Below are 246718 nucleotides of genomic sequence, written 5' to 3' on the forward strand. Positions count from 1 at the left end.
ACGAGGCCTTAGTGCGCTGTGAGGCCTGGTTTCTCTGCTGTGTGTCCAGATGACGCACAGGGGAATCCGGGGTCAGGCCGCACTGAAGCCTCCCTTAACGTGCCATAAGCGAATTCGCTTATGGCATGCCTTTTCCGCAGTCCCGGCCTCAGGCCGGGGCTGCGGAACGTCTAGCAAGATCCGTGGCTTTTTGCGGCTACTCGCTTACTCGCGAGTAGCTGGGAAAAGCCACGGACTGGGCACAGCGCTCATACGAGCGCTGTGCCCATCGGGCCGGGGGGGGGGGAAAGCCGGACCCGGCAGGAGAGGGGGGGGAGAAGGCCGGGCACCGGGATGGCATCAGGGAGAGGGAGGGCGGGCAGCACGGACATCGGGGAGAGGGAGGACGGGCGACACGGGCATCGGGGAGAGGGAGGACAGGTGGGAAAAGAGTGGGCAGGGAGGCATCGAGGATGGCAGGGGGGATTAGGAGCAGGGGGGCTTAATTTTTTTTAAAAAAGGCGCTTACCTTGTCTGGCGGCTTCGGAGCGCACATGGCCCTTTAAATTGAAAACAAAAATGGCCGACGCTACCGGGCTTCTGGAGTCCCTGCGCGTCGGCCGTCTAGGAGGCTGGGCGGCGCACGCTAAAGTTAGCACGCCGTCACCCCGCCTCCCTGCCGGCTTATCCGGCATGGTCTAGGAAGGCCCCCAATCTTTTCTATTTATATATCCCACCATCCCTTCAAGAATTATCTAGCAATGACTATAGAGGGGAGAAATATTATTCTGTGCACAAACCAAGTGTCTTCCAGCCTGTCACAACTAACTGATTCTTCTTCCCATGTGGTGATGGGTTCCTACCTCTGGTACCTGTACATCCTCTTGAAAATTAACCCTGTCACTCTACTTAATTCTCTGAAGGTGAGAGGCTTTTATTGCTGGTGGCGTGTCGTCAGGGACATCATTAAGCAACTGTGATAGGAAATGCAATATTTAATAAGGGCGTTAATGAGAGGAGACCTTTAGAAAATAAGAACAATGGGAGCTTCTTCAGCAATTTCACAGAGATTTCTTCCATTCATCACCAGTCGTGGGTAGCAGTCTCTGTGCAAACTAGATGTGAAGTTGTAAACTCTAAGGAGCTATCTCAGAAATGGTAAACAATGACAACTGGAGATACGCTTTGGTAATATTACATGACGTTGGGAAAGTATGATTTTGGAGCTTCCTATGCTTCCCATACAAAAGTAGTAGGAGAGCACATGCTTTGCATGCAGAAGGGCCCAAGACATCTCCAGGTAGGGCTGGAAAAATTCCTGCCGGTAGCCCTGGAGAGTCACTGTCAGTGAGGGTCAACCATAGATGGACCGTGGTCTGACTCAGTGTAAGAACATAAGAACACAAGAAGAGCCCTGCTGGATCAGACCAAGGGTCCATCTAGCCCAGCACTCTGTCCACAAAGCGGCCGACCAGCTATCAAACAGGTATCAACAAAACAGAACATGGTGTAAAAGCAGCCTCCCACCCATGTTCCCAAGCAACAGGTATAACACAGCTTCCTATGTTCCTTGATCTAGGAAAGACCTTTAGCTATTCACCCAGAGCCACAGAAATGGGTGATCTGTTATCCTGTGAAATTTGACATCAGCATTCAAAATCTAAGTGTGTGTGTGTGTGTGTGTGTGTGTGTGTGTGTGTGTAACCAAACAAATCAGTTAGATTTTTAATGTTGATCTCAAATTTCAATACTTCAACACAATCTGGGAATTTTTCACAAAAATCAATAATCAATATTGTCAGCACTCTAATTCAGGCCAATATGTAGGAAGGCCTTGTCGACACTTGATTCTAATCATGTTGTTGTTGCTCTTATTATCACTCTTATTTTAGCCAGAAATTGGATAAAGTGAACTTCTCATCTTCTGACCTCCTCTGAGGATGACTCCGAGGGAGAGGGCTTTCTCAGTGGTGGCTCCCCAATTGTGAACTCCCCAACAAGGCCCTCCTAATGCCAACATTGTTATCTTTTCAGAGCTAGGTGAAGACCTTCCTTTACTCCCAATCATTTGGCAAAATATCGTAAGTTTTTATCATGGGATATTGTTTGGGTGTCTGTGTGTGTATGCCTGCTTTCTTTTTATACATTTTTAGCTAACTATTTTTATATTATACACAATATTGTAAGTTTTAAGGGTTTAAATATCTGTAAACTGCCCAGAGAACTTTGGTTGCTGGACAGTATAGAAATGCAATAAATGAAATGAAAATGAACTAAGAACGACAAGGGGAAGCTGTATCCCTGTTTTCCTGGATGATTGAGTCTATGCCAGCCTCTGAAACCTGGTGGACTCCACTCCCAGCCAGCAAGACCAAAGGTCAGGGATGATGGGCGGTATAGTCCAAAACATCTGGAAAGCATCAGATTGGGGAAGACTGGATGAGAAACAACAAAAAGGACTGATTAATATAGCATGCAGACCTGTCTCTTTGTTCATGCTTCTTTTACAGCACCAGGTGCATTAATGGTACTGAATGAATAACAATTTAACAGACAGACATCAGCAGCACACTTGGTGCAGAAACTCCAGGCCAGCTGTACTTCTGGAAGAAGAAGGCAGAACAGGTACAAATGAGTGCAGAACGATTGGCAGCCATGACAGTATATTCAGATGTTGAAAGAAGGGGGCGCGTGCAGGGGAATGCTTTTTTCTTCTTCTTCTTGCACATGGGCGAAACTTAGCAAATCAACCATGGGTATGGACAAGGCCAACCGCCATACAGGTCGGGTGGCCAGCTGACATAATTTACAGAGGACAGTCCACTGTTTGAAGGGCTGCCAGAGGACAGTCCTCTTTTGTATGTGGACCTCTATTTGCAGGGCTATAAAGTACAAGTCAAGTTCAAAGATAACCATAAGAAAGAAGAGCTGCAGGGGCCTTGGAGTTGCCCATCAACAGTTAGCATCTAGACTGCAGACAGAGCAAGGCTCACAGGTGACCTGGGCCAGATCTACACCAAGCAGGACATAGCACTATAACAGGAGTATGAAAGCGGTGTATAAAAGGCAGGAGCCACACTACTACTTTATAGCAGTATTGAAGTGCACTGACAACTGTTGGGGCCCATTGACACATGCCATATTCTGCTTCCATATCACTTTCACACTGCTTTCATCCTGCTATATCCCGCTTTGTGTAGATCTGGCCCTGGTCACAGTCTTCCACACTAATGTATTCCTATTTACATTATAGTTATTGTTTCTCACTTCGCATCTATACACATACATTAGCATATGGATATATTAGGGGAATCGGTGTCCTTTTTATCTTCTTTTTTGGCGATGCATTAGCGGCTGCCATATCTTGTTGGGATTCGAGCCAGACATTGTGATCACCTCCTTAAGGACCTTTCCCCAAGTCAACAAGACTTCCAAGGTTTTTGTTGTCAGCTTCTAAAATATGTGCTTACAAATCAAATCCATTCATCAGAACAATGCTGACGGCGACACGGGGGTTTCTTGAAGTGCCTTTAAGGACTCTGGCACCCATTTGTCTTGGAACTCTGTTCTCAGACAATGTTCCCCGCCCCACTCTACCTCACCCCGCTGTGGCCCAGCACTGCCCCTTGAATTCACTTTTTCAAAGAGTCACAAATTGATGAAGAGATTTCCTGCCATTCTTCACCAGAGGGTGACCGATTTAACCTTGTTGACCATATCGAGAGAGTAGCCAGCAGCCAGAATACTTCATGTGATGTGCATGCAACTGTTTCTGACCTTCCAAGTACAAATCATTCTGACCAAGTATAGGTAACAGGCTATCGCCTTCCTGTTTTATCTCCATGAGTCCTCTTGGTTTCCTTTGACGTCACTGAAAGGGAGCTTCAAGATTCGTCCATTATGTCCAACTGTAATGTCAAAATAGCACTAATTGATGGCAGACACAAAAGTTCATTTAAAAAAAAAATCTCTAGCCTTCCACATTTCTATGAGTAGTAACCAGTTCAAGCAGCCATCCCACACTGGTACCCTTCAGATATGTGGGGCTATGACTCCCAGAGATGCTATGAGTTCTAGTCCAGCAGATCTGGAACGGACCAGGTTTGGGAAGGCTGATTTGAAGGCACAGTGTTTCTTGGACCAGTGAAATTAAATGTCCATTTGCAATAATAAAACATTTGTATGCCAAAGTATTAAAAATATTGCATGTTTGCTTAGAGCTCCATCAAACAAGCATTTTATTGTATGTGCATTACTAGGCACTCATGGATTTTCGTGGGTCCCTTTCATGTGAATGTCTGCCTCCCATGCCCTTCTAGCCTTCTCTGAGTGACAAAAAACACTCCAGTAAGTCTGCCAGAAGTTGCCGCTATCTCCTGCTATGTGTAAGAGAAGCACCACTATGCCTGACTGGGAGTTACATGGTGGGGGGGAGCAATACACTTAATGCTCTACTCCAAGTGGACTACAAATGGACTGCTGGTCCATGCAGAACCACCAGGAGAGCCTCATCTGATGACTTCAGTGACTAGGAAGGCTGGTACAGTAAGGGAAAAGGTGCTCTCTCAAATAACCTGGTCCAAAATTGTTTAGGGCTTTAGGCATCACCAACAAAGCCTTAAACCTGGCCCAGGAAACTAGCACCTGTACCACTGTGGCCAAGCTATCCCTGTCCAGGAGAGGACCTAGCTGATGGACCAGCCAAAGAACTGGTGGCACAAGAGATAGGCTAGGAATAGGTGAATGAGTGATGTTTGAGATTGTCAAGATTCTCCAGACATCATCTTGCTGCACACCGAGTTCCCGTTCACATTTGTGATCGCTGCTCACTCTGGGCGAACAGGAAACATATGTAAATCAAGCAGCAACTGAGTGGGAGATTTGTGTAAATCTCCCCACATTTGTGAAAACTTCCCCAATTTTTTGCAACTTTCCTCCATAGATGGAAGTGGGGCTGATTCAATCTACTGTGTAAATTTGCACTAATTCGGACATTTGCACAAATTAGGAAATTTGTGGAAGTCAAACTGGGAATCAGGAGTAAGACAAACATGAGTGCTTGTTTGACAATTTACAAATTTTCATGGCAGAGATGTGCTTGCACTTGTGATCATGTTCAGAGTTTTGAATGGGGCATGTTCACAGGTTTTGAAAGCAAAATTGAAATGCTCATACCTAGGGCAGGCTTACTTTTCATTCATCCTGTTCTTGCTCAGCCACCAAACTAGAACGATGAAACATTCTGAGGTGGCTGTACACTCAGCCCCCATACCAAGAGATGCAATCTGATTAACAGTAAATTAAATACAATGAAACAGCTGGACAATGAAAGAAGTAAATGAAATTTCCTAGTCAACTTCCTTCCTTGAAGTTTATATCTGATGAAAATGTCTTGACTAAGAACACACATGCCGCACGACTCCATTAAAAGTAATATCCTAAATTATGGGGGATATTATATATGTTATATAATTACTAATTTATATTAATACACTTTAGACCTACACTTTATAATACACTATCTCATTTATTTATTTAATGAGATATCATTAATGTTTAAGGATCCTGCTGTTACTGTGGCGGTGCCGGATGAAAGTTTCCAGATTCGGTGATTGTATGACTCAATTGTCAAGAATATGGAATTATCCTGGCATAGAGAAAATAGCTTCATTTCTTTGGATCCACCAGCTGAAGCATGTCACTGCAATTCGACTGTTCTTCCCATGGCTCAAACCACTGTCTGTCGATTGGACTATCCCTTTCCAACACCCGCCATCCTCATTTCCCCTATTGTTTGCCGAGGCCTGTCCCTGACCCTGATGTATTTATAAAGGCCATTTCCCTCTGTATGGTGGTGTGCTTCACCGTCACAACGTGCGCTCTGCTTCCTGCCAGGCAACAGCCTCTGAATCCGTCTGGGCTTGACTCCTGACTTCCTCTGTTTCCTGTTTACAGAGCTTTGGGCGGGGTTTGGAGTGGCCACTCCTCAGAAGATCCCCTAAGAGCCATCCAAAAGGGAACAATGGAATGGTCATTGATGGCCTTTAACCTGATTTTATATTTACCAAAAGGGAACAATGGAATCCCCATTGACAGACTTAAAGCTGCTTTTATATTTACCGCTTTGATTGTTCTTTGGTGCAGTTTGTGCATTTTATTTCTGTGTGTGTGTGTGTGTGTGTGTGTGTGTGCATACAGAGATAAAGATGTGTGTGCGTGTGCGTGTGTGTCAATCTTTTAGGAGGGCATCAAAAAAACATAGAATGTAACCTTTGCTTCACTCATACCAGAGAGCTTTGGCAACCGGGCAGAATAGAAATATAATAAATAAATACATACAATGGGAAACTACAGAGCAAGAAGCGATCACATTACCCTGAAGAAAACTATCTATGGCAGCTTTCTTCAACATGGCACCCTCCAGATGTTTTGGGTTTCAGCTTACAACAGCCCTAGCTAGTATGGCCAGTGGTCAGGAATGTGGGGAATTGTGCTCCAGAGCATCTGCACAGCACCAAGTTGGTGAAGACTGATCTATATTTTATATTTATATATATATATTTATTTTATTACATTTATATCTGAGTTTTTTTCCTCCAAGAAACCCAAGGTGGCATGCATAATCTTCCTCCTCCTCTTCCTTTTATCTCCTGTGAAGTAGGTTGGGGTAAGAGTCCATAACTGGTCCCAAGTCACCCAGTGAGCTTCCATGGCCAAGTGGGGAATAGAACCCAGGTCTCCTGACTCCCAGATCAGTACTTTAGCCACTACACCACACTGGCTGTCACTCTTGTAGATACACTTGAAGATTAATCTTAATTCAACCCCTGCCACTTTCTAAAATACTTTGGTGCTCACTTTCCCCATGTCCATTATTGTTCCTCCCCAATACACCCTCTCTCTCTCTCTCTCTCTCTCTCTCTCTCTCTCTCTCTCTCTCTCTCTCTCTCTCCTCCCATTGATTTATTGTTGCTTCTATTTCTTACATTCAGTTTGTATAGCCAAAATGGCATTATTTGCACACACAAGGAGGCATTATCAGGCTTGGGAAACCAAAGGGCTTGAAGAAGCAAACCAAATATTTAGGAAGGGAAACTAAAGTGTGTGTGTGTGTGTGGATCCCTAAGACAACCCATATTTAGAATTTATACTTATAATTTAAATACACCAAGGTGTGGAAGGCTGTGACCAGGTAACCTGTGTTCCTGCTTGTGTAGTCTACTGATCAGATGTTCCCTGTCGATGAGCAACAGTTCTGATGGTTCTCCACATTTAAATTGGAATTGGACAGTGCTTCAAACAGAGGATACCTTCAAATACAATTGTGTCCTCTGGCAGCTCTTCAAATAGAGGATGGTCTTCTGCAAAAGAGTTCACATGGACACTCTACTCAACAATCTATACAAGGCCACACTTACCTAAATGTGACTTTTTGTGAGCTTGGCTGTATTAAAGCCTTGTCTTCCCATTTCCTCTCTCCTTTTCTCTTTTGCTTTTCTTTCTTTCTACTGGATGGAACTCCTACCAGCTCCAGTTGTCCCAATGAGGCACAAACCAAGGCCAAAGCAGGTGGAGGTTAAAAGCAGAAGCAACCAGCATGACCTGCACTTAGGGATCTGTGAGAAATTTCTTTCAGTTTGTTTTTGACCAGGATTTACTCAGTCCACATCTCCTGGACTAAATGCAGACTCATATGCAATCCACATTTTGGAGCTTGCAATGTGATATTCGGACCCCATTTCTGGGTGCCATAGTTTACTACAGTAGATCTACAGCAGGTCAGAGCAGCTGTCATACAGGACACACAGAGGGTTCAGGAAACTCCCATGGGCAGGCAGGAGGGGGCAGTGGCTGATCATTGGGCCAAATTGGCTCAAAACACTTTGTCTGCTTCAGGCTGAGGCAACCCAATCTAGCTCTGAATGGGATTCGGGCTGAGGCAGGCCAACTCAGGCCACTTCGACTCACATTTGGGGTTCAGGACTGCAGTAAAGCACACATCTACTTTTTCCCTCTCACAGCCATCCTGTGAGGTGGGTTGGATGATGAGATAGTGACTATCCTCACTATGTTCCACAGCCTGCCACATTGCACTGCTTTATCATGTTGAGATGGCTGACCAGGAAAGTGCTCTCAAGCAGCTTCCATATGATGGCTATTCCTTGTCCACCAGGCATGAAGTAAAATTTGTAGGGAGACACACTCTCAAAGTATTTTTTTTAAAAAATCACCCTGGTCTACTATAAATTACAACCCCATAAGGGTGTGTGTGTGTGTGTGTGTGTGTGTGTGTGTGTGTGTGTAGAAAATAATAATTTCCCACCCATCTATTTTCCCCGCACCCTAAGCGCAGCAGTCCTTGGGCAAACTACAGGAAGTCCCCCTTTTTTCAAAGTCATTCATTAGTCAAACACTGTATAAATAATTAGCTTTGTTATTGGATAGAATCCATTCAGAATAGAGCCTGCCGGTCCAGGTGGGGGCATCCATTGTCATAGCCAATCATCACCATAGGAACGTCGTATCCCACCGCTGCCACCGCCACAGACATCAAAACATCAAGGTGGTGAACAATAGCATTGCGTCAAGCATGGACCAGCTGGGAGAGGCCAGTGGCCCCCCGGTGACTTGCAAAACCAAATGTTTGTTTTCTTTCCAAACTGCTGATAGAAAGCCATAAGCCAAAACTCCACCTGGAGTCACGGTTGAGCTTTCAGATGTTGTAAGGTCTGTGGCCTCTTGGGCTGTTGGTTGACACGTATTCTTTATCTTACTAAGCCAGCCAATGCAAATGCATTTCCAGATGTTTCCTAATCCATATTAGGCTTTTTGAGACCTACAGTTCCTGATATAAATAGAGCACAGGAAACACACACACACACACACACACACACACACTCAAAGAGAATTGGGGCTGAGTATTTCTGCTGAGTATGAGAGAAAAATAAATTTGCCCACTGCTTCAAACAACAATCCACAGCTCCAGTGTCTTAGAAGTGAACTGTTTCACTCAGACAGAAAATTAAAGGACAGCGTCAAGGAGAGATTAAATTTCCCACTCCAAGTTTTTAATACTGGTAAAAACATGTTCCACATAGGGTTAGGTTTACAATTAATGATTCCCTGGAGGAGGAGGAGGAGGAGGAGGAGGAGGAGGAGGAGGAGGAGGAGGAGGAGGAGGCGGCAGCAATCCAATCTACAGTGTGCTGAATTCTAAACATATACATATTAATTATCAATGAATTTATTTATTTGTTTTACCTCTGGCCAAAAGTCCTAAGGTTTAAGGTGGAACTATAGTTCAACGGAAGAGCACTGCGCTCAATCCCCTAAAATATCATGAAAAAAGTGATGCCACCCAAAAACATGATTCAAAGGTGTCTGTGAAAGGTCTGCAGAAAATGTCTTGTTCCAAGATTATTGAAAACTCATCACATTTTAGGCTGCACAACCCTTTTCCAGGACGTATTTGATGTTGAATGTAAATTTATGGCTGGAAAATTCTTCAAATTTCCAACAGACAGAATTGCCTTCAATTAAAAATATTCAGAACCCATGAACTCTTTCTATTGAAGGCAGCCTTCCCTAATCTTGTGCCCCCTGACTACATCTCCCATCATCCCCAGCCAGTATGGATGATGGTCAAGGATTATGAGAGTTGTAGTCCAAACATTGGGAGGTAGCCAAATTGGCAAAGTGTGGTCTACGTCATCAGTTTTCTTTTCACCTTTTATAGTGAAATAGTATGAGTCAGATTCTAAGAAATTGTAAGACTAACTGGTATTAAAAAACAAATACCAAAAGGGTGTTATGTTCTTGGGTATTTAGGTCATACTCAGGTTGGTCATGTTTTCAAGCTTCTGTCAATGATAGTGAAGGCTGGGCATGAAACTTTAAAAATGGAGCAAAGGCTAAAGAAATCCAGGGTGCAGTTTATGGTCCATGCTCTGATGACTTAACAAGGGGGGTCCAGGTCCTCACAGCCCAGGGGACCTCAAATCATAGAATCATAGAATAGCAGAGTTGGAAGGGGCCTACAAGGCCAGCGAGTCCAACCCCCTGCTCAATGCAGGAATCCACCCTAAAGCATCCCTGACAGATGCTTGTCCAGCTGCCTCTTGAAGGCCTCTAGTGTGGGAGAGCCCATAACCTCCCTAGGGAACTGATTCCATAGTCGTACTGCTCTAACAGTTAGGAAGTTTTTCCTGATGTCCAGCTGGAATCTGGCTTCCTTTAACTTGAGCCCGTTATTCCATGTCCTGCACTCTGGGAAGATTGAGAAGAGATCCTGGCCCTCCTCTGTGTGACAACCTTTTAAGTATTTGAAGAGTGCTATCATGTCTCCCCTCAATCTTCTCTTCTCCAGGCTAAACATGCCCAGTTCTTTCAGTCTCTCTTCATAGGGCTTTGTTTCCAGACCCCTGATCATCCTGGTTGCCCTCCTCTGAACACACTCCAGCTTGTCTGCGTCCTTCTTGAATTGTGGAGCCCAGAACTGGATGCAATACTCTAGATGAGGCCTAACCAGGGCCAAATAGAGAGGAACCAGTACCTCACGTGATTTGGAAGCTATACTTCTATTAATGCAGCCCAAAATAGCATTTGCCTTTCTTGCAGCCATATCGCACTGTTGGCTCAAATTCAGCTTGTAATCTACAACAATTCCAAGATCCTTCTCATTTGTAGTATTGCTGATACCCAGAGAGCCACTGGTGATGAGGGCAACAGAGCAGCAGAAGCAAACTCTCTCTGTCATTTTCATGCTGCTATGAGTTCCGTGAGTTTAGAATGCAAGACTTTACATGCTCAGAGTAGTATTATTAACCAGAGCTGGCAAACAGTTTTATTACTTTGGTTGTTCTAGCATATCAGTAGTGTAGAAGCAGTGGTAAAGCATAGAATGGCGGTGGTGGGAACAGTGAAATGTTTGTTGTGTGTGGACACATGGCCATCAACACCCACCCTCTAAGAGGATAAGTACATATATTACATCTACTCCTCTCCAAACCTGTATAATTTTATCATGGTTTCCTCTGCAAAGAACCTTAGGGAAACAAGAGTTCTGGGAAAGAGGTTAGAGATCTGTGACTTACTACGTCTACAGCAACAAGGACATAGTATTTGCCTGATAGGCCTTCAAGCTACAAACCAATCTATATATGAGTGTGTGGGGTGTCTGTGGCTTGGGCCCCACCCACTGTTGGCATGTGACCCCCAGATGTTTAACCCAAAAAGGAATATGGTCCTTGGGTGGAGTGGGGGAGCTTCTCCATCCACCTGGTATGAATTTCCACACCTTTTAAGATGCATCATGAAATTAGGGACTGACAAATCAGTCTATGGCCTGTTTCAGCTTTAGTCAAAAGGCTTCCTCAGGTATTCATTCTTCTACATTGAATGAACCTCTAGGGAGAGGAATGCTACAGTCCCGCCCTTTATCATTGCATCCATCACCCTGTGCACGTAGAGTGTCTGAAGAGGACAGCCTCCTGTATGTAGGGGTATATAAGGAATTAGTTGCAGTTCATTTTTTGATCAGGACGTACTCGGTTGACACCTTCCGGGTTGAACACAGGCTCGAGGGCAATCTGCAGTCAAATTCCATACATTTCTGAGCCTGCAATGTAATTTTTGGAGCCCCCTAAAATTGTGTTCAACAGCAAGTATGCATGCAATTGGGGTGGGGGGGGGAATGCATGAATTTTTTTTGGTGTGCTGTGTGTGTGTGTGTGTGTGTGTGTGTGTGTGTGTGTGTATATATATATATATATATATATATATATATATATATTGCACACATATGCTTTAATTAGAGGGAGAAAAGTGAATACATTGATGCATACTTCTGGGGAAATATGCATGAAAAGGTGTATGGATTTTCATGCAAATAGGAAAGAAAAGAAAGCTTGCAATCTGATATGGATTCGAGTCAGAATGATCTTTGAGATGGAATTCAGAGAAATTCAGGAAGCTTGAGGTTTTCTGATTCACACATCCCTGCCTATATTTGTCTGGGTTCTCCATGCAATCAAAAACCCTTAATTTGGGGACCCCCTCAGATACAGGAGCACTCCTCTCTCACATTTTCATTCAGCATGGAGGAGGGCTAATCATAGGCCTGGATTTAAATACAAAACAAAACAAACAAACAAAATCTACACCCAAAATGCATTTCTTTTTGTATGCAACTTCTTCTAATATACACATCAATGTACAACACAGCCATTTAAATGTAACTTTGAGCTGTAGACAGCATCACACCCTTCCGAAAAGCACGCAATCTGAAAGGCAACTCTGATCTGATCCACATATTAGTTCAGGCATATAGATTTTGGCCAGTTCACTTAAAATTGTGAATCAAAAGAAATTGTCTCCCTTCATTATAGGGAATCTAAAATCTTTGTCCCTATTCCACACAAACCACCTTCTCTTAGGATAAGAGAAAGGATTGTCTCCATCATAGCCCAGGTTTGGGGAGACACCCATTCTGGAAAGTACCAGTTTTGTTGACTTTACTCTCTTGAACACATTTCTTTTAAAAAGCCTTGTTTAGAAAAGTTTTTTTAAAAAAAGTGTAGATAGATAGTAGGGATGTGCTCCGCTTCTAATCGGACCGGAGAAGCGGGAGCGGAGCGGGGGGCTTCGCCTGCCCTTAAGGCGGAGGCGAAGAGGATCGAGGTGAAGGCGGATCCTTTGCCTCGATCCGGAGCTCTGCTGGAAAGGTAAGTGGGGTTTACCGGGCCCTGCCGCTGTCGCTGTCGCCCATGCAGCGACGGCGGCAGGGCCCGGTAACCCCTCTCCCCGTCCTCCTCTCCCTTACCTGCCTCCGTCCGCGGTCCGTCGGTGTCTTCAATTGAGCCCAAGGTTCCACCAGGAAGACTGGGCCGCTTGCGGACGGAGGCAGGTAAGGTCCCCCTCTCCCTTGGTCCTTTACCGGGCTCTGCTGCTGGGACTGCCTTGAGTCTTGGCGTGCATATGTATCCCTGGACAAGCTATCATGGTGGCAAGTTTGAGGTTTCTAAAGTGCAAATTGACGTAGCTATGGAAAGGGGTGTGAATGGGGTGCCCGGTTTTCATAAATTCCCCAAAAATTAGGGGATGATGGGACTGCCTTGAGTCTTGGCGTGCGTGTGCACCCCTGGATAAGCTTTCATGGTGGCGAGTTTGAGATTTTTAACGTGCAAATTGACGGAGCTATGGAAAGGGGTGTGAATGGGGTGCCCGATTTTCATAAATTCCCCAAAAATCAGGGGATGATGGGATTGCCTTGAGTCTTGGCGTGCGTGTGTATACCTCCATGAGGTGTCATGGTGCCAAACTTGAGGTTTCTAACTTTAACAGAAAAAAAGTTGTATACTTTTTTAGCTTAATGCAAGCCTATGGGGGGGGGAGACGGAGCTCCGATCCGGATCCGGAGCTCCGAGCGGAGCGGAGTGGACATAGGCAGAGCAGGGGCGGGGCGGAGCGGCCTGATCCACAAATCGCGGATCTGGAAATGAAGCAGAGCGGGGGGTCCGTGCACACCCCTAATAGATAGATAGATAGATATAGATAGATTCTACCACAGAATTAGTTCATTAATTGTTTTTACCCAAGTGGGTTTTAGTAGCTGGTGTTTGTGTTTCTTGTTTTTACTCAATTGGGTTTTAGTTGTTTGTTTGTTTAGTTTGGCTTCTTTTCTCTGTGTATGCACACAAACAAACACAGGTTTATTTTGCCCTTATTTTACCTTGGCGTAAATTACCTCAGGCTAGGACTTGCCTTCAGAAAGGCAATCTATGAAAGCTGCAGTAAATGAGCATAAATAAAATGCGTGCTCTGCAGCCTATTGATTTACCTAAAACAGCACCGCAGGCAGAAGAATCTGTCATATTACACCTCCCAACTGCGTAAACGGCCTCACAGCCACCCACCCACTCTCTTCAGAAGTCTGCTTTGCAGTTCTGAGTCAGGAAACCAAAGGCTTGCATGAGAAGTTTCCAAGAGGCATGGCTCTGTCTGTGAAACTCAGAGGCTTCTTGAACAGAATGCAGTTCTCAGCAGAGTAAGAGGGCTGCTCGTTCTAAGAGGAATAAGATGAGAAGAGCTGGGAAGAGACAGTTCCTGAGTTCTCTCAGGGATAAAGCTATTTTATTCAGCAATTTATGTACCAAAGCCACAAAAGTCTACCAAGTCACACATAGAGTGTCTGAAGAGGAAAAGCCTCCTGTATGTAGGGATATTTGAGAAATTAGTTTCAGTCCATTTTTGATCAGGACTTACTCGGTTGACACCTTCCGGGTCGAACACAGGCTTGAGTGCAATCTGCACTCAAATTGGACTTGTCTGCCCTCGCCTAGTCCACTGTCTGGTCCACTGGGCCTGGTCTGCTGAGCTGGGTCCACTGCTGCTCCTGCTGGCAATCTTGATGCCGACCCAACTGCTTCTGAGCAGTCGCAGGGTCTTTTGGTGCACTTTTCCAGCAAATGTTATGGTACTTCCGGAAGTCTCATGAGATTTGCAAAGTCTCACAGGAAGTCTCATGAGATTTGCAGATACTTCCTGGAACGCTTGACTGACACCACCGGGAGACTGTTTCCCTGGGTAAAATGGCCCCAGACCCGGTTGCTCCAATGAACCATCACTTTGGAGGAGGTCTCCGGGGATTTCCGGGTGGACTAGACAGGCTATGCAAGCAGTCCTGCTCCTTTCCCACTTTTTTGCCCCTCAGTCTCCTCACCACAGAGGGGCTCATGAATAATGAAAATGTGGCTCTTGCATAGTGAACCCCCCTATCCAAAATTTGCATGTGGTGCAGCCCTGCCTCCCCCACCCGCTGATGGCAGCAGCCTAAATGAATGGTTGTGCCCAGGCCCCGCCTTCATGCCACACTGATTGACCAGGCAAGGCTGTCCATCATCCCACTGGCAGAGGGGCCACCCTACCTATTAGGCACTGAGGAAATTAATTGCTATTAAAGCTTGAGCTCTGAACTTTTTTCAAACTTTTAAAAATTCTCTGCATGTGTACACTCCTCATGCTTCAGGTTCAAACAAAAATGAGTAAAATCAGTATGGAAGATATTGAGTAATAAATCCTACACTCCAGTATTCTTATATAGAATTATATCTTTAATAATGATGGTAATTATAATAATGATAATGCACCGATCTCTTATATACCCATATGCTGGTTAGAAAAGAAACAGGCTGAATAATTTATCTTCAGCCAAATGAACCCAAATACAGCTGGGAGACATCAGACCTGTCAATGCCAATAAGTTATTAATAACGGTAAACGATGACCAGAGAAATAAAAGGTTATCAGCTCCTCTTTTTCTTTACATAGCCTCTTTCCAGTGTCTTTGATTGATGCCAGATTGCTTGGCAAAGAACAGAAGCATTTCTCACCCACCCCCTTCTCCTTTTCATCTGGCTCTATATCTAAGAGCGTTCCCATTTTTCTATTATTATTTCTGCTCTTGAAACCTTTATAAATATTTAAGACACTGGGAAGCATGAATGGGAGCATGTGGGTCTATGGAAGCTCATCAAAGCGCTATAGAGTTTCTATATATAGATAGCAAGAGAGAGAGAGAGAGAGAGCAAGAAAAACAGTGTACATATTGGAAAGAAAAGAAATAAAGCTTCAAAGCACAAACGAAGCCATTCTGAATAAGGTGCATCCTTGATTTTTCCTCATCCTCTCAGTCCAATTCTTCCAGCTGTTTCTCTTCACCAGATTACTGCCCCTAAATGTTCAGGTGATTCTCTAGCAAACATAACATGCCTTGCCTAGAGTTGATAGCATGGGATTTTGATCTCAGTTCTTTGGTATGTTCTCCAAGAATTCACAATATATTTAATATTGCTTTGGCCTTCTGCTAATTCTCAGAACATAAGAAACAATGGCAAAGTTTCCATTTTATTAGGATGGGGTGCTTCATGGAGCAGCTATATGCTCCGTGTAATACCTGCTTCCTTCTCACTTTTCAAGAAAGGCCTGGTTTTAGTTGCAGAAGAGGGGAGGTGGGAATAGCAGGAAAGAAATATCTCCTCAACAGATCTTCGTAGAAGACATTATGATTTGCCTTGATGTCATGCCTTTTTCTTTTCCATTGGGCATTTTATTTTATTTTTTGCCCGCATGGTGTCCGTGTGCAATATCTCTTGACGGTAGGCTTCATCACGATGCTGTCCCTGGCAGAACAGGTCTTTGGGCATTTGAGTGGTAAAGTACCATCAAAGCCCATTGGATCTCAAGCACCATGGACAGTTCCCTTATGCACCCCCATTTGTGATTCTTTCACAGCTGTCCCGGATCTTGTCCATGTTGACTTTGTCCATCAGGAGGAGCATATCATGCAGGTTAAAGTACAAGACAGCCAACTCAGACAAAAAGGTTTGGAATTATTACAGGATGTTTGTTAATATTTGAGCTTTGGCATCACTTGCTTTGCCTATAATCTCACTCAACTGTTATTATTTATTTGTTATTTAAGACATGTGTATATCCTGCATTTCTGTGTTGTTCAAAGTCATTCACAACTGAAGATTAAAAACAGAATACTCACCATGCAGAATATGTGAAAAGATGCAAATAATAAAACAATACTGGAGACCCAGAGTGATTAGTTTTAATAACCGGAATTCTATCACATTTTGTAATCCATGTGTGAGACCAGTTCTTAGAGACCAAATGTCTTTCAGAATATGTGTACCTTACATAGCCATCTAAAAGCCAGGATTTAAGGGCATAGCTCCACCACCTAAAGGTGGTCATTCCATAATCCTGTATCCACCCAACCCTGTTCCGTAACAGAGATGGACTAAATTCTCAAATTGAGGGGAACCCATAGCAAAGCCCTTGAAGATAACCTCAACACCTGGGTATGCTTATATGGGAATATGCACTCTAAGGTATGAAGGTGATGAGCCCCTAATAGCATTGTCTCTTCTTTTACAATCATTAGTCAATTTGCAGTGAGATCCTATATTTATGATGCTTGAATATAGGCTGAGAATTTTATATAAATAATAATAATAATAATAATAATAATAATAATAATAATAATAATAATAATAATTTCCATTCTCACTTAGAAAGACACCTACATGCTCCATGTGCTGGTAATTTACTTAGGATTGTTTGAGCTGCGTAGCCTTAAAACACACCCACTGCCTGAATGCAACACAAACAGCTGTTCAAATCCTCAATGTGCGAAATCTGGATATGATGCCAGGATGATTCTAAAGCAAGAACTGTTGCATGGGAATTCAGCCTGTGCACCATAATAATAACTGAGCTCTGGTTAAAAAGGGAACTACGGGGAGAGAAGTTACTACACATCAAGGAACGCGATAGGCCGGAGGAGGTCAGGTTGCCTGGGCAGACTTGTTGACTAATCTGAGCAATTAGGAGACTTTGCTTGGGCCGAACTTCCCCTCCCCCATGACCTCACCTTCCTTGACCATCACCTCCCATTGCCCTGTCTTCAATTTCACACTCATCAGGTCTGATAGGTACCACATTGTAATTCTTCTCATTCCCTGCAAAAGTGGAAATAGTTCATTAATGTCTTGTGAAAACCTTTTTCCTATCTTTTCTTCGAGACCAGACTAAATCAGAGCCGTAGGTTCCCACAATGTTTGTGCATGCACTTTCCCATCAGCCCGCCCATCCATCCACCCATCCCAGCAATGACAAAATACCCTCAGAGTCTTTGCAGTTTGGAATCTTCTAGGGGAGGGGGATGTTTTCTGAACCATTTGAGCCAGATGCTTTTTATACAGAAAAGGTGATTTCTCAATTTGCAAATTGATTTAAGCATGGGGAGGGGGGGGCAGAAACCATGAGTATTTATGCTATTGGTTCTTCTTAATGTGTGGAAAACATACATTAGCTATTCAGAGTTCCCATTGTGGCTTTCAGGAATGTCTCTAGATGCAAAATGTGGGTCTCTGGAGGAACATTTTCACAATTGGTTTTGCACATTAGATTGAATCGGAAGCCTTCGCATCTCCTGGATCAATGGCTAATCACTTTCTCTAAGCTTGGGCCATCTGGGGCATTTCTAGCAAGGCTATTTCAAAGCTTAACCTCAGCTTTTGATCACAAAATCCCTACATTTTTGAATACTTTTGTTTTCATGCTTCAATAAGGCTAGGAAATAGAAGTCCACCTGTAGCCAACTCCCTGGCTGAAAGAAAGAAAAAAACCTGTACAACTGAAGTGAACCCCTAAATGGCTGAAATGTTTTAGACTTCCTTAGAGGCCCCTTAGAGGATGGGCTTATGCCTGCTTTATTTCACCCCAGAGAACACAGAACAAATGGTATTGATAAGTGTGTGCGTGTTCAGTGGGGGTGGCTGTCCATCCTTCATAACCTAATAGAAATCTGGATTGAGGTCCTTCCCTTTCTGAATAAGTAGTGCAATAATCTAAGCCTCCTAAGGCCAGGAAGATGGGGGTGGGGGGACATCAAAGAGAGTCAGGCCTGGCTGGCACACAGAAGCAAGGGAACTTATTACAAGGGCTTCAGACAGTGAAATCCCAAAATGAATCTCCAGTTTGAACTGGAGAGGTTAATGTGTCCATTTATAGATCACATTGTGAGATTAAGCATGTTGAAAGGGGGAGGGAGGGCACAGCCTGAGCGTTACTTTTGATCAGGCTTTGGCTCTCCCCAAGAGCCACCACGTGCCTGACACCTGATAAATGCTATGTATAAACTGCTTGGAGGAGATGTGGCCATCATAAATCTCCCTCCCTTGTCTCTTTTTCTGCTTTATGGATCTAAAGGGAAAATTAAAACCATGCTCCCGATTTGAAAGTCATGCCTCATCTTCCTTTCATAAACTACTGAAGTGAACCACAGGGCACTGTGAATTCTAAAGGATGCACTACACCCATTATGCAATGAGGATGGGCATAGTGGTATGGGGACAGGGATGGTGATGGATTTGTCTAGTTCTATTTTTCCACTTCCACTGGTCTGGAGATCGCTGGGAGCAGGGCATGCCCTTGTTTTAATGATCCATTGGGGTTCATTTAGGATTGTTGAAGAGAGGTGGGTGATCCAACCAGTGTACCTCAAGACCTGATTGTCATACACTTGAGTAACTGCCCTTGTAACTAGGCCATAAGTAGGCTCACCTGATGGAACCAGAACCTGATCACTGTGTGTGTTGCTTCTGTAGTTAGTGACTGGAGTTCTTTGTAGACATCTCCAGTCAGAAGGTGTAGATCAATCAATGGGACCTATGTAAATCATAACAAACCCATCCCATCAATTTTAATGGGGCCAAAGCACAACTATCAAACCCTGCATTCCATTGTAAGCTATGGTGATGAGCACTGCTGTTGCTATGGAGGATTTAATAAATTCAGGAAAGAGTGGTCTATTAATGGCTCTTAGCCAGGACAGCTAAACAGATCTTCGATGTTCAAAGGCAGTATGGCCTGATCCAGCAGTGTTATTCTGGTGTTTTGATTTCTAGAGGAGCATCCATGTTCATCTGTTGTAGCGAAAACAACAAAGAATCTTGTGTCACCTTAGCTCTAACTCCCCCACCCCCGGCTAAATGTTTTGTGGATGCTGCCCATGGTGTCATGATGGACATCTGAAGCATCTGATGAAATGGACAGCATCCACAAAAGCTTATACCAAAATAAATGGGTTCATTTTTAAAACGTCACAGCAGTTTCTGTTGCTTTTGCTCTTGTGCATGCCCAAGAGGACCCAGTATGAATGGGGAATGTCCAGCCAGCAACAGCATTTTAAAGTTTATGCTTTCAGACAATGAATTGATCAGCCGTTTGATTTCAGTGAAGATGCGCTAGAAATTGTCTCCAAAGATAAAGTCATGTGCATTTTCCAGTAGGCTTGTTTGACATTGTTGAGGATCAAAGGTCACCATGAGTAAAATGTGAGCTTCTAGGGATGACCTCTCAGTGAAGGTGGGGAGAGCAGCATGAAAAAAGCCTGGGCAGCCAACCTTAGTGCATGGAACAAGCCTGCAAAAGAAGGTGAATCCAAGATATGTCTGAATGCTGTGAATAGATAGTTAGGAGGAGGGTCTCTTTGCACTGACCTCTGCGAGTGAATGGGGTTGAAAGGGGAGGTGACCGGGCAGAAGCAGTGACCCATAAGGCCATGGTAGAAGTAATACCAGATGTTAAACAGAAGCTCTCAGTGTTGCAGGGGCCAGCGGGAGCCTGCCCTGAAGGAAATGACCCTGCGTAAGAGGCATTGTCCCTGAAATATCTTAACATGGCATGGCAGCTCTGTGATTAGAATGGACTGACGAAGTGAACTGGAGCAATGAAAAGTAGTCTGAGGCAGCCCTTTCGCCAACCTACTTGGTTTCATGGTCTGGGGGAAGAGTACTTCATTGGCCAGTGGTCCCATTTAAAATACGGCATATAGTTCTCTGAGTGTGTTTCTGTCTGCTTTTGCCATTGTTCTGATTTGTGGGTTTTCCATAGGCATCTGGCTGGCATCTGTGGGATCAGAATGCGGGATTATATATCCCTTTGGCTTGATCCAGCATGACTCTTCTTCTGTTCTTTAGTCCCATTGATTTCAATGATGAAACAAGTAAACCTGCTGAGGATGGTGGCCTAAGTTGGTCTTTGAAGGGACGTTTCACATGTCAACAGTTTTATGCATATGGATAAATAAGTGTGAATAATCTTTTCTTCTTCTTATCCTTGTTGTGTGACTACAGCACACGAGCCACCTCAGTGAAATAAATGCTGTGTACCATGCTGTTTTAATCAGTGGCACAAAACATACCTTAAGGAGTACTTCACATGTTGTGGTAAGCAACACCTACATAGCAAACTGCCATCTTGGCCCTGTGGGGAAGAAGAAAGACCGAGGGGACAGAAGCAGGCAGAAGTAACATTGGGGCCTGCTCCTGCTGGACTCTTTCCCCCCCCCCCACAGGGCAAACTGCCATCTTGGCCCTGTGGGGAAGAAGAAGGACCGAGGGGACAGGAGCAGGCAGAAGTAACATCAGGGCCTGCTCCTGCTGGACTCTCTCTCTCTCTCTCTCTCTCTCTCTCTCTCTCTCTCTCTCTCTCTCTCTCTCTCTCTCTTTCTTTCTCTCTCCTCCCTCCCTCCCTTCCTCCTTGACTCCTTTTCCTTGTGTGTCATGTCTTTATTAGATTGTAAGCCTGAGGGCAGGGACTGTCTTTTTTGCTAAGTGTAAGCCGCTCCGAGAGCCTTTTTTGGCTGAGGAGCGGGGTATAAGTATGATAAATAAATAATAAATAGCATTTGTTATTGACCTGGTTTGCATGACACGACAGCCCACCATGGCTTAATTTACCTGTGGGGGCTGTCACATTCTGCCAGGAGCCCACAGGTGCCAATTTTGCATAGCACCCATGGGCACCTGGCCTGTTGTGGTTTGTCATGTCACACAAACCCACTTTGCTGGGTTGTTTGAGGGTTTGAGCCAATGCAGGTAAAAGAAGCCATGGTGGTCTTCTGTGACATGCCAACAGGCCCATTGTATGGGATATTGTAATGTGTGAAATGATTCCCAGACAGTCTCATGCTTTTGTTAGCTGACTTTACAGGAAAGGCACGCTATCTAGTCTCTCTCTCTATAAAAGCCCAGAGGCCTCCTCCAAGCCACTTATGCAAATAGGAGAGAAGGCAGAGGCAGTGGATTGGCCTACTGGTTGGTGACATCACAATGACATCGCCAACCAGTAGGCCAATCCACTGCCTCTGCCTTCTCTCCTATTTACATGTTCTCTCCTATTTGCACTTATGGGCCAGTCCACTGCCTCTGCATTCTTTCCTATTTGCATGTTTAAGAATTCTGAGCTCACAGGGCCTTCTATGGAAGTTCCAAGAAAAATATCTGCCATCTACCAAGAAAAATAACTGCCATCTAGGGAAGTTCCAAGATAGAAGGCCAGAGGGCGCCTCCAAGCCACTTCTAGGTTTTGCCCTCTGGCACCATCTAGCGACATTTCTCAGAACTGTGGCCTTCTATGGAAGTTCCAAGTTCCGAAGAAAGATAACTGCCAGGAGCTTCCGGCCTAGCAGAGGGGCCAAAACCCACTAACCTCCTCACCAGACTGCTCCTTTACACCTGTCATATGATGGGCTTTTTTGCTAGTTAATCTATATTTCCCAACCTGGTGCCCTCCAGATGTTTTGGACTACAACTCCTAGCATTCCTGTCCATTGGCCATGCTGGCTCTGGCTGCTGGGAGTGGAAGTTTAAAACATCTGGTGGTCACCACGTTAGAGATGGCTGCCCTAAGTGTACAATCCATTTTTTTTTTAAAAAAAAAAGCACTTTTAAGTCCCATTGCTTACCATTTTACTTGTACTGCTTAATCACAAAGTGAAGTTATTTTAAATCAAAATATCCTTTTCCATATCCTTTTCTTCTGTCACCCCCAGATTGTGGAATGGCCTGCCAGAGGAGATTCGTAAAATTAACTCTCTGTGTGATTTTAAGGCAGCTTTAAAGACTAGCCTTTTCCGGCAGGCCTATCCAGATCAATGTTAAATCATGAATTTTTAAGATGTATTGATTCCTGTTCTAATGTTGTTCCCCGCCTCGATCCAAAGGGAGAGGTGGGTAAGAAATTATTATTATTATTATTATTATTATTATTATTATTATTATTATTATTATTTCTGATTCATTACAATTATATCTGTTACAATGAGACAGGCTGAAAAGTGCTTAATGTTGTCAGGTTCAGAAGAGCTACCCCAAGGTTTCCAAACATTTATGGCAGTGCTGGGAATTGCCTTCCTGTTTTGATGTTTTCTTGGTACTCTTTGTGAAAATGTTGAGACTTTTCCTTTAAATTCCTTTCACTGGCCCTCACTTGCAATCAGGGACAGCCAGCCCTGATTGCCTTCTTAGTATTGGCAATGTTCTCCCATTTGCTTTGTGATCCCTGATTGAGTGGGATCACTCACATGACTAATCCTAGAAGGAAGAAGTCAGTGTAGCCAGAAGGGAAATGATGCCAAAGAAGGAGCAGCAAAGGGATTCAAGTTATTGGAGAAACTAGTAAGTATTCATAGATTGCTTTCCAGGGAAAAAAAAATCCCCCCACTTTTCATTAGAAAACCCCACAATCCCTTTTGACTGGAAATATAGAGGGGAATATTCAGCAGAGCCTAGTCCTAAGGGATTTATCTTATTAAGGGGGAAAGATTGACTTGTGTTCCTCAAAAGGTGGGCTGTAAACTAGCCCTCTGCTGATTTATGAATCCGGAGGGAATAATAAACTTGAAAGCTGGATAGATCTTATCTAAACTCTTCTTGTTGCCGTGATAATAGGCTAAGATGGAAGAGACGGGGGTTACACAACCAAGCTATCTGGGCAAGAATGTATTGTTTCCCCTCCAATCTCAACCCAGCTGAAAAACAAGAGAGGAGGAAAAGAATTGTGATTGCTGAAATGTTTCCTTGTGCCAGTCAAATATGACAGAAAAACACAACTCCCTGTGCAATAGCCTCTTTTTGGGAACTTGCATCTGTGCGACTCGGATTTTTTTTAAAAAAAAAAATTAATGGAGCAGCAGGAGAAGCAATGCGGGGGTGGAAGACGTCCCTGTGAGACAAAGCAAAACTGCAAAGTCTTGGGAGCAGCTGAACTCCCACAGAAAACCATTTAATTTGTGTGAAATGTTTCAAGGCAGGAATGTGTCTGTGGCCATTGCCCCCATCCATGGCTGCTTCTGCAGGGATCGCAGCCCTCTTCTCTCATGAATTCTTTGGGACCTAAAAGGAAAGAATCTCTTCAAAGCTGGTTTTTGGTAACCGCTGGTGAAACCCATCCCTGAATCATCACTTTATCTAAACTGGGGGGGGGGGGGACTTCACCAGGGTGACCATGTGTCCTCTTTTACAGAAGACAGTCCTCTATTTGAAGGGCCACCAGAGAACCGTCCTTCAGCTTTGGTTTGTAGGTCTGTCCAGTCCAAGTCAAGCAGAGAGATAAAGAACTATCAGAAAGAAGAACTTGGCCTTTTTCAGTTCTGGACCTGGACTGCAGACTGAGCAAGACATGTGGATCACCTGGTCACAATCTTCCACATGACAGAAAGTCTTGATTTCCATTATTATTATTATTATTATTATTATTATTATTATTATTATTATTATTTTATATAGCACCATCAATGTACATGGTGCTGTACAGAGTAAAACAATAAAATAGCAAAACCCTGCTGCATAGGCTTACATTCTAATAAAATCATAATAAAACAATAGGAAGGGGAAGAGAATGCACGGTAGAGTAAAACTAACAGTATAAAAGTCAGAGCAAAATCAAGTTTTAAAAGCTTTAGGAAAAAGAAAAGTTTTTAGCTGAGCTTTAAAAGCCATTTAAATACAAATAGACTTTATTTCTATTTAAATGCAAATTTAAATACAAATTTAGTTATTTCTAAATTTGCATCTATACATATGCATTAGCATATGTAGATTTTAATGTAAAACAGTATCCTCTTTTGTCCTTTTTTTTTCAGTGATGCATGTCTTCTTTTTTGCTCATTCAAAAGTGACCACACTATCCCCCAATAAACAAGGGCGTATGATTTTTATATAGGGGGTAGGGAAGGTAACAGGATTTGCCTCAGTACAGGGGCAGTGTAAGACAGTATTTCTCCCCACACACACACACACCCTCTCTCTCTCTCTCTCTGTTCCCTTAAAAATGTTTATTGTGGCAGTGGCTCGAACAGTTCACTGGCCAGTACCACAAACATCATAAGAATCCTTTTTGTAAGTAGCCTGACCATATGAAGAAGATGGCAGGTCTCCTGTATCTTTAACAATTGTTTGGAAAAGTTAATTTCAGCAGGTTTCATTGGTATGCATGCAGCACCTGGTGAAATCCCCTCTTCATCACAACAGTTAAAGCTGCAGGAGCTCTGCCCTCTTTTGTATCTGGTGGTCACTCTAGTAAAGCTCCTTCATTTATTATATTTCTATACCACCCCCATAGCCAATGCTCTCTGAGTGGTTCACAAAATTTAAAAAAAACCCACTTAAAACACATTTTACCAAGTACAACATTTACATGAATGTGTATAAACAGGCAGCACACAGAGAGACAACATCTACCTAAAATAACAAAACAAAAAACCATTTTTTTAAAAAAAATAACTGAAGACAATCCTGAATCGGATTAGTATATTGCAAAATGCCTGAGGGAAGAGGGCAGTTTTAACATGGTGCTGTAAAGATAACAATGTTGGTGCCAGGTGGGCCTTGTCAGGGAGATAATTCCATAACTGGAGGGTCACTATCAAGAAGGACCTCTCTGTGTCGCCACCCTCTGAGCCTCCCTGGTAGGAGGCACCTGGAGGAGGGCCTCAGATGCTGAACGTAGTACACAGGTCGGTTCATGCCGGGAGAGGAAGACAGAAACAAACTTCAAAGGGATCTTGATAGGCTGGAGTGCTGGGCTGAAAACAACAGGATGAAATTTAATAGGGATAAATGCCAAGTTCTACATTTAGGGAATAGAAACCAAAGGCACAGTTACAAGATGGGGGATACTTGGCTCAGCAATACTACAAACGAGAAGGATCTTGGAATTGTTGTAGATCGCAAGCTGAATATGAGCCAACAGTGCGATATGGCTGCAAGAAAGGCAAATGCTATTTTGGGCTGCATTAATAGAAGTATAGCTGGTTCCTCTCTATAGAAGTACTGGTTTTTAATAGAAGTACTGGTTTAATATTAATAGAAGTACTGGTTCCTCTCTATTCGGCCCTGGTTAGGCCTCATCTAGAGTATTGCATCCAGTTCTCAGCTCCACAATTCAAGGACACAGACAAGCTGGAGCGTGTTCAGAGGAGGGCAACCAGGATGATCAGGGGTCTGGAAACAAAGCCCTATGAAAAGAGACTGACAGAACTGGGCATGTTTAGCCTGGAGAAGAGAAGATTGAGGGGAGACATGATAGCACTCTTCAAATACTTAAAAGGTTGTCACACAGAGGAGGGCCAGGATCTCTTCTCGATCTTCCCGGAGTGCTGGAAACAGAATAACTGTTGGGTTATTGTGCCAGAACTTTTCTCTCTCTGGAACTCTGTTTGTGCTCAGAAACAAACACACATCACACAGGTCTTACACAGCAGAGCTGGTTTATTTCCTTCAGGCTTCTGTGCAGTCCAATTCAGATCAGTTCAGATCAGCACACTGAGGCATACACAGAGAGCAGTGATCAGAGAGCAGTGATCAGTGATCAGTGATCAGTTCCATTTTACACAAGTGAGAAACTATATACAGATCTACACAATTCTTATCTACATTACATACAGCTGTGATGAGGCTAACTTAGAATCTTGGCAAGGTTCCCAGAACAGCCTCTATCTCAAGGTAATTGCCCACAGATAGACTTTCTCTGTTTAACCCTGAGATAGCCATACACACACAATTTTAATGACTAAGCAAGTATTTCTTTTCATATACTTAACAATAACGGGCTCAAGTTAAAGGAAGCTAGATTCCAGCTGGACATCAGGAAAAGCTTCCTGACTGTTAGAGCAGCACGGCAATGGAACCAGTTACCTAGGGAGGTTGTGGGCTCTCCCACACTAGAGGCATTCAAGAGGCAGCTGGATAACCATCTGTCAGGGATGCTTTAGGGTGGATTCCCGCATTGAGCAGGGGGTTGGACTCGATGGCCTTGTAGGCCCCTTCCAACTCTGCTATTCTATGATTCTAGGAGCTCTATTAGGTATTGTGATCCCGAGCTGTGTAAGGCTTTGTAGGCCAAAACCAGCACCTTGAATTATGCGGTCTCCCACTGAGCTATTTATTTATTTATTTATTTATTTAGAATATTTATATACCGCTCCTCATTGAAAAATTTTTGGAGCGGTGTACAAGGTAAAATGAAAATAAAAACAGAATAAAACAGTTAAAACAAAATTTAAAAAGAAGTAAATCAACAACAACATAGAAATCCAAGGCTGCATGTTAGAGAAAGGCTTCTTGGAATAAAGATGTTTTCAGGAGGCGCCGAAAGGAGTACAAGGTTGGAGCCTGTCTGACCTCCAGGGGCAGGGAATTCCACAGGAGGAGCACCACCACGCTGAAGGCTCTTCCCCTGGTGGATTCCAATCGGAGGATGGATCTAGGTGGAACCAGCTATGCCCCCTACCCAGCAGTCCCACCCTCTCCAAGGAGGCAAGCAGTGACAAGGGTGAAGCAACATCCTTCCCTTGCTCTGTCCCTTTGGGCAGTAATGAAGATTGGAGCCCAGAGGGAAAGGGCTAGTGAATGGGCAGTGGTGATAGTAGCAGGGAGGACAAGGTAGGGGGAGGAGGAGGAGGTAGGCCCATTCAGAGAGGGCAGGGCCCGCTCCCCCCAAAACCCAGAGCACTGTGCAGTAGGATCGACTCTTTAAATAACTTGATACGATGGCAAGCTGATCCTGGATGGAACAAACAGGAACTTCCCTTGTGGGATCTCCCCTGCTGGGTCAGAACCTGCTCCACCCTCATCACCAGCTGTAATCCTCTACCACCATTCACAAAAATGTTTCCTATGACAGAAGGGGGGGGGGGAACAATCATTCTTAGCCTTGCCTCTTGGCAAGTGCCCAAGAAGAGAGGCCATGATGGGAAAGAGGGGGAGAGGCATTCTCATGGAAAACCTTGGCCTTTCCCCTCCTGATTATTATTTCCAGGAGGTTAATTCCCAGCTCGTTCGTGTCACATTACTCCAGCGGCATTGCCAGCGCTCAAACATCACAGGGGCGAGGCATTAATGTGGTTATCGGGGCCCATTAACAGATAAGGCAGCCTGTCGTGCATGAAACCCGATCTTTATCCAGCTAAACCTTGGGTTTCAGATTTTATGCTTAAGGTGGTGGGGCAGCAGAGGAAGTGATTCCTGGAGCCTGCAAGAAAGGTATACTTTAGGTTACATCCAGAACATAAAGCTTGTCACATTTCAGTTTGGTCTGATTTGTTTTTAAGATCTGGATGACGACGACGATTGATTCAGGTTTCTCCTACATCAGGGGTGGGTAACACATGGCCTGAAGTCCACATGGAGCTCACCCCCACTGAAGCCTTCTTTAGTGGCCCCCAGGTCACCCCCTGCTGCTATGCTGCCAAATTCTCTGCCAAAATTTGGCAATGTTGCAGTGTGATTTCTGTCTTAAGCAAGTTGTGCAGGGAGAGGGCAGCTTGTTTTTAGGCAAAATCACACTCCCTGGAGCCCCCCAGGAGTGTGGATTTGCTTTTAACCAAGGCATGCAGTCCCCGTGCACCTTGTTTTAAAGTGTGTTCACCACTTCTTTGCTGCCGTTGCCACCGTACCACCCACTTTCAGCAACAAATTCATTGGGACAGCAATATTTGTGGCAGTGGGTTGGGGTGAAGCCCCATTAGGTTTGGGGGGAGGATTGGACTCTGAACCACTGGACAGTCCCATCCTTGTTCTACTCAGGGCCATTAATAACGTTCCTGCTTCTTATGTGTACCTGATCCCTCCTCCATATAGGATGGAGGACTACTGCTGGATTTGTGCAGCAGGAGACTGGCCCAGAGTCACCCAGTGAGCTTCCATGGCCAAGTGGGGACTTTAACCAGGATCTCCCAAGTCCCAGTCCAACATTCTAACCACTACACCACACTGTCTCTCCCTATCCCCATCAACATTTGGTTTTGAATACATTTCCTTAACATGCTTCCTTGAGAGGGTGAAAGTGCTGATCCCCAAAAGATTACCCATCCCTAGTTGGACCAATAATTTTGCTCAGCATCAAGCACCTTCCAGTAAGACATATATACACATCCCCTTCCCACTAAAGATGGCACCCAACCTTCCACCAAGAAGTCTCCCATGCAAGCCTCATTGAAATGAACAGGAGCTAACCAGCTGACATCCATTTCGACAAGCTTTTGTGGAAGCGTGTTCCTGGGTCAGGTGTTCTGTCACATACCACTCTGGCCCTGTTAAGGGACCCAGCATGTCCTGCCCAAGGCAGCTGCTTCACACTTTGCCATGTGGTAGAGCCACCTCCAGATCCAAACCATTTTAAGTAGAAAGGAGTTGGTGGGAGGGAAAGGAGGATGAATGGCTCCTGCCAAATGCCATGAACTCTTCTCCTGGGGAATAACATTAAGGGGTGGCTTGGGAAAAGCTCTAGAATGGAATAACACTCCAGGGAGAACTTTGTGGTTGGAAGGAAGGCTGGGATTGTCATTGCAATGTTTGACATTTTTATAATGCTCCAACTTTTCAGCTGATGGGAAAATCCTTTTGTATGAGGTGTAAAACCCTCCCCCTCCTCCCCCCCTCTCTTTCTTTCTCACTCTCTTCCCATCTCTCCATTTCTGCTGTTCTCTGAGGTTTGAAGCTGTCCAGTGCTTCATCTTTATGGGAAAGATCTACATCCATCTTCCCCAGCCTGATGCCCTCCAGATGTTTTGGATTTCAATTCCCGTCAGATCCAGCTATCAAAGCCAATGGCCAGGGATGCTGGAAGTTGTAGTCTAAAACATCTTGAGGTCACTAGGTTAGAGAAGGCTGCTGATCAGCATGATGTATGAAAGCAACTTTCCAAATGTAGTGCCATTGGCCATGCTGGCTGGGAATGATGGGAGTTGCAGTTCATGACATCTGGAGGACACCCAGTTGGGGGAAAGCTGTATTAGATGATGGCCAGCTTTCCATAGGTTTTAGGATTGAACTTTTGTGCATTATTATGAAAACACAGAGTCCATCTAGTCCATCTTTCTGTTTTCCAAAGTGACTACTCATCAGTTCCTGCTGGAAAGCCAACAAGCAAGACTAGATCTACAATACTGCTTTATAGTAGTATTGAAATGCACTGATAACAGTTGGGGCACAATCCAAATTCCATATACCACTTTCATAGTGTTATTTCCTGCTTTTTATTCTGCATTTTACACAAGGTATAGATCTGGCCCAAGTCAAAAAGGTAACATCTCCCCATCCCAGTAATTGGCATTCAAAGGCGGAATAGGTCTGTGGTCTACCAACATGGTGCCTGTGGACACCTGTCCTGCTGCCCACAGGGTTCACCACCCTTTTTGGTTTTTATTTTAAGATATATGTTTTAAAAAAATAGTTGTTGTTGTTACTGGGATGCTGACAAGCAAAGGGCCGGCCTCTAATGCCATCTTTACTTGGGTTAAAAAGACTGCCTTTGGAACTCAGATCCCACCTCTGCCACGTTCTTAGGTTCTTGGGCAGGTTCTTTTCATCTCACCAAGTTTGTCTTCTGGGCAGAAAAATAAGTGTTTTCTGACTACCTGTGACCACCATGGCAGCCATTTTGTGAGAGTACCCAAACACTCTTTCAAAATTTTAAATGTGCCCATTGACCCAGAAAGGTTGGGGAGCACTAAATTAGGTGGCAACACCCTTACGAAGATGTTTCACATAAGGCCTTGTTTTGCACACTGCCACAATCCGAATTGCAGTTGGCAATGGCTCAGGACACGGCCTTTACAGTAGCGGCACCCAAGCTGTGGAATTCCTTTCCACTGGAGATTCATAACTATCACATTACAAAGGATAGTTCTCTAATGGAACTGCTGTCAGATTACACTCATCCTCTATTTGAAGGCTAAGAAGGTCTACACCTCACCTTTTGCAGCCTCCCCAGATATGGTGAGCTCCAAAGGAAGTGAGGCAGGTGGCTACCAGGAGGAGGGCCTTCTCTGCTGTGGCACCCCGGCTGTGGAATGAGCTCCCTAAGGAGGTTCTCTTGGCACCTGCATTATATTCTTTTAGACGCCAGGTGAAGACCTTTTTATTCTCCCAGTATTTTAACAGTCTATAAATTAATTTCAACTTTGCTGTTTTAAATTTGTGTTTTAAATTTGTATTTTTGCATTGCTGCTGTTGGTTGTGATTTTATATTGTATTTTATATTATGGTTTTATACCGTTGCTTTGTTTTGAATTGTCTTAATTTTGTAAACCGCTCAGAGAGCTTTGGCTATTGGGCGATATAGAAATGCAATAAATAAATAAATAAATAAATAAATAAATTTGTATTTCCATTTAAACTGTAGTTGTGATTTCTAAATTGGCATCTATACATATTTTATGCAAATCTGTGTCCCCTTTCATTCTCTTTTTTGGGGGGTGATGCGTTCATGGTAATGTGTTAGGTAAGCCACCTTATTCATATGGCCTCCACATTACCGGCTAGGTGCAAATAATTTTATTTTCCTAGATCATGATAGATTCATTTCCTTAGTTCTTTTTTATCCCTGTACGTTGCTCTAGTTTTGGGCTGTGGAGCTACCTATGGCATTTTGTTGGAGTAGTAATTCAGAATATTAATCTGTTTTGATGTGGTAAGCCACTTTGAAGGGAAAGTGACCCATAAACAAAGGAACATAAACGAATGGGCAGCCTTTGGTTTTGGTTTTCCCTTTGTTTTAAAGGCAGCGCGTATTTTTACACGGGTTGGTTTCAGCTTTGCTTCACACCAGTTCTCTGGTCTTCTCACCAAAAGCCACCGGTGCGCTTCTGAGCCCCATGTCCCCGTCGGTCTTGGGTTTTGAATAACTGGTTGGAAATGTTGCATTTTGTTTCTCTTGAAGATTGTTCTTGTCCCTATTTTTGCTCTCTTTATGTTTTTCCAGTTACATTAGGGAGGGGAGGGGGGGAAACCTCTTTCAAAGTAGCTTGACTGGAATTTCTTTCATGCCCCATTCCCAGCCTATGTGTATATTTTCCAATGTGTTTTTTAGAAGTTGCATTGACTCAGCCGGGGACGAGAGCCAGCTCTGGTTCCTATTACTGATGATTAATGCCAGCGGCCCTGTTTAGACTCTCAAGAGTTTACATGCTGGTTTGGGACCGAGGGAATTTGGGTACCCACTCCGATAAAACGGTTTAGGACCTGGGGAGGAGGCGAGGGCACGAGGTTCAAATTACAGGGCAGGGTTTTGAAGTCAACCCAACGGGAGGGTGGGAGCCAATCTTGCTGGAAGAATGTCATGAAAGCAACCACAGTGTCAACGCCTTGGCGTGATTGGCTGCCGTTGCTGTTGCTTTAATTTGTTAACCTCTCCCACCCACCCTTTTATTCCCCCATTCCTGTTACATTTTAATTTAGTGGGAAATCCTGCTGATCCTTCAGCCCTGAACATTTTCTTAGAACAAACAGGGGGAAAGTGGGGTGTTGTTGTTGTTTTGTTTATGCCAAGAAGCTAATCTTAGGAACAATAAATGGAAAAGAACCAGAGTGTTTTCCCCACTGCTACGCTCAACATCATGTGTGGTCCACCACTTTGCTGGAACCGTCGGACTTCAGAGTGACATGATCTGCCTTCCTTGCAAAGGAAGAACAATGCACATTACTATCCCTTCTCCAGTCTGTAAAATGGGTCTTTGCCCAAGGAGATCTGCCAAGAGCTTCTGCTTGAAATTTGTCATAGCAAGGCTACAGTTCTTACCATTCTTTATCACTTAGAAGGCACCTCACATTAACTAAGCACTGTACAAGGTTACAAACATATATGCATGCACACAAAAAAGAGAGTACTTGCCTGCAATCAAATAGATTCTCAGTGTAGCCAGTGGCCAGGGATGTCCTTATTCCTTGCTTCAGCCTTGATAGTCCATCAGTTGTTCTGGCACTATTAAGATCAAGGGCGCACAATCTATTTCAGCCTGAGGGCTGCATTCGAGTAGTGGTCTAGCATGGAGGCAAAAGGGGGTAAGGCAAAAAGCAAGGGGGCAGAGCTAAAAAGCAGCATGTTTTAGCTTAAAGTGTTGACCATCAGTAGCTAAGCCTTCGATGGATTTCAACAAGGTGTTCTACATCCCCTGTAGCCTGCTGCCTACAGATGCAGTTGAAGATGCTGTCAATGCCCACCACCCCGATCAATGCTGAAAACAGATTATTCTGATACAGTTGGCTATTGTAGGAATGGGAGGGGGCACCATCCTGAGCAATGTCTTGGGCTGTCCCAGCCAGGTACAGATACTCAAAACTAGCTTAGTGTTGTACAGGGTACCTGATGACAGATCCTTAATGACCATGGCTCCTCTGCTCTCCAAACTGAGCTTGATGCTGTACAAGATAACCAAAGGGACACATTTGACCCCTCCCTCTTCAGCCAACCAAGTTTGGATAATGCAAGGAAGGCTGGCATACTCTTCCACAATTAGGTCACAGATACATCCCTTTCCATTAGCTTACCAAAAATCCCCTTCATACTTGAGGGGATTCTTGGTTAGCCTCCAAGATTACTGAGCCTGGGGCGGTGGAACAGAAAAGAGAACACAGCACAGTTTAGCATTACGTCTGAACTGGAACAGGGTTTGGTTAGGCTTAACTATGACTTACTGAAACAAGCCAACTTCAACGTATGATGTATGAAGTCGGCGTGTTTCAATAAATCCTAGGTAAGATTCACCATAGTTCAGGGTACTGATGTTACATTAAACTGTGGTTAATTGAAAAGAGAATCAAAAGCTTCCAAACTCCTCTTCACAAACATGTCAGAGGAGAGGGGGAGCAGGAAGTACATGAGTCCAGGGCTCATGCATGTAACATTAAACTGATGTTAAGAGTGATGTTCAACCTGGGCCATTGCCTGCCATTAATACATCACATACCTCATGGATGAGTCCTGGCATTGTAAATAAGTTCCCAGACGAAGCTTGGGCTTAAAATAAGCCTCAGGGGAGATACGTAGGCCTTGGAAACAGACCAGAGCAAAGGTTTTAATTGGGAGGGTGGTGGTAGTTTGATAAGATGGGACAAACGCCAAGCAGGCCAGCAAGAGGAACCTGTCTGGCTGTGAGTCCATGAATTACAACCGTCCGTCTCACACCTTCCCATTGGCCCAAGCAGCCTTCAGTTCTCACGATAAATAGCCCTTTCTTTTCCACTACTTCACTTTCTTCCACCAGCATCGCAGCCCAGAGGGGAGGAATGTTTTATCTCACTGTCTTAATGCTCTCTGTGTCTCAGGCTCCTTGGGCCTAGCTGTGGAGTTGGTCTGTGACATACGAAGCTTCTCATCTGCATCTCCCCAGCATGTCTAATCCCACCATTTCCTTCAACAGCTCTGCGCTCAGCCAGCAAAACAGCAAGATTTGCGTTCCAGGTTTCCTTTAGACAAGTCATGAATCAATTGGGTTTTTCCAGGCCTGTTTGGGATTCTCCATTAATCAGTGGATAACCAAATACACGTTTGAGCTCCTTATTTCTTCCATTATTATTTTTCCTGAAGTGGAACCTTCAGCACAGTGGATTTTCTTGAAGAAAATGGGGGAGCTATTTCAACAATGCACACGTAAAGTGACTGCCAGGGAAAAAGCAACCTGCAGCATGGGTGGGACTGTGGCAGCAGCAGCAGGGGCACGTAGAGGAGTGATGGGCCCTTCTGAGCTCCCCCAGGCCCTCAGCAGCTGCCCAACCATGCCAACCTTTCATTCTGAGTCTTCTATGTTCTAAACCAGAAGAACACTTCCCCTCTTTTGCATCTCTTTGAGTAGGCCACCCTTTGGGGTGCTGAGAACCACATTATCTTTGGGGGGGGGAGTGGTCAGGGGCAACATGCTGATGGTATGTACCAAAGGTTGACACTTGGATCATTTCTCCAAAGGGCAAAACATCACTCTAGCTGCTGGGGTCTGTTGCACCTCACTGCGTTTCAGACAGTCTCTTCTTTTTCTTCTCAGTGGCAGCTGCTGAATTGTGTTTCCCAGAGGGATGAGAGATAACGAGAATCATCAAAGGCTACGTGCAGAGGGATGAGGCCTGCGTGCAGCTTGCAGCCCTCTGGTTGCACACATATGCTTTAGATAGGGTGACCATATGAAAAGGAGGACAAGGCTCCTGTATCTTTAACAGTTGCATAGAAAAGGGAATTTCAGCAGGTGTCATTTGTATATAAGGAGAACCTGGTGAAGTTCCCTCACCACAACAATTAAAGCTGCAGGAGCTATACTAGAGAGACCAGATTTAAAAGAGGGCGGGATACCTGCAGCTTTAACTGTTGTGATGAAGAGGAAATTTCACCAGATTCCCACATATATACAAATGACACCTGCTGAAATTTCCTTTTCAATACAACTGTTAAAGATACAGGAGCCCTGTCCTCCTTTTCATAGGGTCATCCTACTTTAGAGGATGCTTTCTTCAAATATTGTTCATGTGGGGTGCTCTCTAAGCATTGCCATTCTTTGGCCTAGACTCCCTAGTGTGTCAAGAAGTTAAAGCTCTGAGGGAGGTTAGTCTGGGAGAGAGTGACTGACCCAGTGTCACCAAGTGAGTTTCATGGCTGTGTGGGGATTTGAACCTGGTTTCCCCAGGCCTGGTTTGACACTCTTAACCATCACATCAAACTAGCTCTTAGGTTCTGCTAAGATGGCTGTTGCTGTCATCATGATTGGAGCTTTCCAATCGATGTGTATATTTTAAGGAGACATTGTTCATTTATCTGTTTGAGGGTTTTTTCCTGACCAACCGGTGCACATTCATAGAAATATGTAACAAGTAGTGATGCCACTGAATTTTATGATTAGTCAGCTCGTTGGCCAAAACCCATCCATTTGTAAGATTTGCCTATGTAGCAAGCCTAGATCAACGTATTATGAAACCTCTATTAAGTTCAGAATTGATTGTGAACTTCACACCTGAGGATGTCAGAGGAATCCATCCAGAGGTGGCGCTCACCAAGCTTTCATTAGCTCAAACCCACTACGGACTCCGGCTCATTTTCCTGCAAGCTGGCCTGACTTGATCTATATCAAGTCGGATCAGTTTGCTGATTTTTGGATGTGTTGCACAAATTGAAGCTGCAATTTGTGTGATTTGCACAATTTTTGCAAAATTGGGGGGAAATGCAGCTGAAATCTGTGCAACTTACTATTTATGTAAGTTTTTTAAAACCCCGAAAAAGTTCCTGGATTTTGGGAACAAAATCTGTGACTCCGCTTGCAAATGCAAACGAAGTTGAGTGTGCCATGGAAATCCTCCAAGCCCCCAAAAGGCTGGATTTCCCTGCAATGGGCATCCCTATTTACACCATGTACAGAAAAGTAGTGCACAGATTTCCTCTCCTAGATTTTTAGTCATCCTACTCTTGAAGCAGTCTCATTAGCTCCTTCCCTCATTGCCACCACCACTGCAGCTCTGGCTCTGAGGAGGAAGAGGACTCAGTAGTTTGTCTTCATGCTGGCAATTGCTGATGGGGAATAAACATCACATGACATAATCACACAGGCAGGTCAAGTGAAAGCAACCAATCAGAGTGGGACCATAAGTTGGTGATGCATGATGACATGCCACACTATGCCATTCCAAATGGCAGTTCCCAGGATGTGCCTTGATATTGCACATGTGCAAAAACTTGCATACACACAATGTGTGTTTGTACTGAAGTAGCAATCTCGCCTGATGTCACATGGATGAATTTCATTCCTTTCTGAGTAAATAATGAATTAATTCAGGGTAAGTTTGCCATCACTAGTTCCAAGCACATGTTCTCTCTCTGGACTCTTTTAAACTACATCACCATTGTTATTGGTGCTGGTACCTTTGGTCAGGGGACACTTGTAGCCATGGAAGCCGTTTTGCAAAACCAGAGAGGAAAGAAGAAAAACAGTTATACTTCGGAAAGCTGTTTGTTTTTAAAGACAGCCTTCAGTCACTCCTGTCAGGGTCTGTGTGTGTGTGTGTGTGTGTGTGTGTGTGTGTGTGTGTGTGTGTGTGTGTGTGTTCATGTGTAGGCAGAAGAGACTTGGCATTGACATTTTAATTAAGGGAATCATTTTGCTGAACTAGTTCTATAAATCATTCTCGGTAATTCTCGGAAGAGGACGAGGGGACCTCGGCTGATCACCATCCACTCAAAAAGAAGACAAGCATGTTGGGCGGTCATGGAGGGGACAGACAAAAGCTAGTCTGGAGGCCAGGAGTGGACTAATAATTTTCCTTCGTAGGAATGGAGTTGTTTTTGGCAGCCATCCTCTTCTGAATTGCCAGTGAAAGGACCTCCCATGATGCCTGGTGAAATTCTGGAAAGTTCAGAATAGAGGAAGAGGCATGGGAACAGAACTTCATGTTATTATATTAGGATGCTTTTGGATGAATGAGTAAGCAAAGATCCACTATATTCAGAATGGTTAGGAACCCAAGATTAAAAAAAAGGGACTTTGCTGAGTAAGGCGGGTGTCGATAGAGGCAAGCTGCCGCAAAAGGTTATTGGTTTCTTGGGAGGGAAAGAAATGCTGACCAGCACTATTTCCTAGTCTGTGAAAAGATATTCTGCAATGGCCTCATACGGGGGCAAGAGCAGCTCTTTCTAATCTCTTTCTGGCCAAGCTTCCCAAAGATTCTGGGAAACATTTAGCATTTGAATGAAGGTAGACATCATGTTCAAACGTTAATCCATGGATTCATAAATCATGGTTTGTGAAGTCATGGACATGTATCATAGCCACACGCTCCTTCCTTGATCCTCCTCTCTTCTCATCACATGCTGGCTTCAGTCCAGAGATCCTGGCTTGCATACAGCGTTCCCCATTACATCCAAAACAGGGAAATAAGCCAGGATCTGATACTGGATTGTTGTTCCGGTTTGTTAACCAACGTTAATCCAGAGTTCTCTAGTTTGGATGCAACTCGGAACTGTGGTTTAATTCAAACCAGGTTCCCCTGCACAGAAGCCAGCATGTGATAGAAAGAAGGGAGAGGAAGAAGTATCATACAACTATGTCACTCATGAATAGTTCCATAAACTACAGTTTATGAAGCTATGAAAGAACATCCAAATGCAGTCAATATTTTTAGAATAGTAGGAGTGGCTTGAAACTGACTATGATCAATGCACATAACCTTTTCTCGTTTTGTGGGTGGGGATCTACGTAACCAGGTTTGCAAGATTATGGCATGGTCAGCTTGTATGAGGAAAAGCCAGCTGCTGAGGGTGCCTCTTCCTTAGCACTCCTGAAACCACCAATTCACCTTCTTGCCTCAATCCCTGCAGCCATTTTTTAAAGTTTAGTTTATGAATCATCCAGTTCCTGGGGTTTCTCTTGAGCAACTTTGTATGGAAATATGTGGCTTTCATCCATACTAACTTTTGCCTTCATTTCTACTTGCTCTCCTAAATTTATTTCATCCACCTGTTGCACCTTATCTCAATGTAAGCAATTTATGGTACTGCTTATCGAACCTCCTGGCTGAAATCCTATAGAAATGCAGATATATCAGCATTGGTGTTTCATTTACATGAGAGGTGCCCATGAGAAATAGGTGTGTTTAGCTTTGTCTTTTATAGGATGCTTAGTAACCGTCCATCAGATCTGATGTGTAAACCAATGGAGGTTTCCAGACCTTTCACCAACCCTTTCCCCTCCCATCTCCTGCCCAATTCATCACTAACAACATGTTTGAGGTTATGCAAGGGCAAGGACGACACACACACACACGCACACACACACACACACACACACACACACACACACACATTCTAGGGATGGCTGGCCTGCTATTTTGCAACATTTTTCCCCAGCAAACATGTGCTAGATCTACACTATAGATTACAGCAGTATTGAAGTGCACTGATAACTGTTGGGGCACAATTCACATTCCATATTCCAGTTTCATTGCCATATGTCCTGCTTTTTATTCTACATTCATACTGATTTGACACAAGGGGTAGATCTGGCCATGGACTCCTAACGCCGTGATTGCTGAAGCAAGGCCAATACAGGGGAAACAACTGCAGGGGAGACACAGTGACCCTGTTCAGATGACATGCTAAGTCACATGGTTAAGCATTTTGAGCTAAACATGATGGCTTCACATGTCGGGTGAACCATTCCTAACCATGGTGGCTGCATAACCACGGTTTAAACATGATCACTAAACATTTGGTGCAAAAGGCTTAGCATAGGGGGACCATATGAAAAGGAGGACAGGGCTCCTGTATCTTTAACAGTTGCATAGAAAAGGGAATTTCTGCAGGTGTCATTTGTATATATGGAGAACCTGGTGAAATTCTTTCTTCATCACCACAGTTAAAGCTGCAGGAGCTATACTAGAGTGACCAGATTTAAAAGAGGGCAGGACACCTGCAGCTTTAAGCATTGTGATGAAGAGGAAATTTCCCCAGGTTCTCCACATATATAAATGACACCTGCTGAAATTCCCTTTTCAATACAACTGTTAAAGGTACAGGAGCCCTGTCCTCCTTTTCATATGGTCACCCTAGCTTAGCAGCCTAACTATGGCTTGGTGTGTTGTCTGAACAGGTCCAGTGGAAGTGAAGGGGTGCTTAACTCTTATCCCGACTGCCGAATCTACCTGCAATACTTGTCCTACCTGCTGGAATTCCACCCTGTCAATTTTACTTCCTGTCTCGGAGCCCCACTGGGGAATGAATGGGTGAGAGGCAGCTTGGTAGGGGGGGGGAGGGTTAAGCATCTTCTACCACTGATTCTCCCCTTCTTATGAGCATTGTGAAGCAAATGCAGCTCTGCCCTAATAAGGCGATGTATCAATGCATTTGACTCTCTTGACTTACTAAATGCTGCTGGATGTGAATTCCTGTTTGGCCTCCTGTAATGTCACCTCCTGCCCTCTGCCTAGCCCTCTGTAAGATAATCACAAGGGAAGGTGTGTGGGAGGAGAGAGAAAGAGAGAGATCCCGGACATAGAGCTGTGAATCTTCTTGTCTGGTAAACACAAACAGACATGATCCTGGGAACTTAACCAGGACTGGAAAGAGCTTCTGGCGATGGTAAAATTTACAGTCCATCTGCATCGAGTTGCAATGCAGATGGCTTTTGTGGAATCTGGAAAGACAGTGAGAGGGGCAGGGGCAAAACACCTTTGAATCCAGTTAATTGGGACCCTGGTGACCACCAAAATAGAGATAAATCAGATCTAGATAGATAAGCAGACAGATAATAATGGGAATAAGGCTACTTGATTGGTTACATAAAGATCCGTATCTCCAAGTAGTTTACACATCTGCTCCGACAAAGTTCTATCAGACATTCCCCCCCCCCCAACATACAGTTTCCTGGGACTGGCATATAAAAATAATATTCCTCTATTCATGAAACCCCACTGTGGCTAGTTCCTGGAACAAGCCAGGATCAGAAACCATAGTTTGAACTTGGCTTGATCCAGTAAATTATAATTTGAAACCAACCATAGTTAGGTCCTGTTCAGATAGAACAACAACTCTTGGTTAGTATGAAAATAGGAATGGATGCTTTTGAGTTCCTTGTTCAAGCTGTGCTGGAGCAGAGGGGAGGAGAGAGTGTACAAGTCTGGAGCTTATCCAGTCTCATTCACATAGCATTTATCCAGGGGTGTTGATGTGGGTTCCCCCTTGCATAAACTCTACAGTGCAACATGCATTTTAGATGTTGCTTCCCTAAAGGCTTTATTGTAAACCAATACATCCTTACTGTTAAAAGTAGCCGGCAATTACTATATAATCTTGCTCAGGAAATGTATGAATGAGAAAATGGGAAACTCAGTGTCAATCAGTGATTCAAATCAACCTTTGCTCTCTTTTTTTCCTTGGCAACTTCAATCACCATTTTTTAATTTATCTATTTTAACCCAGTTCTCCCTACACTACATATTGTAGGATTTTAGTATATGGACCCAGAGAAAAAGTGCATTTCTCCCACCTTTGTGTTCAACAGGCCTCAAAGCCATTAATAAAAATCCACCAGAAATAGAATCAGGCAGTCTGATCCTATCTGGATGGTTATTTGTAAGTACAACCCACTGAATTCCATGGAATTTGGGGCACTTCCAGACAAGGCATTTATTGTGAAACCTCCCTGCTCAAATGGAATTTTACAGGGTGCCTAGACACCGTCTTTCTTTTTTAACACTCCCGTATTTTTCCACCACTTCTTCCCTTTTCTTAGCACAAAAAGATCTGTTAAGCAGGGAAATATAAAATAGCTGTAATATTTCTTCTTTTAATGGGTGGTGTTAGGAGTCCTCCATTTGGAAGCACCTGTTATCCAATATCAGTAAGTATATGATTGAAGCCAGTGGGGATGATTTTTGGGGAGAAGAAGGAGGACATCGGAAGCACATACCCCTTGGGCTGGTCCAGCATGAAGATGGACTTGTGTCCTGCTTTGGAGAGGACAGCTCTTTATCTGAAACGCTGATCAGTCCAAGCGTTTGTTAAAGGTAAAGAATCATCAGAAATTTCCCATCCACAATTAGCACCTGGACAGCAGACTGAGCAGCCATGCATTAGGTCACTGGGTCACACATTCCCCCACTATGGTGATATGTATTGTCCTGCCTGTATTTCTTTTATTTCTAATTATTTTAAAATTTCCAGCAATACGTATAAATTAGTATATGCAAATTGTATGTAAATCAGTGCCCTTTGTGTTCCCTCCATTCTGGTGATGCATTTCCTCTTTTTTTGTCACCCTAATAAGTGGCCACCTAACCGGCATTGTTGGGCAGTTGCCATGGCCCCCACTCCTTCAGGGGGGTAGATCAATCAGGGGAAGATTTGGCCAATGAGGGCACAGGAGTGACATAAAGACTGCCCTGTCCCCTTATCATTATGTCCCCATCCCCAAAGGCTGTGTCTGATTGGTTCAGGCCACTGCTACTCAAAATGTAAGTTTGAAAACACACCACAGGGCCTCCTGGCCTGCTACTCCTCCATGTTGGTCTCACAGCTTGTTCTCTCTCTCTCTCTCTCTCCCCCCCCCCCCACTTCCAAGCATGTCAGCAGTGCTAAGAACGAAGACTCACTTAACTTGCATTCTCCATCTGAGCTGTTCTGTGGACTGTAGCCAGGAGGAGAAGTCAAGCACATGGGCAATGATGACTACAAGAAAGAGCAGGAGGGGCCATTTAGAGAGGAGGGCTCCTTAGAGAGGGGGGCGCTGAGGATATTGTCCCCAAGGGTCCTCAGGAGCAGGAGATGTCACTATTTTTAGGAAAAGATTCTAAAATTGAATTAGACTGTCTGTCACTCCTGTACAGATTCCATCTGGAGAAGACAAGAGGTATAAGCCAATGCTACATTTCATGAACTTGAAGCACAATATCGACCCTTTAAATTCCTTGCATCTTCGCCTAAAGGAATGCAATGGCAGACATGCACCTTGGCCAAGTGGTACGAATTCTCCTTTGAATGTACAGCCCCTTTCAGATCACAGTTGTTCTTACTCACAGAGTGCCTTGCTTTCTTTTAGGACACCTTAGGACAACTTTCTCCAACCTGGCACTGTCTGTATGTGTCAGACTACCACTCCCATCATCCTGAGCCAGCATGTGCTAGCTGGAGGTAATGGGACTGGTAATCTGAATTGTTTGGGGATTTGCTGGCGGGTTCATATTTCCTCCTCCTCATTTATTTGGTTCTGTTCAAACTTTCTGGGCAAGCATGTCCTTACCCGGTGCCTGTTTTTGGCAGCAGGAATTGGGCTTAACATGAAAGCAGTCTTGTGGGTCCTCCCCCGTCATCACGAGGGGGAGGTGAAATTGCCGGCCATGCCCACTGTATTTGTAATGGCAAAGCAAAGCATTGGTTTAAGCAGGAATAAGCCATGCCAGGGTAGCTGAGCTAGGCATTTTTCCCAGGGGTTGGGGCAGCTGTGCTTATTTGCTGAGCACAGCAAAAGTCTTGCTGCTGTCCTCTGTTTGCTTTCAGAGATCTCTTATGAAAAATGAGCCTCCAGTGATACAGGGCGCTGCGGCGTTCACAGTGATTTACCGAGAACTTTGCTCCGACAAAGTCTTTCCGCTTAACCAGACCCAGAGAAGGGGGGTGGGGGAGGCAAGAGATCTGTAAACTGGCAAGATGATTGGAACCAGATGTTCCAAATGTTTTCTCAAAGGGCCAGGCCGAGCATTCTGCCAGTGTCTGTGCAATGGCCGTACAGTGGGCAGGGCAGTTGCTTTAGGGAGGAGTTGCATTGGCTACCTGTGCGACTCAGAAGCTTGCTTCATTGTAGGGATGCCAGTGATCGTCAGCTGAGCCTGACTTTGTAACAAACCAGGCACTCAAAATCCCATCTCAAAGGAGAGGTGAGCTTGGAAAGCCCCCAGAGTTTTTCCTGGCTTGGATCAAAACCTGAGCTGGAGTAGAATTCCCTCTTGCTGTCTTCTAAAGCCCTTTGTGCCTGCTCCTGAAAATTCCCCTTTGCTCAAAAGGAGATAGCTATGGAGACCCAAGCAGTGGTAGCAGAGACACCCTCCCTTCTTTGATGATCTCAGATTGTTGAGAACGGTTTTCCTAGCTTTGTTATGCTTCTTTAACAGCAACTGTGGGGGAGAAAGCCCTGGTCTGGGTTGATTCCTAAACAAATAGGAAATATGACTGGCTTTGTCCCTACTGATTTGGAGGTAAATATAAAAATTGCTGTGCACCAATAATTTTGCCAACAGTGGCCAACTGGATGTCTCCAGGAATCTCCCCAAATACAGGGTCCCCCACCCCACTACACACACACACACACACACACACACTTTAATCAGCCTTTTTCCTTTCCTATCCAGAACCATCTGGCATAGAGAAATTTTGTAGCCATTGTTTTTTTCTTACCCTTTATTTCAATTCCAGGGAAAGCATCACCTGTTTAATTCCTGTTCCAGGCTGGTGTTAGAGGCATTTATTTTTTCCCTTCCAAGTCCACCCTGCAGGGTGAAAATGGCACCTGAACTTCCCACACCATGAGAGCTCTGTCAGAGAAAAAGGAGGTAACACTAGATTGAGGTGGACAGATCATCCCACCCTGCAGATGGGGCTTCTTTGCAGGAAGGTGTTCTTAACCCATTCAAATTCACTCTAGTTTATCCACTCCAACGGTTTCCTATCCTGGTCTGCTGTGAATACACGCAATTGTAGAATCCCACCTGGAATACTTTGGAGGGTCACAAGAAGAATACAGGTCATTGGCGTGGCTAGCTCTCCAATCAGAGCTGGCTCAATGGATGGTATATATGTAACCATAATGGCCACTAACCACAAACACTACTGTGGGCCTGAAAAGAAAATTGTAGCACAATCTGTTCACCAGGAAAAGTTTCACTTCCATCCCCTCATTAGAGGTTGGCAGGTACCTCAGTACAGACTGCCCTGTCTCCCTTCCCAAACTTCTGTTTATTCTACTTGTTTATAATAATATTTGCCCTTCTATCTTCAGGCTTCTGTTTTTATCCAGAAGTTAGAAACATGTTGTGTGTGAGAAGTCAACCTCACTAATTCCTCATTATGGGGAAATGTCGAAGCCAACTGGAATAGCTTGCAAGCTGCATAAATAATTAGGCAGTTGAAGGGGTTGATTAAAACATAGTCATGGATACAAAGTTCAGGAATGGTTTAGGAAGGGCCTGGGAAGACCTTATAAATATTCTTAGAGAGAGAGAGAAACCCACACACAAAAAGCAGTCAAGGAGGGAGGAAAGTCATTGCATGTGGTGATGACACATGCTATTATAGTGCCACTTCATTACAACTGAAAAGGTTTTGGTAGACAAATTTACTATTTTTATTTATGTGTTAAAACTATTTATACACCCTCCCTCTTCATGAAATGTGACAAGGTGATTTACAGAACAAAAGTAATACAGTCAAACCAGAAGAAACATAGAGCAAATATCCAAAGTTCAATCATTCAGCATGGATGTATTATTGAAGGATACAAGCTGTTAACCATGGTAGCTAAATGGAATACCAGGTGCAGAAGCAGGGTACCCGTGAAGCCCAAATGTTGCATGTGCCAGACATACTACGGGAGACTGCCGCTGGATTTGCACCCCACTTATCTGCTTCCCAGAGGCGATTTCCCCTTCCAAGTCCACCCTGATTCCCAGATTGCTGGGAACAGAAAAAATGCTGAACTAAATTGACCTTTGGTTAGATCTGATTCTCAATCATCAGAAAATCTCCTGCTCTCACAAATGACTTCACCTCTGCCACCTTTTATGCTTGGAACTATCCACATACACCCAAACATCTAGGAGATGCCATCGCTTTAGTCCCTTCAAATTGCTGCTCAAAATCTCCTTTTTCCAAAAAGACTTTGACACAATCCCCGAGCTCCTGTTACATTCTTTACTAGGGTGGAGTCGACACCACTAAAAAAGTGGAAATGCATCAACAAAAGAAGAGGACAAAAGAGGGTACCAATCTGAATAAATTTTACATATGCACATTTATATCTATATGCAAATGCAAATACATATAATTAATATACTCTAAATGGAAAGATGTGTGGAAGTCTGAGACCAGGTGAGCTGTTCACCTGTTCAGCCAGCTATCCAGCTGCTAACTCTTGATGAGCAACTTCAAGGCCCTGATTGTTCTCCCTTCAAATGCAGCACTGTCCTCCCTAAAGTAGGAGAAAGGACCACCTTAACTAGACCCATTTCATTCATGGTTCATATGTGGGTTTTCTACTGAATTGGCCTTGGTCTCCCTGATGGATGACCTTTATAGGGAGATGAACGTTGGGTGGCTATTTTTTAGCCTCTTAACAATTCTTCCAGAGAGGGCCACAAGGTACCATCTTGTCCTCAATGCTATTCAACATCTATATGAAGATGTTGGGAGCAGATATTCAGAGATATCTCTCAGCCTTGCCCCTGAAGAGTGCAGATTAAGGCCAAAGTGGGGTCTAGGGGCCAAGAAAGTAGAGATGTGCTTTACAATTCCCGAAAAGTGGAATCCCTCAGGAAAACCATGGATTGCCCCATAGGCCTCTCTAACCCTCAATGTTGGGTTCATACAACCAGCTGTACATATATGATTGGGAGGGGTCAACTGAGCCTTTCCTCTAAGACAAGGCAATTCTCAGGCAATGGAAGGCATTCCTGTAGAACAGGAGTGGGCAAATTACACCCTATGGCAGATCCAGCCTATGGATGCTTTACACACAGCCCTCAAGATGCCAGCTGGATGACAGTATCCCCCACCAATTCAGTCTTGCATTGCTCATCTGCTGCCAGGGTCATAAAGACTGGTAGGAGAGACAATGGTGGCCCTTTCAAAGAGTCTGTTGCTGCCTAACAGCAGAAGGAGTCATGGCTCAGCTACCAGGTTGAGAGGGATGGAATTAAAGTGGCCAGGTGTCCTTTTTTTAAAAAAAAAACCCAACAACAACCAGAATGCATTCCTCTCTTTGAAGGGCTGCCAGAAGACTGTTCTCTATTTGAATTGCCATCCTGTGCAATTCTGATTTAAAGATAATGAAGCAAAAGAACTGTGGCCCATCAGCAATGAGCACCTGGGCAGCAGACTGAACAACCAGGCATGCAGGTTACCCGCTTGTAGTCTTCTGCACTATGGTGAGATGTACAGTATTTATATTTAAATTATAACAATTATTTCTAATTCTTCATCTATACATATAAACAACTGTGTGTATATGATATGCAAATAACTGCCTTCTTTGTGTGTGATGTATTTCCTCTTTTGGGGTGATTCATAAGTGGCCATCCTAGGTGCAATCATGCCCATGAAGAAGCCCAGAAGCAGGAGCAATGATCCTCCTTAGATCTAGACCAGGTCCAGCACTGTCAGATGCAATGCAGGGGGACCTAACTGCAGAGGGAAAAACTTGCTCATTCTGTTTTCCTGTTTCTGAATTCTAAGTACAGCTGCTTCCCCCCGTTTGCAGGCCAGTCAATGGAGTGGCAACATCACAAGTATTTTGTCTCTTCTCACAGCTGTGTGAGGGTTGGCTGTTGTTATTTGGTGGTGAGAGAAATACACTCCATTCATAGCAAAAAGTCTCTCTCTCTCTCTCTCTCTCTCTCTCTCTCTCTCTCTCTCTCTCTCTCTCTCTCTCTCTTTCTCTTTATGATTCCTCCACTTCTTCCAGACTGAAAACCATTCCCAGACAGCTTGTCCAGTGAACAGGTCCTGGGGCTGATGCACCCAGGCTCCAAAGAAACCCTGCTTCTCATTTTGCATGCTGTTCGAGCTATAGACTCATCTTTGGAAAGAAAAGCTTTCAGCGTTTGGACTTGTTAGCAGCATCTGCCAAGGCCTTTTCATCGACTATGCAGGCTAGTGTGTAAAGGTTTTTTTCCAGGTGCTGTGGTGATGGAAAAAGGGAGACCTGGCAGGGCAATGAAATCTCATCTCCATGACTGTTGATCACCCTTGCCCAAGCTTTCTTTAGTTTCCTTATCTTTAGCACCAAAGCTAGGCCAATCACGACGTACTGTGAAGCTCTCGCCATACACAGAAAATGTGTGGGTTGACAGATTCCACCCCTTCTCTCATATTCACCAGGGTATTGTTTCCGGAGGGAAAGTGACCCAGTCTTCCCCCATTCCTGTTTCAAACCACATGTGATTATCTTTCAAAAGCACATATCTCTGTGATGATGATGTATTTCCCTGAGGAGGAGCCATAGCTCAGTGGCAGAGCACACACTTTGCATGGAGAAGGCCCCAGGTTCAATCCCTGGCATCTCCATTTAAAAGGCTCAGGTAGCAAGTGATGGAGAAGGTGTCTGCCCTGAGACCTTGGAGATTAAAATAGGCAATACAGGGCTGGAGGGACATTAAATAGGATGAGCTGGTATATGGCAATTTCCTTTGTTTCTAATTATAACAAATGCTCTTGAAATGAACTAGGGTTTTTGTTTGCTTGTCTGCGATTTACTCTTGAGTCCATTCAATAGCAGTAATTTGCACCATGCAAATTGCTCCACGACCCAGATCAGCCTTCCCCAACCACGTGTCCCCAGACATATTTGATTGTAACTCCCATCTCCAGCCAATGGTCATGATGGATGGGTAGAATGGGCATTATAGTCCAACTGTTGTAAACTGCCCAGAGAGCTTCGGCTGTGGGGCGGTATATAAATGTAATAAATAAATAAACACAGCTAGAGGACACTAGATGGGGGAAGACTGTCCTAGGTACACCGAAATCCCTTCTCTATTCATTGCAGACATTTCTAAAGAACTCAGTGCTTTAACTGGTAGTGTTCATTTGTTCATCACAGCGGAATTTTCCCCCTTCCTTTTCTTTTGCATTCCAGTTTATGAATGAAAAAAAAAGAAGTTCTGTGTCTGTGCCTTGGGAGAGAAGGAGTGAGAAGCAAATCAGAAAGCAGTGCAACGCAAAGCCATGTGGCTTTATTTTTCAGCTGGGGAGAGAATGTCTGGCAGAAAACCAGACAGTGAGAAATTTCAGGCGCCAATCCCATACAAACGAGTGTCCCACATTCTCATGAACATCCTGAGAATCAATACATGATTGGAATCCATTGTGTCTTACTCATGTGGTAGTGCATTTAGGGTCACTGCCATAGTGATGTGAGTTGGTTCTTCCCAATGGACCACACTGTCAGTGGTGATGGTAGGTCCACCACTGCACTGGATGAGTCATGATTTCCATGACATTTTCAGTTTGTGTACTCTTCATCCCACTTAGCTGCCTTGTGGTGGGGATGAAACAGCTGTCCCTGAATGCCCTTGTGTGTGACTCTTTCTCATCACCTGCCCTGGATTTATCAGGAAAATATTTATGTCCAAAATACTGGGAGGAATGGCCATGTTCCAGTTCCTGTGACCTGATCCAGAGGATGACAGCGCCTGCATCAAGAAGTCAAAAATGCTGAAATTGGCTCACTGCCTGGAGAAACCACTGCTTCTGCCAGAACCTTTTGGGCTGCAGGCAATTATAACACTATCTATGATAGGCTGTGATCACAAGTTTGTCAGTCTCACAGAATCATGAGAATTAGGTAATCTAGTCTAACCCTTTGCTCAGCGCAGGAAATCCAGAGCTAGACATCCCCAGTGGATATCAGTCTAGCTTCTGCTAGAAGACCTCCAGTCGGGGAATGCTCCTCACACTTCTAAGTAATTGGTTTCATTCTCAAACAGCTCTTACAATCAAGACTTTTTTCCTAATGTTCAACCAAAATCTACTCTCTTGTAACTTAAACCCATTAGAACTAGCCCTGCCTGTGGCACAACAGAGAGTAGGTCTTTACCCTCTTCCGAATGACAGACTTTCAGTTATTTGAAGAGTGCTGTCATCTCAGCCACCCTCTCCTAAGCTGCACCTTCTCCAGGCTAAGCATGATCAGTTTCTTCAACATTTTCTTAGTGGATGTATTTCCATATTGCTGACTATCTTCATTTCTGCCCTCCTCCGAACCTTTTTCGATTTGACTTTGAAAGTCCCACTAGCTTCACTAGCAGTACTCTATTGTGAGCAGATTGATGACTAATTATTTGATGACTAATTACTCTCCATCCACCAATTTCAGGATATTTATCTTTATACAGGGGTTAATTCTACTTGTTTGCTTTGAGCAAAAGAAGAGGTTGCATTTAAAAATAAAATCTTTAGTTTAACTAGTCCTTACACTGAGTTAGCTTCAGTAATGTACAGGTGGGAGTGCAGCATTCTTCTGCATGCCAGTGGTGTGGGTTCCAATCTGGAAGGGAACAGGCAGGGCTTCCAGAGGGAAAGCCAAGGCAAAATCATGGTCAAACGTGGTTTTCTATGTTGTGCCCTGATAGATGGAATGGGATGGGTTGGGTAGGAAGCAAGTGACTAATCAGCTAGGATCCTGGGCTTTCTCTTGTCTCCCACTTTATATGGGATGGTGGTTCCATGGAAGTTACTTGAAGAGATGTAAACTCAAAAAGGTATTTATCTTCCTATTTGACAGGGTCTTGTGGATTTATGAAAAGCTCAGACTATATGACCCAGCAGCCACCTCACTGTGATGGAAGGACAGGGTCTACCTTGGCAGATATAGCAAAAAAGAAAAAAAAGGGGGGTCAAGGCTTTGGATTCCATGACACCTTCATATCTTGCTTGTGAGTATCGAAATCTATATTATTAGCTGCTGCTGAGAACAGAATGATGGTCAATATGATTTGGTCCAACAAACCAAAAATGATTTTATCTTTCCTTGAAATCCCTGGTCAGGAATCACCAGATTTGCTCTGAGTTTTGTGAAACGTGTCAGCAAATTTAATTGAAACATCGTATTATTTATAATCTCACCCTTGCCAAGCCCCCCCCCTTCAAAGAATGAAGATGAGCTGTTCTTCAAGCCTAAGGAATGGTCGATGACCTCCGGTGGAGTCATTGTCCCAATGTTGAACAACAGTTATGCTCTACAACAACCAGTTTAAAGATAAGATGTTGCTTCATACTGGGATCCATTTAAACAAGACATTTGGAAAGGGAGTTAGCTCTTGGCACATGTAAGCCAATTCTTTAATTAGCTGCTGTGGCCAATTAAATTATAAGTTGATGCTATGGAGTCTCCCCAGAGTTCAATCAAGACTTAAACTGAGTCAAATTATTGGGCTCATTCCCCCCCCCCTCTGTTTTCAGTGGCAAGGCTGGATCTGAGGATATGTGAAATACTGATAATAACTTTGGATGTAATGAATTGGGCATATACAAAGTGCATTCCAATCACCAGTGAATAACCATAGCTTTAAACCCACCACCATCTATATTGGATTAGGTGATAGGGTGTCCACATCCTAGAGTTGACATTGATTTATTACATTTGTAACTTACCGTTCCTCTAAGAAGCTCAGGGCAGCTTGCACACTTCTTTCAGCACCTCTCAATCTACCCTTTGAAGTAGATTTGCACCAATTACTGAGATGGAGTGATTGGCCCAAGGTCATCCAGTAAGCTTCATAGTTGAGTGGGTATTTGAACCTGGGTCTCCCCAACCATGCCTCTCAATCGTATTCTAACCACTACACAGCACTGGCCGTCACACTACTTCGACATCCATGTCAGCCTCTACCACCTTGGCAATGCCATGTGAGACGTTAATCCCAGGTTCCATCAGCTTGCTCCTTCTTCCAACACATGGACTCTTTTCATTGCTTAAAGGCATCTTTCAACACACAGTACACTGACTCTGTGTCATACCTAATAATTTCTTACCATGGATTGGAAGCAGATTTTATTGCATTGATACCTCAAAGGAATGCTGATATTTCAAAATCTTCCTTGGCTGTTCAAAGAGTCCATATTTTGGAATAAACAAAGGGACGTCTTTGGCCATGACTACTGTCTCTTGCAAGAGGCCCTGGCAAAGAGATCTTGTTTTGTCCCTCCTCCTACAGACTTTGGCAATAGTTTCCTCTTAGAGCCTTTCCAAGTCACACCTCTGTCAGGGGACTAAACTGTCTTCTGTGAGTTTCTCCTTGACCAGAAGTGACAGCTTTGAAACAGAGGAGAAGGAGTTAATGCATCACCCATTTCCACCTCCTCCTCCTCCTGCAGTCCCTTCTCTCTGGGCTCTGTGAAATCCGCAGGGAATTTCCTGGAGTCATGTTTTCCTCTCCTTAAATATAGTCCCACATGCACCACTGACCCAGTGTATTCCCCGCGGTCTCATGAAAATTACAGTCCATCATCTCATGTAGAAATCCCTTGAGACATGCCTCCATCGGCCTTCCAGCCATGACATCAAAGCCATGACTCTCCCAAGTCACGCCACCCCACTGAGCTCCATCACTTCTTCAGAGTTCAGCAAGTAAACTCCAGCCACATTTCTGACAGATCCACCCTTGTATATTCCCTCTGGCCCTCTTCTTCCTTTGGAGTGCAAGCGTTGGGGCTGGAAGCCACAGCCAGGCCTTTCGTTGTACCTCCAGTCCAGACAAAAAAATCACCCTATACCAAACCACTCTTTAAAAAAAAAAATAGGGGTGGGAGGAATGGGTACTTTGTTCATTTTGAAGGAACCGCCTGTCACAATACACCATTGTGCAGACGACTTTAATGGAGGGCCAGTTTCTTTGCAAAGTGTAGGCCAGAAAAGAGAGGATGAAGAGGCGGGTGGGGGGAGAGGACTGGAAAGTTTCTGTTGGATGCTGTTCAGAAGCCTTCGCCCAGCAGGAGAAACCCAGCGTGGAAAGAAAACAGTGTGAGGACTGGAAAGTGCTGACTCGGAAAGCCGGCATTGGCATGTGCGGCCGGCCAGCCAGTCGCTGGAGCCACCTGCAGCTGCAAGAGTAACCGGGCTCCTCTCCACAGGGCAGGCCCCCGGCCTCTCCCTCCCCACAGCTGACGCACAAAGCGCAGCAACTTCCACCTTAGTGAGAGGGTTTCCACGGTAACACGACTAAGCAAAGGCCCTCTGCTATTCCTTTCCAGAGCAGACCAAAACATTTTGTGCCTGAGGCAGGCAATCCAAGGGGCAACTCCTCCTTCCATGAACTAGCCAAAATGAGGGCCTCTCTACGGCCAGAATGGAGAGGGCCCTGGGCAAAGTGCTCTCTTATGGGCCTCCTCCTTTGTCAGGGGGGCTTGCTGGTTTTTCCTGGCCTTGGTGGTGGTAGGCGGCAGCAGCAGCAATTCCCCACACTGCCTCAGAGTGACACTATGTTGAGAGCATTGTGGGAAGTAAAAAAAAAAAGCTGGCTTTGTGCTTCCCAACATGGCAGTCCAAGGCAGTGGGTTAGTTTCAAGTTAGAGGGGAAAGAAAGCAGTGCTTTAGTGGGCCCGGCTAGGGTACTATGGCCCCCAAAGCTTCCTGAGGCTGTTGCATGTGATGTCAGACTGGGCCTTTGGGTTGAACAAAGTGGATGTCTTTCTTGGCTTGTTCCTTTTTCTCTAACACAGCAGTCCTTTTCAGTCTATCAAAATGGACGATAGTCAGTACACAGAAGGGAGGTATTCTGGCCCATTTTCCATACATGGATGTGACTCAAAGCCTATGCATGTAAGCTACACCGGTAACCTACACGGGTAACCATGTTGGGGAAGGGGCCATGGTTTCAGTGGCAGAGCACCTGCGTTACATGCAGAAGGTCCCAGCTTCAACTTCCGGCAGCTCCAGGTAGGGCTAAAAAAAATCCTATCTGAAACCTTGGAGAGTATTGTGACATCAATACTAAATGGCTTGGGGCCAGGTTGTTTGAAGGAACGCCTCCTCCCATATGTACCATCCACAGGGGCCCTTCTCCGTGAGCCCCTGCCAAAGGAAGTGAGGCAGGTGGCTACTAGGAGGAAGGCTTTCTCCACTATGGCATCCTGGCTGTGGAACGAGCTCCCCAGAGAGGTCCGCCTGGTGCCTACACTGTATTCTTTTTGTCGCCAGCTGAAGACCTTTTTTATTTTCTCAGTATTTTTAACACCTAAATTTAACTTTGCTGTTTTAATTCTGTATTTTAATCCTATATCAATTTCTGCTGTGTGGTTTTATCCTGGTTGTGCTTTTTATATTGTGTTTTGTATTTGGGTTTTTAGATTGTTGGATGTTTTATTATGTTCTTAACGGTTTTAATTTTTGTGAACTGCCCAGAGAGCTTCGGCTATTGGGCGGTATAAAAATGTAATAAATAAATAAATAAATAAATAAATATCAATACTGGAGTAAATGGACCAATGGTTAAGGCACCTTCCTTTGCAGCACATGATCTGAAACCCTATAGAGAGCCTACATGTTGCACATACATAGACCATGTGCAAAGAGCCAGATGAGTGGTGTGTGTGTTTGTGTGTGTGTGTAATCCTAAATCATCCACATGTTGACTACCCTCCCCCATTTAGTCAATTGAATAGTTATAGTATCTTATTTGAATGCAGAGGTATCAGAATGAAATTTGGGGGAGGCTGCTATAGTTAGTGTAAGGTATACAACTACCCACAACTATACTGCTTTTTACTAACTTAAATCTTGAATTTATTCAATGGGTGGGCCTTTAATACTTGCAGATAATAATCTCTACAAAGCTGAATAATATGTTTGTTTGTTTTTTAGCTTACTTCTCTTCAAGTGTGTAATTAGCTGATTGTATTTAACTATTGTAAAACATCTGTGTTGAAGCCTGTTTGATGGTTCTAAAGGAGAGAAGCAGAAATGCAGGCTACAACTCCCTTGCAGGGAGAGAAGGACATCTCTAACACTTACTTCATCAACATTTCCCATTATAGTAATATAAAAATGGTTTGTTTGTTTTTACAAAGTAAGAAAAAGAAATAGGCAAGTTTCAGCTTATGCCCCATCTGGAACTCTAAGATCAGTGGGAAACACATATTTAAGTTTATCATCTATCTGCCAGGACCACACCAGCATGCAGAGAAATATTCTCAAGTGCTGAATCCCTTGATTCAAGTGAAGACTCACCAAACCTTGAAACTGAGCACCATCCAGGGCTAAAGTAGAGTTTACTTTTTAATTGTGTGTCTAGCAGCTATGCCAGATGCAAACCAGATCCTGAAGTGTCTCCATCACTTGGGGCTTAAAACGTGCCTCTGGCTACCCTTTGCTATCTTATCAGATGAAGCCACTATGTTTGAGGTCCAGGCTGTGTGTTAGGAGTTTGTTAACAAGCTAAGGGAGAGATTAAAACCAGGGCAGGGAGGGGGTGGGGAGGGAAGATTGATTTGGTTCCCATTTTTATGTCAAGTTATCCAATTTTGCACTTTCAAACCAATACACCAATTGAAAATCCGTTATCCTTCAAAATTCGCAATTCTCCAAATTTTGCAAGGGAGTTTTTCAATTAAAAAAGAGGGGGGGAATGCACAAAAAGAGGTATATGAGGGGTATATATTATGAATTATTACTGCAAACTGCGAATTCCCATCTTGCAACAACTCAGAAATGGGCCTTCTTTGTGGTGGTTGGACTCACCACCCACCCTGGCATTTGAGATGTACCAACTGTGACATATTTTGGCACCAATTAAAGACCCATCTCTTTACCCAGGACTTCCCTGATTGATTGTGCTGCCCAGTATGCTTGCTAATCGAGCATTGAATACTTTGTTTTCTTTCAATATTCATATAAATATTCTATTTAAATGTAAACTGCTTAGAGATTTGGTCAGTGCAGTTCAGTGTATATTGAAATAAAAGAAATTGTGGGAATAGAGTTGGAAGAGACACCTATGGTAGCATTGCTATCACTATATGGTACTTTAAAGTGTAATAAAGAGATCAAAGAATTAATAACTAATTTGTTGACAGCAGCAAGGTTAATTATAGCTAGGAACTGGAAGGTGCAGGGAAATTATTATATAGAAGAGTGGTATAAGGAAATTTGGGACATAGCTATAAACGACAAATTGACATGTAATATAAGGTTAAGAAAAGGTATAACAAATGTAAATGAATTTGAGGGAATTTGGAAACAGTTCCTAGAATATGTATTCTCTAAGGGGGGTGGAAAATCACCACCGGAAGAAACTATGAGATTCTGGAAGCAAGAATAGATCCCGGAAGGTGGTGGGGAGCATTTATGTTATGTTATGTGATTATGGAAACTAGATAAGTATAATTTGGAATTATAAGCGATGTATGTTTGTTTATTTTATTTTTCTTATGTGGTAATTGTATTATGTAATAATAATAATAAAAAAAGAGATTTGGTCAGTGCAGGCCCAACTCAAAATGTTGGTACAAACATCCCAAGCCCTAAACAGCTGGGGAATGGGCTACCTGAAGGATCATCTCCTCCCATATATACCTGCAAAGACCCTAAGTTCAGCTTCAATCATCCTTCTCTGAGAGCCCGAACCAAAGAAGTTAGACAGCTACTAAGCAGAGGGCCTTTTCTGCTGTGGCACCCTAGTTGTGGAACAATCTTTCCAGAGAGGTTCACTTGGTACCTTCAGCACCAGGCAAAGAACTTTTATTTTCCCAGCAATTTTAGTTGTTTTTTTAATTATTATTTGTTTTATATCTGTGTTTTGTTTTCATTTTTTGCATTGCTTTCAGATTCTGTTTTGATTTTTATATTGCAGTTTTAACCTTTTAAACTTTTCTAATACATTTTATCATTTGCATTTTATTGTCTTGTACTTTATGGTTTTAATTGTGAACCACCTTTGGCTATTGGGTGGTATAAAAATGTGATGATAGATAGATAGATAGATAGATAGATAGATAGATAGATAGATAGATAGATAGGCAACATGCAAATATATTGAATAATAATAAAAAAAGTGAAAATAACATTAAAATGTATATTTGGAAAAATCACACCAAAATGTGTATGAAGGCATATACTGGGAGAAATACACACAAAAATGCATGCAATGTTTCATCCATACTAATTCATACCCATCCAGCCCAGTTTTGTCTGCTCCAGCTCTCTCCAAGTTCTCCATCAGAGGTCTTTCCCATCAACTGCTACTTGAGAGGTCTAGGGTTGAACCTGGGACCTTTCATACACAAAACATGTGATGTACTAACCCATCCAGTTCCGTTCTGATGGCAACAGAACCATGGACCAAATATTGTGATTTGATTTCAAAAGCCATTTTTGAATGGTTTCATAGTTTCCACAAGCATTGCATGTGCACTACCCTGAACTGTGGTCTCTTCTCCAAGAGAGTAAGTAAGTCCAACACAGATGCCTTAAATTTTGCCTGTATTGTAATGCTATGGGATCAGTCTTCCTCTGGAGGTCTTGGACTTGGACTCCCATAAGTCCCAGCCTGCGTAGGTGGCGGATAGGAACTCTGGGACTTGTGATCCAAAACATCTAAGGGCAACAGATTGGGGAAAGCTGCTATAGGACGTTAAGCATGTGTATAAGTTGTACTTGTTGACTGTTTATTTAATCACTTACTACATTGTTTGTAGTATCCCACCTATCCTACAAGGAACTCAAGGCATTGTATATGGATCTCTCCCAGCTCCATTTTATCCTCACAACAACCCTTTAAGGAATGTTAGTCATACCAGTATTGAATGGCCCAAAGTCACCCAATGAGTGTTGTGACTGACTGAGGATTTGAATCTTGGTCCTGACCCTGTAACCCAGCCTTACCAGACCTGGTGTCCAGTCATGATGGTTGGGGTTGATGGGAGGTGTAGCCCAACACCTTTGGAAGACAGCAGGTCAAGGAAGCCTGCTGTAACCATTAAAGGCTGCATTCAGTTCTTGGGATCACATCTGAACAATCTTCAGGTCTTGATGCCACAAAGGCAGGGATTATGGTTGCTAGCTTCTGTAGTCTGTTTATGATGATCATAAAGCATTTGAGATATTCAAAGCATGCACAGCCTCCTGGTTTCTGTCGCATTTCCAGCATAGTGCTCAGCCTTGAGTAGGCAGGGCTTCAAGGACCCATCGTAAACAAGGAGTGGTTGTGCAAGTGGACGTTGCTGATTCAACCAAATTATTTCCACTTCTGGACAAACAAGAAAGGGCTATGTCAGGGAGGTGAGAAGAGTGCTGTGGGTGCATGCCAGAGCTTTACAGGAGCCAGCCTATAAAATTTCGCAACCAATTTTCGTTTACGAGGCCCTCTTGCCGTTTTTGGGAATGCCAGTCCTTTTACAGAGTTCTCGGCAATGACCGCCAGCAAACACACCCCCTCTTGTAAAATGGGGAGGGAAGGAGAAGGTAGCCGTATTTGCAGAATTAGGGACAGTCATGATATTTGACAAAGTGGCTGCGAAGTATGGGTTTGCTAAGGGTGGAACATACTGTATCATAAAACAAACAAACAAAGTGTCCCGAACATCAAATTTATCTCATAATAGTAATGTGGGACAGGGAGCATTTGAGAGAACAACATGTTGGTGCAATGCATTTCCCCCCCCCACCCTGCAATCTTTCCCCCTGGCTCTTACTGCACTGCCCGAGATCAGAAATAAGTCTGCCTTGGGGAAGGGGTTGTAGTGGGAAGGGTTGCAAGGGGAAATTAGTAGGGAGAGGAAGGATTAAGCACCACCCTTCCAACTGTTGATTCGCCCCTACAAATGCCCATATCAATGTACAATAGGAGACCCATGTATGGGAAACAGGTGTTTGCTGATAGAACATGCAATTCTGTTGTAGGAATAGCCAGAAATAGAATTAGGCATTATACTGCAGCGAGAATGTTGCTGCCACCAAAAACTGCAGTCCCGTATCTCCCCTTCTTCCCCTTGCAATGTCTAGCCATACAAAAGGCAGCATCATTGGGCTTGGAGTTTCCATGATCCATCTCCTTGGATGCTGGTGTAGAGAAAGTTGGACCGCAATGACATCATGATACGTGTTATGTATTAGTAGACATTACCGAGGAGAGTGGGAGAACACGCGTCGGGAAGTTATTGGTGGCATTCTTGCATCTTCTGTAACTTCTGTGGTCTTCTCAGATGTTCCAACCACGTGGAAGACATTCATGTGTTGGGGAACGGAGGAAGGCTGATATTGTGGTGACAGACACTACACACAATTGTTTCGATGTTTAGAGCAAGCTTATTGCACACCCACTTCAGACACTGAAACTAGAGTGCTTAGGTTGGGAGAGGAGCCTGTTGTAATGATGTCAACACACACACACACATTTATTTTCAGGCTGTCTAAAAAGGGCTCTTGTCCCAGCCGAGTGTGAGCTGCGGTCTTCTGCCTTTAGAAATATTGGGGTGGGGTGGGGTACAAACAAAATAATTGGCATGGCATGTCTTTGTGGGTTTTTAATTTCAAACTGTTTAAAATACAATATGAAATAAGGCTACAGTATATAAAAAAACCCTCTCCAGAAGAATGATGTGCCAGCATCAGCAATTAAAACAAAACCAACTCCACTCCCTATTAAGTCTTCAGTGTGGGAGGGGTTGTGTTTTTTTATTTTTTATTTATTTATTTATTTAAAACACACATACATCGCTACATCTCTAAGCTACCTCAGTTAAGTTTGGTTTTGTTCCCCCCCCCCTAAAAAGCACCTGCTTTTTCTCCTTTTTTTTAAAAAAAAATCTTGCTTTTTAAGATATGCTTTTTTCAGATCTATAAAATATAAATTATACGAAAATACAAGTTGGAAAATAGTTGAACAGCATAATATAACAATCTTTTTTTCTTTTTAAAATTATCAGCTTAAAAAAAACAGGTATAAAAACAAAGACAAAAAAACCCCCACAACATCATATATATACTTTCTCCCTCCCCCCCCCCCCTCAAAAAAAATGTTTCACTGAGGCAGTTAATTCCTGGAGATATTTCTGTTTAAACATATATGTATACATCAGGTATCATTTATTCAAACATCTTTGGAATGGAGACAACAGTTCATTGGATCTATAAAGACCCCATCAGAAACAGAACGGAAGAAATAAATGGGCAATTCTGCAGTCATATATGGATGTTTGATAAGGCAAATTACCATGTTAGCATAGCTCCATGCAGAGCTGCTTTTACATAGCATTCCAGGGACCATAAGATATGTCAGGTTCCCTCTGCTGAGGTCATAGGGCTCATCTACACCAAGCAGGATATTTCACTATGAAAGCGGTATGAAAGTGATATATAAAAGTCAGGAGCCACACTACTGCTTTATAGTGGCATTGAAGCGCACTGACAACTGTTGGGGCCCATTGACGGATACCATATACCACTTTCATAGTGTCATATCCTGCTTGGTGTAGATGTGTCATGGGCCCCAACAGTTGTCAATGCACTTCAGTACCACTATATAGCAGTAGTGTGGCTCCTACCTTTTATATACCGCTTTCATAGTGGAATATCCTGCTTGGTGTAGATGAGCCCATAAATGCTACTACAACCTCAGAAGAGGGAATCCAAGATCAGACCATTTCCCCCATCCCCTTGCAGCCACTGTGGAAAGGACCGTGAGGATGCAACTGTAGAAGACTTCAAGGAAAAGATGCTATGATGGGCAAAGAGGCAGGATATAGAGTATCCTGAAACCCTTCTGCTGCTGTCCCTGCTTATCTCTGGTAAGTGAGCCAAACCGGCTCAGATGCTTCTCTAGATGATTGGTTGCATCCCTCTGGTCAGTGCACACTCAGTCACAAAGCCTACATTTGTAGGCCCCATAGTTACATTTTCTAAAAACAGTATCATTCAAAAACTCTAAAGATGTACACAGGTGTCCTTATATTTCAGGTACTAATTTTCCATTATCCTTGGCAAAGGCGTTTCCAGATTCCCTCCAGCTTATCTTCTGAGCAAGTTTTTAGATGGTTAGATCTGGGATTTGATCAGCAGAAGGCAGGTCACCATATAATTATAGTATTGTAACTGATATCAGAGTTTTGTCAAAAAATAAATAAAATAAAACTAATTCTGAGAGATTGCAAAAGGGCCAAATGGCTATGTGATGTTTTCCTGAATGCCTCTGATCCTGGGGTCTTGGACCTGAATACTTTGGGGTTATGGAATGAAGTATTCATTCGCTAACATTGTAAATCTCACATTCTCTCGGTGGCTCTCAAAATAGTTCTTAAGGATTAAAAGTGAACGAAGGCTAAATAACTCAATCCATGAGGAAGTTCTCCTGCACAACCCCCACTGGAGTGGAAGGAATGGATTATGCTCATAAGAGCACAAATTAGTAGAGATGCATAGTGTGTTGTACCTGCTTCAACAAAAGTTTTTGCCTGCCAACATCCATTAACTTTACACTTCCCTTATCTAGTCCACAGAGCTCAAACGTTGTGAACTTTGCATAGAGAGGAAGGTCATGCACCACAGGCCAAGCAGAACACAGGTGCTAAGACAATACTGCCTGTTTATCGTTGCATTCAAAGGCAGGCGGCAAGTTAGGCACACACACTGATAAGGGGTGAATGCCACGGATGCTGTCATGCAGCACTGATGGCTGTCTACTGCCCTTTGGGATCCCTGAGAATACATCTTTCTGCTGTGAACATTGATTTGAATGAGATAGATACAGTTGGAAGGGTCTCCATCTCCCTGCTGCTAGTTGTAAATTATGCGCCCACGAATGCTGTGTGGACCGTCACAAATAGAAAGGTGCTTGCAGAATCAATAACTCCAGATACCTTAAAGCATAGAAGCCAAGAAAATTAGTCCACAAAAACATTTAGTAGTTCAGCAATCCACACATACCAGTAAGCCCTGCAGATGATTCTTACCTGCCATGAGCAAACATATGGAGCTGCTTCATACTTAGTCAGGCCAGAGATCACCTTACCACTTATTCTAACAGGCAATGGTTCTCCAGGGATTCAGCAGGCAAAAGTCAGTCCCAGCTCTGCTATTTAAGATCCTTTTAGCTGAAAATGCCTGGATTGGCTTTTACTTGTTGCTTAGCTGCAGGAATAGGAATCGGCTACATTAGCTCTGGAATACAAAAACTCTGTTCCTACAGCTTGACATCAGCAAGCTGTAGGTACCTACAGCTTTGGTTCCTACAGCTTCACATCAGCACTCTCTCTGCTTCTGCTTCTCTTTCTCTGACTTATTGACTGTCACTGGCCACAGATGTTCATTCCTCTTCACTCTGGGCTAAAGCTACCAAATGCTATAGAAGTTGGACAGGAATTCATGCTTTGGCTTTACGGATAATCTTCTTCCACATCCACTAACCTTTCCTTCTACTCATCTCCTAACTCACACCCTCCTTTCTCTCCACAGGAATTAAATCTAACATTACCCAAGGTTCTGATACCATTCCATTCCAAGAACATCCACCATCAATGTTTTTGGCTCAAAAACATTCTTCTACATCTTCCCAAGAAATGCTGAGATTATCTTCCACAAAGCAAAAACCAAGATTTCCAGCTAGCCATGCCTAACTTAATGGAAACTGTTACTTTTACACAAGATGGTCTGACTCATTAGATGTCCAGTGCCCATATTAGAAATTAGGTGTCAACTGCCTAGATTAGCTTACCTGCATCACAGGACCACTTCAGAAAGCAGGTGGTGGAGGGGAGACATGTTGGAATACTCCTCCATACAATAATTTTAAAGAATTGCTGCACATCAACAAAGGGCAGGGCAGGGAGAAAGTTAGATGACAAAAAAACCCTTCTCTTTAATATCTAGATTTCTGTATGTAGGATATTTTGGGTAGAGGAGCATTCCATCATGTGAGCTCAAAACTGTAGTCTGAAATGGCATAATTGAGACGGGGGCGGGGGAAGGCAGAAAAAAAGCTGTTCGCAAGAAAAAATACCTATGATCATTTATGCTCTTTTTACTCATAGGTCCAGCTCTGCTGACCAGAGGCATTCTCTTAGGCGAGTTTTTGCTTCAAATTGTGCTGACACTTCAAGTTATCCAGGAGTTTCCCCTGTTTTAGTTCTGCACTATTGAAATGATTCAACACTGTTGCAATTATATATTTGCATACTGGTGCTTTAAGGTCAGAGACACAGGTTTGCTCTAAAGGAAACACTTGTGGGCTACTTCACACATTACATTTTTTAGGTGTACTACACCTAAGATTGACATAATGACGATCTAAAAATGGTTAAGTCTGACTCAAACAATCACACACATGGCTCATGCAGGTACACTAAGGGATATAGGATTGGCTCTAGCCTCTTGTCAAGAACTCACTCAGTGGCAAACCTGGGTTTGCTGTTGTGTAATGTGTTAATTGGCACTGGAAGATTTAGGATTTAAACCTTATGAAAATAAATGGCTGTGTTGGCCTTATCCAGATTCTCCCCTATACATCTTTTTTTCTTGTAAGGAGAAGAAGTGGAAACTTTACTTTGGCAGAAGTAAAATGAGGCACATTAGAACTATAATTCTGGGAATAAGGAAATCAGCAAATGATCTGGGCCATTATGGGGCACTGGAGAGTGCTGAAACCTACACATTGCATCATCATTCCATCCACAAAATTGGGAATATTCAAAAACATAATCAGGAAAGAAATGAAATTACTCTATTTCTTTTCACTCCCCTCACCTCCTTAAATTTTATCATGTTGTTTATTTATTTATTTATTTTAAGCAACATTAGCAGGAAAACTTCACCTATCATCTAGCACATTCTCTTTTACAAAGTGTAAAAATCCTCTTTTTGATTCTTTGGAATTGTGTGTGTTTGGAGTTCAGGCACTTGAGGGTTTAGGATTTCAATTTCAAATCCCAACTCACCTTGGAGTTCCCCAAGAGTGTAGAGAAAGTAATTATCCTCCCAGAGTGCAGGATACGGAATAACGGGCTCAAGTTAAAGGAAGCTAGATTCCAGCTGGACACCAGGAAAAACTTCTTGTTAGAGCAGTACAACAATGGAATCAGTTGCCTGGTGAGGTTGTGGGCTTTGCCTGGTGAGGTTGTGGGTTGTGGACACTAGAGGCCTTCAAGAGGCAGCTGGACAACCATCTGTCAGGGATGCTTTAGGGTGGATTCCTGCATTGAGCAGGGGGTTGGACTCGATGGCCTTGTAGGCCCCTTCTAACTCTGCTATTCTATGATCTCTGTCTCAGACCAAAGTCACAGAATCGTAGAATTGGAGTGCACATTAAAGGTAATGGACTGTAGCTTGAAAAGGTGCAGGTATAGATGAGCTGTTATCATGCCTGCTGACTCTGATCTGAGCACATTTAAGTGAATGTGAACAGACCATACATGCTAATAAAACATGCTTAAGAAGCCTTGTTCACATGTGGGACCTTGCTTTTTTGGCATGGTCCAGGATTGTCTATGTGTGTTTCTCCAGGTAAACTGAATAAGCACAGGCCAAGAGTGGAGCTAGCAAGCAGATATCTATGGACATACCTTTCTATGCCATGTCATCTGAAAAGAGTTTGTCAACCTAGAAAGTTTAGGATATCCCCAAGATAAACAGTTCTTTCTTCCAAACCCCCCCTGATAAGCGATTGCAAGATGTCACTTGCAGTGGCATGAACTTGGTGCCTGTGATTTGGAGCGCAAATAACTAGTCATGGATGGTTGACTGGGTTAGCTCACTAGCGAGGGACTAAACAATCCTAGATTTCATCACTGAAATAAAAACGTATCTTTACAATATCTTGAGACTAAACGAGGAACGTGGAAGAAAGTCCAAATAAAATCCCAATGCAAATAAAATAAAATTAAAATAATTGTGGGCCAAACTTTTCCCAAAATGTGCACAAGACTGGCTCTAATGACAAAACAAAAGAGTAAAGTGCAGAGGGCCCAGTGTTACAGCAAAAGAGTCATTTGCCCATCCCTCTCCCCACTCCCAGTTTTCTCTTGATGTTCCACTGAACTGTTACCTCTGTTTGTTTCTGGTGAGATCTACATAGACACTGTATTTTTTTTTCCTGTCAATGCTGATAAAATTTGCAGCTGGCATAACAAACAACAAACAATATTGCAATACTGAGACCATCTTAGAGCTTAAGACTATTTAAAAAAATACTGGCACAAAATTTAATAAAATAACATCTTTTTTTTCCTTTTTTTTTTTTTACAAATTAAAAAACAAAAAGTTTTGGTCCCATTTAACACTGACAACAAATCTCTTTTGAAATGCAAACTTATCTGGGACCACAGTTGTTGGTTCTTCCAATAGTTTTTCCCTGCACAACAGGACGTTCTGCCCCTAAAACCATTCCGCCCTAAAAAACAAAGCAAAACGAGGGAGCCATGTAAGCACCCTTATAAGCTCATGGGTTGTCAGTTTATGACACCGGGTGGGTGGGGATCATTAATAAACACATTAAATAATTGTAACAGGGTGCTTAACCTTTAAGCTCTATCCCCACCCCACCCCGACTTTGAAAATATCAACCCAAAATAAAGTTATCCTAGAACATTCAAACACAAAATATCCTCTTTTCCCCTCTTTCCAACCAAGCTATGTCACAGTTTCATCTAAAAGCTTAATACCACCCCCCTCCCCAACCAATGAAAAATTGAATGTATTCTTTAAAAGGGAAAACATGACAGTGAAAAAAAGAAAGAAAGAGTAACCAAGTCCAACAGAATTTCTAGATGGACGCACTGGATCTTCTGCAACGTTTTCCATCCTCGCCTGCTTGTTCCGGTCACTCGTCAGCATCCGGCTTTACATCCAACATGGCATGGAGCTCTTCGGGCGTGTAGCCCAGCAAACTCTGCAGATCACATACAAAACGGTAGACGTAGCGCTTTCCTGCTGTCTTGTGGATGATATTCTTGTCATAGTAGTAACGCAATCCACGGCTCAGCTTCTCATAGTTCATTTTTGGCTTGTTTTTCCTCTTGCCCCATCTCCTTGCCACCTGGGAACATCAAGCCCACACAAATCATAATCATCATCATCATCATCATGCATAATTTGGCCTTTAAAAACATTTTCATTCACGCATGCATGTATATGTATGAGAAACTCATTTTAGCTGGGTTTTTTTTATTAAGATTTACTCAATTTGCACCTTCTGGACTGAACCTGGAATCTGCAATCAAAGTCCGTACATTTCCAAGTTTCTAATGTGATTCACGGACCAAAAAAATGCATTCTACAGCTTGTGTACATCAAAAAATGTGCATAAAAATGCATACTTCTGAAAAAAATGCACACAAATACACCTTAATCTATGGGGAAAGAATGAGTACATTTCAAAGATGCCCATGATCGATGGATACATTTCTAAAACTATGCACAAAAACACAATGGATTTTCATGCAAAAGGGGGGGGGGGAACACCTCACAATCTGAAACGGACTCAATTCAGAATGAGCTACAAGATGGAATTTGGAGAACTTCAGCCGATTTTGCTTGTTCACATGTTCCTCCATGCATGCACGCATGCATAAATTCCTAGAGTGTGAGTATAAGCCTCCTTAGTCCCAAAGAAAAAGGTGTGTGTGGAGCAGGGGGGTGTACAAGCCTCCTTAGGACTGTGCATACCTCATCAGGATCAGAGAGCTTGAATTCCCAGCCATCACCTGTCCAGCTGATGAAGGATTGACAGGACTTGTCTGTGAGTAACTCCAGCAGAAATTGCCACAGCTGAATGGGCCCGCTACCTACGATAGGAAAGGAATGGGGAGGGGGGAAATATACACAACAACATTAAAAATGGAATCCATAATGAGATATCTTGTCCACAAGGACTGATAAAAAAAAAAAGGAAAAGAGGCAGCCAATCTCTAGCCTTCGATGGTTTTCCAGCTGTTCTGCAGGTCCGTCTGTCCCCCAATTCTAAAAGTTTGGACTGCCTTTCCTAAGTTTCAGGGCTCATCTACACCAGGCAGGATATTCCACTATGAAAATGTTATGAAAGCGGTATATAAAAGGCAGGAGCTACACTACTGCTTTATAGCGGTATTGAAGTACACTGACTACTGTTGGGGCCCATTGACAAATACCATATACCACTTTCATAGTATTATATCCTGCTTGGTGTAGATGTGTCAATGGGCCCCAACAATTGTCAGTGCACTTCAGTACCACTATAAAGCAGTACTGTAAATCCTGCAGTGCACTTCAATACAACTATAGTGTGGCCCCTCCATTTATATACTACTTTCATATTGCTTTCATAGTGAAATATCGTGCTTGGTGTAGATGAGCCCTTAGTTACTGGTGGTAAGAGCTTTAAGCTCAATACCTTATGGAACGCCTCTCCCGACATGAACCTACCCGTGCACTGCGCTCAACATCTAAGGTCCTGCTCCGAGTGCCTCCTCCGAGGGAAGCTCGGAGGATGGCAACAAGGGAGAGGGCCTTTTCAGTGGTGGCCCCCCAATTATGGAATGATCTCTCCGATGAGGCTTGCCTGGGGCCAACATTGTTATCTTTTCAGCGCCAGGTCAAGACCTTTTTCTTCTCCCAGGCATTTAACAGCATTTAACAACATATGCTAAGTTGTGGTTGTTGTTTTTTAATGGACCCCAGAACTGTTGTTGTTTAAAATGGATACTGTTTTATACTGTTGTTTTTATATTATTATTTTTGATGGTTTAAATTTTGTACACTTTTTTAATGTCCGCTGTTTTTAACTTTTGTAAACCGCCGAGAGAGATTCGGCTATGGGAGCGGTATATAAATTTAATAAATAAATAAATGAATAAGCTAAGATATGCTGATTTTCTGTAAACCGCCCTGAGAGCCCTGGCTATGGGAGCAGTATATAAGTGCAATTAAATAAATAAATAAGTGCAATATAAGTGCAATATATAAGTGCAATATATGTGCAATATATAAGTACAATATATAAGTGCAATATAAGTGCAATTAAATAAATAAATAAATAAATATCTGGGTCCACCCCGTTTGCCTTCTGCCTCACTCACCACTGGAAGGCAGCCTTCGAGGGCTTCTCTGAAATTGAACAAAGCCCTCGAGATGACTGACATTCTCCACCCCTGCTTGAAGGCTTTTAGAGGGTTGTGTTCTGGTTTAGACATTGGGGGTACATCTTAATGAAGGCTAGTACTCTGCTAAATGGCAACCACTGAGAGCCAAACCAGATGTTCTAAGAGAAACAAGCAATGTCACATGTTGTAACATCACCGCACTGTACATCTCCAGCTGTTGGTGTGAGGCGAAAGGTGGGGCCATGCAAAGCGTGATGATGTTGTGTCATGCGGCATGTCTCTTACGCATTCTTGTTTGGCCGTAAGGCAATGGAGGAGTCAAACGCTACAGGTAGCTATTGCTGTTGAATATCAATGGGATGTTTCATAAGCAAAATTTAAGCCCTAGTCCCTGGTTAGCTAAACAGGATTATATTTTGGCATCTGTGCGGAAGGAGGAGTCATTCCCCTGACATGACAGCCTCATTCCTTCCTACCTGCCAAAAAACTCTTGGCTACAACTTGACCTCCAGCGCACTTCTGCCCCCACGTCTTGCCTGCCGCCTCCCCTGACCTTGACTTTTTGTTCCTTGGCTGTGTTTACTGAGATGTGATAAAGGAGGAGGCAGGTATGAAAATTATTTGGCTCCCTTCCAGAGCATGTTGATGCAGGAATAAGCTAAACAACCTCGCCGAGAATGAAACCTTGGAGCCAGTGAGTCAACGCAGCGGCTATTAATGTAAGAAGCCTGGGTCGTGGGCGGCTAGAAGTGGGGAACCAAGACTGTGCAGCTCTCATCACTCTTTAACTTGCCTTGTGCTTTAAATATCCCCAGCACAACCACCACCACCACTTCCCAGGACAAAGTTAGCAATACCCACGTTTTACAGTGTGTCCTTACACACACACACAGCCTACATTTTGTCACCTGTGTGAACTTTAATTTCCTGGGTTTGTTAGATACCTTAAAAGCCCCCTCCCTAGTCAGCAACACTCAGAATACGTCTGCGCCTTCTCCTAACCTTTCTCTCTCTCTCTTGTTTAAAATACGTAATGGTTTCCTCTCCAGGTTGTCAGTAGGGATGTGCTCCGCTCCGATTAGGAGCGTAGAAGCAGTAGCGGATTGGCCTGCTCCGCCTTACCCAGAGGCGGAGTAGGAGCGGACCGCGGACCCCCTAGAAGCAAGGCGAAGAGAAGCGACCATTTTTCGGAGCTCCGAGTTCAGTCGGAGCGCTCCGGTCGCCATCTTGAAAACATTTCGCCATAGGATTGCATTGCGGCAAATAATCGCGCATAACTACGTTGTTTTTGAAGCTATCGTTCTGGAAATTCTTGTGCACAGAGAGTCGTGGATGGGGGTCATTTTGAGACCACTCTCACCTCTCTGCGTGCTGTGGTTCACGTGCAATATTTTTTTAAAAATCGGGGCAACCGCGGGGCTCAAACTGCGTTTCGGCTTTTCGCCCATAGGATTGCATTGAGGGAAAGAATCGGGGATAACTGGGGGGGGGTTTAAGCTATCGTTCTGAAAATTCTTGTGCACAGAGAGTCGTGGATGGGGGTCATTTTGAGACCACTCTCAACTTTCTGCATCGTACGGGTCGCGGGCTAGAAGTTTTTTAAAAATAGGGTCAACCGCGGGGCTCCGTTTCGGCTTTTCGCCCATAGGATTGCATTGAGGGAAAGAATCGGGGATAACTGGGGGGGGGGTTTAAGCTATCGTTCTGAAAATTCTTGTGCACAGAGAGTCGTGGATGGGGGTCATTTTGAGACCACTCTCAACTTTCTGCATCGTACGGGTCGCGGGCTAGAAGTTTTTTAAAAATCGGCGGGAAAAATACCTTTTTCAAAGGGCTGAGGGGCAGAGTCAGCTCCCGGTCATGATGATCCCAAAGTTGGAGGAGGGCATAGGCAAAACAGGTAACTTGGGATTCTGGGAAACTTCTCTTTCTTCATCTGAACGGGCTTTTCCCCGTGTTTTTTAACACAGTAGCCCCACCAAATGCACAAACACAACCTGAAATCATATACTAAGCCAAGAATAAGAGATAGAAAACACAGCACTGCTCCCCACCCTAACCTTGGTGAACAACTGAATCGATGTGGTGCAAGGGGATGAGCTCCCCTAGGGCATCTCATCGTGGACGTGCCCCCACTCTCTCCTGCACTGGAAGGCCATAGAGCCTTCCAAAGAGAGTAAAACGGTGGAGCAATGCCTATCATGAGTTGAAGTGAATGGTCACTTTTCAGTGGTGGAGCAATGCCTGTTATGAGTTGAAGTGAGCGTTTTACTTCTTCTCAGAGCTGTTGGTGGCTGTCTTGAACTGGCAGCTACTTCCCCCTCCCCCGGGCACGTCCCCCTATTGCTGGTAAAAGACAGATATAGCCTTTTTTTTTTAATTCTTCTTGCTGTTTATTGAGCAACACTGCTGCTTTTAATTCCACCCCTCCTTTGTTTATTGATTGATTTATTCCATTTTCTATGCATTACTGGCTTATCCTTGGCTCCCTTCCTTATGCCCCCAGAAATGCCAGCTGCATGCCTGCCTGCCTTCCCTCCCTCCTCCCCTGCCCACCTCGCAGGGATGTTGTGTGTGGGGTGCCCGATTTTCAAAAATTCGCCAAAAATCAGGGGATGATGGGATTGCCTTGAAACTTGGCGTGTGTGTGTATACGCCCATGAGGTGTCATGGTGCCAAACGTGAGGTTTCTAACTTCAACGGAAAAAAAGTTGTTTACTTTTTTAGCTTTCAATGCAACCCTATGGGGGGGCAAAAACGGAGCTCCGGATCCGGATCCGGAGCTCCGAGCGGAGCGGAGCGGAAGTGGGCGGAGCGGGGGCGGGGCGGAGCGACCCGCTCCGGAAAATGGCGGATCTGCAAGTGAAGCGGAGCGGGGGGTCCGTGCACACCCCTAGTTGTCAGATACCGTGCATTCTTTATCGTTCCTCTCCATTATACAGGCACCCACACACTTTTATTTAATGTAAACCTCACAATGTCTCTTCAATGCCGGCTTCCTCCTGCCAAGTTCCTTGCGGCCAGCTGGGCTGTGTCTAAACCAACATGGCATAGCTGGCCAGAAATGCGTTCCAAGTTCTCATGAGCTGGGGTCTCTGAGATGCAGAGTAATTCACAAAAACATTGGATGTGCTTAGCAATCCCCCCTCCCAAAAAGAGCAACAACAAATGTGTGTGTGTGTTTTCACAGCTATGAGGAATATTTTGTGAATGGGTGGCCATAAAAGATCTGAGGCTCCAATGCTGGATATTCCAGGCCATTTTAACCATGGATTGATTGAAAGTCTGTGAATTGCATTTAGAAAGTGTTCTCCCTATGCCTGACTTTGTTCTTGGTACTTGCCTCTTCCTCTGGGATAAAGGTCAGAAACTCTCACCTAATTTCCCCCTTGATAAAAGTAGGAATTGGTGACCTTCCTACTTATAACGAGCTAAGAATTTTTAAGCCACCTGTCACATTAATCAGGTTGTAGAAATTTATCTCGTTAATTACACCAGAGTCAACAATAATGACAGGCATTTCTAATTTACCACTAAACTTTGTCTAAAAAAAGAGTCCTGCTAAGGTGCAACATTGGTATGAAAAGTTAACAACGCAATATAACAAAAATCAAACCAACTAAAAATGTGTGAAAATATACTACTTTCAGACAGGGTGAATTAACCATACCCTGTGTCTTTAAGCACAACTCAGCCCCCAGACTCTTCGTGGCCTAGGAGAAACCCTCCTGCGGCCCTGTGTTAAGAGGGCTGCTGTAGAGCTGCACTGAATTCTGTTAACAAGCCAATTAAGATTCCAATGCCTGAGAGATACCTGAATTCAGCAATCAATGGTCAACAGGCAACGCAGATAACATTAGCAATGTTCTTCCATTTCCACACATCTCTGAGCAAAACAGAGCACGCAGTTATGAAGACAAGCCTTGAAAGACCTTCACCACAGAAGTCGCACACTGGTGACTGAGGCTGGCTAGCAAAGCTGTTTATTGGCACTGCAACTTGCCAGCCTAAGGGATCCTAGATCCTACATCCTCGAGCACAGTGTGTTATGCATTCTGTCTCAAGAGTTTGTGGATGTTCCATTCATTGCAATCAAGGTTCGGTGAGAGTCGCAAGCTAAGCTTTTGCTCTGCGTTCTTTCACTCTCGCACCAGATGAAGCTAGAATGGAAGCCAAAACCTCCTGGATTAGCTGAGGATGAATGGGACCACACCTGTCTGCTGCTCTTAAGGAAAAGCCCTTCCAGAAAACATGCCATCTCAACAGGAAAGCAACTCAAACAGCCCCAGTAAAACCAACACAAAAGGGAGAGAATAAATTAGATCATCGTTGTATGTACCGGAACTCGCATAACTCACCCCCCACCCCTTGAATGGTTTTGTAAAATGCACATTACTTGCTAATTATATTGGATAGGGAGACATTTTTCTCCCTCTCTCAAAATACTAGAACCTGGGGCCATCCTATGAAACTGATTGGTGGGAGATCCAGGACAAATAAAAGGAAGTACTACTTCACACAGCGCAAAGTGAAGTTATGGAATTCAGTACGACAGGATGTGGTGATGGCCACCAATTTGGATGGCTTTAAAAGGGACTTGGATAAGTTCCTGGAGGCAAAGGCTATCCATGGCTACTAGCCCTGATGATTGTTTGCTATCTCCAGTATTCGCAGCAATAAGCCTGTGTGCACCAGTTGCTGGGGAACATGGGTGGGAGGGTGCTGTTGTGCCATATCCTGCCTTGTTGGCCCCTGGCCGATGGCTGGTTGGCCACTGTGTGAACAGAGTGCTGGACTAGATGGACCCTTGGTCTGATCCAGCATGGTGCTTCTTAAGTTCTTATGTTCTTAATTCTCTAAGCAATGTGCCAATATAAAACAGGTCAAATATGAAACAGGTCAAATTCACTTGTGAAGGTGAATGAATGTGCAGGTGTGAATGCCTCATTGCAGGGACAAACAAACATTATTAGATTGTAAGCCTATGCGGCAGGGTCTTGCTATTTACTGTGTTATCTGTACAGCACCATGTACATTGATGGTGCTATATAAATAAATAAATAAATAAATAAATAATAATAATAATAATAATAATAATAATAATAATAATAATAATAAACAAACATAGGAAGCTGCCTTTTACTGAGCCAGACCATTTGGTCCATTTAGCCCGGTATTGGCAGCACTGACTGGCAGCAATGGCTCTCCAGGGTTTTAGGCGGTTCTTTTTCCTACCCTACCTGGAGATGTCAGGGATCCAACCAGGAACTTTCTGCATGCAAAGAACGTGCTCTACCACGGAGCACCGTCCCCGCTCAATAATGGGATCTGGGGCTTGCAATGACACTCCATCATTAATTTCTAAGATGATGACCTTTTCGATTTTTCCAAAACCTTTTAGTCTTTCAGTGTTGGGTGTTTTTTTTAAAAAAAAATGGGTTAGTGTATTTTTAGGTCAGGCTGGTTTTTACCTGGGGTTTATTCTGTTTTAAACTTGAGGTTTTGACATTCTGTTTCGCTATGTTATTGCATTTTATGGTTTTAGCTTGGTTTTGTGAACTGCCCAGTGAGCTTTGGCTAATGAGCAGCATTGAAATGCAATCAATCAATGGAGATTCTCAGGTTCTGGATGAACATGCGCTTTATAGCGCTTTTGGAGAAGCAGATTCTATACACTGCAAAACAGAGGAACCTTCTGACACTGTTGCTCAGGGCGCAGCTAACAAGTTGACTTTGGTGATGCAGCCCTCAATGCCATGGGTCCCTTGAAACCAATCTGAAGCCTTTCAGCTGCAGACCACAGTAGAATTATTATTATTATTATTATTATTATTATTATTATTATTATTATTATTTTATATAGCACCATCAATGTACATGGTGCTGTACAAAGTAAAACAGTAAATAGCAAGACCCTGCCGCATAGGCTTACATTCTACTAAAATCATAGTAAAGCAATAAGGAGGGGGAGAGAATGCAAACAGGCACTGGGTAGGGTAAACAGGCACAGGGTAGGGTAAAACTAACAGTATAAAGTCCGAGCAACATCAAGTTTTAAAAGCTTTAGGAAAAAGAAAAGTTTTTAGCTGAGCTTTAAAAGCTGCGATTGAGCTTATAGATCTCAAATGTTCTGGAAGAGCGTTCCAGACGTAAGGGGCAGCAGAAGAGAATGGACGAAGCCGAGCAAGGGAAGTAGAGACCCTTGGGCAGGCGAGAAACATGGCATCAGAGGAGCGAAGAGCACGAGCGGGGCAATAGTGTGAGATGAGAGAGGAGAGATAGGAAGGAGCTAGACCGTGAAAAGCTTTGAAGGTCAACAGGAGAAGTTTATATTGGATTCTGAAGTGGATTGGAAGCCAATGAAGAGATTTCAGAAGTGGAATCCGCCAAGCTATTCAGTTCTGGGCCAGGCCTGCAAGGAGGCACCGCCTCCACCCACGAGGAAGAGAAAGTAAGTTCCGGGCTGCCCCTTGACTGCTGTCTGTTGACCTTTGTCCCAGAGAAGGAGCTCCGACTAAGAATAGAGCCAGTCAGAGGGGGCTCACATGCTCAGTGCAACTCACAATGACCTCCCTTGTCTCGCTTCCATCGGCGTGAAGAGAGCCCTTCAACAGCGATCGTTGGGGAGCGTCACATATTAGGAATTCTCGAGCATCACCAGGAAAATATGACTCATCAAATAGATTATGAAATGGTGATTACAGTGGGAACCCTGTTTAAGGAAGGTCCCTGGGGTGGGGGTGGGTGGAGGGACCAAGACACGACCATAGACACCCTTTCAAGTCTCACTGTCCCTATTTAACACAGACAGCCCCTTCTTTCAGCCATTCCCAACTCTTGCCTTCCGGATGTGTTGGAATATACCTCCCACCAATCCAAGCCAGCATAGTCAATGGCAATGATGGGAATTGTAGTCCAACACATCTGGTTTGCATCAGGGTGGGGAAAGCTGCCCCATTTTGTGTTGCCTTTCCCTGGGCAATCACTGACCAATTTTTATTTTATTTTATAGCTGTTGGGCGATGCGTTGTTAAAATGTTGAGAAAGTGAGTTGCTAGTGTTGTCATTCTTCAGGGCTCCAGTCCTTCCTGGAGTCTCTTAAATGTTACATTTCTGAATGAGGGGGGTGAAATGTGTCTACTGTATGCACATGAAAGTGGTGTTTAAGAAAAGAGAGTCAACTCCAGATTCTGCCAAGTTCCACCGATGACATGTCCAAATTCCTCCAATCTCTCCCCTTAACCTGCTGAATTTATTTATTTATTTATTTATTTATTACATTTTTATACTGCCCAATAGCCAAAGCTCTCTTTGGCTCTTGATAGATAGCAGGTGGCAATTGATTGATCGATTGATAGATATAGATGACAGATTAAAAGATTGGTAGTTCTATACATGCACGATACATCAGGATACAACAATCTCAACCACACGCTACCAAGTAATTTAACTCTACAGAGTATTTCCATACCTAAAATGCAGCTCTTCTCTACATCTGTTTTGGGAAAGTTTTGTTTGTTCACTTGGGGTTTTATTTGACTTCAGTGTGCTCTTTCCCCCCCCCCCTCACACCCCCAACAATACTCGCTTGCAAAGCACGCAGCTTTAAAACTGAAAGCATTTCAGGTCTGCTTGCACGATATGGTTTGTGGTTACACTGTGACAAAATATTAGGGTATACTGTCACATTTGCAATGATGATTGACCGGAGGGTCTAAAGCTATTATAAATAAGTCAACTAGTAGCCTGTCTACCCAGACATACCTACTTTTTAGTAATTTATTGCACATCAGTCAGTGCCTGGAAAGAAGAAGAAAAGAATCCTTTAAAAAATAATAATACAAAAGCTTCTGTAGCTGACCCACTGGAGGCAATTCTTGCTCATGACAGGTGACCAGGCTATTTCCAAATAAATCCTAGCCCATCTGTTATTTCCCATTTATTTATTTATTTACATTTATATACCGCCCCACAGCCGGAGCTCTCTGGGCAGTTCACAAAAGCTAAAAACAGTAAACATTAAAAATATACAAAATTTAAAAGCCATCAGAGACATGAAAACTGCATATAACAGCAGCATTTTTATTCTTGTTCTTTAATTGTCTTGCTCATTCCCTCTTTCTTTAAATCCCTATTCGGGGTTCTTCTGAGTACCAAGCAATGCGTGGAGGGCATGTGACTTTAGCACAGGGCTGTTGGACTACTTTCAGCTCGAGAGCCAAATTACATTTGGGAGGCCACATTCCTGTTGTGGGTGGAGCTCAAGGCAAAAGAGGGATGGGCCCAAAAATAGCAGCATATTCTAGCTTAAAGCTCTTACTGCCAGTAACTAACCCTTAGGAGAGGCATTTTCACCTTTTAGAATTGGCGGTGGGTGGGGTCAAAGCAGAAAAAAGCCAACCATCAGTGGTCACGGGGAAGGAGGTGGGGCCATCTGTGGAATCCTAGATGGCTAGACTGGAATCTGAAGCAGGCCAGATTTGGCCCCCAAGTTTGAGATTCTGCTCCCCTGGGATGTCTGCCTATGCACATTCATCTGAACATGTGACCCTCCATTTCCCAGGACCCTGATAGGTTCAATGTTCGAAGTCAAGATATCCAGCCACAATCACTTCCCTCCATATATGCACTGAGTGACTGAACACAGCTCAACTATTACTGTCCCCTTTTATGATGGGGAGAAGAATATTTTCCCCCTAAGGCACCCTTGGAACAACCACTTTCTAGGCTATAATTTTAGCACACTCATGCAGAAGCAGGAAAATGAGCACGCAGAATCTCCCAGGCAAGAAGAGAGAAATTTTCAAAGCAGATTTTCACCTGCTTTGAAAATGGGAAGTGGGATGTGCCATCACCACATCTGGTAGTGGCATATCCCCTCTCTTCAGTGAGAAATGCCATGAACTGAATGGAGACTGGTGTACCAAATGCACCATTTGGATGTACCAAAGAAAGGGATAGCTCCTAGCTGTAGCTGTTCAGAATTTGTAGGCAATCAGAGCCAATGATCTGAAACCTTCTCAAAGTATCAAGATGGCTCAGAAAGCATAACTAGCTGAAAGGAATGCTAAAACAACAACACATACCTTCCCCCTAGTCCTCAACCTGCTGCCCTCTAGTTATGTTGGATTGCAACTCCCATAATGTCCAGCCAGCATCGGCCATGGTGGCTGGGAATTATAGGAGTTCTTTGCAACAGCTCTGGAGGGTGCCATTTTGTAGAGAAGCTTTTCGGAGGTTATACAGAATGGTGGGGTGGGGGTATTGGCAGCCCTCAGCCTTATCTTAGGATCATAGCTCTTGTATGATGACTACATAGGACAAAACACCAACACTGTAATTGAGCAATTGGAAATGCAATGCTTGTTGCCACTTGGCAGGACTGAATGGTAAAACCAAGGCCCTTAAAAATAAATTGCAACACTGGCCAACCATGAATGCAAGGAGCTAATTTTGTTCTAATTTGCAAGTGTCTGGCAGGTGGCACTCAAGTTACTGAAGCAACTCACGGACCCGCCTTTAGGCTTTCTCCATCGAATCAAAGACAACCCCGTGCTTAGGGTGACCAACTGTCAGGATTTCCCCGGATTTGTCCTGGTTTTTGTTCTTTCCATGGTGTCAGGGGGGATTTTCTATAATTTTCAAGAATGTCCTGGAATGATACACCTTCCTCTTTAAGGCTGCCATTAGCATGGCAGGAGGGAATGATATGCTTTCTTGAGGCACATCATTCCCCCACCCCGAGCTCCAATTGAGGTCTTAAAGGGGAAAGTGGGTCATTTGTGGACATTATAGAAAAGGCCCCAATTGGAGTGGATGGTGGTGGTGCAGAATGAAATCCTTTCCCCTCCTCCACTCCAATCGGGTTCTTTAAGGGGGCGGGGGAATAACGTACTTTCTGCAGGACTCAGAAAGCTGCTTCCCCACACACACACACTAGGTGTCCTCTTTTCTGGTTTCCCAATTATGGTCACCCTACCCATGCTGGAACAGCAAGCATGACTTCAAATGCACATCCTTCTTTGCATTCTATGGGTAAGGACAATCCTATCACAATGCCAAAGGCAATCTCTTATATTGTATGACGATTCAAACAATTATGCACAATGTTTGCTTATTCATTGTGCATAGGTTTCAGCCAGTTGCCCACATGCAAACAGAATCCCAAGGCTTATGGACATCCAAACCTATCTGACTGGCTGTGTGGTCCAAAGCAGAATGCGGGGCTAGATGGGATGTTTGTTCTGATCTACTTCTAAAGGCAAGTTTGTCTCCTATCTCTACAACAAGATCATGATGAGCTTGGCACTTCAACTACTGTCCACCATTACGAGTTCCTCATCCTCTAGCAACAGAACACACCACTTTCACACCAAGGCTGGCTTATTCCTACTTGCAAGGTTTCCCACAAGCAGATATTTGGCCACTGTAGGAAAGGAATGCTGGACTAGATGGACCCTTGTTCTGATCCAGCAGGGCTCTTCTTATGGTCTACTCATCCCAAGGTAGGAAGCACTGAAGAGACAACTCTGTTTGGAAGAAGGAGCTGTCACCCCTTTCTCTGGCTCCATCCCTCCAGACTAATCCACCTGACTCATCATCAGATGAGTTTGTTTCAGCTGTCCGAGCTGTTAAGACCACCTGAGTGCAGCGACTGGTCAGAAGCTGTGAAGTTTTGTGAATGCTTGTGCTGCAAACATTCTTGTTTCAGAAGAAAGAGAGGGAGAGAGATTGCAGCAGTGTTTCCGAGCAGCCATGGCAACTTGTGAAATTAGGTCAAGATGTGGGAGCAGATAACTGAGCTCGAAAAGGCTGCCTGTTTGTCACCACCTTGAGAAGACATCAAAAGCCAAGTGAGGCTTCCGCCAAATCGCATCACCTTCTCAGCTCGGAGGTAGATACCATCAGAGGGCTATGCCTCTCTGGTGATGAAAACACACACACACACACACACACACACACACACTCCTTGCTAGCCAAAGCATCAACAATGCAGGATCAGCATAACCTGCCTGCTGTTTTTCTGTTTCTTCATGTACTGCAGAAATAAAGAGTTTGAGACCAAATTATGTGAAGGACTGCCTTCACCCGTATCAGGCCGCCCAATTGTTAAGATCAGCAACAGAGGCGCTTCTTGCATGTCTGGCTTTGAGGGCAATTATGTGGGCAGGTACACAAGACTGGGCCTTTTTCACTTTGGCTCCACACCTCTGTAATGGGTTGCCTTCAGGGATCCATCAGGCCCCATCACTGCAGGCTTTTGGGAAAGTCCCAAGGACTTACTTGTTTACAAAGACCTTCCCCTGATTAGGTTTCACTGGACTGTTCTGAATTGTAGTTACAATTGTGTTGTAGCTTTTTAAAACTGACTAGGGCAGATGTTTTATGCTGGTGTTTCTTGTTTCTATGAATGTTTGATGTTGGGTTATTGTATTGTTTCTTATGGTGTACATTTTATTGTTGTAAGCTGCTTTGGAAGGGCTCCTATTATTATTATTTATTTATTTATTTATTTATTTATATAGCACCATCAATGTACATGGTGCTGTACAGAGTAAAACAGTAAATCGCAAGACCCTGCCGCATAGGCTTACAATCTAATAAAATCATAGTAAAGCAATAAGGAGGGGAAGAGAATGCAAACAGGTACAGGGTAGGGTAAACAGGCACTGGGTAGGGTAAAACTAACAGTGTAAAGTCAGAACAAAATCAAGTTTTAAAAGCTTTAGGAAAAAGAAAAGTTTTTAGCTGAGCTTTAAAAGCTGAGGTTGAACTTGTGGATCTCAGATGTTCTGGAAGAGCGTTCCAGGCGTAAGGGGCAGCAGAGGAAAATGGACGAAGCCGAGCAAGGGAAGTAGAGACCCTTGGGCGGGCGAGAAACACACTGCCACAAGATGTAGTGATGGCCACCAATCTGGATGGCTTTAAAAGGAGGTTGGATAAGTTTCTGGAGGCAAAGGCTATCAATGGCTACTAGCACTGATGGTTGTGTGCTATCTCCAGTATTTGAGGAAGTGAGCCTGTGTGCACCAGTTGCTGGGGAGCATGGGTGGGAGGGTGCTGTTGTGCCATGTCCTGCTTGTTCATCCCTGGCCGATGGCTGGTTGGCCACTGTGTGAGCAGAGTGCTGGACTAGATGGACCCTTGGTCTGATCCAGCAGGGCTCTTCTTATGTTCTTTGCTCCCAAGAAAAAAAAATGGTCCAACATACAGCCCTAGTGGCTGGCTGCTTGGTGCAGCTGTCCACCTGCAGCAGGGTTTTGCTATTTTATTGTTTTACTCTGTACAGCACCATGTACACTGATGGTGCTATATAAATAAATTAATAATAATAATAATAATAATAATAATAATAATAATAATAATAATAATAATAATGCCGTGTAGGCAGGGTTCAGAGGGATACAGCACTGGCAAGTATTACTTTTTAATTAGCAGGGACACTGCTGTCATCTGCCACTTCCCTTGGAATTCTCTGTTCCCTCTGAGTTTAGCTGCAGCCCTCACAGTAGCTGGTGTGTGTGTGTTTGTGTGTGTGTAAATGGATTTTCCAGGAATACTATATTGGGATGTGTTGTAATGTAAAGTATTGTGGGGGAGGGTTGGTCTTGCATGGGCAATTAAGACTCACTAGCTTTACCAATTACCTGCTTTACAAATAATTTGTAAAGTTGTTACAGTGGTTTTAAATGTCTGTGCATTTTGCATGTTTTTGTGGTTTTTAATTTTTTGTATATTGTTTTTAAGTGTTTTTATCTTATGTGAACTGTCCAGAGAGCTTCGGATATGAAGCAGTATACAAATGCAATAAAATAAATAAATTTGATATAAATCAACAATGCTGCCTGCAATTTTGTACTCTCCTTGGGGGCGAGGCTCTGGGGACAGTCATGAGGAGCATCTGTACTTCAAAACGTACCACTGGCCACAAGTTCTTGGTTTCAGCCACCACCGCCCCCTCTCAGCAACTCCTGACAATATATACCAAGCAAGGATAGATCGTTTTCAACAGTAGGCGGTTGTGAACTTACATCCTGCCCAATTGTGGAGTCTGAAATGGCTCATTGCATTTCAAGGATTTCTCTCCATGGGCTCCTACCACCCCACTCCCACCAACCCACAATCTCAATCTCACCACCCCACTTTCTGATCCTCACCCACTCTTATTGCCTCTGCAAATCACAAGCGCTCTTCCTAGTTCAAAGCTAAAGCAGCTAACCACTTCCTTGTGCATAGAGCTCCTAAATGTATCTCCCACCCACCCGCCACACCCATAAAATCACCAGCCCCATGAGAAGTTATGCAAGTGTGGGGTGGGGGGAGGAAGAGAATTGCATTCCATTGTCAAAAATGCAGTTCTCTCCTGGCATCCCACTGACTCCGTTAGGCTATGGCTGCTACCAATGCAGAAAAATGGATGAAAGCTGGTTGTTGTATTCTTTGCTCAAAGGTGGGCATCATGTGTCCTTTGGGCCCATTGAAAAAGCCAGTGATAAGAGCGATGGGGGAGCAAAAAAAGGGGGTGCTGGAGAGAGAGAGATGCCCCCACTCACTGCTGGCATGTGACCCCCAACAGTTTAGCCCCTAAAGGAACCTGGCCCTCAGCAGCAAGGGGAAAAAATACCCAGATAATGGAGGCTGGTAGTAGTGAATCTGTTCCAGCTTTCTGTCAGAACTCTAAAGAAGCTGCCAAATCCTCCACTGTCCCCAGCCTTCCTTTAACTCATTGGGCCTGGATAAGAAATGTTCTTTCTGAAAGTCAATGTGATAAAGGTGAGAGCAAGTCTTGTGCACTCAAATCACATACAAATCCAGATGTGTACATATCTGGACACATCCTGGAATACACACTATCAATTTTAAATCAAAGTTGGAAATAACTAGAATAAATTTGATCTATTTCAAGTCTGAAATGGTTGTAAATTGGCAGTTTCAAGCTTCCCCAAACTGGTGCCCTCCAGCTGTTCTGGAACACAACATCCGTTATCCTTGACATTGACCATTGGCTATGGGAGCTGTTCCCTCCAGATGTTTTGGACTACCAGGTTGGGAAAGGCTGACATAGAGCACATCATTCAAGTAGGGCTGTACTACATTTATTGGTATATTTCTGACCCTGTTATCCTGTCCCTGGGGGGAAAGGGAAGATGGATTGTGGGGGTCAAAGTGATCCTGAATATAAATAAACACCAATGTGAGCAGCTAGGGACAACAATCTTCTACAGCTGTGTTTTGCTGTTTCTTGCTTCACCACTGCCGTACTTTACAAGAAAGCTCTCACAGCTTTTGAAACACGTCAAGCTGAATACGGGAAGTGGCCCAAAATGAGCTCTGGGTGGGTTTAGCCCAGGTCCACCCAGTCAAAGTCTGATGTTCTGCCCCAAAACTGTTTCCCCCCACCTCAAATAGCATATTAAGGTACTTGCCTGGCCAAAGGATTTAATGTTCAAGCATCTATCTATCTCAATGAAAGATGAGATCTCAATGAAAGGTCAGGGAAAGTTTGTGTGTGTGTGTGTGTGTGTGTGTGTGTGTGTGTGTGTGTTAATCAACAACACCATTAACCAAGAGATGGATAAAAGGTTTCTTATCCCATCTTCAGAGGGTGAATTTTGAATGCCTCAAGCTTTTGACACTTCATGGATGCTTGCAAATTATTAGATTTTATTTTTAGCTGAAACAAAAGAAGGTGCTTTCATGCACCTCATTCAAATTCAGATGCGTGCTTATCTGGACACATACTGGAATCTACAGTTTAACTTCAAGCCAAAGACTGAAATAACTAGAAGAAAGGCTATCAGATCTATTTCAAACCTGAAATGGTTTTAATTTAGTGGTTTGAAGCTCTGGGTCCACAGGTTTCATCACTTTCATGTGCTATTCAGTTCTGTGCACACTTCCATAAATACATGCACTCCCACCACAAAACCTACAGCTTAATCCACTATATTAATGAACTTAAAGGCATAAGCCAAGAAGGCCTGAGTTCAATTCTCATTTGATCCTTCTCGAATTCACTAGGTAGCCTAAAGTAAACCATTACAGCAAACCTTCAAGCCTAGGGATGATCAAACAAGCCATGAATGAGATCTCTCGGATTCTCTAGACATTGTTTTGCTTAACATCTCATGCCCGGTGTCCACTTTTGTGACTGCTGCTCATTGTGTGCAAATTGAGCAGTGATTGAACCAGGTATTGGCATAAGTTTCCCCAAATTTGTGCAACTTTCCTCCATAGGCTAAATTGGGGGCTGATTCAGCCCATGGAGGAAATGTGCACAAATTATGAAATTTTCACAAATCCAATTGAGAACCGCGAACAAGATGAATGCAAGCACATATTCAACAACTTATGAATATTTTAAGCAGATATTCGTTCAAGCTCACATTCAGGGCTTTGAACCAGGCATGTTCACATGCTCTGTGAGCAAAAATGAAATTTCCATACTCAAGCCCTCCCATCTGCAAGAAGGCGAGAATAATGGCGGTCTACCTTACAGGACTGTTTGTAAGTATTATGTGTGTATGGCCTTAATGCTTTATATGTGTATGTTCAGTGTTTTAGAATTTTAAATTTTGTATACTCGTTTTTATCTTAATTTTAGAATTTCTGTGAACCGCCCAGAGAGCCCTGGCTATGGGGGCAGTATATAAGTGTAATAAATAAATAAAATATAACTAAATAAATATAGTGCTCAACAGAAACACAAACGTAACGTTTGAATAATGACCATGACAAATGTTATATTCATAGATTCAAAATTAACTGTACTTTGAATGCCAGATTTTTCCTCCCAGCGCCTTACCTGTGTAGCCAGCCAGGGCAGCAGCAGGAATGACAGGTTTGTCCTTGTTCACATCAGCCCGGTCTCGAACATAGTCCTTGAAGGTGCCTTTGGGCTTGTGGTTGGGCAGGGCAACTGGGTAGTCCTCGGAGTCAAAGCTGTCGTAAGAAGGGACACGTTGGAGACTCTGGAAGGATGACTGACTGCTCCAGGACTGTGTCAGCCGGTCACAGCTGTCGTAGCTTTCTATGCTCTCAAAGGAATCCTGTCCTCCAAGTTTACCTGTGGGAGGAGAAGAAAATGAAGTTCATGACCAATGATGGTGGAGATGCTCCAGCAGAGATTAAAGAAATTTCCAGATTAAGGAAGCTCCTGAATGGGGATCGAGGAAGCAGCTCTAGTTAACCCGTCCCTTCATGCAGATGATGGAAACTTCATGCAGATTAGGAAAACAGCCATCAGGAAATGGAACCACCGTTTTTGTACATTCAGTCACCTGCTGCTTTTGCAGCAGCATCAGGCTGGATGGCTCCCCCCTGGATGTCCACACAGCAGATGCAGGGCAAGTTCAGCCAGAAGAAGCAACTTGCGTGTTTCAAAGGTTTGCAAAAACTCATCCAACAAGCAGCTCTTTCACTCCACGGCAGTAAAACATCTAAAATCATCTGCCTGCGGTGGCTGCCTCGCTCTGCCTAATGGTAGGGTAGGCCCTGATTGGCCACTGTTTGATACAGAATTATTAGCCTGCCACAGCTTGGTCTGATCCTTCAAAGCATCTTTAATGGAATTCCTCCTGTTGCTATGGAAACGTCCTGGCAAATTTACCTTCCCCTTGGCTATGACTCACACTCCTGTCCTGGTTGCACATTGCAGCTCCCAACCGGGAAACCCAGGAAGTTTCCATATGGATGGGTCTCATGAACCATGTCAAGAAAAACAACTGTGCAGGATCAGTGATGCAGAATGCACGTCATACTGCCAGCTTCCAGGTCAAACTATTAAGTCATGTCCCTCTGATGCCTGCACATGTGAGTGCAAATAATGTCAGTTAAGCTTTCAAAATGATTGGCAGTAGAACCTTTAGCTCCTGAGGAAGACAAGGTTCATAGGCCCTGACCTGGGTCCACTCCCAACTCCTCTGACTTCAGGAAGAATTGTATTCCAACTTCTTTCTTACTTTCCTTCTTTCATGGCCACTCCTGTCACTGTTCCTGGGTTCCACTTACCACCCTCTAGCATGACCAAGAAACGGAACCTGGGGCAAAGCCATACAATTGGAGAGACAGTGGCCAGATCCAGAGGGGGGCAGACTTAGTTCTTTATTGCTTGCATTGAATCCTGGGAGTGGGGGGGATTAACAGTCTGGGATACCATTATCAGGTTAACTCTTGGTACTGATGCCCAGGCACTGATGCCAAGGATTATTCCTTTTGCATCCAGTGCTCCAGGCCCTCAGGGGAGGGATCACAGCTCAGTGTTGGAGTACATGCTTTGTATGCAGAAGAGACAAGGCTCATTCTTCAGCACCCCCACTTAACAAGAGCAAGTAGCAGGGAACCTGATAGTCCTTTTCCTATGACCCCTGGAGAGTTGCTGGTAGTCAGTGTGTAGAACACAGGTATAGGCAACCTGGGCTAGATCTATAGTAGAGGTTTTTTTTTTACCAGTATTGAAGTGCACTGATAACTGTTGAGGCACATGTAGTTCTAGCCCTGGTGCCCACCAGATATTTCGGACTGCAATGCCCATAATCCCTGAGCATTGACCATGCTTGATGGAGACAATGGAACTTGTAGTCCAAGACTTCAGGAGGGCAGCAGGTGTAGACAATCCTTACCCTAAATGGAAAAGAAACCTGACTTGGTATAAAGCACATTCCTTTATCCCTATCACAAGGATGGGCATTTTGCTATTAAACAGTAAACTCCACAAAACTGGACAGACAGGCACAACCGCCATTATACCTGGTGGCTTTCAAACTCAGGCTTGTTTTGCCGACCATGCTGCACTGGATTGTTTTAACTGAATGCACAGAGCCTTCCATTACAGGGTGCAGATGGCCTAAGTCATCCTTCTCCAGTTACTGGGAGTTGCAGTCCAACACACCTGGAGGAACCAGATTGGGGAAGGTTGACCTAAGCTTTCCTTCTTCCTCATAATCATGGCATGATGCCCCATACTTAGCAAGCATCAGGGTCCATTGTTCTTGCCTTTCTAGTGATCCTCAGAAGCGAAATGTGCCAGCTAGGGCAGCTTCATCCAGATTTATGGCTTTTATACCAGCTGAAGAACTGAGTTCCAATTTAAGTGCAGAGGTTCAAAAGGATTTTTTAAAAAAGAAAGAAAGACACTGCACTCTCTGACATGCCTCACTCTAGCGATTGCTCAACAATTTCTTCTTTACTGACAACCCTTAAGAATGCAACAGGATCATTCAAGTTCATTAATTTCCAGAGCCGGGCTGAAAACAGCTGCTGGGATTGTGTAAGACCTCCTAGAGAAATTTCCATCAGGGGAGATACTGGCAGCTAAGACCTAGATAGCAAATCTCGAGAGCAGAGGGAGGGATTTGAACTGGCACATGTGCCCACATATTTGTTATGTTCTAATTGAACGGTGCTCTCTAGCTCTCTCCACCACCCCCCTCAAGAATTCAGGTAAGGGTGAGATCACCTGCTCGAGGCAGCGACTAAGAAGGCTAGAAGGCTGAGTTGGAGGTGTCATGCTTTTCATGACGATGCACCTTTGGAAAGCTTAAAGGGAGGGCCCATAGCTCAGCACCAGAGCAGAACTTTTGCATTACCTTTAACACACAGCAAGCAGCTACATCAGTGCTTTCTCCAACTGAAAAATAAGCATGGGGGACCCAATCCAGATCAGGACCCTAGTGTGGAGCTAGACAGAGTTTAAACCTTTATCCCCCACTGCAATCCCAATCTGAATCAGGGCCACCATACCTGCAAATTGTGCAGAGAGAATCTGCAGTCATCAGACTGCAAAGCTTACATTGTCTGCAGTGCCTTGTTTGCTGCTATCCTGCTGCTCCAATAGACTCCCCCAATCTGGGTCCTTCAAGACATTTTTGATTTCAACACCCATCAGCCCCAGCCAACATGGCCAATGGTCAGGGAAGATGGGAGCTGTAGCCTAAACCATCTGGAGGGATCCAGGTTGAAAGAAGGCTAGCCTATAACCTCTGTACACTCGTGACCTAGTATACTACATTAGCAACGACCGCTACATCAGAGTGTGTTGCTAGTGCAGAGTGCAACCACATGGTCCAAAAGTTGCAGGCAGAGCAGCTTGGAAGCAGCCATGGGACTGCAGCAACCACACCTGAGGTCTGCATGGGAGACCCAGAGGTGTGAAGTGTTATTAAACATTACCTCGGCTAGCGCGCCCCATGCACATGTTATCTGGCGTTACAACTTCCTGTTTGATTGTGAAGTAGTCTGTCTGCAAGGATTCCATCTGCACCGGGTCGCGGAGGATGACAGATGGATACTCATTCTCATACTTGAGGGACAGGAGCTCCTCGGAGCTGATTGGATGGAGGGTCTGGTAGGACTCTGTAATAAAACTGGGCTCAGAAAATTCTGACGGAGGAACGCACTGAGCATGCTCAATGCCATAACCTGCAATCAGAAAAAAATGGCATGAGCGATGGTACTGACCGAAAAAGGACTGAAATGGTGAAAAGCAGAAGGCTGCTCTGGTGATGTATTCAGAAACACAGGTGCAAGAGTCAACACTACCTCATCTCAGGAACAGTAGTTACAACTAGAAGGCAAAAGACTTGTGGCTAGCTCCAAACCAAGGTAGTCTCAAGATAGTATGTACAACAACAGCCAGAGTTGTGGCTAGCCTACACCCAGGTAGTGTCGTGTCCATATACTTTTATGGTGGTGGTGGGGAAATGATTCAAACTTGAAAGATCTAGCCTCAGTCCCTGGAATCTTGCCTGTCTAGAAGAATCCCCTTTTCAATCTTTTTTGTTCTATATTGGCTTGGGAAAAGTATTTAATAATGATCTTTTCTTTTTCATCCTTAACAGTAAATCCCTTGAGATAAATGGTTCAAGCTGCTACAGTTCACCAATTAACCAGTTAGATTCATCGATTCAAAAGCACCCTTTGATTGATTACAAATGTGCCCTTAATTAAACAGTAGGGATGTGCTCCGCTCCGATTAGGAGCGTAGAAGCAGTAGCGGATTGGCCTGCTCCGCCTTACCCAGAGGCGGAGTAGGAGCGGACCGCGGACCCCCTAGAAGCAAGGCGAAGAGAAGCGCCCATTTTTCGGAGCTCCGAGTTCAGGCGGAGCGCTCCGGTCGCCATCTTGAAAACATTTCGCCATAGGATTGCATTGCGGCAAATAATCGCGCATAACTACGTTGTTTTTGAAGCTATCATTCTGAAAATTCTTGTGCACAGAGAGTCGTGGATGGGGGTCATTTTGAGACCACTCTCAACTTTCTGCGTTGTCTGGGTCGCGGGCTATATTTTTGTGAAAATCGGGTCAACCGCGCGGCTCAAACTGCGTTTTCGGCTTTTCGCCCATAGGATTGCATTGAGGGAAAGAATCGGGGATAACTGGGGGGGGGTTTAAGCTATCGTTCTGAAAATTCTTGTGCACAGAGAGTCGTGGATGGGGGTCATTTTGAGACCACTCTCAACTTTCTGCATCGTACGGGTCGCGGGCTAGAAGTTTTAAAAAAATCGGCGGGAAAAATACCTTTTTCAAAGGGCTGAGGGGCAGAGTCAGCTCCCGGTCATGATGATCCCAAAGTTGGAGGAGGGCATAGGCAAAACAGGTAACTTGGGATTCTGGGAAACTTCTCTTTCTTCATCTGAACGGGCTTTTCCCCGTGTTTTTTAACACAGTAGCCCCACCAAATGCACAAACACAACCTGAAATCATATACTAAGCCAAGAATAAGAGATAGAAACACAGCACTGCTCCCCACCCTAACCTTGGGGAACAACTGAATCGATGTGGTGCAAGGGGATGAGCTCCCCTAGGGCATCTCATCGTGGACGTGCCCCCACTCTCTCCTGCACTGGAAGGCCATTAGAGCCTTCCAAAGAGAGTAAAACGGTGGAGCAATGCCTATCATGAGTTGAAGTGAATGGTCACTTTTCAGTGGTGGAGCAATGCCTGTTCTGAGTCGAAGTGAGCGTTTTACTTCTTCTCAGAGCTGTGGCTGTCAGTGTCTTGAACTGGCAGCTACTTCCCCCTCCCCCAGGCACGTCCCCCTATTGCTGGTAAAAGACAGATATAGCCTTTTAAAAAAAGTTCTTCTTGTTGTTTATTGAGCAACACTGCTGCTTTTAATTCCACCCCTCCTTTGTTTATTGATTGATTTATTCCATTTTATATGCATTACTGGCTTATCCTTGGCTCACTTCCTTATGCCCCCAGAAATGCCAGCTGCATGCCTGCCTGCCTTCCCTCCCTCCTCCCCTGCCCACCTTGCAGGGATGTTGTGTGTGGGGTGCCCGATTTTCAAAAATTCGCCAAAAATCAGGGGATGATGGGATTGCTTTGAAACTTGGCATGCGTGTGTATATCCCCATGAAGTGTCATGGTGCCAAACATGAGGTTTCTAACTTGAACAGAAAAAAAGTTGTATAATTTTTTAGCTTTCAATGCAAGCCTATGGGGGGGGGAAACGGAGCTCCGGATCCGGATCCGGAGCTCCGGGCGGAGCGGAGCGGAAGTGGGCGGAGCGGCCCGATCCGGAAAATGGCGGATCTGCAAGTGAAGCGGAGCGGGGGGTCTGTGCACACCCCTATTAAACAGGCAACACTTTAAAAGGAAAAAAAGGTAATTATTTTTATAACAAGCACTTATGCAAATTGAACATGGCAGCCACCATTTTTGAAGAGATACCTCCCCTTTTCTCTTTTATAGGAGGGAATGTTTCTTCTAACATGAGTGCCTGCTGCAACACATGCATGCTTCAACTAAGCGTGGGATTGTGGATCCATTCTGGGTTTTGGCCAGAGCAGAATGGATTCACAGTGCCACTGAAATTGGAGCCACTAGCCTCTACTGGTGATAACTTTATCATTATTATTGTTCCTTTTGACTTAAGAGTAATCAGAGAGTTCCATGGCTTATGACTACTTCTATATCACAGATCAGGTAGCCCTTTACCAACTGAAATGGGCTTGTTAACTTATTCATTTTATTTGTGAAGCTTCTGTACCACTTAATATAATAAAGTCCCTAAGCTGTTCACATAGCAATACTAAAATCTCATTTTAAGCTCTTGAAACTCCTCCTCAATGTTTTTTTTCCTCCTAACATTATGGTAAGACATACTCATGTGTCAGGATATATATGAAGCTGTATCGTAGAAACCAGTCCAGCGGTAGGCAACCTGTTATGCTCCTGTTGTTTTGGACAACTCTGGGGCTTATGGGATTTGTAGTCCAAAACATTTGAAGGGCATCAGGTAGACTCATGACACTTGAGTATGTGTTCCCATACATCACAAATAAAACAAACAAATCAGGTGAGACAACTTGCCGAGTATTAGGACAGCACTGTCGACTCTGGCTGCATTTGCATGAATCATAACTATTGCTCGCCAATCAATCAGGGTTTGTAAGCCAAGGACAAACCCTGGTTTACAATGCTGGTTTGTAAAGGTAGCAACAAGCTAGTATCCTGGGTTTTGGATGACATCCTGAGCAAACCATGCCTGCTTTGTTTAGCTGTTGGTGCTAGCAGGAGGAGCCAAGGGGCAGTGAATGGACTGCCTGCACCAGCGCGTACGTAGTTCATTCACATTAAGCCAGGATTCACCAGAATCTTGGCTGACTGTTCCACATGAACAAAACCTCTGTCTGGTAGCAGCTCTTCTGGGTGTCAGGCAGAAAAGGTTCTTTCTCATATATGCATGTAAAGCACATGTTCTTTCACTGAACTATGTTTCCTCCCCTAATTTTAGCTCCAGGTCTCTGTAGTCCCAAGTTCACATTCCAACATGCGTCCCCCAAGGGACAGACCACGTGGCTCTTTTGCTTCCAATATTCTGCGTACGAGCTGGAACAATTTATTTCCCTCCAACTGTCTGGCAGCGAAATCTGCTTCTTGGTCTATAAGGAACGAGGTGGGGGAGAGGAATTAGACTTACTAATAAAGTAGTCTGATGCATAACGGGATTCTGGGTAACCGGTGCTCATTCCATTCGCTGGATATGGCTTTAACTCTTCTGCACAGAGAAAGAGAGAGAGAGAGAGAGAGAGAGAGAGAGAGAGAGATGAAAGGGGATATACCAATTAGGTGGTAGCAATAATGGTTATTATTATTATTTCCTGTAACATTTTCCATAGTACAGTGCTTTACAGTTTTCCTGATTTATCCTCAGAACAACCTGGTAAGGTAGGTTAAGGTGAGATATCATCACTTATGGAATGCTGTCACTGTGGCCGGGTTCACACATCACACTTATCCATGGTGGGTGGCAAGCTATGCTGGGTAGGTGGTTATGCAAATAACCTACTGTGCACCCATCATGGTCTAATCGAGCCTTCCCAGCCTGCTGCCCCCAGAAGTGTTGGAGTGCAGCTGCCATTATCATTCCCATCTTCTGTGCCCTTTCCCTTCCCAGCAGGGAGTGATGGGGGTTGAAGTCCAACACGTCGGGAGGGAACCAGACTGGGGAAGGGTGTTCTAGTCCCATTGATAAAAGATCGTAAAGTCTGTCATAGTGAGCATCGAGATCAGCTTGATCAAATGGGTCAAGGCAGACTGGGTCATGCTCGGACAGCTCTCCTACACACCATAGCAGTCGCTTTTATTAACTGGCCTCCAGCTCTGCCAGCTATTTCAAAATCTTTCAGCCAGGGCTGACTCACCTACCACAGGGTATATAACAGGGACAAAAGTGGCAGTAGGCAGGAGGGACGTCTTCATCTTCATCTATTTGGGCATAGTCAAACTTTGTTTCCCACCCCCTAAAATAAACCCCATTTCCCAACAGTCAGCACTGCCCTCTGTTTGACTGCAAGCCCAGTGGAAAGTTGACCACTGCAACCTGGTCTCCACCCTTCCCTGTGGTCATCCACACTGTGCCTTGGCAGACATCACGAGGAGGGGGGAGGGCACAGAGGCGCTGGCTTCTCAGTTCACACAAGACTTGGCTTTGTTTGGACATACTTTTTTTTCCCCCTTCTGCAGTCCCCAGGAGGGGAGGCCAAAATTAGGTCCTTTTGAATGAATGTGCATTATCTCTGGCGAGCTTCTGTCTGGCCTCAGCAGAAATAAACAAGAGTTGCCGCCGTTCTGTTGTTCTGCTTGCCGGATGCAATTGCCCAATACGTGAGGTAATGCAGGACAGAAAGGCTGCAGGAGAAGGAAGAGGGCCTTCCTTTAAAGTTCGGAAGCATCGTCTTCATGCAAAAATGACCTTGGCTTTAGACAATCCCACTGAGCCAACAGTTAGGGCAGGTCCTCACAAACCATGGCCTGCAAAGAACCCAGCCTGCTAGTCATGTATGCCAGCAAGCCAGGTCCTTGACAACCACCCACCCCTCTGCTTGGCAGTCCTAGGCAGGCAGCAAAGGCAGGTGGTTTATCAAGCCTCTGGGGGCCACCATGCATAGCTAGTAGTCTGCTTTCAGCTTGGCAGGTCCACCTGTCCATCTTTACCCAGGGTGGGTCTTATTTCCCAGAACTTATCCTTGGTAATTACTCTGTTTCTTTTCCATTTTCCCCTCTTGAGAGAATAAGTACTTAAATTTGTTAGGCTGAGCACCAGGGATTGTTATTATTCAGGGTTCAAGGAGCATCCAAGAAACTGCACGTTAAGCTTTCTGATGCAGCTTGTCCCCAACTCACGCCCATGAAAACGCCCATGCACACAAACACGCGTGTAGTGTGCACTACACGCAAGCATGTAGTGCACAGCCTGGTGTTTCCATGCTGTTGAGGTGAATTTTGAACTGAGGGTAAACATCACAGGACTCTTCCATTCCTCCAACCTACACCATGTTCTCATATCTTTAATTTAAAGAATGAACACTTTCTTGGCTTTTAAAACTGTGCAAAAAGTTCTACTGCAGAGTATTGAAAATAAATAAATCACATCCTCAGTTTTAGGAAGGAGGTTCCAAATATACATGTTGCATGTGATCATAGAAACATAGGAAGTGATACAGGAGCATAAATCGTAGGAACACAGGAAGGCGCCTTAAACAGTCAAACCATTGATCCATCTATACCAGGCTTTTCCAAACAATGGGCCATGGTGGTTAAGCATTTTGAGCAAAACATTATGGCTTGGAGTGTCATGTGAACCATTCCTAACTATGGTGGCTACATAACCATCGTTTAAACATGCTCACTAACCATTTGTTGCCAAAGGCTTAGCAGCCTAACCAGGACTTAGTGTGTTGTCTGAACAGGCCCACTGTGTCCTTCAGATGTGTTGGACTTCAGGTCCCATGATCCCCATCAACATACCATTCTGGCAGGAGAATAATGGGAGTTGTTCACGACGTACATTACAACCACCATTGAAAGCTACCTCCCCTGTTGGAAGTGATTTCCCACATTGGTTGTGAATGGATATCACAGTTGGACCCATGGCATCTAATGTCAAGGTGTTCATGAAAACTCAAGTCTCAGTGCTCTGTATATAACTTTTCTTTCTGTTGCTACAAACTTGTACTACAATTAATGAAGATATATATATATATACCGGAAATATAGAATACTACCTAAGATAGGCTGCAGAACCCACAACCCAACATGTTTACCTTCAGAAAGCCACAGGAGGGTAAAATACTCTACATTTCTCAGTGGGTTTCATAGAAGAGGCAAAACTCCCCCAATCCACTCCTACCTCGCAAAACAGTATAATACACACCTGTCTATGCCTATTACAGAAGCTTCCAAAACGCTTTGCAAACTTCTTTGTGGGCACACTGTTTACAATTGGTTTCACTTTGTTTGTCTTATTGTTCAGGCATGCGTGTGGCTCTGCCTCTCATAGCTAATCCAGCATAATCCAGGAATAGCTTTCCCATCACCTTTGGTAAAAGGAGATTTTAATATTGCAGTATCACACGCCATGAACTGCACAGGTTTGCAGCAAAGAACACTCATATCTAAATCCAAGACTTTGCATGCATGCACTCCATTTGAGTCTTTACAGCCAGAGGTTGCAACGTGAAACTTCACATTTAATTGCCAATTAATTGGATGCCAATGACCTGTACACATTTTCAGGAAACCCGCAGATTAAAGCCAGTGCATTAAGACATTTCTGGGAAATGCCATAGCTCAGTGGTAGAGCACATGCTTTGCATGCAGAAGGCCCCAGGTTCAATCCTTGGCATCTTTAGTTAGGACTAGGAAAGAATCTTGCCAGAAAACCAGGACAGCTGCTGCCAGTCAGTGTTGACAATTCAAAGTCAGATGGACCAGTGGTCTTCTTCTGGAGTCTCCACAAGGTGCCCGTGGGTGACAAGGTGCCCACGGACACCTCACTTGGCACCTACTAGACTTTCTACCTCTCCTGACTACTATTTTTAAAGATTTTTTAATTATTATTTTTTTTTAAAAAAAAATGGGAGTTTGGAATGCTGCAAATTGAAGTGCTGTCCTCTTGTGCCGTCTTTGTTTGAGTTCATAAGAGTGTTTTTCTGTTTTAAGGCTCTGCCATGTACTTAGATTACTTAGTTTACTTTTCTGTCTTGCCTTCTGAGGAATTAGTGTTTGGTGCCCAGCCTGCCCACCATGGCAACCATGCTACGAAAGGGCAAGCCCCGCCCTCGCGGCAGCGATTCTGTGCCAGTGCCCACAAAATACACTTTCAAAATTCCAAATTTGCCCACCTACCCAAAATGTTTGGGGAATTCCATGTACAATATAAGCCAGGTTCCTATGTATCAAGCGTAGACCTTTTATAGTACTGCTGGTTCTGTTTCCATCAACCTCTACACTAAACTCAGTCTCTGGCCTTGGACTGAAAAGCTGCAGAGGAGCTCTTACAAATGGCTGTGCACAGTGACACTGAGAGAGAGCCATCTTCCCCAACCTGGTGCCCTCCAGATTTGGATTTCAACTCCCATCAGTCCCAGCCAGCATGGCCAATGGAAAGGAATGCTGGGAGTTGTAGTCCAGAGCATCTGGAAGATACCAGGCTGGGGAAGGCTAAGGTTGAGAGTGGAGGAGAAACGCACTCAGCGATTAAGCACATGCTTTGATTACGCACAAGACAATACTCATCTTGTTATAAGGCATCTTCTTGTGTTCCAAAATACTAGTAAGACCTCATTAAAAAGGAAAGGGTGAGTTGCTCCCTGAGCCCTTCCAGTGTGTCTTGATTAGGACCATTCCAAAACAGTTCAATAGGGTTGTACCCTATCCCAGTTGACTGTCAATGCTAGAAGTCAACTGAACAAAGCTGTATTTTCTATGCTCCCCGTACTCCCCAGGGAACAATTTTAAAGAATCATGTTTGCCAATGGGGCTCTTTTCTCTATGTTTCATTTGAGCTGAGAACAGAACTGAACACTGCCAGGCAAAACCAAAGTGGTGTAGAGGTCACAGCATTGGGTTTGGGTGTGGAAAATCCAGAAAAATATAGTATAGCATAGTTTTCCACCACGCTCCCGAGAAATGTGTTCCAGGTGTTTCTTTGGAATTGTCTTGTTTTGCAGTTGTACCATCACAAATTACCTTTCTGCAGGATCTCCAGATGTTCCCAAAGAATATCTCCTACAAAGTCTGGTGCCAGTTCAAGGAAGCAGTCCTTTCCTAGAGCACACAAGGCAGCTCCATTCATACAGAACTTCTGGAAGTCCACGCCCTTCAGACTGAACTCATTCACAGCCCACATCACCCAGTCTCGTACATGGGTCTCTGTCCATTGCTGAGGATCTGCACCAAGAAACCAAACAGAATAGAGTAATTTAAAAGCAGTCATTAGATATGTGTGTGCCATCTTGTCTTGCTACAACAACTCATTGGGACAGGCTGGATCAAAGGTGATAAAGTCCTATGTTAAACAAAACTTTGGGGTCTTAGAACTTTCTCATCTGTAATTCATGCACTCTTATAATGGGATAAAGGCCCCTTCAAATAGAACTAAAGATGACAAAAACACACAATGTATATTCCATCTTGTATGGTACTAACACAAGTCACCCTTCCCCAATCTGGTGTCCTCCGGACATGTTGAGATTGCAACTCTAATAATCCCCCAGCCACTTCTGGAGGACCCAAGGTTGAGAAAGTTGGCATAAGGAGTTCATGAACTACAATGTCATAAAGAGATAGCAGCTACTTTATCTTGTGCTACAGGGTTTCTCAAAGGACTCCCAGATAAATCTGAGGAAGTTGTTGTGTGTGTTTTCCTTGTAAGCACATTTAATTGATTTACTACTCAGTTGATGTATTAAAACTCGTATAATTGTTGATTTCTTTAATCGGTTCACAGTTCTACCTATTGACATCATGTACACCATTTTTGCAGCCCGAAAGGAAAACGAAGTACATGTTACTCTTGAGCAGCCACAACAAAAATACTGCATGTGAAGTTGCTGCAGGGAGATTTTGAAATGGCTCTGGACCCGCTTGGCACAAAACCAAGAAAGGGTATTAGAACATGTCAATTTGTAGCTATTGTGAACACTTATTTGAATTGCACCAACCATACCTTTGGGAATTCCCAGTCGTTGCTGTTCTTTTGTGAAGCCGCTGAATGTGGCTTTTAACGCCTGTGACATCATTTCTTTGCTGCTTGGAGTTAACAAAGGCACATCCGCACATTCCATATCTGGGAGAGAAAGATGGGAGACAGGCGGGTGAAATAGACAAAGTTGACGCAGACAGAGAAAAAATTGCAGAGATGCTGATCCAAGGGTGGTGGCAGGAATGGTGATGGTCCCAGTCCAGATGCCAACTCTTGAAAGACTTATGACGGACATCTACTTGAGGACCAAAAAGCTTTCTTACACGGCTGCAATGCTAGTGAATGTAGAGATTTACATTTGCTACAGATTTAAATGAATTAGCAAATACAAATGAGAAACGAGAAGTGCAAGGTTGTCTGTATAACAAAGGTGGCCAGTGTAGATGACGGTTGAATGAGAAGGCTTCAAGGTGCTGCTCTTACCTTGTGGTTGCCTGAGTCTGTAAAGCAGGGGTGTTAAACCCCTTTCAGCCTGAAGGCCAAACTCCATTTGGAGAAGCTCTCAGGGGCCACATTCCAGTGATGGGCAGGGCAAAGGGGATGGGGCCAACATGCCCAAGATATTAGCATATTTTAGCTTAAAGCTCTTACTACCAATAACTAAGCCTTCACACAGGAACGTCAACCCTTAAGAATAGGGGAGAAACTGCATAAAAGCTGGGAGAACATTGAATGTTCCGTGGTTAGGAAAAGCGGGTGGAACCAGAGGACATTGTTGTGGCTGTCTGAGCAACCCCAGAAGGCTGGATTGTGACCCTAGAAAGGTCACGTTTGGCTCCCAGGCCTGCAGTTCTACATCACTGCTGTAAAGAAAGATGGGATCCAACAGGAACATTTTCTCAAGCCCTTTATTAGACTAATTATCTTGGCAAGATCTTCCCTAGTTCCTTTACCCATGCAGTCAACCTGATCCATTTGTGATCTTGTGACGGTTTAGGAAATCAGAACTGAAACCTTCGTTCATTTTAAAGTGGTTTGTTTGTTTGCTTGTTTGTTTTTAACTAGCTTATTATGGAGATGGGAGGGATGTACTCCTTTCTCATCAGTTCTCAGAATATTCAGGGTTGACAACCTCGTTGTATTTTCTCAAGTATGCAAAACAAAACAAAAAAAAGAAAGTCAGGGTCTGCTAAAATATTTCGTAGTAGAATGTTACAAATGTTCATCTCCCTGCAGAGCTTACCAGGAAGGGCTTGGTGTGGGGTTTTTTTTTTGGGGGGGGGAGTTAAGTGTGGGAAAAGATATGTAGGCTATAGGAGAATAAGTAACAGACTGCAAACACTGTTTAAAGAATGTCGTTTGGATATTTAGAAGGTTTTATTAGCAAGGCTCTGGAGAAATAAACACATACCCGAACCATCTCTGCCATCCATCTTCTGCTTCGAGATAACGCCAAGAGAAAGTGTCCTGTACACTTTTCTCTTAGCCTTAAGCAGCTTGTTGTGTTTTAATGATGGGCTTAGTGTGCTCAGAGGTTACAAGAGACCACCCACAAACTGCCTGATCACCTTTGCAGTCTGGTTAGAGGGCAGCTGTGTTGCTCTCTGGCTATGGGAGAGTGATTCGAAAGCAGCCTAAGGGGAAAACGATCTATCCCTTTTTTTTTGCCACTAACCATCTTCAAACACACACACATACACACAGGAGCACATGTGCACAACAGATCTTGTGTAATGCACCAGAAATAGGTATACAACCCACTGCCGTGCATTTTTACTCAAAGTTTATCCCAGTATGAGTTCCTGTCTAGTAAATTGGGTATCTGGGATTACAACCTTTAGAAACAAGACTGTAACCTTCCCAGGTGTAAAGAAGCAGGAAGCAATTCTACAGGTGAGAAAGGATCTAATTGCCCTTCTTAATAGCAGCCAAATTCCAAATTGCAGCAACGTTTTTTCAAAAAAATGCCTCCCCCTATTCAATGATGCCATGACAAGATCTGGGGAGATATTAATGATGGGGGGAAATTCACATTAATTAATGGTTAGTACAGCATTGAATTACTATTTTATAGGGGGGAAATGATGCCTGGTTCTAAATGTAATTTGACTTGGATAACTAGAAATACAAAAGACCACTCAGATTCATGTCAGTAGTTCAATACTAATTAAGGCTGCAATCTTATACACACTAACCTGAGAATAAGTTCCATTGCACTCAATGGAGCCTATGGCTGTGTAGACATGGGCCACATCTACACCAAGCTGGATATAACACTTAGAAAACTTATTGAAAATGGTATATAAAATGTGCCCTGGGCCCGAGCAGTTGTCAAAACCATTACAAACCATTATAAAGCAGTATTGTAGATTCTGCCCTGTACAGCATAGCACTTTAAAGGATACTGAATTGTTAATTATTTTGCAATATGTATCCAAGCCAGCATTTTTTTTAATCTTTTATTATTCCTGATTATTATTATTATTGTGTGTGTGTGTGTGTGTGTGTTTTCCATGAAGTTTATTCGTTAAGTACTCTTTTGTTCTAAATTGTGCCCCATATAAGAGATGCTTTGGGGGGGGGGGGGTGTTAGTTAAAAATGTAACAAAATATTTCTAAAATAAAGAGCTTTGTTTAAAAATTGCCACCTCTAAGAATTCCAACTATCACCTTTCAGTTTTTGAATTGAGCCTATCTCAACATGCTCCCCCCCCACTCCGTCGCAGTTCAAAATGCTAGCAAGTATTTTTTTTTCTGCTATGTTGCACAACCAACACCTATTAAAGGAAAATAAAGACAGCTCTTGCTGAAAGTTCTTTTTACACGTTAAGCAAATCGGTTTAAATGAGAATTTATAAATGGGGATGGGGGGGGGCATGAAGCCCAGTCCTGTGTTTATTTAATGGGAGTTATTTCTGAGTAACATGCGTAAGATCAAGTTGCACAATCTACCCTTCAGCCTCAACATGCAGCAGTATACAGGGTTTTACGTGCTGACCCTAACTATGATTACTTAAATATAATATTTTTATTATTATTTTAATGTAATTTACTTCCAAATATGTATGTTTAGGATTGCAGCCTGAAGGGTTGAAGGTGTTGCCTTGCTTTAAACAGGCGTTAAGGAAACTTAATGGAAGGAATGCATAATAAAAGACATTATGAGAGCCTATAATATCCAATTCTTGTAGTAGTCCAAGTTCAGTTATACATGAATAACTCTGAGTTTTATTAGATAACAATGCAAGATGTAGATGAGCAGATACAGTGCAAACTCCCTCGGCACGCCAAACGGTTCAAATTTAATGCATGATCATCAGCAAAATATAGAGTTACTATTGCAACATTATTCTGCAACAGATAACAGGGCAACTATGTTGTGATAAAAACACGCTTTGAACAGGCAAGGGGGAAAAGTTTAGATGTTGACCTTGAAAGAGCAAGCCAAGGTCAACCATAGCTGTAGTTTCACAATGATGGTTGGGTCAGGTTTTTTAAGCCGTTTCTCACATCATGTGGCAAGCATTGTGTGTCACCACGCTTGACAAGCAGTCATCGTAGCCACTCCTGGCTCCCAGGCATGTGATATACACATGCATGCAAACACGTATGGATCACATTTAGATGTTACAGTTTAAGCATACACTTCAATCACCCTGGGTGCACACCTAAAAATATCTGCAAAGTGGCGTCCAAACACATATTTTAATGAAAACAGTAGGAAGGAGCAAGCAATGGCTGGAAATGCAGATAAATGTCCATTTTGTCCCCCTTCCAATATCTTCATGGCCAAGAATTCAAAAATTTAATTGGAGTATGTGTTGCAATATACTAGCAGCCAGTAGGAATGTCTTCTCATTGGGTTCACGTAGGTAAACTATTTAAGCAAATAAGGAACATTCCGAACTTCAAAGAATCTGACCTTAAAACAATACTGGCTTTGTTGTAATATCAAACCACTACAGGTCTTTTGTTTAAGCAAATCTAATTATACTTAAAACACACCCAGAGATTAGAATTAAGAGGGGGGGGGGAGAGAGAGTTCATTTTTTTCTCCAGCTTCCATGGGATAAATAACAGTAGCCATTCATATTGTTTACTATTGAAATCCCAATCAAGGTTGTACACCATCAAATATCCCATTGTGCTCTTGCTCTGCCTTACACAGTAGCTAGGCCAAAATTGATGTCCGGTTGGTCACAGCAGGAGTAGGCTGACCTGGCCAACCTTTCTGTTGCCTCTCCTGTCTTGGAAGCTGATGGATGGACACTGAGGTCAAGGACCAAACTCCCTGTTGACTTCCTTCTTCCCTCTGCCCCACTCCCCAACTTAACTCCAACTCTCAAACCAGCCAGAAAAAAGATACCTGATGTATCACTGCCATGGAGGCTAAGAGCAACTCCATCTGTTTTACACACCCCTAAACTCTCAAACAGGCAGCAGAGAGAAGCAAGAAACAAAAAGCCCAAGGCCATTTTGCAATGATCATGCCATAATTTGGTATAGAAAAGGCCTAAAAACAGTATTAAGTCAAGGATCCTTAATGTTCGTAACAACAGAAGTATTGTTTTGTGATATCTAGTTCAGTATTGACTCCACCAGCAGCTCGCGAGATGCTTCTGAGACCTCACAAGCTTTACTTAGGGTTGTAACCAGGGAGGCTGTAGCTGGACGCCCCGACCTGGAGTTCTAGTTCACTAGGGTGACCATATTTGGGAAACCAAAAAAGAGGACACCTAGTGTGTGTGTGGGGAAGCAGCTTTCTGAGTCCTGCAGAAAGTATGTTATTCCCCCGCCACCTTAAAGAACCCGATTGGAGTGGAGGAGGGGAAAGGATTTCATTCTGCACCACCACCATCCACTCCAATTGGGGCCTTTTCTATAATGTCCACAAATGACCCACTTTCCCCTTTAAGACCTCAATTGGAGCTCGGGGTGGGGGAATGATGTGCCTCAAGAAAGCATGTCATTCCCTCCTGCCATGCTAATGGCAGCCTTAAAGAGGAAGGTGTATCATTCCAGGACATTATTGAAAATTATCGAAAATCCCCCCTGACACCATGGAAAGAACAAAAACCAGGACAAATCCGGGGAAATCCTGACAGTTGGTCACCCTAAGTTCACCCCATTTTTAAGGCTTTTTAAATTTGTGACATGACAACTTCAATTTAAATCTTAATTGACACATAGGCATGCAGTCTCAGGGGCATTGTTGCTGGGAAAGGAAGGGCAGTAACCCCCCCTTCTAAAAATTGTGCCCTGTTCCATAGTCAGGCTTTATTAAAATAATAATAATAATAATAATGACTCACCTTCTAATGGTGCTAATGAATACTTGTAAAAACCCTGATTGTCTTGGGGGGGTAATTTTCAGGGAGGAGTGTTTTATTGTGTGTGTGTGTGTGTGTGTGTGTGTGTATGCAGGTGTGGGCAGAATTCTGCAACATCCACAAATTCTGAGCCATCAGCAGAAATTATGGCTGAATTTGTGCAAATTATTGCTGAATTTGCACGAATTATGGCCAAATTTGCACAAATTATAGCTGGAGTTGTTCGAATTGTGGCCAGATTTGTGCAAATTAAGTAAATTCAGGTGTAATTTGCAGAAATTTGGCCGTAATTTGCACTGGCAGCTGAGAAATTTGCACAAACTGCAGAACCTTCCAAAATGAAACAAAAAACACACAATTCCAGGAAAATCCATGAACTGGCCCAACTTGCTGCAGATCGAATCGGGCACCGCAGCTGGAACCAAAACACAGTCTGGGTGGGCAACACGAGGGAAACCAGTTGAACTCCTGCAAACAGAGACATCCCTGGCACACTCTAAAAGAGGTAGTGCTCCGCACTCCAGCCACCTCACTTAGCCAGCTCCTCCAACTGAGCCTCCAGGTGAATTTTCTTCAAGATCACTATCATCTTTTATCATGCTGAAGTGACCCTGAGGGGGGTGGGGTGGGGAGATCACCCTTTCACTATTATGACTGTGAGTAAGGTAAGGTACTTCAGAAGGGGAAATTTAAAGTCACCTTGGAAAAACATCCACCCTCTTAGTTGTCCCTTGCTTCTTTCAAAGACCTTTCCATCCGCATAACCATTATGTCAAAGGCTGCAGTCCTATGTACACTTCCCCGAGAGTGAGCATCATTCAACACAGTGGATCTCACTAGTGTTTACGATTGCACTGCACATGGGCTTGCTCTGTCCACTTAACATTAAGAATAGTAAAGGATGAAAAACACACAGAGACATACCACATTAATCAATGGTTCCAACCCCTGTTGCCAAAAGAAATGATACACAAAACCTCTATGTTTCGTATATATGAGGTGTCCCTCATCTGTAGGGGAAAACATTTAAATTTTAAAATCACCATTCACATTCAACTTAGACATTTCTAATTAGTAAACACTATATACATGTAAGCAATTGGGATTGGCTACAGTGTTGTAGAAGGTACTATTGATTATGAGAAAATCAACAATGTTCATTTCCCAGTGATTTCTTCGAAACTCCACCTGGAAACCTCTGATAGCTCAACATACCAGGAAAAGCTATCTAATGTAACTTGTATATGCATATACCAGGGCTCCTCTACCCCAGTAGAAAACCACATTGCTTCACTGAGGTCTGTTGTGCCCCCTGCCCCTGTGCTGGGCAGTTGGGTCTTAGAACCATCCAGACCTCTTAATTTTCTGACAACCCCCCCCCCCTCCAACATCAGGTCACTCTTGGGCATTGTGGGAAAATTCAGGTGCTGGGATCTGGTCACCTGGTGCTCATTTATTTATTTATTTATTTATTTTATTACATTTATATACTGCCCCACAGCCGAAGCTCTCTGGGCGGTTTACAACATTAAAAATAGTAAACATTAAAAGTATACAATTTTTTTTAAAAAAAAAACATAAAAACAGTATAAAAACAGTATCCATTTAAAAACAACAACAACATTGCTGCCCTAAGGATGCTGCCCCTGCTGATGTCAGATACACCCACAAAGTCTTACAGATTTAGGAGGCAGGCCAACAGAGAGCCCTCTCAAACCCTGAAAAGGCCCTGCTAACATCAGACCACAGTGGCATTTGCGGGGTCATCGCTGGTGTAGAGGTATATTTTGAAGTGCAGACATTCATCATGCACAGGCCCAGGAGAATCTCAAAATGCAACTGAGATAGATAGATATAGATCTCACTACAGGCTATTTTTCCTTGGAGAATTCATTCCTCCCCAACTACTGTGAGGATCGCAGCTAAGCTTAGAGGGAGCAGGGCAGCTTGAAAAGGGTGCCAGATGATGCCATTGTCCCTTATGGTAGCCATGTGTCATCTTTTACGGAGGACTGTCCTCTATTTGAGAGCATCCTCTATTTGAAGAGTTGCTCTGTACAATTCCAGTTTAAGATAAAGAACCCTGCATACTGTGGGCATTTGCAGTTAGCAGCTGGACAGCAGACTAAACAGGCAAGCATCCAGTTCACCTGGTCACAATCATCCACACTGTGGTGAAATGTACTATATTTCTTTTAAATTATAAGAATGATTTCTAAATTTGCATCTTGACATATGAATTAGCAAATGGAAATTCTATGCAGATCAGTGCCCTCTCTGTTCTTTTCCCCCCTGGTGATACATTTCCTCTCTTTGGGAGATTCATAATTGGTCAATGGTCACCTTATCATCCCTGCTAATAAAAGAAATTTGGTACTTGGACCCGGCGAGCAATGGTTCCACTACAACCGGATGGGTCACAAGTAGTTTATACCAGTTGCCAGACAGTTAACTGAGCATTCCACACTACAGACACGGCAGCTAAACTTACTATCTGCACTTAAATACAGCTGAGGCTAGCAAATAAGTACTGCTCGGTCCTCTAATGGGAATACAAGTGGTTGTACAAAGAAGTAGGATGATGTAGATCAGCAGAGAATTTTAGGTTTCCCACACAACACTGGAGAGCATATTAAAGTTTGGCTCTTCTCATGAAAAAGGTGATTCAAACAGAAGGGGCCTTATTATCAAGGCCCTCCTGGAAGGAATGGCTGACTTATTACCTTGAAGGTCCCCCGACATGGCGGCCTTGCGATCAATGTGGCCTCCAACTTGAGGCAAAAATTGGCTCACTCCAGAAACAGGACAGAGAGGGAGTTTTCCAGGTGTCGTGTTAGGGAGAAGGTGGGGGGGGGGAGAGAGAATGTTTGAGAAAATAAACCCAGCTGAGCCCCCAATTTATTTAGGCAGGATTAGCTGAAATTTGTCTGCACTTTTGAACTGTTTTCACAGAGGCCTGCCTCTCACTCCCACGCAGGAAGCAGAAGCCAAGATGGGCCTGTTCCAATTAGGGCTCCCAACATTTGCACAGTCAGGCCGGCAAGGGGGGGTGGGAGAGAAAAAGGAATATCCAGATGTTCGATTTTTTTAGGAAAAGGGGAAAAGGGGGGGACACAACTTATTTCACTTGTGTTGCAGTGCTGATGGCTGCCTTTGCAACATCTGCCTGTGGTCTATGGTTGCCACATCATTGGTTACTAGCCTTGCTCCTCTGCGTCTTTAGTGGCAGTCTGATGCATACAATTTTTGCAGTAAAGCTTTTGGTTTGTTTGTTCCAGGCATGAAGATAACAGTGATTATAACAATACCTAGCAACCATTTACACAGAATTTTCACTTAATCAAAACACTGCACTCCCATTATTCCAGAAAGCCATTCAATTTTATTTTATTTATTACATTTTGATCCCATCCTTTCTCCCAGGATCTTTTTTTTTGGGGGGGCTCTCTCTCCCCCTTTCTATTCAGTCCTAAAACAAACAAACAAAATATTTGTGAGGTGGGTTAGGTGGAGAAAGAGAGAGAGAGAACGTTACCCAATTAAATACTTGATCATGAATTCTATTGTGTTCCCCAAAGGAAAACGCACTTCCCGGAAGAAATAGGACACCAATTTGCATACCGTGTTTATGCAAATTTAAAAATAATTACTATCATTTAAATAGAAATGCAATGTATCTCACCATAATGGCGAAGACTAGACCAGTTGGGTGTCCATTCCTACCTGCTCATGGTCAACTTCAAAGCCCTGCTGCTGTCCCTTCATATGGTTCTTTGACTTTGCCATGCACGGCCTTCTGTTAACCATTTCTTTCCAGGGCCAGTCTTCCCATGAGGCAGGGTGAATACCCTACTCAGGCAGTGGATTGGAAGGGCCAGTAAATTAAGCCCTCCACCACTGGGAGGGCCCCTGTGGGCACTTTCACTGCCACATTGGCTTTACTCCCACTCTGTGGCAAATGCAGCAAGTGGGAGAGGGACCAGAAAGCTCTTTGGAGGAACACTCACACCCACATTCAATTTCTCACTCTAAGCCTTCTTCCAAAGGAGATATCTGGAAGTTGAGATCCCTGGAGTTGCCACTCATTCACCTGTCCACCTAATTGCTTGCTATGAGAGATCACATGGAAGGACAGCCTTTCCAGAAAGCCCACCCACCCCTTCCCTTATTCTGGGAGAGACCAGGCAGGCAGCCTCTCTGGTGAGGCACCTAAGCCTGCATGTCGTGCTTTGAGCAACAGCCTAAGAAGTTGGTGCTTCCAGTCAATCAAGAGGAAGTCAAGCCAAAAAGACAGGGTGTAATACCGATGACGTTCAATCATGGCCAGATCGACACCAAGCAGGATATAACACTTTGAAAATGGTTTGAAAATGGTGTGTGGAATGTGTCCCGGGCCCCAACAGTTGTCAACACTGTTATAAACTGTTATAAAGCAGTAGTGTAGATCCTGCCCTGGAGCATCCTCGGTTATTTGCACATGATATAAGCATGCCACTAACAGAATATAAATATCATTTTCATTGATGTGGCCAGTGCGCAATTTCTTAAAGTTAACTAATCCTGGATGTAACACCATCTAACTAGGTAGCTCCTTTCCATATACAAATATGTGATTGGTTGCCCTCAAGAGAAGAGCTCTACACATGCTTAGAGACTCAGTCTTAAGTATTGATTCACATGTCTCATTGTAGTGTTTTTTTTTTTTAAAAAAAAAAAGATTCGAAGACTAAGCTCTGGAGAACTGTAGCCCAATTCAAGCCATGTACATGATAGCTACCCAAAGTGCAGTCCATGCTCATGTGGCACTTACGATACAACATTCTTCTAAAAAGTATGAGCATTTAATACATAGACAAAGAAATCCTGAAATGTAATGAACAGCAGGCATCTTTTTACTTGTCCCTTTTGCACTTTCATTACATCCAACCCTCTCTCTCTTCGGCCACAACAGAGAAATGGATAAACATGTTTTGAAATAAGCAAAAAAACACCTTATAAAGGCACTTTCTCTCTTTCAAAAATCAATTTTGCCCACAAGCCATCTGAATCAAGAGACATGTATAAGAGGAACGATAAGGATCAGTGCTCAGCTAACCTGATATAAAGGACTGTGTTAATGGCCGATTAACTCAACAGAAAAGACATCACCAAGTGTGTAATCAAACCCGCCTTTCCTAGCTTGATCTCTGTTGGGAAGGCCAACATAAAAGACCACATGCGTTGGAAATGGGAATCCTGCATCCCTTGCAATCTCCGGAGATCACAATGATGATGATTAGTTGGCAAAGCCAAGCACCATTACATACTACAGATTGAGAGGACGGAGTGTCACATAGTTGAATGTTCCTCCATACTTCCCCCACACCCACAATTTCCCCAGCAGAAAAGCAGAGAGTAGTAGGCCAGAACTTTCCGCCAGAAAGGCTAGGTTTCTTTGTTCAAGGAGCTATATTCTATTTATTTATTTTTCACAATGACAGGACATTACTCTACTGTGGCCTTCTCCAACCTGATACACTTCAACTTCCATTCTCCTTGACCATTGGCCATGGTGGCTGTTGAAGACTGCTCCAGAGGGGCAGTTGGAATATAATCTATGTAAGAAGCAAAGGTCCTACATCTGACCATAGGAGACCCCTCCCCCTAACCAATTCTCATCTCTAAACCCCTGACAGCCTGCACCATTTTGAACTTTCTTTCTCAACTACAGAATAAACTGTTGATTTAGAGGCAAGAAGCTGCCACAAGCCCAAAATGTCCATGCCATCTTCAAATGTCCATGCCATTCATGTTCTTCCAGGGCTTACTTGTGACATTTTGACATCTGGCATAAAATCCAGTTCCCCCTCCACCCACATACCCCAAACACATACACAAATCTCACCCAGGCAACCCCGCCGAATAATAATAAATAAAGAAATTGTGTTACTAATTGCATGTGAGCCACTCCAAGAGGGCTTTTCAACTGATAAACAGGATTTTAAAACAATACTTTGTATAATCAGTAAATAATGGCAGGACCATCCCTGATGTTTACTCTGTGGGAAAGAGAAAACGACACCTGCCTGTCTTACTTAAAGCACCTGTCAATATTTTAGAAAGGAGCTGCATTTCAAACTTCTCAGAGTTTGGAGAGGTTTTCTTGAAATCCCCCATAGCTACAGATCAAGGGATTCTCTTCCACAAAAACTTCAGACCCCCCTTCCTTTCTCGCAAGCAGCCAGCCTCCCCTGAAGATAATCAGCTCTAATCCCCACTAACCACTTTGCTAAAGAGCTCTAATCCTCCCCCAAAGGATAGACTGAAGAGGGCAGGGGGGAAAGGGTCAGCTAAACTTGTAATAGACTCCAAGGCCAGGAATGAAAGGGAGAAGCTGGGTGAGAAATGGGGAGCGTGGGTAAAGGAAGGGGCGGAGTGCATAGTGTGGCCCACAATCCTTGGAAGCAAAAGACTTCCTAATTCGTAGGATGGCCATTTACCCGCTGCAAAACCCCAGAAGTGGTTTAATTGCTAGGATACCTTAAAAACATAAGGCTGGATTGTTTCACCAAGAACGGGAGAAACCACCGCAGGAATGGAGCTTTCCAGTTGGTTAGACTAACAGGAAGGTCACTGGCAACTTGAAAACTGGAGCTCTCAAACTTGCACCGCTGCAGCCAGAAATCTCTCGAGAAGTTTGGGAATGCCAGAAGAACACCAGATTCTTTGGCGTCAGTGTACTTGTGGTTTAGGAAGAAGCAAGAGGCCAACTTTGGCCTGCCCAAGGCCAATGCACACAAAGATCAAGCTGTCCAAGTTGTCTGAGAAGCAAGTGCCTCATATGTTCTGCATTTACACACTCACATTCCTGGTTGCTGCAAACTCTCAAATACCTTTCCTTCTCATGTGTACCTTCTCATTCATATTCTGTTTATAAAACCACTGGCTGATCTTTATTGATGTATAGAATTGATAAAATACAAGACATTACAGGAGAAGCAAACAGACTGATAAAACCATGGTTGGAATTGACTCATCAATCAGGATGGAAATGGTTGCCGGAAAGAAAGGTATTCAGCAAAAACACAGTAGTGTAGATGAATTATGGATCTCAGTTGGAAGGGCATTCCATAAGGTAGAAGCCTTTGTTAACCATGATCAACCAATGAAGAGAACCCATGGTTTGTTGTTGGGTTGTTTGTAGTTAAAAAGCTGTGGGTTGTTAGTGCAACTGGGTTCAGACAACGCGATAACCCATGATTCAACAACAACCCACACTCAACTAATGTTCAACCCTTGAGTGTGGATTATCATGTTATCTGAACCCAGTCATTATTGGGCTTACAGTCTCGTATACTGGAGGTAGCACATAGCCATTAGGATTAGTAGCTACTGATAGCCTTCTATTCCAGAAATTTATTCAACCCCCTTTTAAAGCCATTCAAATTTGTGGTCATCACTACATCTTCTGGTAGTCAATTCCATAGTTTAACCATGTGCTGTGTGAAGAAGTCAACTTCCTGTATTCCTTTTCCCTACACAATCTTAGCTTGCAATCAAACTAATTAGAATTTAAGGAGACTTCTTGCTTAGAGTTAGTTACAAAAGACTGTGTTTACCACTTCCATCATCTACCAAGATACTAAGTGTAATATCAGCAGCCAAGATATTGTGCCCAAACTTAAGTACCATGTCATAGCCTGCTTCTTCCTAATTCCCATCTTCTTCCATCACAGTTTCCCAGACTGCTTCATTCTCTTGGCATCTAAGTCCTTGTGCCAGTCAAATGAGACGGCCTCTACCACTAAACTTCTTCATCTATATCATAGTATTACTGCTAAGGTTCCAGGTAGCAACTGCATTTTTGAATGGATTGCAAAACCACAACCCTTCAAAACCAACTATCCAAAGATTCCAGGTGGTTTCAAATGACACAACACAATATATGACATTGCCTGGCCAGTCACTGTAGGCAACTAGCTCCCCATGGCCATCAGGCTGCAGCAAAAGTACCTAAAATCGACATGGTGTAATGCAGCCTTCCCCATCCTGGAGCCCTCCAGATCACTGGGACTACAACTCCCATCATCCCCAGCCAGATTGGCCAATGGATGGGGCTATGGGAGTTGTAGCACAAAACATCTGGAGGCCACCATGTTGGGGAAGGCTGCTCTTAGTCCTTCATTACCAACGGTGTCATGGGAGATGTTCCTTATGACATCTTCCCACACGACTCTTGTAACATTTTTTTTAAAAAAAATGGGAGGGGGGAATCTAAGATTCCTGTATTTGGGTACAATGATATGGCTCCTTCTCTCCTAGCCAGGTGACAATGGAATACTAAGAAACTGTGCTGGTTGATTAGTAAAGAACTAGGACATCACTTTCACACATGCATGTAAAACTATCAAGTCATCCATTCACACATCCTAGGGTGGAAATTCCCACTGCTAGCCTGTCTAAAAACCAAGGTCTCTTGTTCTTTCATTGCCTCCTTGTTCAAGTGACTTGCTTCCGGCAAAGTCAGCTGTTGTGCAATGCCCGACACATGGAAACCGCATGGCACTCAATGGTTCCGTCAAACTAAGATGACACTGATCCCAAACATTCTTTGGCATCCTCCCTCCCCAGCATGTGTGTGACAGCTTCCCTCCTAGAAAAAGAATCCAATGGTCATGACTGCAGGTTCTTCCCAGCCTAAAAAACAGAGGCCTGTGACTAAGACCAAAGCACAAGCAAGTGGGTGCTGGATGTCAGGAAGGCTGATTCAAAGAGGCTCCCTGTGCTGCAATGACAATGCAGCGACATTGGGAGGGATGTAGCTCAGTGGTAAAGAACATGCTTGACAAACAGTAGGTCCCAGGTGTGATCCCTGGTATCTCCAGGTAGGGCTGGGAAAATCCCTACCTTAAACCCTGGAGAGCCGTTGCTGCCAGTCAGTGTCAACAGTACTGGCCTAGATGGACCAATGGTGTGACTCAATATAAGCCAGCTTCCTATGTTCCTATTTGCTTACAGATCCCCACTGTCCTGCTCTGCTTTGTGTTGCTTGTTTGATTCCAATGACATGGTAGAGTCCTCTACATAGCCGATTTTTTAGATCAGGCTTTCCCAAACTGGTGCCTTCAACAGCTGGCTGGGGTGGATGGGAGTTGTAGTTCAACACATCTGGAGGGCACCTGCATGGGGCAGGCTGCTTTAGATCAATAGTGATGTAGTGGAGCAGGGACATGGGGGAACGCAGTTCCAGGACTTTTTTTTCAGAACCAGAGTGGTGACATTGCCTGATGACGGCACCAGGATAATCAACAGACTCCCCTTGCTGTGGCAAGTGAATGAGCTGATAACAAGGCTTTAAAGTTTTGCTGTTGTTTGGGGGCAGATCAGCATGGAGGAAGTCAGGGAAGGAGGAAAATAATCAAGCAACTTCTTCCCTTTCCTTTCATGGGTTTCCTGCATCAGCTTAAATGAGAACACTTCTTTGTGAGATTGTTTGCATTTCTATTTAAAAGCTAAAAGTTGCGTTTCAGCTGGCTGAAGATCTTTTGCTAAAGCTTCAAGGTGTTCTACAAACAACCTATACAATGAGAAGTAAGCAGCACTGCATTCAATGGAGCTTACTCCCCAGGTAATGGTGCATAGGATTGCAGCTTAGTCAGCTTCCTTGCTGAGTGGGGATTTGAACCCGGCTCTCCCCAGAATTAGTCCAATGCTGTCTAATCCTGACTTTAGAGTCATTGAATTGGAAGGGGGCTGAAGAGAGCCAGGCAGGTTTACTTATCTGGAGACTTCCAGATGCCTCTCTGTAATGCAGGAGTTGATGGTCTACTTGGATAATCTATATAGAGATAAGCAAATGCTTGATTATTTCCAAACACAGAGAGAGCTGGAACAATGTGTGTGCTTTGTTTTTTTGCAAGGGGGAGGTAAAGTGAAGGTTGGCTGTAGAAGAGAAGAGAAAGTAAAATAAACTAGAGGTTGGGACACTTTTAGAAAGTGTACAAAGGTGATATGATAAGATGAAGACCAACACCAATCACGAAGGAGGCAACCAGTACCAAGACTGTCTATTTCAGATGAGACGGTAAAAGGCTTGAGTGGATGGGGTAACATGAGATCTTTCCCCCCTACATGATCTAAAGGCCTGCTCTTGGATATATTCAAGATTTTAAAAAGCTAAAGGCAGCCTTTTGAAATCATGCCACCCACAAACACTGGAGGCAGCTGGAGAGTGACGGCATCATCCCACAGCCGGCCAGAGCTGGCTATTAGCCTGTAAGGATGTGCTCCCCAAAGTTGGGGAGACCAACTTAAGCTCTATGGAGTGGACAAGCGAGAGAAGAGACCACCAAGATACCGGCCATCTCCTGAGCTCCTGGGATGTCAGTGATGCCATGGGGGGCTGTCTTAATGTCATATTTGCCCCAGGATGGCTCCGAATCTGTGCTGTGTCAGTTATATGATGCAGCCACAGATTCGGAGACCCACAGCAGAGAAGTCAGGGACTTACCCCAACTTTTCCTGGCCGAGCGAGATCAGTGTGGCTCTTCCCCATCCATCCCTGCTTGGGCACTGCACAAGGGGTGTTCACGTGTAGATGGAGACCTCTCACTGGCTTCCAGAAGCAGTGGAAGGGGGGAGAGAAAGCCTCATGGCCCCTGGAAAGCCCACGCTGCCTCCCTCCATGTAAATAACTTGCCACCACCTTGCAGCAACAATATCACAGGGTTTGGTGGCAGAGTGACACAAACTTTGCGCCGTGAAGACAGCCTGTAGGTCCCCTTGCCTGACACTTCCTAGGAGCTGTGTTTTAAGAGACCCACTGAAACCCTCCCTCTTCAAGCTGGGGGCTTCCTTGGTTGAGCGAGGTGGGAACATAGTATAGAGGGAACATAGGAAGCTTTTTTTATACTGAGTCAGACCCTTGGTCCATCTACTCCGATATGGTCAACACCGACTGGTAGTAATGTCTCTTCAGCATTTTCCCAGCCCTACCTAGAGATGTCAGGGCTGGAACCTGGGACCTTCTGCACACAAAACATGTGCTGAGCTATAGTTCCTCTGTTGTGGATGAGCACAAAGGAAAGCACAAGGATTTCCCCCTTCTTCGGAAATTATTTCCGAGTCTCCACACATTATTTTACAACAGCCTTCCCCAACCTGGTGTCCTCCATATGTTTTGGTCTTCAAGTCCCATCAGCCTTTGCAGCAGGGCCAACTGCCAGGGAGCTGTCATCTAACACATCTGGAGGTTGCCAGGTCGGGAAAGGCCATTTTAGAACAATACACACTCGAAGAATCGCATGCTGTCTGAAATGAAGCAGGGGGATGAAAAACCATACACACACAAACACACACACACACACAGAGAGAGAGAGGGGGGGGGCTCACACAAGTCAAGGGAAGAGGTGGGGAAAGAGTCAACAAAGCACAACTCTGTGCCGCTCGGCCCTGCCAGTCTGGATCGCCAGCCCGCCGAACACTCGATCTGGAGTTCCAAAGCCCTGCCAAGCAGTGTGAGCCTGGCCCAGGACTCCTTGCGGCAGCCTCAGCTGGCTTGGGTCCCCCAGTGGTTGAGAAACCAAGAGTCTCGTAAAGGGCTCTGACGAAGGCAAAGTCGCAGGGGAAGGGGGGGGCACCGTGTGAGTGTGTGTGTTTCATGACCGCAATGAAAAGATCTCTTTAAGAACAAACTTTTTCCTAGACATGTCATGAGATTCTTTTTCTCCTCCTCCTCCTGGCTGATCCAAGCTGATTCAAGAAACAACAGGGCTGTGCCCTCCGGATGAGTAAGTACACTGACTTGAGGAGTGGAGCTGGAGAAGAAAGGGGGCAGGAGGAGACGGAAGGGATGGGGAGAGAGCAGCCAAATGACTCCTGCATGCCTGGGGTGTGGAGTCAGAGGAGGAGCAAAGGGCTTGGACTCTGCTCACCCCTCCGCTTTTCAGCATGCTGAATTAGTCAGCCGATTCACAACACGCTTTTACACCCACTGGCATCCAGCTGCACCTGTGCAAAAGCAGCCTGGCTGCCCCTCTTTCCCCGCCCCTGCTAAGCCAGAAAAACAAATCTGTGGTTTTAAAGTAGTGCTAGTAGCCCAGCCAGCATAGCTTGGGAGGGAAATTCAAGTAAAGCAGAAGAGAGAGAAAGAGAGAGAGAGAGAGAGAGAGGACCTGGGTGATTCTAATGCCTGCTCAGCTGGGCAAGTTGCTACCTCTCAGCCTAACCTACCTCACAGGGTTGTTGTGATGATCAAGTGAAATGGGGGAGAAATATATACAAGATCACAAGTCCTTTGGTGGAAGGATGGAAATACTAATACTATCAATAACAACAACAGTAATGCTAATAATACTAACACTATGTTTGGAGGTTTATTGATTGATATCTTTTTTTACTGTCTGGAACTAAATTTGAAATGTTACTGGTTTGAAGGGTTACTGATCCAAAGGAACAATGTATTCTATCAATTACAAAACAGCACCAACAACAATGCTACTTGGCATCTGTTTAGCACATTTGAAGGGTTCAAAAACAGTTAACATTACCTTTGGCATTACGTGAGCTTTGGCTCCCCAAAGGCAAACTAGCAAGTTCACGGCTAGGGTGAGATCTGACCCAGAAACATCCCAGCTCTCAAGCTTAGACACTCAACTCCATCATCTCTCACTGTATGCACTGTGGGTTAGATACCTACATCTTAAATTCTGCACCAAGGGGATGCCAGATCTCCACTAGAAAAATGTCTTTGTTTTATTTAGAGTACTTATTATTATTATTATTATTATTATTTATTTATATAGCACCATCAATGTACATGGTGCTGTACAGATAACACAGTACATAGCAAGACCCTGCCGCATAGGCTTACAATCTAATAAGTTGTAGTTAACAATAAAGAGGGAAGGAGAATGCAACAGGCACAGGGAAGTGTAAACAGGCACCGGGTAGGGTAAAGCTAATAGTATAGAGTCAGAACAAACTCAATATTTGAAGGCTATAGGGAAAAGAAAAGTTTTTAGCTGAGTTTTAAAAGCAGTGATTGAGTTTGTAGTTCTCAAGTGTTCTGGAAGAGCGTTCCAGGCGTAAGGGGCAGCAGAAGAAAAAGGACGAAGCCGAGTAAGGGAAGTGGAGGTCCTTGGGCAGGCGAGAAGCATGGCATCAGAGGAGCGGAGAGCCCGAGCGGGGCGATAGTGTGAGATGAGAGAGGAGAGATAGGGAGGAGCTAGACCGTGAAGAGCCTTGAAGGTCAACAGGAGAAGTTTATATTGGATTCTGGAGTGAATTGGAAGCCAATGAAGAGATTTCAGAAGTGGAGTGACATGGTCAGAGCGGCGGGCCAGGAAGATGATCTTAGCGGCAGAGTGGTGGACAGAGACCAGCGGACTGATGTGAGACGAAGGAAGGCCAGAGAGAAGAAGGTTGCAGTAGTCCAGCCGAGAGATAACCAGTGCGTGAACGAGAGTCTTGGCAGAAGAGACAGACAAAAATGGTCGAATCCTGGCAATATTATATAGGAAGAAACGACAGGATTTAGCTACAGCCTCGATGTGAGGAGTAAAGGAGAGCGAGGAGTCAAATATAAAGCCAAGACTACGAGCTTCCTTGACCGGAGTAAGTGTGACATCGTTGACAGTAAGAGAGAATGAGAGGTGAGGAGAAGGTTTAGGAGGAAAAACAAGCAATTCAGTCTTTGCCATGTTAAGTTTCAAACGACGATGAAGCAGCCAGGCTGAGATATCTGAAAGACATGCTGAGGTACGATCGTGAACATCTGGAGAAAGTTCCGGAGATGAAAGATATAATTGTGTATCATCGGCATACAGGTGATATTGGAGGCCGTGAGATTGAATAAGCTTGCCCAAGGGCAGCATGTATAGAGAGAACAACAACGGGCCAAGCACCGAGCCTTGCGGAACCCCAACTGAAAGGGGAAAAGAGGAGGACGAGCTGCCGTTAGCCGACACGCTGAAAGAGCGACCCTCTAGATAGGAGGCGAACCAGTTATAGACAGAGCCACAGAGTCCAAGGTCATGGAGGGAATCTAAGAGAAGATCGTGATCAACCGTGTCAAAGGCTGCGGTTAGATCAAGGAGAATAAGAATGGAATAATGGCCTTTAGACTTGGCAGTAAGGAGATCATTGGTGATCTTGGTAAGGGCTGTTTCAGTGGAATGCAAAGGACGGAAGCCAGATTGAAAGGGATCCAGAGCAGAGTTATTAGAGAGAAAGTCAAGACAACGAGAGTAGACCAGACGTTCCAGGATCTTTGAGACAAAGGGCAGAATCCCTCCTTGAGTTCTGAAATAATTTAAGAACACCTGAATATGTATTCATGCATGTCTGTTATTTCCTTATAACATATTTCTCCTTCCCTTCCTCTGATGAGTTCAGGGAGGCACATCCCCCCTCCACCATTATACTCACAACAACCCTTTAAAGAGGGCCAAAACACATATCAATTTAAAGATGTAGCTAGCTGTGTTTGTGTGTATGTGTGTGTGTAATCACAGCCCACCCTCATCCAGACACTAGCATGGTGGTGGGGAGGTGGCTGTTAAGCCTTTCCTCTTTGTTGTCCCAATCTAAATTGAGCTCCCTGAGGCTGCAATGTAGCCAAATAGTGGCCCATTAGAGCAAATGGAGCGCCTTTTAGCAATATATATATGGAAGCCATCCTACCCCAATCTGAATCAGGATTACAGAGTTTGTGTGGGGAAGGGTTAAGAATCTCCAACCCCTATGATAGAGTCCCAGTCTGGATTGGACCCCCTGCAAATTATTCAGAGAGGAGGAGGGTGAAACTTCAAAATGACATGTGTTTTGGTTCCTTGAAAGGGTGAGAGAGAGGGAGGGAGGGAGGGAGAAAGAGAGAGAGAGAGAGAGAGAGAGAGAGAGAGAGAGAGAGAGAGAGGGAGGGAGGGAGGGAGGGGTGGCTGAGCAACAATTTGAACAACCTAAGTCTAGCACTGTACCACACTGGCTCCCATTGAGAGCATCTTTTCAATGGGCTGCTGTGAAGATGGTTTGTTCCCATGATCACTTTGCTCAGCCCTGTATTTGTTTACACATTTGAGGGGTGAAACTGAGGCTGACATGAACAGTGGATAGTCCTCCCCAAGGTCAGATCTTTTTAATTAATATTTAGTTTTGTGAAAGAAGTTCCAGCAGACCAGGCGCATAAAAAGACAATAGAGAAGCAGAAATGGCATAGCGCTTGTGTGATGCGTGCATGTGCCTATGAGTATTTGCAAAGGATAAAATGACATGCAAATCAGTGACAGAGATGAACATCAAAAGCTGGATCTCTGGGGACTTTACTGTAAATGTAACTGGAGAAGGTTTAGGGGAAAAGCAACCAGGACTTCAAGGTTGTCACCCCTATTCCACCCCAGGTTCTGACTCCATTGTTAGATGAGTCAGTTATTATAATTATCACAGTTGGATCCCAGTTTTTCTCTAAGGAGCTTCAAACAGTATACATGGTGTCTCTCCTTTTATCCTCACAACAGCCTTGTGATGTAGGTTCAGCTGAGGGAGAAGGACTGGCCCAAGTGAGCAGGGACTGGAACCAAGATTCCCATGTGCCACCCATTCAAATGTCTCTCCACCAGGCCATGTGTTCTTACACCTTTGTTTTGTGCAGCAATTGGAAAGAGAAAAGACTTCACATAACCCTTAATTCACCAGCATTTGTAATGATCTGGCTTGTTTAGAAACACACATGTCTTTAAAGCCAGAGATTTGTTCTTAGTGAGTTGCCAACGCAGATTTGTTCTTATTGAGGCTGCCAATGATATATATATATATATATATATATATATATATATATATATATATATATATAATCCCTGGGTTCTGTTTTCTGTTACAAAGGCTTTGCTGTTATTGTTCAATGCCAAGGGCCACTGAATTACAGTGTAGCTTTGATTCGGTGCACCGTCATTCACTTTTACATCTCCATGCACATGTGATGCTCTGGTTAGATCTGGCTGGTTCCTTAGAAGGGCATTAGATATGCAGACATTGTGAAACCCAAGAAGTGAAGCAATGAATTGTGGGAAACACTGCCTGCCTTTCCTCCTCTAACCCCCGCCCCCACCACAATAGCTACACCAGGGACAGGCAACCTGGTGCCCTCCAGGTCTTTTGGACTACAGCTCCCATAAGCCATAGCCACCATGGCCAATTTTCAGAGATTATGGGAGTTACACATCTGGATTCCACCAGGTTGGGGACAGCTCCTGTAAGTTATTCTCGTTCAACTAATGCCTCCATCCTAACTATCTGGCGTTGGCATTCTCAGTGAATACGTGGGCAGGTTGTGTGAGCTCTGACTTAAGAGTACTACATTCCCAAAACAACAACAACAACAATCCACCATCAAACACACTCCAAGACATTTTCAGCAGGATTTCTCAAACTGCATCATTGATGGGCTTCTTTTAGGTAGAAAAAAATTGACTCTCTTAGCCTAACTTTAAAGGTGGCCTAAAAATAATTTAAAATAAATAAATAAACCGATGGTGAACAACCTTTTAAACTGACCAAAGCCTCTAAAAGCAGCCTGGCATGTAATAATTAATCAGGTGACACTCATAAGAACAGCCCTACTGGGTCAGACCAAAGATCCTTTCGGTCTAGTATCCTGTTTCCAAGTGTGGCCAGCCAGAATGTGCTTCTAGAAAGCAGATTATGAAGGCAATAACTTACCATTTTTTGTGGTCCCCAAGCACAGTTATTCATCAACCTACTACCTCTGAACATGGAGGTTCCATAAAGCCATTGTGGCTAATTGTCATTGATAGACCTCTCCTCCAAACAACAACAAATGACCAGCAATAAATTTGTTCTACCATGCTGAATTTACCTAATCGTCTTTTCAAGCTAGGTGTTCTAGAGGCCATCGCCACATCTTGGCACAGTGGATCTCTTCCCATCACATCATTTCCACATGAGGAAGGGTTTCACAGGGATGGGGATTATGTGGCTCCACCTATGCTGTTGGACAACAACTCCCATCAGCTCTCACCATTGGCTGTGTTGGCTAGGGCTGATGGAGAACCACGCATTCACCACCCTGGGTGTAGGAGGAGCATGGAAAGGAATCCTAGGCAGGATCTACACTACTGCTTATAATCGTTTATAATGGTTACGACAACTGTTCAGGACCAGGACACATTACATATACAGTTTTCATACCGTTCTAAAAGTGTTGTATCCTGCTTGGTGTAGATCGGCCCCTACAAACAAAAATGACAACCTAGCCTATGGGAAGCTGTCTTTTACCAAGACAGACCACTGAGTCAGCCAACCGAGCCCCATATCATCTACACCAGTATTCCCCAACCTGATGACCTCTAGATTTTTTGGACTATAACTACCAGGATTCTTGACCATAAGTCATGCTGGCAGGGGATATGGGATATGGGAATTGAAGTCTAAATCATCTAGAGGGCACCAGGTTATGGAAGGATGCTCTAGATGTTTTGGATGTTTTGCTCCCATCAGCTGCAAGGAGCATTGCCAATGATGAGAGCTGTACTCCAAAACATCTGGAGGGCACCAGGTTGGGGAAAGCTGGATCTACACAGACAAGCAGTGGCTCTCCAGAGTTTCAGACAGGAAACATTCCTGGCCCTGCTGAAAAAGGGATTGAATGTGGGACTTCTTACATGCAGACATCAGCACTACAACTGAACTATCGCCCTGGCCCTAACCTGAACTTTGCTTTGTGTACCTGATATGGATGTGAATCTAACACTAGGACTGTTCACACAACATGTTAACCACACAGTGTGGTTGAGTGTGGGTTTTTTGTTGAACTGTGGGTAGTTTGTTGAACTGTGGGATAGAGTGTTGTGTGAATGCAGGGCATTCTCCACAAGGTGGCTTCTAAAACATGCAGTGTAGCTTATTAACTACCCTGAAGAACCCAGCAACAGAGCATGAGTTGTCAAGGTGGCTTGTTCAAGAAAAGCCGCACCGCACACTTAACAAGCCCCCTGCTGAAAATGTCCTCAGTTCAGACAACACATTAACCTGTGGTTAAACAACAACCCACATTCAACCACTGTGTCTGGTTTAGCATGCAGTGCAAAACCGTACATTGCACCGCCAAGGGTAATTAAGCAAATTGAGCTGGCATGTGACCAGCATGTGCACCATGGTTAACAAGCCTCTGTAACTTCCTAACTGCACTACCAATCATGCAAACCCAGTCACTGTGAACACAGAACTGCAGCCTTTGTGTGTATCAATTTGGAACATGGTTTATTTCAATTGAGATACACATCCACACACCACCTGACAATACACTTGCCAACTGGCCAGGAAGAAATCAGCATGCCCTGGTCCTGTGACTTTAAGGATATCTTGATCTGTAGAAAATAGTAAAGCTGCCCTTTAAAAAAAGGGAGGGGAGTTGCCAACTTTCACAGGAAAATATCAAAAAGATCTCTGAAAGGACATCACAGCAACTTTATGTATCATGTTTTATTTGTACAAAACGATTAGCCATGGCTTCCATCATTTAGCCATTAATAGTGTCGAAAACTGTAGGGCAAAAAGATGGCATTCCACCAAATCATTCATTTGCAATTAAACTGAGCTGGGGCTGACATGTTTTATTGCCCCAGCCCTACCAATTTTGTAGTTCACCTGCAAAAAATGTGGGAACTCACACAATCAATAAATATTTATTATCTCATTCATAATATTTGGACTGAGAATGCAAGCATGGCCAACTGCCAGGGAAGGAAGGGAACTCTTGGCCTGCACAGCAGACCAGTTTAACTTGATATCTGCTCAGAAGAGGACACACTAATCAAGGAGGAAAAGAGTAGCCCAGTAAGAATCGTCTTTGTGCACGAGTACAGGAGCAAAGGTACAATACAGCTCTGTCTTTTTTTTGGAACCAAGCATCGCACACAATTTTGCTAACTGGGCATTCACTTCTGAAATTGTGTATGCATGGGACGGGATGAATGGAACTTCTTTTTCTTTTCTTTAAGCGATCCCACTTTTCTGTTATTAATAACAAAAGCGGCAAACTAATACAAAACTAGGAATAAATCTAGCCGTGCAATCCTATGTGTGTCTGCTCAGAAGCAAATCACACTGAATTCCATGAGACTTACAGCACAATCCCTCTATGTGTCTATTCAGAAGGATGCCCCATTAAGTTCAATGGAGCTTACACGCATGTAAGGACATATAGAGTTGTAGCTGTAGTCCCTTGTAAGTGTTTACTAGATTTCAGCTTAAATTAAAATGCACTACAAAATAAGAAAACACACACACACCAGCAGCATTATATAGATATAGAAACCAAGAGCCAGTCATGGGGCCAGATGAAACAGATGTGACATTTAAATCACAGACCAAGATTTCTGGTTTTTAGGTATCTGTATTTTTTAAAAAAGTAAATCACTCAATCCATCTCATGTTACAGAGCTGGCTTGATCAACCGAACTAAGAGTGTGTGTGTATAATACTAATTAGCATTGATACAGAGTTTTAGATGGTTTAAACACACACACATACACGCACCGCATTAATTACATGAGAAATTGTTATGACAGTCCTTTGAGGTAGACCACCATTGTTATCTCCATAATTGCAGGTGAGGGGCTGAGAGCACAGAGGCTTGCTGAGTCTTCCTAGGGCTCATCTACACCAAGCAGGATCTACTACTGTGGACAAGAGAATCACAGAAGATGCTGATGCTAGGGAAAGTGGAAGGCAAAAGGAAGAGGGGCCGACCAAGGGCAAGATGGATGGATGATATTCTGGAGGTGACAGACTTGACCTTGGGGGAGCTGGGGTTGGTGACAGCCGACAGAAAGCTCTGGAGTGGGCTGTTCCATGAAGTCACAAAGAGTCGGAAGCGACTGAACGAATAAACAACAAAAAGGATATAACACTATGAAAGCTGAATATGGTATGTGTCGATGTGCCCCAACAGTTGTCAGTGCACTTCAATACCGCTATAAAGCAGTAGTGTGGCTCCTGCCTATTATATACTGCTTTAATACCGCTTTCATAGTGGAATATCCTGCTTGGTGTAGATAAGCCCCTAGTGAGTTTAAAGCTGAAGTAACACCTGAATCCCAGCCTTCTGAGCTCACACTCAAAGGCACTACACAGTTTTTCTTGTACACATTATGCTTAAAGGAGGCTGGGGAGGTGTGTCAAAATTCTGCTCCGAAATAACTCAAATCCTATACTACACAAGAAAGCTAAGGCTGCATTCCTACACACACTTACCTAGAAAGAAGTCCAGGTAGGTCCTGTAATACTCATGCAGTAGAGTGCAATTTTGACGGGTGTAGCTTGTCGTGTGTAAGGTGCCACAAGGTTAAGAAAAACTGCCCCTACTGTAGATTTATTTATTTATTACATTTTTATACTGCCCAATAGCCGAAGCTCTCTGGGCGGTTCACAAAAATTAAAACCACAATAAAACAACCAACAGGTTAAAAACACAAATACAAAATACAGCATAAAAAGCACAACCAGGGTAAAACCACGCAGCAAAATTGATATAAGATTAAAATACAGAGTTAGAACAGTAAAATTTAAATGTAAGTTAAAATTAAGTGTTAAAATACTGAGAAAATAAAAAGGTCTTCAGCTGGCGATGAAAAGAGTACAGTGTAGGCGCCAGGCGGACCTCTCTGGGGAGCTCATTCCACAACCGGGGTGCCACAGTGGAGAAAGCCCTCCTCCTAGTAGCCACCTGCCTCACTTCCTTTGGCAGGGGCTCATGGAGAAGGGCCCCTGTAGATGATCTTAAGGTCCAGGCAGGTACATATGGGAGGAGGCGTTCCTTCAAATAACCTGGCCCCAAACCGTTTAGGGCTTTGAATGTCAATACCAGCACTTTGAATCGGGCCTGGGCCAATGAAGTTGTAAAAGGACTGGCGTAATGTGATGTCACCGAAGGAGGAATGGACATAGCTCAGTGGTACAGTACAGCACAAAGGTGGACAAGATGTGGCACTCCAGATGTTTTAGCTTACAACTACCACCAGCACCTAGGCAGCATAGTCAATGGTAAGGCATCATGGGAGTTGTAGGCCCAAACAGTTGGAGGGCCACAAGTTAGCCACCCCTGATATAGCAGATGCTTTGTATGCAGAAGGCCCCAGTTTTCAGTCTTTGACATCTCCGGGTAATGGAAAAGATCTTTGCAGAAGACCGCAGAGAGCTGATGCCCATCAAAGTAGACAATACTGTTCCAGATGGACAAATACTCTATCTGGTATGAGGAATAATCCTGCAGAACCATTAAAATTACTGGTCACAGCAGCCTCTCAACACAGCTCTCCAGGCCTGCTGTAGCTCAGTATGTTAAAGCATGTGCTTTTCATGCTGAAGGTCCCAGGTTCGATCCCCGGCATCTTCAGGTAGGGTGAGGAAAGAATCCTACCTGAAATCCTGAAGAGCAGCTGCCAGCCAGTGTCGACAATACTGGGCTAGATGGATCAATGGTCTGACCCAATATAAGGCAATTTTCTATGTTCATATATTGTGCCTTGTTTAACAACCCCTTTGTGTTTGCAGCAAAACTCTGGTGGGGCATCAAATTTGGGGGCTCCATTCAGCTTGGTAGGTGGCTAGGTTTGCCAACTGACCAGAAGAACCACTACCTGGCCCGCTCCTGTGCCTTGAAAAGCAACTCAATCTGCAGTTTTGAATAACATACACAGCCTTTCCCAACCTGACACCCTCTGGATGTGTAGGATTACAACCCTCATAATCCCCAGCAAACTAGTCCAGAACATCTGGAGGAACTAGGTTGGAAAAGGCTGAAAGAGCGAGAAGCATTTTCACCTGATCTCATCTGCACAGCAAGCTGCTGTTAAAGGTCATCCCCACCCCACCCCCAAAGAAGGCTGTTTCAGAACAAAGAATATAGAAACCTCTGTGCAACTAACAACTTTCTTCAAAGCCCGGAGAGCAACACACCGAAAGCAAAACCGCAACTTCAAACGACTACCTGTTTTGCATGTGAAACTGCTATTTAAATTGCATGTATAGTTGAATCTGTTTGTCAAGTCAATCGCAAATGCTGCCCACACAGTTCCAAGCGTTCAGCTATAGAAGCAAGAAATTTTCTTTTTCTCTAAATGAAAGCAGACATTCTCAAGATTACAGCAGAGTCACAGGAGTCCATGCCAAAACACCCAGTTTCATGTAGGGTCAATATATTCTCACTCCTTGTCCTCAGCGCCTGCTGCCTGAGGCAGCTGCATCATTCTGCCTAAAGGTAGGGCCGGCCCTGCTGAATAAGCAGGGATTTATTGGGCGGGAGTGTGTGTGTGGGGGGAGAGGATAGAAGGACAAGTGTCTAGGCAAACCTGGCACCCTCCAGGTGTTTTGGACTACAACTCCCATAATCACTGGCTTTTAACATGTTGGCTAGGGCTTATGGGAGTTGTAGTTCAAAATATCTGGAGGGCACCAGATTGCCCACTCCTGGCTTAGGGCAATCCACAGGTGTGGAGCATATGCTCGAGGCCAGGGATATGTAGCCCTTCAGATTTTGTTGGACTGCAACTCCCATCAGTCCTAGACACCATAGCCACTAGTGAAGGCTGAAGGGAATTGCACTCGTGCAACATCTAGAGGGCCACACATTCCTCAGCTCCGCTCTAGGGCATATGTTTAAACACTAGCAACATTTTCCACAAGATTGCCAATGTCAGAAGGAAAATGGGGTCAGTGATTTTATCAGGGACAGGCACCAGAAAGTAGGACACTCTAAAAGTCCAATAAAACTGAAGGAGTAATATTCTGAATGCATCAACTGGAATGCCAGTAAGGTTAGATATTCTTTCTTGGTTTTCTCTTTGACATGATGGGATTCTATTGTAAGCGGTGTGGGTGTTGTTTTGTATGAGGGTGCATTCAAAACATGAAATCCTTGAGTTTGCAGTCTGGATTACAAATCAACGAGAACTGCATCACCATGGAGTTTTAGGGCCAGCAGACGTGAGTTATATTGCACCTTGAGCATGTTCTAATTGGACCACTTGACATTTTCACCATAGGCTGAATTCTGCATGGATCCTCCTACCTGATTATCTCCGGATGCTTTAGGCTATAAAGCATCAGCTCCTGCCAGCACAGCCAGGGAATTGTAGACCAACACCTGGAGGGCACTGGCTAGAGTAGGCTGGTCTTAAGCTGCCTTCACAATGCTCCACTTTAGTCACAGGTATAGCAGTTCTACAAATTTCCATGGCCCAAGGTGAAAGGGCTATGGAAAGGACGAAATTTGTATTTTTGCATTGCTGCTGTTTTTATCTTGGTTGTGCTTTTATATTGTATTTTATATTATGGTTTTATACTGTTGTTTTGTTTTGAATTGTCTTAATTTTGTAAACCGCCCAGAGAGCTTTGGCTATTGGGCAGTATAGAAATGCAATAATAAATAAATAAATAAATAAATAAGGCAGTTGCAAGTTGTATGAACTGCACAATCCATCTAAGCTGGACACACATTATGGGATGGAGGGGGGTGATAACTCAAGTGCCCAGTGATTCCTTTTGAGCAGGCTTGCTGAGGATAATGGGTATTGTAGTCCAGTGCATCCAGTGAGCATCAAACCGGGGGAAGCTGCTGTACAGGGATTCCTCTACATACTGTCATTGTGGGTTAGAAGAGCAAATAGTCCTCTGGATTGGGTTGGCTCTTTAGGTATGCAAACTGTGGTTGTCCAATTCCTGGGGGTGGTGGGGGGAGAATTCTCCTTGACTTGCAAATTATACTGAACAGTTTGGCTAGGATTCTAGGTTGCTTTCACAATGAAGGATGGACAGTGCAGACAAAAGATCTGGCCATTATAGATTTGCTGACAGATCATTCAGGGTGACACATATTGAAACCAAACTGGTCAGATTCCTGTTATGATGTCATAGTGAGCCATGAAAGGTAACACTTACTTTTTTCTCAGCAGTGATCAAATTAGTTGGATGGGAGGATCACCTTTTTACAGCATAATCTGGCCTTATTACCCCTCAAGTCAAAAAGAGGAGTGGTTTTCAACAAATGGGTTTTCATTTTGCTAGAAAGAAAATTAAAAATCTGGGTGGAATCTTCTGGTGGGGACACTTGTGCTCCAGGGGCCTTGACTTACACAGGCTATTTGAGGGGTGGGGCCTTTTCTGTGGTGACCCACAAATTTTGGAACACCCTCCAGAGGCACATTTATCTGACACCTCCTTAAAACATCTCTGCCCAAGCTCTAAACAGCATTTTGCTTCTTATTTGTGATGTTTTTAATGACGTTTTGCATCAGAATCCTTGTTAACTTATTATGATGGTTTGTAAATTTCTTTGTTGTGACTCATTCTGATAGGGTAGGGGAGCTATACTGGTGTAAAGTTGGGAAATGGAATCAAAGAGTCGGAAGTAACCTCAGAGATCATCTAGTCCACCCCCCAGCTCAGTGCAGGCTGTGCACCACAGAATGCAGGTACAGCACCATGGACAGATGGCCAACCAGCCTCTGCTTAAATACTCCAGTGAAGGAGAAGGCAAACACCCCAGAGTAACAGAGAAGATGTTCCTGTATGTCATCCTCTTATTTCTCCCATGAAGCAAAGCAGGAGAAGAAGGCTGGCTGAGCTCAACTCATTTAGGGACCTGTGAAGAAGATCTCAGGCCTTGTTCTTCCTTCTCCAACAGAAGCAGAAAAATGTGGACGGACACACACCTGAGATCAGAACCTATTTTATGCCAACACCCCTTCCCTGGGGCTGGGGCCCCAACAGCTGGATCTGCCTGATGGGAGCATAGACTGCCCTGCCTTGGTTAGCACTCTAGGTAGGACACATCCCCATGGTCCATATTGTAATACTTTTCTGCATTGTACTGCATGGTAAGAAGTCACAGACTCTGCTCCATTAATGAGAAAAGCAGTTAGAGCTTCATAAAAATCCCAATTGCACATACATCCAATGCCAAGGGTTTGTTTTGGCCTCACCAACAGAGACCATCCTGGCCTTTGCAAAGCTAAAATAAGCAGTTGGATTGGTTTGGGGGCATGTAGTTCACCAAGCTATTATTTCTTTATTTTTGTTATCATCATCACCCAAAGCTTTTCAAGGATTTTAAATGACTTCTAACTCTATTTTTTACATATTACCTGAACTGAACATTATGATTTCTCCATATTATTTGCTTGTACAGCTGTTTGCAAGGCTGAAATAAATTTTGAAAAGTCAAACAAGTTATTTAGGGGTAAGGAGATGAACTTGTCTTCCATCTAACATGAACTGAAATGCAGTCCTCCATGAACTAATCCTTTTACCATCACATGTTTAACTTGCCCTGTTTCACCAGTATAGTTTATTCTGTTTCTTCAGTAGGTCCATATCTGGTAAAGGCCAAAGCTTTGGCTTTGGAAAATTGAACTCATCCCTCTGAGATATATGGACTGGAATCAACATTCATTCAGGAAGAGGGACTCAGCTTGGAGCATTAAGTAACATAAGGAGCTGCCTTATATTGAGTTAGAACATTGGTCCATCTAGCCCATTATTGTCTATACCAGAGATAAGCAATGTGTAGTTTTGGACTACAACTCACATCATCCCCAGTGTGCAAGCCAGTAGTAAGGGATTATGGGAGTTCTAGTCCAAAGCATCTGGAGGACACCAAGTTGCCTACCCCTGGTCTACACTGACTGGCAGTTGCTCTGCAGGTTATCAGACTAGGTTTTTCCTATTCTACATAGAAATTCCACAGATTCAACCTGGGACCTTCAGTATGCAAAACATGTGCTCTAGCACTGATCTATGGACCTTCCACTGTGTTATCTACTGAACAACAGCAGTCATGAAATTCATTAAAGCATTCTTTCAAAAGGGAACAGGGGAGAGGAATTAAGTCAGATAATTAGGAACCCTGCCCTCGTCGGCTTCCAACATGACTTCATCCACCAAAACAGAAGCCACTGGAACTCACATCGCTAGGAAATCATTTTGGTTTCTAGCGTTCTTGAAGCCAAAGTTTGAACTTTGGGTCAACTTTAAAACGCCTGCAGTCTTCCAATGCACAGGAAGAATCAGATTTAAGCTTTAATGGGCTTGTTAACATGCTGGAGAGAAACTGATCTTAAGAGAACTGGGAGAAATGGGCCCCTCACACAACCAAAGTTGATGACAACATGAACACAGGAAAGAATTCTTTTCCGATTCACACTGTTACTGGTTCCCAAAAATCCAAGTGAAGGAGGAGGAGGAGGAGGAGGAGGAGGAGGAGGAGGAGGAGGAGGAGAGGGAGGGAGGGAGGGAGGGAGGGAGAGAGAGAGAGAGAGAGAGAGAGAGAGAGAGAGAGAGAGAGAGAAAGAAAGAAAGAAAGAAAGAAAGAAAGAAAGAAAGAAAGAGGCAGTTCTTCCATCTACAAAGAATATTGGGCAGCTTGTTATTGGTACAGAAAGTTAAAGTTTAAACAGATAACCTTGCTTGTTCTGATAGACAACTCAATTTTTCCCAGGCTCTCACTCTCCCCTTTTAAGAAACCTACATTCTGCTTCAGCCCATAGCATTTCACCTGGAAAACAGCATCACCATGCTCTATCTAGGCTCAGGAATTTCTGTTAAACTTGAATTTGGTGGGCTGGACAGAAGATAGATCAGTATCTATCTACTGGTAGATCTCTGGGTGATTTGCAATAGATCAGAACGAGGTTCTGGCTCCAATTTTTTAACAATAGCAACAGCAAAAGGACTTTTTTGTTTGTTAATTTGTTTTTGTTTTACCCTTAAATTAAGTTGCTGAAATGGAAAGGACTGAAAAATTCCTGTGCTACATGCACAGCAGTACCCCCATTCCTTAGTTCTAAATCAGTGCCCTTCGAGCCACTATTTTGCACCTGGCTGACCCAAGAGTTCTAGTATTAAAAAAAAGTAATTCTAGAAAGACGAGGACTGCCTATTCCTGCCTTAGACTTTTGCACTGTCGAAGAACTGTGATGAATACACAACCCCTCGCCAGGTAACTAGCGAGTAATAGTTTTATTCATTTATTTTCTTTACCAGGGTTTTATACCACTTTTCAATGATTAAATTTAGAAAGTTAAAAATCAATCAGATCTAAAACAAGTCAACATTGCTAGACACTTAAAAGGTTCGGGGGCTCAGGCCCAATGGACAAAAATCTTCATCCAATTTGCACATGCTAATTTATATCCATATGCAAATTTAGAAATAGTCTCTGGGATATATTTAAATTTCACAGAAGGCAAAGCCAACCAAATTGATTACTCATCCAAATCATCTCAATTTATTTTTACAATAATCTTTCATTTGCACCCCACCCACCCATGATAGTCCCAAATCAGTAGTTCCTCTTCAATTACAGTTAATCTGCAATTTCTCTTGTCCCACTTCTTTCTCACCCAGTCCTGTAGGAAAATTGGCCTCCACCCCATATGAATTAAGTTTAAAAGAAAAGCTGGCATTGGCATTGATGGACACTTGAGGCTCTGGGAAATAGATGTGAGGCTGGGGACCCAGGCAGGCCTAGCAATGTCCCTGGATCACAAGCAGGAACACAATACCCATCAGGAAGGAGGGTATTTCCAAAGGCCTGGCAGGACAACAATGGTCCTAGTCTGTCTCCCAAAGGAGGCAGGTATCAAGGCCAAACAAACCCCCTAAAAAAAGACATGAAGACCACCAACAAAAAGGCCCTGCTCCTTCTGGATACTGATTTTGCATCCTGTGCAGGGCCTTACTAGCAGATCTTAAAGCATCAATGGTGTGATGAGGATTTCATACAGGAGAAGAAAACTCCAGCCAGGATAGTCAGGACCAAGACTATTTAGAGCAGCCTTTTCCAACTTGGCACCCTCTAGACCTCTTGGACTACAGCTCCCATTGTCCCCAGCCAGCATGGTCATGGACCCCAGCCAACAACCCCGCCATATCATATGAATGAGTCTATTGCGTGAGACGGAATTCCTGCAGACACATGAACGCTTAATACACATCAGTCTGACTTAATGTGGCATTCCCATATTCATGTCCAGAAATGACCTAAGGAAGAAATTACCTTTTTTTTTCTGCCAAGGGCCATGTTCCTTTAGGAGGTCATCGGCTTGGGGGGCCCTGCCGGTGGCAGGTGGGGCAGCAAGAAGAAGTGATTAGGAGCAGAACCAAAAACAGATGAAGCCATTCTTTTTTCTTCCTTTCAGCCAGCCAGTCCTTCTCTCTCTCTCCCCCCCCCCCCCCGCCCCAATCTTCTTTCTGCCCAATGGGCTGGCATGGGAAAGACAGATCAGTTTGTCACAGAGACCTGCTTAAAAAAGGGCCGCAAGTTGCCAACCCATGTCCTAAAGGCATATTCATATGCTGGCTCCCAGTTTCATGCCCTTGCATACGATGGGAAGCAGCTCAAGGAATCACTAGAGAAAGCAGAGCTTTCCTCACCCACCCACCCCACTCTGGAAAATTCCCATATGGGCAGTAAAGAATCTCTGCCTTTTAGACTATTCCCACAATCATACCTATCAGCGATCTAGCACCGTCTGATGCCTGGGATGCATTCACATCTTGGGGACTGTATATACTGCATCAGCATATCTTACCATTCCTGGGTAAAACATGCCCAAAATATGTTATGTTATTTTTATTTATTAGGTGTGTACCTTGACCTTCCTCATGGGGCTGCCAACAGGGGATGATTTAAACACAAAGAGAAAGCCGACACATATATCTGTCATTAAGACAAGATTAAAATGCAAATCAGCTCCAAAGTGCCCCACAAAAACTGGATCAAAGCTAAATAGTCAACCACCACCCCTAAATAGTAATAACAACAGCAAACAAACATGTAAAGAAAAAGAAAACTTGCACACAAAGACACACACACCCCTTCTAAAAGTCTACATGTTGCACAACAGGCCAACTCTGCTTGTGACCCATCTAGCTTCTATTATGGCCTGCCAGATGCTTGGCAACTTCTCCCCAGGTTTTCTTTCCCAGGTGTGTGGTGAAGGTTTATCAAATCCTGGCTGTGCTAACATACAGGGGTGTTTTGCATTTAGCTTGTTGGCTCATGCGTTCCAGGGCCACAATCAAGAAGACCCTGCTGTGCCCCCCCCAAATCAGATTTAACCATATTCTGAGGGTCCAACCTATTCTGAGGATCTTAAAAGGATGAGCGGGCATGCACTGTGAGAGTCAGTGTTCCCTGAGGTACTTAGTAAGTGAGGATAAGATTGAAGCTTTAGAGAGTTTATAGTAAGATGTGAACTGAGGTCTTCCTGTTTCACAGTTCAGTTGCTTGGTTCACTTTGTATGTTTTTTCCCCTGCAGCTTTCTGTATGAGAAAGGCACTACAGAAGCCTTCACCTGCCTAGTGCCATCCAGATGCTTGTACTACAATGCCCAGCATCCCTGATCATTGGTCACGGGTTGATGGGAATTGTAGTCCAAAGTATCTGGAAGTTTGGAGAAGGCTGCACTATAGTCAGGATGAAGCATACTAAAGTGTTAGGTAAGGAAGATTCTGTTTGAGGGTAGAATTTACAGCTACTGATACTTCACGAGTTTAAAATTCTTTGATTCTCTATTTAGAAATGCCCCACCAACAACAACATAAGCTGTTGCAAATGTGTTTTATGAATTATTTGATGCCGTTTAGGGATTGACAGGCTGGTTTGAATTTAAGCTGTCAGCTGACATGTCTTTCCTCACCTGGATGCAACTTGAAATCATAGCAGCTGGCACAAGGAGAAAACTTGGACTGCTTTTCTTAGAAACTTAAGAGCAACACACAGAAATGGCTGGAAAGTGCAAAAACTTCAACATCAATAAATAAAATGTGGGCACTCTACAAAAGCAAAGTATTGATCAAGAAGCCTGTGATGATCAGCTGTGGTGATCACTGCCATGCTGGCCCTGAGAATGGGCTGAATTGAACTCCTTTCCCACCATACGGTTTTGCTACTGACCCATGCATGATCAAGAATATCACACCCTCCCATTTCAAGAGTCCAATAGCTGAATTGTTAGTCTTTGGAGCTAGCTGTATCAAGTCATATGAGGTTAAGACATACATAGCAAGCCTTCCCCTTCTACACTCAGACTGGGCTTAGTGTTAACCACAGACGAGAGCAGCTAAAGTTAATGATGGTAACAGTAACATAGCAACATGTTACTGAAACCATCTCGCAAGATAATATCAGACACCCCTTCCCCCTCCCTTTCATCATACAATTTTCCAGGCCCTTCAGTAGTGGTGGTAGTGGTGGGTTACAAACAACGCAGCAACAGCACTTATAGTATAACGATAAAAATCTTTGTTGAGATATTTAAAACTTAACCGATATATGACTTCTTTAAGTCTCAGGGAACGCAGAACTGACGTTAGCACTTTCTTAAAGGGGAAAAGTACCAAATATCAGATTTTATGATCTACAAGGGATATTCATATATAACTAACAAGCAAAAACAAAACACTATACTACTTGATTGAATGAGACATATTTGGGTAGATCTGTTTACGAATAGTGTGGTTGTTTTCTATGGAAGAGGAACACACGTAAAACCAATGAAAGTAATCTGAATTGTAACAGGTCCCCCCCTTCTCAAAATATTTATTTTTTACAACTAATATTGTTCTTTATCTATGGAGCTCAGGAATTAGGGATCATCCCATTTTGGGGGGACTAAGACAGAGTGACTAACCAAAAATCACTCAAACCACAATCCTATTAATACATACTTTGAATTAGGTCCCATAGAACTTAATGGGGCTTACTGTTGAGTAGACAGACATAGGACTATCACTGTGATTAATGTCTGTGTGGAGATTTGAACTCAGGTCTACCCCATCAGAGCTTAACATACTATCTACTACCCCACCCTACCTCTCCAAAGAAAGCCACAGAAGGAGTTAAATGAAAGCAGCTTATTTAAAAAAAAATCAACAAAATGTTTTAATTTTTTTAAAAAGAAAACTTTTCTAATTTCCCCTACTTTTTATTCTTTGGCATCTCCAGCTTATTGTACAAGGGATGTAGAAAGTGCTACTTTCAGGGGCGGGGGAAACTGATTGCAATAAAAATGGTGTGTGATTTGTGCTCTGGGGAGGAAGGTATGCTATTTTTCAGCCCACACAGGCATTCAGAGCCAGATCTATTAACTTCCCTCACCCACACGCCTAAAATACGGTACAACTGCATGTAACATACACAGAGAGAGAGGGAGACAGACAGACATTAGGAGACGGGTAAGAAAATCATCACACCGAAAGAGGGGAAAAGACTTTCTCGGGTTTTCCCAAAGCAGTATTGTCAGTTGGATGCTCCTGTATTGTCTCTACAAACCGCAGGTCATACAATGTGATATTAAAAACATCCAGAAAAGCCTCCAAGATATCCTACTAAACCTGGTATGGAGAGGAGGGGGCAACAGGATTAGTTACAATACACAGTCCGCCTGAATTAACAGAAGTGTTGTAGTACATTTTGAGGAGAAGGTAGTAAACTGCTGGAGGAGGTGAAGTTCGCCAGTTACAGATCAAACGATTCAAGATTGAAATAAAGTTACCACCGACAGAATCGGGGAAGGGGGTGGGGGAGGGCGTCACATAGCAGGCATCACACTCACCAGTGAAAAAGTAACTAGGAATAACCTACCCTCTGGCATCAACAAAACATTGAGAAAACAGGGCAAGGACTCTAGACATGAAATTGACTAACCATCGCCTAAAGACTCGGAGCAACATCCATTGTGAAACTGACACAGTGAAACAAATACATAAGAAACGAGGTGGGGTGGGGTGAACTTTTAAGTACCTCCCCGGCTTTCCTAGCCACCTCAACCTCACCCTCCTGTCTCAAGGAGACAAAGATGCGACCGGACAACTTACCCGGGGAAGGGAACAGTTCCACATCGACCTTCTCGGTTTTGATAATGGTCAGGGTGGGTTTCAGGTCCACCGCCGCCTTCATGGTAGACTCAGAAAAGAGGATGCCTCTACGCGGATTTGAAACTGGGGAACCGTGAGGCGGGGGGGGGGGGAGAGAAGCAGGTCTTTCCTGGATGGATCCTGGGGTCCCCCTTTGCCGGGAAAGCGCCCCCCGTGCGCTCTTCCTTCGCGCAAAATTGGGGGCTCGGAGAAACGTGAGTCCTCCCCCTCGCGTTGTGGATCGCTCTCCGTTCCTCCTTTCGCGTTCCCCCTCTCCTCCTCCTCCTCCTCCTTCAATATACGGCCCGATGTGCCCCGTATCGCTCTCCCTTCCGCGTTCCCTACTTACTTCTAGGGCGTTTCTTGAACGAATCGCCTCTGTGTGTGTGTGTGTGTGTGTGCGCCGGTGCTGCCCCCCCCCCCTCCTCCCAGCCTAGTAGCAGTTATAGGGTGAGGATTTCTGGGCTGCTGGAAAGGGGAGGAGGGAGAGCGTGGGCCAGCCTCTGCTCGGTGACAGCGGACGGGGGTGGGACGTGCCTTCCTCCGCCCAAGCGACCTGCTTCAGAAAGCCCGGAGAGACCCGTTGTCTTCTCCTGGGCCAGCGCTCTGGGAAAGAGGGCGCCGCTCTGTCCCTCCACGTGGCATCGGATCTTCCCTTTCAGAGGGAGCTCCACCTGGGCTGCATGCAAAACTCCACGCGGCTTTTTCCTTTTTAGAAACCGCAGTAGTTAATCCGAAGTAGCAGCACTCTGGTTCCATAAGCACAAATCAGACATCAACAAAGAAGCATACACTGAAAGAAGGATGGAGAAGGAGGAAGAAAAAGCTGCCCTTTCATCATGAACTAGATAAGGGGTGTAGTGGTCATCCTTTTGGTGTTATTTATGGTCTCCTAGTACTACTTATACCCACCCCCTCTATAAAGAGGAACATAAGGTCCCAGCCTCCTTTGTAGGTCAGCTAAGCTATATAGTTGCGTGAGATTGCTCATAAACAACATCTCACCCTTGTTAATTAAACCAAACTCTCAGCCTAGCTTCCTTCTTTTTATGGTACAAAAGTACACACAGCCAGTACTGCCCGAGTTTGAATTATGCCGACAGAATCGGGGCTATGGTGGATTATTTAACCCAAGATGAGCACAGCATCTGCTGGTTCCACTTTGCATATGCAACCCCCAACTCCTGTGTCTTGTGAACCCAGCAAGGGTGGGTTGTGCGAAGGTTAAATAATCCTTACATAAACCATTGTCTGTTCTAGGGTTGTGCCAGGATTCTTTAACCCTGGCATAACCCACCCTTGCTGGGTTCGCATGACAGGGCAACCCCCGAGCAGTGGTTGGATAAGCAAAATGGCTGCCGCAAGCACCAAATAGCCCAGGGTGGGTTGTTTGGTCATGCGAACTGGCCCATTGTGTAGTACAGCATGGAGAACCTCTTCCCTGGGGACCAAATGTAGCCCACCTGGGGTCGTAATATGGCCCTTAGAGGTTCCCCACATGGCCACACACCCTTCTGATGCCCCGACCCCCTTTTCCCAAGCATCACTTGTTTCATAGTTCTCTGGCTGTTGTGCAGATCCCCCCCCCCATTTTAACAATTCAAAATGTCTTTCCTAATGGTTAGTTACAGACAAAAAGAGCTTTACGCTAAATATGCTGGTATTTTTCATCATGCTTGTTTGGCCTTCAGCCCCGCCCTGGACCACTACTGGAATGCAACCCCGAAAAGTTTTCCAAAATGGAATTCGGGCTGAGAGAGATTCCAGACCCCTAGTGGAGTAGACAAACTTCCATGCTGGACTTTGACAAGTTGTGTTCAAACCCAAACTCCAAAGCTTACTGGGGAGCTTTTGCAACCCGCTATTTATAAATCATATAAATATGATTTATCATATAAACCCTATCATATAAATCTCACTTTTCTTATATCATGGAATTCAAGCCAGCAAACCTGGGACTCCCAGTCAGTTACCTAACCAGGCACTGATCAGCCTCAAGGATACTTAACTTCAGGGAAATGCCCCCACCATGTGCTCTCAAATCATGCTGCCTCAGACTACTTGCTACCTGAGGTAGCTGCCTCATTTTGTCCGATATTAGGGCTGGCCCTGTTGGGAAAGAATCCCAACTCCCTCCCATACTCTGAGGAAGGCTCGTATACAGGATCTCACTTTAATAACGGACCTCCTGTTCTGTTTTCACAGTCAAATACAAATGCTTTGAAATCACATTCAGTCTGTAGGGATGTTTTGCAATGTGCAGATATAATGTATGCATATAAAATGGGATCATTCCAATTATATAACTTTGGGCCCATTAAAGGAAGGGTGGGAACAACTGTGCTAAGTATTTGTTTTTTAATTCAACCAGATCTGCGCGCGCACACACACACACACACACACAGAAAGAGAGAGAGAGAGAGAGAGAGAGAGAGAGAGAGAGAATCTTTTATCACTGTAATTGTGGGCACTAAAGGGCAGTTAAAAATGTAACAGATCTATGCAAGATTGCATCCTTAATGTTCTTTTTCATGATCTGATTTGAAATTAAGGGGAGTCAGAAATGTTCGAAGGACGGTTCTCATTCTAGCTGCTATTATTTTCAGAAGCAACAACTCACACGTAGGGAGTGTTGTTCAAAGCTCTTTGTGCATACGTTATATCTGTGCATGGCAAAACATCCTTACGGATTGAGTGTGATTTCAAAGTGTATATATTTGACTGTGAGAACAGAACAGGAGGTCCATTATTAAAGGGAGATCCTGTGTATGACCCTTCCTCAGAGTATGAGAAGGAGTTGGGTTTCTATCCCAACAGGACTGGCCCTACCAACACACAGAGGGAGGCAGCTGCCTCAGGCAGCAGAGGCAGTGAGTGACAGCAAGATGTTGGACAATATAGTTGTGTGTGCACATGGGCTGTTTCACACTTAAACTAGCTTGCTGCCTTCAGGGGTGGTCAATGGTCAGTGTAGAAGAAGACCTTTCATGTATGGTGTAGTGGCTAAAGTATTGGACTGGAAGTCAGGAGATCTGTGTTCTAGTCCTCACTTGGCCATGGAAACCCACTGTGTGATGCTCTGAGTAATGTGGGGTGCTGCAGGGGGTTGTGGGGCACCACCCCCAGACACATACAGTAAAAATGTTCCTGAATATCTCCCCCAACTCTGCTGCCCTGATCATGACTTTTTTTGAGATGTGCAAACCAGAGCTGTATGAGTATTACTTTGTGTTTCACTCACCCACGAGACCTGCTCACTCACTTTCCTCTCTCCCTGTCTTTACAGGGTTCAGCAGGGGGAGGGATAGAGTGCTGAGGACAAAAGAGGCTACATTCATTACTATTATTTTGATGTTTTATGTTAAAAGCTTATATCTCACCTATTTCCGCTGAAACGGAATTCAAGGTGGCAGACAGACAAAAACAGCTTGGTTTTTGTGGATACCCAGGCATGTTGCTTTCTGTTTGTATGACTTTGTTCTTTTGCATATGCATTTTTCCCCTCACAGAATATCTTTTAGTAACAGCAGCAAAAAGTGTACGTAATGTGTAGGACAACATTAATAAAAGATGGCCGGAAGGTATTCAGAGAGGGCCTCATTTGCAGCACCTTTCCCCTCAACATGGTGGCCTCGACATGCTTTAGACAGCAACTCCCATCATCCCACACCATTGGCCATGCCAGTCAGGGCTGATGGATGCTGTAGTCCAAAACACCTGGAGGGCACAACATTGGAGAAGGTTGATCTACAGAAATGTAAGGATGTATGAAGTTGAAATCCAAATCAATGAGACTTAACAAAAAATAAAAATCCAGGAGCACCATTTTCACCTGGAGTATACAGTCTTCTGTGCAAAACCAAGGATCCTTCACCATTCATGAGACTGACTTCGATGCTCAGTGTCACAAAATGTGCCCGAACTGTGTCACACCAGCATCTTATGAACATAACTGAATTGGGGGGAGGTCTTGGTTTGCACATAAAATATTTTATTGTTACTTATAGAGCAAAAACACAAAACCACAAACGACAGTGCATGGGTAGGAGTATATGACTCACAGAGGTCCATTTACCGGCATCATTTAAAAAAAAGAGAGAGAGAAAGAAGAAGGAAGAAGAAGCATAAACGTCAATAGCAACCTGCTTTTGTAGTTCACTGAGAAAATGTAACGGTCTTTGTTATGTCCTGAAAGATTGCAATGTATTACTTATGGTCTGGTTCACATGCGTGTGTTCATCCCTTGTTGACTGGCATTAAGTGGTGGGGTGCCCATGCAAACGAGCCATTGTTTTATCTGAATACTGAAGTCAGCTCAAACATATCTTCTCACCTTCTATAATATCCTTACTACAAATATTTTGGACTACACCATCCATCATTCCCAGCCAGTATAGATGATGGAGGTTTTAGTCTAACACACCTGGAGGTCACCAGGCTGGGGAACACTGCTATGTAATGTATCTTCTCTGGACTTGAACCTAACTTTCATAATCACACACCATCATTGACTGAAGCCCTACTTCCCAGAAGTTATTAAAATGGCAGTATGCAAATGTAATAATAAATAAATAATGGAACTGAAGCTATGAAACAAAAGAAGACAAATGTAAACAGATATTGTTTGTCTTTTAAAAGAAAACAAGAGAAGAAAAGATTGAGGGGAGACATGATAGCACACTTCAAATACTTGAAAGGTTGTCACAGGGCCAGGATCTCTTCTCCATCATCCCAGACTGCAGGGCACAGACTAATGGGCTCAATTTACAGGAAGCCAGATTCCGGCTGGACATCAGGAAAAGCTTCCTGACTGTTAGAGCAGCACAGCAATGGAACCAATGACATAGGGAGGTTGAATGCCTCCCACACTAGAGGCATTCAAGAGGCAGCTGGACAACCATCTGTCAGGGATGCTTTAAGGTGGATTCCTGCATTGAGCAGGGGGTTGGACTCAATGGCCTTATAGACCCCTTCCAAATCTACTATTCTATGATTCTTTGAAAACAAAAGTAACCAAATATTGGACATAACAGTACAACACAAACAGAAAACATACTATATAAAAACATTTTTGGGTATCTAGGAAGATGACAACTCCATACATCTATTTTTCCCTAGGATGTTTTTATACAGATAAATTCCTTTATTTGTTTTAAAATGGAGCCATACTATAAATTTATTATCTGGTCTGCTCTTGTCATCCACTGGATTGCCAAGTGCCAATAACCTCTTTGCTTATTGACAGAGGCTGGTTCACACGCGTGTGTTTGTGTGCATCTCTTGCTGTCTCTACATTTGATCACTGTACACTTAGTGGCTGGGAGCTGTCTGTGTGACTGGGCTTCATCAGTATGGCTGTATTTGCTGCCCTTTACCTTAATACGAGGTATATTAGTTGGCAGGCAAGCAAATAGGTCTGATATATGGGTAGGAATTGGTTTAACAGTTACCAATTTCACAAAGGCACAGCTAGCTTTTATATTGTATTTTATATTATGTGCTTTTATATTGTATTTTATATTATGGTTTTATACTATTGTTTTGTTTTGAATTGTCTTACATTTGTAAACTGCCCAGACAGCTTCAGCAATTGGGCGGTATAGAAATGCAATAAATAAATAAATAAATAAATAAATAAAATAGCTCCATCCAGTAGGGAAAAGCAGTGATATTCTTCTATGCAGTTTCTAGGAAGATAAGGCATGGAGCTGGATGGGGGTGGGTGGGATTGCTATTTCTCATCTGAAAGGTTACAGTTCCCCTAAACATTGTCTATTGCATTCCCCTTCCTCTAAGCTTTTGGATGCTACCCGAGAAGCAGTTCAGGGGAAGAAAGTGAGCAGACAGACTCAAATATGTATTTAATGTAACGATGGAAGAAGATACATTCTGAGCCCATCTCAAGATGAACCATTGTAGTCCAGGGGTGGGCGTTTTGTGGTCCTTTGAATGTTTTGGACTACAACTCCCATCAGCCCTAGCCAACATAGCCAATGGTGAAGGATGATTGGAGTTGCATCTGATGGCCCACAAGAAGCTATCCCCTGCCTGTTGTAAAGGAAGGGATTTGTGTAGGATTGCCGTTATTATTATTATTATTATTATTATTATTATTATTAGCCCCTGTTCCTATGTTTTGGACAGCAGCTGGAGCTACAAATATTTGCATATCACTAGTTGATTACTGCTCAGGCCTATCTCCAGAGACCATGGGCTAGATCTACATTACTGCTATATAGAAGCATTGAAGCGCACTGATAACTCTTGGGGCACATGATGCATTCCACATACTCCCTTCATAGAGCATCATCACACGGGGGAAATCGTGTTTCCTTACCGTCGCTTCTCCATCCCCACTTTTGTTCTTCATTATGTCCTCTTTCTTCCCAGAGACGAAAGAGGAAGTAAACAAAGACCATATGCCCCATTCAGGGGCCATTTTTATCATGCTGTTTTTCCTGTACACAGCAGGAGATCATGGCACATTCCATGTGGTTGTTTTGGGGTGTGTTTTTTTTTAAAAAAAAGCTGGATTAAAAGGGCTCTATTTTGTGACGGAAAAATGAGCAGAAGGAGAGAGAAGCACGTGGGAGGCAGACATCATGTCTGAAGGATGTGCAAACATCCATAAGTGGGCAATGCAGAATGTGTGATAAAAACTGATGATGCCACTATATTACTCTTGGGGCACACGACACATACCATATACTGCTTTCATAGTGTTATTTCTTGCTCTTTATTCCGCATTATCCAAAATACCTCAACAAATGTCATTGTAGGTCCTACGAGGTATAAATGCACAAGAAGGATATAGCGTTACCATGATGGGATCGCAATGATTTGACACAAGGTGCAGATCAGCAAATGAAAACCTTTCCCCCCCTGAAAATCAAGCTGCGATTCAAAAAGCAATCCCTCCCGCCCCACCGTCAGACACCAGTCAGTTGGCAATCCGAAACGTGCATGTCCAAGATTCCTTTCCAGTTTTAAAATCAGTGTACATGAAGCAGCTGCCTTTGGGAATGACCCATTTCGCTGCAGGCTCAGTAAGGGAGACATGATGCAATTTTTCATGAGCCAATAATCTTTTCTTTTGTACATTGCATCGGAATGGTGTAACTTCCAGAGCCGTGGACGAGCACTTTTGCACAAACACGGAGAAACAGAAAGAGAGGGGGTAAAATCACAGTGGGGAATGGTCTTATGCAATGGATATGGATGAGGAAAGGGGGTGGGGCCGGGTTTACGTAGCCACCTGCGGCCTTTATGCTGTAACAACAGTGTCGTTCAAACACATCTGGGGTCCCGGGAGTGTGAAAACAGACCTGACTGTTCCTTGGTTTTCTGCCGTCTTCAGTAAGCCATGCAATTCAGGACAAGCCTCTTCCTCCCACAACAAAACCACAAACGCCTGGAAAGGGAACACAAGGCTGATGCCTCGGGACCCCGCCTGCTGAACAGCTGAGCAGTCGGCCAGGGCTGCTGTCAACATCACCCCCCTGAACAAGAAGGTTCCCACGGAAGTGATCGCCAGCAAGCACAGACGGCGAGCGCAAAGGGGGAAAGTGGAGAGAAGTCGGAATGGCAGGAAGGAGCAAAGATCAGCGATGGGGAGGTGAAATTCCACATTTCTCTCAGCTTACAGAGGTTGGAAAGCTCAAGGAAACTCTCACTTGGTTTGGTTTGGCTTTTGGCAAAGGGACGGCCCCCTGCTCTGCAAATCACTTGGCTGAAAGCCAGTGCACCTGAGATGAACACACACTAAGGCTGCCATCTTTTTCTTTTTAAAATGGATCCGCTCATGTGGCTTTAACAACAGCCTGGCCTGTGTTTTGCCGGTGAAGCTTTTCAGACCGTTTCCCTCCATGCCAGAAAAGCATAACTTGCTAAATTTTGACTTGGCAATTTGCTGCTAAAGCCCATAAGACATTTGCTTCAATGGGAGGCTCTCTCTCTCTCTCTCTCTCTCTCTCTTTTTTTTACACCTAATTGCAGAAGTGTGTAAAGGTGTGTGTCCTTTATGCGTGATAAATTCTGAGTATGTGAATGTGTGAATGAATTGGTGTGCATTATTTGTGAGACTGGATGTAAACTGAGTGTTTATGAGAGGGGGGGAGGGAGGTTGGGCTCATTTGGCAGAAGCCGCACCCATTTTGTGCTGGGAGGTCATAAGAACATACCAACATAAGAAGTGTCATACTGGACTGGACTGAGGGTCCATCTAGTCCAGAATTCTGTTCACACAGTGGCCAACCAGCTGTTAGCCAGGGACCAGCAAAGTAGGACATGGTGCAACAGCACCCTCCCACCCATGTTTCCCAGCAACTGGTGCACACAGGTTTACTGCCTCAAATACTGGAGGTAGCACACAACCATCAGGGCTAGTAGCCATTCATAGCCTTTGGCATATAGCCTCTGGAAGGTTAGCCACTTGAGCTGAAAACATGTCCCCACCCCTCTGTATTATTTTTTAAGGACCACAGATGGCAAGTGCCATCTTAGAAGTATTTCTGTTTTCTGTCATATGTGATGAGAGTGCTTTTTCTAAGATGGTCTCAGCCAAAATATATGCATGTGTCATCTTAAAACCAAAAAGTATTGTTGCATTCTTTAGGACTACTGTTTTAGGGAAGGGGTGGGGAATCTGTGGCCCAAATATTGCTGGACTCCAACTCCCCTTTATCACAGACCATTGGCCATGCTGGCTGAGGCTGATGGGAATTGCAGGCCAGCAACAACATCTAGAGGGCCGCAGGAATGCCCACCCATTTTATATAACTGTCAGATGCATAGTTATGGAGATTAAAAGTGCCATCTACACATGTCTCCTCTATAATAAATCCCATTGAATTCAATGGAGCCAACTCCCATAAAAGTGGGTATACGATTGTAGATGACACTGAGCTTGATGGACCAATGGTCTGAACGTAGCGTCCTGTGTACTGAAGGGCAGAGTCTACTGCCACACATGTTCATTATCCCCAATTGGAACATCTGGAAAGTACAGCAATTGACCAAGTATTAAATGCAGCATAACCACACATTTTCATCCTTGGGTTTCTAAATGGCAGTGGAATGGTGATTCTGCAATTTCTCATCATGTGGTTACAGGAAGCCCAAAGTACGCTTTTCAGTGGCTATCGCATGGATTCCGGAAGTTTTCTATGATCACACTTAAAAAGTAAACTGGAGTTTGCTACAAGTCCAACAGGACCCTCAGGATTCTCCATCTCCACAGAGTGTTTCCCTTTTAAGGAAAACATCTTGCATGACATTGGGAAACTGGTATTAAAAATGCATCCCTCCAAGAAAAAGAAAGAAAGAAAGAAAGAAAGAAAGAAAGAAAGAAAGAAAGAAGCCTGAACCAACACATGTTTTACATGCTGCAGACAGCGTAGAGGCAAGAATCCCAAAGGGAATGAGAGGATAGGGATCAAAAAGTTTTGGAGGAGGAAACATTCTCCCCTTTCAGGCTATTTGTGTTTATGCTGCTTTCTTAATCTGGTCTCAAAGCTTGCAGAACCAGAGGCTGGATTCTTTGAATCTCAGCTGAGAATCTCAGTGAATTTCCAGATGACATAGAAAGAGCCCATTGATGATGATTCTGTTAGCTAAGGCAGCCCACGCCTTGCCAGGCTGAAGAGCTATTCTGCAAATACAATGGAGATGCTAACCTACTGCCTTAATAAAGCATCGACCAATCAATCCATTCTCAGGGCAGGTAAGAATTCAGCATGCATATCAAAATTGTACTTTCAGAGGATATCCGGATGCAGACTTTTAAAGAAAGGAATTGACAAAGTGGGGAGCCGCCGGCCAGAATGCTTTCAGAAGCAAAAGGCCAAAGGTTGCCCATGCTGCAATATCTGGCTACTATCACTGAGTGGCAATCAAGGAGGAGAGGAGGAGAGGAGGAGAGATGGCCCCATGCATGGGCCCACTTTCCCCAAATAGCAGCCAAGGAGTAGGGAGACGGGCCCAGTTTTGCAGAGCATCACCATAGCAGCTTGCACCAATACAAACCAGTGACATAGCCATGGGCTGACTGGGTTGATTTGGCACAGCAATGGATGCACCCTGTGAACTGGGGATGGGGCTACAACCGTCCTTGGGCCCTACTTGGCAGAGACACTGGATATAATAACACCAGCCAGTGCTGCAGGATCTTTGCACTAGTAGGGGAAACTGATCTACTGATACCCTCTAGGCCCTCCATAAAGACTCGTGGGTATAGATCACCTTTACCTTCATCTTTCTCCTCCTCTTCCACTGCTTTGTCTTATCCAGTAGCTCCATCTTCAGATCAAAAGGACATTCTCCCCTCCTGTAGAGAGAGATTTCTGGTCCATTCTAATTACCCAGATTTCATCTTAATTAGACGCCCACAACAGGACTCTCCATAGGATGCCTCATGGAATATAAACTATATTTCTGATTAGAAATCAAGATGAACCACAGTGCCATTCCCAGGGTGACGATATAGACATGAAAGGATTTTGTAGAACTTGGTTACGGCTGGAAAAAAAAATGGCAGGGGACGAACCACGAATGGGAAAGAGCTGGGTGGTGGCTAGCTACTGGGTGTGGATCCGCTACAACGGCAATGAAAGGAAAAAGTAAGCGGCTGCCATGAGGGTTCCCTGGGGAGATACCTTTCCTGGAATGTGAAGTTAGACTCTCTCTAAAAAGAATCCATAGAATTGCTTGGTCTGCCCCACAAAATGAGAAACCCAGGACAAGGGGGCACACCAGGCAAGCAAGCTTTGGAACCAAATGTTCTTCTGCTAGCTGAGCAAAAACAAAGAACAAAGGACTTGGTTTGCATGATCAGAATCAGACAAAACATTCACCTAGTCCAGCACTTCAATAGGAATAATATTAAGAGCCAGTGAGTAGAATGGAGAGAGTGCTGGATTCAGTTTGGGAGAACTGTGTTCAAATCTCCACACCATTGCATGGCTCACTGTGTGACCTTAGGCCACACAGTCTAGCCTAGCCTAGCCTAGCCTCCCTCTCAGGGTTGCTGTGAGGACATAATAGGGAGTGAGCATGCATTGTACCCTGAACTACATGGAAGATGAGCAGGAAGAAAACATACACAAATAATAGGCATACAGATGCTCTCAGGAAGCTCTCCAGCAGAACATCATGAAGATGGTCTTTCTCGGTTAGTTGTCCCCAGCAGCTAGTAATTGTCCTCAACAGTTGGTATAATGCCTCTGTATAAGATTCGAGCTGGTGACTTAGTTGGCTCTACAATTTCTTAGTTCTCAAAATCTGCCATGGGTGGCTCCGAACCTTCCAGTTCAAGAGAAACATGCTCCCACACCCCAAAGATAATAAGGACAATGATGCCTCTTAGGTTTAGGCTCCCTGATTGCCTTTATTCTCGTGCTGGCTCTTAGGTTTAGGCTCCCTGGTTGACTTTACTTTCATTATGGATAAAGTAGCTGGGACTCCAAGCCCTGTGGAAGGAGCCTTGAATATTTAAAGGTTAGAAGCAAGGCAGCTGGCTGTATTAACACACTAAAAGACTTCAGCAGAGATTATGGCTAGATATGCCAGATCAGGATGTGAATGTTGCCCTTCCTTACTCTCACAGCTCCAACCCTTCCCTTTGCTCAGTCTCTCTTCCACTTTACATCCTACTCTCAGACTCTTTGCTGATCTCCTCCTCTCCCTCTCATTTCCCTAATTCACTCCCTTCTTTCCTAGATCTCCTGCCCCTCCTCCTTTCTTGGGCCTTGGCCTCCTCCACCCCTCGTTTCATCAGTCCTTTTGAATGTTCAGCCCCTAAGTTCAGAGAAACTCAGCAAATGGCAATCTGACCCTTCCGCTTACCCGACCTTCAAGCAGTGGCTCCGTCAACCACTGCATCATCAATGCCACCCTCGCCACCATGACCAAATCCATGATTATGTTGTGAAATAGATCAAAATGTGGGGCCTAAGAGAACTGCCCTGATTCCCTCTCATCCTGGGTCTGAGTAATTTCTAAAGAGGACTTATGAACACTCAGTCATTACTCAGATCTGTGATCTGGCTGTTGCCTGACAGGCTGTTACCAGCTGCTACCCTATCCAGCCAGCTGTTAGCCTGCTGGTTAGGGAGAAGAAGGAGAATGAGGAGGAGAGGTTGGTGTTAAAGACAGAAAAAGGGTCCCCCTGGCCACTTTTGGCTTTGGGTCCACCCGTTGCTGGCTTTGGTCCCACGTACCACCAGCATGCGAACCTCAGCAGAAAAATGGCCCTCCAGCCCTGCTCTATTACACGAGGTGCTTAACAAGGTAAACAAAAGGATGAAACCCACAGCTATAAGCTTCAGCAGTTCTCCTGGCCAAATACACATCTTGTGATGGTTCTTGGCTTTGGTTGGAGGGAGATTCCGTTATGACTAAACTCGTCGGTCTATGATGCAGTAGTTTGATGTTGAATTAATTGACCCAGCATGTTATCACTAATTCCTTATTTTGCTTGCAGGGCAATTGGGGGTGGGGAGATGCTGTGTGGGTGGCAACCATAGAAAGGCCCTTGAGGTTTTCTCCTGCTTTTGAGGAGAAGAAGAAGAAAAAAGACTCGTCCTCCACTACATACACTGAACTCCACAACACGAACATATTAAAGGAAACATAACAGGTATGTATTTGAGATCTGGGGATTCCCGCTGTTGAGAGTGATCCAGCAGGATTTGCTACAAGTGTATGTGTTGCTGGGTATACATTTACAAGGAGGAACGAGGAGGTGGAATGCAGCAGGTGGAGCTTTTGTCTAAAATGGCAAAAAAAAATTCTTGCAAAATAGATGCTGTTGCATGGATGAATTAATGTTGCACAATAAGATGTCACACACAGATAGAGAGGCACACACACACACACACACACTCAAGGGTTTGAAGCCCTTGTTCTTGGCCATGATGTTTTGATGATAAATAAATAAATAAATAAAGGTACAGGATAAATAAGGGTAAATCCCAATGCTCTGCAGTTTTTTTAAAATGTGTCGTAGAACATTGGTGTTCACCATAGAGAGAAAGGGACCTCACTGCCAACTAAGGTTCAGCAGAGTAGCTGAAATTGTCCCCTCCATGGAAGAGGTTAAACAACCCTGGTTAGAGAGAACTGGGATGGAAGCATAGAATTATAAGAGCTTATGAACTGCTCTGCTGGACTAGACCAAAGACCCAACTCTAGGTCTACCATCCCACAGTTTCTAACACAGCTGAATCAACTGCTTCCCGGAAGCTCACAACCAGGACATGAAGACCATGGCTATCTGCTGCTGCCTACCCCATCTAGCTCAGTATTGACTTCTCTGGTTGGCAGTAGCTCTCCCAAGTTTCCTATAGGAGCCTTTTCCAATCCTACCTGGAAATGCTAGGGATTGAACCTGAGATGCAAAGCTGGTTATATTCTACCACTTAACTACAATCCCTCTGTTCTGTAATTCCAGATGCACACTGCTAAAAGGAACAAAAAAAAATTGCTTTCATCCAATCCATCAAAAGCAGCAACTGCGTGGATGCAGGTGTCTGCATCTGTATCCCTTTCTGGGTCTGGAACTGCAGGCACCAGACAGGTATCGGTGATGGAGTTGCCCTTGCTTGTTGCATTTATGAACCGTTGGCTCTGTTTTCTACCCTGCTGCATTTTTAAAATTCTTATTTTTTGCCTTGGAAACTCTGCCTCTTCCAACGGCCTCCTCTTGGCAGACCTGCTTTCCTAGCGAACTGACGGCTGAGCGGTCTTTGCCTCTACGCACGTGTTTGGGGTTCTCGGGGGTGGTTTTCTTGGACGGCGATCCTGGCCGCCCAACAATGCAACTTTTGTTCGGCTTTTTTTTTTATGCTGCAGAGCAGGCCTGAATAGACCCATCTAAAATTATAAGCAGGGGCAGCCCCTTGGGCTCAGAAAGATCACAGACCCCATGCCGAGCCAGCACAAAGACCCCGCTCTTTCCGAACAATTAGCCCAGCTAAAAGGACATCTATCTCCTTCTATTAGAACCACCACGTGCCTCCAAGTCAATGCATTGTGAAGCTAATTAAATAACACGCCTCTCTCCCCATGCAGGTCTCCTGATTAGCAGTTCTCTGTCCCCAGTCTTTGTCAGCGCAAATGGGAAGGCGGTGGCCGGCTTAGACAGCCGCAACCTCTCAATTCCAGCTGAAATATCTCCAATGGTCCCTCTGTTTTCATCCCCGTTATTTTGATGTTTTGAAGCATATATATCTCTATCGATAGACAGATAGATAGATAGATAGATAGATAGATAGATAGATAGATAGATAGATAGATAGATCTTCTGAGTGATGATCTGGGGCAGGTTTTTTTTATTATTATTATTGCTACAAGGGTATTTTCATTTTCCCATCAGACCTCACCTCATCTCCAACCATTGATAAATTCATTCATTCATTCATTCATTCATTCAAATGACCAAAGGAAAAGAATTCGGAAACAGGGAGGTTTGGTACACAAACTCCCCGCAATTTGGGGGCCTTGCTAGACCTACTGGGGAATCTGTGTGGGAGGAGGGGCCAGCCCGCGCTAAAAGTAGTGCGGGCCGTCACCCCTATCTACATGTAAGACGCAATGGGCTGCTAGAAGGACCCATCGGGTCCACCATTTTATTTTATTTTTTTAGTTTAAAGGGGCCGCGTGCGCAGGAGTGCACCACCGGAAAAGGTAGGTGTTTTTTTTTTAAAAAAAAAAAGGGTCCCCTGCTCCCCCATTCCCTGATTTCCCCTCCCCGTGATCTCCCCTGGCCTCCAATCCCCCCGACCTCCCGATGTCCTCTGTTTCCTGCCCCCCATGTCCCCAGCCTCCGTTTCCCGCCCCCCACGTCCCCAGCCTCCGTTTCCCGCCACCCCCCATGTCCCCAGCCTCCATTTCCCACCACCCCCCATGTCCCCTGGCCTGCAATCCTGCTGCCGCCGCGTCCCCAGCATGTGTTGGCCTCTGCCGCCACCTTCCCAGCCTGTGTAGGCCTCCGCCGCCATGTCGCCGGCCTGTGATGCCCGGCGCTGCCATGTCGCCGGCCTGTGATGCCTGGCGCTGCCATGTCGCTGGCCTCTGATGCCCAGCCGGGGGACACGGCAGCGCCAGGAATCACAGGCCAGGGATGCAGCGGTGGCAGGATCGCAGGCCAGGGGACATGGGGGGGGGCGGGAAACAGAGGCCAGGGGAGGTGGTGGTGGAGGCCAACACAGGCCAGGGGACTCAGCAGTGGCAGGAGCACTGCGGCCTGTCCGCCACTTTTCCCGGTTACTCACGTATAAATGCGGTAGCCGGGAAAAGTGGCGGAATGGTCCACACGCCCGTGGTCCCGGCCTCAGCCCGACCTGAGGCCGGGACTGCAGAAAAAACCAGGCTAAAAGGGGTTTCATTTACCCCATGCCCAGGGAGGTTTCACCCCTGCCTGACCCCGGGATCCCCTGTGCGTCATTTGGATGCACAGGGGCGAGCCTGGTGCGAGCACCGGGCTAAACCTCCATCTAGCAAGGCCCTGGGATTCTGTGCCACATTATGAGCCGAGACCCAACCCGAATGAATTCGGGGCTGCCCTATAATGGGGTTCCCCTGGAACAGCCAACCTGCCAGCGATCCCTACCAACCCCAGTCTGTCTCACTTCTAAGCCAAGGTATCCTTGTGAAGGCAGCAGATGGGGTTGCCAAATACAGACGAAGCCTTGAAGGCCTCATCCTTCACTGGGCGAGGAAAAGGAGGCGAGGCTCTGCTGCTAGAGTCAAAAGTAAAAATGGCTTTAATATAGTTTTTTTTTAAAAAAAAAAGTTTTTTCTTGACAAATTATCAAGGATGCGCTCAACGTTTCGGATTACTAAGAATCCTTCTTCAGGAGCTAAAATAGATTGAAATAATATACTGTTATTAAAAGTGTACCTTAAATTTTACAACATAGCATATATTAAATGACATGGACAAACCCTAAGCGTATAGAACATCTTGATGGCATTTCTATTCTCTCTTACCATGACCACTGAAACTGAATAACATAGTTTTTACCTGAATTGTGCTCACATCAGTGCCTACAAATCTTCACGCCGCACATTCACTTTTTAAGAGAAAAAAATCTCCATGTGGAGGCACCTTTACCATCCAGTCCCCTCAAGAACAAATGACAAAATTCCAGTTCCAGAGTGAGTCTCCGAACAATGTACTTAAGCAATGCTACTCGTTATCAATCTTGTGCAGTATAAAGGAAGGGGGAAACCAACCTGTAACACGAAATGTTTGTCGAGTATTCTTTTGGTGTTCTCTTGTGCAAGACTATGGCTTCTCTAGAATAATAGTCTGCATCACTTGCCCCTAAATCGGTACTGACCCTAACCCTAACTCTGGAACTGGGATGGCTACAGGGCACAGGATTTTAAAGCCATTTTTACTTTTGACACTAGCACCAGCGCCTCGCCTCTTTTTCCTCGCCCAGCTTTAGCGGTGCTTCTCCCTTCCGCAGTCTCCCCTCATCCTTCCCTGGCCTGGGTGCTCCTAAGCAGTGAGCTTGTTCAGGAGTATCATTTCCTGCCAGGTCACATGACACTTTTTCATTAGGAGGGACATTATTATCTGCCGCCCCCTTCAGAACTCCCTGATTCCCTCCGAGCGTGGCTGCAGTTCTCACAGTAACTGGTGGGAAAGTTATTTCCTCAACAACAATATATCGTTCCCTGTTGCAATGCAAAGTATTTCAGAGTGGCTTGGTGTTGAACATTAAGGCCAGGTCACCAAAGCCAGCTAAGACCCCTTAGCTGTCATCAGAACTCGTAGCTCTTTTAAAAGTCTACATTAGGGTGACCAACTGTCAGGATTTCCCTGGATTTGTCCTGGTTTTTGTTCTTTCCATGGTGTCAGGGGGGATTTTCTATAATTTTCAAGAATGTCCTGGAATGATACACCTTCCTCTTTAAGGCTGCCATTAGCATGGCAGGAGGGAACATGCTTTCTTGAGGCACATCATTCCCCCACCCCGAGCTCCAATTGAGGTCTTAAAGGGGAAAGTGGGTCATTCGTGGACATTATAGAAAAGGCCCCAATTGGAGTGAATGGTGGTGGTGCAGAATGAAATCCTTTCCCCTCCTCCACTCCAATCGGGTTCTTTAAGGTGGTGGGGGAATAACGTACTTTCTGCAGGACTCAGAAAGCTGCTTCCCCACATACACACTAGGTGTCCTCTTTTTTGGTTTCCCAAATATGGTCACCCTAGTCTACATGACTTGGGGCCTTCTGGATAAGTCTGCCCCCAAATCTGTGTTCATTCCCTGAAACTCTGTTCTATGTGCCGCACCAATGAAGTTGAGGAAGACCCTCATCTTCCTAAGTAAATGAATGGCTTTGGAATGAGCACAATCACCAAACACATAGCATTATCATCAACCACCAATTTGGGAAAGGAATCCCTAACAAATATAAGCTTAAACTACACTATACCTTTTCGGTTTAGCACAACTACATCCAGAAATGAACACTACAGTTGCATGTGATGGAAAGTCTGACCTGATGTCAGGTCAGAGGTCATCACTTGCTGGCTATGTTGACAGTTTAATCTGCTTTTTCTCTGCAGCATTGGCCTATGACCTGATGTATTTTACGGTTGCTTCTCTCTCTCTCTCTCTCATATGTAAGTCACTGCCTTGGCAAAGAATTCACTGAACGCACGAAAGAAAAAACCAAGAGATGAACAGAGAAGACACAGAACATGTGAGAGCTAAAATAGGCTTTGGAGCAGAGATGCTCATGCACTTCTGAGGACAACACACGAGACAGGTACTATGAGCCAGAGGAGCTCAGCGAATTGACATGTTTTCTGCATGTAATCAACGTAACTAAAATGTTTTATGAACATTCTCAACTAGAGACGATAGAAGCAAAGGTCTTATTCCACAATGTTTAAAAAAGGTAGGAAATATGAAAAGCGCTGAGAAAAGCCTAGCTCTTAAAGGCAAATACAATTTATTTGGTAAACCCAGGCATCCACAACTTTTGGGGGCCTGTGGCCATATTTGGGAATTTGAGAAAATGCTGTGGGCACTGCCACAAAATGGCTGCCATGGAGACTGGGCTCATCAAAAGTAAGCTAAAGAGATATGTGGGAGGGATAGTGAAGCTAGAGGGTGAGAGGGACGGGGAAATAGCAAGGTAAAGAGGTGGGGAGAGAAGTAGCAAAGCTGCAAGCTGGCACGAAGGGGGAAACAGCAAGGCAAAGGGGGTAGAGAAAGAGCAAGGCAAGAGGCCTGGAGAGGGAGAAACAGTGAACTAAAGAGCAGGGGCATAGTGAGGCTGGAAGCAGGGAGGGGGAAATATCACATCAAAAAGGGTAGAGGAGGAAGATCCAAAGCAAGGCTAGAAGGGGAGAGAACGAAGACTCCCCTAACATTTTCCCAAGGTTTTGATTATTATTTTTAAAAAGCAGGGGACAGGGAGTGAAGAGCTTTGTGGGCACCGCTGGAGGTGCCTGTGGGTGCTATGGCACCCATGGGTGCCACATTGGGGAGCCCTGGGTAAACCCTTAAAGGAATTCTCTTTCTAGGGCTGTATTAACACCCAATCCATTGGTTCATCCATTAGATCATGCTGCCTCTAGTGCATGGAATTGGACAGAGCATGGACCTGTTCACTGGTGTATCGATTACACGTGTTAGGGATATGCTGAAAAAGTGATGTGTATCATCAGGGTCACATCAACTGGGGATGGTGTGAAGGACCAGCTTCTCAAGAGCCTTTCCCCGGCGCTTGTAGCTTTAATTTTCTTTGAAAGTGAAGTCATTAAGTAGTGGAGGTGTAAGGAAAAGCAACAAGCAGGATCCTATCCAATTCCTCAATGAAAAATAAGGATGATCCCACTTTCCAGTTTTCTGGCCAACAGGTACAGAGGTAAGTATTACTAGCCTACTTGTTTTCGCTGTTTCGCATTGACTTCCATAGCATTGCCCCTTCTACACTCTACTGCAGGGGTGTTGAACCGCAGGCCCACGGGCCAAATCCGGCCTGCCTAGGATCCCAGTTTCATCCTCATGGGTGCCCCAAATGGTCATGCCCTTTTCCCATGACTTCTGATTGTTCAGTGGTCTGACCTACAGCCCTCATGGCTTATCATTCGTGACAGCAGGACACAAATCTGTGAGTTTCCCATTCTAGCTCAGAACATGCGCAAGCAAGCACAAATCTCCCCCACCCCAGTTCCCTTTATATGGGTTGGATTACAACTCCCATCAGTGGCCATGCTGGCTGGGAATGATGGGATCTGTAGGTGGAAAAATGAGGGGGAGGGGTCTAGGAGCCTATCATTCTGGAGCTGCTTTGATTTCTTCAGCTTGGGAGGTTGGGAAGAGAGAGGTCAGCTCAACTTTACTGAGAAATGAAGCAGCGTGGAGATAATAGCATCCCTCACAGGGTTCCTCCTCACCAAGCCAACATACTTTATCCTGTGACAGTTATGGGAATGAATTCCACAGCCAATTGGTTAATAGAAGCTCAGCAGGGGGAGGGGAGAGACCATAGTTTATATACAGCTACTTTTTTCTAAACTTCCTAAGTGCTTTAGAGAGTGGCTACCCTGGAGACCCAAACTGGAAACTAACCAGATCATCTCTCTCATTTATAAACATCTGAAACATTAATGAAGTGAGAGGCAGCGGAACCGGGGAGTGGAGTCCTGGCTTCCCCTCATTAAAGACTGGGCTGTAAGCTACTGCCGTCCGCCTTTGTATACAGTGATGGCTTTCAAATGCTCTACCTTCAAGGGACACATTGCACATTGACACATCAGCTGAAGCACCTCAGAGCATCTCCCATCACAACGGATTCTGGGGCATGTCTTGGGTGTGTGCTCTGATAACACAGGACAGTGACTAAGTGGACTTCACCCAAAGTGAGGGTGCACCAGACCAGAATAATGTCCAAGCACCATTTCGGTGGATCCAGTAGCATCTCAAAAACAGCCTCCTTGCTTCTTCCCTGGATCCCTTGTCTGGTTTTTTTTTTTGGGGGGGGGTGATAAGAAAGGCATTATCTGTTTTGAAATAGTGGGGCGGGATGGGCAGGGGAGAGAGGAAGATTGATTGGTGTCCTTTAGCCCCTTGTAGTTCCCTCTGTTGAAGTGGCTTATGTTTCTGGCTGCCTGATCGGTATTTATAGCCAGACATGGCGGTATGGCATGTATGTATACAGATTATAAACGAGTGGGCAGACAAAAGCGCTTTAGAACTCTTCCCTGTTCTTGGACTCCAGTGGCAGCTCTCTAATGAACTCTAGACAACAGAAGCCCAACTCATTAGCTCGCATATGTTCAGGGGCATGTCAGTCCCAGTAGCAGCACTGGGTTCTCAACAGACCCCTTCACGTGTTATACATGATAAATGGAAAGCAAAGGGTGGGGTGATGCCTCTGGCCTCCCCTCCCCATGTTGCATCCTACCCCAAGCCTGCCTCTCTTGACTTCCACACATTGAACATGGGCATCTCAGAAGGGAAGCCTATGCACATTAGACCTATACAGACAAGGCTCCAGGTCACATAGATGACTACCCTAAAGAGAGCATCCCATCTTCAGATGTCCATGCTGAACGCAAAATCAGGATTCTAGAGCACGTCGAAGCGTAAGCTCTATGTGCATAAGCTTCATTGATTCAGATGTCCACACTCTAGATTAGACATAGGGTGGTGGTGGTGGAAGAGACACCGCTGCTAGATTTGGGTTACAAGAACTCTGAACTGAAGAATTTTTTTTGTGAAGTGGAATTGAATGGACCTCACCGTCCCTCCAGACAAAAATCCACTCCTGGTTACTCTGAGATGTCTTCATTTCATCAGTGTTATCTGGGTGGGGCGTTTGTGTTGTTTTGTTGCTGCTATTAAGCAATTAGGAGTCAAAAATCCTTGCCGATCTACCGGACATCACCTAGAAATCTGCCAGCAGTTCTCTGCTCACGCTGACATAAATACGGGGAAATAGGTTTGCTCTCACGTGGTCAACAATTTATTCTCCTTTTCCCCCTACCATGGCAATTGTGAAACCCTAAGCCCTGGTAAAGTGCACCTGTTTTCCCCACATCCCATGCTTGAACCCTGACCTAGAACTCGGGACAGGAGAACCACAGGTCCTTAGAGCTGCCAATTTTTTTCCAAAATTCACTCTAAAGTTTGGTTCAGTTCACTCATGTTCTCATTTGTGATCCGTTGTTCAAACAGGGGAAGTCCGCATTCTTCAAAAGTGCACACTTCCTCCCGATCGCCTAAAGCATGGTAATGCAAATTTTTAGGAGCACGCAATTGAAAAAGTGTACATTTTTCAAGGTGGTGGTTGTTTTTTAAGTGCACATTTTGCAAACATGAACACAAGTTCGGGAATTTGTGAACGTTTCCAGAGAATGTGTGTTCCTGTTCATGTTTGAGGTTGTGCACGTGGCATTTTTGAAGGATTTGCAAAACAAAATTGTCACGCACCCCAACCTTGAATAAACCCAAACTCTCCAGTGATTTTGCATTGGAAGACTGGCAGAGGGTGAGCAAACTGCCTTTCAGAGAAACGTGCCCACCATTCTGGAACATCCCATACAGGACCTCCTCTATACGCCTTTCAGGAACACCAGGACTCCCCCAAACACCTTTTGAAAACACAGATATATAAGAAACCTTTAGGAAACCTCCATTCTTTAGGGCAAATGGCAGCTGTAGCTTCCAACCCTTTTTCAAGGCTCATATGAATGGCTCCGCACCGCACAAAGCCCTTTCTATGGCTCTCCTGTGGCACAGCAGCCAAGATGCATCCCATTCACTTTCAAATAAAGAACACTCTTTCCAAGGGTTGAGACACATACAATCCCACTTTCTCAGCCCCACTACTGGAGAGGGATGTTCACTGGACTTGCATGAAACAGCTGCGCGCTCATAAAAGTTGTTGAATTCACGGGGAACTGCATCAGAATTGACCACGGCTGCAAATGCTTTTGGAAAGCCCTACAGGGAAGAGGGATGCTTGAGGATTTTGTTCGGTCCTCATCTTTTTCAGCCAACTGACCTGATTCATATTTCTCAGGTTACTACATTGACGGGAACATGGTTATCGTTTTGTTTTTGCATTTCTCTGAATTTTGTGATACAGTTTTGGGGTCAAAAAAGAGAACATAATGCATATAAAAATGCATCCTTGGGGTAAAAATGCACACAAAAATGCATAGTATGGGATAAAAGGAGTGCAAACCTTCATTTTATAGGGTACAATGAGTAAAAACAACTATTTATAGCATAAAAACACTTCTTAAAAATAATGCATTTTAAAAATTTGCAGATTGATGTGGAAACAGGAATGCAATGGATTTAAGAATAAGCACATGTGAAACTGACATGGATCAGAAATAGATTTATCCATACATCCCTATTTGATAATACCAAAAGGCATTATAGTTTCTCTGTTTGGAAGCCCTGCTCCTCTGTGTAAACCTTTGCACGCGTGTAGAGCCTTGGAGTGTATGACCTTTCAGGGATGTGTAACCCTTTGGTAATGCTTCAGAGACTGAAGGAGAAGCAATTTTCCCTTCTCCAAGGTGGGAAGTTCACTTCCAGCTTGGAGGAAAAGAGTGCAGGATAATATCATATGCTAACAAAACTTTCACAAAATCATGGTTACAGTATATGTATATGGAACTATGCCCTAAAATATAGGCAGAAGCTAATTGGGTGGGTGGGTGTTAGTTTTTTCATGCTTCTATATTCCATATTCTTCTCTTTTGGTCACTTGTTACTAGTGTTTAGAGTGTGTGGTTGCTAGGCAGGCAAACAATTGTGAGATGATTGGTGTGATGGCTGCTGACATCATAAGACACTGGTGGCTACCTAAAGCAACTGAAAATGGTGAAGTTCCCCTGTACGAGGGGTGGGCAACTGTGGAACATTGAGGAGCCATTGGAGACCTTAGTACCCTCCAAGAGACCCATCCCTCCCCTGTCAGTGCCACAGCCAAACCCAGAAGGGGCCCTATGGCTGCTTTCCCATTGATTCTCCTGGGGAACAAGGCATGCAGGGAGTCTATACCAATCCTAGGGGGAAGAGGCATCCTAGGGGGAAGAGGCATTCCTCAGTTCTTAGGAGCAAGAGTGGGAGGAAAGATTTTCACCCTTCCAGATGAAAATCTCAGTCAGATTCTCTGTCTTTCTTTGCTTTCTAACGATACCTCCTATGTTCATGCCGATGAAGTTTTTCGGGAAGAAAAGGCAGGCAGACCCAGAGAGATCTGAGTGAAGGACTTCAAAGCAACAGGCATGTGTGGTGCATGCTAATGCTGTTGTGCAGCTTCCATTCATTATAATGGGGCTTGCACAGGAAAGTGTTCTGGTGGATTGTTGCTTTGAAGTCCTTCGCTCAGATCCTCTTCTCCTCCATGATCTCATCAGTAGCCTTAGGCAAGCCACCGTTGCTCAGCCTTGTTCCTCAAGGGCAATAAGGGGACTGTAACACTGGCCTTCAGTATGGAATTGTTGGAAACAAGGGGTGGGGAACCTCTGGCCCAGGGCCCAAATCCAGCCCTCCTGTGATCCCAAGGTGGCCACGCACCCTTCCCCTTGGAACATTTGAATGTTTCTCTGGGTTTTGTGGAGTTTTCTCCCATTCTAAAAGGTTGAGACACAGGTCCTATGGTTTAGTTCCTGGCAGATAGGAGCTTTAAGCTAAAATATGTGGGCATTTTTTTTGTATTTTGTACCCCCTCCCCTTTCTTTTTGGACCCACTCCCCGCTTCAACTTAAGCCCTGCTCACCACTAGAATGTGGCTCCTGATTGCTTCTTCAAAATGGAATTCGGAGCTCGGGCGGAAAGCGGTTCAAACCCCTGTTGTAAAGATTACAGATGTGCCCTATGTGAAGCAGTCAAAGCACAAACTGCTATATAAATGCTCAGTGTTAAGACCAGCCATGCTCTGATCTTGCTTGGGGCCTTTGTGTTCTTAAGCCTACTCTCCTTAGTACCATTTCTAGCCTGGTTATACAGGCGCAAATGATTCAAATACTTCAGATAAGTTTCAGATAATGGTCTAATCTACTCCCGGAGTTGAAAAGCAACTTCAAACCTTTCCAGAATTGCCTGTTCCATGTGCATGGGCTTGCCATGCAACCCCCATTTAAGTTGCAAAATCTTCCCATTGACAGATGCAGAGTCCAGCTGCAGCCTTGAGGCGTTCAACGATGCCACTGATCTCTTAAGGACTGCAGGGAAGCAGAAGCACCGCCAAAGACCTACTCAAGGCCTACTCTCAAGACAGGCCACAGTTAGGAGCTGTGGGAAGGCAAGAACAACTGGGGGCAAGTTCCTGCCAGATCAGCTCACGGTGAGTCGGTCAGAAGAAACCAGTTGCCCGTTGACTTAGCATCTGACTCATACATTAGGTGTGGAATCGGAATTTAAGAAGAGTCTTGCTGGATTGAGCCAATGGTCAATAGAGCGTCATTTTGGCTCTAGTATACCCATGCCTATAAAACATATGTATGTCCATGAGTACTAAGGCACCATGCAAAACACAACCCTGCAGTTACTGAACTATATTTAGAACTGTCGATAACACTGTGCAGGAAAATTACTCTCAGTTACTCCCAATATATCAATAACTAAAAGGAAAAAACCAAAACAAATGCCCACGTAGCGGGAGTCTACACCAGCTGTTTATTGCAGGATTGTATCATAGTCATCACTAATGGGTCACATGACGCACAGCTCCTCCTGCAGTGATCTCGGCTCCACCTCTCAGTTGTCCTGGAATATCCCTGACTGCTTTTGTCACACTTTTTCTGGCTCACTCGCTTCCATTGCGAAGAACGTTTGCGGTGTGCCCCCCCTTGTGACATCATTGCTGTTCGCCGTGAGTTCTGGGCTAAGGAAACAGCCAATCAGCTGTGAGGGGTGTAAGCATGGGCATTAGTGTGTTTCACCACTGAGTTTTTCCTCTTTTTTAAAACAAACATATCTCTGCACAGGAGTGTATATTCATCAGAGTTCCTACCCCATGTGTTGCTGTGTATCTGTGCTGGTACGCATCCCTCAGGAGTAATTAAGAAAAATCCTGTGCCCTGTAGCCATCTGCCTAGCCCCATCCACTTCTACTGATACACCAAAATTACCACCGAAACAGGACACACCTGCTCCCGCAACAGCACACCTGTCATTGTGGGAAACTTCGCTCGTGTGTGCCCTGTGAGCGCTGATCATGGAAGCGGGAAAAATCTCAATCATCCCTCCTCCATTGTGAAAGGGCTGTAGGTGTAGATTAGCCTTAAGGACAGATGTATCTGTCAGTTTTGGCTTATTTCCCAGAGTTAAGTCTGGATCATCTGAAGCTTTGACCATTGTTCCCGTCCTGAGTTCAGTTCATCCCAAATGTTGAGGGGTGTATTTATTTATTTATTTATTTATTTCACAAAATTGTACACATTTGGGTGCAAGTTTCTCTTACTGCATTGATTTTATATGCAATTTTGCCTGATGCACACCATTTTCGAAAACACTTTTCCTAATATAATATATTTTGAATGTTATTTTTTTTAAAAAAAATACACAGTTTTATGTGCATTTCCCTTGAATATGTGCATGTTTGTATGATGATGATGATGATTAGTTAACGCCATTGCAAAATTCTCAGAAGTGTGAATTTCACTGGACAACTGGGTTTCAATTTGTGTATGAGTTTGAAAGTGCCACATTTAGGTAAGTTTGCATTAAAATGCAAACTGAATGAATTCCTGCCCCATCCCTATGCCTTCTTCTCTTTTAATTTACAAAAGGACATGCTGTTATAGAGTAGGACCAAGCAAAAGGCAAAACTAAGGACTGCTAGCAGATCAGCATTGGATTTTTGTAAAAAGAGGCTGAGAAGTCAGTTCTGGCAATGGAAACAAATTCCTGGGCTTAAGATGTGCTCATAGGTTCCCAAATGGAGGTTTCATTCATTTTAATATTTATGTGTTACATTTGTATCCCATCTTTTTTCCTCTAAGGAACCCAAGGCAGTGTACATGATCCTCCTCCTCTGCATTTTATCCTCAAAGCAACAACCTTGTAAGGTAGGCTGGGCTGAGAGTCCGTGACTGGCCCAAAGTCACCCAGTGAGCTTCCATGGCTGAGTGGGGAATAGAACCCAGATCTCCCGACTTGCAGTCCGACACTCTAGCCACTACGCCACACTGGCTCTTCATGCCAGGGATGCAGAACTCAGGTGTATAGGCCAAATCCAGCCTAACTCAGGCCCAAATCTGGTCCTTCGAGGACTCTCCAAAAGGCCCCACCCTTTCCCCTTGACCATCCTTATTTGGTGATTTCCTAGCTGTTGTTTGGACCAAAACATTCTAAAAGGTTGAAATGCCTCTCCTGAGGCTTAGTTACTGGCAGTAAGAGCTGTAAACTAAGCTTCGCTCCTCTTTTTTGTGTTTTGGTCCTGACGCATGTTGCATTTGGCCCTATCCACCACCGGAATGCATCTCCGAGAGCTTCTCTGGAACTTGATTTTACCTTTGGGCTGGAAGAGGTTTGAAACCCTTCATTTACACCATTCAAAAGCTGGATCCCAGCTGAACACGGCCTATGCGATGCAGCTTTTTGCAACCACCTGGCCACTGACTTTCTATAACGGGCTGCCTTTTCCCTACCAGTAAAAACTTAAGTGTAAAGGTCCATACATTGTATTAGACTATGAGTGTTGTTCCTTTTATTTAATTTTAAGTTGGATGAACTTGTTCACAATGTAATATGACTTTATATATATTTTACTTGAATGTCTTATAGCTCCTGACGAAGGATCTTTGGATCCGAAAAGTTGAGCGTTGTACAAGTTTGGTTGAAAGTTTTTTTGAAAGTTTTTATATTTTCACATTTCAGATAAAAATAAAGACATTTCTTCTGACATTTCTTAGCACCAGAGCCAGTAGCCTTTTTTTCTTATTGCCTTATCCCTACCGCCGCCCCAGTCTGACCCAGCGATGACCGTAGTTCCTAAGGGCTCGAGGATCTATTGACATAGCCTTTGACAATCCACCAGCAAGCAGCAGCCATCTGAGCTGCCCCTCACTGAGGATGGGCATGGAGGGCAAGGTTCTTGGCACTACTCTTTCCTTTATGGACCTTTGACCAGCTGCAAGCCAGGCAGAAAACCAACAGGTGAAGCTTCCCCCCATCGCTTTGCCAAGATGAAAAGCATGGAGCTTCTGTACATACGTATAAAAAATGTGTCATCACATGTGTGGGTGGGGGGAAGGATAAGGAAGTGTGTGGACAAAGAGACTAAGAATCCACACACACCCTTCCACAAGCCTTCATGGCTCTGCTTTGTTGGCAACCCCAGGGTTAACCGTGGAGGAGTCCTGCAAAGCAATGATTTCTGGTTTATTTCAGGAAGGGAAGTGTGTGCCTGCCTGATTAGCCTGATGGTTTCCTCTTTTCCCATAACCTCCAGACCCCGATGGCCTGAATGTTTACTTTCTGAAATAAAAAATCTGCTGGTGTTTTTCTCCCCCGTGTGTGTGTGTGTGTGTGTGTGTGTGTGTGTGTGAGAGAGAGAGAGAGAGAGAGAGAGAGAGAGGCGCATGCATGTATTTTGGGAAAACTTTGCAGGGGGGAGCGAGTGTGGTGGAGAGATTAACTGAATGGGGCTTGGAGGTTGCGCACACCTCTCTTCCTCTTTCCCCACCCCAGGGGGGTCCCAGTATCACTCCCACACCCACACCAGCCCTTTTCCAGCTGCAGTCTCTGAGCTGAGATCTCTAGCTTCAGGTTAAGAGGGGGGGAGAGAGAGAGATATTAATGAGAGAGTTTGGTCTCTTGCTCCAACAGCTATAAACACAATGAACATCTGGCGAAAGAACAGTTCCATGCTGCCAGAAACGCAGGGAGGGGAGGAAAGACCAAGTTATTTTCAGGGTCTCAACCCCCCACATTCCCACCCTCTCTCTCTCTCTCTCTTTGTTGTTGTTGCTGGTTTGGCACACACAACACAATGCTCAAGCCATTCTCATTCATAGATAAACCCAAGAGGAAGTCAGTTTCGGCTTACACATTTATTGTAAAAAAGACCGAATAACACCGAATGAGGGACTTTACTACTGCTGCAGCTACCCGCTTTCTGAAGTTGAATTTTCTCAGGCCAACCGTGGGTCGCTCTTATGAGCGTCATGGGCACATGGAATGCCACCACAGCTTACGACGACTCCTGCCAGCACACGACCCGCCATGTTCAGGCTGCAGGAATGTGCAAGGCTTGGCACACACTGATAGCCTGTACCCTGTGAGCCCCTAGCAAAGTTCACACACAGGCAGCATGAAAAAAGTCAATGCACACAGAGATCTGTATGTGCCAGTCACCGGCAGCCAACTTCCTCCAAGCGCACTGCTAGCAAGATGGGAGTGCGCACAAGCAGACGCCATCATGCTGCCAGCATCTATTGGTTCTTACTTATTCTTGCTCTGAACACTGAATTGGGAAGAAGGTCTTTAGTCTGAAAGCTTGCAAATTTCTATCTATCTATCTATCTATGTACACACACACACACACACATTTTATTGAATATGTTTTAAACTTTTATAATAACTTTCACAAATTTTACTAACATTAATAAAAGGGGAGAGCAGGAAGGAGGAAAGGAAGACAGGCTCTGGACTGGGGTATAAGTAAAAGAAATAAGAAAAACACTGGAGGTGATCAAACCATTGCATGAAACACCTATACAGGCAAGAGCGAAAGATACCATGTTCATTTATGGGTGAACGAACGATGCTTGAGATCACTAGGATTCTGTAAATGTCATCTCGCCACGAAATTTGCACAAATTTGTCCGAATTTGTGCAAATTTCCTCCACAGATCAAAGCAGGCCTTCCAGTCTGCTGGGGGAAACAGCAAATTTAGAAATTTGTGCAAAATTGAACTGAGAAACTTGCGCAATTCAAGCACAGACACATGTCCAGCAATTTGTGAAGATTCCCCGGGGGACCCGTGTTCACGATCCAGGCTTCGAACAGGGCATGCTTGCATGTTTTGCAAACAAAAATGAAATTCTCATGTATACAGCCCCAAGAAGAAAGAGAGGAAGCTGCCTTATACTTGTCAGAACATGAGTCCATCTAGGCCAGCCTTCTCAACCCTGACTAGCAGCAACACTAAAGGGGTTCAGGCAGGAATTTTCCCAGGCCTACCTGGAGATGCTGGGGTTTGAATCTAGAACATATTACATGCAAAGCAAGTGCTCTACCACTGAGCCTTTACACAACACAACATTCAATCCAAGGGTTCCACACTGTGCAACTCAAACACTTCCTCCTGGGCATGTCAGACCAATCAAAGGGCTTCTTAACACCTTACAAATCATTGTGAGCAGCACCCAGAGTCCTTCCCTGGCTTGCCCATGTGTAGAAGCACAGAGCTGAAAAGGGCCCAAGGGGAGACCTCTCCAAGAGCCTCTTGGAATGAGTAGTTGTGGTCCATCCTACAGAGAAAGGGCTTAGTTTAGGTTACTTTTGTTTTTCGTGTTGGCGCTCTTGGCTCCAAGAGGCTGAGCCCAGGCCGCTCACTTTCCACCTTGCTCAAAAGACAGCACCTGTTGAAAATTAATTGCTGACCAGGGTACTGTACTGAAGAGTGCTGTGACAGAACTGCCCAAAAGATGGGAATGGGGAGAAGGCGGTTGTGCAAACCGGCTATGCACTGTTGGCCATCCAGGTTGGAACCACTGAGAAGACAGGAAGCAGAAAGGACAGTGAGAGACCTGACGTGGATAAGGCTTGACGCTAAACCAGACTCCCAAACGGTGGCTTTGGAGAGGGTCATACACTGATTTAAAAATCCCCCAAAAGACTGAAGGGTGGGGGATGAAGCAGAAGGAGTGCATTCATTCAGGCCAAGTTCCCTGGGCATCATCCTGCCAAGCTCATGCCAAGGACTCCAGGAGGAGCATGCTGAGCACAGAGTGGTAGTCAGAAAAATACAGGGAGGCAGAAAGGAAAGGATGGACCCCTGATTATATACAGGGGCAGATAGCTGCATGGTCCATTTTTTGCAAATGCACTTTATTATTCAGTCCTCTAATTGTTTATTTTGTAATTCATGGGATTTTCTCTCTTCTTCTCCTTCCTCCCTTACTTTACTCCAACTAGACCTATTCCTTCCACTTTCTTTCTATCTTTTCTGCCTTCCTATCACTGCTACCCCATTTTCCTATCCCATTTCCCCACTATGTATGGCTTTCTCTCCCCCCACACACACACACATTTTCTGGAAATGTTTTGTAAGTAATAACAGAGAGTGGGCACAGGGGAAATAAGAACACCTCCAGTGTGCCCACAACTTCTTGCCCGCTTCCCCCTCCCCTCTCCCCCCCTCCCGTGGCCCCCTCCTGAATCTCTTGGGTCTTCCTCCTGTCTCAAGCAGATGTGCCTTCTTTGAGAAAAGAAGCTCATTCATCTCCTCCGAAGGAGCGCGGGGGAGGTGGCAGTCAACCGGGGGGGGGGGGGAGAGGGTTGAGTGGGATGTCAGAAGGGGCTGAGAAAGGAAAAAGAGGCTGCAGTTAAAAATAGGATAAAAGAATGCGAAAAAATGCAGAGCATTCTCTTTTAAGCGTGGCTCTGAAAATGCGCTGCAGCTGGTGAAGCCATTGGGTTGCTGAGCCATGTTGGCCTTCACACACACACACACACACACACACACACACACACACACTCCCCTTCCTCCAAGAAAGGATCTGGAATTGGGCCCAGAAACTGCACACAAAGAGAATTTTCCTCTAGGGAACTCCACAAGAGAGCAAGCATGAATGGAGATCAACAGTGGGTTAAATTCCAGAAAAAGAAGGAAGGGGAAGAAGTAGTACAGGATTGGGAGGGGCGAGGAGGTTCTTTTCGCTCTAGCACCCCAAGAGTCAAACCACCCACTGACAGCATCTTTGAAATTTGTCCCATACCTTTGAACCAACAGACCCATCCCTGGCTTATTCCAAAATACCGACTCAGCGGTGGGGATGTTGTTGAGTTTCTTTCCTAGGAATGGGAGGCAGATTTCCACAGTTCTCGGGTCTCTGCCTGACAACCTCTTTCTTCAAAGGATGAGAAACATTCAAGGAGCATGGTTCTATCAAGAACTGAGAGCCGTCATAGTTAAAGGGACCCTCTCCTGGCAGAGGAAGTATATCTCTGAAAACTAGATGCTGAGGATGAACAGCAGTGAGGGTCTGCCCATGCCTTGGAGGTGAGCTTCCCAAAGTCATCTCCCTAGATGAGAATATAGGATGCTTTGTGGCATTCCAGATGTTGTTGGACTACAACTCCCATCATCCTATCCATAGGTCATGTTGGATGTGGCTAATGGGGGTTGGAGTCCAACAACATCCAAAGAGCCACAAGTTCCTCACCCCTGACCTAGGTGTTTTCCCATTCTCACCCATCCCACCCACACACACAGCCTTTCAACTATCCAGAATCATAGATTCACACTGGCTGTGTCCTAAGAAGAACTTCTATGGGCACATAAGAATCTGCCTTGGACCGAGTCAGATCTTTGGTCCATATGGATTTGATTGTGGATCTCCTTATGTCATGGACAGTTGAGCTCTTACTTAGACTGTATTCTCCTCAAGGCAGAGACCTTGCTATTCTTTAAAGCACCATATAAACTAATGACACTATATAATAAATAAACGTCTAATATGGGTAGGAATAAAAATAATACTACTAATAATGATATTAATTTTTGAGGTGGTTGTATTGCTGGTTGTTTTGAAAGATCTTCACCTTTTGGACTTTTATAGAATAACTTTTTGATCATAGTAGAGAGAAGATCCTTTTTTTTATGGTAAGTAGTGGCTTCTTGCCATGGGTTGCAAAACATGAGATGTTGTCAGATGATGAGTGGGGGATTTTTTGTGTGCGTGTGTGTTTGCAACACACCTTCTCTCTATGCTACCACCAGTACAATTATCAGAAAGGGATTTTGATTGCCTCAGTCATTGCTCAGAGATACGCAAAACCTCAAAGTAAAATGTGCACATATAAGAGCTTGAACATATAAGGATTGCATATAAGACTTTTCACATGAAATGAACTCAGTCAAGGTGAATGTGGGGCTGCCATAAGACATGCAAAGAATTGTTTGCGTGACTTTCGAAGAGTACAATAGCAGGCTGTTGTCTCTGAAAGCTGCTTGTCCTGAGAGACAAACACGAAACATATCCCAAAGTGCTTTTCAGGGAGTTGGACTAAAACCTTCAGGATTCCTGGCCATTAGCCATGCTGACTGGGGCTGACGGGCATTGTAGTTCAAAAATTCTGGAGATCGCCTGGTTGGGGATGTCTGTATTGGAGCCTAAGGATGACCCAAATCAGGATACAATTTAGGAACATAGGAAGCTGCCTTTTACTGAGTCAGACCATTGGTCCAGCTAGCCCAGTATTGTCAACACTGACTGGCAGAGGCTCACCAGGGTTTCAGGTGGGAGTCCTTACCTCACCCTACCTAGAGAAGCTGGGGATCAAACCTAGGACCTTCTGTATGCAAAGCATGTGCTCTATCACCACTTTGGTTTAATCAGGTTGAGTTTAAAAAACTAGTATCTTGGGCATCTATCAAGCAAAATGGCTTAGAGTGAATGAGATGAATGGGTCCAACAAAGATCACGGGGGGGAAATCAAGTATGCTATACTGAAATCCGGTATTGGCTGATATTCTATGCCAGGACCTGGTGAAGCAATGTTGCATCATGTTGCACCAGAAGAATACCGAGAAAGAGGAAGTAAAGATGTCTTCAAGGAGATTGGCTACAAACACAAAGATTCTTCAATGAGATTAAAATACAAACGTGCGCACACACACAAACACACCTTCAACCCTGCTGCTTTCAGCAATAAATCCCAATTGTGTGCCGACCTGTATGTATTAACCAGACAAGACAGTTGCACAAATGTAGAACCTCTACTCAAACAGCCCCCTGGGAATCAAAGATGAAAACACGTTCACTATTCTGTTTAGCTGAAATGGCCTCCAGAGCTAAGCTCCAGTGCAGGGAGGGGAATTGTCGGTTCTGCAAGTTTCAAGCAGAATGTGGCTCATGTGTAGTATATATTGGCTAGCACCCGTAATGTCATCAAGAAACCATCCAACCACCCCCATCTTTGTAGCAGTTTTGCTCTTTTTTAAAAAAATACTTTAATAAATAAGGTAGTGAATTAGCAGATCAATGAGTGAACATTCATGAGGCACTTGTTTAAAAAATAAATTGAAAAAGGTGGGCAGACCTTTTAAAGCATGGGAAGAGATTGACAACCAACCCAACATTCATTTTGACAGACGTGCATCTGTCACATCACTTGTAAAGTTGGAAGAAAGCAGACTCATTCTGTAGCTTAAGAATTCATCAGGAGCTTGACTCTTATGACATCTGCCCTCAGTTTCTTTCTTTCTTAGAAATGTCCAAGCCTTGTGACTCAGGAAATAACATATAGACAAGCATGGTGAATTCTTAGAAGTCTGAGGAGGACTGAGGAGGACTTACAGGTTAGAATCTTTGCTCCTCCCACAGCAGAAAAGCAGAATAGACTATGCCAATGGGGAAATGGGAAATTATGCTTGCTTTCCATAATTTATTCAGGATGTCACATGCTTTGGTATAGAGCAGCCTCTCCTAACCTGGGACCGTCCAGATGTTTTAGACTTCAATTGCCATCAGTCCCACCAAGCATGGTCAATGGGCAGGAGTTGTAGTCCAAAATATTCAGAGGACACCAGGTTGAGGAAGGAAGCAGAGAACCTAGACTCAGCCTTGCTCAAAATTGGACATGTTCGTTCCCAGTAGCTCCATCACACATCTCAGCTGTTCCTAACTGTGCTTCTCCCAAGCAGATCAAAGCAACGGTGATCAACTGCCATGCCTCTATTGTGCGTGGCAGCAACAGTAGTTCCGAATGCTTCCAAAATGACCAGCGTTCTTTAGGTTTTGCAATCATATGTCATTTACTGCTCCATTCCGCTGTTTGAACTAAAGATTTGCTAGCAGCAGCAGCAACAGAATGTATACCTCTTTAGAAGTATCTTTGGAACTCCAGGAGAGTGATAACATTCCAACGCAAATTCTTGCATCTGAACAATCTTTCTTTCGAAATGTCTCAAAGCCTGGTTTTTGTGGCCTAGTGAAGGTCTAAGTCACACTTGCCTCCTACCTTAGCACTTTATAATCTTATCTGACATGTAAATAATCTCGCTTTGGGCATCAAAGGCCAACATTCTTTAAGAAAAGCAAACAGTGCCCTATATATAGTATTGTGTTTTCACAAGAACCTTTTAAAACAATAATTACTACTACTTTGAAATTGGACTGGTCAAATCGAACTTCTAGCTTCCTAAAAGGCTGCTAAGATGGTGCCCCATAAATTGCACACACGTGTGTAGCCAATGTAGAAGTGAAACTTTGTACCTAGAGACATATTCAAATGTGGGTCTTCCCCTCCTTGGTTTAAAATAGAAGCTAGGCTCTGCACAAAGGCAGAGGACAATGAAAAAGACCAATGTAAATCAAATTATAATAACAAAGGAAAGAGGACAGAGAGAGAGAATATTCTTGTAGGTTACTTGGGGGAATCAATTTCATTGCCAAGGGCATCAATTTCATTATTTCATCATGTTTTTATGAACCCACTGCTGGTGTTGAGTAGTGATTATCAGAATGAGCCAAGATCAGGAAACTCAGTTCAAATTTTACCTTGGCCACAAACAGGGATACCTGCCACTTTTTCACTCAGACTCAGCCCCTTCCTCAACAAAATTAAATATGATAATATAATGATTCTGGTCTACCTTGCAGGATTGTAGTGAGAATTATTTGGATAAGGTATGTGGAACTTTCAAGAATATATGAAAGGTCTACACCTTTTCACACATGAACTTATCTGGCTTTTGCGATTGGCATCAAGGACCCTAATCTTTGTTCTGTGGATATAAGAGACAGGGCCTTTTTGATGGTAGCACAAAGATGTGGAATGGCCTTCCAGTGGAGATTCACTGGGTTCCCTCTCTTTTCATTTTTAGAGGAATTTTAAAAACCTTAACAGCTGTGTTGTGCTCTGCTGCTTTTAAATGATTGTTTTCAGTTTTTTTTGTGCTGTCATTTTTGTGTTCTGAATTGTTTTAATTTTATCTTTGATTATATATCACTCTTTCTGGTAAAAACAATGTTGCTTGCACAACATTACCACAGAGTCGGCAATAATATGAATAATGTTATTTGTTTGCTGAAGGGGAAGGGTCAATTGGTTGGGATCTATGTGTTTTACGGTTGTATTTTTGATGTGTTTAAATGCATTTTTTGTATCTCATCATTTTATTAAAAATGTGCTTTTAATCTGTTAAAAATGTGCTTTTAATTTATTATTATTGTTAGTTGCTTTGAGCACTGCCTTTAGCGGAAAGGCAAGATAGAAAAAACTAAATATATAAATAAATGGATAATAATAATAATAATAATAATAATAATAATAATAATAATAATGTTGAACTATTTCTACTACTACTAACATGTTAATCTCTAACTTTGCCCTGAAGTCACATTCTCTTATTTGTAAGACTGGCTGTAGTTATTTCTTGGAGAGCCCAAAGGAATTCAGCACATGCTCAGAAGCATTTTTTTGTTTGTTTTTATTACATGGTATGTTCCAAGGGGGAGTCTTCATGGCACTGTTTTGCTCAGTTGGTCCTTTGTGCTACCCCCAGGAAGGAAGTCCATGGCAGGGCTGATTCTTTTATGATAGGGTGACCATATGGAAAGGAGGACAGGGCTCCTGGATCTTTAACAGTTGCCTAGAAAAGGGAATTTCAGCAGGTGTCATTTGTATGCATGTAGCACCTGGTGAGATTCCCCCTGGGGTCACAATAGTTAAAGCTGCCCTATTGACCAGATACAAAAAAGGGCAGGGTTCCAGCAGCTTCAACTGTTGTGAAGAAGAAGGACTTTCACTATTTGCTGCATGCATGCAAATGACACCTGTAGAAATTCCGTTTTCTATAAAACTGTTAAAGATACAGGAGCCCTGTCCTCCTTTCCTTTCCACATGGTCTCCCTATTTTATGAGCCACTTCCAGGTGGAGCTCTGGCCCAATCCAGCCACCACACAGTCCCCAGCTGCAAACCCTCACTAGCAAGCTGCAGATTAAAACAGGACAGCAAGCAGAGCTTGGAGAAGCGAGAAGGCACTCTTGCTAGCAGGTAAAATGCAGTTGAGGCAGAGGTGTTTGCTGTGGCTCAGTCTGCTACCACTTGGTCCTTTGTGCTGTTCCCTGGAAAGAAGCCCACAGCAGGTCTGGTTCTTTTATGAGCCTCTTTATGGTTGTCTGAATGGATATAATGTGTTCAGTTCCCTGGGACCCAGCTGCAGGGAATCACAGCTTTGAAGGCTCCCTACATATAGACAAGTAGCAGATCAGGGGGATGTTAGTTTAGAGCCCAGATAAGCTGGGCTATATGCAAAGCCACTCAGGCATTTTCTTTCACACCCGAAAAGCCAACTGATACCCTTTTGCTGTAGAGTATGTGGGGAAACTGACTGGTATCTATTGCTTGAAGTGATTGTTGTCTGACATTGCTCTGATAAGGCTGATTTCATCTGAGAAAGAAAATGGTTGTGCCCAGAGGCATCTTCTTATATATGCATAATCATACCGCTTCTTACATCTTGGGACACAGGCAGAAAAGTTGCAATCTTTAAAAGGTTTGCAGCCAGAATAAGACAGTCTCTCTGTGTGTCCTGGGGGGGGGTGTGTGTGTGTGTGTGCTCATGTCTCTATGTGTGCATGTCTCTTTGTGCAGGGCGTGGAGGAAATGTTGATAACACAGCCATGAATAGAGGAAGCATTTGACAGTAAACAATAGTTATTGCACATACTAGAATGTAGAAGACACATCTTTACTTATTACAACATTTTCTGCGAAGAACAAAATAACGTAAGAAGAGCTCTCTGGATCGGATTACGAGTCCATCTCATCCAGGGCTAGACATTCTGGTGCTCTGCAGATGTTTTGGAATGCAACTTCTATCATCCCCAGCCAGAATGGCTATTTTTGGAAATAGTGAACAATATCTAGAGGACCCCTGGTTTCCTAACCCTGATCTAGTCCAATATGTTTTCAACAGTGGGCAGCCAAGTGGCTCTGCAAGACCTAAAATTGGGGCATGAAAGGAGAACCCACACCAGCTCCCTAATACTTGCCCCCAACACCTACTATTCCAAAATATTCTGCCTCTGAGTGTGGAAAGGATTTATTCAATCTAGCTTCAGCTATCTTCCATGAAGCCTCAGCTATCTTTCTCACCTATCTTCCATGAATTTGTTTCATCAGATTAGATTAATTCAGTCTGGTGGCCATCAAGACATCTGGTGTCAGTGAGTTCCATAAGTTAATAATATGCTGTGCAAAGAAATACTGTCTGTCCTGTGTCTGCTACTGAGTAACCAATTTCATTAGGTGGCTCTGTGCTTTAGTGTTATCGGAGTGAACAAATATATAAATCATTGTATAAACTACTGTCATGTCCAGGCTTTCACCCCTGTTTCTCTGTCCTCCATTATCAAAACGGGGAAAAAGAGGAACTTTTGAGAAGTTATTTCTACTGATTTTATGCCATCTCCTTTGGTTTTAATGCTGCTGTTTTTTCTCATATTTCTGTTGTTGTTGTTGTTTTGTTTGTGTTTTACTCTGTGTTTTATTGTTATTATACTTGCGATTCCCACACAATACTCTTTTGAGTGGTCGGGGGGCGGGGGGATAAAAGTGGCATATAAATAACTAAAATAAAATATCTAATAATCTTGCTGCAATGAGTTTCAAGATGTAGATAGATAAATAAATAGTGTTTAATAGATATTGTTTAATAGCACTTAAAAACTTTCATTGCAATATATTTGGGTAATCTTTACAACACCATTTAAGGGGCGTCGGTATTATTTTGGAAACCGCCCAGAGGGCTTTGACTATGGGGCAGTATATAAATGTAATTAATAATAATAATTAGCCCCATAATGCAGATAATTAAGGTGGCGATTGAGGCTGAGAGAGAGCGGCTATCCAGAATTTAAGAAATTTAAGAATTTAAGAAACCCATAAAGACTGATCTCTTCCGGCAGGCCTACCCAGCTGAATTTTAAGATGCCTTTTTTAGTGGTGTGCTGCTTTTAATGATGCACTGGTTTTAAATGTTTGAATTAGTTTTATGTACTTTATGGTGTTTTTAATTGTGTTGTACCCCGCCTCGATCCAGAGGGAGAGGTGGGTAACAAATAAATAAATAAATAATTGTTGTTGTTATTATTATTATTATTATTATTATTATTATTATTATTGCCACCTGGTGAGTTTTTACAGAAGCCAGGGTCAGAGTAGGGCTCTTGATCTGTAGCCCAATCTCTTAACCACTACACTGTGCTAGCCAAAGCACAATTTGCCTTTTGTGAAAGGAAAACAGAAATCAATCCCTCTAGGTATATAAAGGCACAACTCCTACCCGTGTTGTGATATTCTAGCCCTGTGGGCACTTCCTGAATGGCTGTCTCATCCCAGAGTGGGTAGATCGCCCTCTGCTGGTAGCAGGTGGACTGGAACCCACAGGTCATCCAAGGATCTTCATAGGGATTGACATCTCCCTGTCTCTGTGTGAAAGAGAAACACCAAGTTATAAGGAAGAAATCCGGTTTGGAGAAGAAGCTTCCCTTCATTTGCCAGACATCAGAAATTAAGCCAAAAGCAGATGACACCAAATGATTTCTGCACAGACAAATTAGCATGCAAATTATGCATTCTCCATAGGTTGTTTGATAGATTCTCAGACATGTTGATTCAGTGCATCCAATCACAATAGGACATGAGACAGCAGCCTTCAGGCTTCCAACTCCGTGCTGGCTCTTGGCTGATTGGCACAGCACTGTGGCTAGCAGTGGTTAAATAATATATGTACCACTGAAAGTGTGGCATCACTCAGTGCAGGTTTTCCCACTCCGCATAGCATGCAGGATTTTATGCCCTGCTTATCTTCTCTAATTTATTCTGTGCCTGGTAGCCAGAGGGAGGGTGTGAACTAGTGCTGTGCTCCACTCTGGACCCCCAGATCCAGAGCGGTTTGGTTCAGAACCCCTAAATTCGGATCTGAATCAGGTCGGGGGAGGTTCGGATCGGTTCAGATTGAGGGGATGATCCAATTTGCTTCAAAGTCAGCATGCACAAGGCCCTATGTGGAACCTATCATGGTGCACAGTTACACACATGTATCTTGAAAAATGAATGCAGTTTTCTAAATGGGGAGAATTTTTTAAAAAATCCTAAAAATCAAGGGATGATCCGATTTGCTTCAAAATTGGCATGACTAAGGAACTATTTAGAAGCTATTATGATGCCCATTTTCATGTTCCTATCTTCAAAACTAAAAAAAGTTATAGGCATTTTTCTTTTCCAATGTAAGTCTATTGGGGGAAATCTGGACCTCCGGATCTTGCTCTGGATTCAGATCCAGAAGAGGTCCGGATCAATCCGGAGCAGTTCGGACCCAATCTGGAAGGTCCAGATCAGGATCCAGAGCAGATCAGGGGGTCCCTGCACTGCCCTAGTGTGAACCCTACATAGAACATTGTCTCCATTCCAATATCTCCAAAGCATTCATGATTGACTTCCTCTTAACCACTACATTGTGGTTAAGAAGCACCTTGGATAGCTGCTTTAGAGTTCTGACTGAAACCCAGAGTGGATTCACAACCCCAACAAGATCAGAGCCACCAGCCTCTACTGCATGAAGTAATACACCTTACTGTCTAAAGAGAAAGGGCAGAGGGTTGGCTTTGTTAGAACCTTTAACCCAAGAGTCTAAAATTATCCAGCTGAACCACTAACCCGCCTCACAGGCCTTTTCTACACCTAAGGATCATCCCAGGAAAATAGAGGGATCATCCTGCCTGCTCCCAGGATCCCCTGTGTGTCATTTGCATGCACAGGGATGATCCCTGGAAAAAAGGCAGGTGTAGAAACAGCCAGAGTTTGGGCATCTCTGCCTTTGAATGAACTGGAAAGTGCTAGTATATTCAGACTTGGGGGGGGGGGGGGGTTGAAGGGGGAGTTAAAAGAAAGAAAACCCAAACTAAGTGTGTCACAACAGCTGCCACACAGATAGACTTTTGCAGCTTGCCCTCACAGCTCCTGCTTTCAAAATGGAGGATGGCTTTGTGAAGTTTTCACAGCCACACCCACATCCTTCCTCAACAATAGCTACACTTCCGCACATCCATGAGCCTTTCGCACTTGAGAGAGCGAAGGAAGGCTTGCTTAGCTGTGCAGCGACCGTAGGAAGTGACAGGAAGGCAAAAAGAATTTTAGGCATACGAGACATAAGACATCAGGAACTAGGATTTTTAAAACAATGAGTCTGGTTTAAATATAGATTTTAAAAAATCTTCTAAAGTTGCAAGAACAGCACTGGAACAACTCTGGGGTCAGAAAACAGAGGTGTCTTCTGTTGCAAATACTTTGTCATTATTACTGGGTGAATTTGCAACCTTAAGAGCCCAGTCATTGGCTTGGACACCTGTGGGGAGTAAAAATTGCCTTCAGGTAGACCGGAAAATCTTCCGATATCCAGGCATATGCAGCCATATCTACAGCTGCCATAGTGCTGTTGTAAAGTGTTGCATACTTGCATGGGGCTAGGCTATGATGATTTTCTCATCCATCTGCCCATCAAGGTTAGGCATGGTTGGGCACCTACAGAAGTCTCAGACACCTGGGGACAAAAGTCCCCTGGCCCAAACAAGGGAGATGTGAGAAAGAGGAGAAGTAGATGCCGCTGACCACTTGCTCACTGGCTCTCTGTCTATGAAGACGAGAAAGAGGATGAGGAGACATAACAGCTGCTGACAAAGGCAGTGAAAAAGGGGTCTCAGTGAGAGAGGGGACCCACTGAGTGTGTCTTGTCCAAGGGGCCTCAAAAACCTGGAGTTGGCACTAATCTGCCCATCTTAAACGACTCCTGGTTCTTTAAGGTTAGAAGGGACCCAATAGCTCTGTGACAGAGCTCTGTGTAAGGAAGGAAGGAAGGGAGGGAGGGAGGGGAGAGAGAGAAAAGGAACAGTGCTATGTAAACTGCAGGAGTGTTTTTAACTTTACAGGTGAACCAAAAGTTTGTTGCAGAATTTTTTCACTCAAAACTCGAGCCTCAGGGTGGGGAGGGTTATGAAGCCCCTTACCTTTCGGGCCATTTTGTTGCCTGTTTCACAGACACAACAGTGTCCATCATGCTCCCAGGAATCCTGGCTGCTGGTGGACACCATTTCCCACATGTTCAAGACTTCAGAGTAACCGCACTGCCCTCACTCTGATTCGGGCCCATGGCAAGGCCATGTCATCATGCAGCACCATCATGAAGCCATCAGAGCGAGGGCCATGCTTCCTGCCCTCACGCTGGAGCTTAGTGGTGGCGGGAAATACTGTCGGCCAGGAATCAGTGACACAATCACTGCCACTGGAAAGTTCACTCCACACTTCACCAGTATTGACGCTCCCACCATCAAAGTTTCTAAAGTTCCTCCTACCATCACATCCTATGAACAAAGGTGAAGTTGCAGGAGAGATTTCAGCTTAGCACGTTGTGATAAAATCACCTACTTGTACGGTTAATCTGTTTTATTACATTAATATTAATGCATTTAGTTTTGCAGGAAATGTATCTACAGGTATGAAAGGGTTAACTGTGGGCAGGATGGGGCTTGCATGTGATTGGCTGTTTTAATTCTGTCAGGAGGGGAGAGTAAGTGATGTCACAGGAATTTCTGTTCTGGCAGTTTGTTGAGCGGAGATCAGGATTGGAGTTCAGTGGATTACCATCTTATTTATTTATTTATTTATTGCATTTCTATACTGCCCAATAGCCGAAGCTCTCTTAGTGGGGGAGGGAAGATTTGAAGAGGTAGTAAGGCAGGCTTAGGCTAATGAACAACATCTATGTAAATAATATTAACATCTATAACACTGGAACAACAGCTCGTAAATATTAAACTTTTATTTTACGTTACTGAGTTAAATCCATCTGCCAGCCTGGTCTTTGTTTACACTACCTCATACTTGAACTCATAATAGTCAGCACTCACTTCCCCAAATTAGAAATAATACTACTGATAAATTTGACACACTTGGGATTGAGTGTGGCTGAGTAAAAGGTTAACTAATTCAGTGGGTCCTGCTGATTTGGCAGTGATGTCCCACTCCTTAAGCTTACTATGCTAGGTGTGAAAGAATAATTGGGGGAAACCTGGGTAAAAGGAGGTACAGATGTTACACACTTCTTTAATAGCCCATAGCTATATGGGTGGAAGGCAGAAGAAGCCGTGAACTTCTTAGTTCCCTTTCAGACTTGCTACATTGGTAGACCCATGGGGATTTACCCGGTGTAGTTGGTGGCAGCTGCAGGCGTAATGCCCCATAACGAGACTATATTGAAGTTCAAGTAAAAATGGCGATGACTCAAAATTGCACAACATGGAGGTCCTGGGTCTTCTGAGAAGGCAGAAAGATGTTGTGATGGGCGCTGCTAAGGTGTTTGAGCCTTAGCAGCTCCCCAAGGACGTCAAGTGCTGGAGCCAAGCATGGTTCTCTTCCTGTCTTCTAACTTTAAGATAGATTTTATGAGAAATTCATGGAAGGAGGCCAAGGTTGGGGCAGGGAGGTCTGAGATACAATCCTGCCTCTTCCCACACCATGCATTGCTTTTACTCAGTTTGTCAATCATCTGCATTGACTTGTAATTTTTAATACTTCTTTGGTTTGGTTCATATCTAGCAATATATTTCAGGATAGGGTACTTAAAATGTGAGGGGAATCAGTCAGTGTTATGTCAACAAAGACACTGGGAATGTCTTTGCCAGGCCCAGAATGCCAAGAATTATTAATCCCAGCCTGACTAATGCTTACCAAAGAATTTCCATGCAGGCTCAGCTTCCATTGATATCAGAAGGTATTAGGATCAAACTACAACATGTGAAATCTTAGCTCTGTCGTATTGACCGCAACGTTCCCCAGGGTGAAATAATGTCGACAGGCGTAGAGTCAGAATGGCTCATCGTAGAGTCAGAATCCTTAAGCAACGCAATTGCCAAAACTGGTATTAAGTTTGGATATCATTATCCCATCATGAAATGCAACTACTAGTCTGGATGTTATCAGAAGTTTGCTCCACTGGGGCCCTCTTGAATATCCAATAGGACCAATGCATATCTATGGTGAAGATGTATCTACATGTGCAGTGCCAAATCCAGATTCTTTGTGTGTGGGGGGGGGGGGACCTTGGGCAAGATGTCCTCTGTGAGTCCCCCTCTATGAGCAGGCCCACCTCCTCCCCTCACTACTGCCTATTCACTTGCACCCTCCTTCTGGGCCCAATCCACAAAACAGACCTTTTAATCCAACATAAATGGGGCCTTTATGGCCACCATTTACACAATGTAGGAAATACGTAATTTCTAGAGCCTCCATTGTGCACAACAATGGAGGCTTCAGACAATGGCAGACAGCCCCACAGTTTTGTCGGACACTTGCTGAGCTGCAAAGGATGTCACACAGTGTCACGAGTGGGAACAGGCGGCGGCAGCAGCTTAGCAGGTGTTGGATGGTGCTGGATGTGGGTAAGTCTGTCCATACCTAGCTGTCAGGAGGATAGTCATGGCCAGTGAAGAGGTCAGCATTTATGGGAGTGACCAGTGGGTGTGAAACTTCTTGTATTTCCCTGCCTTCAGGGTCTAGTGCGACAGAGGATGGAGGATCTGGCAATATGGTTATTGTGTGATCTCCCTCTCTGTCTACACATGGCGTGTGATGTCCTAGGAGGAAGAGGACACCACGCCCGCCATTTTGTTTTTTGTTTTTTAAAGGAGAAGGAGCGCATGAGCACTCGACCACCAAACGTGAGAGTTTTTTAAATAAATAAGTAAATAAATAAATTCCCTGCTTCCTCCACCTCACCCCTGATGGGCACAGAGCTCCTAAGGAGCTCTGTGCCCAGGTCCCAGCTCCTCGCGGTTACTCACAAGGAGCTGGGACAGCCCATTATGCCCGGCCACACATTCCGCGGTCTCGGGATCATCCCAAGACCATGGAAAAAGTGGGCTAAAATGGTAGGGTGATATCCTGGGCCAAGGGAGGGATCGTCCCTCCCTGCTCCCGGGATCCCCTGTGCATCATGTGAATGCACAGGGATGGTCAATGGGATATCGCCCCATCTAGCCATGCCCTAAGGTGTCACCCCAGTGCTAGCTGCAGTCAAAGTAAGGGCAGACCAGGTTGCAGGGGATGTGACTTCAGTGAGGCAAAGTAAACTTGGGAGCCTCAAAGCCCAGAGAGAATGCAAAACGTGTCATTGGCAGAGGGTCTGCTGAGCCTGCTGTTACTTTGGGATAACAGGAAAGAACGCTTCCTTCCCCTGAACTCCGCTTTGGCGCAGCCTGGCCATGCATCCAGGCGGTTGCCGTGCGCTGACCTCCCCAACTCCTGACACCTCCCAAGCTGTTTCCTTGTCGCGTCAGCTCCATAGATGGACAAATATGAGCTGTTTTCCTATTGTGTCGTTATTATTATTATTTTAAAAAGCCTTTCTTCTTGAAGCTAGCTTGTGGTGGACAATGAGGAAGTTTAACTTGATGCATTATTTCTATGTCATGGGGGTTTGCTTGGAGATTAGTGGCAGCTGGTTTACAAAATTGTGGGATTGCCATTTTAAGTGATGCCATGAAAGTTTTTACACGTGTGAAATTGCTGACTCTTGAAACCCTCCGGTCCAGTACTCAGGTAGGGTCTAAGGGCGGAGCCAGGTACAGATCAGGTGGCGACCAGGGGACAGAGCTCCAAGGTTATCTGAAAGACCGCATTCTCCCATATGAGCCTGCCTGTGCTCCGAGATCTTCTGGGGAGACCTTTCTCTCAGTCCCACCAACATCCCAGGCACACCTGATGAGTACGCAGGAGAGGGCCTTTTCAGTGGCTGCTCCAAGGCTCTGGAACTCCCTTCCCAAGGTGGCTAGGCTGGCTCCCTCTGTGCTACAGTTTTGGAGGCAGGCAAAAAAAGTTTTTGTTCCGGCAGGCTTTTAGAACTATTCTGGAACTGTGTTAATTGGAATTAGATTTCTCCCCTCCCTCTTTTAATCTGTTACTGTTTTTTTAAAAAACAAACAAACATGTTTTTAATTTTACTGCAGGTTTCATTCTATTTTATTTTTGTAAATTGATATTTATATGTTTTAATTGTACATGTTTTATTCTTGTAAACCACCTTGAGTCCCAGTACTCGAGGAAAGGCGGGATATAAATAAATATAATCATCATCATCATCATCATCATCATCATCATCATCATCAGCAAATCCTGAGAGGCTGGCCAGCGGTTGAGGGCAATAGGTTGGGGATAAGGATGCAGTTCTCACAGACCCAGGGGTAAATCCTGTTCTAGACCTCCAGTAGTATTTTTTTATTGGGATTGAAGTGCGCTGAGAACTGTTAGAGCACGTTCCACATTCCGTATGCCCCTTTTCTAGCGTTATCCCCCACTTCCCATTCCACATTATCCCAAACGCCGCAACAGAGGTCATTGGGTGTGCTAAAAAGTATAAATGTGCAAGAGGGATATAGCGTCGTCTTGATGGGTTCGTATCAAGATGACACAGGGTGTAGATTGGCCCTTGCACAAAAGCAGTTTGTACATTAAACACAACTTTAAAAGAAAACTTTTGAAAAAGAAGGTTAAGGGAGCTTTACCAGCATCTGGCCCCAAAGCAAGGAAATCAGCCGAAACACACCCACCCACCCCAATTGATTGGCAACTCCTAGAGTGAAACAAGCCTTATAGGTCAAACACTGCAGAGATCTCGTATTACTCAATATGACTTTTTTTCAACTGAGCCGTTCACATCTCCGGCTGTGAGTCACTGGGGCTGTGGAGGTTATACTTGAGATGGGGAGCAGAAAGGAGTTTTTAGCTCACATGCCTCCCCCACCTCCCTAAAGCACATATTGCATTTAAAACAAATCAGGACCTACACACAGATTTCCGTCTTGATTGAAAAAGGAGGAGGGAAAACATACTGTGTTGTCCTGGGACTGCAGAGCTGAAAGGCAGCGCACTCTGATCTTTGCCATGCACCAGGGGACCAATGGCCAAGAGCAGAGTGTGCTGCCTTTATGCATGGTGTGGAGAATGTGGACAGGGAGACATTTCTCTTCCTCTCTCATGTTACTAGAATCCGGAGTCATCCCATGAAGCTGATTGGTGGGAGATTCAGGACAGACACAGAGCATAGTTAAACTATGGAATTCACTACCATAAGGTGTGCTGATGGACACCAATTTGGATGGCTGTAAAAGGGGGGTTGGTTAAATTCCTGGAGGAGAAGGCTATCAATGGCTACTAGTCCTGATGGCCATGTGCTACCTCCAGTATCAGAGGCAGTAAGCCTATGTACATTAATTGCTGGGGAACGTGGGCAGAAGGGTGCTGTTGAACTCATGTCCAGCTTGTAGGTTCCTGGTCAACAGTTGGTTGGCCACTGTGTGAACAGAATGCTGGACTAGATGGACCCTTGGTCTGATCCAGCATGGCACTTCTTATGTTCTTAGGCAGGTTTCTTAGAGAGGTTTGCTTTTCCTAATTACTTTTATCATAGAATCATAGAATAGCAGAGTTGGAAGGGGCCTACAAGGCCAATGAGTCCAACCCCCTGCTCAATGCAGGAATCCACCCTAAAGCATCCCTGACAGATGGTTGTACAGCTGCCTCTTGAAGGCCTCTAGTGTGGGAGAGCCCACAACCTCCCTAGGTAACTGATTCCATTGTCATACTGCTCTAACAGTCAGGAGGTTTTTCCTGATGTCCAGCTGGAATCTAGCTTCCTTTAACTTGAGCCCGTTATTCCGTGTCCTGCACTCTGGGAGGATTGAGAAGAGATCCTGGCCCTCCTCTGTGTGACAACCTTTTAAGTATTTGAAGAGTGCTACCATGTCTCCCCTCAATCTTCTCTTCTCCAGGCTAAACATGCCCAGTTCTTTCAGTCTCCTTTCATAGGGCTTTGTTTCCAGACCACTGATCATCCTGGTTGCCCTCCTCTGAACACGCTCTGAACACCCCAAAGTTAATTCTATGAACTTTGGGGTTCCCTCAAGCCTGCTGATACTGCCTCTCTAGTGATGCCATTTTAGCTCCTTAAGGATCCACACTTGGAGAATGAGTTTGCTATTAGTATATGGGTTTTGAGATGAGCTGGCATAGGGTCGTCCATTGCCACATTCCCACCCGCTCCAACCACACACACAATATTGTGTGCCAAATGAAAACCTTCCTTACCATCATCACAGGGCGGGCTAGAGGATAAGGAGCTGGACATCCAATAGTTGTGTCCATGTAGTAACTCATCATCGCTGAGATGCCTGCAGAAATGGAAAAGGGCTTGTTAAATGAATTCCTGAGACTCCGACATGAGGCAGAAGATGCAGGAAACCCACCCATCATCACCTGCACTGGCTCTGTGCATTATTGGCATCAGACTTCTGTAGACATCATTCTAAAACAGTGATTGTCAAACTTTTCCCCCCACCCGACACCCCTTGAAAATTGGCAGAGCCGAATCGGGTCGGGGAGCTGCGGATCAAGTCGAAGCGGATCAAGACAAAGCAGATCAAGACAAAAAGCGGATTGCTTCACCTTGATCCGGAGTTCCAAACACAGGTAAGTGGGGGGGAGGAGGCTTACCTGGCATCGCCAACTCTATTGCAGTCCATGCGGCAATAGCGGCGGAGCCAGATAAGGGGGAGGGGGCTTACCTGCCTCCGTCGTGGTCCAACGGCAGCTTCAACTGAGGCCCAGGCCTCAGTTGAAGCCGGTGCCGGACCGAGACAGAGGTAGGTAAGTGGGGGGAGGGGGCCTTACCTGGCTCTGCCGCCCGCTACTGCTGCGGCAGCGGGCGGCAGAGCCAGGTCTTATTCGCCCCCCATTTTGTCCCCCCTTCCCCTCTTACCTGCCTCTGCCTTGGAGGCAAATAAGTGGGGAAGGGGGCAAAATGGGGGCGAATCTCGATCCGACCCTTTGGATCTCGCTCTGGGATCCGATCTGGAGCAGGTCGGTGGAGGGGAGGATCGGCCTGAACCAGTTTGGGCCCGATCCGAAAGTTCCGGATCGGGCCACGAAGTGGTTCATGGGGCTGGTGCACAGCCCTAGTACAAAGCTCTAAACAACTTAGGACCAGGAAACCCGATAGAGCACCTTCTCCCTTATCAAACTGCACGATCACTGAGGTCATCAGAGGACATGCACCTTGTGGTTCCGCATGGACCTATGGCCCAACTGGAGATCACCAGGAGAAGAGCCTTCTGTGTGATGGCCCCTTTCCTATGGAATTCCCTGCCTCTGGAGGTCAGGCAGGTGCCAACATTGTATTGTTTTCGGCCCCTCCTGAAAACAGCTCTTTTCCAAGAAGCCTTCCTTGGTTAACCAGCCTCACATTCTGTTTTTTAAAGAATAATTTCAATATCATGTTTTATTGTCCTTATCTTTAGTCCATGTCACCTCTTCTTGTTCTCCACTCCAGAATCTGTCTAGATGTGGAGCAGTATGCAAAGGTTGTAAATAAATAAATAAATAAATAAATACATAAATAAATCTACGCTTTCACTGTGAATAGGAGCAGGATGGTAATTTCTCATCATTTCAATTCCTCCCCCACTGCCAGCTCCGGCAATATTCAAGACTCTTTGGGAGGAAACTGGAGAGTTCTTTAAAGCGGTTTCCATGGAAGGAGCTCAAAGGTGACGCCGATTGCAATTTATTATTATTATGAATTTTTAAACAAACTCTTCTGGCTGTTTGGGACATAAAACAGCTGGCATTAGGAGCAAAAACAGTCAAGGCCTCTGTGGCAGTTTCATTCCAATCTCTGGGGGGAGGAAATATCTAAATTAAGTGTCAAGGACTCCATCTGATTGATCGAAGGGATGAGAATTCTGTGATTGAGGAAACAATAATAATAATAACCTATGGAATAATATGCAGTGATATGGAAGTAACAATGCTGCAAGGCTCCAGTATTTAAAATAAAGCCTTTATTCACAGAAGTATCCCAAACCTGATGTTTATTTGTGAAACAAAGCGTTTCATTCGTTTCAGCTCCAGCATACCATAGTCATCACAGCTTGCCCCAAGCTGGTGCCCTTTAGATGTTTTGGACTGCAACTCCCAGCACTGTTGACATTTGGCTGCGGCTGATGGGAGCTGAAGTCCAAACACCAGTTTGGGGAAGGTCGAAATGCTGCCTCATTACTCAGATATTCAAAGAAACTGAGCTAAAGAATTACTGGTTTCCCTGCCACATTCCATCTTCAAGATGTAAAATCATTGTGATGTGGTGGTTGGACTGGGACTCAGGAGCCCCGGGTTCTAGTCCCCACTTGGCTATGAAGCTCACTGTGTGACTTTGAGCCGGTCACTGACTCTCAGCCTAAGCTACCTCACAGGGCTGTTGTGTGGATCAAAATGGGCTCATATCGGAGGAAAGGTGGGATATAATTGTAACAAATAAACAAATATGTCCATGCATATAGGCATGTTGCAGATGTGTAAGGGGAAGCATGTAGGACTGGTCACCTGACACAAGGTCATTGAACATGCCAAGGGACCCTCAATCATGACCAGTTTTGACTTGTATAGCAGTCCTTATGAAGCTGAATGGGGTGAGATTCATAGAATCATAGAATAGCAGAGTTGGAAGGGGCCTACAAGGCCATTGAGTCCAACCCCCTGCTCAAGGCAGGAATCCACCCTAAAGCATCCCTGACAGATGGTTGTCCAGCTGCCTCTTGAAGGCCTCTAGTGTGGGAGAGCCCACAACCTCCCTAGGTAACTGATTCCATTGTCGCACTGCTCTAACAGTCAAGACGTTTTTCCTGATGTCCAGCCGGAATCTGGCTTCTTTTAACTTGAGCCCATTATTCCGTGTCCTGCACTCTGGGAGGATCGAGAAGAGATCTTGGCCCTCCTCTGTGTGACAACCTTTTAAGTATTTGAAGAGTGCTATCATGTCTCCCCTCAATCTTCTCTTCTCCAGGCTAAACAAACTATTTAACAAACTATTCAGTTTGTTAAACTACGGAATTTGCTCCCACACCATACTGATGTAGCTTACCAAGCACCTAGTAGCCATGTGCATTTGGTCCTAATTCAACCATGTGTGTTTATATCCCATACACCCAAGCAGAAAGAAACCAGAATGATTGTCCTTTCTATGTTATGTTTGCCAGTTTATATAATGAAATCTAGCAATTGTGTATACATTTTAAGCATCCCATTATCTCAGTTATCCTTACAATGGACCTGTAGGGTAGGGTAGTATTATTGTTCATCCTGCATATCAGATGGGAGGCTAAGGGTGCACCTCTAAACACTAGGTCATGAGCTCAATTAAATTCAGTGGAACTTATTTCTGTGTAAACAGGTCAGTGGACCTCATCTGACCATAGAAGTTTCCAATCCAGCCCCTCTGTCCCCAAGCCCTGTCCCCTCTTCAAGCTCCATCTCCTGGCCTGGAGGCTTGGGGAGGAGGTGGGGGGAGCAATTCTTATGTTGTCTCCGACCTCTGATCAGGGGAGAATTAGGGTACAACCAGTGTGAGAAGGCCCCCGACAAGCTGGCATCAAAAGATAGGTATGGCCCTGCCACCTTGACGTCATCCAGCCTGCCAGCTTGGTCTGCAAAGGGAGTGGGGACGATCTGGTCCCTGGACCAAAAGATGTAGCCCACCCTTGATGTATAGGATTGAAAGTCTGAGAGGGGGACCTTTGCCCAGGACCACCACCGAGTCCTTAGAAGAAGCCACATTTGAACCATGGATTGCTCAACTGTAAAGGCTGAGGGCTCCAATTTCGGTAAAGGTGTGAATCCATTCTGGGTTTCTGTCAGAACCAGCCTGGACTCTAAATGAGCTGAACCCTATCTTTAAAATGTTTTAGTGTAGTTCCCTGGTCAGCAACTAGTTTTGCCAGAAGGCTCCTTTAAAAAAGTAAGAGGGATGGATGGTCCCAAAAACTCTGCTCTCCTAAATGGCCAGTCCGATTTCTGCAACTGACCCTCCTTTTACATGCTTCACCTGCCTCTGGCTTGGCAACTGGAGGTGGGCTTTCAGGGGCTGGTTTTGCTGAAAGGATGTCCAATTTTACAGAAGGCTGGCCTCTGTTTTGAAGGCAACTTGTACTTAAGCGGCTGGCCTTCAGTCTGGTTTTCAAGATAAAGAACCATAAGACGGCTCTTTGAAGTTGCCTACCAACAATTAGCACCTGGACAGCAGACCAAGGATGGAGAGATGTGTCGCATTTCCATTTATATTATAGTAATTCTTTCTAAATTTGTTTCCAGGCATATAAATTAGCATAGGCAAATGTGATGCAAGTGGGGTCATCTTTTTTGGGTGATGAAGAAGTGGCTACCCTGACTGCTGACCCCGATTCCAAACAAGCAAGTTTCCTTTTTTCGGACATCCTGCACTTGTGTCGTTCATTGAACGAAAAGAAATTAACATGCCTGATTACGTTGTTATTATAGGCGAAGCTTGAGCAGCGTAGTTCTAGGTCTCGGGGGTGTGTGTGTTAACTCTTTCTGTCCATGGGCATTTCTACACCTGCCTTTTTCCCCAGGATTGTCCCAGGATCATCCCTGTGCATCCAAATGAAACACAGGGCATCCCGGGAGCATGCAGGGACGATCCCTCCATTTTCCTGGGATAATCCTTAGGTGTAGAAAGCATCCATGTCAGAATCTAAAAAAAAAAAGCCCCTCTCCAAAGCTGCCATTTGCATTTAGAGGGAAGACTCCAATGGCACCAATAGGAGTTTGGCCCTTAACAATGTAACTGAAACTCTCTAAAACAGTACTGCTTTGGTAAGGCGTAGGAATCCCTCTACAGTGACAAAACTCCATTGTGCTGGGACTTCAGCGTCACAGTGTAAGTCAGGTGTGCAGAACTTCAAGCCCAGCAGCCAAATTCAACCCTCCTGGGATCCCAGTCCAGCTTTCTGGGATCCCCCAAATGTCCACGCCCCCTTCTCCTCACCCCACCTTCTTTGCCCTGTCCACCAATCGGTGCCATTTGTTTCCCATTCTAAAAGCTTAAAATGACCCTCCTTATTTACTGGCAATAAGAGCTTTAAGATAAAACCTGCTGGTATTTTGGGTGGTTTTGCCACACCTCTTTTGCCTTTGACACTGCCAACCGCCATGTGGCCCCCAAGACCTTCAGCCCTTGGGCGGAAAGCATTTAAGCAATGTAGATGAACAGGTACAAATGTTTCACCGAGGACGTAGCCTTGCAAAATGTATGATGCGAAGCAAAATATTTTATAGCTGCTAGCATGAGCCTCCAAAACCCCAGGCTTTGGGCAAGCAAAACAGATATGGATCTCCTCCTCCTCCTCCTCCTCCTCATCCTCATCATCTAATCTTTAAAACACTCTCGTGAGGTAGATCAACATTATTCTCATATATTATCTCCATACTGCAGATGAGAATGTTGAGAATTGTGGCTTGCTGGCTTAAGGCCACCCTAAGGAGCCCAGGGCGCAAACAAAACTTGAACTATGGTTTTCCTGGTTCTCAGGTCAGTCTTTTACTATAATTCCCTGGCTCCTACTAGTTGGGATATGATCCTTCTAAAATCCCCAAAGCATCGTTCTATAAAGCATGTGGGGGGGAGGGAGAATTTTCATTCAGCATCTCGAACAATTAACCCGCCTTTCCAATCAAACAAACCTTCGGGATTTTATCGACATCATACTTAAGTATGGACTCCAAATATGCACCAGCCTTTATTTGTGCATAATAAAGAGGCCTGGTTTTCTTTAAATTGCAGTGTGGTGGCGGTGGAAGGGGAGGGAACCCTCTCTGCTTATAAAATTCCACATCCTGCCTTCCCCTGTTCACCATTAGACTTTGATAACATTAGAGGCAGGGGCCTATAAATGCATAATTAGATATGGATAACATCACAATCAACAGCATGGAAGAGGCCGTTGGTAAGCTGACAAGGCAGGAGGTCAGACCCAGGGCATTTACCGTTAACCAAACAGACTGCCGGTTATGGTGAACATTAAAGCCACAGAGGGCTGTTCTGCTTCACATCTTAATCCTGGAGTGTGGCAGCAATTTATAATTAAAGGAAGAAGTGAATGAAGAAGAATACGTAATAGATGTCAGGCTCCCAGGCAGTTAAACCTCGTGCCTTTGTTTTTGTTAGCTAATGGCTTGCCTTTTACCGAATTGACTTAATTTCAATGAATTTGCATATCACCCCAACTGCAATATATTCTTGAAATACTGACGGAATACTGACTTGCCATTTTAAAATAAATAAATAAATCCACCGCTCATAGTTAGCAAGAAAAGTTCATCTCCTAAGATTTTGTTTTTTATGCTCTCTTACAGTAACATACCAGGACCAAAAATAGATTCATAAAAATAGTCAAGTGTGCCACTTTAGGTAAAAGGTACCCTCCCCAATTAATTGATTCAAAGTTTGGTTAATTCAATTAATTAAACTGATTTCAAAGCCTGGCCTGGATACATAGAGAAGGGAAAGAATCATTATAAACATTATGTCAAGTGTGGGGTGCTTGCCACCAAAAAGGGCGACCCCACCTCAGAGACCCCCTCCTCTCCTGTTGCTATGAAAACATGGTGATGTATCATTCTGATGCACTGCCCTGCGCCCACTCCACATTATCTGCTACCATGGGGGAGGGAAACACACATCAAATGATTTGACATCAAATCATGCATTCATGCAACTACAGTACTGGGATGGGAAGAGTCCATGTGACCTAGTGGTTAGAGTACTGGATTTTGATTGGGTTCAAATCTCCATCCAGCCCTGAAGATCACTGGGTGACCTTGAGCCCATCATCCTCTTTCAGCCAAAGCCTACCTCGTAGGGTTGTTCTGAGGATAAAATGGCGATGGGGTGGGGATGAACTTGAGCTCTTTGGAGGGAAGGCAGAACAAAAATAATGAAGTGAAATGAGGGGGAACTGGGCAGGGAGTTGTTCTTTTCAGCAAAAAAAAAGCAAAGAATTCCACTTTTTGTCTTGGTTTTCTGGTTTCATGTTTTTGCTTTTCCTTCTGTAAAATTACAAAATAATATTTTTTTAAAAAAAATAATAATTCAAACATCATAGTCTATAGCTTAGGGCAGTGTGTATCTCTATTCCATTAAAAGGCGGCAGACCTGAAACCCCCACAAAAGTCAAAGGAGAGGATAGACCCACTTATGTGTGATTTGATGGTCTGGTTTACTACGATCATCATCTATTTCCTATGTTTAATTATCCACAAGCAATATGTCTGCAAACACCTATAAGATGAAAGTGACAGTGTTCAGAGGCAAAGCTACTTAAGAGCATGAAAAGATTTCTTTCCTTGCTGATATTCTAAATCCCCCCCCGGAATCACTGGCCAGTATTTCCTGAGGCTTTTAAAAGCTGGGTGGAGCCATACAATTGTGTCTCTAGAAACATATTTAACTGGTAAAGGAAAGCTTTCAAAACAAGGCATTTCAGCCCCTGTGGGTGGGTGTAATCATATTATCCTATGTAGCTTCCATGAATCCTTCCATGCTTAGAGGATCAAGCTGCTGATATCAGGTCTCCATTTAATGATGCTTTAATAACAAAAGGCAGTGTGCTCCCCAAAGCATGGTACTAATAGCCATGCTTTGGGAAATATAGGGGGGAATCTACACTACCGCTTTAAAGTGCTTTAAAGCGCTTTATAACAGTTTTGACAACTGTTGGGGCCCAGGACACACTGCATATACAGGTTTCAAAATGTTTTCAAAGTGCTTTAAAGCGCTTTAAAAGCAGTAGTGTAGACCCCCCCCCCACCGCCCAAGTCTCTGTGAATATGAGGACTAGCTGCATGCAACACATCAGGTTAAAGAATAATCTGGAAAGCTAAAGGTGCTATCCAAAAATCCAACAGTACTCTTAAGACTTCCCAGAACTACAGCTCATGCATAAGATTCCAGAAGACTGTTCTAAGGGGCTAATTTCATGTCCCATTATATGTGACATCATGCGTTTTCTTTTTTTAAAAATAAAATAAAACCAAATGCAGGGAGCCCTGATTTGGATGGGTGCCACAGTGTGTGAGGAATACAGGTTTATCCCCACCCCACCCCAAGGCATGATTCCCCCAAAATAAAAATGCACAAAGTGATACGGGGGGAGGGGAATATTTATGCCCATTTTTATTTTTTTAAAAAACCTCCCATCACATGTCACATGTACATATTAGGCCTTATCATGCGCTGTTCTCTGCCAATGAATTGTACAGCTTTGGCTGATACATACTTCTGTTTCTGACATAGGTAATGCAGTCTAGCATATCTGTTGTGCTTCATTCAAGGTTCAGTCTCCTGGGATAAAAGTTCTGCTCTTTGGTCAATTTTAACAGAGTGGGTGGGAATGACGGGTGGATGTGGCTGAGAATGGAGGAATGAGGGGGGGGGGGGGAAGGGGGTCACCAGCTCCAATCAGTTGGTCCAGACTTTAACGTTTCCAAAGGAGTAATCCTATGCATGTTTACTCAGAAGTAAGACCTATTGTATGCAATAGATGGCTTACTCCCAGATTAAGTGTGCTGATAGGATTGCAGCCTAAATCAGTATCTCTGCAGAAGACAATGTTATTGGACTTCTTAATATAAATACAGATAATTAATTTAGATGCTACTGATGATGATGATAACAACTAGTAGCCAACTCTAGACATTCTGCTTCACATCCACACCATTCATCTACCAAGTAATGTTTTTTTAAAGCTTGAGAAATCAGACTCATCCAATTCTGCACCATGCCACTGAAAATCCAATAGTAAATGCATCTCTTCCCTTTATCTTGAACCTATGTGACATTTAAATAGCATGAATTCGAATGATTACATTCCTCCAAATTACGACACAACCCCATTAACTGCAACCGTGCAGTCAGCCCATTGAGCGTTAGGAAGAAAAGTTAACAGTATCGAAGATCAGTGCCTTCCCAGCCCCTGCCAACGACGCCTGCCCAGAAAGAAATAGGAAGAAACGACCTACAGTAAAGTTTTACGAAGAAAGAAATGGCCTTTATTGGTGACTTGCCTGGGACGGAAGGAGAGAAGGCTGTGCGCGTCTCCAGAAGCTCTTTCTTTCCACGCTTGGCTAAGGACTCTGTCCAACTACCTGGTGGATTCCTCTTCACTGGAGCTAAAGAGGATGGAAAGGAAATACCATAATGTTTCTAGCAGAGGCGCCTCTTCAAACAGAGGGAGGGGTGTGGTCAGGGCAGCAGTCAAGGGGCAGCCGGAAAAAGCAATCTCTCTCCCTCTGTCAACACACGAGGTGCAGCAGCAGCAGCAGCAGCACAGCCACAAACCTTGGCAAGATGCCACTGCCAAATGCAAGTATACAAACCAGGAGCTCATGCAAATGAAATTTCTCATTCCAATATAAGCCACGAGGAGGAGGAGGAGGAGGAGAAGGAGAAGGAGACGAGGAGGAGGAGACCCCTCCTCTGTCTATCCCCTTTTGGTGCCCACCTTGATACAGGGCCTATATACCCCCGTCATGGCTGCACAGTTGTGCCCAATTGTTTAATGACACCGCTGCCAACTCACAGCCACATTGGATCTTTCCCCGCCAAACTGCTCTTTTCCAAAGTGTCGTTTCACCACAACTTTTTCAATTGCTCTGATGTCACCGTATTGTTTCTTCATCTCGGGGCCGGTGCTACCATAGAGGCCACTCAGGCAGCCGCCTAGAGCGCCAAGCTAAGAGGGGCGCCGGGCGCTGCGCAGCACTCACACACGTTGTTGGCTGTGAGCCAGCCCGGCCCGAGGATTCAGCTGGGCCTGGGCGGGCAAGATGGCGCCCCGCGGCCGCCCAGCTGAACCAAAGCCAGGGATGCTGGGGTGGGGGCAGCTCCACGTTCGGACTTCCAGAACGTGCCCAGGAGAGAGAGAAAGAGAAAGAGAGAGAGAGAGAGAGAGAGAGAGAGAGAGAATATGTATGGGTAAATGGGGTGCATGGGGGTCTTTGAGTGAATGCATGTGTTCATGAGTGTGTTTGTTTGGAGTGAGTGATGCTGAGTGTGTGTGTGTGCGCGCGCGTGTGTGAGTTGGGGGGGATGATTTGGAGGTGATATTCCTATTAAATAATACATTTTAGACCCATAGACGTTCCTTTCCAATTTGTTTGCTATAATTGGCATGACGTATTTCTTGCACTTTAAAATAAATTTAGCAGTTTCAAGTTTTGTGCTTCTTATTTTTTCCAGGAAACATATGTTCTTAAAAATCAAAGTTGGCATTTTTGGTGTGTGTGTGTGTGTGTGTGTGTGTGTGTGTGTGAAAGTAGCTCACCTTGCCTAGGGTGCAAAATAGTTTGGCACCGGCCCTGTGCCTACTCCGAGGGAAGCTTGGAGGATGGCCTTTTCAGTGGTGGCCCCACAATTCTGGAATGATCTCCCCGACGAGGCTCGCCTGGCACCAACATTGTTATCTTTTCAGCGCCAGGTCAAGAGCTTTCTCTTCTCCCAGGCATTTAACAACATATGCTAAGTTTTTAACTTACCCCAGAATAGTTGTTTTAAACGGATATTGTCTGTTTTTGTTTGTTTTTTATGCTTTTTATGGTTTTAAATTTTGTATATTTGTTTTTAAAGTTCACTGTTTTTAACTTTTGTAAACCACCCAGAGAGCTTTGGCTATGGGGCGGTATATAAATGTAATAAATAAATAAATAAATCTGTCAGCTTCAGGTTAATATAGTGGGTGTAGCTCTGGGTGGGTCCCAGTGCAGGATAAGCCTGAGAACGTGTGATTGGGGTGGGATTGACAAACTGAATGGCCGCCATGGCAATGTTAAAGGGTAAGGAAAATCAGGGCCATTCTGTCCCTTGAAATGAATTGTATCAGAGCTGCTTTCCAAGCTGTGCAGAGTTGTAGGGCGGGGGGAGAGATTTGCAGTTTTCCTGCCCCTGTTTTTGCTCCCCATTCCTGCTGTCTGACAATGGTGCTGTGTTGTTTTTTTCCTTGCTGGATAGCCTGCACTCCCTCTTACTGTATAGCTCTGTCAATTCCGCCTCACTGCAGCGATGCTGCATGGTTTTGGGGCAATCAGTGATCAAAGTGCCGCCTTTCCATTTAAAGTGTTGGGTTAAATGTTTGTTGATCTTGGGATCTTCTCATGAGCGACAAATGAAACATCAGTCTTGGAGAATGTTGAGGTTTCCAAAGAGGCTCAAGAGATGTAGACACTCCATTTGCCCACATCTATGTTCTCACTAGGGATGGGAGAGATCTTTGTTCAGTCCGTAGTTTTAAGTGAGCTGACCTAATTTGCACTTCCGGGAATAACACGCGGATCAGAACACAGTTGTGCACTTCTCCAACTTTTGCAGTTCTTGGCTGAACAGTTGCATATAAAAATGCATATATTCAAGGAAATTGCATATAAAATGAGTATATTAGGGAACTTTGCCTACAAAAAAAAAAATCTCTTTGGGGAAATTGCTACAAAATGCACATGTCAAGGGGTATTGCATACAAATATAAGTACAAACGTTCATGGACTTTTTAAAAAAAAAATCTTCAGACTGATGCTGAAATTGAACGGAACAGATTTATGATTGAATAAATGCGGAACTGACACGGACCAGAAATAGACTGATTCATCCATCCCTAGTTCCAGCAGTTCATAATCGCTGGCAAATGCTTTGAGATCATCAGATCTTTCAGGCTGTGTGCGTGTGTTTCTTCAAAAGAATGTTAACATACTTGGACCCCAAACAGCTGCTGTTCTGGCCTGATTGAAGAGAGATGCTGAATGCACACTTACTAGGCTGTGCTTCGCTCCATTTCGGATCCCCGAATCCGAAGTGGAGTGGGCCAATCCAGACCTCCTAAACCCAGTTCCGGAGTGGGTCGGGGGAGGTCCGAAGCGGTTCGGAACGGCCCAAAGCTTCGGAGGCAGGTAAGTGGGAAAGGGGGGAGGGCTTATCTGGCTCTGCCATCTGCCACCGCCGTCCATGTGGCAGCGGGCGGCAGAGCCAGATGAGTGGGGAAGGGGGAGGGGGCTTATTCGTATGCCATTTTGGGGTCCTTCCCCACATACCTGCCTCCGCCGTCTGCCACGGAGGCTGGTAAATGGGGAAGGGGGCAAAATGGTGTCCGAATACCGATCCGGACCTCCAGATCTCACTCTGGATCCGGTTCTGGAGTGGGTCGGGGTGTCTGGATCGACCCAAAACAGTTTGGGCCCAATCCAGAAGGTCTAAATTGGGATATGAAACAAATCAGGGGGCATAAGCACAGCTGTAGCACTTACCCATTTGAGGTTCCACACAGCCAAACACTATATTTAAAGGATCCCTTATTCCTGCCCACATGTGCAATTGAACATCAATGCAGCTTCCGTTGAGCCATAGATCACTGCCATGATAACAGGGGCCATTGTAGGACTTAAGGACTCTTTAAATCTGTCATGGGGCAATGTGAAACCTTGTCACATATTAGAGCTTCTCGCTCATGTCATGGTTTAAGATAAATCACCACTGAATGGCAGTAGTTTGGGGCTCAAGTACTTTAAGCTAATTTTTTTTAAAAAAAAAAATATTGCATGGTCTCAGGCATGTGCAAGATATTTCAGGGCCTGTCTGCATATGTGGAAGTGGTGCATCGACTTCCCTCTAGGTCAGCCTTCCTCAACCTGGGGCGCTCCAGTTGTGTTGGACTGCATCTCCCAGAATGCCCCAGCTAGCTACATTCTGGGAGTTGTAGTCCAACACATCTGGAGCGCCCCAGGTTGAGGAAGGCTGACCTAGGTCATCATCTTAATCATTGCACCTTTTTCCAGCCACACGGTCAGTCCATTGTGACCTGAGAATACAAATGTGCAGGTTTTCATGGGATTGTACCAATTCATGCAATCACATCCTTTCCAGTTCTGGCAAGAATTCAGGCTCGGGTGGCCAAGGTGGGTGGTGAAGGCAAGCTGTTGATACGTTCATAGGACTCATGGTGCAGAATCTCTTTCAGCCCTGGGCCAAATTTCATCTCAGAGAAGCTATTGAGGGTCACATTCCAGTGGCGGCGGGGGGGGGGGGCGGTGTCGCTGGGGGGTGCAAGGCAGCGCCAAAATGACCAAATAATACCAGCGTAGTTTAGCTTGGCACTCTTACTGCTTGTAACTGTGCCACTTAGGAGAGGTATTTACATCATTTCGAATGGGATGGGGAATGTCACAAAAGCTGGGAAATTAAATGATTGATGGTTGGGCCAGGGCCAAAGAAAGGAGGTGTGGGAATTTGGGGAACTCCAGAGGGCCAGACTGGGATCCCTAGAGGGCCAGATGTGAGCCCTGGGCCTGAGATTCTGTATCCTTGCCATAAACCAGAGACATAAACTATATCAGAACAAGAGGAACCAACTATGTTCAAAGGGACACATAGTTGTGAAGTAGGGTTAGACAAAGCATGGAAAGGGCACCAAAGCCTAAATCCCCTATAAAGCTGTCTAAGACAGTGGCCATCCCCCCCACCTGCACCTTTCTCAATGCTACATTACCTTTAGGTGGTGTTTTGGGTGGTGGGTGAGTGGATAAGGCAAAAAGGAAATCTACATAATATTCCTAGGGCAGCCCTACCACAAAGTAAAAGGCTTGTGCTCTCACTCCCTTGGCGGATCATCCCTAACATGGGATTTGCCTTGTTCACTACTACCACACACCCTGGGCTAGATCGACACTTAGCCATGCTTACAGCCATTGAAATCAATGGGACTTCCATTTGCACCTGGGCATCAGACTGAGTAGGTACACAGGTGGTCACCTGATCATAGTCTTTGCCCATTATGTGAGATGTATTATATTTTCCCATTAAATTATGGGATTAGATTCAGATTTTGTCATACTTAAGACAAAAAAAACTTCTTTCAAAAAAATCCAAAAAAAACCACCATGGCCAGTTTTAAGCCTGCTTTTTAAAAGTGTGCATAACATATTGTGTAGTTTAATTTTTGAGAAATTAAAATGGAAGAGAAAGTCCAGGAGCCACCATTTTAATTCCCCACAATGCCCCAGAGTCACCCAGTGAACACTATATGGGGGGCATTGTGGTAATTTAAAATGTCTCTCCCCATTAGAGCCCTAATTTCATGTCATTGTTGCTGCCGCCACCAGCCTCTAATGTCGTAGGCTGAATATTTTGTAAGTTCCTGCTCAAACCTTTATCCAGCTCTACGTCAGCATGAGCACCTTGGAAGTGTGGCAGAATAAAATGGGATAAATAAGAACATTCGTTTTTTCAAACATTTCAACAGTTTACTTCTAGAATTTTGAACCAAAGTCCTTCCTTCCTTCCCAGAATTTTAAGGCCTTTTACATTTGGCCCATATACAGAAAAATATGCTACAGCAGGTGGGATGAATATACCTTACCAGCTAAGCCTGCAGACAGAAAGGGTTCACCGTTCCTTGAGGCAATTTTCATTCAGGAAATTATTCAAAGGGTTCTATATTCTGCCTGGCCTTTGATGCAAAGGATCTTTCAAGTCTGAGTACCATAAGAATGGAACTTATCCAACATTCGATATATAATGTGGACATGTCTTTTCCATTTCTGGAAAATAACCCATTCCCAGCTGGTATCAAAATGTCTTTGAGATGTTTTGTAGTGGTTGCTTCTATAAGATCAGGGCCTTTAAGTCTATCTATAACTTTTGGTATGACTGGGTCTTTTTTCTTCATTACATCCCAATCTACACCCACTTATTCCTGAGTAAATCATAATTAAACGAATAGAGCTTCCTTCTGGAGAAATGTATTTGGGATCATTGTTTATATTATGAGGATAGTACTGGAAGTAATGAGCCAAGTATAATGAGCCTGCAGAGAATTCAGATTCATTATGTTCTGCAAGTCCTTTACATTTAGTGTGGGGAGGAGGGGTGTTAATTATTATCGTATGCAGAAACACTATTGCCCTTACTCATATGAATCTGTACATTAAAACTAAAGGGAGCGCCAGTGCCACAACTTGGGAGTGAATGGCATGTGTGTGGGTGGGTGGGTGTGTAAAATAATAGCGCTGTTAGGGACTTTAGGTCTTGAACCAGTTATTATGAGTACTGTCTAGGACATGGCCTGACAAATGAAAAAGAATAGTCTCTGTCTGCTGAAGAGAATAGGACTTAGAACATCAGCCCCTGTGATGTGCACATGATAGTATGCAGCCTATCAATTGTCTAAGGCTGGTATAAAAAGAGAAGGCTATAGTCCCACGTTGCCACGTTTAAATAGGACCTTCGATGGAGGGACGTGCAGAGTGTGGCCTCTGTCAATAACCTGAATGTTTCTCTACCACCTTGTCCATAGTCAATTGACTGGACAGAGCAGCATTCTATAACAAAGTATTGATACCCACCCTTGGGTATCTCAAGGCATGTTGGTCTGTGGTCTAGAAATGTACTTTGACATACAAATTGACCCCTTTGTAGTGGAGCAACTCCAAAATAAAGTTGGTACCATCTAGTGGCAAGGGCTTCACAGTTGTCAAGCATATGTAGTAATATCTACATTGTCAGAGTTTGCTGAATAATAATAATAATAATAATAATAATAATAATAATAATAATAATTTGTTACCTGCCTCTCCCTCTGGATTGTGGCGGGGTACAACATAAATGCAAATGCCATAAAATACATTTAATTAAAACATCCAAAACTAATACATTATTAAAAGCAGCACATTGTATCTTAAAATTCAGCTGGGTAGGCCTGCCGGAAGAGATCAGTCTTTATAGCTTTCTTAAAATCCGGAAGACTGTTAAATTGACGAATCTCTCCCGGCAGGTCATTCCATAATCTGAGAGCGGCAGAATAAAAGGTCCTCTGGGTAATAGTTGTCATCCTTGTATTTGTTGACTGGAGTAAAATTCTTCCCAGAGGACCTGAGTGTCTGGGGCAGATTGTACGGGAGAAGGCGATCCCGCAGGTAGCCTGGACCCAAACCACGTAGGGCTTTAAAGGTGATAAGCAACACTTTATACTTTGCCCAGAAACTAATTGGCAGCCAGTGAAGAGATTTTAAAAGTGGTGTAATGTGGTCACCCCTAGGTGTACCGGTGACCAGCCTGGCTGCCATATTTTGAACTAGTTGAAGTTTCCAGACCAGGCACAAAGGTTGCCTATGTAGAGTAGGGTGACCAACTGTCAGGATTTCCCCGGATTTGCCCTGGTTTTTGTTCTTTCCATGGTGTCAGGGGGGATTTTCTATAATTTTCAATAATGTCCTGGAATGACACACCTTCCTCTTTAAGGCTGCCATTAGCATGGCAGGAGGGAATGACATGCTTTCTTGAGGCACATCATTCCCCCACCCCGAGCTCCAATTGAGGTCTTAAAGGGGAAAGTGGGTCATTCGTGGACATTATAGAAAAAGCCCCAATTGGAGTGGATGGTGGTGGTGCAGAATGAAATCCTTTCCCCTCCTACACTCCAATCGGGTTCTTTAAGGTGGCGGGGGAATAACGTACTTTTTGCAGGACTCAGAAAGCTGCTTCCCCACACACACTAGGTGTCCTCTTTTTTGGTTTCCCAAATATGGTCACCCTAATGTAGAGCGCATTGCAGAAGTCGAGCCTCGAAGTTACCAGTGCATGCACTACTGTCTTTAGTACCTAAATATGCAGATGAATATACATTTGTAAATTAAAATACAAATAAAAAGGTTAACTGTCACCCACACATCCACCCACTCACCCAAATGGCCGATAAGGAGTTGTGATGAGCTTTAGAGTGGCTATATGCCCTATGCTACAGAGGAAAGTCCTCTATTTGAAGGGGTTTTAGTACAATCTTCTATTTGAAGTTATCCCCTATTTCAAGATGTTCCCTATTTGAAAGGGCTTTGATGTTGGCCATCAACGTTGAGCTCCTGTACAACATAAAAGAGCTTTGGGAAGCAGAACCAGCCCATGGCTGTGGGATCAAAAGGCAACCCTCACAGTGATAGAGGATTTTACACTGCTCGCAAATGGTAGTAGAGCTCCAACTGCAGCCAGGGATGGGACACAAAGCTGAAGTCTTTGTGTTAGAGAAGAGTTTCTTCGTGTTAGGAATTTTTAGATCTTCCTGTTGAACTGCTGCTGCACCCAACCGTCAAACCCATTTCATAGGTGGATGGCCCCTGAAGTGAATTAAAAAAAGTTCAGTGCCAGGGGAAAAGTCAATAGAACAGATTTCCTCGTGTTCTTATCTGGACTTTAGTGGAGCCTTCTTTCTAACCCATTCAGAATCAAAGCTATTGGGATGTGGCACACTTTACAGATGTTCATCCTCTGTAATGATGAGTCTACATCTGGATTACAGGTGTTTATGCATCTCCAGTTGCCTGCGGTCCCAAAAGAGAAGTGGGAGTATGTGGCAGCAACACATCCTTTGCTTCCTCCTCCCACTGCAATGATCAAAGACAGAGGAATTCATTTCTCTCTCTATTGCTAACTGTCAGCATTATCTGCCTGGAGGGTGCACTACTGCCCATCCACATAGTTGGATTGTTTACCATTTGGGTCAAAAGTCAACAAGGAAGCTTAGTAAAGGAGCACATGCTTTGCATGACAAAGGTACCAGGTTCAATCTTCACCATCTTCAGTTAAAACAATATCAAGTTTGTGTTGGGGGGGAGGGACCCTGGGTTGCTGCTGCCAGTCAGATCAAACACTACTGAGCTAGACCAGGAAAAGGCAACCTTCATCTCACGGACCTAACCTGTAGAGGTTGCCCACCTGGCCCACGGGGCCTTCCAGGAATCCTTCAAGACTTGATCCCTGGAGGAACACTCCTTTGGTTGATATCTCAGCTTCTCCAATGGGAGAAGGCACAGAGCAGGCAAAATGGCTTTGTTGCATGTAGGTCTTCTCCAATGGAAGAAGACTTCTATGGACGAACTTTGATAGTTTGACTATAGGCACCATATTAGAGCTGTAGATATACGGAACCTTCCCCCTCCAACATACACATTTCTTTCTTGGAATCATAAAGTTGAAGGAGGCCTTGGACACCCTGCTCAAGCTAGGGCATCACCAATTGATGGCTGCTCAGCCTCTGCTTGAAGACCTGCAATGAGGGAGAGCCCACCACTCCTTTAGGTAAGTGGTTCCATTGTTGAGTGCTCTTCCTGTTAAGATATTTCTCCTAATATTTGACCAAAACCTACCCTCTTGTAACCTAAGCTCATTAGAACCTCTTGGGGCAGCAGAGAACAAGTCCTCATATGTATTCAGCTGAGACAAGTTGGCTTAGCTGAGTACAGTGCTGGGAGTCAAAATGGGGTAGTGGTCAGTATGAGATTTAAGCCAAGGATATTGAAGCTCACTGGGTGATCTGAGGCCAATAATTCTCAGCCTATCCTATATGATAGGACTGTTATGACAATACAGCATGGGAAACCACATGCATGCATGTCAGCTTGAGCTCAGCTTTCAACCTAAGGGCCAAATTCCAATTCAGAGAAGATCTCAGGGGCACCACTGTAGTGGTGGTTAGGGCTGTACAGGGCCAGCTGTATATTTAGGCAGAGTGAGGCAGTTGCTTCAGGCAGCAGATGCAGGGAGACAGCAGCAAAGTGTTGGAGGAAAGAGCTTGCATGCCACACGACCAGCCCTGCACTCCCTAAGTTAGCCTGATGCCTACAGGAACAGGGGGAGGATGTTGAGTATGGAAGAAAGACTAAATAATAAACTGCCAATCCAGAAATTGGGGGGGGATGCACCATCACCAGTGTGGAAGAAAGACTCAACAGCCAATTCAGTTGACTTTTGTTCATGGAATGGGAGGGGGTGCCATCTTGTTCTTTGCCTGGGGAAGTAAAATTTCTCACAGGGGGTGGTATCAAAGGCAAAAGGGGGTAAGATATCAGAGTATCTTACCACTAGCAACTCATCCTTAGGCTTTCAACCTTTTAGAATGGGGGGGGGGGTGAACAAAAGCCGGGAAACCACCAAATGTTCAGTAATTAGGGGAAAGGCTGCAGGGCCAAGGGAATGTTTGGAGCTATTTGGGAAATGACAAAGGGCCGGATTAGGGCCCCAGGCCAGAGGTTCTGCACCCACAGGGAAAGGATGGCTTTATGCATGCTATCATGGGGATGTCATCGCAAAAGCCAGTGTGTTGTAGTGGTTAGGGTGTTGGACTGGAAATCGAGAGATCCAGGATCTAGTCCCCACTCAGCCAGGGAAGCTCACAGGGTGACTCTGGGCCAGTCACAGACTCTTAGCCAAGCCCATCTCACAGGGTTGTTGTTGTTGTTGTGAGGATAAAACGGAGAGGAGGAAAACTATGTACACCGCCTTGGGTTCCTTAGGAAGGAAATGTAATAAATGTAAATGTAATAAATGAAGTAAAACAAACAAACAACCCAATTCAAAGAAGAAGGACAGGAAATAGCCGTGTTTTTGCTGGAAGGTCAGTCACCCAAGAGAAGCACGTAAGAGCTAATAATAATGGAGACACCTTAATTACGGCTTGCATTATTAATCCAGAGACCTGAACTTTAGGAAATGGAAGTGTGCGGGTGAAGTGAGGAAATTGAGTGCTGTTGCTCATTGAGATTCGTGAATGTGCAAAGACAGCCGTTGGAATTCCACTCGTTAAAATGAGCCGCCCTGATCATACTCCATCCCCAGAGACATTTTCTCCCTGTGGCCACTTAGCCTTCATCTACGCACCGGAACGCCATGCATTATTCAGCGGAAGGCCACTTAGGCTCTCACCTAGGTGCACGCAGATGATGCACTAAAAATGGCGTCCTCGTGTACTAAATGCAGCAGGAGAGGATGTGTGGAATTAAAAGATCCTAGTGTCTCTTTACCACAGGTGCTGGCTCTGATATCATTAGGGATGTTGAAGGAATCCACAACGGAATCAAATGAGTTTAGATGGATCCAACCCATGGATTCCCGAGCAGAGTGGCTTTTCCTGAGTCACATGGATTCTGCGGACTTGCAGACCGTTTTTTTTTTAACTTTCCAGAATTTTCTGCAAATTTTGCCATTGAAAAAAATACATAAAATAATGAAACACCAGTCAAAAATGTGCATTTCCCCCTACAGGCTAAAGCATAGAAATGTGCATTTGAGAGGGGGCAATTTGCACATTTGGGGGGTTTTGGTGCATTTTTGCAAGTGCTAATCTGCACAAATGTGAATTTGTGCAAATTCAAATAATGGTGTTCGGGGGGGGGGGATCCAATTCTGTCCATAAGAGGATGACAGAATGAATGGTACCAGACCATCTGTGAAACACAGATGGAATGGATTTCACAAAATTCATACATCCCTACATAGGAAGATGCCAACAGTGCTTTTGATTCAGTTACTCGCTTGTCACACCAGTTGTGTGGAGAGCAACTCTCAAAAGAGTCACTCTTAAGGGGCAACAGTGGACTTAGTCCAGGGAGATCCAAGTTCAAATCCCTACTCAGTCATGCAGGGGTGGAGTCAGATTATGGACAAACTAAGGCAAAAATCAGTGCCTGAATTGTACAGCAAAACACTATAGATTTAGTTGGCTTGGCCATAGCAGGGAGAAGGTGGGGGGTACCATTTGGGCTCCACTTCAGGCAGCAAAATGTCTGGAGTGGCAGCACTAGGAGGAAAGTATCTAGAGGTCAAGGGCATGTGCACAGAAGATTCACTGTGATTTTATTGTGGATAAGGCTAGCAATGGCTACGAGTCATGATGGCTCTATATTACCTTCAGTATTGTAGAACTGCAATACTGGACTAGATGGGCCTTTGTTCTGATTTAGCACAGAACTTCTTATGTTCTTCTGTCCTGCCTGCTGACTCTCCTTTGCAGGTGCCTCTACATTCATGTTATCTCAGCAAATGTGGCTTTGAGAACACTTGTGCACTTATTAGATATTTATTCCTCCCTTGCTCCAGGAAGCTCAGAGTGGTGTACATGGTTCTGTCCACCTTTTATCCTCACAACAGCTCTGTGAGGTTGATTAGCTTGGGAAAGAGTGATGTGACTAAGGTCACCCAGTCAGTACTGCTGCCAGATGTGAGGAGTGCCAGGGCAAGGTGCTCTACAGGGGCCACCCTGGCTGCTATCTGTCCCCTCATCAAGCTGCCCTGGTCACTCCTGTCCCCTCTGCCATGACTACTCTGCTTAATTCCCCGGACACAACTCTGGTTTGGCAAAAGGGTGCTGAATTTCTCCTTAACTTCTCCTTGAATTGGATGGCACTATTTTGGCTACAAATCCAACAACACTCCCAGCCTGAAAAATGGAGATAGATGGAATGATTTATATAGTGTCATCAGTGTGCACGGCACTTTACAGAGTACAAGGTATATTCCCTGATGAGCTTGCCATCTAAAATTCAACACAGGGGAAAGAACAGTGAAGGAATGGGAAGGCATATGCAATTATTTCAGTAACACATATTTAGTCTCAGAAGTAACCCAAATCAAAATCAACACATTATAACAATATTGAACCCTTTCCTCTGTTTCAAAGGAAGAATGGTTACCTACAATGGTTAATATCACAACCACATCATTGATATCAAAACTACATCATTGTATATACTTACCTGTTTGTCCACTCATGATAAACAGGTGGCTTCTATTGGCCCATCAGGCAAGTATTTTAGTGGAGAATCCATAATATAGTTCTTGAAGCCATGACTGCTGCCTGCAGAACAGGAACTGAAAAGCTTGCCATTTCTGATGGCCCAACAGTAAAACAAAACAAAATAAAAAAAGAAACCCCTAGTTGCTATTTATTTATTTATTTATTGCATTTCTATACCACACAATAGCTGAAGCTCTCTGGGCAGTTTACAAACTTATATTCATGTATCCTCCAATCTTTCCTTTCTTCCGCCTCTCTACCTCCTTTTGCCACTGGCGGGAAGCTCATGGCCAACTCCACTCAACTCTTTAAGAAGGTCTTGCATTCTCAAAATCAATAGGAACAGGATTGTGCTTGCTGATTTCACACAGTTTGACAAGGAATCGGGCAAAGAGGGGGTCAAGCTGGGGTTAGATAGTGGCCTGCCAAGCAACTGGCCAGAAACAGTTGTCTTGCCTGCACCTCTAGGATGGAGACCTCCCAAATAAAGGGATCATAGAGATCACTATGAATCAATTCCTTTATTTCGCAGGCATCGCAGATGGAATTTGAGGGAGTTTTCCTTCTTTTCTTTTAGCCTCCATCATTTTAAAACAGGCTATTTAAAAAGCTGTCTGCTTTAGGAGAACAGTCTTCTATTCGGAATGAAATGAGTCCCTTGGCTCAGGAATTTTCCATCAGCGGCAGCTTGGCCGTTGGACAATAAAACAAGCCATTAATGCCTAAAAATGAGTGGGGGGGTGGGTGTTGATGTGATTTCAGCTTAGGAACCAAAGCAGAAAATTCTTGGCATAAGTCAAGACCAGCCAATCTATCCATTCGTTGTGATGACTGTCAGCATGTAAACAACATCACAAGTTTGCAAGGGATCATACAGCCATGATGGCTGGACTCTACTCAGAAGAAGGCATGTCTAAACAGTGCTAATCAATTGATTTCACTGCACTTGATTTCTCTACGCCGGACAACTGCCAGCTGAACATGTGAATCAGCTCCACTGGAAAGCACCAACTACAATGTGTCCTCAACATTCTGTCTATGACGTTGTATCTCTGTGATGATCCATTCAGATGTGTAGCTAATAGCACAGTGCTGCAGTCATCAAAAGCTGAGTGTGCAGGTGTGAACTGTGCCTTGAAGAGCCCTTAATACATCCAAGAAAAGTAGCCAGTCCAGAAGTCTAGGAGCCATTAGAGGTTCAGACGTGCAATTAATTAATTGCTACTACTCCTATATTTTACATTGAGTTAGCAGCTGCTATGCTTAAGAGGGAACATTAATTGTCTGAGATGTGGTGTTGGGGGACAGTAGTGTTTGAATTGCCAGGGGAAAGTTGGGGGGACATCATGGAGCCCACAAACGTTGGTCCCAGACTATGCAGAATTTAACCAAGCCCTGTAGCCTTCTAAAATCTGTTGCAAAAGGGTGTGTGCAAAATGTTAAGGGGGTCCCCCCCCACACACACACCCCTTGTAATTTGTGTCACAGAAAACAGTTTTGTGCATTCTTGGTAGCAGCTCCTGGCAAAATAATGCCAGCCTGATGAGCTGGCATGTTGTTGCAGGCCAACACACAACTCCTTCCAGGGTCAACAATATAACAATTGTGGCACCAAAGGAAACCTCCCAGCACGGGGTATGGAAATACAAGTTTGCAACTAGATTCTGTGTAGATTTGAGCCATTGGGTGGGTCGCCTTCCAGGAAGAGCTGATTAACAGTGATCTGGAAGAGCGTCATGGAATACGTACCTCAGTGAATGATCCTTTTCCCAGCCCTGCCATGATGTCCCTCAGTTTAATCAGGAAATGTCTCAGCTACTAGGTTGGCATTTAGAACACTGACGTGGGAACTGCGCAAGTGATGCCAATGAGATGGACCATGGTTAAAAGGCACATCCAGCCATAATAATCAAAGCTCGTGACATCCCAAGGACTCAGATATTCCATTAGGTTCAACATGCCATTTTAATATCTCTAGTGAGCTATGAAAAATATCAAGGAAGCTAGTTCTCTCTCTCTCTCTCCCTCCCTCCCTCTCTCTCTCTCCCTCTCCCTCTCCCCTCTCTCCCTCCCTCTCCCTCTCTCTCTCATTAGTTTTCTGTAGCAATGCCATGTGTCAGTGGGCAAATCTGACCCAGGCCTTGCAACCAGAACACAATGGTAAAGGGAATTATTTGAACTTCCCCCGCATCTGTGAAAATGTGCAGGATTATTTTACACCATAATCCCCAATTCCTCCCCTAGGAATATGCGTCATTAACTTGGGCTTTCAGAGTTTGTGATGTATTAGCAAGCTGAGTGTGTGTGTAAAACAACAGAAAACAACTATTACAATCAAAATGCCGAATTCCCTTGTCACTCTTTTGCCAGCACAAACCTTCAATCAGAGGAAGCCTCATTCTAAATATAGAACCTCCAACAAAAAATCCAGACATATTCCCCTCCCTTCCAGAACTTCATACTGTAAAACATCTGCTGAACAGTTTCCTATAACTGTTTTTGGACATTAAATCAAAGAAAGGCAAAAACAATGTCCCCTGTTTGAAGTGTGTGTATGTGTGTGTGCGGAGGGGGAGGAGGAAGAATAAATAGGCCTTCCTTTGAGAAAAAAGGAAGACAATGGAGATGGAAATAGTGTGAGGGAGAAACGTTGAATCATCTTGAGTGCAGACGGTAAGTGGGCAAACTCAGGCACCTTAGCTTCAACTGAGCATCTTGTCCAATGGAAACCTGGGTGTGAAACGAGAACCTGTCAGCTTCAAATGTGCTTCACGGGTGCTTTCGTAGGCTCTCAGTTTGATAAGAAAGCTCATGAATGGAGTTTAAAAAAAACCCAAAAAACACCAGTTATTTGAGCCGGTGCGGGGGTATTTTATTTATTTATTTATTTATTTATTTATTTATTTATTTATTTATTTATTTATTGCATTTCTATACCACCCAATAGCAGAAGCTCTTGGTAGTGGCTAAAGTGTCAGACTGGGAGTTGGGAGATCTGGGTCCTAGTCCCCACTCAGACATGGAAGCTCACTGGGTGACTTTGGGCCAGTTACTGACTCTTGGCCCATCCTACCTCACAGGGTTGTTGTCGTGAGCATAAAGTGGAGAGGAGGAGGATTATTATGATACTTTGGGTTCCTTGGAGGAGAAAAGGAGGGATATAAATGCAATAAATAAATACTTTTAGTTATGGAAGCATTTGGGTGTGGCCTTAGGCAATCTATGAGTTCTCCATTTCTTCTGTGTAATGGGGACAATGTTGACCTATTTCAAAAGATTGTTGTAAGTGTGCGAATGTTATAAAATCACAGAATTCCTTGAAACTTCCGAGTGATCGCAAAGGCGAAATATTCTAGAGATGGCTTGGTTCCTCCATGCATAACCGACAATCGATTTCATATAACTCATACAACTTATACATTACATGTTCCCCTGGGTGTACAGCTAAAAATGTAAAGAGTAAATGGGACTGATTGTGTTGTTGTTGTTCAAAGAGGTGTATCATACAAGCAACCACACACATCAGACAGCAATCATATCTCCATGCTGGTTTGCCTGTGCATAATGACAGACAATGCCCATGGTTACACTTGATGCCTTGTGGGTGTGTAAGTGGACTGCATCAAAAAGCATGGTGCTTGAAGTAATATACAAATTCCATCTGTGCTGGCAGATCCACACATGCAAATCACCATGATGCTGCACTCCTGAGCTGATGTGAAAACCAGCCCAAAGTCTCCAGGTTAAGTCAGCATTAGGTGCACCTCATGTCATATCTGTAGCACCTCTCATTCAGGAGGCCTTAAGGTTGGCTTGAGCACAGCTGGACTGAGCCACATCTGTACAGCTCCCAGAATGGCAAGAGCACATCTGGCTCAATCCCTTATTCATTTCCAAGGCACCGACATTTGAGCGCTGCATAGATTATTTTAAGTTGGATGCTTTCTGCCAGCATTTGCAGGGAAACAATCAGGCCCTTGACTTTGATTTTGGCATGGCCTTTCCTTAGTTCCAGTCCGTGCCTGGGATGGTGGGTAGTTTTCATTTTGGACCACTTTGCTCTCGCTCTCTCTTTCTCGCTCTCTCCCTCTCAAAGATGATGCCATGATCACACCTCTTTGGCTTCTTGGAACAAGTACCTCCTCGTAGCCATTTCCTGCCAAGTCACAGGATGCCGTGACGGTGTGGCTGGGAAGACTTCAAAACAGCAAACACAATCAAAGATTGTCTGCCGAATAAACGCTAAAAATGGCTCACCAGCTTCTCCCCAGGGGACTTCATCAGGGGCGTTTAGGTTCAGGGTCTGTGACGGAGACTGATCTAATCTCACTTCCTGTTCGTCATCAAGAGGATTGCATTTAGCCCAAACTGCTGAACCCTTGAAGTCCACGGACTTCTAGCTTACTCCGTGCCACAGTGTGTGCCAAAGCATTTTGCTGGCATGGAGGCCATGCAAGCCTGATGGACTCTAATAATGTGGAATCATGGACAGGGCCTGGCATTCCTTGGAGTGGGAGAAAATATCCCTGAACTGCTGAAAGCATCATCAATGTCTGTCTCTTCTGCCAAGACTCTTGTTCATGCTCTGGTTATTTCACGGTTGGACTACTGCAACCTTCTTCTCACTGGCCTTCCTTCTTCTCACATCAGTCCTTTGGTTTCTGTTCACCACTCTGCTGCTAAGATCATCTTCTTGGCTCACCGCTCTGACCATGTTGCTCCACTTCTGAAATCTCTTCATTGGCTTCCAATTCACTCCAGAATCCAATATAAACTTCTCCTGTTGATCTACAAAGCTTTTCACTGTCTAGCTCCTACCTATCTTTCCTCTCTCATCTCACACTATTCCCCCGCTCGTGCTCTTCGCTCCTCTGATGCCATGTTTCTCACCTGCCCAAGGGTCTCTACTTCCCTTGCTCGGCTTCGTCCATTTTCTTCGGCTGACCCTTACGCCTGGAACGCTCTTCCAGAACATTTGAGAACTACAAGTTCAATTGCAGCTTTTAAAGCTCAGCTAAAAACTTTTCTTTTTCCTAAAGCTTTTAAAACTTGATTTTGTTCTGACTTTTATACTGCCTGTTTGGTGCATTCTCTTCCCCTCCTTATTGTTTTATTATGATTTTATTAGAATGTAAGCCTTTGCGGCAGGGTCTCGCTATTTATTGTTTTACTCTGTACAGCACCATGTACATCGATGGTGCTATATAAATATATAAATAAATAAATAAATAAATAAATAATTTAGTCCTGACCAAAACGTCTGGGAAATGCTATTTTAGTTTTGAAATGGAGCCCTCAGGTGAGGCGGAATGGAACGACCCTCTTTCTATACCTTACCTTGCCGGGTTCCCTTGCTTGGAGCACTTTTCTCCCCGCTAATACTGAAAGTGAGCTGGGTTGGAAAGAAAATTGCTTGAAGCAATGGAGCACAGAAAAAAAAGAGAGAGAAAAGGCATTGTGGTGGTAGTGGTTTTGTTCCATCTCATTCAAAATACTGTGGGGATGTGTAAATATCCTTCCACTCTTCCCCAACCATATTTGTAAGCTGCAAAAATGGGAAGTGTGGGCATTTCTGCTCTTTCTGGAAAATGCAAATTTTGTGCTGGGGGAGTATGGACCTTGTTGGTATCCCTCCTGGCTCCTCGCTGCTTTTGGGTGCCATTTTTAATTTCCTAGAATCCCCAGGAATGATGTTATGTCATGAGGCATTCTGGGCAATTAAAAGTGGTCCTGACAGCAGCAAGGAACTGGAGGAGATCCCAGAGAGTTTTGTCCGCTGTCTTTGAAGTCTGTTCATCCTTCCCTAAAAACTTGAAAGAAGAGAGGTAGTTCACTGCTAATCCTCCAAATGTAGCCAAACTTCCCCCCATTAAAGCGTCAGTCCTGAACTAGACCCATTTTAAATGTGAACAGGGCAGACAAGAAAACAAAATATGCATGGCTGTCTAGTTTGCACCTAAGAGGCCAAGAACTTCCCATCAGGAAACAAAGAGCTTTCAGGAAATTTTTGAACCACCCTCCTTTATGCACAGCTGTTCCAGTGCCTCTCAGGCCTTAGCTAGACCTACCGGTAAGTCCACGACAGAGGAGGGGAGATCCCACAATGCGAGTATCACGGGATGTCGCCCCCGTTTACACGTCAGGTGTGGCGACCTCTGGAGGGGAGGCATCACACCCACCATTTTTTTTAAAGGAATGGAGCTCAAAGGTAAGGGTTTTTTACATTTTAAATTCATTTCCCTGCTCCCCCCACCCTAGCCTCGATGGGCGCAGCACGGCTCCTGGCTCCGCGCGATTACTCGCGCGGAGCTGGGGAAAGCCATGGAAATGGACCACGTGCTCACGGTCTCGGGCTCAGCCCAAGACCATGGGAAAAAGTGAGGCCAAAGGGGTAGGCTATATCCCGGGGCAAGGGAGGGTTGATCCCTGCCTGAGCCTGGGATCCCCTGTTCATCATCTGAATGCACAGGGTCGATCCCAGGTATCACCCCGGGATATAGCCTGGTCTAGCAAAGGCCTCGGTTGAAATGAGATATAGTCAATGGGCTGGGATGGAGGGATGGGGAAGAAATTCATTGGCCATGTGGGCTTCCTTATTTCTGCACTTTTGAATCACTTACGTGAACCAAAACTCAGTTACCCTTTGAAGCTCAAACTTCTCCAAATTTTGGAAGGGCTAACTGATTGCAAAAATGTATTAGGCAAAAATGAATCCAAAAATCCATGTATTAGGAGAAATGTGCACAGGAAATGCTTATGAATTTTCATGTAAACATTTTACAAAACTGTTCTCAAAATCCAGGACAAACCAAGCTTAAAACTGGAGAAATTCTCAATGTTTGAGACAAATTGAACTTAAGACTGGAAAAATGAGAAAATAAAAGTAACTGAAATTGATAGATCTGTTCATCCCTGGTTGGGAATCCATGAATCTCAAAACTACAGCCCAAAACCTCCTCTTGGCTGAGAACGCCTCCCTCTGTCAGCTGTCCACCATCGCCTCCTTGCAAAGGGGACTGCCGGCAGCTGCCAAAATTCGCCCCCTACAGAATTCTCATAAACAAAGCTGGAATGAAAGCCAGGAGGACAGAAGGGAGAGGTGTGGGTCTGTGTCGAATCAGCCTGATCCATGGCAAAGAGGCAATAATTGAAACAAGACCCATGTGTGTGCATAGGAAAGGGGATGAGCACAGGGCAAGCAATCTCCTTTCCAGCCACTCTCCCCACAGGAGGAATTGATCATGTCAGCCTCAGCCTCAGAAGTCTGTAGTCAAATGCAGAGTCAATGTAATGGGGTGAGAGGCCACAGGCATCACGATCATGAAGGACGTCTTCTAGGATGGTTCCATCTGCAGAGTAGCTGTATTGGCTACAAGATTAGCAGAGAATCAGCCTACAGGAGAGGGTGAAATTAACAATGGAACATGCTGTAGCAGATACCACAATTTTAGGGAACTCTAACATTGCGAAGAAGATGAAGGAGAAGGAGTCGCTAGCCCTAATCATTAAGGACCCGGCTCAGGATGGGCCGCCACAAATTTTATCTCGATGTATTTAGAATCATAGTATCATAGAATAATAGAGTTGGAAGGTGCCTATAAGGCCATCAAGTCCAACCCCCTGCTCAATGCAGGAATCCATCTTAAAGCATACCTGACAGATGGTTGTCCAGCTGCCTCTTGAATGCCTCTAGTGTGGGAGAGCCCACAACCTCCCTAGGTAGCTGGTTCCATTGTCGTAATGCTCTAACAGGAAGTTTTTCCTGATGTACAGCTGGAATCTGGCTTCCTTTATGTCGAGCCCGTTATTCCGTGTCCTGCACTCTGGGAGGATCGAGAAGAGATCCTGGCCCTCCTCTGTTTGACAACCTTTTAAGTCTTTGAAGAGTGCTATCATGTCCCCTCAATCTTCTCTTCTCCAGGCTAAACATGCCCAGTTCTTTCAGTCTCTCTTCATAGGGCTTTGTTTCCAGACCCCTGATCATCCTGGTTGCCCTCCTCTGAACACGCTCCAGCTTTTCTGCGTCCTTCTTGAATTGTGGAGCCCAGAACTGGACGCAATTAATGGAACTGCAATTAATATATCTTATTGTTACTAAACTATGATAATGTTCTGTTATATATTGTACTGTAAGATGTCTTTTGTTGATGCTGTGGTGGATGATATTGGATAAAACCTATTTTGGTTACATAATAAAGACTATCAACCCTATCAATCAGTAAGAAGCACTAATAAAACTGCCATGATAAATGATAACTCGTCATGCTTTACAAGACATGTAGAGCATAGAGTAATAGGAATAGATGATGATGATGATGATGATGATGATGATGATGATGAAATGGTGATGGGAGTTGAAGTCCAAAAGATCTGACGGGCACCAGGTTGGGGAAGGGTGTGGTTACTGAATCAGCAAAACTTGAATTCCTCAGGGTTTTCCAAATTCCGCAACAAAGCTTGTTTTGACTTCTGTGTCCATAATAGACTGTGAGCAATTTCTTTTGCATGAAATATGTACGCATCAATGGTGTGCATTTTCCACATTTTTCCTAACACATCTCTTTCGTTCAGCAAATCACATCACAAGCTCAGAAATGTATGAAGTTGGACCGCAGATTGTGTTTGGGTTCATGCCCGGTTCTGGGAGGTGCAAACTGAGTGAATTCTGGTAAATAATATTTTTATTTATTTATTTATTTATTTATTTATTAAACTTATGTACCGCTCCCATAGCCAGGGCTCTCTGGGCGGTTTACAGAAATTCTAAAATTGAGGTAAAAACAAGTATACAAAATTTAAAACTCTAAAACACAGAACATACACACATAAAGCATTAAAAACCGATTAAAAACTAAACATGTGGGTAATTAGGATGTGCCGCCATATGCCTGGGCAAAGAGGAAAGTCTTAACCTGGCGCCGAAAGGATAGCAGCGTTGGCGCCAGGCGAGCCTCATCAGGGAGATCATTCGCTGATGATGATAATAATAATAATAATAATAATAATAATAATAATAATAATACTTAGAGAGCAATCCTATGGCCCTTAGATGGATTCCTGGATACAAGACTAGAGTTAGCACTCAAACCCAGGAATCTGACTCTCCTTCCCCTTGTAGCCAGCACAGAGACTACTGGTAGTAGAAACTGGAAAACATGCATTGGGTTGGTCTCGATGGCCTTGTAGGCCCCTTCCAACTCTGCTATTCTATGATTTGTACCAAGCAAACTTTTGCTCATTGTGCTGACAATGCCATAATCCGACAGTAGTAAATAGATAATCTGTATTCTTTTGTATTCACCTGTGCCCCCCTCTCCTTCCTGTTTCTCTCCATGTGGTCCTTCACCCTCCCTCATGCAGCTTCCTTCCCCTTCTAGGTGACCGGGGCTTATCCATTTATTAATTCATTCATGCCTCTTTTCACCCCCACCCCCACCTCTTTCTCTCTCAGCCCCAGCTGTATTTTTAGCAGCCTGGCCGTACAGATGATATGAACGTTATTAGGAGTCATGACTTTGGGAGGAAGCAGCAGACAGGTCTCCATTACAGCTCGTAAAGGTCCTTATCAGCCCAAAGTCAGGCTTTCTGGAGAGGAGTTCCTGGAGTTGTACCTTGTTTTCCCCAGCAGCTTCCTCTTTCACCAGCTTTTCTCCCCACCCCACCCCCACCCCCATGGCTGGTTTCTCTCTAAAGTTCATCACACCGAAAGCTTCCTCTTCCTGAAGCATGTTGAGTTTCCCCAACTGAAATGGAGGCCTTATCATCATACTACATAACGCAACTTGCGTTGACCCACCAAGGGTGATGCAGCCGTCTAGGGGGTGGGGCAGAATAAAGCTCCTAATTTTGTTGGCCTTGTAAGATGAGTTGTAAGATGACAAAACATGGCTGGTAGGACTGGGTTTGGCTTAGCTGGACCATCAGTTGGGCAGGCCTTCATTACATTTGAGGTATGGCATCTCATGGAGATAGCAGGGAACGTGAAGAACATAAGGACATAGGAAGCTGCCTATGTTCCAGGTCAGCCTGTTTGTCACTTGAGCCCAGTAATATTATCTACTCTCTGGGGTCTCTGGCAGAGTTCTTTCATATCACCTTAGCCCCCAAACCTATTTAATGGAAATGCCAAGGATTGTACAAGAGGCCGTCTGAATACAAAACATGTGATCTATCACTGAGCAATGGTCCTTCCCTGATGTGAAGGACCATTGTTCATACAATCATAGAGTCAAAGTGGTCCTATCAAGCCCAATACCCTGCTCAATACAGGACATTCAGAACTAAGACAACCCTTTGTTGGCTGGTACCAGGGCTCACCCTATACTTAGGCAGAGTGAGGCACTCACCTCAGGTGGCAGATACTTGGAGGTGGCAGCAAGGTGTTAGAGGAGAGAGCTGTGTGCCACGTGGCCTGCCCTCAGCCTACAATCTAGAGTGCTGCCTTCAGGGATGGCAGAAGACACTGTGTCATTGACAAGGTTGAAGAAAGACTCAGCTGCCAGTTGGCTTTTGTACATGTAGTGGGAGCAGATGCCATTTTGTTCTTCATCTCAGGCAGCAAAAATGCCTTAGGCCAGCCCTAACCAATACTGAGCTACAGCCAGGGTCACAAACCCTGTTTTCCAGCTATGTAGCCTCCAATGTGTTGAAGATGAAAGCAGGACACCTGCAAAGATCATTGCCCAAGCACCGCCTCCCACCATTACAAGTTGCTGAAAATTCTTCTCTGTTGCATATACCTCCTGGATCCATTTTTTCCTGCAACAGCCTGCCCTGCGCTGATTTTAAAGCAAAGATGGGCTTTGTTGTTGCCGTGAATTATCTTAGAAAACTGTAATTGTGATGTCATGTTATCACAGCTCAAAAGAAGCCTCAGCAAGGACAGTTTCTTGTACTCAGAAGTACGGTTTTGTGCTCTTCTGTTTTATGGCTGGGGATTATGGGCGTTGCAATCCAACACATCTGTAGGGCACCCACTTGAGAAAGTCTGCCCTATGGCAACTATTGAGGTTGGAAAACACAAGAGTTACTGCAGGCATGCACACCAGAGTAACACAATCAACTGTAGTGCAAACCTGGGTTTCTTTTTTGTGCTACTTCATCTCCTAAAGGTAGCTGTCTAGGCAGGGGTGGGCAAAAGGTAGACTGGGTTCTGCTTTGTGAATTCTCATAGATTGCCATGGTTTTCTAATTCCCAGTGGTCCCATCTCCTTCTACCACCATTGGGACTTCTCTCACATGAAAGCAGCGGAATCCATTGTGTTTGTCAAAGAGGGGAGGGGGCACCCCAATGGATTGTGTTTGTCCAAGAACTCGCCGAGTTTACAATTCCAGAGTCAAAACACTTGAAGAGTGGAAGCCAAGGTTTCCTGGGCAGGGCCCAGTTGCTAAATAAAAGACAAAGGAAAGAGCAATTTGATGCCATTAATTGTTGTGAACGGCCATGGCGTTTGCTGCCAGCCCTTTTCTCCAGCGGATGCAGCCCTGGAATTACCCAGTAAAGCTGCAATAACACTTGTCTCTAGATTGTGTTTGTTTTAAACCTAGCTGTGCCCTCTCTCCCGATGGAGCTCTTTCCTCCTCCTCCTCCTCCCCCCCCCCATCTCCATTGTCTTCTCGCAGTTGCTCAGCATATACTTGGCCATTAGTAACAATGTTTGAGAGAGAAATCAACGGAGTCAGAATCATGCTTGCCCATGAGCAGGAGATTTCAAAGAAGCTCAGCTTTGAGTCAGGCAAGCAATGGCTTTTGGGGGAGGGGGGAACTCATGAGAGCTACCAGGCCCATTCACCCTTCCAAGTGACTCCTTCTCTTAGCTCTGCCCATCTGAAGCCCCTCCTCCACACATGCAAGCCCCTCCTGTCAGCAGAGAGTTGATGGGAATATGCTGATGGTGCAGTTCACACACACACAGGTGAATCATTTGTCTACAGTTGGTTTTATCATGTGTGAATTGTCCCCATTGAGAAACACTGCATTTGATAGGGCATGAAGCCCAGGTAAATTCTTTCCCTAGTCGTCCATCCTCACATTGTAGGGTGCAGAGGGAAACCTCCAACTAGGGTCTGTAGCACTCAGCTTCCATTGCCTTGTTGCTACCCCTGAGTCCTCAAGTAGGGTGACCCTATGAAAAGGAGGACAGGGCTCCTATATCTTTAACAGTTGTATTGAAAAGGAAATTTCAGCAGGTGTCATTTGTATATATGGAGAACCTGGTGAAATTTCCTCTTCATCACAACAGTTAAAGCTTCAAGTGCCCTGCCTTCTTTTAAATCTGGTCACTCTAGTATAGCTCTTGCAGCTTTAACTGTTGTGATAAAGAGGGAATTTCACCAGGTTCTCCATATATACAAATGAGACCTGCTGAAATTCCCTTTTCTATGCAACTGTTAAAGATACAGGAGCCCTGTCCTCCTTTTCATATGGTCACCCTACCTCAAGAAGCCAGGCAAACTAGGGCTAGATCTACACAACTGCTTTATAACAGTATTGAAGTGCACTGTTGAGGCACATAATACATTCCATATACCTCTTCCATAGTGTTATTTCCTGTTTTTTATTACACATTATCCAAAATACCACAACAAATGTCATTGTGTGTCCTATGAGATATAAATGTGCAAGAGGGATAGACCATCACCATGTAATGATTTGATAAAAGGTATAGGTCTGCCCTTCAGGGAAATGGTGCCATCTAGGATGTAGTTCCACCCTAAAGACAGTCAGCTGACCTCTCAGCCTGAATATTAGGGATGTGCTCCGCTTCTAATCGGACCGGCGAATTAGAAGCGGAGTGGGGTGCTTCGCCTCCCCTTAAGGCGGAGGCAAAGAGGATTGGGGGGCCGGCGGAGCGTGACAAAGAGGATCGAGGTGAAGGCGGATCCTTCACCTCGATCTGGAGCTCCGCCGGAAAGGTAAGTGGGGTTCACCGGGCCCTGCCACTGTCACTGTCGCCCATGCGGCGACGGCAGCAGGGCCCGGTAAACCCCCCACCCTCCTCTCCCTTACCTGCCTCCGTCCACGGTCCGTCGGCTTCTTCAATTGAGCCCGCGGTTCAACCAGGAAGTCTAGGCCGCACTTGCGGCCCAGACTTCCTGGTTGAACCACGGGCTCAATTGAAGAAGCCGACGGACCGCGGATGGAGGCAGGTAAGGCCCCCCTCCCCCTTGGTCCCTTATTGGGCTCTGCCGCCATCGCCGCACGGGCGGCGACAGCAGCAGGGCCCGGTAACCCCCCCCCCCGCCCTCCTCTCCCGGCCTTACCTGGCGGCACTCCCCTCCACTGCAGAGCTCCGATTCGGAGCCGGAGCTCCGCGGCGAAGAGGAGCAGAGTATGGGCGGGGCGGAGCGGTGCGGAGCGGGCCAATCCGAAATTCTCGGATCAGCCCGCGGGGCGGAGCGGGGGGGTCCGTGCACACCCCTACTGAATATTGTCAGCTGGATCTCCAAGCCAAACAGGACACATTGGGCTCTACAAAGCCTTTTCAGCTAAACCAGCTCCTCAGTCTGAGCAACTTTTATTCATTTACTTGCAACATTTATATAGTGCTCTGCATTGAAACAGATTTCAGAGCTGTGAGTAATGATAAAAAGAGTAAAACAGCATATTAAAATTATTCTTTCCAAAATAGAGTGCCAATGAAAATCATGCGTGGTCAGTCAAGAAAGGCTTCCTGGAATAGAGCCATTTTCATGAGGCAATGGAAACCACGTAGTGTTGGTGCCTCTCTGGCCTCTAGAGGCAGGGAGTTCCATAGAGAGGGGGCCACTACATTGAAGGCTCTTCTCCGGGTGGACTCTAATCAGGCGATAGGTCTAAGTGAAACCACCATCAAGTGATGAGTTCACATGTGGGACCTAGACCACCATCCACAGGGCTCCTAAACTGGGTGTGTGACCTTTCAATTCAGCAATCTTATTGTGTGACCAACCTGGGCTCTTTTAAGTTGGTTCTTGTATCTTCAGAAGTACCTTTTGTAGGTCACCTTTGAATTGTGGTGTTCCTCTTCTTATTTTTCTTTGCAACTGTGGCAAGCAGCAGCTTTCTAGAAACAAACAGCTCCTGCAGAGAGGCCTGTGTTTGCTTTGCTTTGCTTTTCCTCTTTTCTTTTCTTCTGTTTTTTTTCCTTTTTGCAACGAACAGGAGAGATCTGTTGGGCGTTTTTGAATGCCATTTTTAGAGGGCTCCTTTTTCTTTTATGTTCGCCTCTGTGCAGGGTGCATGTTTCTAAGGAAGCTCAACTGCACCTCCTAGGGGAAGCCTGGCATCACAGTGTTCAGCGCAGTTCCTACTGCACGCTGAGCTAGAGGTGAAGGGTTCATGGTACAGGCTGGAGGCCAACAGCAGAGTTTAATCAGTGTGCATTGTGTGATAACGAGACCGGCAGCTGGGACAAACAGCAGCCCACTTCCAAAATTTGCTTTTCTTTTCTTGTTGGCTGCCGCAAAAGCCTTCCGCGCTGTGCTATGGCTGATTTGTGCAGTTTTAGGAAACTACCCAAAACGCTGCACCAAATATGGACAGTATCAAAAATGGATGTTAGCAAGCGATCTACCTGGGAGGGCTGCAGCCAAACTCACCAAGGTCCTTCCTTTCACCACCACCACCACGTGTACCATGAAATCCCTTTGCTTTTCACCAAAATGCTTATCATTTAGCCACACAGCTACAAATCCTCTGAGGTAGGTCACTGTCATTATCATTTGGCATATGGCAAACTAAGTCTGGTAGAGACTTGCTTAAAGCCCCACAAGGAGTTCCTATTAGATGTGGGATTGGAAGTTAGGTATACCTGGGTGTGAGTTCAATCTCCTGTCTGCTGAACTCTCTGCCTTACCATGCTTCCCACTTAAAACTCCAAGCAGGAGTGCAACATTTCAACCTGAAAATATTGCATTTCCCATTAGAAGGCTGCAGGAAGAAGCTGTTGAGCTGCTGCCATAGGTTCTCCTGCCCAGTTCATACACTGGTCCCCTTTGTTTGCCTCCTACTGGGAGTAAGAACTGGAATCCTGTTAGGTACAGCAGGTGAGGGAAGATGGTAGGTGAGCAAGCCAATATAGAACCTGAGCATCTCATACAGCCTGATAACTATTATAGAAAAATGCAACTTCTCTGAGTTGTAGCCAGGAAAACTCTAACCCTGTCCCCAATCAAACTTTGCCCTCTTTCCCTACAATTAAACCATGCCTGAAAGAAGCAGAGTGCAGACTGCATAGCATGCAGACTGCATAGCATGCATACCTCAGTCATCCCACAATTCACTGCTGCTCCTCCAACATCTGCTACCTGAGGCAGTTGCCTCACTTTGCCTAATGGCAGAGCCAGCCCTGTCTTGATTGCAAAACAAAAACCCAACAGGAACAGGAAGTCAGGTGATCAAGGCCAATAAGTGATTGGCTCAGTGATGCATGGATTATGCATGTTTGTTTTTTCGTTTCTTAAACCACCATTCCTGAGGAGGGGTGGAAGGAGCTTGAATGACCACACAAGGATATCCCCAAGGCCAGAGAGCTTCGGCTATTGGGCAGTATAAAAATGTAATAAATAAATAAATTGATTATCAGCCACATCTGTATTGCCCCTCATGCAATCAGTTGGTTTATATATAGCCAATTGCTACACATTCTGCAGAATTTCTCCTTCCTTGTTGCCTCCCTGTCTACTCTCAGCAATTTGTCAGTAACGGTGACGGGAGCAGATTGGCCTTTAATTCCTGGATCTGCCACTTGCCTGAGATAGATGAGACTGCTTTCCTGCCTTTGGTTTGAAAACTGTAACAACTCCTTTTGAATTTCTCTCCACGTTTTCCCCCTAGTTACATGTATGCTGGGTTAAACATCACCGAGAGCCCTCTAATGACCAACTTCTGCAATGGCAACCTCTACGGATGGGGGTGTTGGAGGTGGGGATCAATCTGAGTTAAAGGAAAGGTCTCCCCTCCCAAAATCAAAGCTTTTAATTGGTGCCCACAACTCACTAGCTTAAAAAGAAAAGAAGTAAGGCCATCTGCCTCTCCCCTACTTTTATTTATTATTTATTTATTTATTTATTACATTTTAATACCGCCCAATAGCCGAAGCTCTCTGGGCGGTTCACAAAAATTAAAACCACAATAAAACAACCAACAGGTTAAAAGCACAAATACAAAATACAGTATAAAAAGCACAACCAGGATAAAACCACGCAGCAAAGTGTTAAAATACTGAGTGAATAAAAAGGTCTTCAGCTGGCGATGAAAGGAGTACAGTGTAGGCACCAGGCGGACCTCTCTGGGGAGCTCATTCCACAACCGGGGTGCCACAGCGGAGGTTATGACCTACTTATGCAATACACAATAATGAGGAAGTAATTTTCTCATGTGCTCAACTATTTCCCTATGCACTCTTCTTTAGAGCTAAATGTCGCTAAATTCAGTAAATTCAATTTTCCTCATAGAGGGCCATAACTGTCTTTTCTTTTCTTTTCATTTTCTTAATGTACATAGGATGGCAACCATTCAATGCAATAGTATGAATGTTTCCTTGAAAGTAAATCCCACTACCTTCATTGGGTCTTAATAATACAACATAATTTTGGGGGTATTTATATTTTGATCACGTGGCTGAGCTTATCCATTTCTGTATATACATGGCAGCCACAGACCCTGTCCATTTGTTACTCACATGTAGGGCACGTACCTGGTGAAGTGAGGGCAGAGTGGGGCTGCTAGCCCCGAACCCAATGTCACAGCCCTAGACTAGCTCCATCCTCTGATGCCCATGAACTGAATATGGCACATCTGCAAAGGACCCCTATGTGTGTGCAGTTGATAATGTATGCAGTAATGTGGTCTCCATTCACACAACATGAAGTTATTTGGAATGCAATGCTAACAGTAATGACATGGTAGCATAAACCAACGCTAGCCCAATGTCATTATTGCTTGCTAGTGCAAATGGGAAAAGTAGTGGCAAATTGCTGCTTTTCCCCTTTGTGCTAGCAAATGGTAACAACATTGCACTTCCATTGGTTTTACACTAGTGCAACGTGATTAACACTAGTGCAGCACCATCAGTTGATAACTACCCGATGTAGATGGCTTTATCCAATGTGCAGACATCACAGGGCAGGGCCAGTCCATGGCTGCGAGACTAGTCCAAGAGCCAACAGCTTGGTCTTGCTCCTGCTTCACCTTATGAGTGCTCTACGTCCATGAATAGGGGCTGCAGTCACAGTTTAATTTGAGCCAATGGTTACCAAGGTTAGTACTTAAACCAAAGAACTTCAAAGGGAGGCTCAAGTGTGAAACTACTGGATTGCGTTCGATCAGCCAGTTTGATTTTATTTATTTGGAACGCGCTTAAGACAATGGCTTTCTCTTCCACTACAGGTGCTAAATTAGCATAGCAAAGCGAGGAAGGATGTGTTATCCCCAATTCCTGCTGTCGTGAATGGCCACTGCCCTTATCTTGTATACATTTGAACCTTGCATAGTTATGTGACTGACAGATTGTGCCTCCCACATTTCATGGCCTTTTGGACCCACTGTTTACTCCCCCCCCCATTATACTCATGTACGTATATATCTGCACACGTATGTATATATTGGGATTAGTCACACACACACACCCAGTTCAGCAAAAGCATGGGGTTTTGCTTAACCTTGCAGCAATCCACCACCCTATAGGCAGCCCCAGTGTTTAGGAATAGGTACATTGCAACCCTTCAGGTGGACTTTGCAGGTTTTTATGTGTTCCAGTGAGACTGGTGCATGTTTTGGTGATATTCTACAGCTGTGGCTCTGAAGCGTTTCCTGGATGGGGAATTTAGTGTCTGTTCCCCCACCCCCACCCCATCGCATTGGGTTTTCGTGGCTCTGCCCTTTTAGGTTCGTTCCCTCTCTGGAATGAGCAAGTTCCATATAATGCATTTGGTGAGCAGATGTATGACTTATCTTCACGGATGTGACACAGGAAACCCAAACAGCAGACAGAAGGTTTGACTGTAAATGTCTGAAGCGCTGCAATCTTGCCCTCAAACCAGCCTTCCCCAACATGATGCCCTCCAGGTATGCTGGACTCCAGCTCCTACTACCCACAGCCAGCAGAAACATTGTCTGTGCTGGCTGGGGATTATGTGAGTTGTGATCCAGCACAACTGGAGGACACAAGATTGGAGAAGAAGACTGCCTTGAAGTATCTTCAAATCAATTGTCTGCTCATTTAGATATTGTGCTCATTTTTTTAAAAAGTCTCTATAAACTAGGAGCTCCATCAGTCGAGTGTTTTATTTATTTATTTATTTATTTATTTATTTATTACATTTTTATACCGCCCAATAGCCGAAGCTCTCTGGGCGGTTCACAAAAATTAAAACCACAGTAAAACACCCAACAGTTTAAAACACAATTACGAAATACAGTATAAAAAGCGCAACCAGGATAAAACCACACAGCAAAGTTGATATAGGATTAAAATACAGAGTTAAAACAGTAAAATTTAAATTTAAGTTAAAATTAAGTGTTAAAATACTGAGTGAATAAAAAGGTCTTCAGCTGGCGACGAAAGCAGTATAGTGTAGGCGCCAAGCGGACCTCTCTGGGGAGCTCGTTCCACAACCGGGGTGCCACAGCGGAGAAAGCCCTCCTCCTCGTAGCCACCTGCCTCACTTCCTTTGGCAGGGGCTCACGGAGAAGGCCCCCTGTAGATGATCTTAAGGTCCGGGTAGGTACATATGGGAGGAGGCGTTCCTTTTATTGCATGCTCGTTGCTGGGCGCTCACGGATTTTCGCAGGTCCCTCTCATGATGTTGTCTGCCTCCCCCCACCCCTTCTATCCTTCTTTGCCCTGAAAAAACACTCCAGTAAGTCTGACTTATTTTTAAAGAAGCAGGAGAAGCAGCAGGATCAAAACAGCCCACTGAATGAGCCACGTGCACTTTGTTTACTTCCTCTTTCAAAAGAGGAAGTAATGAGGGACAAACGCACAGGTGGAGAAGTGACGGTAAGTAAACACAATTTCCCCCAGTGTGATGATGTTCTGGGATAGCAGAAACAGATGCAAGAATCTTTTATTCATTTCTGTGCTGCATTCCACAATCCTTACTACTTATGGAAATAATATATATGTATTGCTTTAACAGGGATGAATTACCTTTTCTTTGAGGCAACTAAAAGTTGCAACAACTTGCAGAGTTCATATACATCCTCGTCCTTCCTTTTGGGCTTGGAAGATAAGCACCTTTTGGATAAGTTTCTACTTCCATGGAATTAAGCTTTTCCTGGGTGATACCTTTTCAGGATGCAGGTCTTGATGGGCTGTTTGACTATTCTGCCACACAAAAAAACAACCCCTCCCTGTGTTTAGAAAGGTAGCATTTAGCGGGGGGGGGGCACTAGGCTGAAGAGTTTTCCCTGATATGCTAGCTTTCTACATTAAGGTAGCATAGATGAGGAGGGGGGTTGGTGTTGGGGTGGTGGTGGCTGATGGATAAATATTCAGGCATTTAACATGCCACCTGTGGCACAGTCCAGGAAATGTTTTTTTTCCCCGTTTGGTTTTGCTGATTGTATAAACCAGCTCTCGTTTCTCATTGTTCCAGCATGGCAGGAAACAGATGGAATGGTTACAATAAACTAAAAGAGGGATGGGACCATAAAACAAGCCAATAAGCTACAGTTATCTACATCAGCAAACTGCTGATCAGAAAAGGGGAACTGAGGCAAATGAACTTTAAGGTCATGCTGGAAAAAGCAGAGGGAAAAGCAGAGGTCAGGGGGAAATCCCCACAGAAGCACTCCTTTCGACCCACATTTTTTGTTGCTGTTGTTCCAGCAACACAACACCCATTGCACAGAGAAGAGAAACGAAGGGAAGTAACTTCAAGATCACTAATGCAAAGCAGGGAAACTGATCTCTCATTTACATACTGTACTTTTACTCCGGTCAGGGAAGCTCGTAGCCTTGGCTTTATATTTGACTCCTCGCTCTCCTTTATTCCTCATATTGAGGCAGTAGCTAAATCTTGTCGATTTTTCCTGTATAATATTGCCAGGATTCGATCATTTTTGTCTGTCTCTTCCGCCAAGACGCTTGTTCATGCTCTGGTTATTTCACGGTTGGACTACTGCAACCTTCTTCTCTCTGGCCTTCCTTCTTCTCACATCAGTCCGTTGGTTTCTGTTCACCACTCTGCCGCAAAGATCATCTTCTTGGCTCGCCGCTCTGACCATGTTACTCCGCTTCTGAAATCTCTTCATTGGCTTCCAATTCACTTCAGAATCCAATATAAACTTCTCCTGTTGACCTTCAAAGCTTTTCACGGTCTAGCTCCTTCCTATCTCTCCTCTCTCATCTCACACTATTGCCCCGCTCGTGCTCTTCGCTCCTCTGATGCCATGTTTCTCGCCTGCCCAAGGGCCTCTACTTCCCTTGCTCGGCTCCATCCATTTTCTTCTGCTGCCCCTTACGCCTGGAACGCTCTTCCAGAACATTTGAGAACTACAAGTTCAATCGCAGCTTTTAAAGCTCAACTAAAAAATTTTCTTTTTCCTAAAGCTTTTAAAACTTGATGTTGCGCAGACTTTATACTGTTAGTTTTACCCTACCCTGTGCCTGTTTGCATTCTCTTCCCCTCCTTATTGTTTTACTATGATTTTATTAGATTGTAAGCCTATGCGGCAGAGTCTTGCTATTTACTGTTTTACTCTGTACAGCACCATGTACATTGATGGTGCTATATAAATAAATAATAATAATAATAATAATTTTGCTCTCTCCTCTCTCTCTCTCTCTCACGCTCCATTACTTCTTTCAAGCACTATAGGGTTTATTCCAGATTGATGCTGCCCCACCTGCCCAAAGCAATGAGCTGCATGCTGCCAATCTTTCAAATCCTTTTGATTTCACCCTTGCTTTGAATGTGGCTTAAAGTAAAGAACCAGGTCTTTGTCTTGAGAGACTGGGGACATGGAGACCCCTGCTCAAGATGAACCTTGGGGGAGCCAATGTCGGACAGGTATTTCATTTCATTAAATAAAATTAAAGCCGTTGGGGAATATTCTTCACAATGAACTCCGAGATACGGCCCCAAGCCGACATTGCTGTTTGCACACATGTGGGCTGCTCTATTAAGGAGACAGTGAATTTGCAAATTGGGGCAGATGGACTAAGTCACTGTCAGCAAGCAAAGGGTGAGGAGGACACCCAACTCCACTTTACATTTTGTTTCCGTCTAAATCATTTTACTTACTCAGCGTCTGATGGAGATAGGATCTTGGATGGACTCCAGCTGGCTTGCCTTCAATGCAGACAAGAAAGAGGTAATGCTGGTATTTTTGAGAAGCAAGGCAGTCTCTGACTAATTGCCCAGTCCTCTGATCAGTGGAGAGCGGGTAGATTCCCTGGCGGTCCCTTTTACATAGCATCCAATGAGTCTTGTGGAGTTATCGACAATTATGAAACATCTCAAGGGAGGCAAGGCAGTGTGCCAGCCTCCCTTGAGATGAAGAGCATCTCTACATGAGCAATTTATTGCACACACATGGTTGGCCACTCAGGGAAGTTTGTGGGTCCTTTACATGAGTACATGTACGTGTTCAACACAGTGCTTCTCTCCACACTGACCCAGGTGAACGAGCTGAGAGCATCACATCGTTTCTCCAATTGACAAAGCTTGTAAAACTAGGCCATGTGTCACAAACATTTATTTATAATTGATTTATTGATAGTACTGCTATACTGCTTAATATAATGAAATATGTGAGTTGTTCACACTAAAATGCAATTAAAAATATAAAAAACCAATATTGAAAACAGCATAAAATTAATCAATATTAAAGAACATTACAGCAAAGGCAACAATAAAACAGGGTAGTATCACAGTCTCTTACAGGTCAGGGAAAGTCCATACAAACAGATATATTTCCAAGGGGAGTTTGAAGCTTGCCACAATTTCAGCCTCATTTTGTGTCCGTTACGGAAGTATGAACAATTGTAGCCACTGGGCATGATCCAGATTTAGGGGTTCTCTGTGTTTGAGATTGATTACTCACAAAGTTTGTGGCTCCTTTATATGATGCTGTTACCCTCTGAGACCTCTCCCATGCCTTGTGATCATTTCCCCAGCTTTATTTGTAATGGGGATAATAAGCTATTTAAAAATGACAATTTGAATTGATTTGGATCTCAACATGTAATGATAGTGCTATAACTACAGCACCGTCTAGTGGCAATATAATGAAACATATAGAACTTACAGATAAAGGAAATCCCCAGGAAAACAAAAATGAAACGAAACAAAAAATAGGGGACGTGCATTTAAAGGGCCAATCTTAATACAGCAAAGAATCTGGAAGCAGAAGCCCCAGTAAAGTTGCAGGATATAAAGCCTGGTGTTGAGAAACATAAAGCCATGCTTAAAATTGATACGGCAAGTTAGTCTTGACTAACTCATGCCCCTTTGATTTCAGTGGGTCTCCTTTAAGCATGACTAAGTCAGAATCCAATCCTATGGGGTCACATCTTGAATCCAGGTTTATATTGAAAATAAACTCATTCCAACAAAACTAAGAACTTGCTCCTGTTTGCAAATAGTTAACTCAAGTGCTTATCAATGATGTGTATAGGCGATTGAGATACCATGTAGTATCATGTGTTATAGAAGGCAAACAGTAGCTCAGACAGACAGATGGACATCAAGGAAGAAAGCAGAAAAAAAATGCTTGCTTAAACAGCAAAAAGACCACAGACTACAATCTTATATACTCTTGCCTGGGAGAAAGTACAGTTGGATTTTCTTCTGAGTAAACAGTCATATGGTTACGTTAGGCTACTTAAAGCACAGTTCTAAACATGTCTACCCAGACGTAAGTCCATTGAGTTTAATGGACATTCTCAGGTAAGCATGAACAGGATCGCAGCTCAAAATTTAACATAATTATCAAATGAAAACATTTTGCTCAATTGAAGGTAAGTAAACAGAGCCTCTAATGCAGGAGTAGACAACCTGGTACTCTCCAGGAGTTTTGAACTGCAGTTCCCAGCCACTGTGTCCAATGGTAAGGGATTGTGAGAAAAATGTCAGATGGAGAAAACAGAAAAAACAGGGAGAAAGAGGGAACAGACTGGTGTATGCAGGAAGAGGGCTTTGGCTGGAAACCTGAACAGGAGTTCATCCATCCTGCAACATTGTGTTGCAGTTTCCACTTGTCTACACTACAAGCTGGTTTTAGGCCACTTCAACCCAGACAATCCTCTTTGGTAATTGTACGTTTGGTGAGGCTCCTGGGAATTCTTTATTAGAAACCCTAGCTATTTCTCTCTCCTCTCCCCTTACCTCCTTCTGCTACAAATTACATTTTCAGATTTGCCTGGGAAAGAAAGATAAGAGTTGGTGTTTTCTAACTGTCATATTGTGCTTCTCAACTACCACGAGGTGGCAGTGTTTCAGAACATTGTTACATGTAAGTCAGCAAGAACCCTGATGCAGCTAAACAGGGGTGAGAAAGTGGTACATTTACAAATGCCTAGCTTTCTCACTGGCTCGTATTTCAGCCCTTGTACTGAAGGCAAAACCTTAAGTCTAAGCATCAACATTTTCTTTAATTGTTGGTTGTCTTTGTTCACGGTAAGAGACTCGGGTTTTACAAGTCCAAAACTGCTAGCTGATTCAAAAGAAGAGCTGATTTCTTCAGCTAGAAGTTTTGATCAAAGTGATTTCAGTTAAGAAATTTCAAACTTTGTGTTTCCCCCCCAATTATGGACCAGTAACTGAGAAGCAAGTCCCACCGAGTTGAATGAGGGGAAATCCTGAGCAGGCGTGTTTAGGACAGTAGCCTCAGGGGCTATCTCAAAATGCACACACATGGGAAAAGGTGTTGTTTCATATTTTACAACAGGGGTGGGCAGAAAGTAGTGTGGGATCTCCTGGTACATCATTGGCTGATTTGCAGTAGACTCACATGGGTTTTGGACTCCCAACTGTTTAACAAGAGAAACAACTTAATGACCTTTTTCTACCTAAATTAGGCTGCTGAAATTAAAGGTGTGGAGCATGTGGCAACCAGGAGTGGACTTTTGTGCAAAAGGATTGTGAGCTCCATTCAGTTCTGATACTGAAAACAAATCTCTAGGCTCAGAGATACTCTGATCTTTCATTCTATGTGGATGTCTTGGGGCATCTATACACAAGGCTTAATAGCATGTGCTCCTGATTGGAGACTCACAGAAGTTTGTGGATTCTTTACACAATGTCATCAACCACCAAGGTCTCTCCCATACTTTAGGACTAGTATCCCCATGTTTTAAGTTCAGAGAAAGTCCAGCATCTTTTCCCCTAGAAGCACAATAAAACACTGCAGCATCGCCATGTAGTTCTACAATTCCGCTATACCACCATGCCATCTAGTGGCTGTATAATGAAACATATAGAATCTGCAAAAAACAGAAATCCCTGAGCGTCGGGGGGGGGGGGGATGTATAAGCAGTGTAAAGGAGCTGATCTTCAACCAGCAAAGAATCTGGAAGCAGAAGCCCCAGTAATGGTGTGGGATAAAACCCTGGTGTAGAGAAGCCCATAGAATTGGTGCCTCTTGGGGTTCTAGTAATAAAGCAAAGTAAATCTGACAAGGCTGTAGTCTGCTTACTCCTGTTTTACATGATTTTTCCACATTCAAAACTGGGTTCTGTATAAGACAGCCCTACATTTCAATCCATGCCAAGGCTTCATGAGAATCGTTTCACCAAAATACTTTCTGTCACAAGAGTATTGTGACGTGTGAAGTGCTCCATTGAAATCAACTTTGTGCTGTAACTAAGAGCTATGCATTTGTGTGTGGAAGGGGAGGAGATAATGACTGATCTGGGATTTGGGCCAGAAGAGCGATTATGAGAATGCCATGTGAGAAACGGATCCCGTCTTCACTGTGTCCCAGCCATAGGCAAGCCCAGAACCAAATCCTTTTGATGCATTATCCAAAGCCCCCCGTAGATGGGGAAATAACACCACCAGTATTTTATTTCATTGATAAAACATTATACACAGGATTCTGTGTACTTTTGCATTAAAGATGAAAATCAACATTTGGCACAAAGGTGGCCTGAAATGTAGGCCAAAGAAAACTAAATTCTGAGAAACTATACAAATAATGCAAATGTGCATATCTTTGCTTATTTTGCCCAATTTTGCTGATGATAGGGAAGATCAAAGAGCTTGTGCAGAGCTGTGAACTCCCTTGGCCTGACCACTGGGAATCCTGCTTAGCATTTCTTCTGGGTTTAACCAGGCATTGCCCAGATATTTTAAAACCTCATAGTCTTAAGCATGCTATTTCATGTCTGTCTTTCTTTTTAATAAAAGCTATGATTGTTGGATGCTGGGTGCTAGATACTGCACTACAATATTAATGCCTCTGCTTGCATACCATAGCAAAAAAAATGGATCATTTTCTGGGCAGGATCTACACTATGGCTTTAAAATGGTTTATAACAGTTGTGACAACTGTTGGGGCCCAGGACACACTCCATATACAGTTTTCAAACCATTTTCAAAGTGTCATATCCTACTTGGTGTAGATCCGGCTGGCTCTTGTGTTACTCCCCTTCTAAAAGCTTGAAATGCATCTCCTAAGGCTTAGTTATTGGGAGTACTTTGTCCCCAGCCTTTTTGCCTTTGGAATGTGGGCCCCAAAAATGGGATTCAGCCTTCAGACTGAAAGAGCTTCTATGCTTCTTAGGCATGAGTCCCACTCTGCTCAACAGGGCTTACTCCCAAGTAAGTGTGCATAGGACTGCAGCCTTAATCAATTTAAGATTTATCTAGCTGATGGCTGCCTTAGTTGCAACGAATGTCAGAAAGCCCTGGTGTACATGAGGCTCAAAGGAGATTGAGGTTCTATCAGATCTAGTTAACCGCCTTCTCCTCGGCCCATCTGCAGAAGGAAGGAAGAAGGATACGATTACTGAGTCGTGCAGATATCCATCAGACCCCCTGCCACCCTTACACAAGGATGACAAGCCTGGGTAATTCCTCTAAGCTCCTAATACTTCCCTGATCGTCAGATAGGGCCTAAATGAGGCTACCCAATCTGTGAGAGGCTGAATCAGCAGAAGCTGATGGAATGGAAGGCTTAGCAATTTGATTCATGATTGCTGCTTTGACCCCCCCACCCCACCCCAAATCATTCCAAATCTCTCTCCTTAACCCTTTAAGGGTTTGCCTAAAGAGGCAGATGAGCTTTAAAGTTTCCCCTTGGCCTTGTTATCCAAAACCCTGCTGGGATCAAGGCAGCTCTTGATAAATACAGCAGTTGTGTTCCTAATAGCTCCTTCCCATCAAAAAGATCCTGTGACCTACATCTTAGACAGGACGGTCTCAGTAGGGGCATACGAGTTCTGGTTCATAGTCCCTGAAAGTAGCCCCTTACTCACATTCAGAAAGTTACTAGGCAGACATTTGTACAAATTTGACAGGCGATGTATCTCCAAGTTCATTACTAAAGTCAACCTTTCACACAAATGTTGTGTGTCTCTTCAGGAGGTGGAAACCTACCCTTTTCAAACAAAATAGCACTGCCAAAATGGAGCTTTGATAGTATTAAAGATTTTTTTAAAAAAAAAAATGTTTCAATCACATGATTTTGAATTTGAGGAAGACCATTCCGCTATGAACACAGTTCGGTTTGTGGCACAAGTCCAAGCATGAAAAAGTGGTGCTGTTTCAACCCAATGAATTTAGTTCTTTGATTCAGAATTTTCAAAATCAGTAATGTAGTCAATATTTCTTCATAGTATTTTGTTATTTATAGTGTAATCTTATACATGACCACTCAAAAGTAAGCCCCGTTGTGTTCAATGGGGCTTACTCCCAGGTAATCAGTTACTGGGTATGAAATTGCAGCTTAAAATATATTCATTATGAAAGAAGCTTGCCCATCATTGTTGGTGCAGATTTATGTATTTCTATGGACATCATTGGTATAGCTATTGAACCATCTATAAACTGGAATTTGAACCTGGGGCTTTCTGCTAGTGTATGCTCTACTACTGAAGAATGAGCTTTTCCCTAGCATACTCACCAATAGACTGCTCCAAAATTAAACCCTAATATGTGTAAAAGGCAAATCTTGCACATCATAGTGAGCAAAATAGCAGATACAATTAAATTAACCATTTTAATATTATGTGCTCATTGATCAATTTTTAGTGATAACAGAATAGGCATCCATTACAATAATTAAGCCAAACTGGGAATGAAGTGGGAGATGAACTGCCAAGCACTGTTAAAAGAGATCCAGGAGCCTAAAATCATAAGTCTTGCAATATTTCCTGAGGTTCAACGGTGGCTTAGTATTATCATGACTGTGGTTTTGACACAATCTTTGTCCTGGAGAGAGATCTGACCTTTTTGTGCAAGAGCAGTACTGCAGCATATAACAGGAATTAGCTGCTGCTGCTGCTGCTGTTCTTTTCTTCTTCTTCTTCTTCTTCTTCTTCTTCTTCTTCTTCTTCTTCTTCTTCTTCTTCTTCTTCTTCTTCTTCTTCTTCTTCTTCTTCTTCTTGTCTCCCAAGGCAATTTGCAATGGTTTCCAACCATCGTTCAGAACAAGCACTTGCCATTGATAAGTACCAAAACCAAGAATACCATTATAGTTCTAAATTTCCAACCCCCTTTCCTGGATGCTGGTGCTGCTTCACATCAAGCTTGGGTCAAACTGACAGCTAAGCAGTTGGTCACTGGATATATTAGGCACTGGCTGGCTAACAGGAAGGATACTGGTACATCTGGATCGCATGGATAAAATGTGCTCTAAAAACAGATCCTCTCTTCCCCTTGCATCTCCATTACTTTGGTGCTAAGAAACAGCCTTTTCCAAACTGCTACCCTCCAGACGTGTTGGAAAAGAACTCCTGGTTTACTTTTGTAAACCGCCCAGAGAGCTTTGGCTATGGGGTGGTATATAAATGTAATAAATAATAATAAATAATAATCCTCAGCCAGCAAGGCCATTGACATGTAGGTACTGAACTAGAAATACCATGGGGGTGGGAGAGAATTCAATTTCCTTAAAATGAAGTCCATGTATTTTAGCAGCCAACTGACCCAGTATGTATAATAGGGGTATGCACAGACCCCCCGCTCCGCCCCACGGGCCGATCCGAAAATTTCGGATCGGCCCACTCCGCTCCACTCCTCTTCGCTGCAGAGCTCCGGCTCCGAATCGGAGCTCCGCAGTGGAGGGGAGTGGCGCCAGGTAAGGCCGGGAGAGGAGGGCGGGGGGGTTATCGGGACCTGCCACCATCGCTGTGGCGACGGCAGCAGAGCCCGGTAAGGGACCAATGGGGAGGGGGGGCCTTACCTGCCTCCATCCGTGGTCCGTTGGCTTCTTCAATTGAGCCCGCGGTTCAACCAGGAAGCGGCCTAGACTTCCTGGTTGAACTGCGGGCTCAATTGAAGAAGCCGAGGGACCGTGGACAGAGGCAGGTAAGGGAGAGGAGGGGGGGTTTTACTGGGCCCTGCCGCTGTCGCCGCATGGGTGACAGCGACAGCGGCAGGGCCCAGTAAACCCCACTTACCTTTCCGGCGGAGCTCCGGATCGAGGCAAAGGATCCGCCTTCATCTCGATCCTCTTCACCACGCTCCGCCGGCCCCCCAATCCTCTTCGCCTCCGCCTTAAGGGCAGGCAAAGCCCCCCACTCCGCTTCTAATTCGCTGGTCTGATTAGAAGTGGAGCACATCCCTAATGTATAATTAGTGTAGGATAGGATAGTGTAGTGGCTAAAAGGCTCAGTTGGGACCCAGAAAGTCACTGATCCAAATCTTGTCTCTACCATCGCCTTGTTCTTCTATTATTCAAAATATTTGTATCCTACCAAGGACCCATATTAAATTTGAAAATGAGATGAAAATGAATACATTAAAATACACATACACAGCCACCAGATAAAATGATCAGGTTCCTGCCAGATAATCCAGCAAAACAGTCCAGACCAAAATAATAAAAAGTGGGGGGATAAAATTGCTGAGGTATCTGGTTAAGGATAAGATGTAAGTACTTCATTTGGCTGTAAATAGGAGCATCCAAAACTGCCCCTTTAGTCTTTGGTCCAGGTCTAGAAAGTTTTCAAAGCTCATCTCATCTAGCCTAACTTGCAGTGCCTTCTGGTCCTCATTCTTTGCTGGCTTTTGGAACAGCCAACACTCTGGATTCCATGAGAGGGTACATTTGTGTTCCAGCAGCTGCCACGGTGGTAAGTTATTTATAATTTTTCAGCCCTTCAGCCAGAAGGAATGAATCATCTGAGCTTGAGGTGGGGCTCTGGGCTGGTGACAGATGCTGGGCTTGGAAGATTATTCCTTGTGGGAGACTGGAAACTAAGAAAGCAAAGATGGAAATAAAAAGGAGAGGCAATATTATATGGATGTATTGCAGCTGAAAGCATAATGGATCTCAGGTGGCACATCCCAATGGCCAAAGAGCCGTCAGCATCGCTGCCCTGCTATGGGGAATACAGGAATTTTCTCAGTAGGCACACCAGAAAGAAACAAGCAGTGTTGAGTTCCAAGTTAAATAAAATGGACATTCCACTTGGCCACCTCCACCTCTTGCTTAAGTTCATTCTGAGGATCATCAGGGGAGGTGGGAAAGATTGCTGATTTGACTTGTGTTACTGGAGGCTTCCCTTTCCAGCCAAGGAGTTTGACAGAGGAGAGTGGAGAGGGTGTGTCTTCAAGTCAACCAGGCTTGTGCTGCTGGAAAACTGCAGACTAGCAGGCATGAACTATCATATTCTCCCACTCCTCCCCACCACCCGCTAGTAGAAACTCATGGATGATTAGTTGGTGGGCAGATAATGGGGGAGAAGGGAAGTTAGAGACAAGTTTGTTGTCATCTAAAGGGCACTAACATTTTAAAGTAGACATAGCATTTTAACAGTAGTTGCATCAGCACCGTGATGTAGTCCCACTTTCAGAAGCTGCCTTATATTTCTGTACATGCTCAGCAAGTCCAACAATGAATCGGGACTCTATCTTGCCTCACCCTTCTTCTTTTTTTCAGGCAACCCACATGTGCATGATAGATAGATAGATAGATAGATAGATAGATAGATAGATAGATAGATAGATAGATAGAAGTATGCCCTCCAGATGTTTTGCACTACAATTCCCACAATCCCTTACCATTAGCTATTCTGGTTGGGACAGATGGGAATTGAAGTCAAACACATCTGGACAACACCAGGTTACCTACTTGGCTAGCCTTCCCCCCCCCCCAGCATTGCAGCCATATGGCATATGAGGAAGCAACAATGCATGATGGCGAAAATGTCCCGGAGGATCAAAACCTTCCTGTGCTACTTTAATGGCTTGCCTCCATCAGTTAATTTAACCCAGTGTCTGAGATCTGGCCAGCAGGGACAACAGCGGGAGAAAAATGGTCCTGGGCTTAAAAGTCATGATTTTTATCTCAAGCCCTCTTTCTTCCGCCACCCGAGGGAACAACGCTTGGGTTTGCCTCCATTTCCCTGGGAGGTCACGGGTGGCTGGTCCATACCAATGAAACTGTAGCACTCAGGGGCAGGAAATAAGAGTCCAGTAGGGGAGGTCAGGGCCAGAAACAGCCTAATCATGAATAGAATGGGGCATGACGAAACTAACTTTCAGTCCTGCCTCTAGCTTAGCACTTGCTCTGGCTAATGCTTGAAACTATTATGTTTTACTTTTTCTATTCCTATTAAGCATGGATTCACGTTTCCTAACACGTAGAGCTGGAAAAGGTGCAGAAAAAGGCAACTAAAATGATTAAGGGGCTGGAGCATCTCCCCTATGAAGAGAGGTTACATCAGCTGGGATTGTTTAACTTGAAGAAGTGGAGGCTGAGGGGAGACATGATAGAGGTATACAAAATTATGCATGGTATGGAGAATGTGGACAGGGAGACATTTTTCTCCCTCTCTCAATATACTAGAATCCAGGGTCATCCCATGAAGCTGATTGGTGGGAGTTCAGGAAAAATAAAAGGAAGTACTTCTTCACACAGCACATAGTTAAATTATGGAACTCACTACCACAAGATGTAGTGATGGCCACCAATCTGGATGGCTTCAAAAGGGAGGTGGATAAATTCCTGGAGGCAAAGGCTATCAATGGCTACTAGCCCTGATGGTTGTGTGCTATCTCCAGTATTTGAGGCAGTAAGCCTGTGTGCACCAGTTGCTGAGGAACATGGGCAGGAGGGTGCTGTTGCACCATGTCCTGCTTGTTCATCCCTGACCGATGGCTGGTTGGCCACTGTGTGAACAGAGTGCTGGACTAGGTGGACCCTTGTTCTGATCCAGCAGGGCCCTTCTTACGTTTTTATGTAACATTTTTTTCCTGCTTTTGGGACAAAAGCTGTATTAGTGACTCACACTATTGGTCCATTTAGCCCAGTATTGTCAGCTTGACTGGCAGCACCTCTCCAAGGTCTTGGGCAAGGGGTGCTGATGCCAGTTCTGCTAGGATCGGGGGGGGGATAATAATCAGGGATTGGCCGGAGATCTTCTGCATGCAAGCTTATGTCCTACCACTGAGCTACAACTGCTCCTTTCTCTGTATCTTCTTAAAACACTGACTGGGTTTAGACGATGGCAGCCATTGTGGCTTCTCCCTCCTCCCCTGCACACACAGCTGCCATTTATATTATTCCTCACACAGGTTGGTGTGTCAGTCAAACCTGGTGCAGAGCACAGCTCAGAAGCTTTGTACCCACCCTACAATCTCTACTGCACATCATGGGTTGTAGGGTGGGTAAGAAGCCATCCTTGCCACATGCCAGGTTTGGACAACATGCCAAGCCATGCTACAGTGCAGGGAATAATGCAAATGGAAGTCAAACACACACAGGAAGTGATCTGCTGAACACAACCATTATCTGTCTGATTCCATGACATGATCGCAGGATAAATTTGGTTGTACTGAGAAGTTTTTTGTGTGTTAAGTCTTCCCCTGTAAGGCAGGATCTTGTTCCTAGTAATAGTGATACAGACATTGGAGAGTTCTTATTGGGGGAATGGGGATGAGGGATACCAATTCAACATTCCGTAGTATAGATATGTCCTGCTAGCAAGATCAAATTCTCTCTGCATAACCACCTTCCAACTAAGTCATGCCCAAAACCAGGTGTTGGTAGTCCGAGGTCAACCAGAAATACATGTGTGTGTACACAATCTACATGGAATTGTGCAATCAGCAAAGAAGGCTTACTTTGCTGCCTCCATTTTACATCCTCGAATAGCAATCCAAAGGAGCTCTTTTGGATGGGAATCAGATGGGATTTTTATTTTATTTATTTATTACATTTTTATACCATCCAATAGCCGAAGCTCTCTGGGCGGTTCACAAAAGTTAAAACCATGAAGAGCATAAAAACAGCCAACAAATTTAAAACACAAATACAAAATACAATATAAAAAGCACAACCAGAATAAAACCACTCAGCAAAAATTAATATAGGTTAAAATATGAGATTTAAACAGCAAAGTTTAATTTAAGTTAAATTAGGTGTTAAAATACTGAGAAAATAAAAAGGTTTTCAGCTGGCAACAGAAAAACAATGTAGGTGCCAAGCGAACCTCTCTGGGGAGCTCATTCCACAGCCGGGGTGCCACAGCGGAGAAAGTCCTCCTCCTAGTAGCCACCTGCCTCACTTCCTTCAGCAGGTGCTCACGGAGAAGGACCCCTGTGGATGATCTTAAGGTCCGGGCAGGCACATATGGGAGGAGGCATTCCTTCAAATAACCTGGCCCCAAACTGTTTAGGGCTTTGAATGTTAATTGGGCCTATGGACCAATTGGAGTCCACCTGGAGAAGAGCCTTCAGTGTGGTGGCCCCCTTTCTATGGAACTCCCTGCCTCTGGAGATCAGGTGGGTGCCAACATTGTATTGTTTTCAACACCTTTATTTCAGGAACACTTCCTTGACTGATCAGCCAAGGTTTTACTGGTATTTTGTTTTAAAAAATAAATATGTAACCATTTTTAATATGGTGATTTATTCCTTTATGATTCCCCACTCTGGAATCTGTTTAGATGTGCAGCAGTACATAAATGTTGTAAATAAATAAATCTGTTGTACACCAGGTTGTGGAAGGGTGTTATGAAAGCAAAAAATTGTAAGCTACATGTACCTATTACCTTGCATCTTTCACAACCATCCTTCCTACTTCTCCTTGCTCTCCCTTTCATATTTTGTTGTTTATTTGTTCAGTCATTTCCGACTCTTCGTGACTTCATGGACCAGCCCACGCCAGAGCTTTCTGTCGGCCGTTGCCACCCCTAGCTTCCCCAAGGTCAAGTCTGTCACCTCCAGAATATCATCCATCCATCTTGCCATTGGTCGGCCCCTCTTCCTTTTGCCTTCCACTTTCCCTAGCATCAGCCTCTTCTCCAGGGTATCCTGTCTTCTTATTATGTGGCCAAAGTACTTCAGTTTTGCTACTCCATTTCTTCTGTGATTCTCTTGTCCACAGTAGTAGATCTGGTGGTGATCTGATGTGAAGTGGCCCATTCCAGTCCATTTCAGTTCACTGACACCCAATATATCTATATTTAATCTTGACATCTCACCAATAACCACATCCAATTTGCCCTGGCTCATAGATCTTACATTCCAGGTTCCTATGGTGTGTTGATCTTTAGAACATCGGATTCGTCGTTCACCACCAGCACCGTCGGCCGCTAGCCGTCCATATAGAATTTTAGAATGTTTCCAGGGTGTTTTAAAGATGTTTTAATCATGTATGGCATGTTTTTAATCAGTTTTTAATGTGTATTTTATATCATGTTTTTATACTGTTTGTTTTATACTTTGAATGGTTTTAGTTTTTGTGAACTGCCCAGGGAGCTTCAGCTATTGGGTGGTATAAAAATGCAATAAATAAATAAATAAATATCCTTGTTTATTCTGCCACACATCTTTCTCTTGATCCTCCCATCTTTGATACCCCCTGGCTTCCATTACTGCTTGAAGAAGACATGTATATTTTCTTTTCCTTCAGCCATGCATTTTGAGATGGGAAATAGATTTCTTCTCACGTAGGAGAAAGTTGGTAACTGATAACACGGTCCAGCTGCTTATCTCTTGTTATCTTCAGCTACTTACACTTGCAACCAGCTGTGAAGCTCGCTGTCCTCCCCCCCCCCCCAATGGACTTTAAAGGTATGTTGGCAGGATTGAGAATGTTCAAGACTGGAAGGGAAATCTGTTGGGTGAGATAAGTTCAGGAACCCAAGCTTCTGACTGGAGCAATCAACAAGGCCACCGAGCCTGAGCGACTGGTCCTACAAGGAATGTGTGACTCATTGTCACAGCTTTGATTCCTACACAAAGCAGAAACACACCAGGAGGGATTCATTGATTAATTATCTAACAAAAGATGATGCATAGAAAGAAGGGGTCCCAAATGTTTTTACTACAATCACTCTAAAGCCTATTCCTTCTAGGCTATGATTTAAAAAATTAATAAGGGAAGAGAGCCTTTAAGAAGAGCCCTGTCAGAGCAGACCAAAGCTCCATCTAGTCCAGCATTCTGTTCACACACAGTGGCCAGCAGGCTGTCCATGAAAAACCCACAAGCAGGACAGGAGTGCAACAGGACCCTCCCACCCATATTCCCCAGCAACTGGGGTACATGTAGCTATCAGGACTAGTAGCCATTGATCACCTTATCCTCCATGAATTTGTCTCCCTTTTAAAACCATCCAAATTGGTGGTCATCGCTGTGTCTTGTGGTAGTGATTTCCATGTGCTGAGTGAAGAAGTACTCACAGAGGAAGTGGGGAAAATTCAATCAGGAAACGGCAGAGGGAAAACATTTAAAATTCTCCCTCAGTAACATAGCCCCTATCCAATTGGCCCTCACATACACCTTCAGCAGCTGTTTCTAACTTTTTTAAAAAATGTGGGAGGTCTATTCACTAGTTGTACCCTTAGGTGATGGAGACTGTAGCCACTACCTAAGCAGATTTTGGCTAAATGTCAGGACTTTCCTAAAAGTAAGATTTCAGGCTCTCTGCTTAAATACCTCTCGCTTAGGAGAGCCCATCATCTCCTGAAGCAGTCTGCCCCACTGTCTGACTTGTACATTTAGGAAGTTTCCCTTAATCTTCCTCCGTGGAAACCAAAGCAGGGAGTTGGACTTATTCGGAGCTTTTCTACATGAGGCATTTATCATGCACTTATGATTCCTTATTCATAGTTGTTTACAGGTTCTTTAGATGATGTCATGATCCTCCAGTTTCACATGTTTTTAAAGAGCACTTTCCCAGGTTTTGTTGTTGTTGTTTGGATGGGATATTATTTCTGAAAGTGAAAGAAAAGACATTTTTCTGCTTGTGTATTTACACTTTTCTATTATAACACAGCGCCACCTAGATGTTATGTGGAAAAGTAGGCTCAGGTCTCAATTGTGATGATGCCTTATGAGAGTTACAAAGCTGCATACATAGGGCCTTGAAGCCAAACAACTTAGTCGGCTGTCCTAAATGCACTTACTTGGGAGTATACCCCATCGGACACAAGGAGACTTACTTCTGAATGAACTCACATAGAACTGCACTAAATGAGATGTCGATTCCTTTCCAGGAAATATAGTCAGATGTTTCAGATTTCTCCCTTCTCTACTCAATGAATAAAATGATGGCTTTGAAAAACCTAGTGAACATTATTTCTTGCCTACAGAAAGCAGACTTTGCTTATTTGGGGCTTGATGTTGGCCTTTATAGCTCTTGCTCAATCCATAAACTGTTAATTTTATATTGACCTATTTGTGTATATAATTCATACTAAAGTAACCCCAGGGTTGGTGTATCAGGTAACCTCCTGCCTTAGCAGCCTTTGCGATGGCTTTAATCAAACACAGCTGCAGCTACTAGAACAGAACTCTGCTTCTTTTAATACTTTGCTCAGAGTTCCAGTCTGTTTTCTCTTAAGGTATCTAATAAATGGAAGGGTGGAGGGACCTTGTACAAGGCCCTTTTTTAAAAAAAATGCAGGACTTCCAGCTGATCTATTTGTTTTATTAATTCTCAAGCATGACATTATGGAGACTGTAACAGCTGTCGATAACAGGTCCCGATCCTCAAGAAGGAAATATTATTTATGTTTAGGTCCAGTGTTGCTGTCCGTTTGATTAGTTCAATTCAACGGGTGGGTTGGATCCACATGTACACTAGATCTACTGTGCTGGTGCAAGGGGACTTCCCCACTCACTCCTTCCAACCCCCTGAAAATGCTACACAGAGAGTCAGCAGCCCCTGCTGAATAGAGCGAGCTGTAGAGTAGGGATGGAAGGAGAGATCCCCAAATATCAGGCAGAGGAGGGACCTTCTCTGAGCAGAGCCCTTCCTCTTGTGGAAGACAGATCCCAGATTCAATATGTCTTTACACAGAGGAAAAGTCTATGAGATGTTGGAGTTGGAGAAATCTGCAATAGATTCAAGTGAGTTCAAATTTCTAGGCGTCCTACCTGCGGATTCTGCAGTAGACCAGCTATTTATGAGCCACACGGATTCCACTGACTTGCAGGCTAGTTTTTTTCCAGCTTGGGGGGTGGGGTGGATACATGTGCTAATTCACATTAACTAATGCAGATTCACACATTTGCAAAAGTGCAAATTAGCGCAAGTGGAATGGAATTCCGGTTAAAAATAATCTGATTATGTCAACGATTCGATAATGGAACAAAAGGCACTTGACAACCCACAAAACACAGACAAAATGGATTTAATACAATCTGTACTTGCCTAGATATGGGTTCTCCATGTTCTGAAGCAAGTAGACCTTTGAATAGCAGATGCTGAGGACAAACAGCAGGGGAAAGCTGTCATCTTCCTACTATGGTTGTGAGCTCCCAGAGGCATGTGGTTGTTAGAAGTATATAGCTTTGTAAAATTAAAGAAACATAATTTAAAAGAAACAAACCCAAAACCAAAACTACCTGACAAGGACTTGTGAGCTTCCAGGATTTATGGAGTGGAGCCTAAAGAGATAAGAAAAAACAGAGAGCCAGTGTGGTGTAGTGGTTAGAGTGTCAGACTGGGAGTCGGGAGATCTGGGTCCTAGTCCCCACTCAGCCATGGAAACCCACTGGGTGACTTTGAGCCAGTCACAGACTCTCAGCCCAACCTACCTCATAGGACTGTTGTCATGAGAATAAAATGCTGCCTTCGGTTCCTTGGAGGAAAAAAGGTGGGATATTAATGTAATAAATCATCATCATCATCATCTCATGAATGGAATCAAAAAGCAGTTCTTTGAGCCAGTGTGGTGAAGTGGCTGAAGTGTTGGACTGAAAGTCAGATGATCTGGGTTCTAGTCCCCACTCAGCCATGAAAACTCACCAGGTGGGGGGGATCTACACTAGTGCTTTTAAAGCGCTTTGAAAACGTTTTGAAACCTGTATATGCAGTGGGCCCCAACAGTTGTCAAAACTGTTATAAAGAGCTTTAAAGTGCTTTAAAGCTGTAGTGTAGATCCCCCTTGGGTGACTTCGGGCCAATCACAGACTCTCAGCCCAACCCACCTCACAAGGTTGTTGTTGAGGATAAAATGGAGAAGAGGAGGATTATGTATACTGCCTTGGGTTCCTTGGAAGAAAAAGGCAGGATATAAATGTTGTTGTTGTTGTTGATAATAATAATAATAATAATAATAATAATAATAATAATAATAATAATAAATTATCCACCCCATTATCCAGAGTTGGAATTTACTTATTCCTTGGGGCCCTATTTTTCTCCCTCCAGCATGTTAGGATTGGCGATACACTGTGACAGTCTGTTGCAGATCCCTGCTGGTGTTCTCACTGAACGTAAAGGAGGGCTACCCTTAGCTTGATTTGCCCCAGTCTGGAACCACCCCCACCCCCATCTACCCCTAAAATACAGTGTCATCCTTGCTTTCAGCTCAGAATATCAACATCAACATTTTGATGTTCCATCCAGCAGATGTATTTCCTGTTGGTTTCAATGGAACCAACCTCCATATAAGGATGCTTAGGCTCTCAATTCAAGATTCAGTGGGTATCTTGAAGAGATGCCTGGTGATGGGAATGTTGAAATGTTGCTTACGTACAAGTCACTAATAGTTTGTCGATGAACCCTTGTGATGGCAGGTTGAATTTGGGACTCTTTTAGTGTAAACAAAGCTCTTGTTAACTTTTTTCTGCTGCTCCAGGGTGATTATCATGCCCCCCTTGTTTTCTTTCTGGTTCTGCAGCTGTTTCCAATTTGGCTGCAATTTTCTTCTGGGCTAGTAAAGCTCTGGAGATGACTTAAACTAGCCATATGGGGTATCTGGACTCAGCCATAGGGTTTGATTACAAAGACAGAAGAATATATTAGCTGGACCTTCCTTTCTTCCAGAGTTGTTCATTTTCTTGGTTATTTTGATTGAATATTTCAGTTTTAGCTCAGCCAGAAACCCCACAAATAAGAAGTTTGCTGAGGTAAAATAAATAAATAAGGGTGTTGTTTATAAAAGAAAAGCACTAGAAAAAAGTGGGGAGATTTAAATACTTTTCATTGCTTGTTAGGGAAGGATGAAATAATGCAGCATCAGATTTGGATCCTGAAAGTTTTTTCTTCAGTTCAGTTTTAACACAGAGTTAGCCTGTTTATTTTAATGATCCTAAGCTAAGCATTATTAGGCCTATTAAAAATAATTGGTGGATTGGGCCCTGCGTATTTTGCTTCATGTGGCCTCCCCTGTTTAAACTGTACTTCTCCACAATATAAAATGAAAAGAGCTTAGGTATTGTTACGCATTCTCCAGCAGCTTCCTCCCTTGTCTTTTAATAGGACTACTGTAGAGTAAATGTGTTGTGGATTGCAGCCTGAATTTGATATTAGGCTGCAATCCTATACACACAAGTCTGTGAGTAAGCCACAATGAACTCAGTGGAACTTACTTCTGAAGTGCAGTTTTATTTTATTACGTGGAGCCTAATCCTAAAAACACAATTACTTCTGAGGCAATCTACTGAAAGAGGGGAGCTTATATATGAAATAGAAGTCATCCAAGGCTGTAAGTTACACAATTCTCATTTTCCTGGCACCCACAAAAACGTTCTCTTTTTCTTTCTTTCTTGCAAGCCTGCAACATCTACCGTGTCTGCAAAATTGGCTTTCACAACAATCACTCCAGATTAAAATAAAATAACAAGAATGCCGCCTTTCAGAAATGCCTTTGCTGACTCCAGAATATACATCTTAGCTGCATTGTTTTCTTTAGAAATTGTCAGGAATTCTGTCTGGCGGAGAGTAAATTGTATATAGACACGACTCCTGGACTGCCCTTTCACCCTGTCACTTTATACATATATATTAGGGAGGAAAATGTTTCAATATGTTAGACTTAGGGGTAAGCCTGAGAGGGGAAAATAATTGTTCAAGGAGGTATTCTAAATACTTGGTGGAGAGGTATCATTTACATTATGCCATGTCCCTTGTTATACCATATATAAGAACATGAATTAATAACTTTTTTATGCTGGGACAGATGTGTTGAAGTGGCATTTTTGCAAATTTAAATATGTAAAGAGATCATACCATCGTAGTCCATTAATAATTTAGGGCACAATCCTATGGATGTTAGATAGGAAAAAAACATTCCTACAACTCCCAGCTTGGCTGGCTGGGGAATGCTGGGAGTTGTAGTACTTTTTTTCTGTCTGAACATCCATAGGATTGCACTAATAGTGCAGATATAACTGTTTTGACTAACGGTAAATCTTTGGATGGTAAAATGAACTGAAATATCTCAACCTGGGGTGTTTTAAAAAGTCACCTTTTGCAACATGTCTGATGGGGGAATATGAAGGATTTTATGGGCTCTGTTGCAACAGGGAAGGATTTCAAGCAATTAGCCAGATAGATTAGCCTTCTCATCACTAGTTCACACATGCAGGTGTACCACTCGGTTACATAATACCCAACCGACAACTGGTTACATTATGTTTGGGCGATATCAAAGGTATGGCTGTGGGATGGTATACAAAATGGTTCATCCGTACATGTCCTGTAAGCTGGTCACTCCCTGCTGCAGCTACAAACATCATGTGACAAGGATTTGTGTGGACTGGCCTTTGATGATGATGATGATAATGATGATTTATTACATTTATATACTGCCCCATAGCTGAAGCTCTCTGGGCGGTTTACAAAAACCACAGATGTGAACAATGGGAGGGTTATGGCTGTTTTTTTAGTTTTCACTTGATGATGCCTTCATCAAGTCATGACTGTATGTGAGGTGCAGTTTCCTCTCTCTCTCTCTCTCTCTCTCTCTCTCTCTCTCTCTCTCTCTCTCTCTCTCTCTCTCTCACACACACACACACACACACACACACACACACACACACCTGTGAGAAAGACTTCAGGCAACACACTAATCTACAGTTGTTTCTCACTCTGTTGTAAACCGCCCAGAGAGCTTCGACTATGGGGCAGTATATAAATGCAATAAATAAATAAATATTACCACCACCCCAGTTGATTAGCATGTTGTCCAAACTCAGCCACACACACTCACACACACCTTGATGGTGGCAACATCAAGTGATGACTTACATCTCTGAAACTGCAATCACCAGACATCACCTCTAAACTTATCTCCTGCCCCCACAACAGAATCACTTCCCCTATCTATGACCCATAAAGGAAATGGGAAACTAAAATGATCCAGGGGGTGGAGCAGCTCCTCTTTGAGCTGAGACCAGCTGGGACTGTTTAGCTTGGAGAAAAGGTGAATAAGGGGAGGTGTACATAGTAAAGGCGTACAAACTTATGCATGGTGTGGAGAAAGTGGATAGGGGGACATTTTTCTCCCTCTCTCATAATACTATGAACTCAATGGGGTCATCCCATGAAGCTGATTGATGGGAGATTCAGGACAGATAAAAGGAAGGACTTCTTCACACAGTGCATAGTTAAACAATGCACAAGATGTAGTGATGGCCACAAATTTGGAAAGCTTTAAAAGGGGGGATAGACAAAGCCATTGAGGAGAAGGCTATCAATGGTTTCTAGTCCTGATGGCTATATGTTACCTACAGTATCAGAAGCAGTATGCCTTTGCACACCAGTTGTTGGGGAACATGGGTGGGAGGGTGCTGTTGCACTCATGTCCTGTTTGTTGGTGATTGTGTATACAGAATGTTGGACTAGAATGGCTCTTTGGTCTAAGGTAGCATGGCTCTTCTAATGTTCTTATGCTTTCTTGTGAAATAGTCCTGCCTCATTCACAGAATTTTATGGGGGGGGGGTGGAACTCCAGTCAACAACATTTCTATTTGCAACCCTCCTGTGTTTTCCATTGCTTATTCAATCTAGCTTCTTGACACTTTAAAAAAAAATCAATCAAGTAAGAAAAAATAGAATGTCTTTTGATTTGTAGTGCTAGGAGATGTCCATCTGAAAGCACCCTTGGTTGTGATTAACTTGTGCCATTGATTTCAAAGGGAGTGAAACATGACTCACCTCCTCTGGATCCAATCCATAATAAAAAGCAGGGGGTGGCATGCAGGTTGTGAAACTCCTCCATAGAGATGTTCACCATCCATTTCACCATCCCTGCTTTATGTTTTTAGAAGCCAGGGCCAGGTGAAAACTGCTTCACTTTGCCTGTGCTTTTATAGATTGCAAGGTGCTTTTTGATGCTTTTATGGCTCTGTGGTTTATTTTAATTCAGTTTTAGACTGCTTTTGCTGTTTAATATTCTCTTTATTATGCTTTATTATTATCTTGGTAAGCAATCTGGCTACACCTTTTAATATGTTTTGTTTTCTGTTTTAGTTTGGAATCTGCCCAGGGAATTCCCTGTAACACTGAAAAGCGGTGTAAAAGATCCTCAGTCAATCAAGAAGGGAGCACCTCTGAGAATGCACAGAGTTCTTCAACCTCTCCATGAAGTAAGTAGAAACAGCTCTCTCACATCTGGAATTGGAGGGAAGGGCTCCACAGGGTCCGGGTTACAAAGTTCCCAGTGCCACTCCTTTTGCAACTTCCCTTGAAAGTTATATATAGTTCAAATTAGGAATGGTGATTTAAAAGCAGATATTTGAAGCAAGTTTATTTTCAACCAAGGAGCCTGAAACAGTGCTTGAGCTCCACTCAGCGTCATTTTTGGGATTGACTCCTGGTGTGTTTGTGTGTGTGTGCGTGTGTGTGTAGTGGTGGGAGATTTCCTTCCAGAAGTTGTGCATTCTCATATTTTTATAGGGTTTCTGGAAGATGAAAGAAGCTCTGGGCCAAAGAGTGAAGTCACTGCACAGAGGTGGCAGAGGCAAAGATGTCATATTTGGGTGATTTATCAAAGGAGCGGTTGAAATATTGATAAGTGGGGTGGGGAGAATATCCAATGAGAAGAGAGGGAGGGAGAGCGTCTGGGAAGCAGGAGAGGGAAAGTCCCTTGAGTCTATGTGAGAGTTGATGCAGTTTGTCTGGATGGTTTGGAGAGGACGGGAAACTTTTTCATCTTCCTCGCTGCCTCGCGTGCAACCAGGTTGATTTCCCCATTGCAGGGGGGTGGAAGAGTTGCATGAAGCTACAGAGAGGGCTATGTTATACACGTCTCGCCAGATCGGTGGGGATTTTCTTTAATCTTTTTCATCTACCCCACCCCACCCCCGGATCTTTACAACTTGGTCTTTCCAACTGGCTCAAGAGAGAGTGCAAATAAAGGTGAGTCCAGGTTTTTTTAAAAAAAAGAGAGAGAGAGAACAATATCAAGGCAAATAGAGAATTTGCAACATCTGGCGTGTCATTAAGGCTGTGTGTTGTACGTTTGCGTGGAAATAGTCCTGGTACACAATCAACCGCTGCTACTTGTCAAGGGTCATTCAACTCCTTCCAAATGTTTTATATAAAAAAAATGAAAAGGGGGGTTCTTTCTGGTGGCAGAAGATTGCCCATCAGAGGGCAGGGGACGAGGGAGGGAGAACATTATGATAATGAATCCCATCCTAACCCCTGACAGCGGACTGGCCAAGGGAAATTACCTTGCTGTTATGTTTTTGTCTCCAACTTCTGTTGTAAAGTTCAGAAGTGAAAGAAATTGGAATGTCTTGGAGAAAAGCAAGACTCAGCTGTGCAACAGAGCCAGCGTTTATGATCAGTTGTCCTTTTGTGCCAACTGGCTAGGTAATAGTTTAAATAGAAATTAACAATGTGCATTATTTGCAGATGTTGGTGGGTTGTGTGTGCGTGTGTATGTGTTTTAATTCTTAGATGTTTTAGGGGGAAATCAAAGGTTATGCAGAAGAATAGGGATGTTTTCAGAGCATGGAACTCTGTAATAATCTGAATAAGAATAAGCAAGCCAATATAGATGTTAGCCAAAGGGCACAATCCTTCAGGAAACATTTCTGCAAAGGTCCCAGTGAACTAAATGGGAACATTTGTCCAGGACTAACAAATGGCAATGTTCTTGCACAGCTGCCATTCACTTCAGCCATTCTGCAGGAGAGCTTCTCATGCTGGTTTGTGCCTCTCCCCACCCCCCATTTCTCCCTCAAAGCTAGAAAGGCTGTTTGAGGGATGGAGTTGAAGAACTTCAATAACAACTGATGGATTTGAAGCACTATTTAATTCATGCAGCAATTGTAGACTCTGTGTTCTTGGACAGGAAAATACACAAAGTGGCAAACGTGAAACTTTACACGAAGACCTCCCTCCGCATGCCTTCTGTCCGCACACAATAATTTGATGGCTGTTTGTTGCACCCTGAAATGCACATGTCTACACATGCACATTCATATTGTGATTTATAAACAGAATTCATTGCAGGAAGTCAATACTGATTGCAATTCCAAAGTCTAAACTTGAGGGAAAGATCCTAGGGACGTGTTTCTCCTTCAAGAATTGGGGAACAGTTAAGATGCATCCTAAACCCATATGGTTTGATCCAGACCTAGTCATATTTAGGGTAACCCCATTGAAATAAATGGGCATATGTAGTCTTACTTACTTGCACCATTGATTTGAATGGGTTTCCTTGAAGCATGACAAAGTCTGGATCCAACCCATGTATCTGGAAATAAGTTTGAGTTTAGTAGAATTTACTTTTGAGTAAGCATGCTTAGGATTGCTCATTGAATAGCTCAAGTAAAAGGCAAAGGTCATTCATTAGGAAAGTAACAATGAGTAAAGTTACCCCATAATTTTTGAAGCACTTTGTAAAAGGAAGTCAGTTCTCTTCCATGCTGAGGATATTGCATATGTGTGAGATGAATCAATCATACTAATAATATATTGTATAGCATTCCTAAATTGTTAATAGTTACTCAGGGCTCTTTAAATAGACAAACACTCCAATCCAGAAGAAATTACTTGGAAATAATTTCCATTGAGATCAAGAGGGCTTCCTTCCAAGTAATGTAATAAAACTACATTGAATAAACTAAAGTATGATCAAATCCATTATCATCATCATCATCATCATCATCTCACATTTCAGTCAAGTGTTGGAGAAGTTTCCTGCCACCTTTCTGTAATTCTTTCCATCCCCTGCCCCGTGATCTTATAAATGTTTATTCAGAAGTCCCACTAGGTTCAATGGGATTTACTTCCAAGCAAGCATGCAGACGATTGCAGCTTGAAACATGCAACCATCACTTTGATTAAAACTACTCATGGTGAAGTCTCAGTACGAGCGCGTTTAGGTTGGAAGACAAAACAGCTATTATCTTGACAGCAGATATAACCCTGGCTGTGCTACTTCCAGTGTTGATAACTCCCGTCCAAAAGTGTTTACATGAGCAAACACAGCAGTCCTTGTAACTACTGTGGAGGCATTTCCATAGCCAAAGACCAGTGGCAAGGGAATAACCTCATTTACTCTAGCAGTTACCACTGTCATTAAGTCTATTCATGACCAATGCCTCTGGCTATCACTGCTGTTTAGCCATGATGCTTATTACATGCCAGATCAAGTAATAACTCCACAGAGGGCCTCTTCAGAAACCTGCTCATCTCTCAGCATTAAGGAGTTTGGTGTGCTGGGGGTATGACATCATTGTTTCTAAGCCAAAATATGTATGTGTAATTCAATTCAATTCATATTCTTCCCCTGATTACCTATGCCTTCATTTCCCTGTTCCCCTATTGTTTCTCTGTGTCTATTTTAGAATTTATACCTGCTATTTATAGACAAAATTCAGCCAACTGCATTTGATCCCATTGATTTAAATGGGAAAGTGTGAAGCACACACTAATCAATGGGACTTCTTTGAGATATATTTGAGTACATACGTGTATGAGGATTTAAACTAGAGCTATCTTTTTACTAGCAAGAGGGTTGGGTTGTGTGTTCACTAAGCTCTGTTCCATTGCCCTATTGCAATGTTTGAATCTCACACTGATGTGATCTTCTTGCTTAATTAAAA

General features: G+C 44.2%; 1 protein-coding gene across 2 annotated transcripts; it reads right to left on the reverse strand.

The window, feature by feature from the left end:
• Positions 1-58844: 58844 nt before the first annotated feature.
• Positions 58845-180028, reverse strand: ETS1 (ETS proto-oncogene 1, transcription factor). Of its 2 annotated transcripts, none has more exons than XR_010026027.1 (9): positions 132548-132668; positions 95369-95488; positions 94390-94590; positions 89837-89914; positions 86080-86328; positions 82715-82975; positions 65498-65616; positions 59452-64868; positions 58845-59152 (listed from the first exon to the last, which is right to left on the reverse strand). XR_010026027.1 is itself a non-coding variant. In XM_063138826.1 (9 exons), exons 1-9 carry the CDS (start codon positions 180026-180028, stop codon positions 64653-64655), a joined length of 1461 nt encoding a protein of 486 aa, XP_062994896.1. In that variant the 3' UTR covers positions 59161-64652. The 2 variants fall into 2 exon arrangements, 1 of the variants encoding a protein (XP_062994896.1); XM_063138826.1 differs by lacking the exons at positions 58845-59152; positions 132548-132668 and adding exons at positions 171102-171246; positions 179957-180028 and having other exon boundaries at positions 59161-64868.
• Positions 180029-246718: the final 66690 nt, after the last annotated feature.

Source organism: Elgaria multicarinata, chromosome 12 (genome assembly GCF_023053635.1).
Source record: "Elgaria multicarinata webbii isolate HBS135686 ecotype San Diego chromosome 12, rElgMul1.1.pri, whole genome shotgun sequence".
NCBI lineage: Eukaryota > Metazoa > Chordata > Lepidosauria > Squamata > Anguidae > Elgaria > Elgaria multicarinata.

Coding starts and splice junctions, on each gene's coding strand:
- ETS1 (XM_063138826.1), bottom strand. CDS start 180,028: ATGATGAGTTACTACATGGACACAACTATTGGATGTCCAGCTCCTTAT. Junction 171,247..179,956: donor TAGCCCGCCCTGTGATGATG/GTAAGGAAGGTT, acceptor TCTTTCACACAG/AGACAGGGAGATGTCAATCC. Junction 86,329..89,836: donor TGCATCAGACTACTTTATTA/GTAAGTCTAATT, acceptor TTCTGATTGCAG/GTTATGGCATTGAGCATGCT.